The following is a 205,927-nucleotide window of genomic DNA, read 5'->3' as shown; positions in this document are numbered from 1 at the left end:
TCTATTGGTGAGAAAGATCCTTTATCCTATCATATATATTGGAAGGAGTATTACACTGAGAACTAGGAATCACAAATTCTAGTCCCAGTTCTGACATTGAGAAGCCATAAATTCTAGTCCCAGTCAATGTGACTTCAGGTTAATCACTTCATTTTAAACTTTATTTTTCCCAACTACAAAATATGGACACTAGATTAGATAGTTTCAAGATCCCTTCCAGCTAAAACACATTATATGATATCACTTGAGATTTTCTACACAATTAGTAATGAGACTACTCATCACTAGTAGGACATTCATTCCTTCACCCATTCATTTATTCACCATTTATTGAACATCTACCATAGGGCAGGCACAAGATGCCCCCATCTCCACTGCAGAAGTCATAGATTTGCACCTTTTCCTGAAATTCATTTCCACCCCAATCCTTGCCTCTCACCCTCTGCCTTGGCATGCATTTCAGAGTTGAATGTCCTAGATTAAGAGTACAGTAGGTCATGGAACATGCTAGAGTTAACAGGATGACAAAGGTGTCAAACGTTTGACCTTGGGCTCTCTACCATAGTGTTCTTTAGTTAATTGAACATAGGCAATCTGTAACCCTTTCTGCCACTATTATTTAATATTTATAAAGTATTGGGCTTTGAAAACCATCTGCTATAATTTTATGTTATTGTCCTATGGCAGCTTATCTGCAGTTGGTAAGAGGCTCTTAATTTTGCTATTTTACCACCTTCACTAACAGGATGTGTTTGCAGAAATTTCTTTTCTAAATTTGCATGTGTCATGGTTTTTAAGTGTTCTATTATTAATATTAGTTTGAACCACATGGAATTGGCATTTTTGTAAGTCAAAACCAGACAGATATTGGCAATTTTATATCATTCTCATATGATCTTGCAAGTCATAGCAGCAAAGACTGGCAGGCAAATGCCACTAGCTGTAGAAAAAAATTAAAACTCTTAAGTTTTTTCATTCTGCTTTGTTTTTACCACTAACGGAATTTGGACAAGTTAGTTCGCCTTGCACATTGGTTTTTCCACTAGTTAAATGGGACAAATTGCAAACTTGCATAGAATTTTAAAATGCTCATTCATATAAAAATCATTACAGATCACTGAAAAAAACCACAAGTACAGTTTATTCCTAAAATATCAAAATGTTTAGATCATTGTGCTTCTCACATGGGCAGTGTAATGCTACAGATACACAATTCTTTGGCAAATTGGAAATCAGTATTTTAAAAAGCATTGAGGATCATTATTATTAATTGACTCGATTATTCCATGTCTGTTACCTGGCAGACTATAATTGATATATACTGTCTATATACCTCAAAATGTATCTGCAACTGAGAGGTGAAACCTGGAGCTATAGTTAAAACATAATCACATGGGTGTACTTTCGGCCAGGTGCTCACATCTGAATATTTCAAGACCTGTAGTACATTTCAGGAACTGAAATATCTTATTTTCATTACTCGCAAGAAACCACATGTTTAATAATATAAGACATCTTATCTGTATTTTCATGCCTGTACTTTATTCTGGCCATAGAATGGTTGCATTTTCACATCTAGATCAAAATAAGCTTGAAGATACAGTCTTTCTGACTTTGTTCTTAGAGATGAACCCACAAGAATTAACAACTGTATGAGGCCTAACATTCTACAAAGTTTACTGATGCTCATATTTATATTTAATCTTCATTGTAACCCTGTGAAGTACTTTCAGTTCCTGAAGTACAATGCATACAGATTTTGAGGCAAGGCAAAGATTAAGACACTGCTTTGAACATGGAAATATTCTGGGCAAAGGGAATGAAGAGTAAAAAGGCTTTAGGCCAAAGAACCTATATTACTTTGGATAAGTTATTTAACCTGTTTTCACCTCGGTTTCCTCATTTATTAAATGAGGATCTCAATGCTTGTCTTCATTTATTTGTCAGTTATCTGCTATGTGCCAGGTAGTGTTCTAGTCACTGGAACTATAGCAGTGAACAAAATTTTAGAAAGGTACTTTTGTGGAATTTGCATCATAGCATGGGAGGGGTAGAAAATAAAGAAATGTGTAGTACATCAAGTGGTGATCATTACTATGAAGAAAATAAGGCCAGGCATGGTGGCTCACACCTATAATCCCAGCATTTTTGGAGGCCAAGGTAGGCAGATTGCTTGGGCCCAGGAGTTCGAGACCAGCTTGGGCAACATGGTGAAATCCCTTCTATACAAAATACAAAAAATTAGCTGGCATGCTGGTGTACGCCTGCAGTCCCAGCTACTCAGGAGGCTGAGGTGGAAGGATTGCTTGAGGAGGAGTTCTAGGCTGCAGTGAGTTGTGATCGTGCCATGGCACTCCAGCCTAAGTGAGGGTAAGAAAGAATAAACAAACCAGGGAAAGGCCATGATGGTGGAGTGTTGCTAATTTATGTAGGGTGGTCAAGGGAAGGCTTCACTGATAATGTGTCATTTGAAAATAGACCTGAAAGAAGTGAGGGAGGGAATAGTATACACATCTTGAGGAAATGTGTTCTAGGCAGAGGAACAGAATGTGCACAGGCATTAAGGCAAAAGAATTCCTGGATCTGTAGGAGCATCAGTGATTCTGGTATGGGTGAAATAAAATCAATGAGTAGGGGCAAGGATAGATGAGATTTGAGAGGGATACTGGCATAGATCACAGCACCTTGGAGGCCATTGCAAGGACTTTGGTTTTCACTTAGAGTAAAATGGCAGCCCTTGGAGGGTTTTGAGTAGAGGAGCAATTTGGATTTATATTTTAGCATGGTCACTCTGCTGTTCTGTGAGGATAGATTATAAAGGGCCAAAGGCAGAAGAAATGAAACCATCTAGGGAAACTGCTGCTACAATGCAGGTGAGGAAAGGTGACTTGTACTATAGGAGTAAGTGTGGAGATTGTAGAAGGTGCTCATGATCCTGGCTATATCTTATTTAACTGTATTACATTACAGAAAATGTCAACATAAATAAAAGCAAAATCGTGTAATGATACTTTATGTACACATAATTATCAACTCATGGTCAATAATTGCAATAATTATCAACTCATGGTCAATTTTATTCTATCTATATTCCCTCCATTTTCTCCATTCTGTACTATTTTGAAGCAAGGCCCATACATCATACAATTTTTTTCTTAATTTTTAAATTTCAATTTAATTTAATAACTTTATTTTCCGAGATGGGGTCTTGCTTTGTTGCCCAGGCTGGTCTAGAACTCCTGGCTTCAAGCAATCCTCCCACCTTGGTCTCCAAAAGTGCTGGGATTACAAATGTGAGCCCCTGCACCTGGCTCATCACACGATTTCATCCAGAAATATTTCAGTACGTATCATTAAACGACAAGAGTTTTAAAAACAACCATAATATCATTATTGTATCTGAAAAGTTTTGAATATATCTTTGATATCCTCAAGCATGGATTCTGCATTTTTAAAAAAGATAGAACCTATAGGTCTATTTATTTATTTTTTTTTAGAAACAGGATGTCTCTCTGTTGCCCAGGTTGGAATGTGGTGGTGCAATCACAGCTCACTGCAGCCCTGAACTCCTATGCTCAAGCAATTCTGCTACTTCATTCTCCTAAAGTGCGGGATTACAGACACGAAGTACTGTGCCAGGCCTGGGCTTATTTTTTTCTAAGATAATGCTAATAATTTGGACACTGACAGCTGTTTTACTAATCAACGTGTCATTAAGAGCAGAATTATTTGGCTTTAGAAAACCGTGCAAGGCAAAAACAAAAACAAATACCCAATCCTGTGGTGGCTGGGCACAGTGGCACATGCCTATAATTTCAGCATTTTGGGAGGCCGAGGCAGGAGGATCGTTTGAGCCCAGGAGTTTGAAACCAGCCTGGGTCACATGGTGGAACTCTATTTCTTAAAAAAAAAAAAAAAAAAAAAAAAAAGCCTGGCATGGTGGTGTGCGCCTGTTGTCCCGGCTACTCAAGAGGCTGTGGTGGGAGGATCACTTGAGCCCGGGAAGTCAAGGCTGCAGTGAACTGTGATTGCACTACTTCACTGCAGCCTGGGCAATAGAGTGAGATTGTCTCAAAAACAACAATAACAAAAAACACATGGTGAGGGCTAGGCATGGTGGCGTGTGCCTATAATCCCAGCACTTTGGGAGGCTGAGTCGGGAGGGTCACTTGAGACCAACAGTTCAAGACCAGAAGACCAGACTGGACTACACAGTGGTGCCCCATCTCTACAAAAAAAAACCCACAACTTTTTAATCAACCAGGAATGGCAGCATGTGCCTGTAGTCCCAGCTACTTGGAAGGCTAAGGTAGGAGGATCACTTGAGCCCAGAAGTTTTTACCTGTAGTAAGCTATGATTGTGCTATTGTGCTTCAACCTGAGCAACAGAGCAAGATCCTATCTCAAAAACAAAATGTGGTGGAATGTTGGTTAGGATTATTTGGCTATATATAATTTTTGAAACCTGAGACAACAAAATATGGTTTTTGTTTGTTTGCTTGTTTTTTGTCATCATGTGAAAGTCTAGAGGTTGGTAGCCTGGGACTAATATTGTGGTTTCACGATATTGTCCACTCAACATTTCCATTTTTCTCTCTCTGGCCAGGACTTGGCCTGCAAGGGAGCATGGAAAATAAATTCTTTCAATAGGGAATAATGCTACCCTGAGTAAAATAGGTGTTTTTTTACAGAGAAGGAAGCAGAGAATAAATATTTCAGTAGGCAGTTAACAATTTTTGCCTTAACATTTGTGGGAAGAACATGGTTTTATAGACAAGACTGAATTCTAATTCTACCATATACTGATTGTGACCTTGAACAAGTTATTTTGCCTCTGTCCCTCAGTTTTTTCTTCTGTAAGACTGAGCTAATACCACTGACCATGCAGTGTTCAGAGGATTAAATGAAATGATACAGGGCATTCCCAGTGTTTGCAGTGGAAGTGGGAAACCTGTAGGGTATGGTCCAGCTGTGCCGCACAGAGGCAAGCAGCACCAGCGAACAGTTATAAAGTAAATTCTTACTTAAACTTCGGCTAGCCATTCAAATTGATATTTAAAATGACAGAATTTCTGCCCAGCCACTGAGTGTCAATATTTGTACATGCAATATCATCTTTAGGGGTGGGCAAGATGGCTGACTAGACACAGCTAGGTGGAACAGCTCCCACTGAGGGATTGAGATGACTGGCATGCTCCTAACAGATCTTCAGAGGGAAGGCACCAAGAGTGAACAGAGGGAAGACACAGAAGCTGAGCTGAAGGAGGAGAATGGTGGGAACCCTGTATGGTCTACTGTGCACTGGAACTTGTTCCTGGCCCACAATGGCTCCAGAGGAATGGGTGAGTTGAATTGATAATGAGCAACTCACCCTCACTACAGGCCTCTGGAACCCTGGCAGGAGGAGACCCCTCAACCACCATGGACACGAGTTGGCAGAAAGAGCTGCTTAGAGAGGTGGTAGGGGCAGTAAGCCAGCTGATGTGGAGCCCAGAGAGTTTAGTGCCAGATGGTCTGTAGCAGAGCACATCCAGGGACACCCATTCCCCTAAGCTCAACTTTTTCTCACAGGAGACTTTAGCTCTAGGGAGACTGTTGGACCTGATCTCTGCAGGGTTGTCTTGGCTATCAGATGTGGCTGGTCTGACCTGAGCACTCCTTGGTCTGTTGGCCTCTCCTGAGGCCTCAGACTGGCCATACCTACTTATAGGGCATTCTCAGGTGCCCTGGGGGCCTGCACCATAGCTTCTGCACTGGCAGACTGTGCCTGACCAGTGGAGATCCCCAGCAGGGCAGCCCCTATGGCCATGCACCACTGGCATTCAAATTCAGGTGCCAACATTAAAATTCAGAAAATGTAGAGAACCCTAGTAAGATACTTTACAAGAAGATCATCCTGAAGACACATAATCATCAGATTCTTCAGGGTCAAAATAAAAGAAAATAATGTTAAAGGCAGATAGAGAAAAAGGCCAAGTCACCTACAAAAGGAAGCCCATCAGACTAAGAGTAGAACTCTCAACAGAAACCCTACAAGCCAGAAGAGATTAGGGGCCAATATTTAACAATCTTAAGGAAAAGATATTTAACCCAAAATTTCCAATCTGGCCATACTAAGCTTCATAAGCAAAAGAGAAAGAAGTTCCTTTTCAGTCAAGCAAATGCCAAGGGAATTTGTTACTACCAGACTTGCCTTGCAAGAGCTCCTTAAGGAACCACTAGATATGGAAAGGAAAGAACCTTACCAGCCACTACAAAAACACAATAAACTACACAGACCAGTGACCCTAAAAAGCAACCTCATAAACAAGTCTGCAAAATAACTGGCTAGCATCATGATGCCAAGATCAAATCCACATATTTCAATACTAACTTTGAATGTAAATGGGCTAAATGCCCCAGTTAAAAGGCACAGAGTGGCAAACTGGATAATGAACCAAGACCCATTGCTGTGCTGTCTTCAAGAGATGCATCTCACATGCAATGACGCACATTATAGGGATGGAGAAAAATCTACTAAGAAAATGTAAAACAGAAAAAAGCAGGGGTTGCAATCCTAGTTTCTCGCAAAACAGACTTTAAACCAACAAAGATCAAACATTGTATCACGTCCTTTGCAGGAACATGGATGGAGCTAGAGGTCATTATACTTAACAAACTAATTCAGGAACAGTAAACCAAATATGGCATGTTCCCACTTATAAGTGGGAGCTAAATGATAAGAACACATGGACTCACAGATGGGAACAACACATACTGGGGCCTATTGGAGGATGGAAGGTGGGAGGAGGGAGAGGATCAGGAAAAATAGCTAATGGATACTAGGCTTAATACCTGGGTGACAAAATAATCTGTACAGCAAACCCCCATGACACAAGTTTACCTATGTAAAGAACCTGCACATGTAACCCTGAACTTAAAATAAAAGTTAAATTAAAAAAAATACAGGGTAAATGCCATAGCGTCTGGTACATAATAGACATACAGTAAATGATGAGTAATATTACATGTACAAAAGAAAACATTAATTATCTAGCAGGCCATTGAGAGATGGTGTCTAGTTAATTAGGCCAAATGGCTACTCAGTTACAGGTTTAATATTAGAGTCACCATATCCACTTTCCCTGTGTTATATAAGAAAGAAATACTCCAAGATAAAGGAAGAGTTATAACATATTGTCAGTGGCATTTATCGACTCTAATTAACTTAATCATGTCCATTCAGCTTGTTTAAATTAATATTTGTTCAAATGCTTTCGATCAATCTGCCTTCATCTGTTACCAGCCAAACTGAAAGCCCTGAGACAAGTTATCTCTTTAAGGCCTGCTGAAATATAGCTATTTTGCCAAACACACAATACCCTAAGCTTAGATCTTGAAAAGGGTGATAAACACTTCTCCAGCAACTGCTGGTTTTGGGGCCTCTGTTTAGACATCTTACGTAATATTTTTTTCATGATGATTTTGGTTGGTTGATTTTGCAATTATTGAAGTCATAATCAATAACAAGTATATACAGCACCTGGATCTGCTTACAGGCACTGTTGTATCTATTAACCCAGCTCTGAGCCCTTGCAGTTACTTTCACCAAATGAAAGGCTGCTGGTCAGCCCTGTGCTTTACAATGTCATGTTATCATTTCCCACTCAAGGCAGGCAAGGGATGGACAAACACTTGTCTTGGCACAGCTGATGCCTCTAGTTAGCAGAAAATGCTTCAGACTGTGAAGGAGCTGTGCGGAAGGGCCAAGTGGTCATGCACTTCGGCTTGGCACATAAAGGGAAATAAACTGGATCCTATTAGAGGAAACGTGATATTTTTACAGGTGAAATTTATGTTTCTCCCTTGGAGGCAACTTCCTTTAATCACATCACAAATTACTTTAGGCTGAAAAGCAAGTGGTGGATCAGAGAAAACCATTGCAGAATACCTAACCTATGCTTGACCTTAAGTTATTCAAGTAGTGGCAGACATTGATCAACAGGAAGGAAGGTGTTTCACAGAGAAATGCCTAGCTTGAGAGATGAGGGTTCATGCAGCATTCTCCTTTAGCCTCATGAGTGGCAGTGCAGAGTACTCGAAAAATTAGAGCTCTGGTTCTGCCCCTTATTAGTGACATGCCCTTAGCCTTGAGGAAGTTACTTGACCTCTGTAAACTCAGTTTACAGAGTTTACAAAAATATTTTCCTTAATCCTCATAGGTTACTTATAAGGAATAAATGAGCAAGTATGCAAAATATCTAAGAGATGGCTCAGAGGAACAGACTCCACATATCAGAGTCTTTTGCTTCCCTCTATATAATACACATATTCCTTTTCTTAAAAAAATTGATCTTTAAACATCTTTAATATGAACTAAAACCTGAATACAGAAAAAGTATAGTTCAGGAAAAAAAAGTACAGAAAAAATAGTTCATGTAATGAACTATTAAAAGTAAACACCCTTGTATTTGTGTTAGGAAATAGAACTTTGCCAATCACCCCAGAATCTCTTCTTTCCACCTCAAAGTAACCGCTGTTTTTGACTTTCATACTCATCAAGGAAGTGATGCACCCAAATGTGTATCTCAAGGCACTTAAGTTTAATCTTGCCCATTCAAAAAAAAAAAAAACTAATATACATTTTAAATAATTTTAGTATACAGGTTTTTCCTCTATCCCTTTCTTTCCTTTACAATCATCTGTGGAAGAACGTGAACTGTTTGACCCGCAGTTTCTTGAAGTCTGGATTTTGCTGATTTTATATTTATGGTGGAGGTCTGCATATTCTGTCAGTTGTGTTTTTCATATTGACAGCTGGATGCAGAGGAAGGAGTACACTAATGTTTAATCCCTTTGGGAAGATTATAGGAAGTGGTATATTCTTCCATCAGAAAGCATATATCTTCTTGTCTCTTTGGAATGTCAGAGCCATTGATGTTCATTGAGTGCATCCATTATTTGTTGGGGGTTACAAAATGGTAATATTCCATTTCCACCATTTAATAAATGCATTAATTAAAATATTTTTATAAAGAGAACTTCCCTTCATCTATTTGGTTATCCAATGGTACAATTCATGTAAGAAAAGCAAGATAAATTTTTAATTTTTTTCCCTTTTTACCAGTTACCAACATAATAAATTGGTTTTCTATCATTATCTAAAGGTGATTGGTGTTTTTTTTAATTGTTCAAAACTGTGAAAAAAATTAAGCGTCAAGTTTTTGTTTTGCCTTGTTTTTCTAAGAGATGAGGTCTTACTTTGTCACCCCGACAGAAGTGCAGTGGTGTGATCATAGCTCACTGCCATGTCGAACTCTTTGAAAACCGGCACAAGACAAGGATGCCCTCTTTCCTCACTACTATTCAACTTAGTATTGGAAGTTCTGGCCAGGGCAATCAGGTAAGAGAAAGAAATAAGTGTATTCAGTTAGGAAAAGAGGAAGTCAAATTGTCTTTGTTTGCAGATGACAAGATTGTGTATTTAGAAAACCCCATCGTCTCAGCCCAAAATCTCCTTAGGCTGATAAGCAACTTTAGTAAAGTCTCAGGATACAAAATCAATGTGCAAATATCACAAGCATTCCTATGCACGAATAACAGACAAACACAGAGCCAAATCATGAGTGAACTCCCATCACAATTACTACAAAGAGAATAAAATACCTAGGAATTCAACTGACGAGGGATGTGAAGGACCTCTTCAAGGAGAACTACAGACCACTGCTCAATGAAATAAAAGAGGACACAAACAACTGGAAGAACATTCCATGCTCACAGATAGGAAGAATCAATATTGTGAAAATGGCCATACTGCCCAAGGTAATTCATGGATTCAATGCTATCCCCATTAAACTACCAATGACTTTCTTCACAGAATTGGAAAAAACTACTTTAAATTTCATATGGAACCAAAAAAGAGCCTGCATAGCCAAGACAATCCTAATCAAGAAGAACAAAGCTTGAGGCATCACACTACCTGACTTCAAACTATACTACAAGGCTACAGTAACAAAAACAGCATGGTACTGGTACCAACACCAGATATATAGACCAATGGAACAGAACAGAGGCCTCAGAAATAACACCACACCTCTACAACCATCTGCTCTTTGTCAAAGCTGACAAAAACAAGAAATGGGAAAGGATTCCCTATTTAATAAATGGTGCTGGAAAAACTGGCTAGCCATATCTAGAAAGCTGAAACTGGATCCCATTCTTACACCTTATACAAAAATTAACTCAAGATGGATTAAAGATTTAAACATAAGACCTAAAACCATAAAAACCCTAGAAGAAAACCCTAGGCAACACCATTCAGGACATAAGCAAGCAGAAACACTTCATGACTAAAACACCAAAAGCAATGGCAACAAAAGCCAAAATAGACAAATGGGATCTAATTAAACTAAAGAGCTTTTGCATAGCAAAAGAAACTATCATAGAGTGAACAGGCAACCTATAGAATGGGAGAAAATTTTTTCAATCTATTCATCTGGCAAAGGGCTAATATCCAGAATCTACAAGGGACTTAAACAAATTTACAAGAAAAAAAAAAAAAAAAAACCCTGTCAAAAAGTGGATGAAGGATATGAACAGACACTTCTCAAAAGAAGACATTTATGCAGCCAACAGATATATGAAAAAATGGTCATCATGACTGGTTATCAGATAAATGCAAATTGAAACCACAATGAGATACTGTCTCATGTCAGTTAGAATGGTGATCATTAAAAAGCCAGGAAACAACAGATGCTGGAGAGGATGTGGAGAAATAGGAATGCTTTTACACTGTTGGTGGGAGTGTACATTAGTTCAACCACTGTGGAAGACAGTGTGGTGATTCCTCAAGGATCTAAAACTAGAAATGCCATTTGACCCAGCAATCCCATTACTGGGTATATGCCCAAAGGATTATAAATCATTCTATTATAAAGACACACAGACACGTGTGTTTATTGCAGCACTACTCACAATAGCAAAGGCTTGGAACCAACTGAAATGTCCATCAATAATAGACTGGATAAAGAAAATGTGGCACATATACACCATGGAATACTATGCAGCCATAAAAAAGGATGAGTTTGTGTCCTATGCAGGGACATGGATGAAGCTGGAAACCATCATTCTCAGCAAAATACCACAAAAACAGAAAATCAAACACCACATGTTCTCACTCATAAGTGGGGGTTGAAAAATGAGAACACATGGACACACAGAGGGGAACATCATACACTGGGTCCTGTTAGGGGGTGGGGGCCTGGGGGAGGAATAGCATTAGGAGAAATACCTAATGTAAATGACGAGTTGATGGGTGCAGCAAACCAACATGGCTCATGTATACATATGTAACAAACCTGCACATTGTGCACATGTACCCTAGAACTTAAAGTATGATAATAATCTAAAAAAGAAAAAAATAGAAACCTGCCAAGACTTTAATTACTAGAATTGTCATACACAAGTATAAAACAGCTATGTTTACTTTGCTTAAAGCAGTAACAGATAAACTTGAAAATGTCTGCAGGAAATAGCAATCTTTAAGATACAGCAGATTTGAAAAAGAATATATCCAACTTTTAGAAATAAAATATATAATTTTTTAAATATACACAATGAAAAATCAATTATATAGAAATTACATATATAATTTCTTTTGAAAAAGAGTTTTGCTCTGTTGCCGGACAGTGGCACAATCTTAACTCACTGCAACTTCCGCCTCCTAGGCTCAAGTCATCCTCCCACCTCAGCCTCTCGTGTAGTTGGGACCACAGGCGTGCGTCTCCATGCCTAGCTAATTTTTGTATTTTTTGTAGAGACTGGGTTTCACCATGTTGCCCAGGCTAGTCTGAAGCTCCTGGGCTCAAGCAATCCACCTGCCTCAGCCTCCCAAAGTGCTGGGATTACAGGCATGAGCCAATGCACCTGACCTAAGACATATAATTTTACATATAAAATAAAAAATACAAGAAAATATTTAAAACAAAAACTCAATGTATAGGTAGAAAAGTAAATTAGACATACCTGAAGAGATGAAAAGAAATCACATAGAATGAAGCATAAACAGATATAAAGATGAAAAATATCAAGGAAATGCTAAAGAGACATGGAAGATAGAGTGAAAATGTGTAATATTTACTTGTAATTCTAGAATGAGAGAAAAGAGAGAATGGGGTAGATGCAATATTTTTAAAGATTATGGCTAAGAATTTTTCAGAATTGATGAAAGGCGATAATCTACAAATTCAGTAAACAATGAATTTCAAGAAAGATGAAAAGAAATCCATATCACAACACTTGATTAGTAGAACTAAGGAACACTAAAAAAAATTCAGCTCACTTTCAAAAGCAAAAGGCAGTTAGATAGAAAGCTGGCTTCCTAACAGCAATGAGAGTCAGAGGACAGGGGACTGGCATTGTGGTGGGAAAGAAAATAACTCCCAACCTAGACTTCCGCATCCAGATAAAATACATTTTAAGATTGAAGGCCAAATAAAAACATTTTCAGACAAATGAATAAACAAGCAAGCAAAGAAACAAAAATTGAGTTTGTCACTAAGAGAACTTCAACAAAAGAAATTCTAAAAGATATATTTTAGGCCAAAGGAAAATGATATAAGGTCTGAGATGAAAGATACATCAAAGAGTAAAGAAAATAGTAAATATGTGGGTAAATCTAAAAGAAAGAAAGAAAAAGAAAAATGGTAGAAATAGGTATTCTTTGAAGCTAAAAAATATAGAATTACATGACAAACATAATTCAAGAGAAGAGTAAATGGAATAAAATAATTTAAGGTCTTTGGGAAAAGACTGTAAGTATTGATTAGCTTTATACTTTGATAAGCTAAGTTTACATGTTGTAATTCCTAAGGTAAAAACAAAAGAAATAGCATTTGACTTTTAAACCTAGGAGAAAAACCAATAACAAATAATAAAAGTAACAGAAAAAGAAAAGAAGAAAGAAGAAACATTGAATAGGCAGGACAAATAGAAAATATGAAATAAGGCTGGGCGCGGTGGCTCACGCCTGTAATCCCAGCACTTTGGGAGGCCGAGGCGGGCGGATCACGAGGTCAGGAGATTGAGACCATCCTGGCTAACATGGTGACACCCCATCTCTACTAAAAATACAAAGAAGTTTAGCCGGGCATGGTGGTGGGTGCCTGTAGTCCCAGCTACTCTTGAGGCTGAGGCAGAAGAATGGCGTGAACCCGGGAGGCGGAGCTTGCAGTGAGCCGAGATCGTGCCACTGCACTCCAGCCTGGGTGACAGACTGAGACTCGTCTCAAAAAAAAAAAAAAAGAAAAGAAAAAAAAAGGAAATATGGAACTAAGATAATATACATAAACACAAATATATTTTAATTATTACATTGTTAATGGACTAAATGTTCCAGTTAGAGGACAAAGATTGTCAAATTGGACAATAAAACAAAGCCCAACTATAGGTTTACAAAATAAACATCGAAGACATAAAGATATAGAAAGATTGAAAAAAGAGTAGTGGGACCTCTCACAAACACTAACTACAATAAAGCACTTTCTCCTCTCTGAAGCCCATAAAAACCCTGTACTCAGTCCTCTAGTACAGTCATAATAATTAGATTTTAGGACAAAAAGCATTAGTAGTGATGGAAAGGAACTTTTATGATGAAATCAGGAAGACATAAGATTGAATCTGTGCCTAATAACATAACCTCAAAATAAATTAAAATGGACAGAACTAAAAGGATAAACACATTCACAGTCACAGAGAGAGAGTTTATTTGATGGGTGTGTGAGTGTGTGTTTGCAGAACTATTGTTGCCTAGAGACGGAGATTTTAACATGTTTCAGTAATTGATAGAACAAGGGGAAAAATAAGTACAGATATAGATGATTTGAACAATATAATTAATATATCTAACATATGCCAAAAAAATACTCTGACCATAATGTAATTTAGGTACAAAGCATTCCCAAAAACATAACTGGAAAAAAATCCTTTCTGTTTAGAAATTAAGAAACACATTTTTAAATAATTCATGTGTCAAAGAAACCACAGGAAAATTATAAAACATTTTGAACTGAATGAAAATAAACAAATTAACATACAAGTTTGGTCTCAGAAAAAAATTTCAATAGAAGACAGACTTTGGATTAAACAGCCTACAGGTGGTAACTGTAAATAAGCAGATGAATTCAACCAGCGAGTACATGTAGAAAAAGGCCAATTCTAGAACATTAAAAGGCACCATCTTTTACTTCTCTTTCTTTAAAATTGATGCATAATAGATGTACTTTTTTTGGGCAACATGTGGCAATTTAATACATTCATCTAATTTGTAAAGATCAAATCAATATACTTGGGATATCCATCACCTTAAAATTTGTCTTTTCTTTATGTTAGAACAATTCCAATCCTTCTCTTCTAGCTGTTTTGAAATATACAACGGATTACTATAAACTATAGTAATATAGTTACTCTGCTGATCTAACACTAGGTCTTACTTCTTCTATCAAGCTGTATATTTGTACCCATTAACTAACTTCTATTCATCCTCCTTCCCCCTCAACCCTACCAGCCTCTGGTAACCACCAATCTATTCTCCATTTTCATGAGATCTACTTTTTAAGCTATTACATATGGATATTTGTCTTTCTGTGCTTGGGCTATTTCACTGAACATAATGGCCTTCAATTCTATCCATGTTGCTGCAAATGACATCATTTCATTCTTTTTTTTATAGATGAATAGTAGTCCATTATGTATATGTACCACATTTTCTTTATCCATTCATTCATTGATGGGCCCTTAGGTTGATTCCATATTTTGGCTATTGTGAATAGTGCTGCAATAAACATGGGAGTGCAGATGTCTTTTGGACACACTGATTTCTTCTTTCTTTCTTTATTTATTTTGGCTATATAGCAAGTAATGGAATTGCTGGATCATATGGTAGTTGTATTTTCAGTTTTTTGAGGCACCTCTATAGTGTTCTCCATAGCTGTGGTACTGATTTACATTCCCACCAACAGTGTATGAGGGTTCCCCTTTCTCCAGATCCTTGCTGGCACCTGTTATTGCCTGTCTTCTAGATTAAAGCCATTTTAACTGGGGTGAGCTATCTCCTTATAGTTTTAATTTGCATTTCTCTAAGATTAGTGATGTTGAGCATGTTTTCATATACCTGTTAGCCATTTACGGGTCTTCTTTTGAGGAGTCTACTCAGATCTTTTGCCCTTTTTTTTTTTTTTTTTTTTTTTTTTTTTTTTGCTGAGTTGTTTGAACTCCTTATATAATCTGATTACTAATCCTTTGTCAGATGCGCAGTTTGCAAAAATTTTTTCCTATTCTGTGGATTGTCTCTTCACTTTGTTAATCGTTTTTTTGTTTTTGTTTTGCTCTGTGGAAGCTTTTCCACTTGTTGTAATCCCATTAATCTATTTTTGCTTTGGCTGCCTATGATTTTGAGGTTTTACCCCAAAAATCTTTGCCAAAACCAATATTTTGGAGCATTTCTCCAATGTTTTCTTCTAGTATTTTCATAGTTTGAGGTCTTAAGTTTATGTCTTTAATCCATTTTTTTGTGTGTGTGTGTGGTATGGTGAGAAATTAGGTGTCTAGTTTCTTTCTTCTACATCTGTTATCCAGTTTTCCCAGCACCTTACATTGATGAGACTGCCCTTTTCCAATTGTATGTTCTTAGAGTCTTTGTTGAAAATGAGCTACTGTAAATGCATAGATTTATATCTGGATTCTCTATTCTGTTCTATCGGTCTACATGTCTGTTTTTATGTCAGTACTGATGGCAGTGGTGGCCTGTCTAGAGTGACCACTGCCATGACACTGGCTGCAGTGAGGGAGGCATGGCTGGGGCTGCATGCTCCATGGAGCTGCAGGAGCTGAGAATAGGCAGAAGCCCCACCCACTTCTGAGTTGACAGGGCAGGAGCTTCGTGCTCCCAGGGTGCAGCTGCAGCTGCCCATCTGTAGCTATGGACCCAGGCATCCCTGTGCTTTGGGGGCTGGGAGCAGGCAGGAACCCTGCCCTCCCAGGTGCAGCTGCAGCCACTCAAACTGCAGCTGTGCACCTGGGCATCCCTGTGCTCTTGGGGACCCAGGAAAGTCCCCCTGTCCCTGAGAGCTCAGAAATGCCTGCTCCTGCTGCCTGGCCTCTCCCTGCTCCTGGTGCCTGCTCAAATTTTGGAGCAAAGTTAAAGCTAAGCCCAGGGGCTGTCATAACCCAGCTGGGTATTTGCATGCTTGGGGCAGTGCTGACATGCTAGCTCCCTGCCACCTTGGCCCCCTCTGGACTTTGGGCACCAATGAGCATGGGAGGGAGGCTGAGGGGGAGCTGAGGGCAGCTCAGCACAGACTTGCAGGTGCCCCCTGGCCTGAACAGCCTGGGTGCCATGAACAGTGTCAGGAGGCAGACAGGGTCTGGGGCAGAAAGGGGTGGGTCCCCAGTGAAACCTCACTTTCAAGCTGGGGAAGGCCTGAAGCGTGGGGGTCAGGCTGCCTGTCCCACAGACCAAAGTGGGAACTTACGGTGCTTTTTCCAGACCCTCCCATGGCCGACTATGGACCATTCAGCATGCACTTTCTCCTCTCTGAAGTCCATAAAAACCCTGTAGTCAGCAGCCTCAGGGAGATGACAGGATGACTAGTCACAGAGAGGAGCTACCCACCCCGGGGGCTCCTCTCTGCTGACAGCTGAAGAGACGTCAGGACAACCAGTTGTAGAGAGGAGCTACTGATATGGTTTGGCTGTGTCCCCACCCAAATCTCATCTTGAACTGTAGCTCTCATATTATGGGAGGGACCCAGTGGGAGATTATTAAATCTTGGGGGTGGTTCCCCCATACTGTTTTTGTGGCAGTGAATACGTCTCATGAGATCTGATGGTTTTATAAGGGGAAACCCCTTTCACTTGGCTCTCATTCTGTCTTGCCACCACCATCTTCCACGATGATTGTGAGGCCTCCCCAGCCACGTGGAACTGTGAGTCCATTAAACCTATTTTTTCTTTATAAATTACTTTATAAATTACTCAGTCTGGGGTATGTCTTTACCAGTAATATGAGAACGGACAAATACAGTGAGTTGGTACTGGGAGTGGGGCGCTGCTGTAAAGTGAAGCGACTTTGGAACTGGGTAACAGGCAGAGGTTGGAACAGTTTGGAAGGCTCAGAAGAAGACAAGGAAATGTGGGAAAGTTTGGAACCTCCTAGAGACTTGTTGAATGGCTTTGTCCAAAATGCTGATAATGATATAGACAATGAAATCCAGGCTGGGGTGGTCTCAGATGGAGATGAGGAACTTTTTGGGAACTGGAGTAGAGGTGATTCTTGCTATGTTTTAGCAAAGAGACTGGCAGCATTTTGCCCCTGCCCTAGATATTTGTGGAACTTTGAACTTGACAGAGATGATTTAGGGTATCTGGAAGAATAAATTTCTAAGCAGCAAAGCACTCAAGAGGTGATTTGGGTGTTGTTAAAAGCATTCAGTTTTAAAAGAGAAACAAAGCATAAAAGTTCAGAAAATTTGCAGCCTGACAATGCGATAGAAAAGAAAAACCCATTTTCTGAGGATAAAGTCAAGCTGGCTCCAGAAATTTGCATAAGTAACAAGGAGCCAAATGTTAATCCCCAAGACAATGGGAAAAATATCTCTAGGGCATGTCAGAGGTCTTCACGGCAGCCCCTCCCATCACAGGATCGGAGGCCTAGGAGGGAAAAAATAGTTTTGTGGATAGTGCCTTGTGTTACAGCTACTCTAGCCATGGCTAAAAGGGATGAAGGTACAGCTTGGGCCATGGCTTCAGACAGTGCAAACCCCAAGCCTTGGCAGCTTCCATGTGGTGTTGAGCCTGTGGGTGCACAGAAGTCATAATCGTGGTTTGAGAACTTCCACTTAAATTTCAGAGGGTGTATGGAAACGCTTGGATGTCCAGGCCAGAGGTGTGCTGCAGGGTGGAGCCCTCATGGGGAACCTCTGCTACAGCAGTGCAGAAGGGAAATGTGGGGTTGAAGTCCCCACACAGAGTCCTCACTGGGGGACTGCCTAGTGGAGCTGTGAGAAGAGGGCTACCATCCTCCAGACCCCAGAATTGTGGATCCACCAATAGCTTGCACTGTGTGCCTGGAAGGGTCACAGACACTCAGCACAAGCCTGTGAAAGCAGCCAGGAGGCCTGCTGTACCCTGAAAAGCCACAGGGGTGGAGTTGCTCAACACCATGGAACCCACCTCTTGCATTAGCATGACCTGAATGTGAGACATGGAGTCAAAGGCGATCATTTCAGAGCTTTAAGATTTGACTGCCCCAATGAATTTTGGACTTGCATGGGGCCTGTAGCCCTTTGTTTTTGCCAATTTCTCCCATTTGGAATGGCTGTATTTACCCAATGCCTATACTCTCATTGTATCTAGGAAGTAACATGCTTTGGGATTTTATAGGCTCATAGGTGGAAGGGACTTGCCTTGTCTCAGATCAAACTTTGGACTATGGACTTTTAGATTAATGCTGAAATGAGTTAAGACTTTGGGGTACTGTTGGGAGGGTATGATTGGTTTCGAAATGTGATAACATGAGATTTGGAAAGGGCCAGGTATGGAATGATATGGTTTGGGTGTGTCCCCACCCAAATGTCATCTTTAATTGTATCTCCCAGAATTCCCACATATTGTGGGAGGGACTTGGTGGGAGATAATTGAATAATGGGGGCAGTTTCCCCATACTGTTCTCTCATGGTTTTATAAGGGAAAACCCCTTTCACCTGACTCTCATTCTGTATTGCTGCTGCCATGTAAGACATGCCTTTAGCCTTCCACCATGATTGTGAGGCCTCCCCAGCCATGTGGAACTGCGATCCCATTAAATCTCTTTTTCTGTATAAATTACTCAGTCTTGGGTATGCCTTTATCAGCAGTGTGAGAACAGACTAATATAGCTACCCACTCCAGGATCTCCTCTCTGCTGAGAGCTGAGCAGACGTTGGGGCAACCAAATGCAGAGAGGAACTACCCATTCCAGGGCCTCCTCTCTGCTGAGAGCTGAACACTCATCAGGACACCATGGCTATGGAGAGAAGCCATCTACTGTGAGTCTCTTCTGGGCTGTTCTATCACTCAGTAAAGATCCTATTCACCTTGCCCACCCTCCGCTTGTCTGTGTACCTTGTTCTTCCTGGGCGCAGGACAAGAACTCAGGACCCACCAAATGGTGGGGATGAAAGAGCTCTAACACAAACAGGGCAAATACATGCCCTTTGCTCAGCATATTGCAGGCATCAAAAAGGAAAGAAAACCTGCAGCCCTTTGGGGATCCCAGACTTAGTAGCTCCTTCAACCAGGGCTATGACATCCTCTTTGGGGCTCTGCGGTTCCTGGCATCTCCAAGCTTCTGGGCCCCACCACATTCCGCAATGTCAGCTGTGGAAGTAGCTTGTGGGATGCCTGGTCCAGCCACAGTCTTGCAGGGAGCTGGTGCTTTTGCTGGTTCCTGGAGCTGCCCATCTTGCTGCAGTTAGCATGCCTGGCTGTGCGCAGTGGCTGGACCTCATGCTCACTCGCTCACTCACACAGCCCCTGCTGCTCCTTTCACCCTTGACAGGCATGGGATCCAGGCTGGGTAGCGTGAACCAAGTGCAGTCTGCCAAGCTGAGTGGGCCCAGTGGGCCTGAGAAAAACTCTGGTAAAGGCACCATTGGCCACAGAGGTGTCTGGTTGGTGAAGCAACACCCCAAGGATCCCATAAGAGTACCATGCTGATTTGGTTACTATAGCTTTGCAGTAAATTTTGAAGTCAGGAAGTGTGATAAGCTGAAAGGTTTTGTTTGTTTGTTTGTTTGTTTGTTCAGTATTGCTTTGGCTATTTGGGGTCTTCCATGGTTCCATATAAATTTTAGGATTTTTTTTCTATTTCTTTGAAGAATGTCATTGGTATTTTGATAGGGATTGCATTGAATCTGTAAATTGCATTGGGCAGTATTGTCAGTTTAACAACATTAATTCTTCCAACCCATGAGCATGGAATATCTTTCCTTTTTTTTTGTGGTCTCTTCAATTTTTTTCATCAATGTTTTATAGTTTTCCTTGTATGGATTGTTAGCTTCTTTGTTTAAATTGATTCCTAGGTATTTTCTATTCTTTGTAGCTACTGTAAAAGGGATTGCTTTCTTGATTTCTATTTCAGATTGTTTGCTCTTGGCATACATAAATCCTATTGATTTTTGTATATTGATTTTGTATCCTGCAACTTTACTGAATGTTTATCAGCTCGAATAGTTTTTTTTTTTTTTTTTTTGGTAAGTCTTTAGGTTTTATTTCTTTCTCTTGCCCTAGTGTTGTGGTCAGGACTTCCAGTACTATGTTGAGTGAAAATGGTGAAAATTGGCATCCTCTTCTTGTTATAGACTTTAGAGGAAAAGCCTTTACTTTTCCCCCTTTTAGTACAATGTTAGCTGTGGGTTTGTCATATGTGGCCTTTATTCTGAGGTATGTTCCTTCTATACTCAGTTTGATGAGGATTTTTTTTTACCGTAAAGGACATGAATTTTATCAAATGCTTTTTGACATCTATTGAAATAATCATGGTTTTTGTTCTTGGTTCTATTAATGTGATGTGTTATGTTTATTGATTTGTGTATATTGAGCCATACTTAAATCCCTGTGATAAATTCTACTTGAATGGTGAATGATCTTTCAAATGTGGTGAATGATCTTTCAAATGTGTTCTTAAATTAGGTTTGCTAGTATTTTGTTGAGGAGTTTTGCATCTATGTTCATCAGTGATACTGGCCTGGAGTTTTATCTTTGTGTCCTTATCTGGTTTGGTATTGGGGTAACACTGGCCTTGTAGAATGACTTTGGAAGTATTTCCTTTTCTTCAATCTTTATTTTTTTTGAAGAGTTTGAGTAGAATTTGTATTTGTTCTTTTTAAAATGCTTGGTAGAATTCAGCAATGAAGCTCTTGGTTCTTGGTTTTTCTTTGATGGTAGACTTTTTATTACAGCTTTGATCTCATTACTTTTTATTGGTTTGTTGAGGTTTTCTATTTTTTCATGACTCGGTCTTGGTAGGTTATATATGTCCAGGAATTTACCCATTTCTTCTTGGTTTTTCAGTTTGTTAGTGTGTAGTTGTTCATAATAGTCTGATTCTCTGTATTTCTGTGGTCTCCGTTGTCTTCTGTTTCTAATATTATTTGTCTGGTTCTTCTTTCTCTCTCTTTTTTGTTGTTAGTGATATGATATGGATCCATGTCCCACCAAATCTCATGTTGAATTGTAATCTCCAGTATTGGAGGTAGGGACTGCTGGAAGGTGATTGGATCATGGGGGTGGATCCTTCATGAGTGGTTTACCACCATCCGCTTGGTGCTATTCTCATGATGGTGAGTTATCATGAGATCTGGTTGTTTAAAAGTGTGTAGCACTCCTGCCCCCTACTCTTGCTCCTGCTCCCACCATATCTGCCTTCTGCCATAAGCAAAAGCTCCCTGAGGCCTCCCCAAAAGCAGATGCTGCCATGCTTCCTGTAAAGTCTGAGAACCATGAGCCAATTAAGCCTCTTTTCTTACAAATTACCCAGGCTCAGGTATTTCTTTACAGCAGTGTAAGAATGGACTAATACAATTAGTCTAGCTAAAGGTTTGTCAGTTTTGTTTCTTTTCAACAAACCAATTTTTTTTTCATTGATTTTTTGGGCTTTCTTTAAGCCTCAATTTCATTTATTTCTGTTCTGATCTTTATTATTTATTTCTTCTACTAATTTTGGGTTTGTTCTTGCTTTCCTAGTTCCTTGAGGTACATCATTAGGTCATTTATTTGAAGGCTTTTGACTTTTTTTTTATACAGGTGTTTATTGCTATAAACTTTTTAGTACTGCTTTTGCTATGTCCCATAGATTTTCATATATTGTATACCCACTTCCATTTGTTTAAAAAAATTAAGTTTCTTTCTTTTTTTTTTTTTTTTTTTTTTTGAGACAGAGTCTTACTCTATTGCCCAGGATGGAGTGCAATGGCATGATCTTGGCTCGCTGCAACCTCTGCCTCCCAGGTCCAAGCAATTCTCCTGCCTCAGCCTCCTGAGTAGCTGGGATTACAGGCATGTGCCACCACACCTGGCTAATTTTTGTATTTTTAGTAGAGACAACGTTTCACCATGTTGGCCAGGCTGGTCTTGAACTCCTGACCTCGTGATCTGCCCACCTTGGTCTCCCAAAGTGCTGGGAAATTACAGGCATGAGCCACCATGCCTGGCCTAAAACTTCTTTCTTAATTTCTTTATTGACCTGTTGGCTGTTCAGGAGAATGTTTAATTTCCATGGAAATTAATTTTGTAAAGTTTCTGAGGTTCCTCTGATACTGATTTCTTGTTTTATTCCATAGTGGTTAGAAAAGATACTTAATATGGTTTTTACCTTCTTTTGAATTTGTTCAGACTTGTTTTGTGGCTTAAGATATGGTCTGTTCTTGAAAATGTTTTATGTGATGTTGAAAAGTATGTGTATTCTGCAGCACCTGGGTGAAATGTTCAGTATGTGTCAGATAGGCCTTATTAGGTGTTTTCTGTCTAGATGATCTGTTCATTCCTGAGAATGGAGCCTTAAAGTCCTCTACTATTATTATTTTTAGAGACAGGGTTTCACTCTGTTGCCCAGGCTGGAGTGCAGTGGTGTGGTAGCTCACAGTAACCGTGAACTCCAGTGGTAGCTCATTGTAACCATGAACTCCTGGGCTCAAGTGATCCTCCCACCTTATCCTACAGGTGCACACCACCATGCCCAGCTAACTTTTACAATTTTTTTTGTGGAGATGGGGTCTTCTTATGTTGACCAGGCTGGTCATGAACTCCTGGCTTCAGGTGATCCTCTACTTCAGCCTCCCAAAGCACTGAGATTATAGGCATAAGCCACTGTGCCCAGCCCCCTACTATTATTGCATTACAGTATATCCTTCCTTTAGCTGTATTAATGTTTGCTTTATATACTTGAAAATTCTGTTGTTGGGTGCATACATATTTTTAAAGGTTATATCCTCTGGCTGAATTGACCTATTCATCGTTATATAGTGACTTTTTTGGGTCTCTTTTCACATTCCTTGATTTGTATTCTACTTTATCTGATGTAAATACAGCTACTCTTGTTCTTTTTTTGGCTTTCAGTTGCATGGAATATCTTTTTCCACCCATTCACTTTTAATCTACATATGTCTTTATAGGTGAAGTGGGTTTCCTGTAGTTAGCCCTTGTTTCTCTTTCCATTCACTCTATAAGAGGCACCATCATTGGGCTGGGCATGGCAGCTCACCCCTCTAATCCTGGCATGTTGGGAGGTTGCAGTGGGAGGATTACTTGAGCCCAGGAGTTCAAGAGCAGCCTGGACAACATAGGGAGACCCTGGCTCCAACAAAATATTTTTAAAAATTGGCCAGGAACAGTGGCTCATGCCTGTAATCTCAGCACTTTGGGTGGCCGAGGCGGGCAGATCACTTGAGCTCAGGAGTTTGAGACCAGCCTGGGCAATACAGCGAGACTCTGTCTCTACAAATAATAATTAAAAAAAAAATTAGTTGGGTATGGTGGTGCACGCTTGTAGTCCCAGCTACTCAAGAGGCTGAGGTGGGAGGATTGCTTGAGTCCGGGAGGTGGAGGTTGCAGTAAGCCAGGACTGCACCACTGCACTCCAGCCTGGGTAACAGAGTGAGATCCTGCCTAAAAAAAAAGAGGCACTATTTTTTTTTTTCTTTTTTATTATTACTTTAAGTTCTAGGGTACATGTGCATAACGTGCAGGTTTGTTACATATGTATACTTGTGCCATGTTGCTGTGCTGCACCCATCAACTCGTCAGCACCCATCAACTCGTCATTTACATCAGGTATAACTCCCAATGCCATCCTTCCCCCCTCCCCCCTCCCCATGATAGGCCCCGGTGTGTGATGTTCCCCTTCCCAAGTCCAAGTGATCTCATTGTTCAGTTCCCACCTATGAGTGAGAACATGCGGTGTTTGGTTTTGAGGCACTATTTTTTTTAAAACAGGCAAATAAAGAGGCACAAAAGGACAATAAGGAGGGATGATAAGAAAGTACCTCTGAGGCCTGGGTGAGTGGGGATCCTGTCACAGCCCCTACGCTTCAGGGAGACTAAGGCTTTGGAATGCCTCCCTCAAGGTTCCTTCTAAATGCTCTAGCGCCTGGTAGAGGTGCACCCTGAGCCTGGACCTGGTCCCATGTGGGAGCTAGTTGCCAGAAGTGCCTCCCTTGAAATTTTCTAAGTCTCACTTTTGTGCTTGTGACAGTGCCATGTAACCAACCCTCTACATCGTGTTTGGTGTGTACCAAATGTCCTGAGGAGCTTGGGACTTGCGCCTATGAAATCAAACCTGGGTCTTAAGAGAATGGGTCATTCCCGTTGGCTGGGGCAATAGTGCTTTCATAAGATAGTACAAGATTGGGTTGCCAGAATGGTGCTGACATATTTTTAGGTGACTCTCATATTCATTTAGGTGACTCACAAGTTCAGGGTTGTGGCTACCAAAGGTCACCACTGGTCCTCGGGACTGAGTTGTGTGTGTAGGCCTATGCAGTGGGTCTCCCTGGTCTGCGAGGGTAGTGGCAGCTGTTATTTACCCTGTCTGCCTCCAGCCACTGACATCAGGAAGGTTACCCTTCCCACTTCTGCAGGCCATGCCTATCTCCTCTGAGGCCTTTTAAGACTGTTGGTCCACAATGCCAGTGGGCAATTCCATTCAATGTCCTCTCATTTCCAATTGATAGTTACACTGTGCTTTCCAGATTAGGCGTTAAGCCATACTGATGGAGGAATAGACATTCTTTGCACAAATGGAACCGCTCTTCTTGCTCCAACCACGGAGCAAGGATAGGCTCTTGCCTATCCTTCCAGGGTGCAGCCAACATTGAAAGAGATCACAGTATAGGAATGCAGTAACTGCAGCCTAAAATGTTCAAAAGACTGCATGGTTGGAAAGCAATATTTAGTCCAAATGGTAAATAGGACCAAAAATTGGATTGTTATTTATTTTCCTGTACACTCTGGGTAGGATTTGCTTGCTTTTCGGTAATCGCCAGTGAAGTATGGTAACAACCTTTGAGAGATCATTGGAAACCAGTATTCACAGTAGCACAACGAATGCTGCATCATAAAGGAGGAAGCAGCATTAAACAAATGACATTAGGGAGCCGCTGAGGCAAGATCTATACAGCTCAACACGAAACAGTTTCTGAAGTCATGACATTGTAAATCCTAACAGCATCGTTACTCTTTTATCACAGAGGGAGATATGAAATTAGCCAGGAATAGCACATCTGACAAAAAGAACACAGACTATTTCCTAGTCCCAAAGACTAGGGAACAGTCTAGAAAGAATTAAGAATCTTTGTTTGAACTGGTTGGACAATAAATATGCACCAGTTTTTTTGAGACAGGGTCACCCAGGCTGGAATGCAGTGGCACAATCTCAGTTCACTGCAAGCTGCACCTCTTGGGTGCACCTTAGCCTCCCAAGTAGCTGGGACTACAGGCGTGTGCCAGTACACCTGGCTAATTTTTTGTAGAGGTGAGATTTTGCCATGTTGCCCAGGCTGGTCTTGAATTCCTAGACTCAAGCAAGCCTCCTGCCTTGGCCTCCCAAAATGCTGGGATTACAGGTACAAGCTACTGGGTTTGGCTGATTGTTCTTTTCATAGGAAAAATAAACATTCTTGAGTCTGTAGTGATAGAAGGAAAAGTAAACTCATTTACCATCACTGACTCTTTATCCTTAAAAATGAAAAATAGGCCGGGCGCGGTGGCTTAAGCCTGTAATCGCAGCACTTTGGGAGGCCGAGACGGGCGGATCACGAGGTCAGGAAATCGAGACCATCCTGGCTAACACTGTGAAACCCCGTCTCTACTAAAAAAAAATACAAGGAACTAGCTGGGCAAGGTGGCGGGTGCCTGTAGTCCCAGCTACTCGGGAGGCTGAGGCAGGAGAATGGCGTAAACCCGGGAGGCGGAGCTTGCAGTGAGCTGAGATCTGGCCACTGCACTCCAGCCTGGGCGACAAAGCGAGACTCCGTCTCAAAAAAAAAAAAAAAAAAAAAAAAAAAAGAAAAATAAAGTATGTTTAACATCGAGATCTGGTGGGCAACATTTTAACCAAGCAATCTAACTAACTTAGCATTACTAGTAGTGGAATAACTTGATATTGTGTCTCCTCGTGTTACAACGTAAAGTACACAACATGAGCCATGAAATATCCCTGCCAAAACCTGAATCGCATCTAGTCTTTAGGTCTAATTTTCAGGAAATGTGGGGACTGGGGTGGGGTAGAAGAACAACGTACTGATAGTATAAGCAAGCAAACATACCAGTCAAGAATGTGGGACATTCTACAGAACACTGGTTTGATTTTTTTTTCTCATAAAGTTACTATTATGTGAAATAAGAGGTGAGGTTCTAGAAAAAGAGACAAGCAAACACTGTGGATGAACCATGATGAAATTCTGGTTAAATAACAATTATAATTTGGGGACAAGTAGAAAAATTTGATTATGGGCTGAATATTAGATGATATTGGGGAATTACTGTTATTTTTCCTTGGTGTGATAATGATACTGTGGCTATGTAGAAAGAAACCTTTAAGAAAATTTACACTGAAGAATTTAGGGGTGAAATGTCCTGTCCACAGCTTACCTTTAAATGGTTTAGCAAAGCAAAACTGTATCTATATAGACACACAGAAACCAAACACATACACACAAGGCAAAATCTTTAAAATGACTGAATCTAAATGGTATGTACAGATACCGTATCATCGTGCTATTCTTTCAACTTTTTTTTTTTGAGACAGAGCCTTGCTCTGTCGCCCAGGCTGGAGTGGAGTGGTGCAATCTTGACTCCCTGCAACTTCCACCTCCAGGGTTCAAGTGATTCTCGTGTCTCAGCTTCCTGGGTAGCTGGGATTACAGGCATGCACCACCATGCCTGGCTAATTTTTGTATTTTTAGTAGAGACAGGATTTCACCATGTTGGCCAGGTTGGTCTTGAACTACTGACCTTAGGTAATTTGCCCACCTCGGTCTCCCAAAGTGTTGGGATTACAGGCATGAGACCACGTCTGGCCGCTTTCAACTTTTCTGTTTGCAAATTTTCAAAATAAAAAATTGGAGAGAGGGGAAGACACAGTAGGGTAAGAAGGTAAAAATATAGGGGGAATATTTGGTATAAGACTTCAAAGATGGGTGTAATAGATCAATAGTCTAAATGGAAAGATTAGCACTTAGATGGTGTGTATCATTTTCTGAGACTAGAGGAGTACAGGTAGTCATGTGGGTAGGTATGGGTGTGGGAATTTGAGAAAATATCAAGTGATCTCAATATTCTTCAAGAGACAGGAGGCAAGGAGAGTAGCAGTTGCTTTGTGGCATGAAGAAAGTTGTTTTGGAATGGTTGCTGTGGGGAATGGCAAAGGAAGCTGACCAGGGATATGTGAAAGATTTCACAGGGTGCACCAGAGCTGCTGCTAAGACTTGATTGTCTGAAAATTGCTTCTCATTTTTGTTCCTATTAGCATCCCAAGCTTATCGCCTATCATAGAACCCACCAGATTCTAATTGCCTGATTACGCCAATAGATCATGAGTTTGAGGGAAGGAGCTTGATTTTTATCTTCAGTTTCCAGCACTAAGCACAGCCCTTGGCATGTAGAGTAGGCATTCAGTGTATACATTTTAAATAAAATAGCAACAGTTTCACACATAACTTGTAAATAGTTTTTTTTTTGTTTTTTTTTTTAACGTTTCTTCTTACCCTCAGCTCACTGATGGGTTAGCTGCTTTTCTTCCATGCTCCCATAGCAACATAAATGTTTGTCATTACAAACCCATATCATTGCATTTTCTGCACTGTATGAAATTACCTGTTTATCTGTCTGTCTTCTCCAGTAGACTAAAATATTTTGAGATCAGTGATCTTGTAGCTTTCTATCCCAAACTTAGCACACTCACTGGCCTATAATATAAGAGGCATTTTCTGGTCTGAGCTGAACAATTAAAAAATACTAAGTTTTGGTTTGCAAAGGCTTTATTTCTGGATGTATAGGTGATTTTTAACAAATATTAATACTTTCAAAAACAATCTTAACAATATTATTAAAGTAAAATAAACAGTATAAGATAAAGTGCTCAATTACCTAATCATAGTATTCTAGATAAAACCTGGGGAAAACAATGGCTTTATATTTTAAAAGGCACAGTAGCACCCAGCATAGTCCTCTTTTTCAATTTGCTTCTCTCCAAGTGTTCAAAATGTAAGGAATGCTTTCCATACCCCTGAAGGCAAACATTTCCAAACAGATTTAAAAGTTCAGGAATTGGGTTCAGGTGACTTTTTATTAAAACAATTCAGGTGACCAAGCACTTTGAGTATCACACACTGAAGGTGGGCCTTTTTCTGAAAATGGAAGGCAACATTCTAAATAAGAATCAGGTCCAAGAATAGGGTGCAGCTGAGGTGCTGCTAAGACTTGAATGTCTGGACATTTGGAAATCCAGCCTGAACTTTTACAGTTATATTTAGGAGTTTTCTCTTTCATAACAACTGCTGTAAGCATATTCTTTAATTTCTTCTTAATTAAACCTTTATTGGTTCCTTGTCTAATATGTTTCAGTTTCTTTCTTGGTAACTCTTGATCAGGGAAATGATGGGCAGCAAGGCATTTCCCTAGACCTATGACTTGGAATCCAAGCGTATCTGAAGGAAATATTTTTTGTGTGGTAGGAGGGACCCATTCATCACTATCGGTTTCATGGCACTCAGCGAAAGGAGAGGGATTGAAAACTTCTGGTTGTGAAATACCAGATACAATAGGGCTTCTGATTTTCTGGCTAGGTGTTTTTATATTTTTTGGACAGCTTGGGCTGGCTTGCTGTTTGTCATTTTCCAGGAAAATCCTTATTTTTTCATAGTTAGCATCAAGATCTGAATAAAATACAGGTTTTTTAAAAGCTCTGTTTATCCCATGAATTCTTGTTTGGTGGAATCTTGAAATTGGAGTTGACTGTGAACACGGAACAAAGTCTTGACTATTTTCAACATTATATTCTGAATCTGATTGAAATTGAGGTGTTGGAGAGCATGTTCTTGAACGCCTAGAGTCAGAAATGCTTTGCAAGGATAATTTTTGTGAAGGCTGGATGAAGTCTTCAGAAAGTGATCTCAGTGAAAAATCAGACTCTGAAGGATGACTTTCTGCCAAAGACGTTCCCCGTTGTAACAAAATTTCCTGTGATTTTTTGGTCATCTCTGTTGCAATGTCCATTTCTTTAGCAATATCATCAAAGAGATCAGCAGAGGCATCATAGCTACCATCATAACCAATAGAATAGCTCTGCGTTAAGTTGTTATTGATATGTCCCCAAGGCATTTCTTTCAATGTATTTGTACTTCTATTTGGACTATTGCAAAGAGTTTCTAAAGGATATGTAAGTTTCCTGCAAATTGTAAAACTGTCATCTTGGTTCTTGGACCACCTATAATATTGTTTATTTTCTAATTTGCAAAGATCAGAGACATCATTATACTTCCTAGAACATAGAGTTGTCAACTTTTCATTCATTTCTGAAAGTGATTTTTCTCCACATCCATTCAAATATTTGTTATTTGGACTAAAATGGTCACTCTCTGAAGTACTGGGCCTAAATAGAATTTCATCCCTGGGTGGTGAGATTCTGATAGTCTTCTTAAGAGTAACTATTGTTTCTGAATCTTTTGAAGATGAAAACAGAGCTGACAGGTAAGGATTTGGTAGAAAATACTCTGACACACCTCTTCCATTATGATTTACAGAGACAGCCTCTACTTTGTTATCTAGTTGTGACTCTTTTTCAACACTAGGACTTAGGTTTACTTTACAGTTGAAAAGGAAGTCATCTTTGCTACAGTTTGCTTTGACTATTGCTTGTGATGATCTTAAAGCTATAGGTGGTATATGCAGGGCTCCAGTAGTTCTCTGGGGAGTCACAGATAACCTGCTGTGGTCTGCATGAAATGTATCAATGTCATTATCTACATGATGCTTCCTACTACTGACATCTGCCTGGGTTATAGCAATCTCACTTTCAAGAACTGCCAGAAACTTGTTCAAGCTTTCAGAGAATGGTAGATCATCCCAAATTTGAGGGTCGCCATCCTGGGAATTGCTGGCTGTCTCTTCAAGTCTGACTAACGAAGGTGGACAACATGTAGACCTCTTTTGAAGGCTAGTGGGGGTATCTATACCATGATGCTGGAAACATGGTGGCTCATGCTGGGACCTATTTTTAATTTCCACTGCACTGTGGAAGGATTTTGTATTACTTGACTCAAGGGGCTCTCGCATTTCCAAAGAGAATAAATTAGAGTCATTAACTCCAATTTCATGATGATTGCTGTGAACTGCACTCAGCTCCTTAGCTTGTAAGCCAAGTTCTTTACCCAACTTTTCTGCTGTACGCTTTTTATCCATATATGAAACAAGGCTCCATGAATCCTGAATGGGATCATGGCAGCTACTGGAACCAGTGGCCTCTGCAATGGAGATGGAATTTCTGTTCTGCTGAAGAGTACCAAAGGCCTTACTTTGTTCTGAAGCTGAAAAATCATCATTATCTGTTAGCTTTGAAACAATGGAAGTGAACTCAAGTGATGGCTGCCAGAATTTTGAAAAAGTATCCTTGCTGCAGGACTTGAAAAAATAAGAAGTGCTGTCAGAAGTACATATGCTGCTGAGATCACTATTTGAGTGATCTAAAGAAAGTAAGTGATTGTTGGGTGCGTGAGAGTCACATTGAAGTTTCCTGAAATTAAAAGTCTGCAAAAGTTGACAGAAGTAGTCAATGACAGTAAAGCCTGCAATACCTGGGTCCGGTAGAACAATCTGGCAAGCCACTAGTGCTCTGGCTTTTCTTTTGTGGTCAGAGCATTGCTGTAAGAAGTTACTGGCATCTGCACCTTGTCCAGAGTGGCTTTCAAAATTCTGTGAAAGAAGTAAAGAAATTTAAGTAAGAATAAAATTGTCTTCCTTTTACTTAAAACATGAAACAGAGATTTAGCTAGGCACAGTGGCTCATGCCTGTAATCCCAGCGCTTTGAGAGGCGGAGGCAGGCAGATCACTTGAGCCTTAGGAATTTGAGACCAGATTGGGCAACATGGTAAAACCCCATCTCTACAAAAAAATACCCCGACAAAAATTAGCTGGGCATGGTGGTGTATGCCATGCTACTCAGGAGGCGGAGGTGGGAGGATCTCCAGAGCCTAGGGAGGTCAAGGCTGCAGTGAGCCATGATCTTGCTACTGCACTCCACCTTGGGTGACAGAGTGCGACTCTGTCTCAAAAATAAAATAAATAAACAGATTTAAAAGGTTAAAACAGACACAACTATTACCCCCACCCCCCAATTCCAATTTCGATTCTGTTAGAGTTATAGGCAAAGTAGCATATGTAAGAGAATATAAACCTTAGAGTAAAGAGCTTGTTTAAACTGATTTGAAGAAATCCTAGTTCCAGCATTTACTAATAGTGTTGAGACTGGACAATTTATTTAACCTCTCGGGGTCTTAGTTTTCTCATTTATAAAATAAAAATAAAAATGCAGAGTACTGTTTAGTAATAAAATGGAAAACCGCACAGTGCCTAGAAAATAGTAGTGGCTCAATAAATGGCAACTATCATAGCTCTCATTAAATAAGGAGAGGAAGCGGAGAGGAGGGGAAAAAAGGGGAGGGGGAAAAAGAAGAGAGGAGAGAAAAGGATTGTCTATGATTTTAACAAAGTAAAGCTCTGTAGCTGCTGATTCTACTTTCCCTTTGGATTTTTCTCACTCTTCTGTTGTGGAGTGCTCTATTTCCTCTTTTAAAACCCTGATTTCAGTGTGGAAAAAAATGTCTCTTTGTTCCCTTTAGCATAGATGAGACAGAAAACTATTACTCCTTCAAAGTCAATACATTTTTTAACTTCTTCTACAGTCACTTTTATAATTATTTAAGACCATATTTCTTAATCTAGTTTTAGTATTCTTATCAATACTCAGATACTTTGCCTTCAGTGTTCCATTATTCTCTTTTTATAGATGACAGAATTAAAAAGCTAGAGAATTGATGGAAGTTTTACTATATAATTTGAACAAAATCTGGAGGGCAAAATAAATACTAACAACCAAAAACAAATATCTAACATTTCTAAATATATAATAAATTTATATTTTTAAGCTCTGAAAGCATTTGAAGTAGGCTCCCCTGACTTTTGAAAGAGGAAGTTGTTACACATGGTGTTTTAACAGACCACCTATAGGCTATTTTTAAGTAGTTTAAAGTGTTTCCACAGGCCTTCACATTTATAGAACTCCTAACAACTATTTAGAAAATTCACATAATTCATTATAATGGAAATGTTAACAGATTATTAAAAAGAAAGTTAGTCTCAATTACCGTCACTCCAAAAATAAAGCTTTGTCCAACAAAGCAAGTTTCAACTGCTTTAGTTAATAGATTCTGAGTTGTATCATTGTCGAGTGTTTCTGGAATTTTATTAGGATCCTGAATGTACCTTGATTGGGGGAAAAAAAAAAACGTGAAAAAATAAACTTTGAAATTTTAACTTGCCATAAAGTCAGAGACACAATTAATTTGAAAATGCAGCATGAATCTTTTATAGAGGAAAAAAAAGTGACTTTAAGAGCCAGGCAGTTTGTTCTCTCTAGTTTCTCACAGCACAGAAAAACCAACAAAACCAATTGATCAAGTGTGAGTAAAGTAGTTACCTGACTAACCATCAGGCCCGGCAATAATTATAGGGAAAAATAAAAGTGGCAGTGCAAATAGTGGTGGGATCTCTTGTCCTTCACTTCAAAGCAGGAAAAAGTCTTCCCTTTTCTCTGATAATCCTGTTTGTGGTCCCTTTATTGTCTCAAGCACAAAAACATGGACATAGATTTCTTGTAAGTGATTAGGGGAGGAGGGCAGAAGATTGAAGGAGAAGAAAAGCTTTAATTGTTTATCCTTATATTCTCAGGACAATGTCATAAAAGGTCAAACTATGCAAATAAAGTTGCAATACAGATAAAAAAATAACAAAACTTCAATTTCTGATATGCAAATATTCCCTCAAATAGATTCTCCTGCCTTAGGGGGAACTTAACTGTTTGAATGCTAACCTCAATTTGGATAATTCTTCAATTTGAAATTGTTACTTTCTTAGCCTCTATTTCTGTAACTTGGATTAGAGATTTATAATTTAATACTCTAATTACAGATTAATTACCCTAAATAAAAGGAGACTGTTTTAACATCATCATAATATGTATTCAGGAAATAAACATCTTTCTTACTTGCTTGTCCTTTAAAGGAATTGACAATCTGGGGTTGAATGACCATCTTTTTACGAAAATGCATATTGCCTTATAAACTTGTATCTTCAAATTCTAAGGGCAGTCAGGAAAAAAGGATGTTTTAAGTATTCTTACCTGTGCAAACCAGTGGCAGTAAGACCAAAAAATGTATCTAAGCAACTTCCAAATACAGTAATAACAAATAATTTGTTTGATTCTGCAACTTTTAAGGAAAGTTTGTATCTGTAATTGGCATTTCCAGATTCACCAGTACAGCCACATTTCGGACAATTAGACCTAGAAAAGTGGTGGAAAAAAGTGTGGAGATGTTCATTAAATGTTTTTCATATGATGAAAACTCCAGAAGAGTAAAAATTTAAAATAACATTTTGTGTATAAACGCTCCTACACAACTCAAATTCTTCTTAAACTCTTTCAGATCAACTTCTTTTAACTTTCTCTATTCAGAATAGTCAGCTTTACTGATTTAAATTAAATAGCCCCAAGTTGATAGAAATACACACCAAATTGATAGAAAACTAAAGGAGAACTGTACGTGAAAGAGAGGACAAAAAGGCCGGGCGCGGTGGCTCATGCCTGTAATTCCAGCACTTTGGGAGGCCGAGGTGGGTGGATCATGAGGTCAGGAGATTTAGACCATCCTGGCTAACACGGTAAAACCCCGTCTCTACTAAAAATACAAAAAAATTAGCCAGGAGTGGTGGTGGGCGCCTGTAATCCCAGCTACTCAGGAGGCTGAGGCAGAAGAATGATGTGAACCCGGGAGGCGGATCTTGCAGTGAGCCAAGATCGCACCACTGCACTCCAGCCTGGGGGACAGAGTTACACTCCACCTCAAAAAAAAAAAACCAAAAAAAAAAACCAAAAAAAAAAAACCAACAAAAAAAGAGAGAGGACAAACAATAAATAATCTCAAAATATTTAATACCTATTTATACACAAAGCACTTAATTGCGTTTTTCTCACCATAATGAAAATTACTTTCTTTAATTCATTAGAATATGTTGATAACTTACCAGATTATAAAACTGGATATGAAAACCATGCAATTTAACTTGTTTTTTTAAGACAGTATGTAATGGTGGCTAAAGGCTTTCTAGTAGAAAAAGTATACATCTACATGGCAGTGTAACTCTATTGCCATGTACTCATTGTCTGACAGTTACTAAATTCTTGAGTTCCTCATCTATAAAGTCCAGGGCTGAAGAAGGATTAAAATAGACAAATAAAGGGTCTAGTGCAAATACTGTGAAATTAGTGTTAGTCTGCTTTGCCCTCATAATTATATTAAGTATTGTGATAATTACTGTCACTTGTACTGTTTCCTTCTTGTCTAGTTTGCAATGTATTATAACTCTGATTTCTATCTTTCATGTTAATTTCCACCCCCTCAGTTATGTTAACTTTATTTAATAGACAGAATAGTCTAAAAATTTTTTTGAAATACAACAAGCACCTAAAAACATTTTCTGGTAATGGCTAATACTAGAATTTTGTTTTTTCTTCAGGTTGCTAAAGATCTTAAAAAAGAGTGGCAAAAGGCAAACAGAAAGCAAGGTGAAAGATGGTTGTATAAATTTGGTTGTTGCCAGATAGCCACTAGGGGGAGTCTAAAATCTGTAGCTCTCAAAGTGACTCACCTTTATTAGATCTGTGCTATGATTCTTCTGCCACACTGAGGATGGATCTATACCAACCCATTCATATAATCCTACACAAATCTGCTGGAGTTTGTGCTGTAGGTTAGCCATAGAATGAATTAAAGGTAATTGACTCACTAGGGGATAAAACTCCATTAGTACCAAACTCTAGTGAAATGAACTGTTTAAAATATTTACTGGAATTTCTTTAAAGGCTATGCAATAATAACACATACATGTCTAATGTAAAATTCCTAGCAAAACTTAGACTAATTAATGTGCATTAGCATTAAGTTTACAAATGTTTTCAACACACATTATTTCATTTTTATAGGTAAAATTCACAAATGGAGAAATTAGTTTGAATTTTTATCTGAGATGACAAAGTTGGTAAATATATGACCCAAACCCAAGGCTGTGAACTCGTATCATGAAGTTCTGATATTATGATATGATAACAGTGGGACCAAATGGTCAAAATAAAGAATTGCTTGCAATGACAATATCGATAATAGCCTCAAAAAACTATGTCTATTAGTGTTAATGCATTTACATATTAAACTATATATGTTTTTATAAAGTACATATGTATAATGAAGATATTTATTTATATAGCTTTCTTTAATCCTTTTAGGAACGATGCTGGATTGAAATAAATGTTAGTGTAATGTAATATAGATTAGAGCTTCTCAAACATTAATATGTATACAAATCATCCAGAGATCTTGTTAAAATGAAGATTCTGATTCAGGAAGTCTGGGATGAGGCCCAAGATCCTGCATTTTTAATAAGCTCCCAGGTGATGCTGATGCAGATGTACCTTAGGCCATACTTCGAGAAACAAGGACATAGACAATATATTCACATCACTGTCCCCTAATTTAACTTCTAGAGGCACCCATATTTCTAAAATGTCATTTGATACAGAATAGCAGTTTTCAGACTTTTTGATTTTGCACTCCTTTATACTCTTAAAAAATTATTGAGAATATCAAAGAGCTTTTGTTTATGTGAATAATATCTATCTTTTTTTATTCGAAAATATTTACTTGGGCCAGGTGTGATGGCTCACACCTGTAATCCCAGCACTTTGGGAGGCTGTGGCGGGCAGACCACTCAAGCTCAGGACCTCGAGTCCAGTCTGGGAAACATGGCAAAACTGCATCTCTACAAAAAATACAAAAATTAATGAGCGTGGTGGCATGCGCCTGTAGCCCCAGCTGCTTGGGAAGCTGGGGTGGGAGGATTGCTTGAGCTCAGGAGGCAGAGGTTGTGGTGAGCTGAGATTGTGCCACTGAACTCTAGTCTGGAGGTGACGGAGTCAGACCTTGTCTCAAAAAAATAAAATAAAATAAAATAATTTACTTGCCAAAGATTGAATATATTCAAGGTATACGACATGATGATTTGAAATGTGTATACACTGTATGATTACCATAGTCAATGTTTTTTTTTTTTGAGACAGAGTCTTGCTATTGGTCAGGCTGGAGTGCAGTGGTGCGATCTCGGCTCACTGCAGCCTCTGCCTCTTGGGTTCAAGTGATTCTCCTGCCTCCGCCTCCTGAGTAGCTCAGACTACAGGCGCCCGCCACCACACCCAGCTAATTTTTTTGTATTTTTAGTAGAGAGAGGGTTTCACTGTGTTAGCCAGGATGGTCTCACTCTCCTGACCTCATGATCCGCCTGCCTCAGCCTCCCAAAGTGCTGGGATTACAGGCGTGAGCCACCGCCCCCGGCTACTATAGTCAAATTATTTAACACATCATGCATTACCACTCATGCTGTATATTAGATCCACAGAACTTGTTCATCTTGTATCTGTCTATATTTCTTTTTTGGTTTGTTTTGAGATAGGGTCTCACTCTGCTGCCCAGGCTGGAGTGCAGTGGTACTATCATAGCTTACTGTAACCTCAAACTCCTGGGCTCAAGAGATCCTCTTGCCTCAGCCTTCTGAGTAGCTGGGACCACAGGCACATGCCACCATGTGTGGCTTATTTAAAATTTTTTTTAGAGATGGGGGGGTCTCACTGTGTTGCCCAGACTACTCTTGAACTCCTAGGCTTAAGTGATTCTCTTGTCTCAGCCTCCCAGAGGTTGGGATTACAGGCGTGAGCCATCACACCTGGCCTCTATCTATATTTCTCATGAAATGAGAAATTAAATGAAAGTGAGAAATTAAAACTGAGAAATCAAAAAAATATTAATTCATTAAAAACAGACCCATTACATGGTTAACACAAAAAACATACTTTCACGAAAAAGTTACGTTTTTCAAATTTTAAAAATTAGTAAGAAGAGACCAGCATTGTTTCACATTTTACAAATCTCTTTAATGTCTGGTTTCATAAAAAGACAGCTGGATTCTCATATCTGCTTCTCTGCTCAATCTGTTGTGATAGTACATGTTATGTAGCCTCTGGGAAACTCCATTATGCACTCATGAGAGTGAAAAGGCAAATAATGCCTTAGAATTATGAAAACAGATTTGAGTGCAAGGAGCCTCTGAAAGGATCTATCTGAAATAATGGCTGTAATTTGCTATCTTTTTTGTTTCATCCCAGTTAAAACACCGAGTTTCATTTGTTTATTTTTTATTTTTATTCATTTTTTTTTGAGACAGGGTCTTGCTTTGTTGCCCAGGCTGGAGTGCAATGGTATGATCTCAGCTCATTGCAGCCTTGACCCCTCAGGCTCAAGTGATCCTCCCACCTCAGAATCCCGAGCAGCTGGGACTACAGGCACATGCCATGATGCCTGGCTAATTTTGTTTATTTTTGGTAGAGGATAGGTCTCACTATGTTGACTAGGCTGGTCTCAAAATCCTGGACTCAAGCCTATCTTGGCCTCCCAAAGTGTTGGGATTACAGGTGTGAGACACTGAGCCCAGCCTAATTTTAATTTTTTTTTTTTTTTAAGAGATGGGGTCTCACTACATTGCCCAGACTGGTCTCAAACTCCTGGACTCAAGCAATCCTCCCATCTTGGCCTCCCAAATGCTGGGATTACAGGCATGGGCTATTACGCCCAGACTGATTTATTTTTCTAGTGTCCTGATATTTAGCCCAGATGTAGAAGAACTGGATTAATGTTTTCTTAGTCTTGAAAACCTTAAAAAATCAGATGAAAGCAATGGATTCACTCTCTCCCCCCAAAAAACATGTATGAACACAATATTCGACATATTTTAGGGACTGGAGGAGTCATACACACCTATAATGTATCCACAGATTCCAGTTTAAGAATATCCTGACTATATGATTATATAATATCCCTTTCCGAGTTTATAGACCCAGATTAAATATACACAAAGTAATGAGACATATTTTAAAAAACATATCTCTTAATGCTTCCACATATCACTTCCCCCACAAAATAAGAAAACTATGATCTATATGTGTGAAATTAAATTTGACTTGCTTAAGTAAATGATATAAGCTCTTTGGGTACTTGGGAATGGGAGAGGATAGGTAGTCTCTGAGCAATGAGTTCTATTTTAAGACAGGAAAAGAAAGTTATTAGTGTTAGAGACGGATTTCTAGGCTAAAAGGGATTATGGGTCCCATTAGTCACCCAGAAGGGCAATTTCTCTCTGTTTGGGCTGGATGGATAGCTTGTCTGGATAAATAAATCCCTTCTCCAGCTTATAATTTTGGGGAGAGTACAGACATACACTATTGTGTGTGTATGTGTAGTTACTGCTTCTCATGAAGGACCGAAATAACTTTGTACACTTTTTTTTATAGATGTATGTCTATGTTTGTATATTTATATAATGACACCCCCTTTTGAATGAAATTTAACTTGGAACACTAATATAAGGATGAGAATAGAGATCTTGTTGAAACTAACCTGGGGGCCTGGAGTCCTTCCTACTACTCAGCACTACGCACTATTACTCCTCTAATCCCATCTCCCTCCAGAAGCACTTCCATGGAGCCCCAAGGCTCTGCAGAATACCTATAGATTGAAAACTACTTTCAATCTACTGATCTTATCTTGGAGGTTAAGAAAAGAAAAAAGTTAATTCCATAAAGCACAAAATACTTATTATGATTACAGTCACTAAAAATTTCAGGTTCAAAGAAAATATTTAGGGAGGCCTCTCTGTTCTTCAGCATCTCTAAGATCTTCTGCAAAGGCAAGAGCATGGAACTCCTCTGTCATAAACTTGCTGTGCTACAGCAATGGGGAAATGAACATGAAGAATTCCTATTTCCTATGTTGGCGTACAACTGATTTCAAGTAAGAAAAGGGGAAAGCAAAAACAACAGTAGAAAAGATAAGTACCAGGATTTAGGTCATCATGGCGAATGGGAGGCAGGATTAGATTGCAGCTCCAACTCGGACGGACAGAGCAGCATGTAGGGGCTCGCATCATGAATTTTAGCTCCAGCACAACTGCAAGAACAAACAGGAATCCCAAGAGGACCCACAGACCCTCTGAAGGAAGTGGACTGCTCCTGCAGGACCTGGGAGACACCCCAAATACTGTGTGGTATTCGTGGCTGAGAGACCCATAGACAATTCACATCACAGGACTCTGTGCAGACAAACTCTGAGTCCCACCCTGGAGCCAGATAGACCTGCTGGATGGCTAGACCCAGAAAAGAGACAATCACTGCAGCTCGGCTCACAGGAAGCCACATCCATAGGAAAAGGGGGAGAGTATTACATCAAGGAAACATCCTGCAGGACAAAAGAATCTGAACAACAGGCTTCAGCCCTAGACCTTGCCTCTGACAGAGCCTACCCAAATGAGAAGGAACCAGAAAACCAACTCTGGTAATATGACAAAACAAGGCTCTTTAACACCTCCAAAAAAAAAATCACATTAGCTCACCAGCAATGGATCCAAACCAATAAGAAATCTGTGATTTACCTGGAAAAGAATTCAGCGAGGCACCAGAGAAACGCGAAGCCCAATGGGAGGAAATCCAAAAAACAATACAAGAATCGAAGGGAGAAACATTCAAGGAAATAGAGAGCATAAAGAAAAACAATAAAAACTTGAGGAAACATTGGACACACTTACAGAAATGCAAAATGCTCTGGAAAGTCTCAGCAATAGAATTGAACAAGCAGAAGAAAGAAATTCAGAGCTTGGGGCTGGGCGCGGTGGCTCAAGCCTGTAATCCCAGCACTTTGAGAGGCCGAGACGGGCGGATCACAAGGTCATGAGATCGAGACCATCCTGGCTAACACGGTGAAACCCCGTCTCTACTAAAAAGTACAAAAAACTAGCCGGGTGAGGTGGCGGGTGCCTGTAGTCCCAGCTACTCGGGAGGCTGAGGCAGGAGAATGGTGTAAACCCGGGAGGCGGAGCTTGCAGTGAGCTGAGATCCTGCCACTGCACTCCAGCCTGGGCGACAGAGCGAGACTCTGTCTCAAAGAAAAAAGAAAAAAAAAGAAAGAAATTCAGAGCTTGAAGACGAGGTCTTTGAATTAACCCAATCCAACAAACACAAAGACAAAGGAATAAGAAATTATGAACTAAGCCTCCAAGAAGTCTGGGATTATGTTAAACAGCCAAACCTAAGAATAATCAGTGTTCCTGAGGAAGGAGATAAATCTAAAAGTTTGGAAAACATATTTGGGTGAATAATTGAGGAAAACTTCCCTGGCTTTGCTAGCGACCTAGGCATCTAAATATAAGAAGCACAACAGCATCTGGGAAATTCATCACAAAAAGATCATCACCTAGGCACACTGTCATTAGGTTATCTAAAGTAAAGACAAAGGAAAGAATCTTTAAGAGTTGTGAGACAGAAGCACCAGGTAATCTGTAAAGGAAAACCTATCAGATTAATAGCAGATTTCTCAGCAGAAACCCTGCAAGCTAGAAGGGATTAGGGTCCTATCTTAAGCCTCCTCAAACAAAGCAATTATCAGCCAAGAATTTTGTACCCAGTGAAACTAAACATCATATGCGAAGGAAACATAACAATCTTTCTCAGACAAACAAATGCTGAGAGAATTTGCTACTACCAAGCCACCATCACAAGAACTGCTAGGCCGGGCACAGTGGCTCATGCCTGTAATCCTAGCCCTTTGGAAGGCCGAGGTGGGTGGATCATCTGAGGTCAGGAGTTTGAGACCAGCCCGGCCAACATGGCAAAACCTCATCTCTACTAAAAATATAAAAATTAGCCAGATGTTGTGGCAGGTGCCTGTAATCCCAGCTACTCGGGAGGCTGAGATAGGAGAATTGCCTGAACCCGGGGGACGGAAGGTGCAATGAGCCGAGATTGCACCACTTCACTCCAGCCCAGGTGAAAGAGCGAAACTCTGTCTCAAAAAAAAAGAAAAAAAAAAAAAAAAAAAAAAAAAGAAAAACTGTGAAAAGGAGCTCTAAATCTTGAAACAAATCCTGAAAACACATCAAAAACAGAATCTCTTTAAAGCATAAATCATGCAGGGCCTATAAAACAAAAATACAATTTAAAAAGCAAAAACAAAAAAAACCCAAGATACACAGGCAACAAATACCACGATGAATGCAATGGTACCTCAAATCTTAATACTAACATGGAATGTAAATGGCATAAATGTTCCACTTAAAAGATAAAGAATAGCAGAATGGATAAGAACTCACCAACCAACTATCTGCTGCCTTCAGAAGACTCACCTAACACATAAGGACTCACATAAACTTCAAGTAAAGGAGTGGAAAAAGGCAGTTCATGCAAATGGACACCAAAAGCAAGCAGGGGTAGCTATTTTTATATCACACAAAAACAAACTTTAAAGCAACAGCAGTTAAAAGAGACAAAGGACATTATATAATGATAAAAGGCATTGTCCAACAGAAAAATATCACAATCCTAAACATTTATGCACCTAACACTGGAGCTCCCAAATTTATAAAACAATTACTAATAGACTTAAGAAATGAGATAGACAGCAACACAATAATAGTGGAGGACTTTAATACTACACTGATAGCACTAGACAGGTCATCAAGATAGAAAGTCAACAAAGAAAAAATGGATTTAAACTATGCCTTGGAACAAATGAACTTAACAGATATATACAGAACATTTCATCCAACAACTGCAGATTACACATTCTATTCAACAGCACATGGAACTTTCTCCAAGATAGATCATATGATAGGCCACAAAATGAGCTTCAATAAATTTAAGAAAATTGAAATCATATCAAGTATTCTCTCAGGCCACAGTGGAATAAACTGGAAATCAACTCCAAAAGGAACCTTTCAAAACCATGCCAATACATGGAAATTAAATAACCTGCTCCTGAATGATCATTGGATCAAAAATGAAATCAAGATGGAAATTAAAAAATTCTTCGAACTGAATGGCAATAATGACACAACCTATCAAAACCTCTGGGATACAGCAAAGGCAATGCTAAAAGGAAAGTTCATAGTCCCAAATGCCTACATCAAATAGACTGAAAGAACACAAACTGACATTCTAAGGTCACACCTCAAGGAACTAGAGAAACAAGAACAAACCAAACCGAAACCCAGCAGAAGAAAGGAAATAACCAAGATTAAAGCAGAACTAAATGAAATTGAAACAAAAACAAATACAAAAGATATATGAAACCAAAAGCTGGCTCTTTGAAAAGATAAATAAAGTTGATAGACAATTAGCAAGATTAACCAAGAAGAGAGAAAATCCAAATAACCTCATTAAGAAACAAAACGGGAGATATTACAACTGACACCACTGAGATACAAAAGATCATTCAAGACTACTGTAAACACCTTTACACAAGCTAGAAAACCTAGAAGAGATGGATAAATTCCTGGAAAAATACAACCCTTCTAGCTTAAATCAGGAAGAATCAGATACCCTGAACAGACCAATAATAAGCAGCAAGACTGAAATGGCAATTTAAAAATTACCAACAAAAGGCTGGGTGTGGTGCCTCATGCCTATAATCCCAGCACTTTGGGAGGCTGAGGTGGGTGGCTCACGAGGTCAGGAGATCGACACCATCCTGGCTGACACCATGAAATCCTGTCTCTACTAAAAATACAAAAACAAAATTAGCCGGGCATGGTGGCGGGCACCTGTAGTACCAGCTACTCAGGAGGCTGAGGCGGGAGAATGGCAAGGGAGGTGGAGCTTGCAGTGAGCCGAGATCGTGCCACTGCACTCCAGCCTGGGCGACAGAGTGAGACTCCGTCTCAAAAAAAAAAAAAACAAAAAAAACACAACACATTACCCACCAAAAAAAGTCCAGGACCAGATGGATTCACAGCAGAATTCCACCAGACATTCAAAGAATAATTGGTACCAATCCTTTTGACGCTATTCCACGAGATAAAGAGGGAATCCTCCCTAATTCATTCTATGAAGGCAGCATCACCCTAATACCCAAATCAGGAAAGGACATAAGCAAAAAAGAAAACTACTGCCCGATATCCTTGATGAACACAGACGCTAAAATCCTTAACAAAATACTAGTTAACTGAATCAAACAACATATCAAAAAGATAATCCACCATGATTAAGTGGGTTTCATACCAGGGATGCAGGGACAGTTTAGCATACATAAGTCAATAAATGTGATATACCACATAAACAGAATTTTAAAAACGAAAATCACATGATCATCTAAATAGATGCAGAAAAAGCATTCAACAAAAGCCAGCATCCCTTTATGATTAAAACTCTTAGCAAAAGTGGCATACAAGGGACATACCTCAATGTAATAAAAGCCATCTATAACAAACCCACAGCCAACATAACAATGAACGGGGAAAAATGGAAAGCATTCCCTCTGAGAACTGGAACGAGACAAGGATGCTCACTCTCACCATTCTTCTTCAACATACTACTGGAAGTCCTAGCCAATGCAATCAGACAAGAGAAAGAAAGAAAGGGCATCTAAATCAGTAAAGAGGAAGTCAAACTGTCACTGTTTGCTGACAATATGATTGTTTACCTTGAAAACCCTGAAGACTCCTCCAGAAAGCTGCTAGAACTGATAAAAGAATTCAGCAAAGTTTCTGGATACAAGATTAATGTACACAAATCAGCAGCTCTTCTATACACCAACAGTGACCAAGCAGAGAGTCAAATCAAGAATTTAACTCCTTTTACAATAGCTGCAAAAAAACAAAAACAAAGACAAAAAACCAGACAAATAAACAAATTTAGGAATATACCTAACCAAGGAGGCAAAAGACCTCTACAAGAAAAACTGCAAAACACTGCTGAAAGAAATCATGGACAGCACAAACGAATGGAAACACATCCCAGCTTGTGGATAGGTAGAATCAATATTGTGAAAATGACCATGCTGCCAAAAGCAATCTACAAATTCAATGCAATTCCTACCACCACTATTCTTCAAAGAATTAGAAAAAAACAATTTTAAAATGCATATGGAACCAAGACATAGCCGGCATAGCCAAAGAAAGACTAAGCAAAAAGAACAAACCTGGAGGCATCACATTACCTGATTTCAAACTATACTATAAGGCCATAGTCACCAAAACACCATGGTACTGGTATAAAAATAGGCACACAGGCCAATGGAACAGAATAGAGAACCCAGAAATAAACTCAAACACTTACAGCCAACTGATCTTTGACAAAGCAAACAATAGTGGGGAAAGAACACCCTTTTCAACAAATGGTGCTGGGATCATTGGTTAGCCACATGTAGGAGAATGAACCTTATACAAAAGCAACTCAAGATGGATTAAGGACTTAAATCTAAGACCTGAAACTATAAAAATTCCAGAAGATAACATTGTAAAAACCCTTCTAGACACTGGCATATCCAAAAGCAAACGCAATAAAAACAAAGATAAATAGCTGGGGTTTAATTAAACTAAAGAGCTTTTGCATGGCCAAAGAATAGTCAGCAGAGTAAACAGACAACCCACAGAGTGGGAGAAAATCTTCACAATCTATACGTCTGACAAAGGACTAATATCCAGAATCTACAATGAACTCAAACAAATCAGTAAGAAAAAAACAAACAATCCCATCAAACAGTGGGCTAAGGACATAAATAGACAATTATCAAATGGCCAACAAATGAAAAAATGCTCAACATCACTAATGACCAGGGAAATGCAAATCAAAATCACAATGCAATACCGCCTATTCCTGCAAGAATGGCCATAATCAAAAAATCAAAAAACAGTAGATGCTGGTGTGGATGCAGCGACCAGGGAACACTTCTACATTGCTGGCAGAAATGTAAACTACTACAGCCACTATGGAAAACACTGTGGAGATTCCTTAAAGAACTAAAAGTAGAACTACCATTTGATCCAGCAATCCCACTACTGGGTATCTACCCAGAGGAAAATAAGTCATTGTGTGAAGAAGATACTTGCACATGCATGTTTATAGCAGCACAGTTCAGAATTGCAAAATCGTGGAACCAACCCAAATGTCCATCAATCAATGAGTGGATAAAGAAACTGTGGGGTGTGTGTGTGTGTGTGTGTGTGTGTATGATGAACTACTACTTAGTCATAAAAAGGAATGAATTAATGGCATTTGCAGTGACCTTGATGAGACTAGAGACTATTATTCTAAATGAAGTAACTCAGGAATGGAAAACCAAACACCATATGTTCTCACTGATATGTGGGAGCTACGCTATGAGGACACAAAGGCATAAGAATGATACAATGGACTTTGGGGACCTGGGGGAAAGGGTGGGAGGGGGTGAGGGATAAAAGACTACAAATAGGGTGCAGTGTGTACTGCTCGGGTGATGGGTGCACCAAAATCTCACAAAGCACCACTGAAGAGCTTACTCATGTAGCCAAATACCACCTGTACCCCAATAACCTATGGGGAAAAAAAGATAAGCACCAGAAATTATGGATATAGTTTAAAAAAATTTTTGTGTCAATGTAGTATATGCAGAAAACAGGTTATATTTCCATGGACTATGTTTCCACAGGCAAGGACTATGTGCCATGGGTTTTATATTCCAAGAGTCCCGTCACAAGTCCTTTCCCAGGGCATTTTAAGCTCTAAGAAAGAGAGAGGAAGATGTCATTCTGAATACAAATTTTGCTGCCAATTTGGAAGTAATATGGTGATTATGAAGGTAGACAGAATGCAGATTGTGTAGGCTTGAATATGTTTCTGCCCCTAACTAGCTGGCTGTGTGATGATTTGCGGTAGGTTACTTAACTTTTCCAAGCTTCAGTTGTCTCCTTTAAAGGCTGGCATTAACAACAGCATTCACTTCATAGGGCTGTTGTATTAAAAGATATAATGCCCACAAAGCTCCTAGCACAGTACCTACTGTACAGTAAACACTCACTAATGTTATCTATTGGTATTACCAGTCTAAATAGGTAACAATGGAATTGTTGTTCAACCTAAATTTTTGTTGCAGATTATCTTTAAAATAAATGACTGGAAAGAGTTTAAAAAATATTTTATATCTATATATTACTGATAATGTATCAGACAATGTTCTAGGCATGTTATGTATATTAACCTATTTGATCCTTACAAGAACCTTATGAGGCAGATATCACTTTCCCCATTTTGAGGCTCAGATAATTACAGTGACTTGCCCAAGGCCACACAGCTATAACGGCAGGGTTGTGATTTGAATCCAGGCAGTCAGCTCCAGAGAATTATGCTTTTAATCATGATAACATACTGCAATAAGGTAAAGTATACTTATAATAGATTATAATAATAATAGCTACCACTTTGGAAATTCTAATATGTTATGTATTCTACTAGAACATTTCTGTGCATTATCTCTAATTTACAATGATCCCATATTGTGGGTACCATGATCCCACCTTACAAATGAGTAATTAGACTCACAGAAGTTAAATATCTTGCCCTAGGTCACATAGTTAATGAGAGCCAGAGCCTACATGCAACTCTGTTGTGTTCTCTGAAGCTTGAAATTGTTCCATTACAGTAAGTCCTCATTTAACGTTAGTGATAGGTTCTTGGATACTGTGACTTTAAGCAAAACTACTTATAGCAGGTTCTCAAATAACATCATTATAATGTTGATGAGAAAAAAATTTGTTTCACTATACATCATTTTGCTTAAAGTTGCAGTGTCTTAGAATCCGACAACATTAAGTAAGGACTGTATACCACACTGCTTCTAAGTATAGATTCTGATGAAAGGCAAATAGCCCATGGGTTTTAGTTGTTTCAAATGACAGGCAGGAACCTGAAAATGGGTGAACCTAAGACAATCTAAACACTATCATGCTATCACTTATTCATTCATCTAACGAACACTTGTTGAACATTTTCTATGAACTAAGCCTGAAGATGGATGCCAAGGATTTAATGATGAATAACACAAACAGGGCCTTTCTCTCAGAGCTTACAAACGAGTACTTGAGAGACTGGCTTAATAAAGGAACAGTGTGATAACTACTTCAAGGATTACTTAGAGTCTAGATATGAGTTAGAACTGCCCATCTCTCTTTGTGCCTCCCCATTCAATGCTAACTAGACAAAAAGACTAGTTAAGAATATTGCTGGCACACTACTCTTTCTTACATAGTTCTAGCTACTTACTAGTTATTCTTATCCTCTCTTCCATGCAGAGAGACAGTGTTCTGGAGAAACTTCAAACCTAACCTCTCATTTCTAGTCTATAAAGATCAGAGGAAGACCTTAGGCTCTCAGGTATAGTTGGCTTGCATCTGAGCACCATAATAAAGAATTATATGCCAAACACCTTTCTAGTTGCTAAAGGATAGAAATTACTATAACATAGTCCCTGGTCTCAAGGAGTTTATTTATTTACATTAAAAACTATTCTAAGGATCATGCAAAAATAAACAAACAATAACAAAAGCCTCCTGTATTATTCCCAGGGATATCCCAGAAATGGGTTAAGTTTTGTACCCAGTATTGGGACTTACTGAGAAGTTATTTTTCTTCAATGAGGCAAGCATTTAGCAAAGGACTTGACAGTAACTTAAAACTTTTCTCTAGTAATAGATGATTAGCAGTGAAATCTGTTCTGGGATTTACAGAAGAACCAACTCCTGAGAGTTTTCCTGGTTTGGTAAATCTGGTCCTTGCCCTTGAGCCATAGGAAATCTACAGTGTGCACTTGTATTTCCTCTCTCACCCGTACAGACTTTACTTTTACCTTTTGGAGACCAGGATTATCCTAGAGAAGCACTTCTGACATGATGGATATATAAAACTCGAGTTCTGGAGAGCAAGTACTGAGGCTAGAAGAAATTTTCTTCTTCTATTCATGTGTTCACACCGTGGCCTGCAAAACAAAATAGCCATTGGGATGACTGGCAAATCTTTCATTACAGTGCATATTCATTTCTTAGGAAAATCACAACCTCTATTGCAAAGCTAATAGATGTCATGTGTTTCACTTTCAAAGTGAAGGTAGTGTCAATGTATTGGAAAATTAATTCTTTTTCTACTTAAAATATTAACAGGAAGAAAATCAGATTTAAAACAGTATGGTTTAAGCAAATTCTTGTATCCTGTTTCTTAGTAAATGCTCTATCCCAGTAATTCAGGAAAGATGTCATTTAGCTTCTTCACACCTTTACAAGAAGATACAAAACTTGTGTCTGCCATCAATACAAAGGAAACTACAGGTTGAGCATCTTGAATCTGAAAGTCCAAAACCCAAAATCTGAAATGTTTTGAGTGCCACCATGATGGCACAAATCAAAATTTCACACGTAAGTACTTAACACAAACTTTGTTTCATGCACTAAATTATTAAAATAATTGTGGCTGGGCGCAGTGGCTCATGCCTATAATCCCAGCACTTTGGGAGGCCGAGGCGGGTGGATCACCAGAGGTCAGGAGTTCGAGACCAGCCTGGCCAACATGTTTTCTCTACGAAAAATACAAAAATTAGCCGGGCATGGTGGTGAGTGCCTGTAATCCCAGCTACTCAGGAGGTTGCAGCACGAGAATTGCTTGAATCTAGGAGGCGGAGGTTGCAGTGAGCCGAGATTGCATCATGGCACTCCAGCCTGTGCGACAAGAGCAAAACTCCATCTAAAAAAAAAAAAAAAGTATTGTATAAAATTACCTTCAGGCTATGTGTAAAAGATGTATATAAAACATAAACAAATTTTATGTTTAGACTTGGGTCTCATTCCTGTATCTCATTAATTGTATGCAAATATTAAAAAATGCAAAATTCACAAGACTTCTGGACCCAAACATTTCAGATAAGGTATATTCAATCTGTACACGAACTTACATGAATCTTTTAAAGAACCTAAATTGGTGGAAATGGTTCTTTTTTAGCTGAAATATCGTTTTATTAGATTCCAGTGTGCTAATTTTATACATCTTGAAAAGAAGACTTCAGATTTTGTAAACAGAAAAAGTAAAATGTTACATGTCAAACGATAGCTCAAAGTGTTTTAATATCCTTGTATAAAACACACTAGGAAGGCCAAGGGTGGTGGCTCATGTCTGCAATCTCAGCACTTTGGGAGATTGAGGTGGGGGGATCACTTGAGCCCAGGAGTTTGAGACCAGCCTGGGAAACATAGGGAGACACTGTCTCTACAAAAAATATAAGAGAATTAGCTGAGTGTGGTGGCACGTACCTGTAGTACCAGCTGCTTGGGAGGCTAAGGCAGGAGGATCAAGGCCATAGTGAGCTATGATGATGCGATGGCACTCCAGCCTGGGTGACAGAGCAAGACCCTATCTCCAAATAAACAAACAAAAAAATCAGAGGAGTAAAATAATAAAATACAGACATACCTCATTTTATTATGCTTCACTTTATTAAGCTTCACAGATATTGCATTTTTTTTTTTTTTTTTACAAATTGAAGGTTTATGGTAACCCTGTCTCAAGCAAGTCAATTTTTCCAGCGGCATGTGCTCACTTTCCACCTGTCACATTTTGGTAATTCTCACAATATTTCAAAAGTTTTCATTTTTATTACATCTGATGGTGACTTGTGATCAGTGATCTTTGATGCTACTATTGTAATTGTTTTGGGGCACCACAAACTGCACCTGTATAAGACGAATTTAATCTATAAATGTGTATCCGACTGTCCCACCATCTCTCTCCCTCTTGTTGGGTCTCCCTATTCTGAGATACAATATTGAAATTAGGCCAATTATTAACCCTACAATGACCTCTAAGTGTTCAGGTGAAAGGAAGAGTCACATGTCTCTCACTTTAAAACAAAAGACAGAAATAAAAATTAAGGTTAGTGAGGAAAGCATGTTGATAGCCGAGATAGACCAAAAGTTAGGTTTCTTGTGCCAAACAGCCAAGTTGGGAATGCAAAGGAAATGTTACTGAAGGAAATTAAAAGTGCTACTCCAGTGAACACATAAGTAAGAATGTAAAACAGCCTTTTTGTTGATATGGAGAAAATTTTAGTGGTCTGGATAGAAGATCAAACGAGCCACAACTTCCTTTAAACAAAAGCCTAATCCAGAGTGATACTCTAATGCTCTTCAATTCTATGAAGGCTGAGAGAGGTGAGGAAGCTGCAGGAAAAAATGCTTGAAGCTAGCAGAGGCTGGCTCTTGAAGTTTAGGAAAAGACGCCATCTCCAAAACATAAAACATAACTTGCTGCAAGGTAAAGCAGCAAGCGCTGATATAGAAGCTGCAGAAAGTTATCCAAAAGATCTAGCTAAGATAACTAGATCTTAACTAGTTGATGATGGCGGCTACACTAAACAACAGATTTTAAATGTAGACACAACAGCCTTATATGGGAGGAAAATGACATCTAGGACTTCCATAGCTAGAGAAGTCAGCACCTGGCTTCAAGGCTTCAAAGAACAGGCTAACTCTCTTGTTAGGGGCAAATGCAGCTGGTGACCTGATATTGATGCCAGTGCTCATTTGCCATTCCAAAAATCCTGCAGCCCTTAAGGATTATGCTGAATCTACTCTGCTTGTGCTCTAGAAATGGAAGAATAAAGCCTGGATGACAGCACATCTGTTTATAGCATGATTTACTGAATATTTTAAGCCCACTGTTGAGACCTATTGCTCAGAAAAAAAGATTTCTTTCAAAATATTAATGCTCATTGACAATGCACCTGGTCACCCAAGAGCTCTGATGGAGATGCACAAGGAGACTGATATTATTTTCATGCCTATTAACACATCCATTCTCTACTCATGGATCAAGGAGTCATTTTGACTTTCAAGTCTTATTATTTCAGAAACACATTTCCTAAGGCCATAGCTGCCATAGATAATGCTTCTTCTGATGGATCTGGGCAAAGTAAGTTGAAAATCTTCTGGAAAGGTTTCACTATGCTAGATGCTAATAAGAACATTCATGATTTATGGGAGGAAGTCAAAATATCAACACTAATTGGAGTTTGGAAGAAGCTGATTCCAGTCCTCATGGATGACTCTGAGGGGTTCAAGCTTTCAATGGAGGAAGTGACTGCAGATGTGGCGGAACAGCAAGAAATCTAGAATTAAAAAGTGGAGCCTGAAGATGTGACTCAATTGCTGCAATCTCATGATAAGGCATGAACTTATGAGGAGTTGCTTTTTATGGATAAACAAGAGAGTAGTTTCTTGATATGGAACCTACTCCTGGTGAGGGTGCTGTGAACATTGTTGAAATGACAACAAAGGATTTAGAATATTCCATAAGCTTAGTTGATAAGCAGTGGCAGGGTTTGAGAAGACTGACTCCAATTCTGAAAGAAGTTCTACTGTGGGTAAAACGCTATCAAACAGCACTACATGGTATAGAAAAATATTTTGTGAAAGGAAGAGTCAATGCAGCAAACTTCAATGTTGTCTTATTTTAAGAAATTGCCTCTGCAACCCCAACCTTCAGCAACCACCACCCCAAGCAGTCAGCAACCATCAACACTGAGGCAAGACCCTCCACCACAAAAAATTATGACTCATTGAAGGCTCAGATGATCATTAACATTTTTTAATAATAAGTGTTTTTAAATTAAGATACGTATTTTTTAGACATAACACTATTGCATACTTAGACTACAGTATAGTGTAAACATAACTTTTATTAATATATGCACTGGGAAACCAAAAAATTTGTGTGACTCACTTTACTGCAATATTTGCTTTATTGCAGGGGTCAGAAACCCAACCCACAATATCTCCAAGGTATGCCTGTAGCAATGTTCTCTTTATACTTTCTTTTTAAAAACTCAGCCTGGGCAACATGGTGAGACCTCATCTCTCCAAAAAAACAAAAAAAAAGTTAGTCGGGCATGGTGGTATGAGCTTGTGGTCCCAGCTACTTGGGAGGCTGAGCTGGGAGGATCGCTTGAGCCCAGGAGGTGAAGACTGCAGTGAGCTGTATTCATGGCATTGCACTCCAGCCTGGGTGACAGAGTGAGACTTTTCTCAAAAAAAAAAAAAAAAAAAAGAAAAAAAGAAAAAAAAAATTAAAAGGTTGATATGTGGCACAGTGTGGTGGCTCACGCTTATAATCCCAGTACTTTGGGAGGCCAAGGTGGGCACATCAACTGAGGTCAAGAGTTTGAGCCAGCCTCGCCAAAACGGTGATACCCCGTCTCTACCAAAAATATAAAAAATTAGCCCGGTGTGGTGGTGCGCACCTGTAATCCCAGCTACTCAGGAGGCTGAGGCAGAATTGCTTGAACCTGGGAGGCAGAGGTTGTAGTGAGCCAAGATCGTGCCACTGCACTCCAGCCTGGGCAACAGATCTCTTTGAGGCTCTGTCTCAAAAAAAAAAAAAAAAAAAAGGTTGGTTGGTTTACTAATTTTTTAAATGGATTAGCTTATTTATAACATAAAATACATGCCTTACAACAAAGGTCTTTGTAACTGTTTGAGACAAAGCTGTATTAAGAAACTTTCATTTTTAAGCACATGGCAAAAGCTTTCAATTTCTGAAATGGGTGATACTGTTTTTGACACTGGCATCAGCAAACTGACAAAGTGGAGGTCACTCGTTTTAAAAGAGTAGAATCTTTTTGGTATAGTACTCCATAAAGATGATCACAAACATAGAAATGTGGTGACTATGGAAGGGAGATGTTAAAGTGATACTAATCCTGTAAGTCAATCAAAATAACATTTCTATAAAAATAAAATCTTGCCACCTAAGATAATAAGATGGAAATTTGCAAAGATGAAAGATAAATAATTTACATAAGTCACTGATCTGTATAAATTAAAGGGAGCACAGAAAAGAGAAGGCTAATCCTAATTTTTTGCTATCCTTGTTGGGATTCTTATGTATACATTAGTAAGGTTCTGCCAAAAGCCGATTATGTATTCCTAGATTTGGTTGTCACCTTAGGCTACATGGCAATCTTAAAGGGCATGGTAGGATAGGGAATACAGGATACAAATGAAAGGCAGAAAGAAAGGTCAAAGAAAAGTGCCATTATGAGTGCTAAAATCTCAAATTCCTGGCCATTGCAACTGTCAAAAGTCAAAATCACAACAATTTTGCGAAAGATCTTAATTGGCTTTATTTATGATTCTGTCAGAGGTGTTTGAACAAAAGCAACTCCATCTTGTCTAGAGGGCGGGTACAAAGAAGCTGAGACATACTGGGCTGAATTCCCAGACGCTTAAGGCATTCTAAGTCATAGGATGAGATATGAGGTCGACACAAAATACAGGTTATAAAGACCTTGCCGATAAAACAGGTTGCAGTAAAGAAGCCAGCTAAAACCCACCAAAACCAAGATGGTGACGAGGGTGACCTCTGGTTGTCCTCATTGCTACACGGCCACTAGCGCCATGACAGTTCACAAACGCCATGGCAACGTCAGGAAGTTACCGTATATGGTCTAAAAGGAGGAGGCACAAATAATCCCATCTTGTTTAGCATACCATCAAGAAATAACCATAAAAATGGGCAGCCAGCAGCCCTAGGGACTGTTCTATGTCTTTTATTCCTTTACTTTCCTAGTAAACTTGCTCTCACTTTATGGACTCGCCCTGAATTCTTTCTTGCACGAGACTGAAGAACCCTCTCTGGGGGTCTGGATTGGGACCTCTTTCCTGTAACAATTCTAGAATCGGGAAATACTTTATTCCATAAAATACAGTAAGTGTCCCAAGGGGCAGAGCAGAGAAGTTTGGTTTTACAGACAGAGAAGGGCTGAAGAAAGTAGAAACAAAGAACAAAAAGCAGCTTGGTCATTTCAGAGTTACTTTCCTCCTAAAGTGGGAACAGAGGGACAGAAAAATACAGGAATAACTGGTTGACATAAGCTTACTTTTTGTTGTAAGCATCAAAGGCAGAGCGAACTTCATTGTCATGACAACTGAAACTGGCATGTGTGGGAAATTTGGTTATTTCTCTCTACTGAGTTCTAGGAAGGTCAGATAACAATGTAGTTTTGATTTGGTGAGGTGGAACTTTAGGTATAAATGTCTCTATTTTGATTTTTAGTCTGGTCTACTGGGGCCTAGTGCACGAGCTTAGTCCAAAACAAAGGCCTCCTATAACTTTTAGTTAACACAACAATGGTGTAATATCAACAAAGGCATCATCCCTCCACATTCTAAAATCCAATTTAGCGTAGGGTTTAGTATGGAGGTATACCTACCTGTGAGTTAGGGGAGCTAAAATAGCATAAAGCTCACTCCTGAACATGCTGTCTCTTACCTGCTTAAAATCCTGTTATTTAGAATGAAGCCTCAATATCTCACAATGGTCTGTGCAGCCCTGGGTTAGCTAGATCTTGCCAATCCCTGACCTCACTTAATACCACTCTCCTTCTTAATCACTGTATTTCAAGCCATGCTGGCCTTCTTTCTGTTCCTCAAGCATACCAAACAATTTCCCTTCTCAGGCTTTTGTGCTTACTGTTCTCTTTGGCTAGGATATTCTTCCCTTAGGTCTTGGAATAGTCGGTTCTTTATCATCCTTCAATCTGTAACTCTGTTATCCCCTCAGAGAGCCCCACTTTAGCTCAAGTAGAATCCTCCTTCCTCTTAGTTTCTATGGCATCACCTGTTTTATCCTTCATGGTACTAATCATGCTGGATAGTCATCCTGTATATGTCTTGGCTTACTTATTTTTGTTCGTTCTACCCATCACTAGCCTAAGTTTCATAAAGATGGGGACCTAGTCCACCCTGTTCTCTACTGTAACCCCAGTGCTTAGAACAGTGCTCAGCACACAGTAAGTTCACAATAAATATTTATTGAATAGGGCCAGGTGTGGTGGATCAGGCCTATAATCCCAGCACTTTGGGAGGTTAAGGTGGGAGGATGGCTTGAGCCCACCAGTTTGAGACCAGCCTGGGCAACACGGCAAGAACTCTGCAAGTAATAAAAAATATTAGCTGGGCATGGTGGTGCACTCTTGTAGTTCCAGCTACTCAGGAGGCGGAGGTGGGAGGGTCACTTAAGCCTGGGAGATTGAGGCTGCAGTGCACAATGATTGTGCCACTGCACTCCAGCCTGAGCAACAGAGACTAGTCTCAAAACAAAATTTATTGCATGAATGAAGAACTATAAGCAGAATTTTGCAATTCAAGAAAATTTTTATAACAGAGTAGGCATATATGATAACATAATTTTCTTCCTATTTCATTTGAAGTTCCCCTAAAAAATCTTTATTAACAAAGAGAATGGCTTTTCTTTTTTTCTACACCATATACTATTGTACTTCTGTAGTCCTACCATTTGTTTTGTCTATTGTAGTGTATTGTCTATTTGGTTTTATGCTCCCTAATGCCTATTCTCTTAACTTTCTTTTTGCTCTTTATGTGCTAGTAATTTATGCCAAGGGAAACAATCTGGGTTGTGTTCCTTGCTTCCCCACTCCCACAGTATGTTTCACATTTCTATGTCTTTGTTTTTTTCCATTCTTCTCTCTAAAATGCTCTTTCATTCTCCTGGTAATGCTTATTCTTCTTTAAGAGCCTTCTTAGAAGTCTTCTTTTCTAGGACGTTTTCCCAGAAGTTAAATTACTCTTTAATTCATCACATGCCACATTATATTAAATTTATCTGTTCAATATGGTTTGTTTTTCCTGGACTCAGAGTAAGATCTTAGAAGGACTATCTGTTTATATCTTCAGTGCCAAGCTCAGAAATTGTTAATCTGAACTTCAGATATTAATCTTCTTCATGAGTTGCAGTTCCTCTTCCTAAGCCACAATTTTGTCACTTAGCATTAAAAACACAATTTTACTAAATCATAAAATTATCTTATATTTGTATACGAAGTACACAGACTAGTTTCATATATAGTACCTTATTTAATACTTATTTTAATCATTACTTACATCTTCTCCTCACTTCTAATATTTTTACTTGTGTTCATATTGTGAGCAGAGACTATTTTCTTTAGGGCTCTAAAACAGAATTTTATATTGTACCACAACAATATGGGCATTCATCAAATCATATTCTTTACACAATTGCTATTCAAACTTTAGGAAATGGAATAAACTTGTAACATGACTCGTACACTGGGCTAAGTGAAAAAACATACTGTCTGTCCTAAAAAATTTGTTAATTGGGCAGACAACTCATCAATAAATGAAAAACTTAAATAAGCAGGAAATTTTGGATTCATTTCTAAATTAACTGTGGCAGCACTTATTACTATACTTTTAAAGGAAGGTTGGTTACATTGTTTTTATTTAAGGGTTTATTGCCCTCTAGTGGATCAAATAAGTAACTCTAAAAATCTGTAAAAACAGCAAATTTGAGAACTGTAATGAAAGGGGTCATTAGTATTTTTACTATTTGTATTTCACCTGGTGAACCCCAGAAATTGGCAAAAAGGCTTCCCATTTATTGTCTGTTGGACAATAACAGAATAAGATGCTTTCAGACAGTTAATATTAATTAATTTCCTTTGGTGTTTTCATAGTATTTCCTTCATACTTGCCACCTGGTTTATTATTGTATTTATTTATTTATTTATTTATTTGCCTAGGCTCTGGGGTGTTTTTAGAGTTTGTTTTATTTCTCTGTCTCTCTCTACTGCTTGACTTGCAGTATAGTGGATGCATGTCTGATGAATAATTGAATGAAACACCAGGAATAAGTAAACACTAAAATTAGGAAGGCAGGATGACACACTCGGGAACAATTTCATATGTGGTATCTTTTGCAGTTTATCTTTCTTCTAACATTTATTGGGAAGGATGATGATATCGTATTACATTTCTTTCAGCTCCATCACAGCAAACCATATCCCAATTTAATATGCTAACATATTTATTTATTCATCAGTTATTAATTGTGCAGCTGCTAAATGCTAGGGGGGGATAGCGTGATTGACGGACAAACAGACAAGGTCCCTACCTAGTCAGTAGACTTACCGTCTAGTGTAAGAGACAGACATTAAATAATCACACAAAAAATTTACCTGCAATTCTGGCAAATTCTATTTTGGAAATGCATAGTGCCATGAGAAGATATAACGGGGACTAATTTAGTTTTTGATGGGAGGAATGGGGAAAGAGAAGAGGATAATTAGGAAAATACATAACCTTATTTTTAAAAAGTATTTTCTCAGGGTAGTAGTGTTAAGGGCAATTTTTATTTCCTTTATATATTTAAGATATTTTCTAAGTGTATCACTTTCATAATTAGAAAAAATCAATAAATACAATAAAAATACTGGAGAGGGACATTAGCAATAATATACAAAGAAAAGCTTGCTTTCTTTAAATCTCTCACACATAAAAGTAGAAATAAGGAGGGTAGAAAGAGGGACAAAAGTATAAGTGTTGGGGCAGAACTAATTAAGGCCTCAGTTGGCCTTTGTTTTGAAAGCCCAGGGATAACCCAGGTCAATGTCCAGGAATGAAGGCTCTGATAGACTTATGCTTATTAAAATATGTGGGGTCCATGTGGACACACTATAGTACATATCTAATTTACCATGGAATATTCTGGAATACTTTCTCTCCTTTTAGACAAGCCATGATGGGGAGCTGAACCGTAATCCAAAGATGTTTTACTAATTTACCATGAAAAATTACCATCACAGGGAAGGGACATATCAGAAGCCTGTATTTAAATATTTGGTATAACTACATATTATACTCAAATTATAAACAGAAAGTTGCTTGAAGAAGAGCTGTGTGGTGAATCAACTATTTAATGGAATCAAGCTAATGCCTGATGCATCTTTCATTCTAGAGATGATTTTGTCAGTGGTACCAGATATATAAACTCATCGATTACAACCTCTGCATCCCATTTTCATACTAGACAAGTATTTCTCAAACTTTATCATACATCAAAATCACCCAGAAGGCTTGATAAAACAGATTGCTGGACTCCAACTCCAGAGTTTGATTCAGTAAGTCTGGGATAAGTGTCTGAGAATCTGCATTTTCATAAGTTCCCAGGTAATGGCCAAATTGTCCACACTGGAAAACCAGTAGCTTAGTCATTGAGACTATCTCATGGTGAATAACACTTGTGATAAATATGGTTATAATTAAATTCCCAAGGCCTGACAGCATCTCAGTCTCGTTTAAATTATTTTGCAATTCTTTGCTCTAATCCATTATTTGGTGACCTTTCAGCTCAACTACTTCATAATCAAGTTCTCAGAAGGCATCTTAATCATTTATGGAAAACTGTGCCCATACATGCACATACCAACACAACTTTTTTTCTTCTTTGGGCTAGACTAGAAGATCTAGAATAACTGGGTTAGATTAGAAAATCTAAACTAATTCTTATTCCATGTTAGATCCTAGAGAAAAAGTTCAGTGAAGTATTTAGTGTAAACTGGCATCTGGGGATGGGGCTGAAGAGAACATAAAAGTATAAGATATGAATCCTATCTTAAAGTTCATAATCCAGTTTGAGTTCATTTGACTGCTTTACAGTTTGCAAAGTGCTTTTGCATCATTATCTGATCCACTTAGAGAAGTTAAATAACTAATTAAAGAATAGGAATTAGGAGAAATCAGGTCTGGAACTCATGCCTTCTGATGAGTAGCTTACTAGTCTTTCTAGTACATCACTCTCTTTGTTCAAGCTTCACACTTGAAAGAAACTATGTGTATTTGCTTCAAGACTGTGCCCAAAGGATGAAATTACTCCTTTGAAAAACTTGTCCTAGTTCTAAGGGCATAAAGAAAAGAAAGTATGACTAACTTTTCTCCCTTTCTTCATTCCTCTCCAAACTGTTCTTGCCTTGCATGAAAATCTTTGTCACCTTGTAATTATCCAATTTTCTATTTCATAATTTACAGGCCAAGAGGCCTCAGTTATGGGAAGGGTGGCTATTTTGAACTGTTTTCTTAACACTATCTAATGGTTTCCTCCAAGGGCACATACTTGTTTAATTTTTCTAAAGGCAGTCATAATTAGTCTCTAAAACATAATTTAGTGACATTAACACGAAAACTCTAGAAAAGAGAGGCAGGCAGGACAGTGAAAATTAAGTAAGCAAAAAAAAAAAAAGAGACAAAACCCAGTGAAAGGAGAAATACTGATGAAAAATCCTTTAAAAACATGAACCAGGAAAATTTTAGTACAATACGGTTTTTCCGTTGACTGTCATTTATGGGATATTTATTACAGGGATGGAGAAGGTAATAGGGTTAAAGAGAGAAAAAACAGGCTCTTGTGTTCAAGGAATTTATAATCTATTGGCTAAGACAGACAATATATATCAATGAAATAATATATGCAAGTTCCAGACTTCTATACCTTAACTGCTTACCTGAGAGCCAACTGTATTTGATGTCTCATAGGGATCTCACGGTTTAAGTTAAAAAACCTGAATTCTTAGTTTCCTCTCAAACCTCTTTTTTTGCAATTTTGCTCCATCTCAGTAAATGGTACCACTCACTAACCAGTAACTCAGGCCAGTACCTGGGAGTCATTTGTCATTCCTCCCTTTCTTTCACATCCCACATCACACTCATCAGAAGGTACTTGAATTTACTTCCATACTTAGAAACCATCATTCACCTTTCCCTTATATATTCTGCCATCATCTTAATCCAAACCACCATTATCTCCTGTTTATGGTGCTGGATTAACCTCCTTATCATGATTTGGTCTCTGCCCATCTTTCCAGATTCATCTCATACAACTGTCCTTTCTGAATATATTCCAGCAATACTGGTCTTTCCTTAGATTCTTGAACATTAACATGTCAAGCTCTTTCCTGCCTCAGTACCTTTGCACAACCTGTTCACTCTGTTTAGAATGTTGTTCTTTTCCTCTCTTGCACAGTTGGATCATGCTCATCTTTTAGGCATCAATATCAACTCCTCGGAAAGGTCTTCTTAGACCAGTCTAATTCACATAGTTTCCTTGTAAGTTCTCCTTAATTCCATCCATATAAGGTAAGTTCCATTAGAACAGGAATCTACCTTGTTTATCATCGGATCTCAGTACCTAGCAGTTCCTGGCACAGACCAAAGAAGCACTTAACTATCTGCAGAATAAACAAATAATTACTTGGTGCTCTGTGATCCAGTCTTGTGGGGTCAGGAAAGGGTTTCTGATTTAAAAGGCTTTGCAAACTGAGTAAGAATTAGCCAGGTCACGGACAGGGTCAGAAGACGGTTTGGGGTGAGAAGGAGGATAGCACACTTCAGGAACACAGAAGACATTCTATATGGCTGGAGCGGTGGAAAACCACTGGGGCTGAAGAGGCAGGCAAAAGTCAGACAGGAAAGAGCCTGTAAGTCATGTTAAAGAGTTTGGGCTTAAACCTGAGGGCAAATAGGAGCGACTGAAAGGTTTTCAATGGGGAGTGCCTCGGGCAAATATGAACTTTATCAGCCCAGCAGTGTGGAGACTGGACTGGAATGTGGCAAGATTGAAAGCAGGAGAACCAGCTGGGGCAGGTGGGGGTACTGCCACAGCTATGTAGCAGTCATAGGGTCAAACCAAAATAATGTCAGTAAAAAACGGAGAGACGTGAACAGATCTGAGACATTCAAGAGGCTGGTAGGGACTGGCTGGATGCGAAAAGGAAGAAAACTTTCAATTCTGGTTTAAGCACATGGCTCAGTTAAAGTATGTTCCCTCTAAGCCATGATACCAGTTTGGCAGATCCCCTTTCAGCACGTACTACTCTGCACAGTGGCCCGCTGAATACGTATTTGTACATCACAGAAGCAAGAGTCGCGCCTTTTCCACTCTACCTCCGATTCTAAAAGCTCACTCGGAGTCTAGCTCGATGCCACTGTAAGTGTTCAATAAACGTTCGTTAGGTGATTGCAACTGCACTGAATCTAAAATAAAATAACTGACGTTTATATCTTTTACCCTCATATCCGCCCGTTTACAGAGAATAACTCGTGAAAAAACAAGTGCCGGACTCTGGGTGGGTCTCATTCATAATGAAGTTAAGAGCCTCCTCGGGAGTCTCCGGCCCTTAGGCTTCCCGAGAACCCCTTTACCCAGCTCACCTGAGGGAGAAGACCAGAAGCGGGCCCAGGCGACACACAGTGACTCAGACCGGCCGGATCAGTAGTTCGCCGGGAGCCTTCCAAACGAATCTCCCGCGTCCTTTTCCGCCGGAAGTAACGCTTTGGCTGGGTTTACTCAGAGCCAATCAGAAGAAGGCGCCGCAGAGGGTGGTGCTTAGCCAAGAAATCCTACAGGCTTGTGGGAACGACCATTTTCGTCAAACTGCGGGTAGAATCGGTGGATCAGTAGTACAGTCCGTAAAGTTGGTTTTGGCGGCGCTGAGCCTCCTGGGCGTAGGGATCCCCGGAAAGTGTGTAGCAAGCCTGGGCGCCCTGGGGTCAGGCGGGGTGACTGAAATAGGGAATGGAAGCCGGATGAAGAGGGTTGAGGGAGCTTTAGAAGCGGACCCGGCGCTGTCCTAGGGGCTAGCACTACTCAGCGGCGGAGGGGGGAAGGGGGCTTTGGCAGGAGGCAGGAGGGAGGTGGAGCGCGGAGTGGGTTTTCGGGTGCCGAAGAGGAAAGGGGCGTTACTTGAAAGAAGGGACCGGGACCTGGCGGGATTTAGGGACGATGTGGACCCGGAGCGACCTCTGTAATGGATGGGTTGTGCAAGCAACACAGTTTTGGGGTTACCAAAGAACGGAGTATCATAGGGAGTGGTTAGGCTCCATGATGGAGGTGGGTGCAAGGAGCACAGTCTTTGGAGCTGGACCCAGCGGTCTGCGACGACGTGCTCCGCTTACTGCTGAGTGATCTAGTGCAAGTTCCCGCACCTCTCTGAGCCTCCGTTTCCACATCTGTAGATGGGAATAACAATCAAATACGACGCACAAGATTGCTGTGACGATTGAGTTAGAGGAGATGATGCCTGTGCCTCCCTGCCTCCTGATATACTGGCCTGTAGTGAACCTTCAATGAATTGTCATGGAAGCTGTTATTGCCTTTATGTGGGATTTGCGGAGGGCAGGAGGTGTAGCAATGGAATTGAGGCAGCCAGGGCAGAGTTTGGCGGTGATTATAATGGTGGGGATATAGGGTGACCTGAAGGACAGGTGGGCTTCGGGGGCGCTATAGATAAAGCATGGGCTACAGCGATGAGGTAGGAAGAGGCCCTACCATGATAAAGGCAGACTTGGGATGTGACCGCAATGAAGGTGAGTGCTAAGAAGCAGACGGCACGAGAGGAAAGGGGAGTGGAGGCGGTGCCCTCGGGGATGGGGGCGGAGTGGCTGTGGTGACCTGGTTTGGGCGGTGTCTGAGGAGCTGGCTGGCTTTGGATTTCCCCCGGGAGGAGCCGTTTTGCGGCGGGCGGAGCTGCAGACTGGGCAGGGCTTAGCCTGTGCGCTGCTGCTGGCCTCCTTTTCGCCCTCCCACCCGCACTGCAGCCGCCAGCCTGAGCCATGGGCCGCCGAGCCCTCCTGCTCCTGCTTCTGCCTTTTCTGGCGCCCTGGGCCACCAAGGCCCTCCGGCCGGCCTTAAGGGCCCTCGGCAGCCTACACTTGCCAACAAACCCCACATCCCTCCCGGCTGTAGCCAAGAACTATTCGGTTCTCTACTTCCAACAGAAGGTAAGGGGGAGTGGGGGCTTCGCCGTCCCCGGCCCAACTGCCGGGAACCCTCAGAGCCCGGGCAACGGAGCCCACCTCGAAATTCACACCCCTTGATGCCTGGGATCTCTTCGGTCTTTGGCTCATGTCTTCCAGAAGGTGGTCTCAAATCCCAGTTTTGTTTAATTTTTCTCCTCCCATTACCAATAATTTGGTAGTAGTTCTGGCTCCGTACTCTTGATTCAGGCTGTTCTGCAATTGGACACGGCAGTCACTTCAACTCCGCCTGCTCCCATAGGGTGCCCCAATCCGAACTCCCTTGACCTTCCCTCAAATTCAAATTATTAAATGCCAGCTCTGCTACCTAGTCTGCGGTGATAGTCATGCTTTGCCCCAAGGCAGCCCTAAATACAAATTCTAGTATCTTTACCTATTAGATAATATTGGATAGTTATCCATCCTAAAAACCAGCCTCTCATAAGGGGTCAGCTCAGAGCTGATTTTGTAGCCCTATTATTAAGAATTGTTGAAATCCCTATTCCCCATAAGACTGAACGTGTGTAGCCTATGGTTGTAAAAGGAGTTGTAGGAGCTTGTGGTGGGGTTGGGAATTAGCCTTTCTATGGTTTGTAACATGATTTTAGAGCTTTTTAGGCTTGATGCCTTTGTGCTTGGCTGCAGCATGAGGCATTCCCCCACAGGTCTTGATGGAAAAGTACATCCTCTGTGAAATGACGAGGAATCCTTACAGTTCAGCATTTCTGAAAGCCTGTGTAAAAATAGGAAAAGATTTGGAAAGGGTTGGGATTAGAAAGAGTGCAAGGGTCTGAAGCTTGGCTTTAGGAGTCAGGTAGAACCAGATTCTACCCTGCTAGCTCTATGACCTTGGGCAGGTTACAGTACTTCTCTGAGCCTAGTTCCTTGATCTCTTGGGGTTTGTGGTGATGGTTAAGTGAGAGCAGATAACGTGTTCCTAGCAGAGTATCTGGCCTCAAGTAGGCACTCATATAATATGTGGTCATAGACCTACGTGAAATTTTGTTGTTGTTGATTGTATAAAGACAAGGCTCACTATGTTGCCCAGGCTAGTCTTAAACTTGTGGACTCAATAATCCTTCTGCATCAGCCTCCCAAAGTGTTGGGATTACAGGCTTGAGCCACTGAGCCCAGCCCTTATATGAATTTTGAATGGGAATTTGTGGTAGAGGGATGTCATAGACTTCCAGAATAACTTAGAAATAATTTAATTTTTTTTTTTTTATTTTTAAAAATAGAGATGGGGTTTTGCCATGTTGCCTAGGCTGGTCTTGAACTCCTGGGCTCAAGCAATGTCCCAAAGGGCTGGGATTGCAGGCGTGTGCCACTGTGTGCAGCCAGGAAACAATTTTTAACTCAGACATTTGAGTTCAAGTTTATGAGGAAGATAAAACATTTTAATTTTACCAGGGATACCAGGAAATAGTCTTTTTTCTCAGGCAACTCCCTTAAATTAATTCTCTAGGCATAATTCCCTCATTTGTAAATTGGGAGGGTTGGGACAAAGACCAATGTGTTTCACACTTTACTGAGGAAAATTAAGGGCTCTTTGGGGAGCTGTTTCAGAGGGAAAGTGGATGAAGGCTGAAGTGGAGGCCAAATTAGGTGCTCCAATACCCCCCTCTTGGATCTCTTTCAGCTTTTATCTGTTTTATATGCTGGGATTTTATATACAACTATTTGCAGAGCTCAACTGCTAAAGTAAAATGGGGAGAGGACTATTGGAATGGAAGATCTCTAAAATCCCACTGGGATTGATGAAAAAGAGAACTATCAGCAGAAAAGGACAGAGTGAAAGAGTGAAAGGGTGGAAGGGAACAAATTATTTGTTAGTACCTTAGTTCCTACTTTATGTTCCTTTGTTGTAGATTCCTTTCTTGGCCACTACGCTCCTTAGAAATACAATTCAAACACCTTGGCTTGGGAATCCATTGTTCCTTACTATGAAACCCTAGCTGGTCGTTCCAACTTGATATTCTGCCATAATCCCCCATCCCAGCTCCCACTTTTAGCAACCTAACAGACTCAGATGACTTTTACTGTGTCAGAAATTCTGTCTGGAATAACATCCCTCTTCTCCGCTATTTAAACTCATACTTCTATTCCTGCAGAAATGTCACCTCTTCTGTGAATCTGACTTTTTTAAGGCAATTTAGTTGGTCTTTTTTCATCCTGCTCATTTCTATATTGTAGGTGTCCCTCTAGCTAGTTAGTACTCTACAATACCTAGAAGAGCCTATAAAAAAGTATAAAGCACAAAATAGCTGTTGAGAGAGTGAATGCATAATTATCCAAAAAGAACCTAAACAAAGGCTACCATCATTTAATTGTCACAAATCATTTTTTATTTTTCTTTTTATCTTTTACTTTAGTTCTTTATTAATTATTTTTTTCCTCCTTTTTCAAAGCCTTCAAATACTGATTTGGGTAGGAATATTTGATTTCTTTTACCTGAAATAACTGAATTAGGAGACCAGAGAAAGGATAGTACATCACTTGGGCACATCAAGGCTCTGGGTACATGTGTAGTATGTGTGGTATCAGTGTCATAAAGGGCTCTCTGGAATGTGTGGCTTGTGGTTACAGTGTTGCATGCTTATTACCTTGTACCTCCCACCTGAGCCCCTCAGGCTAGAATGTGAGTCCCAAATCACACATTTTAGTGTGTGATATAGTCAAGAGGGAGAATGGGTCCTTGTCAGGCCATCATTTTTCTCAGTGGTAAAATTGGGAGCAATATCTATTATATTGTCAGGGTGTGTGTCTGTGTGTTTCTCTCTCTACAAGAGAGATTTTTATTAAGGAATTGGCTCATCCAATTGTGGAGGCTTAGTAAGTCCAAAATCTTCAGGTAAGGTTGGTAGGCTGGAAACCCAGGGGAGAGTTTGCAGTTTGGATGCACAGGCATTCTGCTGGCAGAATTTCTTCTTGCTTAGGAGAAGTCAGTCTTTTTTTTTTTTTGAGTTGGGGTTTCGCTCTGTTGCCCAGGCTGGGGTGCAGTGGCGAGATCTCGGCTCACTGCAGCCTCTGCCTCCCGGGTTCAAGTAATTCTTCTGCCTTAGCCTCCCAAGTAGCTAGGATTACAGGTGCTTGCCACCATGGCTGGCTAATTTTTGCAGTTTTAAAAATACAGACAGGGTTTTACCATGTTGGCCAGGCTGGTCTTGACCCCCTGACCTCAAGTGATCCACCTGCCTCGGCCTCCCAAAGTCAGGGGAAGTCAAACTTTGTTCTATTAAAGCCTTAAACTGATTAGATAAGGCCCACCCAAATTATGGAGGGTAAAGTCCATTGATTTATAGTCCGCTGATTTAAATATTAATCTCATCCAAAAAATACCTTCACAAAAACATCTAGAATGATGGTTGACCAAATAGCCGGGCACCATGGCCTATAAAGTTGGCATGTAAAATTAATCATCACATCCACCAAGGCTGTTGTCAGATTTCAGTGTGGTAACACATGAAAGCCACATGGATGGTGCATAGAACATGGTAGGAATTTAAACAACTTAATGGAACAAATGCTAGTTCCTTTACAACTCTGTCCTGAAAATTCATTCTCATCCAAATGCATGACAATAGTGGTAAATGCTCTTCTGAAAACTTAGTACCCCCGCCATTCCTATTTAACTGCTGATCATTGTTTCTGTTAGAAGTCTGTGTTTTGGCCCAGCATTGAGCTCATGGTCACTGGCTCCTGCAGCTCCTTCCTCATCTGCTATGAGGGAATCACATCAGTGGGCTAAGCTATTTAAATTTACACACGTCCTTTATAGTTCTGCTTTCAATTCCTGTTCTAGGTTCCCCTTTCCCACTTTTGTCACAGTGGCCCTGATGTCTGGTAAAATGTTATGTCTAGCTATGTTAGGCACCTTGGAAGGCCATGTTGATAAAGATCTTGTTCCTCCTTCTTTAAATTTTTCTTCCCGTTTCTCCTCTTCGTATCTGTTCATCTACTGATGGCCTTCCCCTTAGGCCTGGAGTATCCTGTCAGAAATATTATGTGAATTCAGAACCGATTTATGTGTTTGGTGATACAGAATCAGTTTTAGAAGGGGCCTTGGTGATCATGTAGCCTCCCCCTTAGATATGATGGATTGACCTTGATCTAAATTATAGAGCGTCAGAAACTTGATAGAGCTTGAATAGGAGGGTGGTTCAAAGCACAACTTTTAGTGTTGGGTGTGGTGGCTCACCCCTGAAATCCTAGCATTTTGAGAGGCTGGGAGGATCACATGAGGCCAGGAGCTAGCGACCAGGTTGGGCAACATAGTGAGACCCTATCTCTACAAAAAAATAAACAACAACAACAAAACCCAAAGCATATCACTTAGAGGCAAACAGGTTTGAGAACAAGTTCTGTTTCTGCCACTACCTGAGTAAGTTACTCAGAGGCAGCTCCTATTTTCATAATCAGCAAAATGGAGATAATTATATTACCTATCCCGTAAGTTTGTTGTAAAAAGAGGTGGTATGTGTAAAGTGCTTATTTAGCACAGTGCATAACACTTAGTAAACTATAAATGATAAACATTTTTATCTTGCCGTTTCCTAATGTACATGGTTTTAATTAACCCCTTCACTTTTTTAAATCAATAGGATTAAAATAACCAATATTTTAACAGACTTGTGGCCTAGGAATTAACCTTTTTTCTTGCGTGAAATCATTCTTTTCACACAAAATTCTGTACATAAAAAGAAGCATATGAAACTATTTCTATCTTTCTTTCTATGCTATTTTAAGTGTTGATAAAGTGTTAGGGGGAAATGTGGTAATGAATTTACCCTTTTAGGTTTTTGGAAGTAGCTTCTTCTCTTGATAATAATAGTAAATCTAACACTGTCTTTCTGATAGCTGAGTTTTAAATTTCTTACTAACTAATGCTAAAATCTAAGTTCAGTAAAAATTAACTTTAAGTTTTTCACTGTCTTGTTTATATTCCTCTGTCAGCACATTGCAGGGACTTTGTGCTTTAGAGAATTTAGACTTTTAAAACATTTTCAAAGTTTGGGTTCTAGGATCAACCCTGCCAGTAATTCACATCATACTCTTGGGCAAGTTGCTTAACCCTCTAGATCTCATTGTACTAATTTGTAAGATAAATGGATTGGATCTGCTAATCTCTGATATACCTAGTATTCTGTTCACTGAGTGCCTCCTGTTTATTGGGCACTTCCTTAGGAGCAGTGGCAATGCGGGTACAAGTTTTGTTTTTTGCCAGAACATTAATTGTCTTTGGTGAATTGGACCTAAACAACTTTACTATCTTGACTTTGAATAGGACACAGACCCATAACATATAAAGTGTTTTTAAATTAAAAAGTAAGTCACCTCTTCAATTGCTACAATATTTATAACATTGCGTAGTTGATCTGTTTTATAATATAATAGAACATTGTGTTTATGATTTTGAAGTTTGCTTGGTTGCGGGTCTATTGGAGAAGAAAGGAGCATCATAGGTAAGGAGAACACCTTGATGGTAGATCTTGGTTGTCTTCGTTCCTAGTGCCTTGGATGGTACTTCTTTCTACTTTTTTTATGTGGTTCTGACAGAATATGGTACTTCTTAATAAAGATATTATGAATTGAAAAAATTGACTGTAAATTAAAATGAATAAGGAGTAAGAGATGAAAGTAAAATGACATATGTAGTGTAAATGTGTCTAATGCATTATTAATGATAATAATTTACTACAATTTATTGAAAGCTTCAAATACCCTAAATATTATCCTAAGTACTTAATAGACATTCACTTATTTAATCCCTATTACTGTTCTGTGAGGTAGATGCTATTATTCCATTTTGTAGGCAAGAGAACTATCCTTTTTGTTTATTTGTTTTTAGACAGGATCTTGCTCTGTCACTCAGGGTGGAGTGCAGCCATGCGATCATAGCTCACTACAGCCTTGAACCTCTGGGCTCAAGTGATTCTTCCACCTCAGCATCCTGGGTAGCTGGGACTACAGGTGTACACTGCAATGCCTGGCTAATTTTTGAATCTTTTTGTAGAGATGGGATCTCGTTATGTTGCCCAGGCTGGTCTTGAACTCTTGTTCTCAAGCTGTCTTCCTAGCTTGGTGTCCCAAAGTGCTAGGATTACAGGCATGTGCCATCAAACTCGGTGAGCAAGAGAACTATCATATAGAGAGGTTAAATTATTTTACTGAGCTATACTGCTTATCTGTACCATTTTGTTTTTCTGAAATTAAACTCTGATGAATTTCTAGTTCTGAAATGAATGTCATTACCTTGCTTGCATTATCCAGGATAGGTTAGGTTTTGCTGCTATAGTAAAATGTATGAATTTCGGTCACTTAACCTAACAAAGTATATGACCCTTACTGTCATAAACTTCCAATTGAATGAGCAGGGGGCTGTGCTCCTGCTTTCACTCAGGGACTAAGTGGTTGTTCGGGGTTTCCTTTTTAGCATATGCTTTCATGAACACTTAACAGTGGAAAAAGAACATGGAAGATCTCATATAAATCCTCCAAAATGGAAATTAAATTACTTATGTCACTTCTCACAATTCCTTGGCTAGAACTGGTTAAATGGCTGTACCCAATCACAGGATAAGGAGACAAAAAGTCTTGGCTTTGTAGTGCCTAGACAGACAGGACTAATGACTACCATACTCAATCAGTCACTTACCCACCCACCTACTCACCCACCTACCTACCTACTCAGTGCTGATCCGGTATCTTTTATGTGTCAGGCACTGGGCTAGGTCCTGGCCAGGCAGAGATGACTATATCCTGAAGGAGCTCAAATTGTACCTGTTGACCATTCCAATTGCATATACTCCAACTTATATCTAGCACTGAAGATTTTGTAATGTCTTGGCATTCATCTGACTCCAACACACAGATTGCTTCAAGAAATAGCCCTGAAGTGAGGTGAATTTTTAAAATGTTTTCTTGCTTAACTTGTCATCATTATAATAGTTTACTGACCTGTTGTGTATACACATTAAAGCACATGATAAAAAGGAACTTATTTATTAATACCATCATTCAGTAATTAAAAATAATTATTTTGCCTATCTTTATTATAATAAAAGAAACAAAATTGATTTAGAGATTTTTGTAATCTTAAGTGTGCTTTGGTAAGTGTGCCGATCCAGTGTCTTTTATATGTCAGGCACTGGGCTAGGTCCTGGCCAGGCAGAGATGATTATATCCTGAAGGAGCTCAAATTGTACTTGTTGACCATTCCAATTGCATATACTCAAACTTATATCTAGCACTGAAAATTTTGGTAAGTGTTGAGTAATTGTTAATTAAAAAGAATAATTCTATGTTGAAAATTTTTATTATGTATTTAAAATCTGTTTAAAAATACGTATGTAATTGGATAATTTATAATTTTGTAAAAATATTTTTTCTTTCTGGTTCATAATTTAAAAAATCCTAGGTATTGTTTATGAGAAGCGAATGAATGAACATTTATTGATTATCTACTCTGAGCTCAATATTATGCTAAACTCTTTTACATCTTTTTAAAATTATTATTAATATGATCACTTTTTGAAATAGATGGTTTAATTGAAGCTCATAGAGGTTAAGTGTCTTAATCAAGCTATTAAACGACAATATTGTGAGTCACGTTTTTATCTGTTTCTTTCAAGATCTATGATCTTCATTGACATCATGATGCCTCTGTAATCTAAGCAGTAGTAACAAAACTGATGTCTCTGTGTCCACTTATTAGTTCATATTCAGCCTTTACAGCAATCCTGTGAGGTACATATCCTTACAGAAATATCAAAGGAAGAAACACCCAAAAATATCCCATTTGTAAATATCCTGGTTTTTCAGTCCCAAACTGTAAATAACTTGTAGTATGTCTGTAAAATGGAATATTGTTAGCCCAAAAAATTATGGTCTTAAAGTATTTTGACAATGTGATAAAATGTTTATGCATTAATAATAAATGAAAAAAGCAAAACAGAAAATGAATGTTCAATTTGTGTCTAAATTCATTTACCAAATTTTTTATTAGGTGCCTACTATATTCGAGGCATTGGGGAAAGAGCATTCTAGGCATGGGGAAAAACATTCTAGGCACAGGAAATGTCTAGGCAGGGAAGATCAAGTGCAAAAACCTTGAGGTAGGTGTGCGCCCAGTGGGAGGAACTGTAGGGAGGACGGTATGTCTGGAGGGACATGCTCAAGGGAGAAAGTAATAGAGGAGCACAGAAAGGAGGTTCAGGGAGCCAGATAATGCAAGGACATCTGGGCCATTGTAAGGAATTTGGCCACAAATCAAAATGAGATGAGAAGCCTTTGGAGCTTTAGGGGCAGAAGAATGACATACTCTGATTAATAAGTCTTAAGAAACACTTTGGCTATTGTGTTGAGAATAGACTATGGAGGAGAAAGGGGGAAAACAGGAAGACCAGGTTGTTGCAAAAGTTCAGATAAGAGACGATGGTGGTTTGGATTAGTGTGGTAGCGGTGGAGGCTGAGAAGTGCTCAGATTCTAGATATTTTTGAAGGTGTAGCTGAGGTGTAGTTGATGAAGTAGATGTAGGGTGTGAGATAAAGAGTCGAAGATGACTCCAAGGTTTTTGGCCTGAGCAGTTAGAAGGTTGGAGTTGTCATTTACTTAGATAGAGAAGGCTGCAGAAGGAGTAGGTTTGGGGAAGCAAGGAGAAGAGGAACTTGGTTTCAGAAATGATATTGAATCAAGAATTTAGAAAAAAGGTGGGGCAAGTAATACAAATTTGAAGCTGTCAGTATACAGATGATATGTAAAACCATGAGATTGAAGAGAGCAACAAAGGAATTAGTGAAGATGGCCTTTTCTTTTAAAGGTGATCTTCTCAACACTGCATATTTAGAAGTCAGGGAAATGGGGAACCAGTTAACGAGACTGAGAAGGAACAGTTGGAGGGGGAAAACCAGGAGGCTATGATACACTGATTACTTAATGAAGAAAGCATTTCAATAAGAAGGTAACCAATAGCGCCTAAATAAATGACTGGGAATTGGCCACTTGATTTAGCAATGTGAAGGTTATGGTGACCTTGACAGCAATTTCCTTGGAGGTTGGGTGGAGGCGAAAGCCTCACTGGAGTGCATGCAATAGAGAGTGGGAGAAGCTGTATTGAGACCACGGGAATTTTGCCGCGAAGGGGAGCAGAAATATGGTGTGGTAGGTGGAGGGGAAGAGGGTTCCCATTTTTAAGATGGGAGAAATAATGGAATGTATGCTAAGGGAAATGAGCCGAGAGAGTGAGAAAGTGATGGAACAAGAAAGAAATAGAATTGCTAGTGGGAGATCTTAGGCAAGAGGAAATGGGATCTAGTTGAAAAAACAAGAGCATGAACAGTTTGACCGTAATCAAACTGGGTGAGGCACATCATATATGCACAGATGAAGGTAAGAAAGTGGTATGGTAGTGAGAGCTTGTGTGCTGTTTTTCAGAATGCTTCTCTTTTCCTAGTGAAATAAGATGGAAGATCATCAGCCGGGAATGAGAAAGGGAGAGAACAAAAATGCTCCTCTAGCAGAGAAGGAAAGTAAATGCACTAGGGACATACGGTTTGATTGCAGGGCAGCTTTTGTAACTTTGTAAGGCCATTTGATGTAACTGTCATGTAAGTTAGTAAGGCCATTTGATGTGGCTGTATGTTTCTCTAGCTACATTCAGTTTCTTGGATATGGTTGTGGAGTTCGTGAATTTCACTTTTTGCCAAGTGGAGAACAAGGTGAGAGAGGCCTGGATAGTGAGAATTGCATGCAAGGGAGTGATTAAAGCCCCTTGTTGCAGCCCCTGTTACTGCCTCCCCTGACAACTAGAATAGTAAACCAGTTGGTCCTCCTAGCTTCCTGCAGTTCCCCCTCCAGTACAGCTCCCATGGGTTGTCACATAAATCACCTCTCCCCAGTTGAATCACTGTTCTGTTCACAAACTGCAACAACTCTTTATTGTTTGCTTTATTAAGAACAAAATCCTGTAGCATTTAAGGCCTTTCAATCTACGGCCCTAACTGCCTTTCCATTTTGCTAATCTATTCACCACATATGCCCATTTCTTTCCTGTCTATGAGTTAATCCACATTGTTCCCTTTGCCTGGAATCTCTCTCTCCCATGGGTCTTACCCTTTTATCAACACCATTCCATTTTTTAACCCCTGCCTCTAACACTGCCTCCTTCAGGAGCTGTTTTTTCTTTTCTTCTGCTTCTGCTGCTCCTGCTGCTGCGTGGTCTTTGGCTGCTTCTGCAGCTTCCTCTGCTGCTTCTGCCTCTGCCTCCTCCAGGAGCTGGTGTCATTCTCCTCCTCCTCCTCCTCCTTCTTCTCACTTCCTCTTCTTTCTTTCTCTTCCTCCCCATCCTTCCTCCTTCCCTCCTCCTCCTCTTTCTTCTTCCTCTTTTTTTTTTTTTTTTTTTTTTTTTTTGAGACAGTGTCTTGCTCTGTCACCCAGGCTGCAGTGCAGTGGTGTGATCATAGCTCATTGCAGACTTGGCCTGAAACTCCTGGGCTCAGGTGAACCTCCTGCCTCAGGCTCTTGAGTCGCTGAGACTAAAGGCATGTGCCACCATGCCTGGCTATTTTTTTTTTTTTTAAAGAAATGGGGTCTTGCTATGTTGCCCCGGCTGGTCTTGAACTTCTGGCCTCAAGTGATCTTTCCACCTCTACCTCACAAAGTGTTGGGATTACAGGTGGGAGCCACTGCATCCAGCCCGTTTTTAAATCTCCTGGACAGTGTGTGATTGGTCAAATCTTTTTTAATACTTTTATGGCACATGTCTTGTTCTAGCCTTGTGTTATATATAATCTTTTATACTCCTCTCTTATTGTACATTTAAAGCAGGAATCCTGTTTTGTAAACATCCATACTTCTCCATAGCACATGTGACATTGTTTTTCCTAAAGTATTGTTTTCACAAATCTGATGAATCTCTATCTTTCCCCCTCCTTCTCTCCCATTTTTCTACGCACTGAGGTAAGGAAGGTATGTGTATATGGAGGAGGGGAAGGGTAAGGAAACTTGAATCCTAGCTGTCTCACATCCTTTGGAGAGCACGATAGAATGTCAGTAAAGACAGACCTACCTGTTTTAATTTTCTTATTTTGGTGGTCTGGAAGCTGTGGCTAGAAGTTTGTGCTTTTCCTTCTTCCAACATATATACAGAGAAAGGATTAAGGGAGGGAATGCTGCCTATCTTGCTTTTTCTTTGTTTTGTGTATGGGTGAGGGCTGGGATGAAGAATGAACACAATGAGAAAAATGTTCCTTACAGGCCACTTTTGTGGTAATTGTGTACCACCTGTATTTATTATTAGAGTGTTACAGTAAGCTTTTTATGATTTCGGTTTTTCATTTGCAAATGGAAGCCACTTAACTGTGTATATTTGTAAATCCTTACTTTCTGTGGCATACATGTTAGTTCAGGTTGCCCTGTGGTGCTGCGGCTGGAGAGAAGCAGCAGCTGTGTCTCTGTCAAGCCCACGATGCTATCTTCCCTGCTGCTCATGTTGTGCAGATTGCCCATATGGGTTAGGAGAAAACAGATTTGTTAAAGGCAGATTTCCTTGGAAGCTTTCTCTGAGCAGCCCTGCAATTTGGTTGTATGATATGTATGGGCAGAAAGGTGCAATACTTTTTCTCACCCATCATAAGGGTCGTGGTCAACATTCCTATAATAAAATATAGGTTAACAAGAGAAAAGCATAACAGGTTTATTTAAGCACAGTTTTATGTGACATGGGAGTCTTCAGAAATGAAGACCCAAAAAACTCAGGGAAAAATCTTCATTTTTAGGCTTATGTTTGATGAAGAATGGACAGTCCTGTAGAAATGTGATGGAACAAAAAGGGAATGATCCTAGTGGTAATAGTCTGAATGGGGAAACTCAGCAAGGTCTATCTGTTCTGATTCTTCTTGGTCTCTCTGTGTGGCATTCTTTCTCCCTGGATGTAGTGTCAGACCCCTTTTGGAATGAAGGTCTTAAGATCAACTATGAGACAAGGTAGGTCAGATAATTTCTTTTTAGCCAGCTCCTACAAAGAAAGGAAGGGGAAGGTTAAATTTAATATTTCTAGACTTCATGACTGGCTTTCGGGAAGAAGGGTCCTAGTTTCTATTACCTGCCTTGGTGGAGAAAGAGGAGCAGGAGAGAGAAAGACAGAAGAGGGCCAGAAGAAGACTGCTTCTGAGACTCTTCCAGTGTTCTTCAGTTCAAAGTACTCCCAAGGAACAATACTTTGATAACAATGAAGTATCACCCTATGATAGTTGACATAATATCAATACTTTGGGGTATTGTTTTCTGACCCCCAACAGATAACAATGAAGTATTACTCTATGATAGTCGATATAACAGTTACACAGTAAAACAGCACAGTCATACATTCATTTAAAAATATTTGTTGAACTCTTCCTTTGTGCCATACTCCGAGTTAATAGCTAGGGATAAAGGGAAAGCAAACATAGGCCTCATGCAGCTTACAGTTTACTGAGAAAGAAGATAGTCATAAGTAATTATAAGTGTGATGTATGCTTTAAGGAAGTATGAGATGTCTATAATGAGGTCCTGAGTCTGGAGTATTAAGGAATCCTGTAGATGGCAATGATGTTAAAGGAGAGACCAGAAAGATGATTAGGAGTGAACTAGAAGAAGGGAGATGATAAAGATTTCTGTCAAGGTAGAAGGTATATCATGTACAAGATCCTAAGGTAGGAAAGACCAGGCTATGTTGGAGGAACTGAAAAGAGATCGGTAAGACCGAGATGGGGGCATCAAAGATGATGGCCTTGGAGGTGCGCTTCCAACACTGTGAGATCAATATTGTCATTATTTCCATTTACATACACACGGTGTGGATATTCCTTCTCTGCAGCTTTCATTGACTTTAAGAACGTAGCTTGGTGTTGAGATGGTATGGGATAGAACACAGTTGATCAGAGTATGGTTGTTTTGTATTCATCTTGTGATGGCACTGAATAAATGCACATTTATCTTTTACCCTGTAGGGAATTACTACAATTTTATAGAGGAAAAAGGGCTCAGAGGCTGAAGTGATTTATGCATGATTGCATAGCTGATAAGTGATAGAGCCAGGATTTAAACCTGTCTCTGTCAACATCACAGCCCTTGTACCATGTTGCCTCTATATTTCAGAAATAGAAGGTTTTACAGTTCATGGCTTATATTTAATTCATGTAGTTTAACCAAGCGTGGTGGTTCACACCTATAATTACAGTACTTTGAGAGGCTGAACTAGGAGGATAACTTGAGACCAGGAGTTTGAGACTAGCATGAGGAAGAAAGCAAGACCCTGTCTTTAAAAAAAAATACAAAAATTAGCCAGGCATGGTGGTGTGCCCCTGTGGTCTCAGCTACTTGGGAGGCTGGGGCAGGAGGATCACTTGAGCTTTGGAGGTCAAAGCTGCAGTGAGCTGATTGCACCACTATACTCCAGCATGGGCGACAGAAGGAGACCCTGTCAAAAAATTTAAGAATTAAAAAAATTCAGGTAGTTCATGGCTGATTTAGAGATATTAACCCATATTAGACAGTAATAAAGTTGAAGAATAAGCAGAATTTTAATTATCCTAATACCGGGTTGGGTAATTTTGGACAGCAAAAATATAATGGAGATTTCAATTATACAGAACTTTCTTCTGACTTTGACTTTGTGTTACAGAAAGAAGAGGTTTAAATTAATGGGAACTATGTTAGCATCAGAAGGGGACTATGAAAACTTCTATGATAAATATAGAGAAAATATTTTTCATATGAGAAAACACTATGAGTTATTTTGGGTAGCTCTATAAATTCATTGAGTAAAGGATGTTAAGAGACCTCCATTGACTATCACAAAAAGGTCCTATTCAAGGGAATAAAGGAGGATGCATCATTGGTGAGGCAGGAGTGAAGTCACTACTATCGAACTTTGTCTCCTGAAGCTTGGTGCTCAGTCCATGAGCAAATTATCCATTTTAAGCATTCCCAACAGTTTGTGTATAAAATTTGGTTTGGAATAAGTTATAGAGTTTGTGTAAAAGTCTCTAATCCAAGCTGCTGGACTGGCCACTGACATGTATTCATCTTTCACTCTTGGAAGAGTGGAAGGTCCTTGCATGTCCCTCTCTTGCATTCTGCTTTTGAAAGTCTACCAGCTCTTAGATTAGGGAGTCAAATCTAGTTAACTGTACCTAAGCATTTTATTTTCTTTAAAAGCCTGGAGACTGGTCTTATTTTTAGCATGTTGTTTAGAACAAAAATACATTATTCTATTTAATAAAGTATATAATTTAAAAGGATATTAGACTGAAAATTTAAGCTAGTCTCCTTAACCACATTTATGAGAAGACTGGCTGTTTGGACCATGATTGTAGTTGTATTATTCTGCCATCTAAGGGGAGATAAATAGTCCCTTGAGAAGCGGATTTATAATCTTCAGTAATATGGAACAATGAAAGTGATGTCACAGATTATTTAAAAAATAAAATATCCAAAGCACTCATGTTATATTTCTGCAATATGTACCATTCCTCATAGCTCAGTTATTTATACAATGATGAATGTATATTTGAAGGGGTGGCCTGCCCCTCCGCACCTGTGGGCGTTTCTCATCAGTGTGGAATGAGAAACCTGAGAAAAGAAAGAGACACAAAGTATAGAGAAAGAAAAGTGGGCCTCGGGGACTGGCGCTCAGCATATGGAGGACCTGTGCCAGCACCGGTCTCTGAGTTCCCTCAGTATTTATTGATCATTGTCTTCACCATTTCAGGGAGGGGGAAGTGGCAGGACAACAGGGTCATAGTAGGGAGAAGGTCAGCAAGAAGACATATGAATAAAGATCTCTGTGTCATGAATAAGTTTAAGGAAAAGTACTGTGCTTTGATGTGCATATATGCAAACATCTCCATAAACATTTTCAGTGCATAAAGAGCTGCATTGCCGCTAGCATGTCCCACCTCCCGCCCTAAGGTGTTTTTCTTCTATCTCAGTAAATAGAACATACAATTTTCTATTTTTACACCAAGACATTCCATTGCCCAGGGATGGGCAGGAGACAGATGCCTTCCTCTATCTCAACTGCAAAGAGGCCTTCCTTCCTCTTTTACTAATCTTCCACAGCACAGACCCTTTACTGGTGTCGGGCTAGGGGATGATCAGGTCTTTCCCTTCCCACGAGGCCATATTTCAGACTATCATATGGGGAGAAACCTTGGACAATACCTAGCTTTCCTAGGCAGAGGTCCCTGCGACCTTCTGCAGTGTTTGTGTCCCTGGGTACTCGAGATTAGAGAATGGTGATGACTTTTAACAAGCATACTGCCTTCAGGCACTTGTTTAACAAAGCACATGCTGCACAGCCCTGAATCCATTAAACCTTGAGTAGACACAGCATGTGTCTCTTCAAGGACACGGTTGGGGGTAGGGTTACAGATTAACAGCATGTCAAGGCAGAATAATTCTTCTTAGTACAGAACGAAATGGAGTCTCATGTCTACTTCTTTCAACATAGACAAAGTAACAGTCTGATCTCTCTTTTCGCCACAATATTAAATATATATTACACATGTCACAGCATTGGTGACTGTAACTGAACAGAAAGGAAAAAGAAAAGCATGTCATTTACCAGGCTACATCATATTTGGTGTATAAGAGGTTCTTACCGTCACCAAGACATTACCCTGTTTCTGTTATCTATTCTAAGATAGCTGCCATTAAAAAAGTAATTTTACTTTGCAAGTCATGGTTTCTTAAGTGACCACTCAGAACAAATTGCTGAAGTTTTATATCATATTTTTTCTTTCACATGACAATATTGGGCACTGATGACATACATTGTTTGAACTGGGAGGTGTGTGCTAGTAATACCTTGCAAAATATATTAGTAATAAATCAAGCCCTTACTTTTTGCAGGCCCTTGCTGGGCACTTGCACATATGTATTTTCCAACTAAATCATTACAAGACTCCTCTGGTAGGTGTTATTTTTTTCATTCTGCGTTTGATAAAAGAACCCCAAAGCCATGAGCTTGGTTAAATAGCTAATAAATGGCCAAGATGGCACTGAAATTTGTCTGCAAATTCCCTTCTCTTTCCACTACATCAGAACATTTGTGATCTTCAGAAGGAGGAAAAACAGGGTTTTAAAAGGTGTCCTTGGTACAGATTAAATTTTATTAGTGCAAAAGTATGTGTGTTTATGTGCTTAAGGCTTGATACAACTGGATTTTTTGTAGTTGTTGTTGAGACAGGGTCTCACTGTGTCTCCCAGGTGGGAGTGCAGTGGTGTGATCAAGGCCCACTGCAGCCTCGACGTCCCAGGCTCAATCGATTCTCCCATCTCAGCTTCCTGAGTAGTTTGACTCCAGGTATGCCCAGCATGCCTGGCTAATTTTTGTATTTTTTTGTAGAGATGGGGTTTCTACAGGTTGCCCAGTTGGTCTCAAATTCCTGGGCTCAAGTGATCCTCCTATCTCAGCCTCCCAAAGTTCTGGGATTACAGGCCTGAGCCACCGTGTCCAGCACGAATGACATTTTTGATAAGTTTTCCTGATGGCATATGACTAGCATGTTTGGCCAGCATCATTGTGATTGAATAACCTAATTTAAACCAGGAACTACAACCCAAACAATGGCTGTGATTCAGCAGATAGGAAAGTAAGGAAGTACTTGTTATCATTTGTCAGTGAATTTATATTTTTATGCAGTTTGAACTGTGGGTCACGCTGCAGACACTGTCCTTTAAAACTGTCAGAAATCTCTGCCTCTTCCTGAGCACTGATGGCCTCTTCCTTTGAGGGAGCAGCTCATACAACGATTTTGGAAAGCAGCGGTGATGACTCCCTTCTCCTTGGCGTTGAGTGGTTCCTTCCTCTTGAACAATTGGCTCTAGATGACAGTGACCAGTGCAGACTAAAACAGGCTGTTGGTTTGCCTTTTTATGTAGTCTAATTTCTAAAAAACAACAATCCTTTAAAAGAGATGGGAATTTATACTTACCAACCACCTTTCTGTGATTTCATTAAGCAACCTTGGGTCACACTTATCTGTGCATCTGAGAGGCCTGCAGCAGCACCAAGTCTCATCTTTGCTTACGCACATCTAACAAGTGCAGTCAACACTAATTGATGTTGTGAATTTATTTTTACGTGCTTTATTTTTAAATTCCAAACTGACTGACCCCTGCCTCCCAGGATATCTTGAATGCCCATCCCTTGCTTAGCTCGTGTAGGCTTAGACAATGCAAATATATTTTAGGATCAACCTTTAAAAACATCATCAGATAAATAAATCTGCCAGAAAAACTCTAATATTTATTATTTATTGTGATTTATTATTGACACTGTGTGCCAGACATTATACATTCGTCATCTCATTATTTTGTACACAGTATATTGAGTTGTGGCTTACATAGTGCTGCTGTCAGCTTGGAATGGTTTGTCTTCCTCCTTTCTCTCCCTAGCAAACTCCTGTTCATCTTTCACTGCTCAGGTCTTGTATCACCTTTTCTTGTTAGGAACTGCTTTGCCTCCCTCCCATGGGCTAGGTAACTGACTACTTTCCTCTTTGTGCCTCTTACTGCACTTTATAGCTACTTCGATGCTGCTACTCTGGATTGCATTGCTTTATTTATATGTTGGTATCCTGTTGGGACTGTGAGCAGCCTGAGTGCTGGGACTACACCCATCAGTGTATCTCAGTGTGTGCTTTCGTCAGCTCTTCAAATAACTGGTTCAAGCTGAAGTTATTCTTCTACCATTAGTACTTGGTTTTGTCAACAGTCTGCCAGTATTGTACTACCAATATGGCATAGACACTGGCCAGGCAGAACAGAAGCTAGTCATGGATTTGAGGCCTTTTGAAGTACCATGGTTCTTTAGGTCTGGAGATCTAAAAAAGGGTCTGGGGCACTAGGGCAGAGTGTGTGTGTGTGTATGTGTATGGGAGTGTTGCACAGGTAGTTTCTGTCCAACTCGTATGAAATATTTCAGTATTTTAATAACTGGCTCAATATCAGCTTTGGTCCTCCCAGGTAGTGAGTGCCTAAAGAATGGGATTCGGCCTGTACTGCTTAGTGTCCCTAATATGGATATCTCAATGCAACTCAGGTGTCCAAAACAGGTTAAACTTCTACAGCAAATGTTAATGTTATTACATAACACTTCTTTTTAAAACTTCTCCGAATTTTTCACATTACTGTTAATGGTACAACAGTTGACCCGGGAACAATGTGGGTTTGAACTGCACATGTCCACTTATACACGTTTTTATTTTTAATACATCTCTTCTGTCTCCCCTTTCATCTCCTCCACTTCGTCTGCCTCTGCCTCACCTGAGACAGCAAGACCAACCCCTCCTCTTTCTCCTCCTCCTGTTCAGCCTTCTCAAAGTGAAGATGAGGATAAAGACCTTTATGATGATCTACTTCCACTTTAATGAATAATAAATATATTTTCTCTTCCTTAAGATTTTCTTAATAACATTTTTACCTAGCTTATTTTATTGTAATAGTACAGAATATAATACATATACAAAATGTGTGTTAATTGACTTTATGTTATCTGTAAGGCTTCTGGTCAATAGCATGCTCTACTAAGTTTTTGGGAGTCAAAGGTTATAGGCAGGTTTTTGACTGTTTGTGGGTTGTGGAGGGTGGGTCGGTGCCCCTAATCACCCCGTTGTTCAAGGGTCAGTTGTACTCTCCTGTTCACATGGGATAGAAAACTTTGGAATTTTCTGGTTCTCTCACCTTCACATCCAAACCAAAATCCAGTCAATCGCCAAGACCTTTCCAAGATTCCTTCCTAGTTTCTGCCCCTTCTTTGCTTTCCCAGGGTTACCAGTTTGCACCATATAATTCCAGGCTAACTTATTATAATACCCCCTTCAGTCCCTCTGTTCTTTTAGCTTCAGTCCAGGCCAGCTGGCACCATGGTTTTTTTCTCCTCTCCTTTTGTCCAATCCAGGCTTTACAGGGCCCTGCTTAAACCCCACATCTTCAGAGAAACCTTCCTCTGCTGACTTAGCCCAGCAGGGGCTGTCCTACCCCCAGGTGCCCTAGTACTTACTGTCTGTAGCACGCATTTGGATGTTAACTGTGCTCTACTTTGTGAGACTGCCTGAACTGTAATTACATCTTCAAATGACATCGAACAGGTGGTTGTACCTCAAGTAGAGAACACACACTGCCGTTAAGTGAGAATTAAGACACTCACCGGGGCATAATGGTTCAGGCCACTTAGATTTTTAAGATTTCTTAATAGAAATAATTTCAAATTCTGTGGCCTGGTTGCTGAATAGCATGAAATTTTGTTAAAAGAAAAATACTATGACCCACTAAATGAATTCCTAACCTACAAATGGATCACAACCTCCATTTTATAAAACCCTGATCTAGACCACAAAGGCCTTAAAAGGAAGAATGTTTCTCTCATAATGGAAAGGTAAGACCTGGAAGCAAAAGCCTTTACTATGAGTATAAAGTATTGCAAGAGAGGCATAAAGTATGCAGGTTTAGAGGAGGGAAAATTGCACGGTGAAAATGACTTCTTATTGTAGGAAGATGATTCTGTTTGTGGGAGAAGGGACTTGGCAGTGGCTTAGCAGTTAATAGATTTTCCCTTGAAAATTAAGTCATTCATTGCAGAGGGTTTTTTTTTTTTTCCCTCCATAAGGGCAGATGGGAAAAACACGCATTTCCTCCTCTCTAGTTTTCCTTAGGCTTTTATTTATTCACCATTTTGTTTTCCTTCTCAATATTTTTGCTCTTGCCTAATAGTAGGGCTTGGTGAGATTTTCTGATTTGGACTGTGTTTCTAAACTAAAATGAGCAAAGTGAAGAGGTTCCAAGATGGCCAAATAGGAACAACTCCAGTCTACAGCTCCCAGTGTGAGTGATGCAGAAGACGGGTAATTTCTGCATTTCCAGCTGAGGTACCAGGTTCATCTCACTGGGGCTTCTTGGACAGTGGGTGCAGCCCATGGAGCAGGCCTTACCCGGGAAGCACAAGGGGTTAGGGAATTCCCTTTCCTAGCCAAGGGAAGCCATGACAGATGGTACCTGGAAAATTGGGACACTCCCACCCTAATACTGGGCTTTTCCAACAGTCTTAGCAAACGGTACACCAGGAGATTATATCCCGCGCCTGACTCGGAGGGTCCCATGCCCACAGAGCCTTGCTCCCTGCTAGCACAGCAGTCTGAGATCGAACTGCAAGGTGGCAGTGAGGTGGGGGGAGGGGCATCCACCATTGCTGAGGCTTGAGTAGGTAAACAAAGTGGCCAGGAAACTCGAACTGGGTGGAGCCCACCGCAGCTCAAGGAGGCCTGCCTGCCTCTGTAGACTCCACCTCTTGGGGCAGGGCATAGCTGAACAAAAGGCAGCAGAAACTTCTGCAGACTTAAACATCCCTGTCTGACAGCTTTGAAGAGAGTAGTGGTTCTCCCAGCATGGAGTTTGAGATCTGAGAACAGACAGACTGCCTCCTCAAGTGGGTCCCTGACCCCTGAGTAGCCTAACTGGGAGACACCTCCCAGTAGGGACCAACTGACACCTCATGCAACTGGGTGCCCCTCTGAGATGAAGCTTCCAGAGGAAGGATCAGGCAGCAACATTTTCCGTTCTGCAATATTTGCTGTACTGCAGCCTCTGCTGGTGATACCCAGGCAAACAGGGTCTGGAGTGGACCTCCAACAAACTGCAACAGACCTGCAGCTGAGGGTCCTGACTGTTAGAAGGAAGACTAACAAACAGAAAGGACATCCACACCAAAACCCCATCTGTACGTCACCATTATCAAAGACCAAAGGTAGATAAAACCACAAAGATGGGGAGAAACCAGAACAAAAAAGCTGAAAATTCTAAAAATCAGAGTGCCTCTTCTCATCCAAAGGAATGCAGCTCCTTGCCAGCAATGGAACAAAGCTGGATGGAGAATGACTGACGAGTTGAGAGAAGAAGGCTTCAGATGATTGATAATAACAAACTTCTCTGAGCTAAAGGAGGATGCTCAAACCCATTGCAAAGAAGCTGAAAACCTTGAAAAAAGATTAGATGAATGGCTAACTAGGATAAATAGCATAGAGAAGACCTGAAATGACCTGATGGAACTGAAAATGATGGCACAAGAACTATGTGACACATGCACAAGCTTCAGCAGCCGAGTCGATCAAGTGGAAGAAAGGGTATCAGTGATTGAGAATCAAATGAATGGAATGAAGTGAGAAGAGAAGTTTAGAAAAAAAGAGTAGAAAGAAGTGAACAAGCCTCCAAGAAATAGGGGACTATGTGAATAGACCAAATCTACGTCTGATTGGTGTACCTGAAAGTGATGGGGAGAATGGAACCAAGTTGGAAAACACTCTTCAGCATATTATCCGGGAGAACTTCCCCAACCTAGCAAGGCAGGCCAACATTCAAATTCAGGAAATACAGAGAACATCACAAAGATACTCTTCGAGAAGAGCAACTCCAAGACACATACGTGTCAGATTCACCAAAGTTGAAATGAAGGAAAAAATATTAAGGGCAGCAAGAGAGAAAGGTTGGGTAACCCACAAAGGGAAGCCCATCAGACTAACAGCGGATCTCTCAGCAGAAACCCTGCAAGAGTGGGGGCCAATATTCAACATTCTTAAAGAAAAGAATTTTCAACCCAGAATTTCATATCCAGCGAAACTAAGCTTCTTAAGTGAAGGAGAAATAAAATCCTTTACAGACAGGCAAATGCTGAGAGATTTTGTCACCACCAGGCCTGCCTTACAGGAGCTCCTGAAGGAAGCACTAAACATGGAAAGGAACAACTGGTACCGCCACTGCAGAAATATGCCAAATTGTAAAGACCATCGATGCTAGGAAGAAACTACATCAACTAATGAGCAAAATAACCAGCTAATATCATAATGACAGGATCAAATTCACACTTAACAATATTAACCTTAAATGTAAATGGGCTAAATGCTCCAATTAAAAGACACAGACTGGCAAATTGGATAAAGAGTCAAGACCCATCAGTGTGCTGTATTTAGGACACCCATGTCACGTGCAGAGGCACACATAGGTTCAAAATAAAGGAATGGAGGAAGATCTACCAAGCAAACGGAAAACAAAAAAAAAAAGCTGGGGTTGCAATCCTAGTTTCTGCTAAAACAGACTTTAAACCAACAAAGATCAAAAGAGACAAGGCCATTACATGGTAAAGGGATCAATTCAACAAGAAGAGCTAACTATCCTAAATATATATGCACCCAATACAGGAGAACCCAGATTCATAAAGTAAGTCCTTAGGGACCTACAAGGAGACTTAGACTCCCACACAATAATAATGGGAGACTTTAACACCCCACTGTCAACATTGGACAGATCAACGAGACAGGAAGTTAACAAGGATATCCAGGAATTGAACTCAGCTCTGCACCAAGTGTACCTAATAGACATCTACAGAACTCTCCACCACAAATCAACAGAATATACATTCTTTTCAGCACCACATCACACTTATTCCAAAACTGACCACATAACTGGAAGTAAAGCACTCCTCAGCAAATGTAAAAGAACAGAAATTATAGCAAACTGTCTTTCAGACCACAGTACAATCAAACTAGAGCTCAGGATTAAGAAACTTACTCAGAACCGCTCAACTACATGAAAACTGAAAAACCTGCTCCTGAATGACTCCTGGGTACATAACGAAATGAAGGCAGAAATAAAGATGTTCTTTGAAACCAATGAGAACAAATACACAACATACCAGAATCTCTGGGACATATTTAAAGCAGTGTGTAGAGGGAAATTTATAGCACTAAATGTCCACAAGAGAAAGCAGGAAAGATCCAAAAATGACACCCTAACATCACAATTAAAAGAACTAGAGAAGCAAAAGCAAACACCTTCAAAATCTAGCAGAAGGCAAGAAATAAGTAAGATCAGAGCAGAACTGAAGGAGATAGAGACACAAAAAACCCTTCAAAAAATCAATGAATCCAGGAGCTGGTTTTTTGAAAAGATCAACCAAATTGATAGACTGCTAGCAAGATTAATAAAGAAGAAAAGAGAGAAGAATCAAATAGATGCCATAAAGAAATGATAAAGGGGATATCACCACTGATCCCACAGAAATACAAACTACCATCAGAGAATACTATAAACACCTCTACATAAATAAACTAGAAAATGTGGAAGAAATGGATAAATTCCTGAACACATACACCCTCCCAAGACTAAACCAGGAAGAAGTTGAATCCCTGAATAGACCAATAACAGCTCTGAAATTGAGGCAATAGTTAATAGCCTACCAACCAAAAAAAGTCCAGGACCAGACGGATTCGCAGCCGAATTCTACCAGAGGTACAAAGAGGAGCTGGTCCCATTCCTTCTGAAACTACTCCAATCAATAAAAGAAGAGGGAATCCTCCCTAACTCATTTTATGAGGCCAGCATCATCCTGATATCAAAGCCTGGCAGAGACACACACAAAAAAGAGAATTTTAGACCAATATCCCTGATGAACCTCGATGCAAAAATCCTGAATGAAATACTGGCAAACCAAATCCAGCAGCACATCAAAAACCTTATCCACCACGATCAAGTTGGCTTCATCCCTGGGATGCAAGGCTGGTTCAACATATGCAAATCAATAAACATAATCCATCATATAAACAGAACCAAAGACAAAAACCACATGATTATCTCAATAGATGGAGAAAAGGCCTTCAACAAAATTCAACAGCCCTTCATGATAAAAATTCTCAATAAACTAGGTATTGATGGGACATGTCTCAAGATAATAAGAGCTATTCATGACAAACCCACAGCCAGTATCGTACTGAATGGGCAAAACCCGGAGGCATTCCCTTTGAAAACTGGCACAAGACAGGGATGCACTCTCTCACCATTCCCATTCAACATATTGTTGGAAGTTCTGGCCAGGGCAATCAGGCAGGAGAAAGAAATAAAGGATATTCAGTTAGGAAAAGAGGAAGTCAAATTGTCCCTGTTTGCAGATTGTGTATTTAGAAAACCCAATCGTCTCAGCCCAAAATCTCCTTAAGCTGATAAACAACTTCAGCAAAGTCTCAGGATACAAAATCAATGTGCAAAAATCACAAGCATTCATATACACCAATAACAGACAAACAGAGAGCCAAATCATGAGTGAACTCCCATTCACAATTGCTTCAAAAAGAATAAAATACCTAGGACTTCAACTTACAAGGGATGTGAAGGACCTCTTCAGGGAGAACTACAAACCACTGCTCAATGAAATAAAAGAGGACAAAAACAAATGGAAGAACATTCCATGCTCATGGATAGGAAGAATCAATATTGTGAAAATGTCCACACTGCCCAAGGTAATTTATAGATTCAGTGCCATCCCCATCAAGCTACCAATGACTTTCTTCATAGAATTGGAAAATACTACTTTAAAGTTCATATGGAACCAAAAAAGAGCCTGCATTGCCAAGACAATCCTAAGCCAAAAGAACAAAGCTGGAGGCATCACGCTACCTGATTCCAACTATACTACAAGGCTACAGTAACCAAAACAGCATGATACTTGTACCAAAACAGAGATACAGACCAATGGAACAGAACAGAGCCCTCAGAAATAATACCACACATCTACAACCATCTGATCTTTGACAAACCTGACAAAAACAAACAATGGGGAAAGGATTCCCTATTTAATAAATGGTGCTGGGAAAATTGGGTAGCCATATGTAGAAAGGTGAAACTGGATCCCTTCCTTACACCTTATACAAAAATTAATTCAAGATGGATTAAAGATTTAAATGTTAGACCTAAAACCATAAAAACCCTAGAAGAAAACCTAGGCAATACTATTCAGGATATAGGCATGGCCAAGGACTTCATGACTAAAACACTAAAAGCAATGGCAACAAAAGCCAAAATAGACAAATGAGATTTAATTAAACTAAAGAGCTTCTGCACGGCAAAAGAAACTACCATCAGAGTGAACAGGCAACATACAGAACGGGAGAAAATTTTTGCAATCTAACTGTCTGACAAAGGGCTAATATTCAGAATCTACAAAGAACTTAAACAAATTTACAAGAAAAAATCAAACAACCCCATCAAAAAGTGGGCAAGGGATATGAACAGATACTTCTTAAAAGAAGACTTTTTTTTTTTTTGAGGCAGAGTCTTGCTCTTTCGCCCAGGCTGGAGTGCAGTGGCATGATCTCGGCTCACTGCAAGCTCTGCCTCCTGGGTGCACACCATCCTCCTGCCTCAGCCTCCCTAGTAGCTGGGACTACAGTCACCTGCCACCATGCCTGGCTGATTTTTTGTATTTTTTTAGTAGAGACGGGGTTTCACTGTGTTAGCCAGGATGGTCTCGATCTCCTGACCTTGTGATCCACCTGCCTCGGCCTCCCAAAGTGCTGGGATTACAGGTGTGAGCCACCACACCTGGCCAAGAAGACATTTATGCAGCCAACAGACACATTAAAAAATGCTCGACATCACTGGCTATCAGAGAAATGCAAATCAAAACCACAATGAGATACCATCTTATACCAGTTAGAATCACAATCATTAAAAAGTCAGGAAACAACAGGTGCTGGAGAGGATGTGGAGAAATAGGAACACTTTTACACTGTTGGTGGGACTGTAAACTAGTTCAATCATTGTGGAAGACAGTATGGTGATTCCTCAAGGATCTAGAACTAGAAATACCATTTGACCCAGCCATCCCATTATTGGGTATATACCCAAAGGATTATAAATCATGCTGCTATAAAGACACAGGCACACGTATGTTTATTGCGGCACTATTCACAATAGCAAAGACTTGGAACCAAACCAAATGTCCATCAATGATAGACTGGATTAAGAAAATGTGGCACATATACACCATGGAATTCTACGCAGCCATGAAAAAGGATGAGTTCATGTCCTTTGTAGGACATGGATGAAGCTGGAAACCATAATTCTGAGCAAACCATCGCAAGGACAGAAAACCAAACACCACATATTCTCACTCATAGGTGGGAACTGAACAATGAGAACACTTGGACACGGGGTGGCGAACATCAGACACTCGGACCATCATACACTCGGTAGGGGGAGGGATAGCATTAGGAGATAGACCTAATGTAAATGACGAGATAACGGGTGCAGCACACCAACATGGCTCATGTATACATGTGTAACCTGCATGTTGTGCACATGTGCCCTAGAACTTAAAGTATAATAATAATAAAAAAAAGAGCAAAGTGAGATAACATAAAGGAGATTTATCTTTTGTTTATTATTCATCCATTTTGGGATGATCAAAAAAGAACAATTTAAAAATAGGGAGTTCTAGAAAGTACTAGGCTATGGGATGAAAACACCATCACTTGCAAATGGTTATAATTATCTTTTAATTGTAGGCTGCTAACATTATGGTTTTAAAGGGAAGGAATGTCTTGTAGTAAATAGTAGTGGCAGATTATAATTATTACCCCTGAGTCAGTTTCTCTCCAAATGTGCTGTTTGGTTTTCCACCGATTATTTTTTTTTCTTAGGGAAATGAGCCTTTGTGGTAAATCTTTTCTCAGTTATATTCTTTGTGGCAATTTTCCCTTGTAGAAGATCCTTTATTTAAAGGCTGTATGAAATTGATTTTATTGCTTAAATCAGGACAGAATTGTATCTGGGGAAAATGGATCATCAAACAGCTTTTTACATTCTTCAGGATCACATGCTGTATTAGTCTGTTTTCATGCAGCTGATAAAGAACATACCTGAGACTAGGAAGAAAAGGAGGTTTAATTGGACTTACAGTTCCACATGGCTGGGGAGGCCACAGAATCATGGTAGGATGTGAAAGGCACTTCTTACATGGAGGCAGCAAGAGAAAATGGGGAAGAAGCAAAAGTGGAAATCCCTGATAAACCCATCAGATCTCTTGAGACTTATTCACTGTCATGAGAATAGCATGGTAAATGACCCCCATGATTCAATTACCTCCCCATGGGTCCCTCCCACAACACGTGGGAATTCTGGGAGATACAATTCAAGTTGAGATTTGAGTGGGGACACAGCCAAACCATATCATACCACCCCGGCCCCACCAAATTTCATGTCCTCACATTTAAAAAACAATCATGCCTTCCTAGCAATCCCCCGAAGTCTTAACTCATTTCAGCATTAACCCAAAAGTCCACAGTCCAAAGTCTCATCTGAGACAAGGCAAGTCCTTTCTGCTTATGAGCCTATAAAATTAAAAGCAAGTTAGTTACTTCCTAGATACAATGTATATTCAGGTATTGGGTAAATACAGCCATTCCAAATGGGAGAAATTGGCCAAAACAAAGGGGTTACAGGCCCCATGCAAGTCTGAAATCCAGCAGGCAGTCAAATTTTAAAGGTCCAAATTATCTCCTTTGACTCTGGGTCTCACATCCAGGTCACGCTGATGCAAGAGGTGGGTTCCCATGGTCTTGGGCAGCTCCACCCCTGTGGCTTTGCAGAGTACAGCCTCCCTCCCAGCTGCTTTCAGTTGCTGGCACTGAGTGTCTGTGGCTTTTCCAGGCTCACAGTACAAGCTGTCGATGGGTCTACCATTATGGGGTCTGGAGGATGGTGGCCCTCATCTCACAGCTCCACTAGGCATTGCCCCAGTAGAGACTCTGTGTTGGAGCTCTGACCCCACATTCCCTTCCAGAGTGTCCTAGCAGAGGTTCTCCATGAGGGCTCAACCCCTGCAGCAAACTTTTGCCTGGGCATCCAGGCATTTCCATACATCTTCTGAAATCTAGACAGAGGTTCCCAAACCTCAATTCTTGACTTCTTTGCACCTGCAGGCTCAACACTATGTGGAAGCTGCTAAGGCTTGGGGCTCCCACCCTCTGAAGTCACAGCCTGAGCTCTATGTTGGCCCTTTTAAGCCATGGCTAGAGTGGCTGGGACACGGGGCACGCAGTCCCTAGGCTGCACACAGCATGGGGACCCTGGGCTCAGCCCATGAAACCACTTTTTCCTCCTGGGGCTCCAGGCCTGTGATGGGAGGGGCTGCCCTGCGGTCTCTGACATGGCCTGGAGACATTTTCCCCATGGCCTTGGGGATTAACATCAGGCTCCTTGCTACTTATGCAAATTTCTGTAGTGGGCTTGAATTTCTCCTCAGAAAGTAGGTTTTTCTTTTTTACTGCATCGTCAGGCTACAAATTTTCTGAACTTTTATACTGTTTCCCTTTTAAAACGGAATGTTTTAACAGCACCCAAGTCACATTTTGAATGCTTTGCTGCTTAGAAATTTCTTCCGCCAGATACCCTAAATCATCTCTCTCAAGTTCAAAGCTCCATAAATCTCTAGGGTGGGGAAAATGCCACCAGTCTCTTGCTAAAACGTAACAAGAGTCACCTTTGCTTCAGTTCCCAACAAGTTCCTCATCTCCATCTGAGAGTACCTCAGCCTGGACCCTGTTGTTCATATCACTCTCAACAGTTTTGTTAAAGCCATTGAACAAGTCTCTAGGAGGTTCCAAACTTTTCCACATTTTCCTATCTTATTCTCAGCCCTCCAAACTGTTCCAACCTCTGCCTGTTACCCGGTTCCAAAGTTGCTTTCACATTTTCAGGTATCCTTTCAGCAATGCCCCACTCTACTCGTACCAATTTACTATATTAGTTCGTTTTCATGCAACTGATTGAGACATACCCAAGACTGGGAAGAAAAAGAGGTTTAATTGGACTTACAGATCTACAGGGCTGGGGGCCCTCAGAATCATGGCAGGAGGCGAAAGGCACTTCTTACAAGGTGGTGGCAAGAGAAAATGAGGAAGAAGCAAAAGTGGAAACCCCTGATAAACCTATCAGATCTTGTAAGACTTATTCACTATCATGAGACTAGCACAGGAAAGACTGACCCCCATGATTCAATAACCTCCCCCTGGGTCTCTCCCACAACACGTGGGAATTCTGGGAGATACAATTCAAGTTGAGATTTGGGTGGGGACACAGCAAAACTATATCACGTGCCAAATGTTAAAATACACATATGGTTGTAATATGCTTTTTTGTGTGTTTTGTTTAATACCACAATATAAAATTGTTGTTGGTTATCAGTCATTGGGAGTATTTTTTCAGCCTTTGCTGTGGTCAGGGGCTTGTACACACACCACCTTGAATCCTTGCAACCTTGTAAGGAAGTTATTAGTTTTCCCTTTTATAGATGAAGCAACTGAGGTACTGAGATATGAAAGAGTTTTCTGGAAATCACCTAGCTGGAAAGTGGCACAGTCAGCATTTCAGCGTGAGACTTTCAGGTTATAGAGATGGACTGTTTTCACTGTGCTGAACCAACCTTCAAAACAGTGACAGCACAGTGTGGTGGTGACTGTTCTGGAAGCTGTCATAGAATCAGAGAAGGAGCATTCTCCTTTGGGCTTGGGGTTGTCCTAGAAAACTCTGCAGAGGGGACAGCACTTGAATGAACATTTTGAGGATGAAGTAGTAGTTTTTTTTGTAATGATGCGAGACAGGAAGGCATTCCGGGCAGGAGGAAATCCATGTAGAGAAGCCTGGAGACTTGAGAAAGCGTATGTCCAGAGCATTTCTGGAATATGAAGTGGGAGAGGGCCATGTGGTAGAAGATGAGGCTGGAAAAGAGGTGAGCAGGGTGCCGTGATGGACATTATCAGCTTCTCTGGGCTTGCCTTCACTGTGGCCTTGTGTACCACTGGTTAGTTGGGTGGTATCTCCTCTTTGCTGCCATAACAATCACCTTGTTCTCACCCACATTCATAATGTGCATTCCTTGTGTGGAAATAATTTCTTTGCTTGCTTGTCTCCTCTGGTAGACTGTGGCCTCCTTGAGAGCAAAAAATAAGGCTTTTATCCTTGTATCCAGTGTAGCCAGGCACACAGAGTAAGCACTCAGGAAATGGTGGGACGGTGAAAGAGCCTTGTCTTTGCTGAGGAGTCTCAGTATTAATTATAGTCACCTATGTGTTTACAACTTTTCTACTTTTCAAGGTTGAGTTGGATTTTAACTGGATAATTGTAGTATCTGTTCACATTTCCTGAGGCTAACACACCTCTGATAGAAAAAAAACAGTCTTGCTGGTAGCCCCACAGGCCTAGAGCAGTGTTAACTGGTGTAGTCTAAGTTCGGGTGAGGTCACTCAGTCTTCAGGTGTCACATCACACATCTCACTTCTCCCAGTTCAACTCAGGAGTCATTGATGTAGCAAGGCCTGTGCACATTGTGCTTTGTGCTTTGTGGGTACAGAGATTAGCCAGAAAGGGAGAGGCAGTAGGGCATGGGGAGGAAAACACAGCCTCTCTACTCCATAGGGTTCCTCTGAAGAACAGTTGAGATTATTTACCTATAGCCCTAGTTCAGCCCTTACACTATTCACAGGGACAGGAGGAAATAACATACGTGGTGTGTTCAATAGATTCTAACTTTTTTTATTTGGGTTTTTTACAGTTTTACAGTTTATAGTAGTATGAAGGTTATAAGACATGCATGTATAAATAACTACAGTGCAAGGCTACATTTGAAAAGATTATAATATAGCTAAAATACCCTGAAAGCACGAAGAAGGCAGGAATGCTTCATGAAGGGAGTGGCGTTGAATAGAACCCCCAGGACCTTTCACAGGGTAGACAGCTGTGTGGATTAAAGGCTTAACTATTGCCTGCTCCAAGACTTCTTTTCTGACCACCCTATTAAACGTCAATCTGCCTCTGTTATTCTCTATCAAAATAGAACCTGTACAACTAGTTTCCTTTTTTTCTTTTTTCTTTTTTTTGAAACAGGATCTCACTCTGTTGCCCAAGCTGGAGCCCAGTGGCGTGATCACAGCTCATTGCAGCCACGACCTCCTGGGCTCAGGTGATCTTCCCACTTCATCCTCCTGAGTGCCTGGTAGCACAGGTGCATGCCATTATGCCATGCTAATTTTTATATTTTTTGAAGAGATGGGGTTTTGCCACGTTTCCCAGGCTGGTCTCGAACTCCTTGGCTCAAGTGATCTGCCAGCCTTGGCCTCCCAAAGTCCTGGGATCACAGGTGTGAGCCACCACATCCAGGTAAAACCTGTACAATTAGTTTCTAAGTTCTTATTTGTGTGTTTGCTTGTTTGTTTTCTGTTTCTTGTTGTCTGTCGCCAGACTATAAGCCCTGTGAGGGCAGTGACCATATCTAGCGTGTTCACTGTTGTAACTCTAGTACTTATCCCATGGTAGGCACTCAAGAAACACTTACACATCCTACCAGCTCTGGGAAGTTGTTGATTATCTGGTGATGTGGTGGCAAAACCACCTGAAAGTAATCAAAGGAAGCCACTTGGTTACATTTGAACTTGCTGTTATTGTTCTGAGCTTTTTGGTTTCTGCTGAGGATATCCTTTTCCCTTCCTTTATCTTTTTTACAGCGCCGTTATCATTTAGACCGGATGAATGTGCAAAACAATGAGTAGTCTGTAGAGTGTGTCTTTAAGATAATGATAAAAAGTCCCTGGAGGACATTTTATAGTGAAATCAGGACTGCAAATTTGATGTTGGAGTTTCCAGGAGGAAAAAACTTAGACATTACTTTCCTCAGCTGCTTCCTTTTGTGGATGCTATTCATGTGGGGATTTTGTAAAGTTTAATTTTCCAGAGTGCTTTAATATCACGTATTTTTCAATGTGATAAAAAAATTATTTTAAAGCCGTCTCTGAAAAAGGTTGTAAGTTTTCTGTTTCAATGGTTCTCACGGTATCATTCATAGAATATTCTCCATGGAGGAGGAAGAGTTGTATTTTAGCATTATGTTGTAATACTATGTTTGTGCGTGCTTTTTCTTTTTTAAAAATGTAGTTTATTAATTCATCAGAGGTAACCAGTGAAGATTGTGGCTGTTAATGTCTTTTATCTTACCAGGGTGGAACAGGACTGAAATGTTTGAGAACAATTAGTTTATTACCTTCTAACAATTTATTTAATGGGTTTTGGAGAAAAGGGTAGCAATAGAATATGCTTTATTGACTTCTATTAAATGCTGGGGGGAGCCTGATGGCCTTGGAACTCTTTTGCCAATTTAGTGGGGTGTTTAGTGTTTACAATGCCCACAGTCAGGACCGGTGCAGAATCTGTTACACGTGGGCTATGGTGGTGACTACAACTGTTCAAAAGACTTCCTTTTGTTGATTGTTGTTAAACGAATACTGCTGATGTCATATATTGAGTCCTTCTTCATTGAGATCTTTCTTGGGTATATTATGACTTTGGAGAGTAAACATTATTATATATGTTGAATATGTAGCAATTTAAGAGCGACCTACCTTGGCTTGAAGCCTGACTTGTTCTCATAATCATATGCCATGTGAACCTTTCAATAGCCTTCTGCTTTCTTCTCACTTTCTTTTTTTTTCTTTTTAAAAAATTTCCTCTAGGCCATCTTCCACAGAACAGGTAAACTGATCTTTTTTTTTTTTTTTTTTTTTTTTTTTAAATCAGAATAAGTTTTAAGACTCTTGAAGGCTTCGTATTGCCCTTAAGTTCAGACTTTCAGACTCCCTATCACAGCCCACTTAGCTCTAAGCCTCATCCAGTACCATTCTCTGTCTTGTTCACCACTGGTCTTATCTCTGTTTCCACATTAAGCTCTTTCTGGCCTCTAGCTCTTTGTATTTTCTGTTTCTTCTTTCTAGAGTTCTTTCCTTGTCTGCCTCCTTCAGGCTTCAGTTCCATTGCCACCTCCATAGAGAGACTTTCTGTATTAGTTGCTTTGGGCTGCAGAGTATCACAAACTATGAGGCTTAAAACAATAGAAATTTATCCTCTCACTTCCAGAGACCAGAAGTCCAAAGTCAGGGTGTCAGCAGGATTAGTTACTTCTTGGGGACTCTGAGGGAGAGGCTGGTCTGGGCTCCGAGGAAGAGTCTGGTCTGTGTCCTTTGCTAAGCTTCTGCTGGCTGTTGGCAGTCCTTGGCATTCTTTTGCTGGAAGCTGCTTGATTCCAATCTCTGCTTCCATTGTCACGTGGCCATCTTGCTTTTGTGCATCTGTGTCTTAATATGGCATTCTTCTCTCTGTGCCTCTTTGTCTCCTCTTTTCTTACAAGAACACCAGTCATATTGGATTAAGGGCCCACCCCTCTCCAGCATGACCTCATCTTAACTAATTACATCTGCAATGATCCTATTTCTAAATAAAGTCACATTCTGAGGTTCTAGGAAGGACATAAATTTTGGGGGGATGCTATTCAACCCAGTATACCTACATGACTTTCAATTAAAAGTAGGCTGTGTTATTGGAGCTATACAGTAGTCCTCCCTTCTTCATGGGGGATAAGTTCCAAGACCCCCAGTGGATGCCAGAGACGTTGGTTAGTACTGAACACTATATATACTATGTTTTTTTCCTATACATACATACCTATGATAAAGTTTTATTTATAAATTAGGCACAATAAGAGATTAATAAGAGATTCATTTTAATGAATAATAAACAATTATGACACATTATGGGAACACGCAGTCTCTTTCTCTCTCTCAAAATATCTTGTTGTACTGTACTCACCTATTTTCTGACGATGGTTGACCATTGGTAACTGAAACTGCAGAAAGCAAAACCATGGATAAGGTCTATAAACACACTCACTGGTTATTTATTCCTGGCCAGTGATGAGCAAGACACTTTATTAGACCACATGTTACATATTGTACTCAGCTCTGGGCACACCGTCTGTAAGAGGGAATGTTAATTAATCCAGAATGGGAGCAGGGTTAGGAGGACTTTAGAATATAGTGTTGTACGGGAAATAGTAAGAACTAGGGTTGCTCAGTTGGAGAACAGAAGATTTGTGAGGTCATCACAGCTCTTTGCAGGAGAGGAAGTATGCAAGATTGGATTGTGAGTTACATAGATCACAGGTCTGAACTCCTGTTCATGAGAAATGTGATTTTTGCCCTTTTTTGGAGGTTGAAGGGTCTTTGTCCTTTTACATTATACTATCAGATACCAGCCTCTATCTCTCAGAAGATGTGATGTAGTTATATCAGTGGTATCAGGAGAACATTTTGCATGTATAGAAGAAACATTCAGAACAGGCCAGGTGCAATGGCTTATGCCTATAATCCCAGCACTTTGGGAGGCCCAGGCGGGTGGATCACTTGAGGTCAGGAGTTCAAGACCAGCCTGGGCAACATGGCAAAACCCTGTGTCTACTAAAAATACAAAAAGTAGCTGGGCATGGTGGGGCACGCCCATAGTCCCAGCTACTAGGGAGGCTGAGGCAGGAGAATCGCTTGAACCCAGGAGGTGAAGGTTGCAGGAGCCAAATCATGCCACGGCACTCCAGCCTGGGCGACAGAGTCAGATTCTGTCTCAAAAAAAAAAAAAAAAAAAAAAAAGAAAAGAAAAAGATTTAGAACAGTAGATTATAAAGGAAGAAAAACAGTAACACATCATCTTATGTTTAGCAAAACAGTGGAATATAAACTTGTAAGGCCTTGATGATATGCAGCCTTACATTATTTTTATAAGATTATCATTGAAATGCTTATATATCATATATATGAGTTCTGGCAAGATTATTTACTCCTTAAAATAGAATAAATACAGCATAGTTTAGATTACCTTGCAAATCAGCTAACAGATTATGGCAGCATTTGTCTGTGGTGGACAGGACCTCATAGCTCTGGGTATATTCAGGCTGCATGAAGACAGGAATGACCTTAATTCTCTTGCCCCCTGTCGTCTCTCACAACCCCTTTATGACATTCTCATCCTGGTTTTATCCAACCATCGAACTTCTCTGCTCCTGCTCCTGGGTTGTGAATATCTGCTAAGCAAGCCCATACATAGGCAGATTATTGTGCCTACCAATTCAGTCTCCAACCTCAGGAACTTTATGGAGGCCTAGGCATCAGTTTTTTCTTCCATACTGCACTTTTACCTGTCTTTAAATCATTGCCATCCTGGGCTCTCTTTTGCTATCTCTTTTAATAGATTACCTTGTCTCTTTACTTCATTGACTAAAAACTAAGGTGTTATATGACAGGCATTATAACTAGAACCCTTTTAGTTTCCTCCCTCGATAATTAGAACGATAACTCCTGCATCCATCTGTTTCCCAGTGGAGAAGCGGTTCCTTGTTCAGCCCAAGTCAGGTCCTTCTGTTGGTGCTATTGACCCCATTCCCTCCTTGGGATCTGGCTGCATCACGTATCCCTCACTTACTTATAGTCTCAACTATTCCCTCCAGTTACTTTTTGTCCTAGGGCATTACACCTCTCCCCTGTGTCTTCCTTAAAATTCTGTTGTTGGAAACACATATTTTACACATTGATCAAATCAACATTTTGCAGCACATGTGGGTTCACCAAACACTAGTATGCTGCTGAACGAGCTACTATGTCGTACATTTTACAGAAAGCTGTTTCTCAGGTAAAGTTATTGTGTCCTGGCTGACAGCTATGACTTTAAAGTCCTTTCCAGTCTTAAAAACTTTGACTTATAACCCTGTCACCAAGATCAATTATGTTTTAGGTAATATACTTTGGTAAAATGCTGATTAGCCCTTCTCTTGCACCCCCTGCACAGATGGCCTTCTGTCTGTATTATTTGTAGTTATTTATAACTGTTTCTCCACCCAGCAGTAGGCATGCATTTCCTACTTCCTCAGCAGACCAAACTGTTGTGCGTTGCCCTTAGATTTAAGGCTTGGGTTCTCCCTTAGGCATGTGATTTGTCACTGGGCAAAAGGCACATCCAACTACAGTGTTGTGCAACTCTTCCAAAGCTGGGAACAGACCCACCCAATAAATGAACCTGCACAAACTTGACCTTCTTGGGAACTTTGCTTTCCATTCTCAGTTTTGTTTGTATACCAACTGCACAGCCATGATACATGCATGCATTCATTTACTCTCTATATATTCATTGGTCTTCTACTACATGCCAGGCTTTATTCCAGTCACTGGACAAAACAGAAAAAAGTCCCTGCCTAGTTGAGTCTATTTCCAGTGAATATTTTTCATTCACTGTTGGTTTAGAGAAACAATCTTGAATTTCAGCTAGGTTTCTTTCCTCCCTTTCTCCCTCCCTTCCTCTCTTTCTTCCTTCTTTCCTTCCTCCTTTCTCTTCCTTTCCTCCCCTTTCTTCTGTCTCTCTATACTGCTTTTTTTCTTTCCTTCCTTCCTTTCTTCCTTCTTTCTTTTCTTCTTCTTCCTTCTTCTCTTCTTCTTTTTCTTTCTTCTTTCTTGTTCTTTTTTTGAGATGGGGTCTCGCTCTGTCACCCAGGCTGGAGTGCAGTGGCATGATCATAGTTCACTGTAACCTCAAACTTCTGGGCTCAAGGCATCCTCTGATCTCAGCATCCTGAGTAGCTAGGACTACAGGCATGTACCAACACGCCCAGCTAATATTTTTATTTTTTGTAGAGACAGGGTCTTGCTATGTTGCCCAGGCTGGTCTTGAACTCCTGGACTCAAGTGATCCTACTGCCTTGGCCTCCTGAAGTATTGGAATTACAGGTATGAGCCAGTGAGCCTGGCCTAGGTTTTCCTTTTTCCCCCTTTTTTTTTTTTTTTTTGAGACAGAGTCTTACTCTGTCACCCAAGTGGGAGTGCAGTGGTGTGATCTTGGCTTACTGCAACCTCTGCCTCCCAGGTTCAAGTGATTCTCAGGCTTCAGACTCCCAAGTAGCTGGGATTATAGGCATGCATCACCACACCCAGCTAATTTTTTTTTGTTTTTGTAGAGAAGAGGTTTTGCATGTTGGCCAGGCTGGTCTCAAACTCCTGGCCTCAATTTGATCCTCCCACCTCAGCCTCCCAATGCGCTGGGATTACAGGTGTGAGCCACCGTGGCACCCAGTGAGTCTAATCTCATCTCCCATGTCTTCCCCTCATAAACCTCTTGCTGTAAAACAACAGCTCCTGAATTTATGCTCATTCTGTATAGCTCATCATAGCCTTGCACATGTTTTTCTTTGCTTGAAATGCTCTTTTGTACCTGAAAAAAAAATTCTTCTCTGTGTCAAAGTTCAGCTCAAATATTACCTCCTTGGTGTAGCCCTCTGTAATTTCCTCGGGCAGGGTGGTGGCTTTGGCTTCTGAGCTCCCACAGTGCTTCGTATATAGAACTTAACCATACCACTGCTTGGTTGTTTACTAGCACATGAATCATTTCTCTTAGATTCCCCAGAACTTGAGAAATGGAATTGTATCTTAGTTTTTTTTCTTAATACCTGCCTTTTAGTGAGTACTCAATAAGTATTTTTAAATGAAAGAAAAATTTAATATTAATGTGATTTAGTGCAATATAATTTACATATGACTATATAGTGAAATAGAAATATAAACATGTACCTTGTAAAATAATATAGATCTTCAATGAGATTTTAAATGTTTATCAATGTGCTTCTGAATTATCTTATTATACATACAGAACAATGCATTATCCTAACTCCAGAATCCCCTTATTCTCTTTTACAGTCACTTTTCCCCTGCAATGGTAACCAATATCCTGGTTTCTGACAGCACAGATTTTGAATCCTGACTTTAAAAAGAAGGGAGATGATTGCTATGTTTCAAGTATGTGAACATATATTTATTTAGAAAAGAAAGATTTAAAATAACTGGCATCTCCTTGTCTGTTTTTTATCCAAGAGTTTGGACTTGAGATCTAAGTTCCCTTTCTGTCCTAAGATTTTATGAAACTTAATTTAAAACTTAACGAACAGGGTGTGGTGGTGTGCGCCTTTAGTTCCAGCTACTCTTGAGCCTAGGAAGGAGGATCGCCTGAGCCCACGAGTTCGAGGCTGCAGTGAGCTGTGATCGGACCGCTCCACTTTGCCTGGGTCACAGAGGGAGACCCCGTCTCTTAAAGAACAAACAAAAAAAACCTAATGGTCTTTCCGACTTTACTACTTATATAAAGGCGCCCTCTAGTGGTGTATCATTTCCTAAAATTTATATGCAGTACTTGCTTACAGCAGCACTTTTTCTCTAATTTGGGAGCTTGAGCTGTGGTCAGCTAATTCTCTTAGTACAGAACTTCCTGAAGCCGTGGGAAGGCATTGATTATGTGGTGCTTTCACAGAGCTGTTTGGCCAACAGATAAAATCTCCCTCTAATGGAACACTTAACTGTTATTTGATAAGACATGTTACTTCTCCATTTACTGGAGCATTTTAGGTATTCTCAAGGGCAGGATATTTTCACCTCTGTTTTAGCAGTAAAGCAAACAGTGTTTTGGTTTCACAGTATTTTGATGACTTAGCGATTCCCCTTCTGGGGCACAGAGTTCTTGGTTTGAGGAAAGAAAGGTTATTAAGCACTGCAGAATTTTTCGAGAGGGTGTTTTCCCTCCCCATTTGGTTACTAAGCACAATTTTTTTTTTCACGTAGATAGATGCGATTGTGATATTTATTTATACCATTATTGAATTTATAATAGCTTCTCATTTTCTCAAGCACTGGCTACTAATATATAACATATCTGTGATAATTTTAACATTAACAAGGGAACCTCATAATCAGAAACACAAGAACCACTTACTTAGAATGTTTGAACTGCATCAATTGAACAATTATCTATGGCTGGGCACAGTGGTTCATGCCTGTAATCCCAGCACTTTGGGAGGCCGAGGCAGGCGGATCACTTGAGGTCAGGAGTCTGAGACCAGCCTGGCCAACATAGTGAAACCCTGTCTCTGCTAAACATACAAAAATTAGCTGGGTGTGGTGGTGGACACCTGTAATCCCAGCCACTTGCGAGGCTGAGGCAGGAGAATTACTTGAACCCGGGAGGCGGAGATTGCAGTGAGCTGAGATCATGCCACTGCACTCCAGCCTGGGCGACAGAGCAAGACTCCGGCTCCAAAAATAAAATGCCATGCCATGCCATGCCATACATCACATCTATAAAGTATCTGCCATGTACAAGGGCACTGCGGTAGCTATTGTGTTTTTGCCTTTCAAACTATCTGAGCATAGGAGGCTGGGGCACCAAATTTTCCCCATGATGGATTCTCCCATTATCATTTGTTCTCTTCCCTTTCTCATTTACCATTTTCTCTTTACAAAAATTTATTTCTAAGAGTCTCATTTTTAAGATTAGAGGCATGTTAGAAAAAAAGCATAGGAGTCAGGGAATGCAGTTCTCTCTTGGTTAACACTTATAGAAGGGCATGTAAAGAGGAGCAGTGTCTTATTATATACAAAGATGATTGCCTTTGAAAGATATCTCTGAGAGGACTTCCCCCCTTTTTGTTAAGATGGAAGCTCGACCCGCTAAGGTTGGCAATGATGAGAGCATCTTTGTGGGAAGGGAGGACAGTTCCTTCTTGGACTCACCTTCCTCTTGGAGGGACTTGTTAACATTTCCTTTGCCACCGCCACACTCACTGGGGGATACTGTTTCCCCTTTAATTCTTTAAGTCAAATTTAATCTCCAATACTTTCTGGTATCCTCATTGTACGGATGAGTGAAGCTAGAACATTTAAGCAGGGTTTTTGAAAGGCCTTGACATAATAAAGAAGAAATAAACCAGGAGTCATCCAAGAGCCAGAGATCTGAATCATAGGATGTGGCTTGCTCTCTGATCTTGTTCTAGCTGTAGGGTGCCCGTGTGTGAGGGACAACTTAGTAGGAACCCACTCCTAGACATCCATCCTTCTCCAACTGTTGATCTAGGGCTTGTCTAAACTCCACCTTTCTGCCACGTTTTAGTCCTTCTTTGGGAACCTGTGTTCTTCTAACATAAAGGTGTCCATCCTTTCAGGGGATATCAAGCTTGCCCAGAAAGTTGTCAGTCTCCATTTAAGAACTCCAATGGAATGTAACCCCACAATCCCCAAATTAATATAGGACACATACATCAAATGGGAGAAAGAAGGTCTTATTTTATTTTAGCATCTCTGCATTACAGTTGAAAACCAGAACACATGAAAAACTCCTTTAAGGTGCTTTAATTTATTGGAGGCATTAGTTAATTTTTTTGGTCATGTATATCTCTGGGTATACTTTTTGTATGTTTAGTAAAATTTTAGTTAACTGTTATTAGATCTTTGGGTGCCTGAATAAATCCAACTGCATACTGAATTTTCTAAAACCAAAGGCTGCCGAGAAGAAGCCAATGTGATTTTGGTTTTATCAGTGCCTAATGGAGTTAGCAATAGTAGTGTAGTAGCAATTATTGTCAGGTCAGTGAAAAAACCAACATTCCACATATTCTGCAATGTAACTGTTAGTAAATGGCTGGGAGATTTTTCCTTCAGTTTGCAAATTTAGGAGAAAGATAGTCACTCCGAGTGTCCCCTACTGAGGGTTGAAGTTTATAGACAGTTTTATCTGCATGAGCATGTTATAATGCAATGAGTATAAAGATCTGGGTTTTCTTGGAGGTGGGATTGGGTAGGGGTTAAAAGCACATGAAAAGAATTACATTTGATTCCTAATTATTAGTTACATTCCCTTGGGCAAGCTATCTGACCTCTCTGAGCATCAGCCTTCTTATTTTAAAACTGGGTGATGAAAGTGCCCCAGAGGGTAATTGCTGAGATAGTGAAGGGATATGTGTAAAGCAACAGCGCTGTGGCAGACACGTGGTAGGTGTTCTGTGTTATTCCCTCCCATCCCCACCTCTTCCACCCACACTGTCCCCAAGTTGCCAGCAAAACTAACAGATGTAATGTTGCTACTGATTTTTCTGTATGCGAACTTTATTCTTGAGTGGTTTTAAAGTCCAAATAATTACTTTTGTACAATAAACATCATTTGAAGAATGGTCTCTTTTCTTCTTGCCTACCCATTCTCACAGATCTATTTCTCCTCCACATGGTACAGTGGGGAAGCATGTTTTGAAATTTCTTGGACCATAAAAAAAATTAAAAAAAAGAAAAAAATGAAATTTCTTGAGCCATATGCTGAAAAGAACTGCTGTGCATGACTAGAGAGGTTTGTTTCCTTTCTGAAGCCATACTGTGTTGTCTTTACAGTGCTATTATTTAATTGGCTCAGTAAACCAAATTGCAAAAATAAAGTTCTAGCTCTGCCTTTGCCTTGTGACCATGGCCAAGTCACGTGACCTCTTCGAGCCTAATTTCTTCAGTTGAGAAACACAGATGGAATGGTTTCTAAGGCCCTTGTCACCTTTTCGTGTTGTGATTCATAAATCTTTATTCAGGAGCCCAGAACAGGAAGTGGCATGTGGGTCCCACTTCTCAACAGCAGAGGGCATACTGCCCCTAGTGTGCCTGGCCATTAGGTATTGAAAACTATCTAGTTATCTAGCCAGAAGTTGATATCCTTGATGATAGGAAGGAGCCAAGGAAAATCTGTAAATTCAAGTTGTGCAAAGGACATTTCACTACATATTTCCAGTTGTTTAGTACCTAGGTGAAGCACTAAAAAAATGGGAGATTTTGACATTCTAAGGTCCTGTAATTCTGTGAAGAACTTAATCTGTCTCCCATGTAAGTACTCCGTGCTTAGGATTGGTGTGCAGATGGGATGGAGAGAACTAACATCTTTTAAGCATGTATATATCAGGAACTATGCCTAGTACTTTAGGTACATTTTCCCTATCCTCACAGCAATCCTTTGAATTATACGTGGTTATCCTTATTTTATACAGGAAGACACTAAAGTTCAGAGAGGTTAAGTGATTTGCCCGAGGCTTCACAGTTAGAAGAGATCCAAGTTCAGGTCTGTTAACCCCCAAGTCTGCTATCTTGCCAGGGTTCCTCTCTCTTTTCCCCAGTCTTAACAATCAAGGCTATTGCTAGGAGCAGGAGTACCTTGGGCACGGCCACACAAGGGAATTTGGCTTTCTCTGGTTCTGAAGTTCTTGTGGCCCTTGTGATTCTAGATGGAAGTGTTTCTCTGGCAAGAACTGTTTATCAGTTATATTTAGCATGACATACACAAACACCCATGTTTTCAAATTTGAAAATTTTAGACTGGAGTATTAATGTTTTTCTTTGTGGGTTGCTTTTAAAGGCTACAGCAATATCTCAGTTTACATGAAGACTCAGTTCTGTAGTCAGTGAGGTGAAGTGAAAATCATTAGGGCAGAATTATCTTCAACAATCTCATGGGAAGACATTTTGTTAGAGAGCCATGAGCTTCCTTTCTTTAAGTCCAACACAGTCAGTTTTTCCTCCCCTGTTGAAACCTGCTGAGCTTCAAAAGGTGATCCTGTGGTGGTTTCTCATATTGAGTTTCAAATGATACAGTTAGCTTATATTTGGGGGTATGTTCAGTGGTAATTCATATCTTTAGACACCAGAGTCTCATTTAGCATGGTGAGATGCTTACAGTATTTTAGCTATTCTAAAACCTAGAACAAGAGAAGGAATAACAAATTAATGTCTTATTTTGGTGCTTATGCTAACTCAGTTGTTTTCAAAACTTTACAGAATCACCTGTAGGGCTTGTTAAAGCACAGTTTACTGGGTTTTACCCCCACGGTTTCTGTGATTGCATTTCCAACAAGTTCCCAGGTGAAGCTGATACTGCTGGTCCGGGGACCTCACATGGAGAACTACTGTACTAATTGAATGGAAGCAGGTGGAATCACTTGTCCGTCTTCCTTTCACTGTCTGTCTGCCTTTCTTGCCCTTTCATTTTTAGGCTGAGTGGATATAGTTGAGTTAGTTTAAGTTAAATTCAGGGACTGTAGCTCAGCCAACTCTTTATCCCACTGCTTAGCTTAGTACTTGGCCCAGAATAGGAGTTCATTAGATTCTCGTTGAGTGAAAGACTGAGTAAATTAACATGTATAATGGAAGGGTTTATAGCACATGGACATCATTATTACATACCTAGTCCATAAAAACTGCTTATTTTCCTGAAAAGTAGACAGTCTTTAGATCAGAATATTATGTTTTAGGACTATATATGGTGATGATCATAGATACCAGGAAGTATACAGTTAGGTAAAGTTTTGAGACACTTGCATTTTGGAACCTGTGGTGTGAATGGGAATTGTGTATGTAGCTAGAGCTGGGTGCAGGAAGTCTCATCTGTTTTAGAATGACCTAGGCAAGTCTTACAGGGTTTACAGTCTGGTTTAGGTCAGAACTAAGCACTGTTCCTGGGAGACTGGAGCAGCACTGGAACAGCATATGTCTGATCCAGACTTGGTGCTGCATTCTCATTTCTGTCCTTCCAAAGCACTGAGGAATTCAGCCACCATGATGCTAAAGGCTCAGTGAGACTGTACTGCAGGGTAACTCTAAATTCAGATAGTTGTACATGAATCTTACCATGTTGTAGTATTTGATAATTACATTTTAAATATTAAGTTAAAAAATCTCAAAGGGTAAAAATAATCTCAAAAATATATTTAAAGTTTAGTTTAAGAAATCATTTTCATATGTAGCCAAAACAATATGATCACTTTTGACAAAATGAACAAGTCTTTAGTACAAATTGAGTATTTGTTCTCTGAAATGCTTAGGAACAGAAGCATTTCAGATTTTGGATTTTTTTTTGATTATGTAATAGTCATATTATAGTTACTGATTGAATATACCTTATCTGACAATCCAAAATTTGAAATGCTCTAATGAACCTTTCCCTTGAGTATCATGTTGGTGCTCAAAAGTTTCAGATTTGGAGCATTTAGATTTTGGAGTTTTGGATTAGGGATGCTCAACCTGTGTCATTTAATAACCACTCCATATTAAAATCACACATTTGTCCCTACATCATTATTTATATATTGTTTGTTCAAACTAGGATCCAATCCAGGGTCATGTATTATGTCTGGTTATTATGTTCTTTAAAATTCATTTAATCTAAAAGAGTCCTTTCTCATGATATTGCCTTGTCAATTGTCTTGTAAAATGTCCTACCTTCAGTATCTGTTGTCTTTATCTTTAAAGACATCTTCAACTTGCTCTTTTACCTTTATATTTCCCGGAACCTGGAAATTAGATCTAAAGGCTGGATTAAGACAAAATGGAACATTTTTGGCAGGAACACATCATAGGTGATATGGGCTTGAAGTTGTGCCACATTAGGAGATACATAATCCTTGCCTGCTATACCATTGATGATGCTAACAAAATTGATTACTAGATTAAAGTGATGACAGCCTGATCCTTCCATCATAGTTATATTTTCCCCTTGTGACAAGAGAGTATTCTCTATGGTATTACTTTGATACTATATGAATGTTCATTTTCGTATTATCCGTTTTCTAAATGCTTTTAACACCAGTTAATAATTCTTGCCTGAATCAGTAAATTTACAGAACTGTCGTTATTCTAACTCTGTCATTCCTTCTACATTAGCTGACATTTGACCAAACACAGCTCTTCTTTATTAACTGGGACTATTCGCTGCCATCAAATACAGTTCTGTTGGACAGGCAGGTTAAATGTTGAATTTTTTACTTTTTAATTCCCAATTTCAAAGTAAGGAGTTGATTTAATAGACAACTTCAATGGTGGCAAATGAACTTTTTCCTTTCTTTCCTTTTTAAAAATATTTTTGTGGACGAATGGAGTTTCATGAATTGAATGTTTCAGTTAACTACAGTGATTATTCTTTTTATGTTTAATTTGTTTTTGTTTTACCTTCGATTTATTAAAACAATTGCCAGTGATAGTCCCTTGTAGTTGGTTCCTATGTTCTTTAAATATAACTCTCCATTAATTCTGAGCACTTTCTTGCTTCCTTGCACAGCAAAATGCATAGGCTTATCTTGCAGCTTCCTTGTCCCAAATGTCACTCAGCCACTTCACTAATAAGCCCTGGTTTCTTTTGGTGAAAATGGTATAGACATGAAAATCTTATAACTTAGAATATCTGTGGTGTGCTGGGATGACAAGGTTTATGGACCTTTTCAGTAGTCTACTTAGTTCATGAATTTTTAATATTGAAACTGTGTATAATGAAAATTCAGATAGTAAGGGAAAACTGTATTTTGAAAAATAGTAGGATGTATTATATACTTAAAAATTGCTAAGGGAGTAGATTTTAAGTGTTCTTATCACAAAAAATGATAAATATGTGAGGTAATGCTTATGTTAATTAGCTCAATTTGGCCATTCTACAGTGTATACATATTTCAGAACATCATGTTATATACACCATATGTAAAATTTTATTTGCCAATTAAAAAATGCATTAAAAAATTAAAAAAGGGTTCACATTGTATTAATGATTCAAATTTAACATTATGTTTTTAAGTAGCTACTTGACTTTATAATTGTATTTTTTCTTTTACATTGAAAATCTTGACTACCAATAGCAAACATTGCTTTATTTTATAATACAAAGAAAATGATTTCAAAATAATATTATCAATACTACTATTAAAAATAAAACAATGAAGTTAAAATTTCTTGTGACTATTTTTGTAGCATAGATTGATTTTAATGGAAGAATTAATTACCTTTGTGTTGATCTCATTTTATTACTTTCCTTTGAAATATGTTTTGTTTGTTTTGTTTTTATCACAGGTTGATCATTTTGGATTTAATACTGTGAAAACTTTTAATCAGCGGTACCTAGTAGCTGATAAATACTGGAAGAAAAATGGTGGATCGATACTTTTCTACACTGGTAATGAAGGGGACATCATCTGGTTTTGTAATAACACGGTATGTGCAGATTCATGAAATTCCAGTGCTCAATTTGACTTTTATTATGATAACTTGGAAGAAATGTTTTGCAGTATATATGACCAAGCATTACTGTTGTTAATTGTAAAGTTCTATAAAAAATAACAAAAAAATTAACTCACTAATAATAGAAAAATAGCAAAAGTACATGAATAGAAAATTCATAAAATAATTAAATACAGATATCCAATAAGTCTGCATATTCAGCCTTCAAGAATTACAAATGAAAAGGGTAACGTACAATTTTTGGATAATTGAATTATTTTATTTTATTTTATTTTATTTTATTTTATTTTATTTTATTTTTCATGGACTGCCGGAACATCCCAGAGAATTGAACTTTGCAAGTTTTTTGTTTTTGTTTTGCTTTGTTTTGTTTTTAAAATCCCAGCTTATTTCTAGAGTGAATAAGGATATAAGGGAAACAGGGATAAGAATGTTACTGTGTACAGTTTATTTTGATTATGGTCTCTAGAAGGTAAAAACAAGGGCAGGAATTTTTCTGTGTTTAGCGTTATATTGTCAGTGTCTAGGACATATAGAAGGTGATAAACATCTGTTAAATGAATGAGTGAATAAAACCTAAACAAAGCCAATGCAAATGAGAAAAAAATATACAAATAAGGATGGGAAAAGGTAAAGTTGTAGCTACATTTTAGTTCAGCTTTCCTGTTCTACCATTTTCTTTTATTTGTGAGGGTTAAAAATAGTATATAGCCTGTTAGCTTGCTTCCCTGACTATATTTTCTATCGCCTTTTATAATGCTGAAATCCATGAACAGAACTTAATTTCAAAAGATATGTGAAAGGAAGAAATGCCCCTTTTCAACGTGTCAGTGCTGTGACGAGAAAATGTCAACTTTTTACCAAAAAACTAGTTGTGAACTACCTTAGAGTGGGGAATGAATTATGGCTTATCCCCAATGCCAATGTCTGGCATGATGCTTGGTAGTCAGGAGGTCTCAGTAAATGTTTGTTGAACTGGTATATGAATTTAAAGTAAAGATATGAGCCCAATTACATTGTTATGGCATTTCTCATTTCTGATTATTTCCTTAGGAATGTTAAGAATCTAAGTAAGTTAGTTGAAATAAAATAATTCCCAGAGAAATGAGATCCTAGGATGCCTATTTCTTTTAGATCAGTGGCAAGTGAAATCAGGACCTCCTTTCCATCAGATTCCCGTTCTGTTATTCTGTGAAATAACAGAGGCTGCCTTGTCTCTTTTCTCCTTTTGGTGTGACTTTCGTTTTATGTGAAGGTCATAGGGTAACTTCTCCTCTCCAGTGATTTTTCCAGTTTCCATTCTCTTTTATTATAGGTAGGTAGCTGTTCCTGCCTTCACTAGGCACTACTCTGACAGACACTGTGGCAGAACTTAAGGTTTGCTGGGGTATCTCTGTTCTCAGAAGTGGTGGAAAGGAAGAGATATTCAGTGTAGGAACAGTTCCAAAGAATTGACTAGAGGCAGATCATAGAGGAGCAGATCCTGGCCCATCCCCAGGCCCAGAGACCTTCCTTTACATACCAAAATGTTCCAGTGCACATTCACTTCTGGACATTAATTTGTTGAGAGGCAGCAATCACACAGTGGTCAAGAGTGAAGGCTTCAGCCAGACTGACATGGCTTGAATGCTGATTTTGCCACTTTGCTGTGTGACTTTGGGTAAGCTTCTTGTTCTGTGCCTCAGTTGTCTCATCTGTTAAATGGATACAGTAATAATAGTTCATGGAGTTGTGTAAAGACTTAAAGAAGATTAAGGGACTTGCAAGCACATAATGTTAAAAGATGTTGATATATTACATGAACCTCTTTTGAAAAATAAGAATACTCCTGAAATGGATCACTTATTACTTTTTGAACTAGTTCAATGAAATTGCCTCCTCTCAAAGCCTGAAGTCAACTGCACAGAGGTCTGGACATTTTAATGGATGATCTTTACTCTTAAGATACTCATGGTCTGGTGTGTTTGTGACATACATGTAAGCAAAATTTGCGGCACAGTACCAGGGACATATACCTAGCACAGTGGTGTTGAGAAGGGGGAGTGATCAGCACTGCCAAGGTGGGGCCGGCAGAGGTGGGCATGCTTGAACTGGGTATTTGCAGGATTTGTAGTTAAATGGCGGGGGATGAGTAGATTCTTAAGAGAGAAAGTGGAGGTTATTGAAACCATCACAAATATCGGGTTAAATTCTCTATTCTTACATGTGTATAACTCTTCTAATTGTTCATTTATTGATCAAAACAAACAAAAACACTTGAGGTTCTTAGTCTTTGTTAGGCAGCAGGAACTCACTAAATAGCAACAGTGTGCACTAGGATTGACAAATAGTTTTAATCTGTGCTAAATCTAAATCTAATCCTTTGATGTTGATTACCTAGAATGCTTTGTTGAGAAAAGATTCTGAGGCCACAACTGAGTAAGTGAAAAAATGAAATGATTGGCTAATGACCAGATATAGATGATTCTAGCAAGGAAATCTAACAGTTCTTGATGATGGTGCTCTGGAGGCAGACACCTATGTTTGAATCATGGCTCTCCTGCTTCCTAGCTGTGTGAATGTTGAAGGTTATTTAAACTCTTGTGCCTCAATGTTCTTGTCTATAAGATGGGGTTAATCAAAGTGCCTATTTCATAGATTGCTGTAATATTTAAGTGAATTAATACATATAAAATGCTTAGAACAGTGCCTGACACATTATAAACACTGAGTTATTTTAGCCATTGTGAGCTACTATTTATTTTCTAATAAATAAGATTAATTGAAAACCCCTAGGGAGTTCAGTATGCTTGTTTGTTTTGTTTTCTCTTTTATGTTGTCAGTGCCTGTGAGTAGACAGCTGCTTTCGATATCTTTAGCTCTTTCCTAGAAGATTTGGCAAACAGTACAATTTGAAGACCATTTTTTTTTTTAAAGTTGAAGTTACCTTTTATTTTTATTTTATTTGTTTTCTCTCCATTGTAGGGTTTTTTTTCTTGACTTTTATTTTAGGTTTAGGGGGTACATGTGCAGGTTTGTTAACTTGGGTAAATTGTGTGTGCTGAGATTTGGTGTATGAATGATCCCATCACCTAGGTAGTAAGCGTAGTACTTGATACGTAGTTGTTGAATTCATGCTCCACACCCACACCCCCTGCACTGTTAGCCCCCAGCCCCTCTAGTAGTCATGCAGTGTCTATTGTTCCCATCTTTGTGGCCATGTGTATTCAGTGTTTAGCTCCTGCTTATAAGTGAGAACATGCAGTGTTGGTTTTCTGTTGCTCTATTAGGTCACTTAGGATAATGACTTCCAGCTACATCCATGTTACCGCAAAGGATATGATTTTGTTCTTTTTAATGGCTATGTTGTATTCTGTGGTGTATATAGACCACATTGTCTTTATCCAGTCCACTGTTGAAGGGTATCTAGGTTGATTCTGTGTCTTTGATATTGCAAACAGTGCTAAGATGAACATGCAAGTGCATGTGTCTTTTTGGTAGAATGGTTTATTTTAAATTTTTATTTATTTTTTAATTTTATTTTTTGTAGAGAAAAGGGTTTCACTATGTTGCCCAGGCTGGTCTCGAACTCCTGGACTCAAGTGATCCACCTGCCTTGGCCTCCCAAAGTGCTGGGATTACATGCATGAGCCACCACACCTGACCTATTTTTCTTCAGGTAGTGAGGATTGGTGGGCTGAGTGATAGTTCTATTTCAAGTTCTTTGGGAAATCTCCAAACTGCTTTCCATAGTGGCTGAACTAATTTATATCCTACTAACAGTTTGTAAGCGTTCCCTTTTCTCCACAACCTCACCAATATCTTGTTATTTTTTGACTCTTTTTAAATAATAGCCATTCTAACTGGTATGAGATGGTATCTCATTGTGGTTTTGATTTGCATTTCTCTGATGATTAATGATGTTGAGCATTTGTTCATGTTTGTTGGCCTTGTGTATGTCTTCTTTTGAAAAGTGTATGTTCATGTCTTTTGCCCACTTTTTAATGGGGTTGTTTGTTTTTTCTTGTAAATTTATTATTTTATTATTATTTTTTTTGAGACGGAGTCTCGCTCTGTCGCCCAGGCTGGAGTGCAGTGGCCGGATCTTGGCTCACTGCAAGCTCCGCTTCCCGGGTTCACGCCATTCTCCTGTCTCAGCCTCCGAGTAGCTGGGACTACAGGCGCCCGCCACCACGCCTGGCTAATTTTTTTTTGCATTTTTAGTAGAGACAGGGTTTTACCGTGTTAGCCAGAATGGTCTCGATCTCCTGACCTCGTGATCCGCCTGCCTCAGCCTCCCAAAGTGCTGGGATTACAGGCATGAGACACCACGCCCGGCCCTTTTATTGTAAATTTAAGTTCCTTATAGATTCTAGACATTAGGCCTTTGTCAGATGCATAGTTTGCAAATATTTTCTCTTATTCTGTAGGTTTTCTGTTTACCCTGTTGATAGTGTCTTTTGCCGTGCAGGAGCTCTTTAGTTTAATTAGGTCCCACTTGTCAGTTTTTGTTTTTGTTGCAGTTGCTTTTTGGGACTTAGTCATAAATTCTTTGCCAAGGCTGATGTCAAGGCTGATGTCCAGAATGGTATTTCCTAGGTTTTCTTCTAGGGCTTTTGGGCTTTTTATAGTTTCCAGTTTCACATTTAAGTCTTTTATCCATCTTGAGTTGATTTTTGTATATGGTGAAAGGAAGGGGTCCAGTTTCAATCTTCTGCATATGGCTTGCCAGTTATCCAAGCACCATTTTATTGAATAGGGAGTCCTTTTCCCATTGCTTGTTATTGTTGACTTTATTTAAGATCAGGTGGTTGCAGGTGTGTGGCTTTATTTCTGGATTCTCTATCCTGCTACATTGGTCTGCATGCCTATTTTTGTACTAGTACCTGATGTTTTGGTTATTGTAGCCTTGCAGTATAGTTTGAAGTCCGGTAGTGTGATGACTCTGGCTTCGTTTTTCTTGCTTAGGATTGCTTTGGTGATTCAAGTTTTTGTTGTTGTTGTTGTTGTAGTATATGGATTTCAAGAGTTTATTTATTTTTTTTCCTAACTCCGTGAAAAATGATGTTGGTAGTTTGATAGCAATAGTATTGAATCTTTAAATTACTTTGGGGAGTATGGCCATTTTAACAATATTGATTCTTCTATGTATGAACATGGAATGTCTTTCCATTTGTTTGTGTTGTCTCTGATGCCTTTCAGCAGTGGTTTGTAATTCTCATTGTAGAGATGTTTCACTTCCTTGGTTAGCTGTATTCCTGGATATGTCATTCTTTTTATGGCTATTGTAAATGGGATTGTGTTTTTGATTTGGCTGTTAGCTTGATTGTTATTGGTGTATAGACATGCTACTGATTTTTATACACTGAATTTGATACTGAAACTTTACTGAAGTTGTTTTGTCACTTCTAGAAGCCTTTTGGCAGAGTCTGTGGGGGTTTTCTAGGTGTAGCATCATCTCATCTGTGAAAAAAGATAGTTTGATGTCCTCTTTTCCTCTTTGAGTGCCTTTTACTTCTTTCTCTTGCCTGATTGCACTGGCTAGAACTTCCAGTCCTATGTTGAATAGGAGTGCTAAGACAGAGCATCCTTGCCTTGTCTTAGTTCTCAAGGGGAATGCTTCCAGCTTTCGCCCATTCAGTATGGGTTTGTCATAAATGGCTCTTCTTATGTTGTGGTATGTTTCTTCAATACCTAGTTTATTGAGAATTTTTACCATGAAGGAATGTTGAATTTTATCGAAGGCCTTTTCTGCATCTATTGAGATGATCACATGGTTTTTATTTTTTAATTCTGTTTATGTGGTGAATTCCATTTATTGATTTGTGTATGTTGAACCAACCTTGCATCCAGGAATAAAGCCTATATGATTCTGGTAAATTGACTTCTTGATGCTGCTGGATTTTTGTTTGCTAGTTTTTGGTTGAGGGTTTTTACATCTATTTTCATCAGGGATATTGGCCTGAAGTTTTCTTGTTTCATTGTGTCCCTGCCAGGTTTTGTATCATAATGATGCTAGCTTCATAGAATGAATTAGGGAAGAGTCCCTCCTCCTTATTTAAAAATAATTTCAGTAGGATTTGTACTGGTTCTTTGTACGTGAAGACCATTTTAGACATAATGTTGATTCTAGGGCTAGAGTGTCAGGATAAAAAGACATGGATGACTAGCGGATGAGCAACTTGGGATTATTTTTAATTGTTTCACTCATAAAGTGTGAGATTGATATGCAACAATAAGACAGCAATTATGTCATTTATATGTAGCACAAACATAAATTGTGCAACTTTTTAGAGTGCTCTTTTTGGTCTGGCTTAACATGTATTTCATATGGTTTGCCAAATGGTTCAGTGACTTTCACATCCTGATTTTATCCTGTGATTTTGTAAACTCTTCTTAGGGGTTCATGTGGGATGTGGCTGAGGAACTGAAAGCTATGTTGGTGTTTGCTGAACATCGATACTATGGAGAGTCTCTCCCCTTTGGTGACAACTCATTCAAGGTAAAGATACTTTTTACTTTTAAGTTACAAGTTTTTTCTTTTCAATTTAGAATAGTTTCTAAATTACATGCCCCACTGTGAGATAACTTTAATTTGAAATGCCTAAAAGCTCAATAGTTTATATTTAGTAGTTTCTTTTTAGATACAGTTTGAACAGATTGACGTTTTTTTTTAGCCATTTTATTATAATTCTTAATGTTAATCAGTTTTTACCTTGGTGTGCCTCAGGAAGTTAAACTTTACTCTGTGGCTGCAGAGACAGTACAAGGAACTTTTTACTATTTCAAAAATATCAGTAAACAATTCCGCTTTATAAATTGTACATTTAAATTATTGAGCCTGCCACTGGAAAAAATACAATGAGCATAACAAATTTATCTGATGTTTTTAATAAAATAAAATCAATAAAATAAGGACAAATAAGCTGTATGATGCATTAAGGTCAACTGGCCCCTTGGATTCCCTTTGAACGTTTCCTGTTCTCACAGGAGCTTTGGCCTTTGTCACAGACTCTCTACCTAATAAACCAGGACACTTTTTCTTCAATGGAGTCATTCATGTACTTCTACCCTTGTGACTTTGGCTACATTAATTTGCCACATGTACTATTATTTACTTATGTTTTTCTTTAACCAACTCACTTTTTAAACTTAGCATTATCTTAACCAAGGGCTCTATGTACTGGTTATTCTTTCCAAATTACACTAAAATAAAGCAATAAATGTTCCATTAAAAATGTTTGTGTGCTTCCTAAGACCACCAGTGTATACAAATGCTTTTGGGAACTCTCAGCTGTAAGGACTTGGGGCCAGTCGTTTACTAGGCTGCCTGTTTTGAAAGGAGTTTTTTATTTTTAAAAAGGAGGTTTTACTATCTCATATTATAAACAAATGCATGAGTAAAAATAAGTAAAAGTGTTGTGCTATAAATAGAAAGTGGGATAATTTGCTGGTATTTGTTGGGCTGTATGGGAAATTCATTCTTTAGCTTGATATTTTGCATAAATATCTGATTAGGGGACTTGACATGTCCTGAAACCTTGGGAAGCAGTTAGCTTGTTGTAGATAGAAACATAACTTCTTCTCCCAGGTTTCTGTGATTGATACTGTGTTAGCAAAATGGAGCCAGGGGCTCTTTTTGATATACTTCTTTCCCTTTGTGTGCTCACAGAATATGTCAGTAGCATGAGGGATATTACAGATATTATGCAGGATTAGAAAAAAAAATGCACTCAACTGTACAGAGTGCCATAAAAACTAGAAGTAAAGGATAGTGACAGACAGGGAGAGAGGAGGTAAGAAGGCATATATCTTGGAAGAGGGGGGAAAGCTAAAGGAGTAGGAGGCATATATAGGAGATAGGAATGATGGGATCTGTGTGATTCAGTGATATGCCAGATGACGGAAGGAATCAGAATGGTGAGACCAAAGCATGAAAGTCAAACAGGGTAGCCTAATAGAGGTATGTAGCTGTATTAGTTATCTATTGCTATGTAAAGATGTACCTCAAACCTTATGGCTTAAAACAGCAATAAATATCTATTACTTTGTAGTTCCCATGGGTGAAGAATTAGGAGTGGTTTAGCTAGGTGGTTCTGCTTCAGGGGGTCTCATGAGGTTAGGATGTCAGCTGATACTGCAGTCATCTGAAGGCTTGACTGGGGCTGGAGAGCCTTTCTACTCATATGGAGGATCACTCACATAAGAGATAAAACTGGTACTGGATGTTGACAAGAGGCTGCAGTTAAGGGCCTACTTGAGTTCATTACAAGGCAACTAATTTCCCTCAAAGTTGGCAGTGCAGGAGAGCAAGGTGGAAGCTGCAGTGTTTTTTTAATGACCTAACCTTCATAGTCACGTATCATTATTTCTGCCCCATTCTATTAATTAGAAGGAAGTCATTAAATCCCATCCAAATTCAAAGGGAGTGGAATTAAGCTTCACCTTTTAAAGGAAGGAGTGTCAAAAATTTGCAGACATATTTTAAAAGACCTTCTTAGCCTTCTCAGCTCAGCAGGACACTAAGCTTCACCTTCTGCAATAGGGAAATTGTCTTCATGTAGAGAGCAGGACGATTATGAAACTTAACATTATGAGTTTTCCTTTTCTCAAAGATCAATGTCTTGTGTTGCCTGTTTTCCAATACCTGAAAATAGTTTTTTTCTTTCCAATTTTATAGTTGTTTAAAATAGGTAGGCTACTTTGTTTCAGTTGTTGATATGGCCGAGGTCATACATAATCTTTCCGATAAAGAAGGGTGAGTTTTATTTTTACTGGTGATTCTTACCTCAATTGTCCACTAGATTTAGTTTATATTTGCCTATGTGGTAGACATTTTAAATGTGCCAAGATTTAAAACAAAAGTTATAACAGTTATCTATTAAACTTAGTTTATATTCTATCATATTTGCTATTAAATTTTACTTACAATTTGTTCTATTGTTTCTACAACCTTAAACAAAGTCTTTGGTAAATAGCATTTAATAGAAATTACACTTGCATGCGAAGTACATTATATTCTTCCACAAACTTAAAATAATTTTCCTGAGTTTAAATCCACCAGCTATTGCTTTGACTAGGCGTTTTGGTACAATTGCCTAGAAATTCTATTTGGAGAAAAGCTTATCTGACACTGACTGTCTTCTGGATCCATGCTATTCCTAAGCTGCTATTATGTGCACATTTATACCCATGTTCTTTGTTATTTTTCTTTAGGATTCCAGACACTTGAATTTTCTGACATCAGAACAAGCTCTGGCTGATTTTGCAGAGTTAATCAAACACTTGAAAAGAACAATCCCAGGAGCTGAAAATCAACCTGTCATTGCCATAGGAGGCTCCTATGGTGGCATGCTTGCAGCCTGGTTTAGGATGAAATATCCTCATATGGCAGTTGGGTAAGTGCATTTATACTGGACATGAGTGTTTCTTAATGATTATCAAGGCAAACGTAGAGGTTCATTTTGGGTAAAACATGTTCCATTCTACTGCACTGAGATTTCTGGCTTCTGTCTCATTAACAGCTGTGTTATTTTTCTCACTATTTTTATTATAAGTTTCAAGTTTAAAACTTGATTTAGATGACATATATATATATATATATATTTTTTTTCTTTTCTTTTCTTTTTTGCTTCTTTGATTTTCTTGTCATTTAGAGCTCTTGCAGCTTCTGCCCCTATCTGGCAGTTTGAGGATTTAGTACCTTGTGGTGTATTTATGAAGATTGTAACTACAGATTTTAGGAAAAGTGGTCCACATTGTTCAGAGAGCATCCGCAGGTCCTGGGATGCCATTAATCGACTCTCAAGTACTGGTAAGCTTTAATTAAGAGAATGGAATTGTGTGTTTATTTAGCCTTTCATTTGTTAAATTCAGTAGTTGTCACTTTTTAAGTAAACATTTTATTAAAGCATAATGTACATACAGAAAATTACACAAATCAAAATACATAGCTTGATGAATTTTCACAAAACAAGGACACAGTGTAATTAGCATTTAAATCAATAAAGGGCATTGCCAGCATCTCAGAAATCTCCTTGTGCCTTTTCAGTCACAACCTCCATACCTATCCAGCAAAAACATCCTCACTTCTAGAACCATAGGTTAATTTTTACTTGTTCTTAAATGTTTTAGTAATTGGAATTACATAGCATATCTTTTTTTGTGTCTGCTGTCTTTTGCTCAGTGCTGTTTGATAGATACATCCATTTGTTTTACTTAGTTTTAGTTTATACATTCTTGTTCTTTGGTGTTCCTATTTATTCATTTTAGTAGTATCTTAAAAAGGGAGAATAATTCTGCATACTAATTCTGGTAAACTCTATGAGGATAGGCAACTTGTCTGTCATGGGATTCTCTAGTTGCTCTAAAAATATCCTGGGAGAAGGGGTATAAAAGATTGAGTTTTCTAAAATACTATGTGAAGAATAAGTTATCTGTAAAGCCATCTGTTGACCAGTACTTTTTAGATTCCAACAATGTGATTCTATTCCCAGGCAGTGGTTTGCAGTGGCTTACTGGAGCCCTTCACTTATGCAGCCCATTAACTTCTCAGGACATCCAACATTTGAAAGACTGGATCTCTGAAACCTGGGTGAATCTGGCAATGGTGGACTATCCTTATGCATCTAACTTTTTACAGCCTTTGCCTGCTTGGCCTATTAAGGTAATAGGAAAATGTCCTCTCATAATTTTTAATAACATACTTCTCTTTTTTTTTTAATGTGCATACTCTGACTTTCTGCATCAGAGAAAGTCCCAGTGACAAAGGGGCTCTGGAGTTGGTCAAACTTGAGCTGGAATCCTGGGTTCTGCTACTTTCTGATTATGTGGGCTTGGACATGTTACCTAGCTTTTTTGAGCCTCAGTTTCCTCATTTGAAAAACGGAGATAAAATTCATTGATTATAGAGTTGTATGAATTAGAAATAATACCAAAAGTTGCTGTTAATGGAATAATTACTATGTGCCAAATCCTGGGCTGTGTACTTTGCGTGTACAATTTATTTAATCTTTGTGATATGTGTGTAACTTCCATCTATGTAATACATGGTCGATGCTTAATAAATGGCAGTCATTATGATAATACTATGATCTAGTCAGCTGCGAAAGCATTGTAAGTGCTGCCCACAGTGTGAAGAGTGAGTGCATCACAGTAGAGTGGAAAGAACATCAAATTATACTCTGAAAGTGAGGTTTTGGTCCAGAACTGCCGCTTCACTTACCAACTGTGTGATCTTGGGCAAGGTGCTTTTCTTTCCTCATCCTCTGTCTTCCTCTGTGGAATGGAATAACAGCACTTACATACCAAACAGGGTTGTGCTGAGAATCAAATAAAATGTTGGATGTGAAACACTTTGGAAATATAAGGACACATTACAGTATAAATTTTAAGGTTCTTTTCATGGCAAAATTCTTTATTGTGTATGTTCATTTTAAGCATTTCTTTGTAAAGAACATTCTTCTTAGTTTTAAAAACAAAGGCTGGCCAACTTGATGGTTAAATTTAGAGAATACAACTGACTCTTCAGCTAGAATGAGTGTTGGAAGTGAAAATAGAATTGGTGATATAGATCCGGGTTTCAAATGCACTTTTAATTTAACCACCCCTTTTAATTATTACATGTATACCTTGCTTAAAATTTTGTAACTAAAACAATTTCATTTGCTATTATTTTTCTTAATTTAAAAAGTAGAATGACCAGTGAGTGTCTTGCATATAGTAGGCCGGAGATAAATATATATTGAATTAGATTGAATTTTGATAATACAAAGTTGTTGAAAAGAGCAGATCATGTTTTATGTTAGAAAACCTAAATCAAATCCAGCACTTTGGGAGGTGGAAGTGGGAGGATTGCTTGAGGATAGAAGTTTGAGACCCACCTGGGCAACATAGTGAGACCTCATCTCTACTAAAAATCAAAAAAATTAGCAGGGCATAGTGGTGCCTGCCTGTAGTTCCAGCTACTTGGAAGGCTCAGGCAGGATGATTGCTTGGGGCTGCAGTGAGCTGTGATCATGCCACTGTACTCCAGCCTGGGTGACAGAGCTGGATCCTGCCTCAAAAAAAGAAAAGTGAAAAAAAGAAAACCTGGATCAAAATGACAAGGAGAAACTAAATCTAAACTAGTTCATCTTCATAAACATCTATGTGCTAATAATGCCTTATCTGTCCATATTATTTACTATCTACAAAGCACTTTCATGTATGCTGTCTCAATTCTTGTAAAAGTACTGTATAGAAAAAGAGGTATAATCCAAGATTTTTGGAGAGGAAATTAAAGCTCAACTAAGAGGTGGTAGAAGTAGGATTTGAACTTGGGTCTTCACTGTTCCGAGCCTGTGCTCATCTACTACATTGCACTGGATTAGGAGGAAACTTGACTGAGGGTTGAGGGGGCCATTGCTCACAGTGAGACATCTATCAGATTTAACTCGATATCTATCTGTGTACAAGGTGAGAATTACATTTGCATCTTTATTCTCACTTGAAGAATGAATGAGTTGTCAGATGATAAAAACATATGGGGAATTCTCTCATTATTTAGAACAGAGGTTGACAAACTTTCTCCATTTAAAGGGCTATATTTTTAGGCTTTGCGAGCCGTATGGTTTCTGTCACAATTACTCAACTCTGCCGCTGTAGCATGAAAGCAGCCATAGATAATAAATAAGCAAATGAGGATGGCTGTCTCCAATAATAACTTATTTATAAAAATAGGCAGTGGGCTGGATTTGGCCTGGGAGTTGTACTTTCCTAACCGCTTATCTAGAAAAAGGCTGGAGAAATATAGCTGTTTAATGTTAGTTGGTGTAGCACAATTTGGAATAGTGAGCAGTCTAACTGGTTTTCTCCCTACCTCTTTAATGTTCATTCTGGGATATTTTGCTGTTCAGTCTTACATGTGAATAAATATTTTATCCTTTGTTCTTCTAAATAATTACTCAAAACCAGCAGAGTATACCTCAAATATTTTGTCATCTATTTTTGATTTACTGCAATCCTTTTATCCTTTATATATATGCAATATAAAAGTTTATTTTTAAGGTAAGATATCTTTAGGTCTTTCCCTCACAATCACGCTTTACTTCTTTTATCCAGGATTAATTCCTGTCATTCTCTTCAGTTATTTCTTACTGACATTATCCTTTCTTTTGACAGATCAAGGAATTCTTTATTGCTTGTATTTATGATTCTGTTTCCAGCCTGCACCCCCACCAGAAGTAATCTTATCTCTTGCCCCTTGCTTGAGAAATTCCATTGCCTCTGTTTCCAATTTCATCCTATAGTTAGTTACCCATCTGATTTTCAGAATTTTTCCACTACGTCTCCCTCCCAAACTTGTAGCTTCAGATCACTTTCTTTCACTGTTCATTCTATTTCTCCTTTTTTGACCCCCTCTGTGTTCTCCCAACCCACTAATCCCTGGAACACTACCCAGTTGGGGACCGCTCTTTCACTTGGATAGTTCCATTTAACCAGAACTCCTCCTCCCTCTGATACACTTCCTCCTTTTTAAAGGGCTGACAAACAGGCGTCCTTTTCTGAGTCTGTAACTCAGGCTTAGGATGGTGAGATAATATGTAACAGTTGGGTTATGAAAAAAAGCAGGTGATTTCCAATTCTGTCTGGGACCTTGTACAGTTCTGAAGGATCCATGGGCAGCGACTAAATGCCATTTTCCGTGTCAATTCAAGTATCGTTCCTTTTAATTTGTCTTTGGGCTTTGCACACTCAGACTCCATTTGCTTTTGTTTACTGTTAACAGAAGCTGCAACATTCATGCAGAAATAATCATGGACTTGGCTGGTAGAACACAAGGAAGAAGAGAAAAGAGAAACAGAAAACCCCTGTGTCATTTGACTGTTCTATCAGCATGAAAACTACTAGGTCTCTTCTTAGCTTAAAGAGCAATTTTAAAGGATGCTGTCATTTGTTAATTTTGGAATCACATTTCAGCTGATAGCTTCTCAAATATTTCAGCATAGGCTTCTGTGAATGTAGATAGATATAGTGAAATAATGACATAAGATGGAAAAATCTCTTCCGTTTGTCTTGGTGTTTGGTAATGTATGCGACCTCTCTGGGTGGTTTAAGCGGTTTAGGTGCATTCTATGAAAAGGGAGCTTTTAATGACAAAACTAATGTGATTATCTGAGTGAGTGTGAGAGGGGTATTGAAGCCTTAGAGAAAGAAAATCTGTTAGAAAAGCTGAATGTATCTGCTTAATCCTTTCTCTAATGTGGATGGACCATGCTCTGAGAGGAGATTGGTCTTTTTTTTTTTTTCCCCCAACTTGTCTTCTTTCCTTCCTCTGTTAAAAAATTTTCTTTGACCCTCTTTTCCTTCTCTTATTTAAATGTGTACTCTCATAGGTAGGAACACTTAAAACTTTTAAACAAATCATTATCTTTACTTTGTCTGGTGTATGTGGGATTAAAGGGCAGAATGGAAATATTTGGTTGCAGATATGATTAGTTTTGTACTAAGGTTGCATGAATGTTCTATTTTCTCAACTATTTCTATACACTTTAAAACTGGAATGAGTAAAATAGACTTTCTAATGTTCTGTTTCCTGAATGTTCGTCTTTATTCCAGGAAATGCCTCATATCACTCTACTATTTTACAGTTTTTTTTTTTTTTTTTTTACTATTACATACTTTTAAGGTTTTATGATTTCGTATTGCCACAAAATTCATTCTAAGTTTTTGCCAAAACAAATAAACCTAGAAAAATATAAAGATGATCTAAGAATTAGAAAAATTGTTTTAAAAAGTTAAGCATGAGACAGCAGGTATATTTAAGCATTGTATGTGTTGTTATTTTTCTTTCAGCTTTTAGTTGAATATGTGTAATATAGTTACAGTGGTTGGAAGCTCCAGAGAGTCTGCATTTGTGTTTTTTTCTTTTCTTTCTTTCTTTATTTTATTTTATTTTATTTTATTCTATTTTATTCTATTTTATTATTTTATTTTTTGAGAAGGAGTCTCGCTCTGTCTCCCAGGCTGGAGTGCAATGGCACGATCTTGGCTCACTGCAACCTTTGCCTCCCAGGTTCAAGTGATTCTCCTGCCTTAGCCTCCCAAGTAGCTGGGATCACAGGCGCCCACCGCTGTGCCCAATTTTTGTATTTTTAGTAGATACAGTGTTTCACTCTGTTGGCCAGGCTGGTTTCGAACTCCTGATCTCAGGTCATCCACCCGCCTCGGCCTCCCAAAGTGCTGGGATTACAGGCATGAGCCACCGCACTTGGCCTCTTTCTTTCTTTCTTTTATTTATTTATTTTTTTAAGAGAGAAGGTCTCATTCTGTCACCAAGGCTGGAGTGCAATGGCAAGGTTATAGCTCACTGCAGCCTCGAACTCCTGGGCTCAAGGGATCCTCCTACTTAAGCCTCCTCAGTAACTGGGATTACTGTATTTGAATCCCAGTTCTGCCACTTCCTTGCTGTGTGGTTTTGGGCAAGTTTCTTAACCTCTCTGTGCTGTAGTTTCCTCATTTACAAAATGTGTATAATAACAATTGTAATGCTTATTAGGGTTGTTATAAGTATTTCATAGCATCTGGTGTAAAGTAAAAGCACTAAATTGATGCTAGTTATAAGTAATAACAATAGCTATTTTTATTATGTAATATTGGGAAACCAGATGATTATACCAGGACTTTGTGGTCAACATCTTGATTGAGACCTATATTCATAGTACTTTTTTTTTTCCCCCACATCAGATAGGTAATGTGCCAACAGCATAACCAGGTTTGAGGGCGGTCCATTTCACACGTGAGCATCAAAACCCAAACATATGCTTTCTACATTCATAGTTTTAAAATTGTATTTCTGTAGCCAGACCTCTGAGCTTTTTTCTTCTGTGAAATGGGAATGATCATTATATGGTGCTCTCTGGGTTACTGTGAGGAAAGAACCTGCCCTCAAAGAATATATGAGTTGTATGAGCAACCTCAGTCCCAGCTGTTCACGTTTCAGTGCATTTACAGTATGTGTAGGAATAACATGCCTTATGTAGAAATTGTTTAGAAGAAGCCGTTTGCTAGGGCTCACAAAATAAAAAGGAAGTATAGTTCAGGGGTACCTGGGTGTTGAGTATTTTGGACAGAGATGGTTGGCCAAGACTCTTTCCTTGTTGTCTGATTATATCACAGCCTCTATGTAAACAATCAACAGGCCAAGTGCTTGCTTTTATCACATGGGTAATATCTGCAAATTATCAGGGTTAAGCTAAAGTATTATATGAGGTTGAGACAAAATTGTTGATATTTGACTGTTTTTGATTTATACATGTGAGAATTTCATATGGTTCAATTTAATATTTATGTATTTTGTGCATCCTACAGTTCTTTGATAAAAGTATGTGAATATCTCCTTTTAAAGTACTCGTCTTTTTTTTTTTTTTTTAAGAGATGGAGTCTTGCTCTGTCACCCAAGCTAGAGTGCAGTGGTGTGATCATAGCACTGGAGCCTAGAACTACTGACTGAAGCAATTCTCCCACCTCAGCTTCCTGAGTAGCTGGGACTACAGGCATGTGCCATCATGCCTGGCTAATTTTTTGATGTTTTGTAAAGATGAGGTCTTGATATATTGCCCAGGCTGGTCTTGCACTCCTGGCCTCAAGCGATCCTACTTCCTGGGCCTCCCAAAGTGGTGGGATTACAGGCATGAACCACTGTGCCTGGCCTTGAGTTACTATAGTCTTTAAATAAGCATACGAATAGTGCCGAGGTCTTGCTAATATGACTTCAGTATTTTTTTGAAACTTCATTCACTGTGCTACCAAAATTGTTAAGGAAGTGCAAAGAGATATTAGAGATTCTGTTTTTTAATGCTAGAGGATGATGCTTGGACTCACAAAATCTTTGAGTTAGAAAGGAACTTTAGAGTTACCTAAAATAAAATTTCCATAGTAAATTCGCAAATATTTTGCAAACAAATTTTAAGTGACGTTTTTCAGGCTTTCTATCTAGCATACTAGTAGAATTAAAAATCAGCACTTCCTTTCTATAAGACAGTTTGACATGATGTACCAAGGGCCTTAAAAATATTGATGTCTTTTGAGCCAGTAATTTAAGAATTTATCTCAAGAAAACAATTAAGAATATATGTAAAGATTTAGCCCCAAGGATATTTATTGTAGCCTTATTTGTATTGATGAAAGGTTGGGAATGACCCAGTTTTAGGGTTGCTTCAGCTGTTTTTCAGCTCCCCATCCCGATTGCTGTCTTCTAGATTTTCTAATGTTGATCGGTGCCCTTCATAACTTGTATACAAAGCTGGATCCAGTACTCCAAGGGTGATCTGACCTCACAGAACACAGTGCCTGGGGAGTGCCCTTAATCTGGACTTGGAATCCCATCATACAGAGGCCAAGTCTCTGACCATGGTGTTCTCTCTGTGTAACTGGGGCTGCTGAAACCCAAGTATTGTCAGCCAGTGCCGGTCTCCAGCCATGCTTGTGTCTTTTAAGAAGTGACAGTAACTGCTATTTGTGGAAATGGCTATTCATAGGGACTCCTTTTCTTTGCCTGACAGAGGCCCAGTGTTCTAAGCTCTAAGAGGAGCTCTGATGCCAGCATGTGAGTCACACTCACTTGCTACTGTTCTTTTCCAGAGTTTTGGGCCACTTGTTGCTCCACATCACTACCTCCTCTCCCCCTGCCCAGCTTGCATTGTCGCCCTGCCCTATCTACCATGCTGTGCTTGTACATAAGGTGCTTCTCTGCATTCCGTGTGTCTACTTTGTACTTCTGTGCTGCATTTTGAAAGAGCTGAATCGGTTGTTGGTGTCCAGGTTCAGGAAAGAATGCTGATCAACTTTTGGCAGTAGATGGTTTAATATATCTTATGATTGTTTCTTGATTTCCATATTGTCTTGAGTTATATCTTATTGGCATATTTCCTAGGAATGTTTTCTGAGAAAAGTGCCATGCAAATGTTAGGTATTTTTTGACTTACCATGAAAAATCAAGAGTTGTCAAAATAATAAACACTGTTTTGACTTTTAATTTTTCGTCAGTTTGCATTTCCTTATTGCTTTAGTCTTCATAGGTTTGTGAAGCTCTCAGTTTAGCTCAATTCTGTCTCTTCATGTACATCCTAAACCCTGGTATTCCTTATTCTTATGACCTCACAGTTACTTTGTAAAGGTATATGCAGTTATTTGAACATCTTAATTTCTGACTTTTCTCACATTCAACAGTTCTAAAAACTTTTGGCAATGATGCACACTCCGTCTTCCTTTGGAAAGTCATATTACATTTGAGCATGTTAAAGGTTCTGAGAAATCCTCTGAAATTATATAATAATAACAACCAGTCAGGAAAACTGTTCACATTTGCTAATATACAGTTTCTCAAAACTATTTGACTAGGAAACATTTTTCTACAAAGTACCAATTAACATTCCATGGAAATATTGTTGTGCAGAATATACCTGGGGAGAGGCATTGAATTTTCCTGAAAATTCATTTTCTCGTTTACAATTTTCCTTTTTTTTTTTTTTTTTTCCACTGGCAGCTGGTGCCAGGCAGAACTGTGATGAAGGGCTGGGTTTGGTTGCATCCTTTCTCAATACCCTCCTTTCCTGACTGGGAGCATGCCCCCAGCCCAGGCCTTGTTACGCCTGCTGCCCAGAATCTCTCTCCCTGAGGTGGGGTAACTGGCCTCCTTTCCTAGCTTCTTCTCTGGACTAGTCTCTTTTTTGTCAGGACTAATCTATTATATATATAATCTTTTCCATATGAAATGGGAAAGGACCAGGTTACTGAATTCATGTCAGAGTCAATAGAGATTCAAGCTTACCGGGTTTTCCTTGCCACTGGGGCTATTTGTGGTTTTTCAGGTGGACACTTCCTAAGCTGTGTGACATAATGGATAAGATGAATATTTCATAACCAGAGACAGCTGGGGACAAATCTAGGCCCTATTATTTACTAACTGAGTGACCTTGAAGATGACTTAACCTAAGAATCAGGGTTTTCTTTCATGTAAAATAATGGACAATCATCTACCTGATAGGATTACATGGGGTATTGGTTGGAAACCCAGGGCTTAATAATTACTAGCTGTTGTTGTTGTTAGTATTATTCAGCTATGATTCCATTGCCTGTTATTTTTCTCCAACATTTTATTATGAAAAATTTTAAACATATGGAAATTTAAAATAATTGGATAGTGAACACTCATAAACCTAACATCTAAATTCAATAAATAATATTTTATTATATTTGATTTGTCACATATATTTTCACCTATCCATCACTTCATGTATCTTTTATCTTATTTTAAAATGAATTTTAAAGTAAATTGCAGACATCTTCCTCTTAAATACTTCAGCTTTATTATCATTAATGAGAGTTCAATATTTGTGTATGGTTCTTTCGGTGGTGGAGGGGTAAAATCTAGATACCATGAAATGCACAAATTATATCATTTTTCATGTAACCCTATTAAGGTATAGAATATTTATGTGCCCGAGAAAGTTTGCACTGGCTCTGTTTAGTCAGTCCTCACCTTTACTCCTAACCCTGAATATTGTCTGATTTTTATAGCTAGGATTCCAGGCATGTTTTGTAGGATAGTGATAGGAATATTTGGGAGCTCGGGAGTTGCAACATATGCTTTTTATCACACCATGGATGCTGGACCTTGGTATAGTTTTTCCATATGAGATTTTATAAATGTTGCATTTTTATAAAAGTATAGTAATTCATTCAGCAAACATTTACTTACCAGATACCTTGCTAAGTATTGAGGGAGACATTCTGGAATCAAGTGAGTGAAGTAGAGCATTACAGAGGCTCTAATAAAGATAGGTACAGGGTATAATGGAGGCACCAAGAAGGGAGAGGTTTAGTTCTTCCCAACTCGGAAACATAGGCAAGGATGGCCTTGAAAAGAGGAGGTGATATTTGAGCTGAGTGTTGTAAAAGATGAATTGGTGTTTGAAGGCATTAGTGGAGTGGGAGAGGAGTTGGAAAACAGTGTTTTAGGGCGAGCAAGGGCAAAGGGGAAGAAGGAGCCTGTGTGGTGGGGAATGGTTTTCCTAGGCTGGAGCAAAGGCAGCAAAGAGGAAGCTAAGATGGTAGATGCAAATGACTTTGGTTTATTTTTATAGCCTAGGGAGTAATTGAAGAGATTTATTCATTTATGGAGGGGATTAAACTCAAGAGAGAAATTGTTAAACAATGCAGTTAGTAGCTTAAGAATATTTTATGATCAGATCAAAATCATATTTCTTCTTTGTGTTATTAAACTGTAATTTTATATTCATATTCTGACTCTTTCCCCATTTATCTTTCTAAAATGACAGGTAGTGTGCCAGTATTTGAAAAATCCCAATGTATCTGATTCACTACTGCTGCAGAATATTTTCCAAGCTCTGAATGTATATTACAATTATTCGGGCCAGGTGAAATGCCTGAATATTTCAGAGACAGCAACTAGCAGTCTGGGAACACTGGGTTGGAGCTATCAGGTAAATATGAATAATTTCCCCAAATGGAACTTACTTTTCACTGATACAGCTGTGCTGTAAAGAAAAAATCAGGGTACACAAGATTTTGTCACCTAACCTGGATCCAGTTTTGGCTTCTGTTACTGTATGCTGTGATACTATGGACAAGTTTTCTTGTTCATTCATTTGTTCATTTAATAATCACCAAATATATATTGAGTTCTTACCATGCATCAGGCACTCCTCTAGGTTTCAAAGATACAAAGATAAATAGTACACGATCAAATATAGTGTAGTGAAAAAGTAAGTAATTAGTATTTCAATAGATCTTGATAAGTCCTACAAAGGAAGCATTTTATAGACATATAAGAGAAAGGGAGTCTAATTTGTCCTTCATCTGCACAATAAGACAGTAATAATAATACTACTTTCCTTCCAGAGTTGTTTTGAGGGTTAAATATGATAATAAATGTGAAATCAAGCAGTTTGCAGTGAAGGGATATAATCCTGACTTCCGTGACTTCTTGACTAAGTCTTTTTAAGAATAATGAGAGATTATATGGCACAGAAGTAAAGAACGGGGCTTTGAAGTAGCCTTGCCTGAGTTCAGACCCTGCCTTTACTACTTACCAGCATTATGACTTTGTATTATTTATTTAACCTCTTTTTGACTCATTTTTCTAATTGGATTCTCTCTTGGTTTGCTTTTTAGGCCTGCACAGAAGTAGTCATGCCGTTTTGTACTAATGGTGTCGATGACATGTTTGAACCTCACTCATGGAACTTAAAGGAACTTTCTGATGAGTGTTTTGAACAGTGGGGTGTGAGACCAAGGCCCTCCTGGATCACTACTATGTATGGAGGCAAAAACATCAGTTCACACACAAACATTGTTTTCAGGTGAGTTTTTACTGTCCAAAGATAAACTTCAGTTGGTGGAACATTTGTAGAATATCTGAAAAAATAGAACCAGGAAAATCCTGGACAATAGAACAATATAGATTACAACAGTGGTACCCCTCATGTTTTCCTATGCCTTGAAAGATAGGATGCTGAGAAGAGATAGAATTTTTTGCTCTATTACCATTGTGCTTTATTGAAGTCTTAAAAATCAACAGCAACAAAATTTTTAAAATATTAAAAAAAAACTCTCCAGCACAAAATAAAGCATCATCCGCTGTTCTCAATTTGTCTTATTATTGTTATGTTGTTGTTGATGATAATAAAAAATTTCAGTATTCAACACTTTTGAAGTGCCCACTTCATTCTGTTCCAAGTACTAAATGAGGCACTTTAAATAAATTACCTGGTTAAATCCTCACAACAACCCTGTGAAGTAGTTCTAGGCCCTTTTTCACTGTGAAGGAAACTGAAAGTTGCTGTGTTCAATCACTTGCCAAAGCTCATCCAGCTTTGTTTTAGTTACTAAGTGATAAAGCCAGCTTTCTATTATGGCCTAACTACAAATCCCATGTTTGTTTTTCTACATTACACTGCTCCTTAAGAAGTCACATAGTTGCCACTGGTTCACATTAGAGTTAATTGAGCAGACTCTATGTGTATCTGACTGGGCCTTCAAAATTTCCATGTTTTGAGTTGAACATTAGGTTGTCAGCTATTAAAATAGCAACGAGTTATTCAAGAATTTCCCCAAGTCTATATAGAAATAGGAGATACCACTACATACCTGTTAACCAGAGCTATTTTTAAAATTGTAAATGTCATTCTTTTACAAGTTCTTTCATTTGTTTTAATTTTTACTCTTTGAAAAAAAATCTGTTAAAACTTTATCTTGCATTTTACAGAAGTCTATGAATGATTTTTAAAAGGTACCTCCTTACCCCATATCACATTTCTCTGACAGTTGTTAAAGTAGGAAATGAGTATATCACCAGCTTGAGCATCGGCATCTTGCAAGGATTTCAGACCAACCAACCACTCACCAAAGAACTTGGCAGCTTTTTAATCTTGTTTTTAATACAATGGTAGGTCCACTCTGATGGCATACTTATCCAGCCAAATCTCTACAACACACTTTGCAAAATCAGTGATTAGCAAATTGGTTAGCTTTGGCATGCAGCTGTGCTTATTTGCCCGTGACAGCCTGGTGTTGATACTGGCAACAGAACATTAAGAAGGACAACTTTCGCACTATAAGAAACAGAGTCGGGTACCCTTCTGCGGGATTGTGTCTGGTGATCAGCATGTGTGACATCACCTTGACAATTCCTTGATGTATCAAGGGCTAGTTTCCTCCAGCCCTTTTATGAGGCACTACTCTGTTCATCAGGGTGGAGCCCCATAACTTAAATGACATATTCCTTGATGTATCTCCTCAAGACATTTTCTGTTTCTGTTGGAATCTCCCTTTGATTACAAGTTGGTTATTACCATCTATAGAACCACTTGTACCCAATTCAGCCAACAAAAATGCAAGGAGGCTGGGTGCAGTGACTCACTCCTGTAATCCCAGCACTTTGGGAGGCCAAGGCAAATGGCTTACTTGAGCCCAGGAGTTCAAGACCAGTCTGGGCAACATGGTGAAACCCCATCTCTAGAAAATATATAAAAATTAGTTGGCACGGTGGCATGTGCCTGCAGTCTCAGCTACTCGGGAGGCTGAGGTGGGAGGATGGCTTGAGCCCAGGAGGTGGAGGTTATAGTGAGCTGAGATTGCACCACTACACTCTAGCCTGGGCAATAGAGCCAGATATTGTCTCAAAAAACAAAAACAAAAACAAAAAAAACCAAGAAACATAAAACCAAAACAAAATAATAAAAAAAAAATGCAAGGAAATGTTTGGGCTGATTATGTAATAATTTACAGATATCCATAAAGTTGACGAAAGGAGTTTTCTTCGTTCCTACTTGGATGACCTGTGGAGGTTTCATGGTGAATTTCCTTTTCTTTCAAGCAACTGTATCTGGATTCTTTCCCCTTATGATGTTGAACACATGATCCAGCAGCTCCTCATATGTGCAGTCTCTTTCTGAGCCTACCTTGCAGGGCCTATCTGATTACTGAATGAGACAGCATCGTCTTTTTGCTGTCTTCATCTTCTAGAGCTCTATCTTTTTTTTTTTTTTTTTTTTTTTTTGAGACAGAGTCTTGCTCTGTCACTCAGGCTGGAGTGCAGTGGCACGATCTTGGCTCACTGCAACCTCTGCCTCCCAGGTTCACACCATTCTCCTGCCTCAGCCTCCCAAATTACTCCCAAGTAATTTTTTGTATGTTTAGTAGAGACAGGGTTTCAACCATGTTAGCCAGGATAGTCTCGATCTCCTGACCTCGTGAGCCGCGTGACTCGGCCTCCCAAAGTGCTGGGATTACAGGCATGAGCCACCACTCCCGGCTAGAGCTGTGTCTTTAGTATTCCATCCTCATCTGGGAACTTGACATTCTTCTTTTTATTGCCAAGCATAATGTCAAGGTCCTCCTCTGGTTCATCTGGTTCTTGAACATCACTTTCAATCTTAAGATCCTTTACAACTTCTTCAGCTTTATCAATATCAAATATCCTTTTTTTTCCTCCTTTTTCTTCTGAATAAAGAAATTCAGGTCATCTAGAACATCAGAAATGTCTTTTTTCCTACTTTCATCTTCATTGGCTTCTACATCTTTGTCCTCAGCTGGCTCCGGTTCCTCTTCTTGGGCTAGTTTTTCTCTGTTTGTGTATCCCCTTCCTCATCTAACATAAAGGGGTTTTTCTTTTTCTTCTTGCTCATAGTAGGATCAAAAACCGTCTCATCCCCAGACATGGCTGTGGCTCAAGTGGGCTCAGCACATGGGAACTCGGACAGGTCAGCCCCAGGCCCCTGGCAGCATTGCTGCTCCTGACAGTACCTCTCCGACCACTGTACTCTACAAATTCTTTTAAATAAGAGTCAAATTTGGCCTTTGGTATGTAGTCAAAAGTTTTTAGGGATGAGGAGAGCTGTTTGCCTGTACGTTGACTCTGAGTTTAGGCTGGTAGCACTGCCCACTTTGCAAAAAAAGATCTCTGACTCATTAGACTCATTCTATTCTCTCTTTTAATTTTTAATTTTTATTTTTATTTTAAGTTCCGGGGTACATGTGCAGGATGTGCAGGTTTGTTACCTAGGTAAATGTGTGCCATGGTGGTTTGCTGCACCTATCAACCCATCACCTAGATATTAAATCCAGCATGCATTAGCTATTTTTCTTTTTCTTTTGAGATGGAGTTTTGCTCTTTTTGTGCAGGCTGGAGTGCAATGGCACAGTTTTGGCTCACTGCAACCTCCGCCTCCTGGGTTCAAGCTATTCTTGCCTCAGCTTCCCAAGTAGCTGGGACTACAGCTCACCTGGCTAATTTTTGTATTTTTAGTAGAGATGGAGTTTCACCATGTTGGCCAGGCTGGTCTCAAACTCCTGACCTCAGGTGATCCGCCCGCCTCGGCCTCCCAAAGTGCTGAGATTACAGGCGTGAGCCACTGCACCTGGCCTTAGCTATTTTTCTTATTGCTCTCTTTCCCCCAACTCCATCCACTGACAGGCCCCAGTGTGTGTTTTTTCCCTCCCTGTATCTGTGTGTTCTTGTTGTTCAGCTCCCACTTAAAAATGAGAACACGCAGTGTTTGGTTTTCCGTTCCTGCGTTAGTTTGCTGAAGATAATGGCTTCCAGCTCCATCCATGTCCCTGGAAAGGACATGATCTCATTCCTTGTTATGGCTACATAGTATTCCACCCAGCAGGATACCTTTCCCCAAATATAAGGCAAGACACTTTAGTGGAAAACTTAAAACTACTTTTTGTTTAATTTCCTTCCGTTGTGTTCCTTGTTCTCAAAAGGATTCTTCAAAACTATACTCTTCAGCTCAGTCTTACAAAGTGATAGTTAAGCAAATAAGTCTGCTTAGGATGTTTAAGGAAACTGTGCCAAATTTAGGTTATTTGAAATCAGGAAAACTTGAAAGAAATGAGAGGGTTGAAAAAGACCTAAACATAAGCCTTTGAGTTTGTCTTAGTCCACTAGTGCTGCTATAGCAAAAAACCTGAGACAGGGTAATATATAAACAGCACAAATATATTGCTTACAGTCATGGAGGCTGGGAAGCCCAAGATGAGAATGCTGGTAGGTTTGGTATCTGGTGAGGGCCCAGTCTCTGCTTTCAAGATGGCACCTTAAGGCAGCATCCTCACATGGCGGGAGGTGGAAGGCCAAAAAGGGACCTAAGCTAGTTTCCTCCAGCCCTTTTGTAAGTATTTTAGTTATCCATTGCTTTTTTATGTTATCTTTCTCAGGCTGTCAAAATGATAATCATCATCACCATCATTATCATCATTGGAGAAGGGGGCATATTTTGTGAGAAAAGTCAGTGGGTAGGAATTAGAGCTCCATGTAAGAAACTTTTAGCTCAGTGTAAGAAAGGACTTTCAGGAAGAGCTGTTCAAAGGTAGAGTGAGCTGTCTTGAGTAAAATTTCGTAAGCTTTTTTGATTCCCAGTTTTATCCTTTGTGAAGTGAGAAGAAGAATACCACTCACCCCATAAAGTTGTTGTGGTGCATCAAAAGGGCTCATCAAAGTACTTGGCCCAGATCCGGCAAATATCTACACTCAAAATATATTTGTTGAATGAATAAATGAAAGTACACTCTTCACCTTGCCCTTTATGTTCTAGCCACAGGGAACTGTATACTTATCTCTGAATGTCCTTTCTCATCCTCTTTTTCCTTTTTCCTTAAGTCTCATACCTTCTCCAAGAAATATTCCGTAAGGGAGGATAGGTTTCTACCTCCCGCTTACTTCTAGTAGCACCTATAAGTACCGCTTGTCACTCCATGTGGTAGTTATTTGTTTGTGTTTCTATCTGCCCCATGAGATTGTGAATTTATCACTAGCAGGAACTTTATCTTAACCATCTCTGTATCTTTAGCATTTGCTACAGTGACTGACACATAATGAATGCCCAGTAAATATGCCTGTTGTTGATAAGGATGATGAATGTAATACACAGCTCAGGAAGGCTTCAGAAGCATGTGAAAGTTTAAAGGCAAGACTGTGTAAAGATGCTGGTTTATCTTTTTGCAGTGGCAAGTCTACTTTTACAAAGAAATCTTTTTCTATAGTTTGCTAGGTATGAGAAATACAATGCAAAAATTTTTAAGTTATTAAAAAATTCAAAACTCTCCTACTTTTCTGAAGAAAGAGCACTCCCAAAGTAAAGGAACAGCCACAGATGTGTCTCTTCTGTGTACTTCATGGCCACTAGCTATAAAATGTTTCTGGTTGCTGAGTAAGAAGGTGTCCAAGCATAGACATGGGCAAAGACTTCATGACTAAAACACCAAAAGCAATGGCAACAAAAGCCAAAATTGACAAATGGGGTCTAATTAAACTAAAGACTTCTGCACAGCAAAATAAATTATCATCAGAGTGAACAGGCAACCTACAGAATAGGAGAAAATTTTTGCAATCTGTCATCTGACAAAGGGCTAATATCTAGACTCTACAAGGAACTTAAACAAATTTACAAGAAAAAACAACCCCATCAGGAAGTGGGCAAAGACAATTCTCAAAAGAAGACATTTATGTGGGCAACAAACATGAAAAAAGCTCATCATCACTGATGATTAGAGAAATGCAACTCAAAACCACAGTGAGATACCATCTCATGCCAGTTGGAATGGCAATTATTAAAAAGTCAGGAAACAACCGATACTGGAGAGGGTATGGAGAAATAGGAACGATTTTACGCTGTTGGTGGGTGTATAAATTAGTTCAACCATTGTGGAAGACAGCGTGGCAATTCCTCAAGGATCTAGAGCCAGAAATACCATTTAACCCAGCAATCCCATTCCTGGGTATATACTCAAAGGATTATAAATCATTCTACCATAAAGACACATGCACACGTATGTTTATTGCAGCACTATTCACAATAGCAAAGACTTGGAACCAACCCAAATGCCCATCAATGATCGACTGGATAAGGAAAATGTGGCACATATATACCATGGAATACTATGCGCCATAAAAAAGGATGAGTTCATGTCCTTTGCAGGGCCATGGATGAAACTGGAAACCATCATTCTCAGCAAACTAACACAGGAACAGAAAATCAAACACTGCATGTTCTCACTCATAAGTGTGAGTTGAACAATGAGAACACATGGACTCAGGGAGGGAAACATCACACACTGGGATCTGTCAGTGGGGCAGGGATTGGGGAGGGATAGCATTAGGAGAAAATACCTAATGTAGATGACGGGTTGATGGGTGCAGCAAACCACCGTGGCACGTGTATACCTATGTAACAGACCTGCACATTCTGCACATGTATCCCAGAACTTAAAGCATAGTTAAAAAAAAAAAAAGAAAGAAAGAAAGAAAAGAAAGTGTCCAAAGAGCCCTGTGGAAAGTATCTTAATCTTCATTTCCAGGTTTCTCTCCTTAGTCGGCCTCACATGAATCCAGATGTGATTGCTTTTCTGGTTGGGAAGTTTAATCTTTAATTGTTGGATTGGAGATTTTTCAGTTAAGGCTTTGAAGTCAGATAGACCTTGATGCCATTTTTCTTCTTCCCTGAATTTGCATGACCTTGGGCAAATTGCCAATTCATATTACTTAGGAATAATAATGAGTACCTAACAGGGTTATTTCAAGGAACAAATTATTGTGGAAATAAGCAACAGAGATTTTGTCTGTTTTGTTCACTGTGGAGTCCCGTGCCCAGTCGGTGCCTGATATATAGTAGGCACTCAGTAAACATTTGTTTACCTGTTAATAGTCTCATTACAGCAATTCTTTTTTTATTCCACAATTGTTTTTTGGGGGGAGGTTTATTTTCTTTCCCAACTTGTAGACATAATTTTACCAACAGTCATTCTCAGTTATTTTAGTATAAATCCAAAAGGGAGTCCCTGAGGAGCTGGTTAGTTTAACATCATTTCTCAGGCAAATTAATTGTTGCCAGTGACTAAGTGAAGCTCCCTGTTGGGGGAATTTTACCCAGGCATCTAGATCCTCTCATGAATGCCAGTTGTTTTTTTTTTTTGTAGATTTCCCAATGACTGGTTTAGCTTTCACACATCTAGGACCAAGAAATTCAAGTTCATGTGCATCTTAGGTCTCTCGGCAACTCCAAACACTGTTGCTAAGCCACTAGGCTATTTCAGATGACCTTTTAAATCAAATGCAGTTTGCTTATTATGTGGCTGTTGGGATAGCTTTTTTGTTTTGCAAATAATGGAGAGTTTCCTGTCTGGGTTGGGCTTGTCAATTTGGAATAATGACAAAGGTGATTTATTAATTTAAGAGAACCCAACTCCTTATGTAGTTTACTTTAAAAGTTTACCTGGTAGTTGAAAACTGAGGCTTCTATTTTACATGAGTTTTTCTTTTTGTTTTTAATAAAACCAAAAAAGTACACTTCTGGAGTGTAGGGTTTTTTTTTTCCCCAAGGATGATGTTAAGTTGCAATTGAACAGAGGACAATTTTTATTTTATTTTATTTTTTTGAAACAGAGTCTTGCTCTGTTATCCAGGCTGGATTGCAGTGGCATGATCTCAGCTCACCACAGCCTCTACCTCCCGGGTTCAAGCCATTCTCCTGCCTCAGCCTCCTAAGTAGTTGGGACTGCATGCATGCGCCACCACGCCTGGCTAATTTTTGTATTTTTAGTAGAGGCAGGGTTTCACCATGTTGGGCAGGCTGATCTCAAACTCCTGACCTCAAGTGATCCATCCATCTTGGCCTTCCGAAGTGCTGGGATTACAGGTGTGAGCCACCGTGCCTGGCCAGGACAGGCACTTTTAAATTGTATTTCAAACACACATATACTTAATGTACCTAATTTTTTTCTCACATAATTTGTACATTTACATTTTCATGATTTATTTACTTCTTGGTGGTGGTAATACTTATGCTTACAGAATATGGTAATAACTATAATGATATCACACGTTTGTGTAGTAGTTTATTTATTTTCACATATATTATTTGACTTGGGCCTCACGATAGTTCTGTCTGAGAAGGGTATTATCTTTCTTAAAAAACATTTTTTTTCTATAATCCACATGAGAATTGAGGTTCACAGGGGTCAGTAACTTACCCAAAGTCATGCAGCTACAAAAATGTACAACTTAGATCTACTGAATGAATTCATTGTTCTTTCCACTATTAACACACAGCTGAAGGTCAGTCTCTTTATGTTTGTATTAATCATTTATATGAACTTTTCTTTCCCACGTAAAAAGTACCAAAGTATTTATGAACTTGCATATGTGTATTTATAGATGTCTATGATGGGCATCCAGTATGTGGCCACAGCCAACTGGACACTTTTTAAGTTCATTCAGTAAATTTTTTGGGCCTCTTATTGTGAGCCAGGTCTGCTTCTAGGAACTTGGAGATGTAGAAATAAACAATATGGACAAAAATCTCTGCTCTCATGGAGTTCTAGTTTGAGAGATAGGAAATGAAACAAGATAGAACTTATAAATATGTTAGAAGGATATAAGTGACAAGGAGAAAAAAGTAAACCAGGAAGGGGACTGTAAAATGTCATAGAGAGGGAAAACAGTTGAAATACTTTATTAGAGTGACCAGGGAAGACTTCATCAAGGAGTGACTTTAAAAAAATGATATAGAGGAAGTAAAGGAGCTAGCCATGAAGTTGGTGGAGTAAGAGGATTAACTGAAGGCAAAGGCCTTGAAAGAGAAGTGTCCCCAGCCTATTCTTCAGGTGGAGTAAGGTCAGTGTGGCTGGAGTGGGGTTAGTAAGTGAGAGCGTAATAGGAAGTGAAATCAGGGAGGGAGCAAAGGGCCCAAATTATGTGGAAACTTGTTGGTTCTAGTAAGGACTTAGGTTTTTACTGTGAATGAGGTGGGAAAACTTGGAGCTTTTTGAGAAAAGGAATGACATTATCTGGTTCAGGTTTTAACAGGATCAAGTTGGCAGCTCTATTGATATTAAATTGCAGGGAGACAAGGGTAGAGGCAGGAAGGTCAGTTAAAAGGCTATTGTACTTGTGATAGTTTGCTAAGAATGATGGTTTCCAGCTGCATCCATGTCCCTACAAAGGACACAAACTCATCCTTTTTTATGGCTGCATAGTATTCCAGTATAATAATAATAAAAAATAAATTTATTAAAAAAAAGGCTATTGTAGTAACTCAGGCTAGAGATAATGGTGACTTACATTAGGGTTGTGCAGTGGAGGTAATGCAAAATGGTCAGATTATGGATATATTTGAAGATATAGATGACAGGATTTGTTGACAGATTGTGTGTTAAACAATGAGAAAATTAAAGAGTGAAACCAAAAAGATTAAGGAGTGACATCAAACTTTTTGACCTGAACAATGAAAAGGATAGACTTCCCATTGACAGAGATTGGGGAAGATGGCAGGAGGAGCTGGTTGGCATTTGGGAAGCATCAGGAACTGCCAAGTGTCTAATTTGACTTCCATGTAAAAATGTGAAGTTCACATTTGAACTTTGGTTCTGAAGTTTAGGGGAACAATCCTGGCTAGATACATTATTTGGTAGTCATCTATATATAGGTTGTACTTATAGTTGAGAAGTTTTTTGATGATTATGCAAATTATGGGAATAATTTCATGTCTTTGATAATGTGAGCTTGAAGACTTTTTATTTCAGGCTTTGTTGTAAACAATACCAGCAAAATGGAGTTTGTATTAAACAAATATCAGGACACACATAAAAATGTCCTATAAGTGATTTCAAGTGGTATGTAGTAAAGATATGCCAAGAGGTACCGTTCGAGGGGAAAGTGATCTAATACATACCATGGGCAGAATACTCAGATCCAGGTATTTCAGTGACAGTTTTTTCCCTGGGGAATCTGTTTCCATGAGATTAGGTAGATGAAAGGCAGACCTGGGACTAGAAGCAAAGTATGTCTGATCCCAAAGCTCATGCTCTTCTTACTTTGCAGCACACAAGAGAGCGTGAGCTGTCGACTTCCAACAGCAGTCATGGTTCCACTGAATTGCAACGTAGTATAAAATTAAGCATTGGACTAGGGTTTTTAGAGCTGTGTTTGAATCTCAGATTTGCTAAGTCAAATGATTTTGGCAAGCCTTTTAAATTCTCTGGGCATTAGTTTTCTCTTTTATAAAAGAATTGTAATTAAACCTACCTCATAGGGTTGTTACAATGAACACATGTGAAAGGCTTTGTAAACACGAATGCAATCTATGCATAATATGTTATACTAGGGAAAATTTGATTTAAATAGCATCAAGAATCAAATGCTTTGGAATAAATTTAACAAAAGAAGTGCAAGATGTATACATTGGAAACAAATTAAAAATTGCTTCCTTTAAATGGAAAGACCTCTCATGTTTATGTATTAGAACAACTAATACTATTAAGGTGACTATTACTCCTCAAGTTGATCCACAGATTCAATGTGATCTCTATCGAATTTCCAGCTGGCCTTTTTTTAAAAAAAAAAAAAATTAGAAATTGACAAGCTGATCCTGAAATTCATATAGGAATATATGGGACCCAAAATAGCCAAAACAATCTTGAAAAGGAAGAACGAACTTGAAGAACTCACACTTCCTGATTTCCAACTTATTACAAAGCTACAGTCAATACAGTGTGATACTGGCATAAGGATAGACATATAGACAAGTGGAAGAGAATCAAGTGTCCAGAAGTCAAACCTTACATGTATGGCTTATTGATTTTCAACAAAAGTAGCAAGACAATTCATTGAGAAAAGAAGTTTTTTCAACAAATGATGATGGGAAAACTGGAGATCCGCATGCAGAAGAATGAGGTTGGCTCCCTATTTCATACCATAACAAGAAAAATCAACTCAGAATAGATCAAAGGCTTAAATGTAAGGGCTAAAATGATAAATCTCATAAAGGAAAACATAGGAATAAATCTTCATGACCGTGGGTTAGACAGCAGTTTCTTGGTTACCATACCAAAAACACAAACAATGAGAAAAAATAGATAAATCAACTTCATGAAAATGAAAAACTTGTGCTGCAAATGATACTATCAAGAAAGTTAGAAGATAGTCTACAGAATGGGAGAAAATATTTGCAAGTCATATATTTAATAAGTATCCAGAATAGGTAAGGCTTTGTAAACAATACCAGCAAAACGGAGTTTGCATTAAACAAATATCAGAACACACATAAAAATGTTCTGTAAGTTATTTCAAGTGGTATGTGGATAAAGATATGCCAAGAGGTGCCATACAAGGGGAAAGTGATCTAATGTTTGCAATGGGCTGAGTACTTAGATCCAGGTATTTCAGTGCCAGTTTTTTCCCTTAGGAATCTGTTTCCATGAGATCAGGTAGATGAGAGGCAGACCTGAGACTGGAACCAAAGTGTGTCTGATCCCAAAGCTCATGCTTTTCTTAGTCTGCAACACACAAGTTAAGAGAGTGTGAGCTCTCAGTCAAAAATAAAAAGATACATAACTCTAGTTTAAAAATGAGCAAAGATATGACTGGGCATTTTCCCAAAGAAGATATAAAAATGGCCAGTCAGCACATAAGATGTTTAAACACCATCAGTCTCTTGGGAAATGCAAATTAAAACCATAGTGAAATATCGTTTAATACTTACTAGCCTAGGATGTCTAAAATAGACAGATAATAATAAGTGTTGAAGATGTAGAGAAAGTGGAACCCTCAAATGTTGGTACGGGGAATATAAAATGGTGTAGCCCCTTTGGAAAGTAGTCTGGCAGCTAATCAATAGGCTGTTACCATATGTCCTAGAAATTCCTAAGTATATGCCTAAGAGAAGTGAAATCATACATCCACACAAAAACTTGTATGTGAATGTTCAAAGGAGCAATACTCATTAGCCAAAAAGTGCAAACAATACAAATGTGCATCAAATGATGAAGAGATAAATAAAATATGATGTATTCGTACAATGAAATATTATTTGGCAATAAAAAGGAACATGTACTGATTCATGCCGCAACATGGGTGAAACTTGAAAACATTACACTGGGTGAAAGAGACCTGTTCCAAAAGACCACCTACTATTTAATTCCATTTGTATGAAATGTCCAGAATAGGCAAATCTATAGATTCAGAAAATAGACTCATGGTTTCCTGGGGCTGAGAGCAAGGCAGGAAGGTGGGGAATGACTGCTAATGAGTATCGGTTTCTATTTGGGGTGATGAAAATGTTCTAAAATGGATTGTGGTGCTGGTTGCACAACTCTGAGTATACTAAAAACCATTGAATTGTGTATTTTAAATGGACAAATTCTGTGGTAGATGAATTATATCTCAACAAAACTATTCAGAAATATTATTAGGGATGCTGTCTGTGGTTGTATTGGATTTTTTACTCAGTTAAACTAAATACTCAGTTTTAGTGACTGATTATCTTTACATTATTCTGAATTGTGTTGTGTGAACCAGTCGAGACTAATAACCTAGTAGCATTTCCTTAACTTTAAAGCTAATGTAAAATGAAGATTTTTGTGTAATGCCCAAATTTTTGGATTCCAGATCCCGGTGACATTTTTCAGATCTATATCCTGTTTCCCAAAGTACTGTACTGTATTGGATAAAAAATGCAGCCTCCTCCTTTACTCCCTCCCTCCCTTTCTTCTTTCCTCCCTCCCTCCCTCCCTTTCTTCTTTCCTCCCTTTCTCCCTTCCTCCCTTCCTTAAGAAAATGGGGTTTCACCATGTTTCCCAGGCTAGCTGGGCTCAAGTGATTCACCATCTTGGCCTCCAAAGAGCAAAGATTACAGGCATGAGCCACTGTGCCCGGCCTGTTATCTCCATTTTACAGATGAGGAAACTGAGTCAGGTAACTTGCATTATGTAACTTTTGAATGATGAAATCAGGATTGAAATTCAGGTTTCTAAATTTCATATCCCAGTACAATCTAGGTTGATTTATGGGAACACCTCCTTCAATCATCTCTGGTTCCTTTTTTTTTTTTTTTTTTGCACCTGGTTGCAGGAATATTGCAAAACTCCAGTATGAATCATCTCTCCATATGATAAATTAGGTCCTCAGATCAAATCCCCCAGGTTACAAGTTTATAATTTTAGGTGTTAAACATATAATAGGTTTCTCGTAGCTTATCTGAGTGTCAGTATGAAAAACTAACACCTTTATTTTTTCTTCTTTTTTTTTACTTGCAGCAATGGTGAACTAGACCCCTGGTCAGGAGGTGGAGTAACTAAGGATATCACAGACACTCTGGTTGCAGTCACCATCTCAGAGGGGGCCCACCACTTAGATCTGCGTGCCAAGAATGCCTTAGATCCCACGTCTGTGCTGTTAGCCCGTGCCTTGGAAGTCAGACATATGAAGAATTGGATCAGAGATTTCTATGACCGTGCAGGAAAGCAGCACTGAGAAACTTTTGATTGTTTTCAGTTTCTTCTTTTATGTTCTCACCACCACATTCCCATTCACTTTGGTTTTCTACATGTAATTACCTTCTCTTGTTTATCATTAGATTTGATGGGCCAAGGTTGAGATAGAATAGAGGGTGATGACGGTAAGAGCAACTGTCCCATGAATGTGATTTCCTGGGTTCTCACTGTCTTCGCACCATGTCTAGGAAGAATCTTCTTGATAACTCTCCCACACCATCAGTGGCCTTCATAACTGGAGCAGAGCTCCTGATTGCTTTTCATAAGAGGGAGAGTTACTTTCTTTGTATCTCTGCAAGCAGAGATTTCTCTTTGGCTTTGAGGTTGAAGTCTCTTTAGCCCATTTGTAAGTCCCCATCCCTACCCTACACAAAGTAAAAGCAGAAGATAGATTTAAAAAATGATGTAATTGCAGCTGGTAGGATGTCTGGTGCCAATCCAGGAAGTGAGAGCCATTTCTTTTGTACTGGATTTAATGACTTTGAACTGTGCTGTAAATAAAGAATACAGCTGGACCTTATACCTGTGTATTGCTTCTGAAGCTCACTCTGGCTCCGGCTGTTGGGAATGCTGTGTGCACTGGGCTTAGCTGGTTTTGGAAAGTCCTTTAATTTTTTCTCTTCCACTTGGCAGCTTTTCTTAGTTCTGGGATGTTGGCCACTGTGGTACTGCCAGTAAGAAATCTGGCCTTTTTCTGCTCCATTTCTCTTTGTTTCTAAGGTCAGTTTTGTGGTAATTTGGTTGAATTCTGCCAGTTTAGGAAAATGACTCTGTTTTGTCTTTTTAAATCTGAGCAAGCTTTATGCTGTAGTCACTAATTATATTTCAGTAAGAAGCCTTTAAAAATTGATGAATCAGCTGTTCCCAAAGTAGAATATAGTAATATTCAGCTTTTAAATTTTTACAATTTTATTTTCTGATAGTTGTTACTGCTGTCATTAAAACCAGAAGTGTTAGACACTAACAGGCAGGTGCACGAGAACTTTTCTGTATGACTTCCAAAAGACAAGCTGACTAATTCATGCAGGCAGCATATTTGACATTAATAAATGGCCAAGCCATTCCTATTTCCAAGGGGTTGGCTTCTTTCAAGCAGTTCTTACACTGAGACCTTTCTTCAGAAGGGCTTTTCTAGGATAACAAATAGGGTTGGATCAAAACCTTTCAGGGACACAGAGAGACAGAGAGAGACAGACTAACAGTTTCTACTCTGTTGAAAGATTTCTTCCTCCTTGTTTCTTTTCATTTTCTCTCAATAATTTTTTTTCTTCACACTGCCTTGGGAACATTTTCTGCTTTTAAAAAACTGTACCTTGAGCTTGATCATTTTTAAGGCACTTTTTTTTTTTTTTTTAAGTATAGATATAGAGTTCGTTCTTGGGATGGAAGGCTGAAATATTTCCTTCACTTTCCCTGGCATCTGGGAGATACAGGAAAATCTTTGTCTTATTTTGGAAGGCTTTAGTTCTCATTGTAATGAGTTGTCTATCAAAGCATTTGGTTACTATTTTTGTTTCAGCATCAGAGAACAATCTCTTTGGGTGGGAATTTAAGGGCCAAAACAATACTGGGTTTTTTTCTTTGTCAACTAAGAAATTATATAATGCAGGGTTTATGGGCTTAATAGAGGATATTCTTACAATTTATTTTACAATTTTAGGGGTTTTTTCCTTGTGTCAAATCTTTAAAATACTTTGCCATTTTATTTAATATTGATTGTTTAGATGAGTTACATTATTCTGAAGAAACAAACTGCAAAAAATAGAATTTTTTGGCAAGCATAATTGTATCCTATTACTGTACGCATTTTAGGGATATAGATAGCAGTCTTAATTGAAGTGAGTACAGTTATAATATGCTAAAGTTTAATTTTAAAATGAAAAAGAATTGGAGTGTCAGATAAGCCTTATTATTTAAAGCATCCCTCTAATAAAACTGCACTTTTTACCGACAGGGAAAGAGAGACATGGAGACTTGAGTGCTTTCTATTTTTATTTTTTTCAGCTCCCAAGAGCTTAGAAAGAATTTCTCCTAAAGAAATTTAGGAAAACCTTCTTAGGGAATCTGTAGCGCCAAGAGGTTATCCAGAGGAGCTAGTGTCTAAGCCAGCATTGTAGAAGGCGAAGGCCCCTGAGATATCCAGTTCAACTGCATCATTTTGTAAGGGATAGAATTGTAGCCTAGAGAGAAGGAACTTGTCTAAGGCCTCACAACTCCTTTTTGGCAAAATTGCGACAGAACTGGGCTCCTTTTTGGCAGATTTTGTTTGTTTGCTTCATTTTACTCGTACAGTTTTATTTTTGTTTGGATTCAAGCAACAAAAGCCCACAAAACCAGCTTAAGGAAAAGAAATTTTTTGAAACTGCAAGATCAGCTCCAGGACTTGGGTTACTAGGAATCATGGGGAACTAGAACTGGGGTCTGGAAAGTCATTAAAATCAGTACTGCTGTGTTCTGTTTCACTTTCAACAGAGGTGACCTGTTGTCAGACTGGTTTGGATTTGTTCGTCAGATGTCTACAGTTTGGTAGGCAGTCTAAAGCGTGCATCAGAATTACCCAAAAGGGCTTGTAAAAATGCTGATTCCTGAGCCCCGTCCCAGAGTTTCTAACATGTCTTGGGATGGATCTTGGGAAGTTGCATTTCTAACAAGTTCCCAGGTGATGCTGGAGCATCCCACTTTGAGAGCCCCTAGTTGAAAGAATCCGGAATTTGAATTTGAATTCAGTTCATCTTACTTCTGTCATCCTGCCTGACTCATTTGAGTGTGGGAGCCCTGCCTAGTGCATCTCTTCCCGTGACTGCTTTATTCTCCCCCTACAGACCAGCTTCCTTTTCTGTACTCACAAGGCCCATAAGGACTTCTTAGAATGGTGTCCTCAACCCCCTGAGGGAGCAATGCTTCACAAATGCACAACTCTCAGGTGGTTAGGGAAGGACAGGGCCATGAAAACATGGTTACAAAAGTGTACTTCTTAGGACTGGGGAAGCAGTTCAGGCAACTCAATCACATGACATCTATCACACAGTGTTTCTTGGAGCACAGGTATCCAACAAAATGCCAATAACTTGTGTAGTAGAAAGACCTATACCCATAGTTGAACAAGTGTGGAAAATAATGGGACAAATGAAGTTGAATAGTTGCTTTGTTTATCTGTAAATAGTATGTGACTCTCTGAAATGGTGATGAGAATACAACTCTTTCTTTTCTTTTTTTTTGGAGACGGAGTCTCGCTCTGTCGCCCAGGCTGGAGTGCAGTGGTGTGATCTCTGCTCACTGCAAGCTTCGCCTCCCGGGTTCACGCCATTCTCCTGCGTCAGCCCCCAGAGTAGCTGGGACTGCAGGCACCCGCCACCACGCCCAGCTAATTTATTTATTTTTTTTAGTACAGACGTGGTTTCACCATGTTAGCAAGGATGGTCTCCATCTCCTGACCTCGTGATCCACCTGCCTCAGCCTCCCAAAGTGTTGGGATTATGGGCGTGAGCCACTGTGACTGGCCAACTTTTTCTGTTCTTAACAGAGCATCTCCTAGGCATAAGGCATTGGTCTAAAACCTGAAAAATGCAATGGTGAAAAAGCAGACACAGCACCTAATTTAATAAGGTTTATGTTCTGGTGGGAGAAAGACACGAAATGTCAATTATACAGTGAATTGGTACAACTATAAATGTTATGAAGAGTTGAGGCTATTAGGACATTAATTGCAATTTAATAGGAAAATAGAGATTAATTGCTAAATGTTCTAATCTAATGGCCTCGACTCGTCATAACACTAAATGTTAAATGTTTAGCATTTAGACAATGTGAGGTAGTCTGGGGGAATAGCAGTGTCTTTTTGATATGCTACATTTTAGCTGTGATCTAAATGATGAATGGGAGCTATACTAGGAAGAGGAGTGCAGAAAATGACATGTACAAAAGCCCTGAGTGTAGCATATTCAAGGAACTTGAAGAAGGCCACTGCAATGGGAAGGCAAACAACCACAGAGAATGTGACATAAGATGAATATGAAGACATGGGCAGGGGGAATGCTCATTCAAGTAGAATTATACAGATGAAAAACCTTTGATGGGCTTTAATCGGGGGAGTGATACGAACAGATTTTCATTTAAAAGGACTACTCTGGCTATAGAGTAGAGTATGCATTGTAGGGTACAAGCAAGTAAGGTAGGAGACCCCAGTCACAGTTGTCAAGTTAAGAGAAGAAGGTACGTTTGACTAGAGTGGTAGAGATAGAGACAAGGAGAAGTGGAAAAATTGGAGAAAGATTTAGTAAGTCAATGGAATTTGACTCAGTCTGTGCTGGAGAGTCATGGTGAGTAGATGGCAATCAAAGCATGGGCTCAAGGAGCTGGTGTTTGGGAAACATACTTCAGGAGCTCATTGTGTAGTGTCCTTACCCTGATACTTCTTAAAGAAATACCCAAACATCCTAATTCCTCTACATATGACTCCACTGATCCAAGACACCACTTGAGCCCCACTACAGCCTTTCCTTAAATTAATTCTCTGGACTCATTTCCCATTTTTACTGCCACCCTTCACTTTCCTAATAACCCTGCACTTTGGCTATATCAAACTCATCGTTCTGAAATACTGCTCTTCTGTTTAAAATTTCTTTCTCAGCACCAACCTCCAATATGTTTTTTACTGGAAAACTGCTGTGCATCATTTAAAGCCCAGAACAATTTGATTACCTTCCCTCTGAAGTCTTTCCCAGCTTTCCTAAAGGAAGTAATTCCTTGTCTGTCCTCTCACAGAACCAGGTTTACACTTAGTGTGTGAGCCTAATGTAAACTCCACCAAGGTGGGGATTTTCTGTCTTCTTTTGTAGCACTGTAAACAGTACCTGACCACCTCTAATTTGGTATACATATCCTAAGTTATAATACTTTGCTTAGTGTTCTCACCCTGTTTTTAGGAAAGCGAAACTCTCTGAAGACAAGGACTATGTCTTATTCCTTCTAATAATCAGCATTTAGCACAGGTCCTGGCAGCCAGGACTCAGTAGGCCCTCCATACATTTATATTTAATGAATACATTTTAGGGCAGAAAGGTCAAGATTTCTGTTGATCTCTTTGTATAGCCATGTACCTTTCAGAGCTCTGATGTGCCCATGTGACCTCGTGCCCTTGGCTTCCCTGGATTTTGAAAAGGGGATCTCCAGTACTCAGTACCTCTGGAACTTGGACTTTCTGATTTACCCTCAGTTGAACTGCATGTGCCCGACTCCCTCTTCCACTCTATCAAGCAGGAACTCTCTGTCAAGGTAGTTGCATGTAATTTTGCCTTGATGTTAGGTGGGAACATAACATTGAACACAGCCATTCAAGGAGTCAAAGAACGAGTTGGGGCTCGGCATAGTAGCTTACACCTATAACCCCAGCACTTTGGAAGGCTGAGGCGGGAGGATCATTTGAGCCCAGGAGTTCCAGACCAGCCTGGGCAATATCGTGTATCGCCTTGCAAAAAATTTCTTTAAAAAAATTAGTTGAGCATGGTGGTGCATGCCTGTAGTCCCAGTTAGCCAAGAGGCTGAAGTGGGAGGATCACTTGAGTCTGGGAGGTCAAGGCTGCTGTGGGCCATGATCATGCCACTGCACTCCAGCCTGGGTGACAGAGAGAGACCCTGTCTCAAAAAAAAAAAAAAAGAAACAAAAAGGATGGGGAGGGGGGATTGGTGCCAATAAACTTTGCTACCTTTAATAATGGGAATGGAAAGATAGAATCTTCCAACAGCAGACCTGGAAAGCAATCTTGGGATCATTTAGCTCTATGTGTTTGTTTAACGTGGCTAACATCTTTAACAAGAAACTCAAATGTGAAAGTTACTTGCCCAAGGTTGAGGTAGTGCTTCTCACAAGAGGGCATTAGCTGCAGGGGTTTGCCCACAGACCCTGGCCTAAACAACGGATGAATAAAAAGTACATTGACACACAGATATTCTTTTTTGCCAGTCCTGCTGAGTGTCCGACTGCCTGCACACCAAGAGAGGTTTGTCACTGTGGCCGGCCTGAGCAGTTTGCACTCCAAGCATTTATTTAGTTTACAATTAACAACAGAAGCTTTGAGTCCACACACTTGTGGATAATTAACATGGTTAAGAGAGTAGTTCTACGCATGATTAAAGCTCAGGTACCGCAGTTTAAAGTAAATACCATTAGGGGGCAATATTCCTGGTAGACCTCCCCCTGGAGAGGGCCATCTGGCTGAAAGGTTAGTTAATGGAGGTAGGGTAAACAGATTTAACTGGGGAAGCCTCTATTGTCCATACTATTTACCCTATGACCTAATGCTCTAAGGTAAGAACCGGCTGCCTTCAGCGTGTTCAACTATTAGAAGCTATGTAACCTTTCGGCCTTCCAAAAAGGATTGTGACTATTCCCTATAACTTTCCCTAATATTTCCCTTTAATATTTCTGCCACCATCCTGAGTGAATCCCAACACAAGGTCATACAGCTCAACATGTTTATTATTCATTTATTTTTGTCACACCTTGTTCTGAAAGGATTTCAGGTGATCTAAAGATATACATTGAGGCTGGGCATGTTGGCTCACACCTGTAATCCCAGCACTTTGGGAGGCTGAGGCAGGAGGATCATGAGGTCAGGAGATCAAGACCATTCTGGCTCACATGGTGAAGCCCCATCTCTACTAAAAATATAAAAAATTAAGCAGGCATAGTGGCATGTGCCGGTAGTCCCAGCTACTCGGGAGGCTGAGGCAGGAGAATTGCTTGAACCTTGGAGGTGGAGGTCGCAGTGAGCCGAGATTGCGCCACTGCACTCCAGCCTGGGTGACAGAGTGAGACTCTATCTAAAATATATATATATTTTATTTTAGACTCTATCTAAAATCTATATTATATATATATACATACATTGAACACAGCACAAGTGGGACATATGAGATTTAAAAGGGTTAGAGATGTAAAATGGATCTAGGAATGGAAACCATAAAGCAGGATTTAGCAATTGGATTCCACAGAATGCTATTAAGGCCAGATGTTAGCAGGCGTTACCTTAAAAAGGGATACCATGAGCAAAAGTATTTGAACGTGGAACATGGTTGAAACAAGTTTAAACAGATTATCTTTATTACCAAATCTCTCAAACCTTTAATATGCTGTAAACATTGTGAATCAATAAAAAACTTTCCAAAACTAAGGTTTTTTTTCCAAAACTTATTTGATCCCTTTTTCATGTAACATTTCACGCATTGTGAATCAACAAGAATGTGACATTTCTCAAATTTATTTGATCTGAAACTCCTTTTTAAATGCAACATTTGAGAAACTAGTGCTCTGTTGAACACGTGTTGGGAAATACTGCCATAGAAGTCTATATATTTTCTGAAGATGAGGGCTAAGAAAATCTGGCTCTAAGCTTTCTAGCAGAAAACAAAAATGAAAGCAGTTTACTCTATGCAGCAGATAAAAACAGACCAATTAATCTGCAGAAGCCCATGCAGGAACTTACTGGAAGGACCTCAGAAACGGGAAAAGTATGAGTGAGTGATCTAATCTCTCTTCATATATTTATAGATTTCATTGTCTTCATACTTGTACAACCTTTCAGTATAGATGAAAGTCATAACACCAGAGTATAACAATTATTTTACAGTGAACAAAGGAACTATATTATAGGTATACACATTTTTGCTAATCTGATTTAATTTAGAAATAGATTATAGTATTTGGAGAAACATTTGCAGCCAAAATTTTGCTAAATAAATGTCTCTTGGCCAGTTTAAATGTCTTATAGATGGTTGAAAAGGGGAAGGAATAATGTGTGGTAACACAAATGAAGTAGATTTGAAAATGAGCTCAGACACCAAATATACTCTCATCTTACTTGGCTTAGAGGTGAACTAGGCTCCTAAGCCTTGGGAGGCAGAGTCAAGACAAGCAACCAGGAGCTTCTTCCAATACAGAGAGGTTGGCATCTGTTACTAAATTACCTCTGTTCATTTGGGGGAGTGGTGTTAACTGTTATCTGTGTTTTGTAACTCCTAAAATGTAGAGGTACAAAGGAAGGTTAAAAAAAAAAAACCATCCATCAATAACTCCAAGATACTAAACTCTAAAGGAAGCTGTGTGCTAAGGAGATATAGGATAATAGAAGCAAGATGGCCGAATAGGAACAGCTCCAGTCTCCAGCTCCCAGCGCCAGTGACACAGAATACGGGTGATTTCTGCATTTTCAACTGAGGTACCAGGTTCATCTCACTACGGAGTGCCGGACAATCAGTGCTGGTCAGCTGCTGCAGCCCGACCAGCAAGAGATGAAGCAGGGCGAGGCATCGCCTCACCTGGGAAGCGCAAGGGGGAAGGGAATCCCTTTTCCTAGCCAGGGGAACTGAGACACACAACACCTGGAAAATCGGGTAACTCCCACCCCAATACTGCACTTTACCAATGGTCTTAGCAAATGGCACACCAGGAGGTTATATCCCACACCTGGCCGGGAGGGTCCCACGCCGGCGGAGCCTCCCTCATTGCTATCACAGCAGTCTGCGATCTAACGGCAAGGCAGCAGCCAGGCTGGGGGACGGGCACCCACCACTGCTGAGGCTTAAGTAGGTAAACAAAGCCGCTGGGAAGCTCGAACTGGGTGAAGCCCACAGCAGCTCAAGGAGGCCTGCCTGTCTCTGTAGACTCCACCTCTGGGGACAGGGCACAGCTAAACAACAACAACAAAAAAGCAGCAGAAACCTCTGCAGACGCAAACGACCCTGTCTGACAGCTTTGAAGAGAGCAGTGGATGTCCCAACATGGAGGTTGAGATCTGAGAAGAGACAGACTGCCTGCTCAACTGGGTCCCTGACCCCTGAGTAGCCTAACTGGGAGACATCCCCCACTAGGGGCGGACCGACACCCCACACCTCACATGGCAGGGTACACCCTTGAGACGAAGCTTCCAAAGCAAGAATCAGACAAGTACACTCGCTGTTCAGCAATATTCTATCTTCGGCAGCCTCTGCTGCTGATACCCAGGCAAACAGGGTCTGGAGTGGACCTCAAGCAATCTCCAACAGACCTACAGCTGAGGGTCCTGACTGTTAGAAGGAAAACTAACAAACAGGAAGGACACCCACACCAAAACCCCATCAGTACGTCACCATCATCAAAGACCAAAGGCAGATAAAACCACAAAGATGGGGCAAAAGCAGGGCAGAAAAGCTGGAAATTCAAAAAATAAGAGTGCATCTCCCGCTCCAAAGGAACGCAGCTCATCGCCAGCAATGGATCAAAGCTGGACGGAGAATGACTTTGATGAGTTGAGAGAAGAAGGCTTCAGTCCATCAAACTTCTCAGAGCTAAAGGAGGAATTACATACCCAGTGCAAAGAAACTAAAAATCTTGAAAAAAGAATGGAAGAATGGATAACTAGAATAATCAATGCAGAGAAGGCCATAAACGAACTGACAGAGATTAAAACCATGACACGAGAAATATGTGACAAATGCGCAAGCTTCAGTAACCGACTTGATCAACTGGAAGAAAGAATGTCAGCGATTGAGGATCAAATGAATGAAATGAAACGAGAAGAGAAGTCTAAAGAAAAAAGAGGAAAAAGAAATGAACAAAGCTTTCAAGAAGTATGGGATTATGTGAAAAGACCAAATCTACGTCTGATTGGGGTGCCTGAAAGTGACGGGGAAAATGGAACCAAGTTGGAAAACACTCTTCAGGATATCATCCAGGAGAACTTCCCCAACCTAGTAGGGCAGGCCAACATTCAAATTCAGGAAATACAGAGAATGCCACAAAGATACTCCTCGAGAAGAGCAACTCCAAGACACATAATTGTCAGACATATAATTGTCATATTCACCAAAGTTGAAATGAAGGAAAAACTGTTAAGGGCAGCCTGAGAGAAAGGTTGGGTTACCCACAAAGGGAAGCCCATCAGACTAACAGCAGATCTCTTGGCAGAAACTCTATAAGCCAGAAGAGAGTGGGGGCCAATATTCAACATTCTTAAAGAAAAGACTTTTCAACCCAGAATTTCATATCCAGCCAAACTAAGTTTCATAAATGAAGGAGAAATAAAATCCTTTACAGATAAGCAAATGCTTAGAGATTTTGTCACCACCAGGCCTGCCTTACAAGAGACACTGAAGGAAGCACTAAACATGGAAAGGAACAACCGGTACCAGCCATTGCAAAAACATGCCAAAATGTAAAGACCATCAATGCTAGGAAGAAACTGTGTCAACTAATGAGCAAAATAACCAGCTAATATCATAATGACAGTATCAAGTTCACACATAACAATATTAATCTTAAATGTAAATGGACTAAATGGTCCAATTAAAAGACACAGACTGGCAAACTGGATAAAGAGTCAAGACCCATCAGTTTGCTGTATTCAGGAGACCCATCTCACATGCAGAGACACACTTAGGCTCAAAATACAGGGATGGAGGAAGATCTACCAAGCAAATGGAAAACAAAAAAAAGCAGGGGTTGCAATCCTAGTCTCTGATAAAACAGACTTTAAACCATCAAAGATCAAAAGAGACAAAGAAGGCCATTACATAATGGTAAAGGGATCAATTCATCAGGAAGAGCTAACTATCCTAAATATATATGCACCCAATACAGAAGCACCCAGATTCATAAAGCAAGTCCTTAGAGACTTACAAAGAGACTTAGACTCCCATACAATAATAATGGGAGACTTCAACACCCCACTGTCAACATTAGACAGATCAACAAGACAGAAAGTTAACAAGGATATCCAGGAATTGAACTCATCTCTGCAGCAAGCAGACCTAACAGACATCTACAGAACTCTCCACCCCAAATCAACAGAATATACATTCTTCTCAGCACCACATCATACTTATTCCAAAATTGACCACATAATTGGAAGTAAAGCACTCCTTAGCAAATGTACAAGAACAGAAATTGTTCTTTGTTCTAACAAACTTGTTCTAACAAACTGTCTCTCAGACCACAGTGCAATCAAACTAGAACTCAGGACTAAGAAACTCAATCAAAACTGCTCAACTACATGGAAACTGAACAACCTGCTCCTGAATGACTACTGGGTACATAACGAAATGAAGGCAGAAATAAAGATGTTCTTTGAAACCAATGAGAACAAAGATACAACATACTAGAATTTCTGGGACACATTTAAAGCAGTGTGTAGAGGGAAATTTATAGCACTAAATGACCGCAAGAGAAAGCTGGAAAGATCTAAAATTGACACTCTAGCATCACAATTAAAAGAACTAGAGAAGCAAGAGCAAACACATTCAAAAGCTAGCAGAAGGCAAGAAATAAGTAAGATCAGAGCAGAACTGAAGGAGATAGAGACACAAAAAGCCCCCCAAAAAATCAATGAATCCAGGAGTTAGTTTTTTGAAAAGATCAACAAAATTGATAAACCACTAGCAAGACTAATAAAGAAGAAAAGAGAGAAGAATCAAATAGACGCAATAAAAATGATAAAGGGGATATCACCACTGACCCCACAGAAATACAAACTACCATCAGAGAATACTATAAACACCTCTACGCTAATAAACTAGAAAATCTAGAAGAAATGGATAATTTTCTGGACACTTACACTCTCCCAAGACTAAACCAGGAAGAAGCTGAATCCCTGAATAGACAAATAGCAGGCTCCGAAATTGAGGCAATAATTAATAGCCTACCAATCAAAAAAAGTCCAGGACCAGATGGATTCACAGCTGAATTCTACCAGAGGTACAAGGAGGAGCTGGTACCGTTCCTTCTGAAACTATTCCAATCAATAGAAAAAGAGGGAATCCTCCCTAACTCATTTTATGAGGCCAACATCATCCTGATACCAAAGCCTGGCAGAGACACAACAAAAAAAGAGAATTTTAGACCAATATCCCTGATGAACATCGATGCAAAAATCCTCAATAAAATACTGGCAAACCGAATCCAGCAGCACATCAAAAAGTTTATCCACCATGATTAAGTGGGCTTCATCCCTGGGATGCAAGGCTGGTTGAACATACACAAATCAGTAAACGTAATCCAGCATATAAACAGAACCAAAGACAAAAACCACATGATTATCTCAATAGATGCAGAAAAGGCCTTTGACAAAATTCAACAGTCCTTCATGCTAAAAACTCTCAATAAATTCGGTATTGATGGAATGTATCTCAAAATAATAAGAGCTATTTATGACAAACCCACAGCCAATATCATACTGAATGGGCAAAAACTGGAAGCATTCCCTTTGAAAACTGGCACAAGACAGAGATGCCCTCTCTCACCACTCCTATTCAACGTAGTGTTGGAAGTTCTGGCTAGGGCAATCAGGCAAGAGAAAGAAATCAAGGGTATTCAGTTAGGAAAAGAAGAAGTCAAATTGTCCCTGTTTGCAGATGACATGATTGTATATTTAGAAAACCCCATCATCTCAGCCCAAAATCTCCTTAAGCTGATAAGCAACTTCAGCAGTCTCAGGATACAAAATTAATGTGCAAAAATCACAAGCATTCTTATACAGCAGTAACAGACAAACAGAGAGCCAAATCATGAATGAACTTCCATTCACAATTGCTTCAAACAGAATAAAATACCTAAGAATCCAACTTACAAGGGATGTAAAGGACCTCTTCAAGGAGAACTACAAACCACTGGTCAGTGAAATAAAAGAGGACACAAACAAATGGAAGAACATGCCATGTTCATGGATAGGAAGAATCAATATCGTGAAAATGGCCATACTGCCCAAGGCAATTTATAGATTCAATGCTATCCCCATCAAGCTACTAATGACTTTCTTCACAGAATTGGAAAAAACTGCTTTAAAGTTCTTATGGAACCAAAGAAGAACCCACATTGCGAAGACAATCATAAGTCAAAAGAACAAAGCTGGAGGCATCACGCTACCTGACTTCAAACTATACTACAAGGCTACAGTAACCAAAACAGCATGGTACTGGTACCAAAACAGAGATATAGACCAACGGAACAGAACAGAGCCCTCAGAAATAATACCACACATCTACACCCATCTGATCTTTGACAAACCAGAGAAAAACAATAAATGGGGAAAGGCTTCCCTATTTAATAAATGGTGCTGGCAAAAATTGGCTAGCCATAAGTAGAAAGCTGAAACTGGATCCTTTCCTTACTCCTTATACGAAAATTAATTCAAGATGGATTAGAGACTTAAATGTTAGACCTAATACCGTAAAAACCCTATAAGAAAACCTAGATAATACCATTCAGGACATAGGCATGGGCAAGGACTTCATGTCTAAAACACCAAAAGCAATGGCAACAAAGGCCAAAATTGACAAATGGGATCTAATTAAACTAAAGAGCTTCTGCACAGCAAAAGAAACTACCAGCAGAGTGAACAGGCAACCTACAGAATGGGAGAAAATTTTTGCAATCTACTCATCTGACAAAGGGCTAATATCCAGAACCTACAAAGAACTCAAACAAATTTACAAGAAAAAAGCAAACAACCCCATCAAAAAGTGGGCAAGGGATATGAACAGACATTTCTCAAAAGAAGACATTCATACAGCCAACAGACACATGAAAAAATGCTCGTCGTCACTGGCCATCAGAGAAATGCAAATCAAAACCACAATGAGATACCATCTCACACCAGTTAGAATGGCAATCATCAAAAAGTCAGGAAACAACAGGTGCTGGAGAGGTTGTGGAGAAATAGGAACACTTTTATACTGTTGGTGGGATTGTAAAGTAGTTCAACCATTATGGAAAACAGTATGGCGATTCCTCAAGAATCTAGAACTAGAAGTACCATATGACCCAGCCATCCCATTACTGGGGATATACCCAAAGGATTATAAATCATGCTGCTATAAAGACACATGCACACGTATGTTTATTGCAGCACTATTCACAATAGCAAAGACTTGGAATCAACCCAAATGGCCATCAGTGACAGACTGGATTAAGAAAATGTGGCACATATACACCATGGAATACTATGCAGCCATAAAAAGGATGAGTTTGTGTCCTTTGCAGGGACATGGATGCAGTTTGCTGATAGTTCTCAGCAAACTATCACAAGAACAGAAAACCAAACACCACATGTTCTCACTCATAGGTGGGAACTGAACAATAAGATCACTTGGACTCGGGAAGGGGAACATCACACACCAGGGCCTATTATGGGGAGGGGAGATGGGGGAGGGATTGCATTGGGAGTTACACCTGATGTAAAGGATGAGTTGATGGGTGCTGACGAGTTGATGGGTGCAGCACAGCAACATGGCACAAGTATACATATGTAACAAACCTGCACGTTATGCACATGTACCCTAGAACTTAAAATATAATAATAATAAAAAAAATTAAAAAAAAATAAAGAAGACATTTCTTCCCTCCTCCCCCCCCCTCCAAAAAAAGAAAAGAAAATGCCATGACACTGAGAATGTGCAGTAAGTGTCCTTGAATAAGTTTACGGAAGTGGAAGAAGCCAGATGATTTGATAAATGGCCTCTCATCATCAAATAACTATCAGATTATTCCTATTTCAGAAGTCTCCTTTACAGTTAACAGAAGACATTTCATATGTTACCATATGATGTCAGTTCATTTGGTCAATCTACCTTCCTTCAAAATGGAAGGTACAATATAAATCAGTAAAACATCCATCTGCTTTACCTTTAAGGAGCTTACATTCAGATCTACCATCTCTTTTGTCTCCTTTTCTGACGCTACAGAGCCCTCACCTGCAGGAATTTGTTCTTTAGGTCTAAAACAGTGGTTCTCAACTTGTAGCCATTTTGCCTCCTAGAGGACAGCTGGCAATGCTAGAGATGGTTTTAGTTGTCGCAGCTGGGGTGGGGGTGTGCCAGCGACATCCCTGATACAGACCAGGGATGATGCTGAACATCTTACAATACACAGGACAGCTCCCCCATAACAAAGAATTAACTGGCCCCAAACGGCAATAGTGTTGATATTAACTGAGTCCAACCTAAATTTTTCCCATCATAAGTTTTACCCTGCATACGAGATGAAAAAGAGATTATTAACTCCATAACTTTACACTTTATCCTCTAAACAGCACAGTAGCACAATGTCTAGTGTAGACATTTAATTACAAATTTAATAAACTTTATTTTGGGGACTGATTCCAGAGATACTTCCTCTTTTCTGGACCAAATAACCCCAATTCTCTGGATTGTTTGTTTACTTATCACTGATTCACTCAAACATTTATTCAATGGCAACTTTGTGCAGGTATAGTGGGAAGGAGTTCAACTGTTTAAAGGTAAAGCTCAGTGTTCTCAAGGAGCTCAAGGCTCATGGGGAAAGAGTCACAATGTCAGATGATTACATACATTGGGCTAAGAATCTGTGTTGCATTTAGGATGCTGTGGGAGTGTGAATGCAGATATAATGAACTCATCCTAAAGTTCTGAGGAAGGCTTTAAAGGAGAAGTAACATTCAAACTGCGATTAGAGGAATGAAAGTTTGCAGCATGGTTGGGGACTTGAGGGAAAGACAGTAAAAGCACTATTCATTGAGAAGAAGTTGTTAAGCACTCATTATATGCCAGTGGTTAGGCACCACATGTTACTGTGAAAAAACAAAACAAACCCCAAAACACATAGCTTCTATCATGGGGCCTATTTAAAAAGAAATGAATAAAATCTCTTTAATGCTTGAATCATACTTTATAGACCTCAGAAGTCTTCTGCTTACCTTTTCTCATTTTAGTCCCACAAACACCCTGAGTGGGAGGAGAAATACATATTGTCTCAATTTTATAAATGAGGACCACGAGGCAAGATAAATGAAGTGACTCCCTTCTCTCCCCAACCGTCACCACATATCTAGTAAGTAGTAGTTGCCTGATTCCAAGTCCTGTGCTTTTCTACTGTTTTTCAGTTCCAAATGCAATTTCCTGTGGCAGAGAGGCAAGCACACTCCTTTCTACCCGCTCCTTGCCCTTGCTGTCTTCATCTCTTTCTAAGCTGTTTTCTGCCAGCCTCAATGCTGAAGTCATTTTCCAGTCTTCCCAGTTCTGATTGCAGAGGGACTATCCAGGGAAGGAAGGAGTGAGGGTTGCTGTGCAGCCACTGACCATCTGCAAAATCATTTCTACCTTCATTTCCCAAATTTTTTGAGGAAAAAGGAAAACTGAGATGTGGGACAGAAAATCCCTTTTGTTTGTCTTGGTGTTTGATAATGTATGCAACCTCTCTGGGTGGTTTAAGCGGTTTAGGTACTTTCTATAAAAGGGATCTTTTAATGACAAAACTAATGTGATTATCTGAGTGAGTGTGAGAGGCGTATTCAAGGCTTAAAGAAAATCTGTTAGAATAGCTGAATGTATCTGCTTAATCCTTTCTCTAATGTGGCTGAACAATGCTCTGGGAAGCCATTGGTCCGTTCTTTCTTCTAGTAAATGCCTGCCTCCAGAGGTAGGGACTGTTTGCAGCTTTTGATACCCGTATGCTTCACCTTCTCAGCTGCACAAAAGCACAGGAAAAGCTGAAGGAGTTCGAAGCACAGACAGAAAGCAATGTCCCCTCTGAATGCTCAGGGCTAAAAGTATAGCACATGGCATGCTATCTCCCGGGAATCCTGAGAAGCAAGGACTGTGGTCACCATTGGGTATGGCTTTCATTAGGTGCTGGGTGTCAGATCACTTATTGATGTTTAAAATAAAATCTTACACCTGAGTTTTAAGAGTGACCAGCCTGATCAACATGGTGAAACCCCGTCTCTACTAAAAAATACAAAATTAGCTGGGCATGGTGGTACATGCCTATAATCCCAGCTGCTTGGGAGGCTGAGGCAGGAGAATTGCTTGAACCCGGGAGGCGGAGGTTGCAGTGAGCCAAGATCGCGCCATTGCACTTCAGCCTGTGAAACGCCATCTCAAAAAAAAAAAAAAAAAAAAAAAAGAAAAGAAAAAAAAAGAAAGAAAGAGTGGCTTAGCTATTTTTCTTTGAGGGGAGGTGGGCAAGAGAAACATAAGAGGGGATAAAAGTGATACAGGTTTGAATTCTGCAACCTCCTCTGTAACTTTGGGCCAAAATTAAATTCTTCTGGTCCTCTGCTCTCTCATTTGTGAACTACTGATGATAATACTTACCATATTAATTCATGTGAGAATCGAAATGAAAATGGGAACATGAACATAAAAGTGTCCCACCAATCTGGAATATTATCACATAACATGTTGCACACTTGTAATTTTTTATTTTAAAATTTTAAATCTTGTTCTTTGAAGAATACTCTTCTAGATGTATAATTTAGTTTAGCTCCATAAAGCATTTATTGACTACTTATGTGCTGGGCGTTATGCACACTTCTGGAGATACAGATAGGAGTAAGTACGTCTCTGACTTTTAAGAAGGTCACAATGTTGTAGGGAGGCAGACATGTAAGGTGCAGCTAAAAAATTTGTATTAGAAATGATTAATTCTAACTTGGGAAAATTAATATAGCTAAGCCTCATATAGTGCATGTTACTTGCTTGGAGGTGAGCCAAATCCTTTGCTTGAGTGACCTCATTCAATCCCAACAGCCCCAGGAGGTAGGAACTACTATCATCCCATTCACAGATGAGGAAACTGAGGCTCAGTCAGATCAAGTCAGTCACATTCCCATAGTATCACAGCTGGCACGTGGTGGGCCGAATTAGAGTCCTGGGTCTGCTTGACTTCCCATTCCGAATTCTTCCCCATTGTTTGGTGCTCTGACCCAAGTTAAAAGAGACTTCCTGGAAGATGTGGCCATAAGTGGGTTTCAACACAGAATTGGAAGTTTGCTAGGTACACAGAGGAGTAAGGGCATTCTGAGCAGAGGGAACGGCACAGGTGAAAGCACCTTGGCCAGGAAAGCATTTGTGCAGACAGGAACTGGAAGCAGTTAGTAGTGGAGTGGGAACAGGTTAGGGGAATAAGCAGGGGCACAACTATGATCTCCCTTATGGCCCTTCGGTGAAAAAATAAAAAGTATTTATATTTTAATTAATTATTTTGCTTATATATCCTGTTTGTCAAAAAGATTTTGCAGCAAAGTGGGATCTGTTGTTACCTTTATGGTACAGGGTTACAAAACATACTTCAAATTTTAGAATCAGAAAACTTTAAGGATGGAATGCAATTAAAAGATCAAATTCATTCTATGCAAGAGGAAATCAAAACTGAATGCGTGTAAATGTCTCAATCAAGGTTACAGAGGAGTTTAACCAGCCAAACCAGAATATTTGCATTTTTTTAGATTAATTATGGTGTTAAAGTAAATATTAAGTGAAAATTACAGAATTATCTTCAGATGCATTTATAGAAGTTGGTGAGTTGAAAAGAGGGAGAGATGCAGTTGATAATTCCAGAAAGTGAGAAGGAAGTTCTGCTGAAGCTGTAGGTTTCCCATTGAGAACGCTTGCGACAACTCTTTGGAGAATGTTGCTGGGTGTCTAAGTGGGTGCCTTGGCTGGGTAAAAGCTGGGAATCAGTTCTGCCTGGAAGGTAGAATTTATTGTTATCTTTCTATGTCTATTTATTAATTTTCATTGGCTACATAAATGGGGGCCTGGTACAGATGTGGCCTGGTTCTTGTTCTTACCAAGCTCATGATCTGAAAGATATAACAGACAAGAAAACAGGTAATTGCAACAAACTGGGATTAGTCACATAATATGGAATAGGATGCTTTGGGAGCCCACAGGAGTGAGCAACCAAATGGGTTAGGAAAAGCTTCCTGGGGAGAGTAATGTCTAAAGAAAGACTTGAAAGATGAGTGAAAGTGGGGTAAAAGGGAGAACAAATAGTACTCTAGGCAAAGGAAACAGTTTGTGCAAATGCCCCAAGAAGACCACAGCATTTGGGAAAATTAGCTTGAATGCACTTTCCCATTTGATAGTCCTGGCATGGAGTGTGTAAGTTGGGAGTGACATGAGAGTTTTTTTTCTACCTTTTCCTTCTCCAGTACGCAAATATATATATGCAGTTTATTAGAGAATGTCACAACTCTGATAAAAAAGATTGAAATGCATTTGGGAATGACACAGAGAGCAGGTGCTGACATGCTGGGACACACTAAATGATTGCACAAAACAAAAACTCCAATATTCCTCTTTCCCATGTCACTACAGCCATCCCACTGACCTGAGAACCAGTCTCCCCAAAGTGACTATTTCTCACCCAAAGAGGGAAAACAAAAAGGCATGAAATCAATGCTCTGAATGTAAACTAGAGAGAGTACAGCAGGAGGGGAGAGCAATAAAGTGAGCAGGCCTGAGTGATGGTGGTAGCCAGCTGGATTCTCAGGTCACAGAGTAATTTACTGACTGGTCCTAGGCCACTGGCTAATTATCCAGACAGCCCTGCTCCTGGTGCGAAGCCTCCTGCTGCTCATGTTATTAATACCAGCAGCAATCAGCGGGCGTTGGTGGGAGCAGAGGGGCAGACCGAGTTGTCAGACTGCTGAGCGAATGCAGGGGCACCTGCCTGGGCCTCTGAATTGGACCTCACCAGGAAAACTGACCCAGCGACAGCATTCAGCTCTTGGCTCAGCCACTGCATGGGCCCCCAGGGAGACGCTCCCCAAGGATGGCTGAGAGCTTGGGCAGAGGAAGAAGTCACCCAACTCCTGGAGTTTGACCAGCTTGTGTCAAAGAACCTCTGCCCGTTTCCCCCTTGGAGTTGACTGGAAAGTAATTTTGAAGCCTCCCCAGAATAACTTAATACCCATGGAGTAATGTCAAACACTGCTCTTTGACACGGCGTGGGAATTCGGCTTCACTGCACTCAGATGGGGCCAGGGAAGGTTATGGTGTTTGTTTTAGGGTTTAATAATTTGGGAGATTGACCTTAGGTTATCCTGAAGGGATTTCAGGGGCCAGTTGGGATGGAGGTGGAGTTGTCTTGTCTCACATACCCCACTTTAAATTATGATAACATATGTAAAGTGACTAGCGCATAGTAGACATTTTCAATCAATGTAAGTGCACTGCTCTCTTTCCCCTATAACTTTATCCAGTAAACGCCCTCCATCTGACTGATCTTTTATCTTTTCCCTCTAGGACAGTGGTTCTCAAACAGGAGCAATTTCGCTTCATAGGTGACATTGCAATGCTGGGAGACTATTTTGGTTGTCATGACTCGGGGCAGTGGGACGTTCCTGGGATTTGGTGGAAGAAGCCAGGGATGCTGCTAAAAATCCTGCAATGCACAGAACAACTCTCCACAACAAAGAATTATCAAGTCCAAATATCAGTAGTGCTGAGGTTGAGAAATCCTACTCTAGGAGATTCTGTACACTGTAGCCTGAGTAATCCCTGTAAATACAAATCTTGTCATTTGCTTGCTTAAAAAAACCCAAATGGTCTAGTTATCATAAATAATGCATTCCAAATTATTTACTCAATACAGAGCACCTGTCCTGTGGCAGGCACTGTGTTATGGTGTGAGATTGCACAAGTACATCGATATAGACCCCGACCTTGAAGAGATGGTTACAAAACACTGGCTTCCCGTCATCTCCAGGGTAAAGTCCAATCAACAGAGGGTAGAGATGGGGTGTAGAAGAATGAAAAATAAGAACTTTGTTTTAGGACATGAGGAGCTAGTTTGGTGGTGGGCCATCCAGGTAGATTGGGCAGAAAGGACAAGAATCAGTACATTAGATGTGGAAGAACTTTCTACACCAAAAAGAGGGGGAATATGTGTGTTTCTAATTTCAGTAAATAGAACTCCCAGCTTTGCAGGTTCCGAGCCAGGATCTCATGCTTTCTTCTTGACCCTTTTCTCTTTTTAGGCTCTCTATTCTGAATACCATGAAGGAATTATGCCCCAATGGTATAAAGTATCCATTGTGTAAAAGTATCCAATGGTGTGAATTATCCATTGTGTAAAATATACCCAATGGTGTAAAGTATCCATTATTTTACACCATTGTGTGTGTAATGGATTAACATCTCACCATTGCATTTAGAAATAGTATTAACTATATACCATTGTTAGGATAATTTTTAAAAAAGTTATTCATGATATTTTTTGTAGAATTTAATTTTCTTAAGAGACCCTTACTGAGACAGACTGCCAAACAGTGTGTCTCTATGGCTCGTGTTTTAATTGAACTCTTAACGTTATTATCTTTAAAATATCTCTTTTCTTTTCTTTTTAAAAATAACAATCCCTCATGATTACCATTTGTTTTGAGGCAAGGCCTGTCTCTGTAGCCCAGGCTGGAGTGCAGTGGTGCCATTACAGCTCACTGTAAAGCTTCATTAAAAAAGTTTGAAACACCTGCAAACTTCCAAAAAAGTTACATACACAGATTTTTAAAACTTAAACACTTGAGAGTAAGCTGCTGACATAATGTCCCGTTGCCTCCAAATACTTTAGTGCACAATTCTGACAATTCTCCATAACAACAATATATCATCAAAATCAGGAAATTAATATTGGCATATTATTAACATCCAATCCTCAGATCCCATTAGTTACCCTAATTGCTCCAATAATATGCTTTATAGCCAGAAGTTATAGTTCAGAATCAAGCCTCGAATTTAGTTATTATCACTCCTTCAATGTGGACCAGTTTCTCAGACTTTCCTAAATTTTCATGACCTTGAAACTCTTGACAATTACTGGCCAGTTATTTCGTAGAATGTCTTTCTGTTTGGGTCTGCATAAAATTTCCTCATGGTTAGATTCAGGTTATGCATCTCTAGCAGGAATGATGCTGTGTTTTCACAGCATCTTACTAGATAATGCATGATTTCAATTTGTCCTGCTACCGATGATGTTTACTTTAATCATTTGATTATCTCTGCCAGGATTGTCCAGTTAAATTTACTCATTTTTAACTTTGTAATAAATAACTATTTTATAGGTAGGGAATTTGAAAATATGTAAACAATGTGTTTCCCTTTGAACTTCTCATTTATTCATTTATTTATTTTATTCAATGGGTTATACTTTGTTACTATTTTTATTTTGCTGCTCAAATTTTCTTTGATTTGGTCAGTAGGAACCCCTTTAAGCTGAATTCTCTGTCCTTTTGACATGGTTCCATCATTCTCCAAGCCTTCCTGTGTTTTTTAGCACAAGATATTCTAGGCTTATCTTGTAATTTCTGTACCCCAGCCCTGAAATCAGCCATTTATCCAAGGAGCCCTGGTTTCTTTCACTAGAGAGTGGTATTTTAGAAACCACACATTGGTACGAATTGTACTCATAGCTAGTGAAGTGTTGCTAATCTCAGACCCTCTCAGGGGACAGAGTTAGGAACGATATATATCTTTCCATAGTGATCTATCTATCTATCTATCTATCTATCTATCTATCTATCTATCTACGTATTTCTACATCTATCACTATGTATTGAAAACCATGATGCTTCCAATTTCAGTCCAGTGTCACAGGGTTCCTGCTAGTTTTTTCAATTCCTTTCCATAATTGTAATTCTCTTTTCTAACAATGAGAAACCAGCTCTCAATATCCTTAATATATTTACTTATTTGATCAGTCTCCCCATATGTAACCAATCTTCCATCAGTGACACCATCCTTTCTTAGCATGTATTTCTTCTCACTCTACTTGGGTGGAAGCCTCCTGTATTAATCTGTTTGGGCTGCTATAACAAAATGCATAGACTGGGTAGCTAATAAACAACAAAAATTTATTTCTCACAGTACTAGTGACTGAAAAATCCAGTGACTGGTCAGGACCCAGCCTTCTTATTAATAAATGGTGCCTTTTAGCTGTATCCTCACATGGTATAAGAAAAGCGCTAACGGCCGGGCGTGGTGGCTCACGACTGTAATCCCAGCACTTTGGTAGGCTGAGGCGGGTGGATCACGAGGTCAGGAGATCGAGACCATCCTGGCTAACACGATGAAACCCTGTCTCTACTAAAAATACAAAAAATTAGCCGGGCGTGGTGGCAGGTGCCTGTAGTCCCAGCTACTTGGGAGGCTGAGGCAGGAGAATAGCGTGAACCCGGGAGGTGGAGCTTGCAGTGAGCCGAGATCGTGCCGCTGCACTCCAGCCTGGGCTACAGAGCAAGACTCCGTCTCAAAAAAAAAAAAAAAAAAAAAAAAAAAAGGAAAAGAAAGAAAACTCTCTGGGGCCTCTTTTATAAGGGCTCTAATCTCAATTATGAATGCTCTGCGCTTATGGCCTGATTACCTCCCAAAGACCCCACCTTTCAGTATCATCACCTTAGGGGTTAGGATTTCAACATACGAATTTTGAGGGAGACACAAATATTCAGACCGTAGCTCTCCTTCCCCTAATGGACCCTCTTCTCACCCTGCTAGGGCTCATATGGGGTTGACCTCCACCCAACACCACATGGATACCCTTCTCACTCTGATCAGGCTCCGGTACCTCGTGCCAGCTTTCGTGGATGGCCTCCTCTTCCTAGTCCTCGAACCTCTGCACCAAGCAGCCCTCCTATGCAGCCAGACCCCTTCTCACCCTACTTGAGCTCTGATACTCAGCACGGTGCTCACCCTGATGTAGAAGCCCTTCTCATCCTGTTTAGACACCATCCATCTGAAACTCTTTTTGTTTCCAAATCTAAAAAAATTTTTTTTATTTCTTATTTTTTTGAGACAGAGTCTCACTGTGTCGCCCAGGCTGGAGTGCAGTGGTGACATTGTTATCTATGGCGGGTATCTGATTTACCGGCAGCGAATCCATATGGATCTGCAGCAGCCTCAAGTCTTGCCTCCTCAGAATAAAGAATTAGATTGAGGGGCATAAGGCAGAAGAAGAGACTAAGGCAAGTTTCAGAGCAGAACTGAAAGTTTATTAAAAAGCTTTAGAGCAGGTATGAAAAAAAAGTGAAGTACAGTTAAAAGAGGGCAAAGCCGGCATCTTAAAGGACAAGTGCGGGGTTTGACCTTTTGACTTGGAGTTTTATATGTTGGCATGCTTCCAGGGTCTTGCATCCCTCCTGCTCTGATTCTTTCCTTGAGGTGGGCTGTCCGCATGTGCAGGGGCCTGCCAGCGTTTGGGAGGGACCACATGCACAGTGTATTTACTGGAGTTACGCGCATGCTCACTTCAGACATTCTTCCCTGACCAGCCGAATGTTCCTAGAAGGTGATATATCAGTTAAAGTCTGCCATTTTGCCTCTTAGTGCGCATGTGTGAGCCCACTTACCCAACTCCTGAAATCTTATCAGCAAGCTACACCACTTCCAGGTTTTTTCTATCTATAGGGAGCCTGCCTTTCCCTGGTGCTGGCTGCGACCAGTTATTGTTTTAGAGAGACAGTTAACAACCTCCTGACCATCATCTGATGTTCGTCTAATTTTCCTGGAGTTGGGGGACTCTCTCCTGCCCTGTTTATGTCTAGCTACCTGTTGTAACCTTATCAAGGCTCACTGCAGCCTGGACCTCCTGGGCTCAAGCAGTCCTCCCACCATAGCCTTCCAAAGTGCTGGATTACAGGCGTGAGCCACCATGGCTAGACCATATGACACTGTACACAAAGCCTCTCCTCTGTAGGGATGACCTCCTCACCCTCTTCTGACTTGGATACCTCACACCAGGCTGCTATCACATGTGGATGTCCTCCTTATCCCCTGTGGGCTCAGATTTCCAGTGATGGAGCGCCCTGCTGTACAGACACCCTCTTCACCCTGCCTGGGTTCCAGCATCCCACTCTGTGTCACTCTGGGTCCCCTCTCTGACTGCAGACCTGGCTTGGTGCCACCTAATGTCTTGGCACTGAATTGTAAGGGAAGGGAAGGGAAGGGAAGCAGAAAATGAAGAGAGTTATAGTAACTTTTAATATTTTTAAAGCAAGATCTCTTACTATTTTTACTTATAAAATTTTTTTGGTTGTTTTTACTTTTTTTGATTGCTTTAAAATCATTTTTGGAGACAAAAAAATCCATTGAAATTCTAGTTGCAATTGCATTGGAAAGGACTGAAATTGTTATGTTGTGAATGAAATCTTATACTGAAACTTGGTAAGCTTCTCTGCTTAGTTTTTGTTTTATATTTTTCTGTGAGATTTTATGGTTTTCCATTTTCTTGTTAAATTTATTCTTAGGTGTTTTATGAATACAAGTGGAAATTTTCTCCTATTTTCCTTTCTAATGGATTGTTGTCACAAGGAGACAAGCTGTTGATTTTTGTATGTATGCCTCCTTCTTTACTGAAAATCTCCTGATCATCTTGACCTTTGAATACTGATATGTGGCAGGACTCAGTCCTTATACTTCTCTTTGCAGTCTATTCTTACTCTCTATATTATCCATCATTCTCCTGGCCTTAATATCATATATACACATACATATAAAAATATATGTATTGTATATGTAGGTATATGTATACTGTATGTGTGTGTATATATACATACACATATATACATATATACACACTCATACAGTATATATAATGTAAAAATATATGTATGTATATATACTGTATGTGTATATATACATATATGTATTTATATATTTTACATTATATATGTATATATGCACATACAGTATATATAATGTAAAAATACATATGTATGTATATATACTGATTCTTATGTCTAGACTGGATTCCAGGCACATATTTCAAACTGTCTACCTGATCTCTCCATCTGAATGGCTAATAGACATCTCACACTCAGGGTTCCCAAACTGGACTCCTGAATCCGTTTCTCCAAACCTGCTCCCCATGCTGTCTTCCCATGTCAATAAATGACAGTTTTGTTCTTCCAGATTCCTAGGCCAGAAGTCTTAGAATAATTCTTGAATTCTTTCTTTTGCATTCTGCATCCAATCTGACAGAATCCTGGCAGCTCCACCTTAAAATATATCTCACTGCCTTCTCTGCTATCACCTTTCCCTGTACATATTTTTCCTTCAATGCCTTATCACTAATAATCAATATATTTTACTTATTTATTTTGTTTACTCTTTGTTTCCCATCAGCAGTACAGTGAAAGCTCTATAGAGGCAGGGATGTATTTCTGTTTTGTTCATGTCTGTATCCTCAGCTCCTAAAACAATTTCTGGAACACAGTATGTACTTGTTAAATATGTATTGAATACGTTTGGTATCTTGTATTCTACTGTCTTGACAAATGCTAATAATATGTTTTAAAGAGTCCTTTGGATTTTCCAAGTGTCACTTATACATAATGATAACATTGTCTCTCCTTTTTAAACATTATACAGATTTTATATTTCTCTTATCTCCTTGTATTAGCCTAAAGCCTTCCAAAAACAATGCTCGGTGATAGCGGTGATAGCAGTCAACATTTTTGGTTCTTGATTACAATGAAAATGTCTTCAGTATTTATCTGTTTAATGGGATATATAGTTTTGTTTTTGGTTACTTTATCAAATTTAAGCAGTTAATTTTTTGAGTTAAAAAGATGCCAATGCTTGCTGAATTAACAAATACCTTTCCAGCATTCTGAGAATACCTGTGTGTATGTGGTGGGGATGGATGGTTGTTTTCTTCTTTGTCTACTATCACACAGACCTTATGGTTGCTTTCCTTCCTTCTTGCCTATATCATCCTAGGTGTGCCACATATTTATTTTTCCCTTTAATTTTCGTCAAAGCATCATTAAGAAAAGTTATGTCTGTCATACTTTCAATAAAGGTTTGTGTAACAAAAGGGGTTATAGCATGTGCATGTAACAACTGACAGCTATCACTGATGTAAATATCAACAGACTATTTCTTGCTCTATGAATTTCTGGCTAGAAATATTTTCCAGCTCACTGTCATGCTTTCTGGAATCATTGCTCTTCTACTCTCCCCCTAACCTCCTAGCTTTTAGCCTCCTTCTTGTACATTCCTGCTACTTATACACAGTTACTCAATTCTCTCTGTATTTTTACTTTCTCTTTTCTGTCATGACTTGCATTTAAATGTATAATTGTTGTAGTTTATTCAGCATCTAGAAATTTCTTAAAGTACTTAGTCTATCATGCTGTAAGTAATTTATGTCTCTGTTTTTTCTCTTAAGTTCTTACAATATTGCTTTATTGAATTATGCATTACAGTCAGTAAAATGCACAATCTAAAGGGAATAGATCAGTACTTTTTTTTATATAGATACAAACTTATGTGATCATCATCCAGAAAAAGATTAGAACATTTTCATGACTCCAGAAAGTTTCCTTATATCTCTTTCTGGGTGATGCTGCCCCCTTCCAGAGGTAACCACTATATTGATTTCCATTACCATAGATCTGTTTTGCTTGTTATTGAACTTCACATAAATGGAATTATACAGAATGCACTTTTGTTTCTAGTTTATTTTGCTCAACATAACAGTTTTGAGATCCCTCGTTGTTTTCACATGTTAGTAGTTTATATTATTGAGTAGGTATAATTCAATACTAAACAAAATACTAGCACATTGTATCCAACAGCAGGTCAAAAGGATAATGCACTATGGTCAAGTGGGTTTTATTCCAGGGATGCAAGGTTGGTTCAACATACATAAATCAATAAATGTGATTCACTGCATAAACAGAATTGAAAACAAAACCCATATGATCACATTGATAGATGCAGAAAAAGCATTAAAAAAAATCCAGCATCCTTTCATGATAAAAACGGTTACTAAACTAGCATAGAAGAAATATACATCAAAATAATAAAGGCCACATATGACAAATCCACAAGCAACATTCTACTGAACAGAGAAAGTTGAGAGCATTCCCCCTAAGAACTGGAACAAGACAAAGATGCCTACTTTCACTGCTTGTATTCAACCTAGTACTAGAAATCCCAACTAGAGCAATCAGGCAAGAGAAAGAAATGAAAAGCATCCGAATCAGAAAAGAGGAAATCAAATTATCTCTGTAACCTGATGATGTAATCTTATACCTATAAAATCTTACAGACCCCTCCAAAAGATTCCTAGATTTTATAAGTAACTTCGCTGAAGTTTCAGGATACAAAAATCAAACTACAAAAATTAGTAGCATTTCTATACATCAATGATGATAAAGCTGAGAACCAAATCAAGAATGTAATCTCATTTACAGTAGCTATGAAAAATATGTAGGAATACATTTAACCAAGGAGTCGAAAGATCTGTACAAGGAGAACAACAAAACACTGATGAAAGAAATCATATATGACAAAAACAAATGGAAAAACATCCATGCTCATGGATGATCTCCTCCAAACTATTTTTTTCTTATTTCTCTTCTTCCTTTTTGACAGAATACAAAGGGGAGAAACCTTCCTATTTTGAGTATCTCCATTCTTCCCCTGTCGGCCTTTACAAATTTTGACCTATTTAACAATATTGATTGGATGAATCAAATCTTGATTGGAAGAATAAAAAATCTTCCAACAACAACAAAAAAAGCCCAAGACCAGAGAGGTTCAGAGTTGAATCCTTTTTTCCCCCCATATACTTTGTGCACACCTCTTATAGGCTTTGTAATATCACAATGTGATTATGTGTTTTTTATGTTTGTTGTTCTCACTGGGCAGGAACACTGACCCCCTCTGCCTTTCTAAACTATCATTTATTGATTATCTTCTATGTCCCAGGTACTGCATAAGAATTTAATCTAAGGAATCTCATTTCATCCCTTCTTCAGCAACATCTGGAAATAGGTATTATGATCTCCACTTTAGAGGTGAGGATATAGAGAGCACAGATTTGAAGTGACTTGCAGAGCTGTGAGTTGGTTGTTTACCTCTTTATATTCTGCATCAGCCAGCCTCGGGACGAGGCATGTGGCAGATGTTCAATGTTGAGTTACAACTAATATTATGAAGGTAAACCTCAGTGCAGACACCATCTATTCTAGGAATCCTCCGTAGCCTATTTCTGTGGATATTGCCTCCTCTTTGTTGCACATGAGCCTGGAACAGTCCTATATTATCACACTTCTCACACTGACCTTGATCAAGTCAGTTTTCTAAGTGTGTGGAGTGGACTATATGGATTTTGTATGTATGTATCTTCTGGCAGGAGTGGGAGCTTGGACTGCCGAACTGGCTCTGGAGAAATGCTCCCAGAGTACCCAGGACTGAGGCAGTTAATTTGCCCCAGTGGTGAGGAGGAAATTTCTTGTAAAAGCTAGCTCCCCTCAGAACAAAGTGGCCTTTTATTTTTTAGCTTTGGAATGGAGCCTAGCTGTCCATGGAAACAAAGAGAAGAGAGAATCACTGAACCAGTCTTGCACATAAAAAACTGACCATGCCTGTCTTTGAAGTCTCCTTTATGTCATTTAGAAAACTTTGGATTATAGGGGTGTTTTTTCCTCCTTTTCTTCCTCAGTTCCTCACCCACCCCAATTTTTTTTTTTTTTTTTCAGAGAAAAGAGAGAACTGGGTATAAGAGAACCTTTCTTTGAAACAGGGCAGAAGTCATTAATTAAGGTTCCCATTCATTCCTGCTGACACTTGCTCATCAATCAGATTTCCTCTTAGCATTCTGATGACCTTGCTGACCTGGGTCCTCCATACTGTCTGCCAGACAGAATTGAGACTCAGACCACACACCAGAACTGAGGGAGTGGGCTCTGACTCTCGGCTTCCTGAGATGGAGGAGAAAGGGTCTGGGGACAAAGCTGGCTGGTCCTGAGCTCTTCTGACTGAGGTGAAGGTGAATAAAGAAGACATTTTCTTTGCGGAAGCAAGTGTTGCTTACTTCACACAAGCAGTGATCTATAGCTGCCCTTCTCTTTTTCCCCAGAACCCAGAGCCAGCCATGGAGCTTGGAGCCCAGCCAGCTGAACCCAGGAAACGAGGCTAGCAATTTCTCTCTGCCAACTCAGCACTGCTGAAAGAAGTTAACAGTTCTAGTCTTCTCTCAGAAAAGTACAGGAAACTCTTCTGGAGATGGGGGTGGCATCTGGGACTAGTCAGCCTAAGGTGTGAGACTTTTACTTCATTACTTGTTCATTTATTCATTCATTAAATACACATTTACCTGGCAGCCACTATGTACTAGGCAAATTTTACATTATGTATAGTTTATCACAATTAAAAAAAAAGAATTAAAAAATTATGTGTGTAGATAAACTTGGAAACACAAAAAACGCTTGCTACATTATTGGGGATAGTAAGGTTGTTGGTAAATTTCTTCTACATGTCTGGTGCTAGAAAGTATTTGCAAAGCATAAAAACCTTAAAGAAAAAAATGGGCAAAAAAATTAAATAGATTTTTCTAGAAAAAATGTATATACACAAATTGTTAACAAATGCATGAAAAGGTACTCAATGTCATTAGTCATTAGGAAAATGCAAATCAAAATCACAACACACTACTTCAAACACACAAGATGGCTATGATAAAAGAAACAACAAAAAGTGGAAAATAGCATATGCTAGCAAAGGTGGGGGAAAATCAAAACTTTCATGCATGACTGGTGGGAATATATTAATAAAATGGTGCAACTGCTTTGGAAATACAGACAAGGATAAGAGATTTTCTGGAATGATGCCTTTTTAACTAAGGGAGTGGGGACGGCATCTCATGTACAAGTGGACAAGTTGGCCTGAGGTAGGAGTAAAGACAATCCATTCACAGTAACGAGAAGGAAGGAGGTGAATGTGGGCACAGACAAATGCATTAGGTCAAATGTAGTGATGCAACTTCTGAAAGTTCTATATGACTGTTTCTACTTCCTCAGTGAAGAAAGTGGAAGAGTGAATGGATCCGGAAGATGATTCCTGAGCAGTTACAAGGGCCTGCTTGAGCTTAAAGTCATGGACTTAAAGTCAAACCACTCAGCATGGTTGTGTGTTGATCTTCAGCCAGGTTCAGCTGCTCAGGTGCAGGCTGGAAATGAACAGGTGAATCTCACTGAGGTTGGAGCTTTTCAACAAAAGTATAATAAAGCAAGAAAGGGAAAATACAGTTGAAGAGAAAAATTATGATGATGAGAATACACTCTAAGCTAGATTTGGAGGGGAGGGAAGTGAAGCCTCCACAGGTACTGATAGTGGTGGGGGGTGGTGAAAAGGAGTGGTATCTGTAGATTGGAGGTCTCTGTGGGGTCAAAAACTTGCTGGAATTGGGACACTCCAACTGGAAAGATAAGAGGGGGGATAATCAGAGAGTGGGATGCTTGAACCTCGAATTAGGTAAAACTTGCAAGTATAGGTAATAATAAGGTGCAGGACATGACCATGGGAATGAACGGCTAGACGAGGGTGTGAGACAATGGAGGAGATGAGGTCAATGAATACATAAGCCAGGATACAGGGAGGAAGAACTGCATGATTATTTAAATTATGTCTCAGTGAAATTATTGATTTAAGCTAAATGAGAGCAAAAGTGAGATATAATCTTCAAGAAACAAAGGAGCATGACTTAGAGGCCAGTAGAAGACAGCAATGAAGTGTGAATAGGGGACTGTATAGCCTGGCGATGTGATTAAAAGCAGAGCGTTAGGGCAGAGGGGTGAAGTGGTCCATGGGCATCAGGATGGGCAAGGAAAACTTTTACGCCCACCAGGGCTCTGTGTGTCACGAGTTTGGAGATAAAACAGCAACCACTTGAGAGGGTTTCTGGAGAAGCAGTGGCCTCCTGGAAGAGTCAGATTTCTGTTAGAACAAGAAGACCAAGGGAGAGTACAAGATTGAAGATGTGTAGGATTTGCTGATGAATGGCTCTGAATTCCAGGAGGATATAGCGGAAGGGTTTCCTCAGACATCTCCCCAGGTAGATGGCATCAGAAAAGTGGATATAGCAAGCCAAATGGGGATGAGAGCCCAGAGGACAATGAAGCTCCACACTCCTTTTGGTGTCTGACTCAAGCAAATGTAAAGGGCATATGAGATTAACCCTGATGGTCTCGAGGCAGGTAGGGGTGTAGGCTGTGAGTGCTGGAGGGACAGGAAGGAGAGAGTGAGGGTCCTGTCAGGAGCACAGATCTCAAGCGAGGGGTGGTCTTTTCTGGAACAACCCAAACTCTGAGGCACTCTTCTCACTTATATGGCACAAGGTGTTCTGAGGCTTTCTCCTGACTCGATTGGTGGATGTTTCTGGTGAAACTGGGCTGCAGTTACTCATTTAAAACCATCTATTGACATTTATTCCAGACCTGCTTTGGCTCCCCTTATGAACTGGGATGTTGGAAAGTAGCCTGGCAGGCTCACTCCTAAATTTGGCCTTTAAAATTGTGAATAACTCAGTGTGGTTGAAGATAATCACGGGATTACTAATAGATCATTCGTGGCAGATGTAAGTCAGTCAGGATATCCTTGATTCTGGGATGTCTGGCAAAGCACTGGGAGTAAGAGGTCGTTGAATCTTAGTGTGCTCTTTGGGCCAGGTCTGCTAGTGGTGTATACTATACACTTTTCTAAAAGTGTACTGGGCATCTTACTTACTGGACTATCCAGATTATTTTTTAATATATTATAAATCTTGCTGCTTTGCAGCTCTTCACTCAATGACTCAATGTCGTCATCTGCCACTGCAAGGGTAGATACCACCATAAGCAAAATGTCCGTTACTCAGAATTCAGCTTCGCCCTGAATTCTTTCATGAATTTCTAGTTAAACAACGGTTTTGAGATCAGGCATTTTTGACGGAAAAGATGGATTTTTTTTCTTTTTTTATATTTTTTGAGATGGCGCTATTGCTCTGTTGCCAATGCTGATCTCAAAGTCCCGTATTCAAGCAGTGTTCCTGCCTCAGCCTACCAAGTAGCTACAGGGATGCACCATCCTGCCCGGCAAAGATTGATTTTTTTAAGTCTTAAGCTATCCTTACATACCAAAAGCATTGTTTGAATTTCTATTTATTTATTTTTGAATTTTTCAACATGTTCATTTAAATGTAGCTAGTGATTTTCAGTTTTTGTTTTGTTTTGAGACAGGATCTAGCTCTGTCACCCAGGCTGGAGTGCAGTGATACAATCACAGCTCTCTGCAGCCTTGACCTTCTGGGCTCAAGAGATCCTCCTACTTCAGCCTCCTGAGTAGTTGGGACTACAGGCATGTGCTACCACACACAGCTAATTTTTTATTTTTTTGTGGAGACAGGTTCTCACTATGTTGCCGTGGCTGGTCTGGAACTCCTGGGCTCAAGCAATCCTCCTGATTGGCTTCCCAAAGTGGTGGGATTACAGGCATGAGTCACTGCACTTGCCTGGACTTTTTGATTACAATCTATGGTAACAAATATATTTTTTGTTATCACTCCACACACACACACACACCCCCACACAGACATACATACACACATTCATGTAAAATTGTAATAAAAATTTCAGGAAATAGCATTGCCCTTACTTCAGGAGATGCCCTCTGATTGATACTTTTTATTGTGTTTTAGATTTTGTTTCTAAAAATCTGGTTTTGACCTGCTAAATTTATTTTATGACACATTAGTAAAGTATAATTTTAAAAATTGCTATAAACCATAATACAAGGAATGTTCAGGGTACGTAGGCAAAGGCTCTGACTCATGATAAATGCCTTGGGAAATCCCACCTCTTCTGGCATTGTTAATCTTGGAAGGAGAAGAGAGAGCATGGTAGGGTAAGACAGACAAAACACCAGCGTCCTCATTTCCCCCTCTTTTTAGGGTCTAACTTTGAGGTATGTGTGCGTGTTTGTGTGAGGGATGTGTATGTGTGTGTGTGTTTATGTGTGTGCACCGTGGAAGTCTTCAGAGAGGCATAAGACAACTGAAGGCATTAGAAATACCGGCCTGGGTCCAGGGCTTAGGGACACAGCAAGCCTCTAGAAGAAGTTGTGCATTCCGGTTAGCACTGAGCCTAAGCTGAGGCAGAAGCTGTACAGGGCAGCAGTGGCTGAGAAGTGGCCTAGATAGATAGTGTACGATAGTACTGCTGATTCCCCTGGTCTGTGCAGGACACACAGGGAATTCAAAAGTTCCTGCTTGGTTTGGTGATGGGGCTCAGATATGCCAAGGAGATAAGCGGACTAGCTGAGCTGGGCTTGAGATAAAGAAAAGATCACATAGAGGCCAGGTGCAGTGGCTCACACCTGTAACCTCAGCACTTTGGGAGGCAGAGGCAAGTGGATCACTTGAGGCTAGGAGTTGAAGACCAGCCCGGCCAACATAGCAAAACCCTGTCTCTACTAAAAATACAAAAATTAGCTGGGCATGGTGGCATACGCCTATAATCCCAGCTACTCGGGTGGCTGAGGCAGGAGTACCACTTGAACCTGGGAGGCAGAGGCTGCAGTGAGCTGAGACTGTGCCACTGTACTCCAGCCTGGGTGACAGAGCAAGATGCTGTCTCGAAAAAAAAAAAAAAAAGAAGGAGGAAATAAAGATCACGAAGATCACATAGGAGTTTTGCAACCCAGCTAAATGACTAGTACTAAGAATTTCAAAAGCAGTAGATACAGTATGATAGCCTTAAAAGACACGATGGAATCAGCAACGCCTCATCGTGTACCAGTCTAGAGACCAAATGAGAGTACAACATAAGGAACTTTCTGGAGAAATGTGAGGACCCTCCTCTTCAACTGCCGCAAGTCCAGGTAAGCTCCTCCACACTGAGCCAAATGCCATTTCTAGGTGGATCAGAAGAAGGGAGAAAAAGTCAAAAGAGCACTGATCCCAAAGACACCAACATACACAAAAGAGACTGTTAGACACGAAGAGAAAGAGACACCATGAATTGAAAAATGTGTCTTCTGTCTCCTGTAACTTTTGAGGAGAATTGGAGCAATTAAAGAAAATACGAAACAGTAGTTTGTTAAATTGCACCCTCATTACAGGAGTACTAATTTCAAGATATTTTGTCTTAGTGACCTGGACAAGCATGATCGTGCTCATCTTTACGTACCAACTGGGAAGTTTAGACAGCTTACCGATCACCCCAGCTCAGAAAGTATGTGCCATTAGCCTGATATCACCAATGAGGGTGCACAAACAAAAACATAAAGTAATGTGCCCAAGGCTGCATAGTTGGTAATTGCTTATCTGCCTTCAGGCCTATGTGATCTCCTCTGCACCTTGCAGTCTTCTCCGGTGATCTAATCAGGCCGTTGTCCCAGGCAGCATGGCAACTGGCAGTCACCAATTCCTTCGCTTTGTCCTAGGTCATAGATAGGGCAAAACAGAAACAGGCAGATGATGATTTGATAAATATACTCAGAATCAGACTCTAGAGAGCCTTTAGATGCTCTTAATACTCACTTATGTTTAGTGCTTCATAGTTCACAAAACTTGTCACATTTCTTAGTTGATCTTTATGAAAATGTCGAAGCAGATGTTCCTATTATTCTTTCTCCATAGAGGAAGGAGCCAGGTCTTAGGAGGCCCAGGTAAGTTTCTGAAAGGCACAGTGAAGGAGTGGAACATAGACCCTCAGCCAGATCCTTTTACTCCTAGAGAAACGCACATCCACAAACTCTGCCGCCCTATTTAGGTCAAGGATAGGAAGATACTGACAAAATGTTCTGTTATGTTCCTGTCTTCTTCTCTGCAAGTGGGCTACAGGCCCCTTGGCTCTCCCTCACATCCCCCTTCTTGTCCTCTGACTGGTGCTTGTCTTTGTGTGTCTGGCTGTGCTGTTCAGGACAAGTGGAGTCTGAATTTTTGACAAGTGATAAATGGCTATGGTTTCATTTTCCTCCCTCCAGTCTGAGGGTTGGCAAGCACTGCAGCTGGGAAGCAACTGCCCAGAGCTGGGGCGTGGTGGGAGAGGAGCCTCTGGAGGATGCCTGGCTACAGGGTGATGCGGTTACACAGGCTCCTGCCTCCACAGCCTTTGAAAGAAGGTCCTGCATGAACTCAGACCTGTCTTACCATCTGGTTAGGTATCTTTTCCTCTCTGGTTTTGAGGAGTCAAGAGGTAGTTAAGGGATAAAGGACAAACGTTTCCCTGGTGACTAGACACCTATCTTGGAGGCCTGAATAAACTTGGCTTCCACAAAAATGAAGAAAACAAAAAGCTCTAAATGAATTGTAAACAGAAGAACTGATGTGTCTCTTATCAGTCTGCTGCCTGTAGACTTTGGCTGAGAGATAATCACCATGGTTAGTGAGGATCCTGGAAGCCAGTTGTTATTCATTCCTAACTGTGTTCTCCCACCATTGTTTTGGCATAATAAAACCCCAAAGAATAGAAAATCCCCAGTGCTCTGCAGCATCGTGGCTTCTCTTTATGAACCAAAACCTCCTCATCCTTTTCCCAGCTCTCCCCATCTGCTTGCACCCCCACCCCCACCAAGTGCACAGGACAAGGAGGGGGCTGAGCAGGTGGCATTCTGGACCTCACACCTTCACTTCCATCAGAAGAACTCTGCTCTCATCTGTTTTACGAAATGACCTACTGGGCACCATTTACTCATAAGGTTTCCTCTGTGGAAAGGTGAAAACTGCCTGCTGTCAGATGTTCACTATCTTTAGCTACAAGACAGGGTTGGGGAAGAGGGTGAGGTGGGTGGATTCAGGCTTCCTGCTCTCCACTTATTGTATAAGTAGGCACAAATAATTGTTGGTGCTTGCCGTCTGTTTTTCCCTCCAACTGTGACACAAGAAGGAAGGCGAGGAAGCCCTGGCACATCCCGTGTGTTCAGGTGTCTGAAACCTAACTAGGTGCCTTTACTTGATCAGTCTAGTGTCTCACGTCCTCCTGCCTCGGCCTCCTGAGTAGATGAGACTACAGGCTTGCGCCACTACACCTGGCTAGCATTTTATTATTTGCAGAGTCTTGCTATGTTGCCCAGGCTGGTCTTGAACTCCTGGTCTCAAGTGATCCTCTTGCCTCCGCCCCACAAAATGGTGGGATTACAGGCATGAGCCACCATGCCTGGCCCTTTGCTAGATCTTGATGGATACATTCTAGGAACTTTCCTGCCTGAATTCTTACTAGGAGGAGATAAACAGGAATGTGAACACTTAAGGAAAGCCCAGAGGAAATAGTAAAATCTCTATTAGGATTGAGAGATTGGGCTATGCATAGAATTATTAGCAGGCACTGGGCCAAGTGCTGGAACCCAGAGGTGATCAAGACCCAGTCTTTGCCTTCATGGTGCTCACAGGCCAAGTGCCCTTCACGGAAGAGAAGGCGACTTCCAAAGCAAATAGTTCCAATACAGTTTGCTCAGTGTTGTAATAGACTGCCTATCAAAATCCATAGGAAGGAGAGAGTAATTGCTGAATGGTAAGCTTCATGAAGGTAAACATCCTGTCTATCTTATTCACTACTATTTACCTAGGACCTCGCAGGGTGCTGGGATGTAATAGCTATTTATATATATTTGTTAAATAGAATTGATTCATTTACTCCAGGTATATCAAATGGTTTGACTCACTGATGTGATTATTCATTCATTTATTTAGTCATTTATCCACTCCTTAAATAGTATTAGCTATTCATACGTAGTAAGCAACTTATTGTCATTTAATTTGAATATAAAGTTATACTCAAATAATAGTAGGGGGAGTTTTGATTAAATACGAGTAAAAAATAATGGCCTTGGACAAACCTTAGAGAATAGCTGACAAGTAATGAGAACACCTACCCTTAATTGCACAACCATAGTGTGCCAGGTTTCTCAGAAGGTGAATAGTATTCTGTTTCTTATGCAGATTGAAAAAGTTTACAGAGCTGACATAACTCACCCAGCTCATATAATGGGACTTAAACCGAGGTCTCTGCCCGACTCCAAGTCATTCCCTTGGAGTCAGGCGGGATCATTCCCTACTCTACTCTGCCTCTGCCACAGGGTATGAAACTTTAAAGTCAGGCCCTGGAGAAGTGACTGGAGCTGGGCACAGGGAGGGCCCATGTTGGAGGAATGAAGCTCTCTGTAGAGGAGACCTGACCTCTGACCTCTTGGGGGGATAGCCGAGAATTTGATTTAATCCAGACTGGTATCAGGTGGCCAGCAGTTTTATCCGGGAACCAGAACCACTTATGATACAGCAGCAAGGGTTCTTGGCAGTGATGATACTTAGACAATAGGGAATTGGGGTAAGGCAGGGACAGGATTTGAAGTAGGATTAGAGCTAGCATCAAATTGGGATGTGATAGTGAGAGAATTGGGATGGGGCAGAGACTCCTCAGCAAAGGTTGGGAGGGCCTTAGGACCCAGATCAAGCAGGCTGGGTTCAAAGAACTAAAGTAAACCAGGAAATTGCTGAACTAAATTAAAAGTTGCTTTTTAGGGTACAGCTCTCATTTTATCCTTTCGTCGATGTATTAACAACATTGCCGCTGTGTGGTGCAGTATAAAGAATTTTGGACTTCAGGCACCTTTACCCATAGTTGCTGGCTCTGAAGGTTTCATCAGGTGACCTAATCTCCCTGGATTTCATTTTCCTCATCTTAAGTGAGAGGACTTTGACACTTGCTTCGCTCTGTGGTTCTGAGGATCATATGAGAGAGTTTGTGAAGTAGCACACTGTTAGGATGCTGAGGCTTTGTAACCACTGAAGTCGTATTCTTATGTTCTATGTCTCTCATAAACCAGGGCTTGAAACTATGTGAGTGGATGCTGGTTTTGAAGGCAGAGCTGGTGGAATGGTACATGTCAGTGATTGTAGGGCAATGGGGGCATCGATTAAAAATGGACCTTTTTAAGGCAGGGGGTGGGGGGGCTTTATTGAAAGTAACAAGAAATGCTCATAAAACAGCTCTTTATGCAGAGAGGAGCCAGTTTTTGTCTTGTTGCTAAGGTCCCGATTGTTTCCTGGCTGTGTTTTGTGTGTCTGTGTCAGGCCATTCTGTGGGCTTCTTTCAGGAAGTTGGTGATATTGGCCTGCAGATAATTAGATCAGTGTCATCACTTTCACTGTCCCCGTTTTTATTCTGCTGGGACAATTTGCATGAAAATAGAAGTGGGTGATATTCCTTTCCCATTAATAAGGCTCAGCCTCTTACTTGGGGACTATCCACATATAGGAGATTTGGGAAAAAGAATCCCAAATCTCTATATAAGTGATCCTTTTTAAAAAAAGGCCTTAAAGACCCATATGTTCAGCCCAACCATCCCCTTCCCAAACTGTCCTTTAAAAAAGGTTTCCTAATAATATAATTCTTCATCTGGGATGCAGGTTTTTCAAGAGAAATGTTTAGGAGGCCTGTATTCTGCAGTGAAATTTACTCTGATGTTAATAAATATATATTAGTTTTTACAGGTCTTCTCTCAGCTTACAGCTTATCAAAGAGCTAGACCTATTAGAAATCTTACTTTGCAACAATGAAGTTTGGGAGGAAGATTCACATATTTGTCATTAATTTGCTATAAAGCAGTGGAGATGCAGTAGAAAGGATAGGTTTAGGCATCAATCAGAACTAGATTTAAATATTTGCTCCACCCTCTACTGGTGGTATGACTTCAATAACCCTGTTTTCTCATCCATAAAATGGTGACAACAAACTTTGCTATTTTCATTTTCATATACAAACATGCGAATGATATATAAAAGGCCTAACAACGCAAGAGGCACGTATTAATTGCTCGTTGGATTTATTTTTGCTTCTTTTTTTTTTTTTTTTTTTTGAGACGAAGTCTTGCTCTGTCACCCAGGCTGGAGTGCAGTGGCGAGATCTCGGCTCACTGCAAACTCCACCTCCTGAGTTCATGCCATTCTCCTGCCTCAGCCTCCCGAGTAGCTGGGACTACAGGCACCCACCACCACACCTGGATAATTTTTTGTATTTTTAGTAGAGATGGGGTTTCACCTTGTTGGACGGGCTGGTCTCGAACTCCTGACCTTGTGATCCTCCTGCCTTGGCCTCCCAAAGTGCCGGGATTACAGGTGTGAGCCACTGCGCCTGGCCTATTTTTGCTTCTTGTTCCTTTGTAATCTTCCCTCTCTCATATTTCTTAGTAATTAATGGAGAGATGATATCATTCGGAGACAAGACTTCCTGGATCAATGGATTTTACACTAACTGCTTCTAGCACATGTGAAATCATTGACACGGGGTAGTTGGTTTTTGATGTAGATCAAAAGGCAGACGTTAGCTGTGTGTTTTGTCTATTAAATGTAAGACATTTTCCTCCAGAAAGTGCTCCCATCCAGAAAATTCTCTCATCCAGAATTTTATGGGCAATTTTTTTTCAAAAGGAATATGGGAGAAGTGTGGAGAGGGTAGAGGAGGAGGAGGAGGGGAAAGAGAGGCTTTTTTTTCCTTTTTTATGATTACTTTTCCAGTGCTAAGAAAAAGAAAGTTTTCTGAGATATTTAAGAAGCTACGTTCATTTTCAGGCCAGGATAGATATTTGAGATGTTAATTTACGTTATTTCTCTCTACATCTTCCCCACTGTCTTCCCCGCTTTCAGCAGGTAGCTAGTCTTTATACTCCTTTGCCCCAGCATTTGTGGTAAGATAGAGAGTAGGGGCTACCCACATCTTCCTTTCCTGACTTTTCTCCACCAAAAGTCCAAGCCTGCTGAAGAAATCTTGCTGAATGTCCTGAGGGGTAGAAGTGAGGGATAGTGCCCTTTGAGAAGCATCAAGCAAGAGACTGGGCAGGGGATAAAGATTTGTGAGTCCCTTGAGCGATGACTCTTTCTCTGCTCTTTCGCAGTACCACCCAGGAGATGCAGAACTTTAGTGGCATCACTAACTCTGCCCAAGGTTCCCATGCTATAATTAATTTTAGAAAGTAGCTAACATTTACACCTGCTATAATTCATTTATTTCTCACATAAACTCTATGGGTTAAGTATTATCATTCTCCTCATTTTATAGATTAGAAAACTGAGGTTCAGCTAGGCAGAGACAGAATTTAAACCTGGGGGATTTGGATTTGGTCCCTGAGCCTATTTTTCTAACCATATTTTTCTGTAATTCTGTACCTCTGGGCCAGAACTGGCCTGCAGATTATGTAAGACTGTGTAACAGCAAGAATGACCTATGACCAAGCATGTCCCAAAGTCTTGATGCCATGTAAGACCCCAGAATTTGTAATACCTGGGGAAGGGGTAACCCCAAGAGTGGTTGAGATATAACTTCCTGTCTATAGAGTTGGATGGAAACCTTAGTGTTGAAGTGAAAATGATTAAAAATAAATTTTAAAATGTGTATGTTGTTTTCTTTGTTGTTGTTTATACATTGATATTCTTATCTGCTAAAAACTTTGATAAAATTTGGCAAAGGAGTGTAAAAAAGTATTTATATAATCTCGTCTAAAATATTAACATTAATAACTTGCATTTATTGAGTGCTTACATATGCCATGAGACGTAATATATTTTTTAAAAAAGTATACAGATTTTGGAGATACAAGTGCAGTTTTGTTTCATGGATATATTGCATAGTGGTGAAGTCTGGGCTCTCAGTGTAGCCATTACCTGAATAGTGCACACTGTACCCCTCAAGTAATTTCTCATCCCTCACCCCCTCCCACTCTTCTCAGTCTCCAGTGTCTATTATTCCATGTGTATGAATTATTTCACTCCCACTTATAACTCCAGTGTCTATGCCCATGTGTATGAATTATTTCACTTCCACTTATAACTAAGAACAGGCAGTGTCTCATTTTCTGTTTCTGAGTTATTTCACATAAGATAATTGCCTCCAGTTCCATCCATGTTGCTGCAAAAGACATGATTTTGTTCTTCTTATGGTTGAGTAGTATTCAGTTGCGTGTGTGTGTGTATGTGTATAGATGTGTGTGTGTGTGTATATATATATACACACACACACACACACTACATTTTAAAAATCCAATCATCCACTGATGGATACTTTAATTGATTCCGTATCTTTGCTATTGTGAATAGTACTGAGATAAACATACATATGCAGGCATCTTTTTAATATAATGATTTCTTTTCCCTTGTGTAGATACCCAGTAGTGGTATCACTGGATCAAATGGTAGTTTTAATTTTAGTTCTCTTAGAAATCTCCATATTGTTTTCCATAGAGATTGTACTAATTTATTTAATCCTGTGGCCTTATGCGGACAGGATTAAGGTCCTAGGGAAATTAAATAACTAGTCCAAGCACAGACCATCACTAAGTTATGGCGTTAGGATTCAGATCCAGGATAATGGGATTTGAAACCCATTGCTTTTTTTCCAGTACGAAGCATCTAATGCTTCCACACTACCACCACTAGGTAGAAACATCCTCAATGAAATAATACAGGTTTAATTTACGGTCATATTATAAAGTGACTACATCGGCGGAGCGCGGTGGCTCACGCCTGTAATCCCAGCACTTCGGGAGGCCGAGGCGGGTGGATCACGAGGTCAGGAGATCAAGACCATCCTGGCTAACACGGTGAAACCCCGTCTCTACTAAAAATACAAAAAATTAGCCAGACGTGGTGGCGGGGGCTGTAGTTCCAGCTACTCGGGAGGCTGAGGCAGGAGAATGGCGTGAACCCGGGAGGCGGAGCTTGCAGTGAGCCGAGGTCGCGCGACTGCACTCCAGCCTGGGCGACAGAGCGAGACGCCGGCACATACACATACACACACAAAAGTGAATACATCATAAAATATGTAGTTCAATTGCAGAAATACTAGGAAAATTCAATATTAGTAAATATAATAATAAAATCATCACAGGTAAATCATCTTGATAAAAGTTAAAAAGTAATTTGAAATGAATTATATACCATGGTTAAGTGGAATTTATTCCTGGTATTCAAAACTGATTCAACATTTAAAAAATCAATTAATGTAATTTTTCACATCAACAGACTAAAGAAGAAAAATTATGTAATTTTTCAAATATAAAGAAAGCATTTGACAAAATCCAATACCCATTCATTATATACAGTCTCAGAAAACTAGGAATAGACAGAAACTTAAAGTCTGAGAACAAAATAAGGATGTCTCCCTCACCGTTCCTATTCAACACCACATTGGAAGTCTTAGCTAATGCAATAAAATGAGAAAAGAATTGAAAAGGGATATGGATTGAAAAGGAAGAAATATAACTGTTTGTAGATGATATAATTATCTATTTGGAAAATTTTAAAGAACCAACAAAAAATCCTGGAACCACTAAGTGATTATAGTGAGTTTGCAGGAAAAAAGATTAATATAAAAAACTCAATTGCTTTTCTGTCTAATGGCAATGAGCAATTGACATTTTAAATTAAAAACACAACTTCTTTTACATTATCACTAAAAATGACATAGTTATAAACTTAACATGATATATATAATATTTATATGAGGAAAATTATACAACTGTTAAAAAAAATCAGAGAAGACATAAATGAAAAGATAATTCCATGTTCATGGACAGCAAGAAAATATTATTAAAATGTCAGTTCTTCCCATACAGATTTAACATAATCCCAATCAAAATCACAGTAATTTATTTTGTGGACATTGGTAAACAGATTCTGAAGTTTATATAGAAAGGAAAAAGAACCAGAATATCCAACACAATATGGAAAAAAATATTGGCATTCTATGGCTTCAAGACTTACTATTGAGCCATAGTGATGAAAACATTGACAAAATAATAGACAAATAGATCAGTGGAACATAATGGAGAGCCCAGAAATAGATCCATGCAAATATAGCTCAACTGGACTTTGACAAACGAGCAAAGGCAATTCAATGGAGAAAAGGTTTTTCAATAAATGGTGCTGGAACAACTGGACATCCCCATGCCAAAAAACAAAACAAACACAACAAAACTTAGACACAGATTTTATACCTTTCACAAAAATGAACTCAAAATGAATCATAGTCCTAAACATGATACAAAAAACTATACAACTTCTAGAAGACAACATGGGAGAAAATCTAGGTGAACTTGGGTTTGATGATGACTTTTTAGGTATAGTACCAAAAGTATGATCCATGAAAGAAGTTAATAATTTAGACTTCATTAAAATTAAAGACTTCTCTGTGGAAGATAATATCAAGAAAATTTAAAGAAAAGCCACAGACTGGGAGAAGACATTTGCAGAACACATACCTGAGAAAGGACTTACACCCAAAATATACAAAACACTCTTAAAACTTAACAATATATAACCAACCCAATTGTGTTAAAACAACCCAATTACAAAGTGAGCAAAAGATATGAACTGAAGCACCTCCAAAGAGAATATACAGTTTGCAAATAAGCATATGAACAAATGCCCAACATCATATGTTATTATGTAATTGCAAATTAAGACACCAATGAGATACCAATACACACCTATAAGAATGGCTAAAATCCAAAACACTGACAACACGAAGTGGTGAAAATATGTAACAACAGGAATCCTCATTCATTGCTGGTGGAAATGCAAAATAGTAGAGCTATTTTGGAAGATAGTCTATCAGTTTCTAACAAAGTTAAACATAGGCTTACCATATGATTCAGCAATTTCACTTCTTGGTATTTACCCACATGAGTGGAAAATTTATCCACACAGAAATTTGCACATGAATGCTTATAGCAGCTTTATTCTTGATTGTCAAAAATTGGAAGTGACTAAGATATCCTTCAATGGGTGAATGGATAAATGTACTGTGTACAATGGAATATTATTCAGTGATAAAAGAAATGAACTATAAAACTGTAAAAAGAGATGGAGGAAACTTATATATATATTGCTAAGTGAAAGAAACCAATCTGAAAACCTACATACTGTATGATTCCAACTATTTGACATTCTGGCAAAGACAAAATTACAGAGATAGTAAAAGGAACAATAGTTATGTTACCAGTTGAAGGTACTTGTTCAGGTTCTTGGTATTTTGAACAAAGAATTGGACAAAATGTGCAAACAAAGCAAGGCAGCAAAAGCAGAGATTTATTTTAAAAGAAAGTTCACTCCACAAGGTGGGGGTGGGCTCAAGCAAGTGGCTCAAGAGTGTCAGTTACAGATTTTTCCAAGGTTTAAATACCCCGCAGAGGTTTCCCATTGGTTCACTCTGTGCCGACGAAATAGTGGCCTGTGACCAGTCTGATTGGTTATGGGAGGGGACCATTCAGAGGTATTGTCATTTTTCATCTGCCACCCAGAAAAACGAAGGATTGAAAAGAAAGTAGCCTCTGATATCCAGTCAGCATGAATCGGCCTTAAGTTCCCTGCCTCCAGACCTTATTCTCCTGCCTCAGTTGGTAGAGGTTTGGAGAAAAGGGACAAATAATTGTAACACAGGGCATTTTTAGGTCAGTGAGACTATCTTGTGTGATACTGGAATGGTGGATACATGGCATTAAACGTTTGTCAAAATTAATAGAACTGTACAACCCAAAAAATGAACCTTATGGTAAACTATAAACCTTAGTTAATAATAATGAATCAATATTGGCTTATCAATTGTAACAAATAGCACAAATGCAAGATAATCGTAAGAGAAACTATGTGTGTATGGGGGAGGGTTTTCACGGGAAATCTCAGTTTCTGTACAATTTTTCTGTAAGCCTAAAACAGCTCTAAAAAATAAGGTCTATTAAAAATAGTTATTAATAAAATTCAATATCTATTCCTGTTTAAGTGTCTTTGTTTTATCAATGAAAGGATACCTTTTGAATGTGATAAATTATACTTACCATTAGCCACCAGTCAACAATTACTCTCTCATTTCTTCTCTCCTCTTTACTATAAAATTTCCTGAAAGTGTTGGCTAAACTCACTCTCTCCACTTTTCCATCTTCTAGTCTATCCTAATTCTTCACCATCATAGTGAAACCATTCTTGTTTACCAGTAACAATTGCTGTCCTGTGTCAAAAACCGAATGGTTGATCTCAGCCAGCATCTTTCTTGACCTCTCAACAGAATGCAACAGTTTTGTCTCCATGACACTACCTTCTTCTCCTTTTCTCCTACCTCATTTTTTACTTATGACCAACTTCTTTTGGTGGCTCTTTCTCTTCATTCTGAGTTCTAAAAGTTGAAGTGCTGTTAGACTCTTCCTTCCCTATATGATCTGATTTAGTATAATGGCTTTCTTTACATAACTTTTACATATTGATGGCTCCTGAGTTTTATCTCTGACCCTGACCTCTTCTCTGAGCTCTAAACTCATGAACCCAATAATCTCCACTTTGATTCTAAGAGGCAGGTCCATCGCATATAGTTTTGTGTGCACACACACACACACATACTTACACACCTATATACATACATATGTCTCAGCATCAATATACACCTCAACATGAAAAAATATATATAACTTTGGGAGGCCAAGGCAGGAGGATTACTTGAGGCCAGAGGATTACTTGAGGCCAGCAGTTCGAGACCAGCCTTGGCAACATAGTGAGACTCTGTCTCTAAAAAATTTTAAAAAATATATGTGTGTGTGTGTGTGTGTGTGTGTGTGTATATATATAAATGTGGATGACACTCCACTGAATCCCATAGAATCGTGCAACACATCATTCTTAAATTCAGTATTTTAAAATTAAACATGGCCAAAAATAACATTTTCCTCAAGTTCATTCTTACTCCAGTCTTTCCCAACTGAGTACAAGGCACCATCTTCACTCCCTGTACTATAGAGGCTAGAAATTATACCTTTACTGAACTTTCTTGCCATAGGGTTCTAGGTATGATTTAAGTTCTGACTATAAGATGCATTTACTTAAGACTTGGAAGGTCTTAATCATCTATGATGGTGATGGCTAATGTGTTGGCCCTGGCAGACATGGGATTTGCAACCATCGGACTCTATGTTTCCCCATGAGAAACAAGAATCCCATTATGGTACACCAGTCAGAGTGGGGACTAGGGAGATCAGGTGAGAAATCAAATTTTGGTGGCATGCGCCCGTAGTCCCAGCTATTTGGGAGGCTCCTGGGAGAACTGCTTGAGCCTGGGAGGTCCAGGCTGTAGTGAGCCGAGATCATCATGCCACTGCACTCCAGCCTGGGTGACAGACGAAGACCCAGTCTCAAAACAAAAAACAAAAAACAAAAACAAACAAACAAACAGAAAGTCATCAGAGATATTAGCCTCTAGTTTTCCTTTTTTAATGTGTTTTTTATTTTTTACATATTTTTTGAGATGGAGTCTTGCTCTGTTGCCCAGGCTGGAGTATAGTGGCATAATCTTGGTTCACTGCAACCTCCATCTCCCAGGTTCAAGTAATTCTGTTGCCTCAGCTTCCTTAGTAGCCAGGACTACAGGCTCCCACTACTATGATAGCTAATTTTTTTTTTTTTTTTTTTTTTGTATTTTTAGTAGAGACTGGACTTTGCCATGTTGGCCAGGCTGGTCTTGAACTCCTGACCTCTGGGGATCCACCTACTTCAGCCTCCTCAAATACTGGGATTACAGGTGTGAGCCACTGCACCTGGCCTTTTAATGTGTTTTTGTCTGGCTTTAATAACAACGTCATATTGGCCTCGTAGAATGAGTTTGTAAGTATTCCCTCTTCCTCTATTTTTCAGAATAGTTTGACTAGGATTGGTGTTAGTTCTTTAAATGTTGGGTAGAATTCAGCAGTGAAGTCATTGGGTCCTGGGCTTTTCTTTACTGGGAGATTTATTACAGCTTTGATGTCATTACTTGTTATTGTTCTGTTCAGGTTTTGGATTTCTTCATGGTTCAATCTTGGTATGTTGTACATGTCTAGGAATTTGCCCATTTTTTCTAGATTTCCCAATGTAATGACATAGAGTTGGTCATAGTAGTCACTAATGATCCTTTGAATTTCTTCAGTATCAGTTATAATGTCTCCTTTTTCATCTCTGATTTTATTTATTTCAATCTTCCTTCTCCTTTTCTTAGTCTGGCTAATGCTTTTTCAATTTTGCTTAACTTTTCAAAAAAATCTTTTTTTTTTTGGTATTGTTTTCTTCATTTCAATTTCATTTATTTCTTCTCTGATCTTTATTATTTCTTTTCTTCTACTAACTTTGTGTTTGGTTTGCTCTTGCTTTTCTAGTTATTTAAGATGTATTGTTAGGCTGTTTATTTGCAGTTTTTCTTCTTTTTTGATGTGGGCACTTATAGCTATAAATATCCCTCTTAGCACTGCTTTTGCTGTATCCCACAGGTTTTGGTCTGTTGTGTTTCCATTATCATTTGTTTTAAGAAAATTTTCCACTTCCTTTTTTATTACTTCATTGGCTCACTGGTCATTCAGGAGCATGTTGTTTAATTTCCATGTATTTTTATAGTTTCCAAAATTCCTCTTGTTATTATAGCTTTATTCCATCGTGGTCAGAGAAAACGCTTAATATTATTTCAACTTTTTGAATGTTTTAAGACTTGTTTTATGACCTAACATATGTTGTATCCTTGAGGATAATCTTTGTGCTGAGGTAAAGAAATTCTGTTCTGCAGCTGTTGGAGGAAATGTTGTATAAACATCTGTTAGGTCCATTTGGTATATAGTGCAGATTAAGTCCAGTGTTTCCTTGTTGATTTTCTGTCTGGAAGACCTTTCCAATGCTGAAAGTGGGGTGTTAGAGTCTCCAGCTATTATTATATTGGAGTCTATCTCTCTCTTGAGCTCTAATAATATTTGTTTTGTTATATATGGGTGCTTCAGCATTGGATGCATATATATTTAAAGTTGTTATATCCTCTTTAGCAATTCAGACCCCTTTGTCATTATATAGTGACCTCCTTTGTCTTTTATTATAGTTTTTGTCTTGAAATCTATTTTGTCTGATATAAGTGTAGCTACTTCTGTTCCTTTTTGGTTTCTATTGTCATGGAATATACTTTTTCATTCTTTTGTTTTCAGTCTGTGTATTTCTTCATAGGTGAAGTGTCTATTTTGTAGGCAACAGATTATTGGGTCTTGTTTGTTTTTAATCCATTCAGGTACTCTATGTCTTTTGACTGAAAAGTTTAGTCCATTCCATTCAATGTTATTATTGATAAGTAAAAACGTACTTTTGCCATTCTGTTATTTGTTTTCTGGTTGTTTTGTGGTCTTCTCTTTCTTCTGTCTTTCCATCCTGTTTTCCTTTTAGTGAAGATCGTTTTCTCTGGTGATATGATTTAATTTCTTGCTTTTTATTTTTTGTGGATTTGTTGTATGTTTTTTGGTTTGAGATTACCATGAGGCTTGCAAACACTGTCCTATAACCCATTATTTTAAGCTGATAACAACTTAATACTATTTTCATAAACAAATAAGCAAACAAGCAGAAAGGAAACTAATAAAAACTCTATGTCCTAACTTTGTCACCCTGCTTTTTAAATATTTGTCGTTTCTATTTACATCTTATTGTACTGTCTCTGTCTTGAAAGCTGTTGTATTATTTTTGATTGGTTCATCATTTAGTACTTCTATTTATGATTAGTTTACACACAACAACTACAGTGTGATAATATTCTGTGTTTCTGTGTACTTATTATTGCCAGTGAGTTTTGTATCTTCAGATGATTTCTTATTTTTCGTTAACATCATTTTCTTTCTGATTAAGATACTCTTATTAGCATTTTTTGTAGGACAGGCCTGGTGTTAATGAAATCCCTCTGCTTTTGTTTGTCTGGGAAAATCTTTATTTTTCCTTCATGTTTGAAGAATATTTTCACCAGATATACTATTGTAGGGTAAAAGTTTTCATCCTTCAGCAATTTAAATATGTCATGCCACTCTCTGCTGGTCTGTAGGGTTTCTACTGAAAGTCTGTTGCCAGATGTTTTGGCACTCTACTGTATGTTATTTGTTTCTTTTCTCTTGCTTCTTTTAGGATTATTTCTTTATCTTTGACCTTTGGGAGTTTGATTATTAAATGCCTTGAGGTAGTCTTCTTTGGGTTAAATCTGCTGGGTGTTCTATAACCTTCCTGTATTTGGATATTAATATCTTTCTCAAGGTTTGGGAAGATGTCTGTTATCATCCCTTTAAATAACTTTTTACCCCTATCTCTTTCTCTATCTCCTCTTTAAGGCCGATAACTCTTAGATTTGCCCTTTTGAGGCTATTTTCTAGATCCCGTAGGTGTGCTTCACTGGTTTTCATTCTTTTTCTTTGTGTCTTCTCTGACTGTGTATTTTCAAATAGCCTGTCTTCAAGCTCACTAATTCTTCTGCTTGATCAGTTCTGCTATTAAAAGACTCTGACACATTCTTCAATATGTCAACTGCATTTTTCAGCTCCAGAATATCTGCTTGATTCTTTTTAATTACTTCAATCTCTGTTAAATTTGCCTGATTGAATTCTGAATTCCTTCCCTGTGTTTTCTTGAATTTCTTTTGAGATTTTTAATTCTCTGTCTGAAGGGTCACATAGCTCTGTTTCTCCAGGATTGATCCCTACTGCCTTATTTAGTTCATATGGAGAGGTCATGTTTTTCTGTTTATCAACTATTGATACATTTAGATGTTAATCTGTGTTGGGCATTAAAGACTTAAGTATTTATTGTAGTCTTCTCAGTCTGGGCTTGTTTGTACCCGTTCTTCTTGGTAAGGTTTTCCAGATATTCAAAAGGATTTGGTTGCTGTGATCCAACCTGTGACTGCTTTAGGGGGCACCACAAGTCCAGTAACACTGTGGTTCCTGCAGACTTGTAGAAGTACTACTTTGATGGTCTTGGACAAGATCCAGAAGAATTCTCTGGATTACCAGGCAGAAACTCTTGTTCTCTTCTCTTACTTTCCCCAAACAAACAGAATCTCTTTCTCTATTTTGAGCCACATGGAACTGGAAGTGGGGTGACTCAAGCATCCCTGTGGTCACCACTAATGGAACTGTGCTGGGTTAGACCTGAAGCCAGCACAATACTGGTCTTTCCCAAGGCCTACTATAATCATTCCCTAGCTGTGGCCTATGTTTGCTCCAGGCCCTGGGGCTCTACAATCAACAGGTGGCAAAACCAGCCAGGTCTGTGTTCTTCCCTTCAGGGCCGTGAGCTCTGCGGGGCTCCAGGTAGGTCCCGAGGTGCCGTCTGGGAGTGATTAAAGTCAAAAACCTTAGAAGTGTACTTGGTGTTCTATTGCAGTTAAGCTGGCACTAAAACTACAAGACACAGTCCTTCCCACTCTTCCCTTTTCTTTCCAAAGGCAGAGCAGCCTCACCTGTAGCCACAGCCATCACAGGTGCATGGGGAGTATTGCCAGACTACCACTGATGTTCTCTTAAGGCCTGAGGGTGCTTCAGTCAGCTTGTGGTGAATGCTGCCTCGCCTAGGACTCACTCTTTAGGGGATCAGGCTCCCTTCTGGTCCAGGGCAGGTCCAGAAATGCCATCCAAGAGCCAAGTCCTGGAATTGGGGACCCCAAGAGCCCAGTTGGTGCTCTACCTCCCTGTGGCTGAGCTGGTATCCAAGACAAAGTACCCTTTACTTTTTCCTTCACTTTTCTCACATGGAAGGAATCTCACTTCATAGTCACCATGGCTGAAAATGTGCTGAGTCTCACCTGAAGCCATCAAATCTCAGAGTCTCACCCAAGGCCCTCAACATAGTACCTGGGTATTGCTACTGGTTGTTCAGGGACAAAGGGCCCTTCAGTTAGCAGGTGATGAATGCTGCCAGGATTAGGTTCGTCCCTTCAAGGCAGTGGGTTCCCTTCTGGGCCAGTGTTTTTCAAGAAATGCCATCTGGCATCTAAGGCCTGTGATGGGGGCCTCTTGACTCTGACTAGTGCTCTGTCCTGCTGTGGCTGAGCTGGCATCCAAAATGCAAGACAAAGCCCTCGCCACTCTTCCCTCTTCTCTCTTAAAGCAAAGGAAAGGGGTCTTTTTGGAGCCATGAGCTATGCAGCCTTGGGTTAGGGGAAGAGTGATGCCAGCAGTCTCTTAGCCATCCTGGCTAGTGTCTCAGTAGGTTACATGCCCACCACCAGTCCACTGGCTCTGGGCTCAGTTCAGCCTTAGGACTCATATAGGAGTTGAAATCCTTGTGGCCTATAACGCCTTTCAAGTTTGTTTAGAGCCCCAGAACACTTAACTCATAGTGACTAGGCTTGTAGGAACTCATCTTTGGACTGCTGGGCTCAGTGATTTCTTCTTGGCTAGGGCTGGTTTAATGCTCCCTCTGTGGGTGGGCATCAGCTGAGTTTGTTCTGGTTTTGTTTTCTGTTATAATAGGGCAGCTCTGAGTTCAATGTCTCAGAATTACTGCTCTCTCCTTCCCCCTAGTGCACAGAAATGTGCTCCACACCATGCCACTGCTGCTGGGTGATGGGTGAGGGGTTGGTATTGGTGATTCAAGACTGTTTTTTTTTTTTCTTACTCTTCAGTGCCTCTTTCAGTGATATGAAGTTAAAACCAGGTACTGTGAGTGCCCACCTGATTTTTGGTTCTTATGAAGGTGCTTGTTTTGTGTAGATAGCTGTTAAATTTGTGTCCTTATGGGGAGGATGATTGGTGGAGCCTTCTAGTCCATCATCTTGCTCCCCTAAAACTTTCATGTTTAATATTTTTATAAACTGCCAAAATGTTTTCTGAAGTGTCTGCATCATTTTGTATTCTCACTAGAAATGTGTGAGTGTTTCAGTTTCTCCACATTCTTACTGACACTGTTATTGTCTTTCTTTTTCATTTTAGCTATCCTAGAGAATATAAAGTCACATCCCATTGCTTTTATTTGTACCAATGAAGTTGAATATCTTTTCCTATGCTTATTGGCCATTCGTGTATATTCTTTGGAGAACTGCCTATTCAAATCACTTGCCCATTTTAAAACTCTGTTGCCTTTTTGTTGTTGAATTGTAAGACTTAGTATATATTCTGAGTACAAATATCTTTTTGGATATATGATTTTCAAATACTTTTTTCCCATTCGTGAGTTGTCTTTCTATTTTATTGATACTATTCTTTGAAGCAAAATGTTTTAAATTTTAATGAAGCTCATTCTATTTTTTTCCCCTATCTCTTGTGCTTTGGTTGTCATATCTAAGGATAGACACACAGATTAACAGAATAGAATTGAAAGTCCAGAAATAAACCATTATGTTTACGGTCAATTGGTCTTTGTCAAAAGTGCCAAGACAATTCAACTGGAAAAGAAAAACAAATGGTGTGGGATAACTGGATATCCACAGGCAAAAGAATAAAGTTGAGCCCCGGACTCACACCACATACAAAAATTAACCTAACTGAATAATAACTCCAAGTATAAGAGTCAAAACTAGAAGACTCTTAGAAACAGGAATAAGTATTTGTAATCATGGATAAATTTAAGGGAATTGATTTTCAGACCCTTAGCTTCATATTTTAAATTTTGGTTTCCTAAAATACATCTACTTGAGAGTGTATCTGTGTGTCCAACTACTCTTCTGGTACTTTATAAATTCTGTTAAGGTATGCTGAATTCAGGCAGATGAGAAAATAAAAGTGATATCTTGACCTTAGCCTAACACTATTCACAACTAAGAACAAACAACTATGTCATGAACCACTGTCCAGAAAAAACTTTTAATTTGAGATAAACCATGAAACAACACTTTATCTTTTCTTAAACTATTAATAGTTCTGCTTAGCATTAATTCCTATCATAGATGAAGTATTGGGTTTATTTCTTCTAAGTTACTGACTTCCACTTAGAAAACAACTACATGGCTCACTGCTTGTAATGCTGACCTTTGCAGTTGTGTAGCACCCCTTGCATGTACAATAATCACATGAGAAGCTACTGTTTTTCTTTCAATGAGAATAATGGATAAAATAACAGTAACTTTGTTCTTTTTGTCTTTAAATATTGCTATCGTTTTTATTCAGTGCATGCATTCTTTTGGAAGCTGGCCCCTTTGCAAGCAACTTCTCTCAGCATTCAAATTTGTCTCTGAATCTTTGTCATAGAGTGAGGTGGTGGGAATACTGACAATTTTTGTCTAAAGATTATACCCTTTATCTGATTGTTTAAAAAGTATATTGCCTTTGAGAGGAGTCTGGAAACAAAGCAAAGTGAGAGGCTGGTAAAAAATACCAATGCCAAACAAATCTTTAAAAACTACATTTAAATGTGAGAAATTCTTTTTAACCATTCTAAAAACTAATACCTAGGATTGTGTCATTAGCAAAAAGAAAAGGTGCCCTGAACAGCTAATGAAGTACACAGTACATTATATAGGTAGGTGATGCTGATTGCTTTAAATGCAATTGGAAGGTGCGCTGAGACTGCCAAAATCTTCAAGCTAAAATGGATCAAGTCCATGGATGAGTTTTTCATGATTGCTTTCCAATTCAGTATGTTTCATTTATTATGGTAGTCAAAGCCACTTTTATCATAAAATTATTTTAATTATAGCCAATTCTCATCTCATTTCCTCATACAGAAATTTAATATTTTCTACTTCCTATTAATAAAAAAAAGAATTAAAACATTCAATGTGCCAGAATTATTAGGTTTTGAAGATACACGTGTATGCTCCAATATGGTAATGACATGTGGTTTTTGAGCACTTAAAATGTGGCTGGTCTACCTTCCTTACACCATATACAAAATTAACTCCAGATGGATTAAAGACTTAAATGTAAAACCCAAACCTATAAAAACTCGGGATGACAACCTACGCAATACCATTCAGGACATAGGCGCAGGCAAAGATTTCATGATGAAGACACCAAGAGCAACTGCAACAAAAGCAAAATTGACAAATGGGGTCTAATTAAACTAAGGAGCTTCTGCACAGCAAAATGAACTATTAAACAGACAACCTACAGAATGGGGGAAAATTTTTGCAAACTATGCATCTGACAAAGGTCTAATATCTGTTATCTATAAGGAACTTAAACAAATTTAAAACAAAAAACAATCCCATTAAAACACAGGCAAAGGACATGAACAGACACTTTTCAAAAGAAGACATACACATGACCAACAATCATATGAAAAAAAGCTCAACATCACTGATCATTAGAGAAATGCAAATCAAAACCACAATGAGATACTATCTCACACCCATCAGGATGGCTACTATGAAAAAGTAAAAAAGTAACAGATGCTGGTGAGGTTGTGGAAAAAAAGGAACACTTATACATTGTTGGTGGGAGTATAAATTAGTTCAACCATTATGGAAGACAGTGGGGCAATTCCTCAAAGTCCTAAAGACAGAAATACCATTCGACCCAACAATCCCATTACTAGATACATACCCCCAAAATATAAATTGTTCTATTATTAAGACACAAGTATGTGTATGTTCGTTGCAGCACTATCCACAATAGCAAAGACAGGGCGTCAACTTAAACGCCCATCAATAATAGACTGGACAAGGCAAATGTGGTACATATACATCATGGAATACTATGAAGCCATAAAAAAGAACGAGATCATGTCCTTTGCAGGGACATGGATGAAGTTGGAGGCCATTATCCTTAGCAAACTAATGGAGGAACAGAAAATGAAACACCACATGTTCTCACTTATAAGTAGGAGCTAAATGATGAAAACACGTGGACACTTAGAGGGGAACAGCACACCCAGGGCCTATCAGAGGGTGGAGGGTGGGTGGAGGGAGAGGATCAGGAAAAATAGCTTATGGGTACTAGGTTTAATACCAAGGTGATGAAATAGTTTGTACAACAAACCCCCACGACACGGGTTTACTTGTGTAACAAACCTGCACATGTGCCCCTGAACTTAAAAGTTAAGAAAAAAGAAAAGAAAGGAAATGTGGCTGGTCTAAATTGAAATGTGCTGTGGGTGTAAAACACACACTATGTTTTGAAACTTAGGACAAACAAGTAAAAATCACTATTTTTTACATTGATTTCATGCTGTGCAATTATAATATTTTTGGTATATTAGTTTAAATAAAATATATTCTTAAACTTTTTTTTTCTGTTTCTTTTTCCTTTTAAAAATGTGGCTAGAAAATCTAAAACTACATATGTACCTTGCTTTTGCGGCTTGTATTATAACTTCTGTTGTATAATGCTGATATATATGTCTGTCTTCCATTAAATGTGAGAACACGTTTGATCATATATATGCGGTCTAGAGCAGAGATCTTTAAAAGTTTTGCTTGTGTATCCCTAAAGGAATTTTATTTATTTTATCTATTTATTTTCATGCAGGGACTCACTCTGCTGCCCAGGCTGGAATGCAGTGGCATGATCAAGACCATGCCTGGTGAATTTTTATTTATTTATTTTTGTAGAGATGAGGTCTCACTTTCTTGTACAGGTTTGTCTTGAATTACTTCCTGGCCTCAAGCTATCACACCCACTGTGGCCTCCCAAAGTGCTGGGATTATAAGCTGTGAGCCACCTCGCCTGGCCTCTCCCTAAAGGAATTTTAAACAGCTTCATACCCCCTCACATATTTTCAAGTTGACATCTGCCATTTTCATACACATTTAAATATTGCAAGGAATGTAGTTTTTAAAATACATTACAAATATTGATATTTTAACAAAGGAACTGTTTTATGACTTTGAAATGAATCCATGCATATTTTTATGAAACTCATGTTTTTGAAAATAGCATTGGCTGGGCACGGTGGCTCATGCTAGTAATCCCAGCAGTTTGGGAGGAGGCTGAGGTGAGCAGACCACCTGAGGTCAGGAGTTCGAGACCAGCCTGGCCAACATGGTGAAAGTCTGTACTAAAAATACAAAAATTAGCTGGGCGTGATGGTGGGCGCCTGTAATCCCAGCTACTCAGGAGACTGAGGCAAGAGAATCACTTGATGTTCCCCTTCCCGAGTCCAAGTGATCTCATTATTCAGTTCCCACCTATGAGTGAGAACATGGGGAGGGGAGAGGGGGGAGGGACTGCATTGGGAGTTATACCTCATGTAAATGACGAGTTGATGGGTGCTGACGAGTTGATGGGTGCAGCACAGCAACATGGCACAAGTATACATATGTAACAAACCTGCACGTTATGCACATGTACCCTAGAACTTAAAGTATAATAATAATAAAAAATAAAAAAATTAAATTAAATTAAATTAAATTAAAAAAAAAAAAAAAAGAGAATCACTTGAACCCAGGAGGCAGAGGTTGCAGTGAACCAAGACCATGCCACTGCACTCCAGCCTGGGTGACAGAACAAGACTCTGTCTCCAAAAAAAAAAAAAAAAAAAAAAAAAAGAAACTTACTATCATCCATTTAAAAAATACATGAACAAGCTCTTTTTCAATATTTGAAAGTTTTGTATTTATCTTTTTTCTATTTTTTTCACTGCCTTAAAAGAATTTTATTCTTAAGTAAAATATTGAAAGTCTTTGTAGATTATCCTGTCACAGTTTTTTGCAACAAATGTGTATATTCATGTGTATGTATATTTTAAAATTTCTTGGCCGGGCGCGGTGGCTCAAGCCTGTAATCCCAGCACTTTGGGAGGCCGAGGCGGGCGGATCACAAGGTCAGGAGATCGAGACCATCCTGGCTAACACCGTGAAACCCCGTCTCTACTAAAAAAATACAAAAAACTAGCCGGGCGTGGTGGTGGGCGCCTGTAGTCCCAGCTACTTGGGAGGCCGAGGCAGGAGAATGGCGTGAACCCGGGGGCGGAGCTTGCAGTGAGCCGAGATCGCGCCACTGCACTCCAGCCTGGGCGACAGAGCAAGACTCCGTCTCAAAAAAAAAAAAAAAAATTTCTTATGACTATAAAGACTATAAAGCTTCAAAGTGTCAGACCCTTTCTTTTTGCTTTATCATTTCAATTATTAACTGATCAAATCTACATAAATATTAGGCAATTTAATTAATGATTATTAAACATAAGAGATAAAATCATATTTGGAAGCGCATTTCTTAATGAGATGGATGGGACGGTGGACTTCACATTGCCTTGATTGAAGGACTTCTCACATGATCTCTTCATTTTGATGCCCTTGACATTTTACACTTCATGACAATACACTATCTTAAGATTTGAGATGAATCATCTCTATTTTTATTATTATTTATTTCAAAATAATCACAAACTTACCAAAGAGTTGAGATACAATAAAAGATTTTTTTGTGGGTGTGAACCATTTGAGAGTAAGTTATGACATGATGTCTCATCACTCCCAAATACTTAAGTGTAACTTTCTTATGAGGAACGTCATTCTTGTACATAAACGCAGTACAAGAGTTAACATTGGGAAATTAACATTGGTACATTATTACTATATATTTCTTAGATCCTATTCAAGTTACACCAGAATTTGGTCCATATCACTCTTTGCATTTAGTTGTCCTGTCTCTTTTGTCTTACTCAATTTAGAACAGTTCCTTAGTCTTTCCTTCTTCTACGACTTTGGCAATTTGAAGATTATAGGCCAGCTACTTTGTAGAATGTTCCTTGATTTGGGTTTGTCTAATATTTTCTCATGTTAGATTCAGATTATGCATTCTAGGCAGAAATATTTCAGAGATGTTTCTGTATTCTCAATGCATTCTTATCTCAATCATATAAGATTTCAATCTCTTTGATGATGTTTATCTGATCACTGAAGTTGTACCCTCTGTCAAGTTACATATCCACTATAAAGTTACTTATACTTTACACAAAATACATATTTGTGGGAAGGTATTTTAAAGCTCTGTAAATATTCAATTTCTTGACAAACTTTTAATTTATTCATTTATCTACGAATGTCTGTTTGGATTTATGGTATTCTATTTTATTGAATGGATTTCTGTCATTGTTGTTGAGACAGAGTCTCGCTCTTGTCACCCAGGCATGCAATGGCATGATCTCGGCTCACTGCAACCTCCGCCTCCCGGGTTCAAGCGATTCTCCTGCCTTGGCCTTGCAAGCAGCTGGGATTACAGGCACCTGCCACCCACGCCTGGCTAATTTTTTTGTATTTTTAGTAGAGACCGAGTTTCACCATGTTGGTGAGACTGGTCTCTAACTCCTGACCTCAGGTGATCCGCCTGCCTCAGCCTCCCAAAGTGTTGGGATTACAGGCGTGAGCCACCATGCTCAGCCTTATTGAATGGTTTATAATACATCATGATCATTATTTATTTTGATGCTCATGTTGTTCTCTATTTAGCCAGTGGCAACCTCCTCAAGCTAGCTTCTGAGTCCTTTGGATAAATCTTCATCTTTTTTTTTTTTTAGCATGTCTCTTCCGGTACAAAAGATGTTCCAGGCTCATTTTGTGCTTTCCCTCGTCAGTATTAAAATCAGCCAGTTATCCAAGGAGTCAAGATCTAAGTGCCAGGTGTGCTCACTATTACTGGACTACTGCTGTTTCCAGACTCTCTTAGTGGACAGGGCCAGAGAACACACATTTGTGTCTATATTTCTACACATATCTGCCTGTATTGAAAACCAAAAGTTCATAGCAAAGCCTCCAATTCTAATCTAATACCACAGGGACTAATTTAGTTTGTTCCCCTACATTTCAATATTTATGCCTGTCTTCTCTGAAAGGGAGAATCTTGGCTCTTTTTATCCTTAGTATATTTAATTTTTGATCTGTCTCCCTATATGAAGCCAATTTCTCATCTGTATTTCCTACATGAATGACCTCTTTCACCCTCTCCAACACTCTATGCTGGTCCTCCCCTCTCCATGGATGCCTACCTTACCTTGCTTGGACAAATCATGTCATTCCCCATTCCTCATTGTGCTCTGGCTCTGACACTCCACAGTGAGCTCCACTCCAGTGAACTTCCTCCTTGCCAACATCACGCTGCCTCCCAGGCTTAACAGCTCAACCTGCTTTGGCTCTGACACCTGATCATGGACCACCACAGCTCCCCTTCTTCACCCTGACCCATTGTTCCACTGCCAAGAGACTTCTACTTTGCTCTGCCTTACCTAAATGCTTTAGAAGTGAATTGTTCAGAAAGAGAAGGGAAAGGAAATAAAGAGAAAGGGAAAAGGATTAGGAAAAGGGGGAAAGAAAAAGAGAAGGGCTATGCCTTGCTTTTTAAAAAAATAAAAAGAAGTCAATCATGAGAGCCTGGGACAGGAAATGAACCTCTACCATTAATTTTAAGAAAGAACCCATACAGAATTTAGGATACGGATATATATCTTGTTAGAGCTACAAGTATCTGAGTGCTCTTGAAGAATCTTTTCACATCCTTAGGTGTATGTAACACACTAGTTTGAAGACCACTGATACCTAAAGTAAGTGAATGAAAAACCTAAACACCTAGGAAGACACTTCCTACATCAGAATTCTGGAAAACAGGCCCCAAACATTCTAATTACCATAATTTAACCCTAACCTCTGCAACTGTACTCCTTGCCCCTCTGTCCTTCTTTCATCCAGCTCTCCTGTCTAGAAGCATAGTGCTGTCCATCCACACCTTCTCTGTGTGCTAGAATCCACTGACTTGGCCCTTTCTTCAACTTCCTCCTCCCCCAACTTTAAAACCAACCTCCTTTATAGATGGGGGCTCTGAGAGTTCTTCCTTTGCCTTTGCTGTGGGGATAGGTCTTTAGTGATCGGTGGTACCTCTGGTTAGAGATTTTCCCCTCAGGGACTCAGGGCTTGGAGTTCTGAGGTGGGATGGATTAGAGGACACATTGAAGTTGGAAGGAGACTTTAGCTGGGACTTTGTATGTAGCCTATCTAGGAAAGAAATTTTTAGTTTGGCAGCACTAAGTTCCACAAAGCACTATTATGAGATAAGTGTTTTATCACTACCATTTTACATAATGAATCTAAAATTATTTACTGAAGTAACTTGGCCAAGATCATAAATCTAAGAGCAGAGAACTAGGCAGATTTATTTCACATAAATTAATAATTAACAACTTCAATTAAACCTGAGACACTGTCTGGTAATCATACTAGGTTCCTTCAGAATGCTCCTTTACCCACTTTCCATAATGGCTTCTGACATTTTTTTCTCTCTCTTCTGTCAAGAATAAAATTAGATGAAACTAGAATTTTTTCTTTTTTTTGGGAGACTGGAGTTTCATTATTACTCAAATCAGTCTCCTTGAGCAGTTGGGGATCAGATCAGAGTTTTTAAGGACAGCTTGGTGGGTGGGGGGAAGCCAGTGAGCCAGGAGTGCTGACTGGTCAGGTCAGAGATGAAATCATAGGTAGTCAAAGCTATCTTCTTGTGCTGAGTCAGTTTATTGATCTGGGTGGTGCCAGCTGAAAACTAGAAATTTTTAAAAAGTGTCTTGTGCATACAGCAGAACAGTTCACAAACCAGGAGACCTCAAACTGAAAGTAGTAGGAAGCTCCGTTTATCAGTTACAAGTGCAGGCATAAAGTATACATGAATCAGCATATTTATCTTTATTATAATTGGCTATCATAAATCTATATTTCTCTTAGGGCAAGTAGAGCTGCATAAGCTCATTTGTCCATAGACGGTTGTTTTAATTTTTTTAAATTTGATTTTTAATTGTGCATATTTGTGTGGTACAATTTGATGTTTCCATGCATATATATGTTATATCATAATTAAATCAGGGTACTTAGTTTACCTATCATCTCATACATTTATCATGTCTTTGTGGTAAGAACATTTAAAAGCCTCTCTTCTAGGTATCTGTAATATATAATACCTTACTGTTTACTATAGTCACTCTACTGGGCAATAGACATCAGAACTTATTCCTCCTATTGAATTGTAACTTGTACCTGTTGATCAACCTCTCCCCATCCTCTCCTCCTTTGCTCCTCTCCTCAGCCTCAGGTATCCACTGTTACACTGTTCCACTCTCTGCTCCTGTGATGTCAACTTTTATTTTTAAGATTCCACATATGAGTTAGATAACATGGTATTCGTATTTCTGTGTCTGGCTTATTTCACGTAACATGATGTCCTTAGGTCTATCTATGTGATTGCAAATGATAAGATTTCATCCTTTTATGGCTGAATAGTATCCCATTGTGTGTATATACCAGATTTTTCTTTATCTATTCATCCATTCTTGGAGACTTATTTTGATTCTGTATCTTGGCTATTGTAAACAGTGCTGCAGTGAACATGGGAGTGCATATATCTCTTCGAAATACTGATTTCATTTCCCATACAATCCAGCAGTGTGATTGGTGGATCAGATGGTAGTTCTATTTTTAACCTAATCTAGTTTACCTCTTTATGTATTTTAAACATATATTATTTATTTTATTTGTTTTTTTATTATTTTTGATACATAATAGTTGTACATATTTATGGGGTACAGTATGATATTTCCATACATGTATACAATGTGTAATGATCAAATCAGGGCAATTAGTATATCCATCCTCTCAAATCTTTGTTATTTCTTTGTACTGGTAATATTCAAAATCCTCTCTTCTTGCTACTTAAAAATATACTATAAATTGTTTCTTATAGTCACCCTACGGTGCTGTAAAACACTAGAACTAATTCTTTCTAACTGTAACCTTGTATCTATTAACCAACGTCTTCCCATGTCCCTACCCCTTGTCCTTCTCAGCGTTAGCAACAAGTATTCTACTCTCTACTTCTATGAGATCAACTTTTTAACCTCCCACATATGAGTAAGAACATGTGGTATTTATCTTTAGGTGCCTGACTTATTTCAAATAACATAATGTCCTCCAGGTGCATCCAAGTTGCCACAAATAATTGGATTTCATTGTTTCTTGTGGCTAAATAGTATTCCATTGTGTATGTATACCATATTTTCATTATCCTTTTGTCTGTTGATGAACAATTAAGTTTTTTCCACATTTTGGTTATTGTGACTAGTGCTGCAATAAAAACACCAGGCGGCTTTCCCCTCACAGTGTAAACAAAGCTACCAGGAAGTTTGAACTAGGTGGAGCCCACCATAGCACAGCAAAGCCGCTGTAGCCAAACTGCCTCTCTAGATTCCTCCTCTCTTAGCAGGGCATCTCTGAAAGAAAAACAGCAGGCCCAGTCAGGGGTTTATAGATAAAACTCCCATCTCCCTGGGACAGAGCACCTGGGGGAAGGGGTTGCTGTGGGCACAGCTTCAGCAGACTTAAATGTTCCTGCCTGCCAACTCTGAAGAGAGCAGTGGATCTCCCAGCACAGCACTCGAGCTCTGCTAAGAGACAG

The 205,927-nt window shown here is 39.4% G+C and overlaps 2 protein-coding genes and 1 non-coding gene across 5 annotated transcripts; 1 reads left to right on the top strand and 2 right to left on the bottom strand.

Annotated features, from left to right (window-relative positions):
- Nucleotides 1-28,031: 28,031 nt before the first annotated feature.
- Nucleotides 28,032-61,398, bottom strand: DDIAS (DNA damage induced apoptosis suppressor). Of its 2 annotated transcripts, XM_073019835.1 has the most exons (7): nt 61,310-61,398; nt 49,544-49,643; nt 48,515-48,980; nt 48,094-48,222; nt 33,468-33,629; nt 32,434-32,551; nt 28,032-30,981 (listed from the first exon to the last, which is right to left on the bottom strand). In XM_073019835.1, the coding sequence occupies exons 4-7, from the start codon at nt 48,204-48,206 to the stop codon at nt 28,360-28,362; spliced, it is 3,015 nt and encodes a 1,004-aa protein (XP_072875936.1). In that variant the 5' UTR covers nt 48,207-48,222; nt 48,515-48,980; nt 49,544-49,643; nt 61,310-61,398; the 3' UTR covers nt 28,032-28,359. The 2 variants fall into 2 exon arrangements, with proteins under 2 accessions (XP_072875936.1, XP_037861347.2); XM_038005419.2 differs by lacking the exon at nt 48,515-48,980.
- Nucleotides 61,399-62,246: 848 nt separating this feature from the next.
- On the top strand, nt 62,247-143,798 carry PRCP (prolylcarboxypeptidase). Of its 2 annotated transcripts, none has more exons than XM_008020302.3 (9): nt 62,247-62,878; nt 108,296-108,436; nt 114,843-114,944; nt 117,659-117,840; nt 118,099-118,256; nt 118,939-119,108; nt 128,764-128,928; nt 129,620-129,807; nt 143,042-143,798. In XM_008020302.3, the coding sequence occupies exons 1-9, from the start codon at nt 62,711-62,713 to the stop codon at nt 143,256-143,258; spliced, it is 1,491 nt and encodes a 496-aa protein (XP_008018493.2). In that variant the 5' UTR covers nt 62,247-62,710; the 3' UTR covers nt 143,259-143,798. The 2 variants fall into 2 exon arrangements, with proteins under 2 accessions (XP_008018493.2, XP_008018495.2); XM_008020304.3 differs by lacking the exon at nt 62,247-62,878 and adding an exon at nt 100,393-100,411.
- LOC119626658 (small nucleolar RNA U13) lies at nt 124,163-124,263 on the bottom strand. Its single transcript, XR_005242814.2, has one exon. It is a non-coding gene; the product is annotated as a small nucleolar RNA U13 (small nucleolar RNA).
- Nucleotides 143,799-205,927: the final 62,129 nt, after the last annotated feature.

Source organism: Chlorocebus sabaeus, chromosome 1, assembly GCF_047675955.1.
Source record: "Chlorocebus sabaeus isolate Y175 chromosome 1, mChlSab1.0.hap1, whole genome shotgun sequence".
NCBI lineage: Eukaryota > Metazoa > Chordata > Mammalia > Primates > Cercopithecidae > Chlorocebus > Chlorocebus sabaeus.
This window is presented reverse-complemented; position numbering and strand designations above follow the sequence as displayed.

Excerpts from the sequence above, each read along its gene's own strand:
- DDIAS (XM_073019835.1), bottom strand. The coding sequence starts at position 48,206 with ATGAATAGAAGAAGAAAATTTCTTCTAGCCTCAGTACTTGCTCTCCAG. Across the intron at positions 33,630-48,093 it reads ATAATCCTGGTCTCCAAAAG|GTCTAATTGTCCGAAATGTG; the intron begins GTAAAAGTAAAG and ends CCACTTTTCTAG. Across the intron at positions 30,982-32,433 it reads GCTTTATTTTTGGAGTGACG|AATTTTGAAAGCCACTCTGG; the intron begins GTAATTGAGACT and ends CTTCTTTCACAG.
- PRCP (XM_008020302.3), top strand. The coding sequence starts at position 62,711 with ATGGGCCGCCGAGCCCTCCTGCTCCTGCTTCTGCCTTTTCTGGCGCCC. Across the intron at positions 62,879-108,295 it reads TTCTCTACTTCCAACAGAAG|GTTGATCATTTTGGATTTAA; the intron begins GTAAGGGGGAGT and ends TTTTTATCACAG. Across the intron at positions 118,257-118,938 it reads TAATCGACTCTCAAGTACTG|GCAGTGGTTTGCAGTGGCTT; the intron begins GTAAGCTTTAAT and ends TTCTATTCCCAG.